The sequence below is a fragment of the Lepidothrix coronata genome, unplaced genomic scaffold, assembly GCF_001604755.1.
Source record: "Lepidothrix coronata isolate B3197 unplaced genomic scaffold, Lepidothrix_coronata-1.0 Scaffold34, whole genome shotgun sequence".
Lineage (NCBI taxonomy): Eukaryota > Metazoa > Chordata > Aves > Passeriformes > Pipridae > Lepidothrix > Lepidothrix coronata.
This window is the reverse complement of record NW_016690214.1, coordinates 2,948,773-3,234,728: the sequence shown is the minus strand read 5'-3', so window position 1 is coordinate 3,234,728 and position 285,956 is coordinate 2,948,773. Positions and strand designations below refer to the sequence as shown.

The 285,956-nt window shown below is 42.2% G+C and overlaps 11 protein-coding genes, 2 long non-coding RNA genes and 1 other non-coding gene across 48 annotated transcripts in view; 5 read left to right on the top strand and 9 right to left on the bottom strand.

Annotated features, from left to right (window-relative positions):
• TEX2 (testis expressed 2) overlaps positions 1–38,183 on the bottom strand; it is a 46,178-nt gene extending 7,995 nt beyond the window's left edge. Inside the window, exons 1-8 of one of the 4 annotated variants that reach the window (XM_017811938.1) lie at positions 38,069–38,183; positions 17,343–18,997; positions 11,098–11,298; positions 9,568–9,904; positions 8,175–8,422; positions 6,678–6,827; positions 5,207–5,306; positions 1,275–1,407 (exon numbers count right to left, since the gene is read on the bottom strand). In XM_017811938.1, the coding sequence (XP_017667427.1) occupies positions 1,275–1,407; positions 5,207–5,306; positions 6,678–6,827; positions 8,175–8,422; positions 9,568–9,904; positions 11,098–11,298; positions 17,343–18,971 (2,798 nt within the window). In that variant the 5' untranslated portion in view covers positions 18,972–18,997; positions 38,069–38,183. Of the gene's footprint in view, positions 1–1,274; positions 1,408–5,206; positions 5,307–6,677; positions 6,828–8,174; positions 8,423–9,567; positions 9,905–11,097; positions 11,299–17,342; positions 18,998–31,031; positions 31,119–35,588; positions 35,711–36,156; positions 36,229–38,068 lie in introns of those variants that run through there. The other 3 variants (XM_017811937.1, XM_017811940.1, XM_017811939.1) reach the window with 3 other exon arrangements.
• An 11,379-nt stretch (positions 38,184–49,562) lies between these two features.
• On the bottom strand, positions 49,563–81,739 carry PECAM1 (platelet and endothelial cell adhesion molecule 1). 8 transcript variants are annotated; one of them, XM_017811941.1, is made up of 17 exons: positions 81,444–81,739; positions 81,270–81,296; positions 79,846–80,139; positions 78,846–79,145; positions 78,461–78,733; positions 77,817–78,077; positions 76,622–76,903; positions 74,496–74,777; positions 73,982–74,089; positions 73,170–73,197; positions 69,569–69,639; positions 68,827–68,883; positions 67,564–67,632; positions 62,603–62,659; positions 56,101–56,307; positions 55,859–55,881; positions 49,563–51,115 (listed from the first exon to the last, which is right to left on the bottom strand). In XM_017811941.1, exons 1-15 carry the CDS (start codon positions 81,475–81,477, stop codon positions 56,120–56,122), a joined length of 2,331 nt encoding a protein of 776 aa, XP_017667430.1. In that variant the 5' UTR covers positions 81,478–81,739; the 3' UTR covers positions 49,563–51,115; positions 55,859–55,881; positions 56,101–56,119. The 8 variants fall into 8 exon arrangements, with proteins under 8 accessions (XP_017667430.1, XP_017667432.1, XP_017667431.1 ...); XM_017811943.1 differs by lacking the exon at positions 62,603–62,659 and having other exon boundaries at positions 81,444–81,737; XM_017811942.1 differs by lacking the exon at positions 68,827–68,883 and having other exon boundaries at positions 81,444–81,736.
• A 7,063-nt stretch (positions 81,740–88,802) lies between these two features.
• MILR1 (mast cell immunoglobulin like receptor 1) lies at positions 88,803–93,521 on the top strand. Its single transcript, XM_017811950.1, has 8 exons — positions 88,803–89,246; positions 89,339–89,383; positions 90,214–90,501; positions 90,739–91,023; positions 91,509–91,622; positions 92,054–92,143; positions 92,947–93,009; positions 93,336–93,521. The coding sequence occupies exons 1-8, from the start codon at positions 89,213–89,215 to the stop codon at positions 93,386–93,388; spliced, it is 972 nt and encodes a 323-aa protein (XP_017667439.1). The 5' UTR covers positions 88,803–89,212; the 3' UTR covers positions 93,389–93,521.
• A 1,472-nt stretch (positions 93,522–94,993) lies between these two features.
• On the bottom strand, positions 94,994–100,646 carry POLG2 (DNA polymerase gamma 2, accessory subunit). The gene is made up of 9 exons (XM_017811816.1): positions 100,556–100,646; positions 100,099–100,446; positions 99,618–99,744; positions 99,363–99,468; positions 98,813–98,986; positions 97,648–97,788; positions 96,726–96,806; positions 96,084–96,184; positions 94,994–95,197 (listed from the first exon to the last, which is right to left on the bottom strand). The coding sequence occupies exons 1-9, from the start codon at positions 100,644–100,646 to the stop codon at positions 95,032–95,034; spliced, it is 1,335 nt and encodes a 444-aa protein (XP_017667305.1). The 3' UTR covers positions 94,994–95,031.
• A 2,043-nt stretch (positions 100,647–102,689) lies between these two features.
• DDX5 (DEAD-box helicase 5) lies at positions 102,690–110,082 on the bottom strand. Of its 2 annotated transcripts, none has more exons than XM_017811874.1 (13): positions 109,941–110,082; positions 108,387–108,552; positions 108,128–108,224; positions 107,897–108,030; positions 107,709–107,774; positions 107,124–107,265; positions 106,886–107,046; positions 106,538–106,710; positions 106,239–106,349; positions 105,969–106,030; positions 105,817–105,876; positions 104,341–104,565; positions 102,690–103,853 (listed from the first exon to the last, which is right to left on the bottom strand). In XM_017811874.1, exons 1-13 carry the CDS (start codon positions 109,970–109,972, stop codon positions 103,468–103,470), a joined length of 1,815 nt encoding a protein of 604 aa, XP_017667363.1. In that variant the 5' UTR covers positions 109,973–110,082; the 3' UTR covers positions 102,690–103,467. The 2 variants fall into 2 exon arrangements, with proteins under 2 accessions (XP_017667363.1, XP_017667365.1); XM_017811876.1 differs by having other exon boundaries at positions 103,079–103,853; positions 109,965–110,070.
• Positions 110,083–113,251: 3,169 nt separating this feature from the next.
• CEP95 (centrosomal protein 95) lies at positions 113,252–129,593 on the top strand. 3 transcript variants are annotated; one of them, XM_017811854.1, is made up of 22 exons: positions 113,252–113,351; positions 114,690–114,818; positions 115,071–115,178; positions 115,642–115,752; positions 116,740–116,848; positions 117,290–117,399; positions 118,127–118,228; positions 118,722–118,921; positions 119,340–119,409; positions 120,030–120,118; positions 121,298–121,419; positions 121,735–121,867; positions 122,049–122,160; positions 122,517–122,665; positions 122,934–123,026; positions 123,416–123,566; positions 124,663–124,823; positions 125,263–125,337; positions 125,794–125,946; positions 126,959–127,105; positions 127,199–127,270; positions 127,345–129,593. In XM_017811854.1, exons 1-22 carry the CDS (start codon positions 113,312–113,314, stop codon positions 127,519–127,521), a joined length of 2,613 nt encoding a protein of 870 aa, XP_017667343.1. In that variant the 5' UTR covers positions 113,252–113,311; the 3' UTR covers positions 127,522–129,593. The 3 variants fall into 3 exon arrangements, with proteins under 3 accessions (XP_017667343.1, XP_017667342.1, XP_017667341.1); XM_017811853.1 differs by having other exon boundaries at positions 118,127–118,249; positions 121,738–121,867; XM_017811852.1 differs by having other exon boundaries at positions 118,127–118,249.
• Positions 129,060–187,833, bottom strand: SMURF2 (SMAD specific E3 ubiquitin protein ligase 2). 2 transcript variants are annotated; one of them, XM_017811856.1, is made up of 19 exons: positions 187,506–187,833; positions 162,146–162,184; positions 160,479–160,587; positions 153,595–153,728; positions 153,369–153,434; positions 149,934–150,018; positions 148,568–148,651; positions 146,841–147,043; positions 146,536–146,620; positions 144,338–144,496; positions 140,203–140,413; positions 138,361–138,464; positions 137,335–137,449; positions 136,748–136,926; positions 136,113–136,250; positions 135,761–135,881; positions 134,247–134,448; positions 133,169–133,244; positions 129,060–132,885 (listed from the first exon to the last, which is right to left on the bottom strand). In XM_017811856.1, the coding sequence occupies exons 1-19, from the start codon at positions 187,555–187,557 to the stop codon at positions 132,786–132,788; spliced, it is 2,262 nt and encodes a 753-aa protein (XP_017667345.1). In that variant the 5' UTR covers positions 187,558–187,833; the 3' UTR covers positions 129,060–132,785. The 2 variants fall into 2 exon arrangements, with proteins under 2 accessions (XP_017667345.1, XP_017667344.1); XM_017811855.1 differs by lacking the exon at positions 187,506–187,833 and adding an exon at positions 167,228–167,386.
• On the top strand, positions 160,554–162,493 carry LOC108495798. The gene is made up of 3 exons (XR_001874233.1): positions 160,554–160,863; positions 161,060–161,205; positions 162,168–162,493. It is a non-coding gene; the product is annotated as an uncharacterized LOC108495798 (long non-coding RNA).
• Positions 187,834–189,673: 1,840 nt separating the features above from the next.
• On the bottom strand, positions 189,674–199,087 carry LOC108495796. Of its 2 annotated transcripts, XR_001874231.1 has the most exons (5): positions 198,919–199,087; positions 197,962–198,141; positions 196,802–196,889; positions 194,600–194,757; positions 189,674–191,092 (listed from the first exon to the last, which is right to left on the bottom strand). It is a non-coding gene; the product is annotated as an uncharacterized LOC108495796 (long non-coding RNA). The 2 variants fall into 2 exon arrangements; XR_001874230.1 differs by lacking the exons at positions 194,600–194,757; positions 196,802–196,889 and having other exon boundaries at positions 198,919–199,025.
• A 2,823-nt stretch (positions 199,088–201,910) lies between these two features.
• Positions 201,911–209,275, bottom strand: KPNA2 (karyopherin subunit alpha 2). Of its 3 annotated transcripts, none has more exons than XM_017811859.1 (11): positions 208,737–209,275; positions 206,624–206,736; positions 206,390–206,527; positions 205,867–205,955; positions 205,080–205,348; positions 203,897–203,991; positions 203,545–203,808; positions 202,703–202,936; positions 202,439–202,621; positions 202,182–202,331; positions 201,911–202,072 (listed from the first exon to the last, which is right to left on the bottom strand). In XM_017811859.1, the coding sequence occupies exons 1-11, from the start codon at positions 208,786–208,788 to the stop codon at positions 201,980–201,982; spliced, it is 1,680 nt and encodes a 559-aa protein (XP_017667348.1). In that variant the 5' UTR covers positions 208,789–209,275; the 3' UTR covers positions 201,911–201,979. The 3 variants fall into 3 exon arrangements, with proteins under 3 accessions (XP_017667348.1, XP_017667349.1, XP_017667350.1); XM_017811860.1 differs by lacking the exon at positions 208,737–209,275 and adding an exon at positions 207,443–207,575; XM_017811861.1 differs by lacking the exon at positions 208,737–209,275 and adding an exon at positions 207,066–207,156.
• Positions 209,276–209,447: 172 nt separating this feature from the next.
• On the top strand, positions 209,448–209,520 carry TRNAR-CCG. The gene has a single exon. It is a non-coding gene; the product is annotated as a tRNA-Arg (tRNA).
• A 1,188-nt stretch (positions 209,521–210,708) lies between these two features.
• On the top strand, positions 210,709–216,840 carry CUNH17orf58 (chromosome unknown C17orf58 homolog). 2 transcript variants are annotated; one of them, XM_017811864.1, is made up of 5 exons: positions 210,709–211,215; positions 213,036–213,638; positions 213,759–213,839; positions 215,336–215,527; positions 216,032–216,840. In XM_017811864.1, exons 1-5 carry the CDS (start codon positions 211,164–211,166, stop codon positions 216,217–216,219), a joined length of 1,116 nt encoding a protein of 371 aa, XP_017667353.1. In that variant the 5' UTR covers positions 210,709–211,163; the 3' UTR covers positions 216,220–216,840. The 2 variants fall into 2 exon arrangements, with proteins under 2 accessions (XP_017667353.1, XP_017667352.1); XM_017811863.1 differs by having other exon boundaries at positions 213,741–213,839.
• BPTF (bromodomain PHD finger transcription factor) lies at positions 214,073–272,325 on the bottom strand. 17 transcript variants are annotated; one of them, XR_001874228.1, is made up of 35 exons: positions 271,695–272,325; positions 259,951–260,773; positions 253,123–253,346; positions 252,778–252,978; positions 252,079–252,264; positions 249,292–249,453; positions 248,933–249,108; positions 247,658–248,013; positions 247,256–247,387; positions 246,587–246,716; positions 245,737–245,872; positions 245,040–245,255; positions 242,346–244,755; positions 241,993–242,117; positions 241,637–241,765; positions 241,197–241,347; positions 240,463–240,505; positions 238,820–239,072; positions 238,222–238,383; positions 236,901–237,049; positions 236,443–236,566; positions 235,661–235,884; positions 234,337–234,559; positions 233,315–234,111; positions 232,498–232,580; positions 230,841–231,066; positions 230,104–230,447; positions 226,750–226,923; positions 225,645–225,837; positions 224,588–224,672; positions 222,658–222,844; positions 219,997–220,049; positions 218,317–218,512; positions 217,020–217,122; positions 214,073–214,090 (listed from the first exon to the last, which is right to left on the bottom strand). XR_001874228.1 is itself a non-coding variant. In XM_017811829.1 (33 exons), exons 1-32 carry the CDS (start codon positions 272,323–272,325, stop codon positions 220,034–220,036), a joined length of 9,471 nt encoding a protein of 3,156 aa, XP_017667318.1. In that variant the 3' UTR covers positions 217,159–218,512; positions 219,997–220,033. The 17 variants fall into 17 exon arrangements, 16 of the variants coding, with proteins under 16 accessions (XP_017667318.1, XP_017667317.1, XP_017667322.1 ...); XM_017811829.1 differs by lacking the exons at positions 214,073–214,090; positions 217,020–217,122 and having other exon boundaries at positions 217,159–218,512; XM_017811828.1 differs by lacking the exons at positions 214,073–214,090; positions 217,020–217,122; positions 218,317–218,512; positions 219,997–220,049 and adding an exon at positions 220,051–220,957.
• Positions 272,326–275,751: 3,426 nt separating this feature from the next.
• The window catches only part of NOL11 (nucleolar protein 11), an 11,438-nt gene continuing 1,233 nt past the window's right edge, over positions 275,752–285,956 (bottom strand). The window contains exons 2-18 of the mRNA XM_017811858.1: positions 285,631–285,744; positions 284,854–284,910; positions 284,178–284,323; positions 283,878–283,935; positions 283,263–283,401; positions 282,692–282,889; positions 282,331–282,407; positions 281,490–281,613; positions 280,712–280,815; positions 280,381–280,458; positions 279,404–279,588; positions 279,022–279,147; positions 278,638–278,859; positions 277,802–277,880; positions 276,740–276,832; positions 276,356–276,463; positions 275,752–276,052 (exon numbers count right to left, since the gene is read on the bottom strand). Coding sequence (XP_017667347.1) covers positions 275,939–276,052; positions 276,356–276,463; positions 276,740–276,832; positions 277,802–277,880; positions 278,638–278,859; positions 279,022–279,147; positions 279,404–279,588; positions 280,381–280,458; positions 280,712–280,815; positions 281,490–281,613; positions 282,331–282,407; positions 282,692–282,889; positions 283,263–283,401; positions 283,878–283,935; positions 284,178–284,323; positions 284,854–284,910; positions 285,631–285,744 — 2,022 coding nt within the window. The 3' untranslated portion in view covers positions 275,752–275,938. The remainder of the gene's footprint in view (positions 276,053–276,355; positions 276,464–276,739; positions 276,833–277,801; positions 277,881–278,637; positions 278,860–279,021; positions 279,148–279,403; positions 279,589–280,380; positions 280,459–280,711; positions 280,816–281,489; positions 281,614–282,330; positions 282,408–282,691; positions 282,890–283,262; positions 283,402–283,877; positions 283,936–284,177; positions 284,324–284,853; positions 284,911–285,630; positions 285,745–285,956) is intronic.

The following is a 285,956-nucleotide window of genomic DNA, read 5'->3' as shown; positions in this document are numbered from 1 at the left end:
AGTAGATATGAAAATGCACAAAGAAAATCCTGAAGGGATGGGGGAAGGAAAGTAAGAATTTGATTTGTACAGACATTTCCTTATCCATCCCCCGGTTTTTTTTTTTTTGGGGGGGGGCAGGATTAAAGGGATTTTGAAAAATTTGCACCTACCAGTTATACTGATGTAAATTCAGAAATATTTATTTCAAGCAGTGACAATAGGAATCTGGGTCGATTTTAAATCCTCTGAATTTCTACCACCAGTGTATGAGATCATTCAGCCATTAGTTTTTTTTCACATTTATTTTCTTGTCATGACTGCACTGAAATATAGGGTTGCTGTAAGTATTACCTCAAGATATCTCAGAATAAATGGTTGGAGCTATGACATGAGCATACAAAGCATCCAGTATCTTCATTGTGAAAGACCACATTTTATTAATAGCTAAACAAATGGCCAGATTTAGAGACTATTTTCTCGATTTGTGCACACTAAATCAGAGACCACCTACTCTCCAGGGAGTGCAGATTTCTTAAGTACAAAGAGAACCCAGCACAAAAAGAATGAACACTCCTGATGGGAGGGATATCTGACAGGTGTCACTCACCAGGTTAATACAAATGGACAGATTGATGACACTCAAAAATTCCAACAACATCACAAAAATGAGAGGGAAGGCACAAATACAAGAGAGGTAAGTTACTGTATAGTGGTTCTTAATTAGTTTATCTACATAAGGCATTTCACTTAGACATAGCAGGGAAATAGAAGTGGGCTATGAGGAAAAATAGAGACTAAAGCAGTGGTGTGATTACTCCCATGGTGCAATAAAGCTATTGAAAAAGTCTCTTCTTAACAATTACAGCCTATTTACCTTCCCCATTGTTTACTCCTCCATGGTTTACAGCTGTAGCTGTGCCATGCTGTAGCAGCCTGTTACACGTGTCTACCTCCATTTCTGCATGTGTGTATCTCCAGTATTCAAGCTTTACTGTCTAAGACCCCAAATCAAGCCTAAGACAAACCTAAATTTTAGTTGCTGCACATTTAAAATCCTACTAAAATATATAAAAAAACAGTTGTATCACAAAAGCCTTTTATTAAGATGATTATCAACGGTGCAATAATCAAACATTAAAGCTGCACAGAAAGGCGATGTTCTACACTCATGTGTATGAAACCCCCCCAGCTCCTTTCAATCTATTGCAGAGCCAGAGCTGCTCAGACACAAGGAAAATCCCACTTTTTCACAATGAAAGCTCCAGCTTGATTCCATCACTGCCATCCCTTACCCTTCTCTGCCGATCTCACCAACTTTAAGGGCTTCACCAAGAGGCTCTTTACCAAGTTTGGTCAAGTTCATCTTGGTCTCCAGGGTCATTAGAAAAGATCCATTGTAGGACATTTCCAAATCAACCCACAGTCCTAAAATAAACAACACAAAGATGTCACTTTAAGAACAATCACAAAGCAAGCTTTCTCTTCATATTAAGCTCATGGAACAAAGTCAGATGTAAATCAAAGCCACCCTGAAAAACAGCAATCTAAAAAGAAGGAGTGTGATTTACACACACCTAAACTGCTTAAGAGATCTGAAATGAGATAAAGAACACAGAATACAATCAGGGATTCACTTCAAAACTATTTACAGCATTGCTCCAAGCCATACAGTAATGGGGACACTCCTCTACTGACGCTGTCCAAACAAAGCACAACTTGAAATCCCAGAGCAATATTGCTTGTGTCACATCACAACCTGCTGCCTCTTGTTTTTCCAATGGTGGATTGAAGGAGTATGACAAGGTTCCCTCAGTAACTGAGCTACAGGCATTCTTTCATTACTCACAACAAACAGGGTCATTACTTTGACAACTCTAGATGTGCAATATTACATTAAATCCTATTGTTGTGCAGAATATTCACCAAAAGAATTGTCTTGGGAATAGCTGCAAGATTAGGTCCTGTCTCTTGAGTGACCCCCTGCAGCCCCATGGACTAAACAAAGCTGGAGGTATTTGTGATTCAGATACTAGAAATCAGATGCCAATAAACACAGATTATGCATCTTCCTTTTCCAGACATTGCAGCTGCACAAAACCAGTACCTGGCACATCAACCACTGACACCTTCTACTTTCATTTACTTATTCAGAAGCAATTAATGAAAATTACTCTTTGGGTTTGATTCATCTGTAAAAGTCACATTTTATTAGTTAAAGAACTACTGTTTTCTGCAAAAACATGTCAGAAAAACAGCACTGTCCCTAATCCCACCATTTCTGTTTACAGAAATACAGGCAGCTCCCAAAGGCCAGGTCATTGACCCCCTGTGAGGTTCCATGCTGGAAGCAGGATGAAGGCAAGCTGGTGCTTTACTAACCCAAATCACTTTTTTCCCCTCACACAGTTTTTCTAACACTGTTCTAAAACCAAACACAACAACTCAAACACAAGCTTATATATATATTTTTTCTCTTTACAATGACAAAGCAGCAGTAAGATCATGAGAAACAAGGAAAACCAGCTAAACAGACCTTTTGGATAATCAATGAGTCGGCACAATTCAGTCATCAATGTTGTTTTAACAGTAGATCAAATTAAGCAAAGGATGCCATTACTGAGAGGGAAAATTCCTTCTGGCCAGAAAACGTTCATACGCATTTTCCAGAGGGAAAAGGGGAGGGAGAGGAGGGAGAGGGAGTGAAGAGTTGGGCAGATGGTACAATTTATTCAGAATTTTCTGGTTCCCTAGCCTTGAAAGAATTACAGTAATGCTACAGCATATGCTGTCACCCAAATAGGACTGTATTAACACAAACAAGATTTTTTTTCTAACATTGCCTGCTAACAAATGGAGTTACTTAGAGAAGCCATATAATAAAAAATATTTTCCTTGTAATCAAGCACGGGTTAAAAAAAAACCTCTGGATGCAACAAATCACTTCACAATTAGTAACTGTATTTTAAAGCCTCACAAAAGGCTCAAATGGCTCAAAAACACCTCAAATGACTGAATGTCTCAAACACTTAAAAAACCCAAAAACCTTAGAAATGTTCATTCTGGATACTACCCTGAAATTTCAGGGCTTTTTCCCCCCATATTCCCCAATAAACCAAGTGGTTTATCATAGGTCAACTTACCAACAAATGCATTTATCCTTATGAAAACAACCATTTCCAATTATCATACCCTTATTTAAGTCCTTTTAAGTATAATTACACAACAAGTTATTTCAGTAATTATTCACTGCAAGCTCTTAGAAACTAAGAGTTCACATGTCACCCAACAGGGTGGAAGAAGTTACAAGAATTAGCAATTCTCCCATAAATACTTCCTTGTCACAATTTAAGTGAACAACAAACTGAAGGAGTTAATTGATCTCATTGCTCTTTCAGCAATTAATCGAAGCCAAGTCTCCTAAATCCCATCTCATGATTTAGAATTCCAGCCTTTGGTTACAACTGCAGTTATGAGAACAGAGAAAGGAATTCAAGAAATGTTTAAATCCAGGCAAAGGGGAAACACTCTGACAAGAAGCCTGAAAAGAAGGCTGGTTTAAAAAGAAACCATGAAACCACTTGGCAAGCATCACAAATGTAACAAGTTTAAAACGTGTTTTGTTCTGTAACACAAAATAAAATTTGTACCAACAGTGAAGTCACTTTGCTGCTGGGAACACAGGAGGATTTCATCAGTACTTGGAGAACCTGCTGTCCCACGCAGGGAGCATATGACAAGAAGCAGCAATATGTGTTAGTTCCCTAAATACTGATTGCACTCCAGCTTATTCCATCTATTCAGTTTTCATTTCTCTTAAAAAGACACATTTTCTTCCTCGTGACAACAAAAAACACTTTGCTCTTTTCAAACATGCTTTGTTTATAAAGCTCAGTGGCAAACACACTTTCCAGAAGTTGAGAGCAAAGTACCCCGTGTTTTATAGATAAAGCTTTTCCCCAAAGACTTGCACGTCTCAAGGAGATAAGGGCAAACAATAGCTTTTGGATACATAACTAATGTTATGCATGGCCAAGAGGATTTTAGTAATTCCCCAAAGTCTGTTTTGTTCTCAGTTTTCTGAGGGAAAGGTTAGTGCTCACTCACCCCACGCCTTCAGTCAGATCTGAGTGGCACAGAGCTCATTATCTACTCAAACTTTGCTCTGTCCATGTTTGTTATTGTTCCAAATATGCTACTGAGACTTGAAGTTTGGCTCATTGCTGGTCTGCAATTTAGAGCCTCTCCAGAGGGTTTTAACACTTGTACCAAGTATCTTCATTAAACCCTTACCATCTCACTACCAATTTATTGGTTTTAGTCCCATTTAGAAATTATCTTGGTAACTTCACTTAAGAGCTGAAAGAGCAGTTTAAAACAAAAATAAGCTGCTTGCCATGCAATCCACAGCTGCACCACAACAGGTACTCCAAGGAAGTATTTCCCTTTATGCCAATTAGAAATTTCTGCACCTTGAGTGGAGAAAATCAGACACAATTTAAAATTAAAAAGCGCTCTGATTATGTCTTAGAGAAAAGACAGCATCTAGCTCTCCTCAGTATGTGGAATAAATACTTTTAAAGCTAAAAAGCATTATCCCAAGTTTTTCTGTCTTGTGAGACTACTTAAGTGACATGAGGATCCTCAAATATACTCCTGTGACCATATGCAAGCGAGAAAGAACAGAAAACAAACAGTTATGATTCATAAAGCAGCAATATGAAAGTGATTCAGCTTTAAAAAGAATCCATATTTAATAGTAAGGACATAAAATGATGCTATATTTTGAAGTCTATTTTCAAAGCAACACTGTATTCTTGTTTTCCAAGTTATTATATTTTCTGAATCCCTGTTTTCAGAACAGGGGAACTTCTCTCAGGGAGCTAAACCTGTTTTGTGCTATGGTACAGAATCAGGTCTGTCTCAAGATGTGCAATGCTCTCTGCAGTCCATGGCAGAGGATCAGATATGTGTCAGCATCTCTGTTGCATGCAAATTTTAGTTTAGTTCAGTAGTTATTGCCTATGGAAAGACATGATCACACTTCCATAGCTACAGAATTACTTTAGACCAAGCCTCACAGAGACCCCTCAGTATCTCCTCAGCTCTTATTAAATGTATTTTCCTCTAATTAAAACATCCACAAGATAACCAGAGCAAAATCCTGTTCTCCACAGGTAAAAAGGCAGGAACCTGGCAAAACCAGAAAAGGAAGCTTGTATTTTACCTCTGTGATCAATAGAAGGTTTGAAGGCCTGAAGGATCTTGGGCACTGCTATCCCCATGTCCAGCTCAGTCAGAGTCAGCTCATTCATGAAGTAGGGCAGCTGAAAGGACAGGAGATCAAAAATCAAATACATGTTATGGAACCAAACATTCATTTCCTGAGAGAGGAAAGGAAAACTTAAAGGAATGGACTGAGCTGAAGTGCCACCAGTGAAAGAACACACATAACTGCACATATTTCTTCCAATTCTAGAATTTCACAGTTATCAGTTTCAAAATAATTTAGGGAGAGATTCGGCATCTGAACTTGGAATGCTTTTAAAACTATACTGAAGTTCGAATGCTGACCTTAAACCTCCAGCATGCTTTTTAGTCAAAGCATGTAAAAAGCTCCAGAACGAAGCGTAAATCCTATTTCACTGTGAATAAAAAACAAAGACTTCTTTGAATTTTAAATTCAGGCACGTATTTTATCGTTGCAGTTGTATCAACGTCTCGGCCACTTTTTATTTTTGACAAATTCTTTCCCAGCACATTGACTTGTAAATCTGTATCACAGTCTTGGAATAACAGAGGCACAGAATCATGATGGTTTGGGTAGTTATTTACTTAAATTTCTAATTCATGGGAAATCTATCTTCTGTAAACAGACAGTGCTTTAACCCATTAAAATATATCCATTTCCAGTCTTTCCACTGAAAATGTTTCCAGTGAGGTGTTTGGGTCTCCTGCTGTCACAACAGTAGGAACAAGGTAGAATTGGGTTACTGCTCAGTTCCTAAAGCACAAGCAACACTATCTCACAGCTGGTGCTGGCAGCTACATTCCAGAGCTTTTGTCAGCAAGAAAAACATCTTCCTTTGCCTTTAGGAACAGGCAAACTCCTCCCCAAATACCAGGAGCTGAACAGGCCTGTGATTACCTTCTGCTGCTCAGAAGGGTTACAGAATGCAAGGGGAAGGCACAGGAGTCACTCTAAAGCACCTTCTGAGCTCGTGCAGCTCATGGAAGCTGCATCCTGGCACTCCACACACAGCTCTTCCCATGACTGTTACTGCCACTGACCTGTCCTGCAAGCAGGGCATGTCTGAGGTACACAGGAACACACTGGAACTGTGGTGCCCTTATCTCCTCCACCTTAAAAGCAATCTCCTATTTCCCAAAGCAGGTTTCATCATTTATAAGCAGTTCTATTTATCCCTGAAGTACATACAATAATACTTCTACCTTTCACATAAAAACCCGACAGACACAAATAGTTCATCCAGCTGTAGCTCATTTCAAAGTGAAGCAGCCAAGTTAACATGCTGAGATCCATGTGAGACTGAACTGGAATTCTGCATCACATTTATTTACTTGTCTTTTACATGTAAGCGTGAAGTAAGTCTTTCTTGTACTGTTTTAAAACTCAAAGACTGTTTGTTTCATTTCTCTCACAAGGAGTGTGTAGGGCAAATCTCCAGATTAGGTACCTTTATTTTGCTTAATTTCATTTGGATCTTCTTTGACACGAGATCAGACCAATACTTTTCTCCTAAAAAATCCCAAAATATTCTTCCAAGCAGAGCATTCACCCAAGCCTCCTGTTCTTCCTCTTCAGCTTCCTCATGGGCATCTGGCAACTGGAAAACACAGAGCAAGTTATTGAGCCCTATAAATTCTATAAACTAAGGGCAGAAAAGGCCTGTTTTACACTGGAAGTTCAGTGTTGGAGCCCAGGTCAGCTCAGAACACAAAATGCTCAGCAGAGAGAGGAGCTTTACAAACACATCAGCTGTGCTGCCACGGGCCTGTCATCGTCCTGACATGCAGCAGAGGGAACGAGACCACACAGATATAGATTGACCTCTGGCAATGAAATGAGAAAGCTGTATGTAATTTAACCCCTGGCAGAAAAAGCAGATAAACCCAGAGCAGGCAGACTTATAAATGTGTCTGCAGCAGAGATACTCTCTCTTCCCAGTCAGATCTCTACTCTTCCTTTGATTTATCAAAAAATTGGAAAGCAAGACCCCATCTTACATCCTTAAATCCAGTTCAGAAACATCACAAACAGACGATAAACAAACACAGTGCAGGGAAACACACTCTGCCTTTCAATGTTTGTAAACAGGATTCAGGAGACTATTGTTCCCTCTGCTGCATTAAAGGTTTTGTTTACAATCTAAGAGGATTATGTCTTGGTTTACTTGAGAACCATCTCGAAACACCTGGAAATATTATAATATTACACATTCAGATGCTGCATCACTGCCTACACACACAGGAGCAAAGGAAGCTGAAATAACTTTGGGTGTGTGCACACACTACCATGTATTGCATTAAACCCAGGAGGTTTCCATGAAAGAAAACACAACACATTGAATGTCTCTCAAGTGCCTGCAGCGACAGAGGAATTCACCACCTTTCATTATTCCAGGCAGAGCTCCCGAAGCCAGCAGAAAAGCAGTGCTTTCTAAGACAGGCAGGTAGATGCTACAGTTCTGAACATCATTTCTTGGCAGTGCCTGCTCCCCAAGGCTGCAGCCTCCTGCTGCCAGAACTGCTGGGTGAGGAGGTTCTGCTGTGACGCAGGTTTTCCTGCCAGCTCTGCTCATCTATTTATAGAAGGATTTCTGACACGTGCCACATCCAGCAGAGAATTCCTCACTGCTTCAGGGGCTGTTGGGGTCTAGAATATTTGTTTTCCTGGGGGACCACAAGTTGTGTTTATTTGTATGCTATGCCACGGCCTCCTGCTCCTTTCTGGACATTGTATGAAAGTCTGGAAACCAAGATGCATGAGAGGAATTACATTTTTAAATGAATGGTGATCAGACTTAACATTAAGGACCCATTTATTAAGAGTGTTGTACTGAATATTAAGGTTCTGTTTACTGAGAGTGATTCAACTGCACTCCAGGAGGCCAAGGGATTAGTAGGAGCTGCAGACATTGTTACTGGTGTATCCTCTGGAGGACAAGCATTACCTTTTTCACAGCTGTAGGGCTGCTGTCTGCACTGAGCACTGGGCTACCTGAAGGGCTTTTCTTTTCCTGTGGAACACACTTTGCCATATAAATGTTGTAGTCCAGGAGCATTTTCTGCCTCACGTTGCCAGTCAGGTCCTTGTGCTTGGGCTGGGCAGTGATTTCCTCTGCATTCCCCTTGCTGCTGCTCCGGCTGTGCGTGAGAGCTCCGGGCTGACTGTCAGCTCTGCTGTGTGCTGCCAGGATCCCTAAATTAAGAGGAATAATACCCATTTAACAGAGAATAAATCTGACAGCCATACAGCAGAGTGTAGGATCAAACACTAAAGGAATTAAGTTGTTTTGCAGATTTAATTTATTCTGAAAAAACCCCCAACATTCAGAGTAGTGCTTTCTCATTTTGAAGGCTCAAAGTAAATCCCACTCCTGTATGCTCAGGTGGTCCTAAACCCAAAGGAGCCAATCCTTGGGATGATTCAGCACTCAGCAAGATGTGGGACTGGAGGAGTCAGCTGATCAATAGCATATTTAAATATGGACACTCACATATGTACAACACATGGTAGAATTCCCAACAGCCCTGCTGGGAATGCCTAAAATAAAAGTCAGGTGATTAAAATGTACCTATGACTAAACTTTTTTTTCCTAATCTAATTATAGGCTGTTACAATTAAAAGTACTATCAAAAGCATGTAACTATTAGAATTTTAATTAGCCCTTAATTTTGCATTTGCATTTCAAGAAGTTATATGCCAGAAATAATGATGTTAACTAATTTTTTAAAAGCTTCTCAGAGAAGAAAGACAGAAAAGTATGAGTCATTCAGGTTTAAAATTATATCAGAGGATGGTTTTAAATTAATTTTTCAAACATTTGATCAATACTATAGACTAACACATTTGGTGGTTTATATATATATATATTCAGATAGATAGATATATTAGTGCAGGACTTCATAAACAAAAAAATGTGTTTTCTTGTGACACTAATCCATGAGAAAGCTCTTTATCATTTACAGGGGATTAGAGTGGAAGGAAGGATGGAGGAGGAAAGATGGGTAGTAAGAGATGAGTCTAATAGTGCAAATGTTGATGAGAAAAAAGTAGTTTGAACAATTCATCCTTACAAATACTACAGGAGTTATTACAGTCACTGAAAAATAGTGCATTCATATAAAATAGTTTAAAAATAGTAACAGTTGAAGGCATACAGCCAAATATACAGCCAAGAGAGGAAAAGGCAAGGTGGGAAGGTGGGAATGAGAGGCCAAGATAAGGAGCAGAGGAGTGTCCTGGGTATTACTTGCCTGAAAAGATCACTGTGGTTCACCAAAACATAACTTTGGGTTGTTCCTTTTAACAGACTCTTATACCAGAACACAAAATGTGAGTACCTGACTTGCTCGCACACAGACTCGGTGGCTTCTTCGCTTCAGACCTCAGCCTCGAGGCGAGGAGGAACCTGCGGAACCACTCCTCCTTCTCCCTGCCTGTCCTCCCAAAGAGATAAAGCACTTGATCCTTTTGGCTACTGCACTTTGCCCCATCCTGAGGTTTCTTGGATTCTTCACTGTTTGAGTCCACTTTTTCAGCAGAAGACTTTTCCTCTGCGTTCTCCTTCTCAGTCTGGGCCTTGGCCATGAAATCCTCCTGTTTAGCGAGTTCAATGCAAATCGGGTATTTCTTATTCCAAATTCGTTTCCGTGCCAGACTCTTGGGAACCAGGGAAATCTGAAGGATAAACGAAAGGGTTAAATTAACTTTTTTTTTTTTTCAGTTGTATCCTCTATGTTTTGATACTCACACAGGAATGCAAGAGATATAGATCCCATACTGGATCTGCTGGGTTTACCTGATACAGCATTGCTGGTGGATGTCCAACCCACTGCTATCACCAGGTCTTTGGTGACAGCCATGGCCTTGGAATTAAAACAAAGGCCATTTGAGCAGCTTATACAATCATGTGGATTAGAAACTCTGTTTTCATTGAGGAGATCTTATTCTCATAGATACAGAGAAAAACCAGAAAAACCAAGAACCTTGTTTCTGTGAGCACGGGGTAGATAATGAGAGTCTAAACTGTGTTTTAAACTCAGCTTTTCAGGTTCATCTCATGAAATTGAGCATTAGGAGTCCTTTCCCATATGGACTCAAGGGAATGGAGGGAGGTTTCCCTCACTGTCACCATGGTCCCTCTGTCCCTTTCCCTTCCACACTCAACTGAAGCCTGGTTTCCTCCCACATCTGCACTGCCAAGGCCCTCGATTGATGCAGCACATTAAGAAAATCTATTCTGTTAATAATGAGCTATTGATGTATTACTTAATACAATGCCAATGGAATCAACTTCATGTGGCAACTCTTCACAGATTTGAGGGAGGCAAACAACACGTAGGGAAACTGCCCCAGCATTACTGTTGATGTTCCAACTGCAAAAATCCCCATCTCCTTCCCTGCACAGGGGGTACCTACAGCAAGTCATGGCTTTCCAGCCACCTCTTGCTCTCCCCTTTCACATTCCCATACAATGTATGGTTCCCCCACTGAGTGAAAAGCAAATGTTGTCTGAGCTGCCTTGGGATAGAGACAACCACCAAAGATGATGAATTTTGGTGTAACCCTCAGAACAGTCCTGCAGTAATCTCGTGTGTGGGGAACGAGTCTCTGAGCTCCCATGAGTTACCTTCTGCTCTGAACTGACAGAGAAAAACCATGCTTTTCCCTTATTGTGTAAATATGGGCTTTTTTCTAAATCCTGCTCCATCTCCCTCCCCAGCCCAACCTTTTGCAAGTTAGTCACGACAACAGTTTTGTTTACGTAACGACAGAACATGAAAATAGAGGAGCAGAAAAAAAATTTCAAGGTTAAAAAGAGGTTGCAAAGTGTTCTTTGCTAAAATCAGGTATAAATAAGGCACACTCACCCTGCTCTCTGTCAGTTCATAAATCTTCTGGCTGACATAGGTGACGTCAGGCTTTGGCTCATTGTACAGAGCTCTTCTAGAAATGTTTTTATTGGGTTTGGAGAGTCGCAAGGTGCTTCCCTCGAGCCTCACGTACACAGAGTGAGTCAACGTGGCATGGTATGTTTCTGGATCATAATTATAAATCTCATTCATCCATCCCTAGAGAAGAAAACACTTGTTAACAGGCTTTTAAGCTGTTGGAAAACCAAGGACAGCATGTACATAAAAATTTTAAATTCTTATCCAAGCTTTTGCCGAAGTTATTTCACTTACTGCAGGAACAGAACGAGGCGGTAAATGCCCCAAATGAGGTGGCACCGACCTGACAGAGCATGAGATGAGGACGGTGTGTCAAGCACACAATTGTTTTGTATATGTAGCACAGGGTGCTCTCACCTCATCCCCATGAACCACAGTGGGATGTGCAGGATGCTGGGAAGAGCCACCAGGGAGGCACAGGAGGGCTGTGCAGCTCCCAGCAAGCACAGACATCCTAATCACCAACAGCCAAGGCAGAGCAAACAGTCTGTCTGCTTACAGGCAGCTCTGACATTTCAATCACCCACAATTAAGGGCTCAGTGGAAGACCACAATGGAGTTTGCTTTCATGCACCATCACTGTTGGATGATCCTTTAACCTGTTGTGTAACGGCCCCGCTACAACACAGGAGTCTCACATGTGGATTAAATTCAATTAATTTCTGTGCAATGAAAGAAAGAGCAAACAAACCAGCCAGCCCTGCTGGAACAGGCCTGTAAGTGCTGGCTCTGACCAGGATGTTACTCCTGTCTCTGACATCTGATTACAGAAATGCAAGATGATAAATGGGGCAGAAGACAACAGTCATTCAAGGGAGAGAAGTTTCCCTTCTCCTAACCTGCCACACAACATGCTTTGATAATTGCTTCTACCTGCACATCAGAACCTTAAATTCAGCACACTCAACATTCATCAATGTCAACAGCAAGTAAAATGGCACCTTTACCAACACCTGGTTGAGCACAGTGGGGAAAGTAGGGAGAGCTGAATGAGCACCCCAGTATTCCTCAAAACAATAAGTTGTAACTATCTTATGCAAAACAACCCAGAGATTACTGCCACATTTCAAATTATTAAAGTTTCCACCCACCCACAGAAATGTAAAATTTATTTGAATGCTCATTTTCTTCAGTGCCATAATTCCTTACAGCAGACAGCACACACTTTCTTAGGTGCCATAGTAACAGTGCTATCTGTGTTTTGCTTACTCCACCATCTAGCTCCAGTTTCACTACAAACCCTGAAAAACCTAGATAAATTAGCATTTCTTTTATGTTCAGGAAAGATTAAGTCATTCATCTTTGCTCAGCTCCAAAGCAGATTACCTCTTTTATTAACAAAAATCAGGGTATACTCTTTGAAGCAGCTTTATGTTTGGGTTTTTTGCTTACACTGGGTTCTATACCACTACCATACAGGAAGCAGAATGCACAAGGCAGAGGTTTCTATAAGCCACCAAGCTCTGCACAGCAGGGACAATGCATTTTTGAGCACATCCCGTCTCCTTCCTAGAAATTATTAAGCCAAGACATCTTTGAGCAGACAGCAATTAATTTTCAGCCAGGAACTCCAGCTGGACTTAGTGAAGCACAAGGACATCACATGAGTTGCCCAAAGCCATCACGAGCCGTTCACTCTGTGTGGAGCTGGAATATCCATATGGCCCCCAGATCTTTGGAGCAACTCCCACCTGCCCCCGGATCAGAACTCTGAGCTATTCCTAGCTCAGACACCGCGGTCTGGAGCCTGCAGATGGGCAAATGTACAGATGGACGTTTGCTGCCTCAGAAGTTTATTGCCTCCTTCTGCAAGGCAGTTCAGCCAAACACCACACCAGCTGGCACAGGGAGAAAGGGCTCCTTGGAAAGTGGATCTCTGTAGGAGGCTTAGCCACGAGCCCTTTTCCTAACTCCAATAAGCTGTGATATTATTCAGGAGGGGGGTTGGAAACTCTGGGGTACGTGTGGAACCCAAAACATGATGTTCCTTTAATGTCCTGCTTGACATGGAACTGGCTGGAGTTTTCCAACACATCATTCTCTCAACTGCCATGTGCCATAGTAAGGAGTAATAATCCCTCCTGCTTTTCTGATCCCTACCATGTGCCTGGGCTTTCCTCTTCAAACAAGTGGATTAGCTGTACAATGTGCCAAACTCACAACCCTCACAGCCTGTGGTGCCACCTCCCCTGCTCGCTGTTCACAGCCACCCAAGAGAAGTGCAAATGCTTCTCACAGCACAACCACCACCTTATCAGCAACTGGAGAACCTCACCAAGACTTTCAACAATGATTTCTGGCTGTCAAAGGTACTGAACAAAACCTAGAACCCACACAAGATAAATACATTTACTGCTTAAACCAGCAACCTACACAGTGATTTCTGCACAAGGAGACTGGCTGCTTCATGGATTTGAGACATAGCCCAAAACCCAAGAGATACAGAAGTTTAGATTCAAATATTTAATGTTTTATTTTCAGACAACAGTCAGGATGAAAGAGAAATTGCATTACTACAAACCCTCCTTGTACGTAAAATTTTAGTTTCCTAATTTCTAAGGAAATTTCTTTTTTGTACTGGACATTCAAGTTATTTTGTTACAGAGAAACACTGCACTGCTGAGAGTGAAATGTTAATACTTCACCAAGTGCAGATTCTTCACTCTATTACTAAATCTGAAAATGTGTGGCAGCTGCAGAAATTTTATCTAAGTGTTACAGGGGGTAATGACACCACCTGCCCTCTCATGTCAGTGATCTTCAGTTTTGTAAATTCTTTCATTTAGCTTAAAAAACACTGAGAAGGTTATCCAAGAAACCCTAAGAGTCATTACAAAGTTCCAGCATTTCAAGAACAACTTTAGCAGAAACACCTCCGCCCCTCTTTTTGCAAAAACAAACTGCAACAAAAGATTCCCAGCCCACGGAAATCATTTTGCAATGCACCCAAACAGAGAAGTTATGTTACCATAACGCGCTAACAATTGATAAATTTCCCCCAAACTACTGAAACAACAAAGGATTTCCTTGTGTAGGAGAGGAGTGACTGTATGATGGGTCTTTTTTGTGCTGGTGAAGTTGTTAAAATAAGAAATTCAGTAATTCAGGGAGGACAATGACCATAGTCATGTGCTGCTCTGCAGCTGCTGGGCATTTACACTGATCCTGTGATCTCCGTTTGTAAAGGTCAGCACTCGCTGATGGGGGGAACTGCAAAAGATCCTTAGGAAGGACCCAGAGGGTTTGGGGCACAGACCAAGTCTGCAAGGAAAAGTAACTTAAAATCATTACTTATGATATTCTCAAAGACATAAATAAAAGAATCAGCAAAAGCCACTTCCACAACACAGTTCCAAATCTGAATGAAAACTGTCCCCGAAGCTTCTTAGTGATTTTAACAGATTAAAGTTCATTCTTATTAAATGATACAATCATCACTCAAATCACACTAATTCTATTCGTATCCCTCACGTTACCACTATTTTACAATGCTGCAATAGTGTTTTGCTTGATAAATGAGGAAAAAGGTAATGCACTTTTTGAGCTTTATTGACAGGGAATCTAAAGGCAAGATCTGAGGTGGGAGAAGCAACCATCACCTTTACTGGAAAACACATTTATCTGTCAGAGGCCACTGTCGAACATGAGATCCCTTGGATGGTACTCAGGAACAGCTGCTGATATAAAACCTCCTCTTTCTGCAGAGCTGTGGCTCAAAAAGCTCCATTTCTCCAGCAGGCACTGCCACTGTGTTCTCCTAAAAGTTCTTTCTAATGGAAAGGGTAAATCTATCATTCCCCTTTTAGCTGTTACTTAAAACCTTTCGTATCAGCCGGCGCAACACAAGGGAATGCACACTTGAAAGGCCAAGAAGGATGTTAGGAAAGACTAATGGATTAAAGGAGAAAAAAATATGTGGGCAGAAAAAAAAAAAAAGGAAAAGGAAACCAGAGAACTGAAGACTAAGAATAAGCAGATAAGAAAACATGCAGCGAAGATGCAGGGGGTTTGTGCATTTTCTGGCTGGGGGGATGTTCTCCCCCAAACCCAAGGCCATGAAGGAAGCACAGAACTCTACAGAAACACACACTAACCAGCACCACAGTCATTTATTTTTTCCCCATTGCCAAGGAAGAATTTTGTGGGAGACAATAACAACGTTCAAGTATTTCAGCAATTGCTGAGGGGAATTTTCCACTAGTTTTTGAAACTTGGGAAATGCAAACTTCTCCAGCATTATTTACATGGGGGAGAATGCACACATACTTGGGACAAAAATAGCTTGACAGCAGTTTGGCAGAATCCCAACTCCTTGAGCCCCATAAAGGGATCTTACTCAGAGCATTTATCATAACTGCATGACAGCAGGCCAGGCCAGAATACAAGACCAACAAGTTCTGAAGAAAACATCTTTATGCAAGAGCATCAAGTTTCCTTTTCCTATATTTGCCTGAGTTTTGCTACAGATTAAGTCTTTACCTCCTTTTCTCAGAGGATCTAAACTGTCCAGTACTCATTTTGACAGATGCAAATAGAAAATACTTGTATGAAGTGGGAATAATAACTTGCAATCTGCTAAATCACATTACATTATGTTCCACTACAATATGGGCACTGAGCTGGGTTTTAAAATCCTGAAACATTTACATACTGAAGACAGTTACTTTGAGTGTTAATGAGCACAAGATATACTTGTCAGGTCATAAAAAACATTAATCTCCATTCATACAGACTTCTCCACACTGTTCATTCCTTGCCTACAGCCATTCTCACAAAATGTATCTCCTGGATAAAAGCATTAAAATATACAGTTTAAAGGTTCCTGACTAACAGCAACACCTCAGAGACAGCTGAACACCAGCCAATAATGAACATCAGGATCTTCACCAGCTTCCAAGGATTGAGGCAAATTTATACGCAGGGTCTCAGCACCCAACTAACAAGGACAGAACTGAAAGCTCGTCAAGATTTGTCCACGTGAGCAGCAGGTAAATCAACTGAGCAGCCAGGAGTGCCCAGACTGCATTCACAACAGCAAATAAAGACCACAACTCCTATCATTCAAGGAAAAAAGGGAACACCAAGGGAGCACAAGGGCTGGACATGCAATTGGTGCCTCTATTCAGAAAAAGTTGCATTTTGTATTCAATTTCTCTAACTTTTCAGTTTACCCAAAGATACATGAAATTAGCTATCAATACACTATAGATTCTACAGCATATACCCAATACTGGCTGAATTTAAATTCCTGCAACCTTTGTGCTGTTACACAGCTGGAGATGCATCTTCAGAAAGCTCAATTTAGTATTTACACAAATACTCTGCTAAGCAAGTGATATGAAGTGAAGGTTGTACCACTATCACTCTGAAATGCTTCTGGAGCACATGAGAAACCAGCAGGTGCTTTACTGCTCAGAATTCTGCAATTGGGAAAATATTAATTCATCACAGATGGAGTTAGGAGAGGCAGGGCAGGGACAACAAGCCCAAAGCCACTGAAGGAACTGAGTGGTGGATCACAGCTGGACAGACAGCCAGACATGTGAACTTGCATGATCTGAACAAGAAGTGGAGATGGGGAAGGGCAAAGAGGAGGGAGAACAAATTTTCTAAGAGCTTCATTTAAAACCCAGCTCTCAGGCACATGTTTTGCTGAGCTGTAATTCCTCCTCCCATCCTAATTAGCTCATGTTTGAGAATTCCATATGCTCTCCAACTCTCTATGCTGCACTTGAACACAACGCTTCTGACTCTGCTTAGACTGAACAGACAAGACAAATTACTGCCTAGACAGTAAAATATCCCAGAAACAAAATACATCTCCCAAAATGCAGCTTTGAGAACAAATGTTCTTTTACACACTAAACTCTGACACTACTTGCTCTCAGTAATTCAGATGGATAATTTCAAATCTCTCAGCAAAACCACTTGCCCTTTTACTTTTGAAGAAATTCCATTTTCTACTAATCCTTAAAGACACTGAAATCTTATATATTCTCAGATACTAAATGATTTGTGCCCCTGCCAAAGCCACCTAACCCTAAAACGAAACTGTATTTACAAATAGGGATAATTCAGCTCATTTGCACCCTCAGAATAAATGCAGTTTATTCCTTCTACCCAAAATAATGCAGACAAATACACACAAAATGCCAGGACCTCACCTTCAGTATGTCAGGTTCTTTGATGTCTAGAGCTCCTGCATTCCATCGCTTTTTCATACTTTTATGAAATTTGAGATATTCATGAGTACGTGGAGTAACAAGCCAAATCACACAAACAGCTACCATAAATCCAAGGGCCATTCCAAGTAAGAGTCCACTTAAGTAGCCAGGGAGAGGGATAATTAAATAAGCATAGACTAACAGTGTTAAGACATACAAAGTTTTCAACGGTGGTTTAGGCTGTTGCACATCCAGATTGTTTTCATCCTCACTACTGAGCACAGTGACAGTTTCCTCAGTCATCTCGGGATCCACCACGGTTTCAGCAGGTTTATCAGTTTTGCTTTCATCCTCTAGCAAGAGAAAGTCCTCAGAATACAGTTCACAAAACTCCTCATCCTCCCTGCTCACTAGTGCAGACAACGAACATTTTTCAAGTACGAGTGAAGGTTTCGAACTCACGTCCTTTGTGCTTGAAGACTGAGAGCTTGGGGTCTCTGTGTCTTTTCCATGTTCCTCAGCAGCCTTTGACTGATCACTTTTACTCACAGAGTCACCTCCAGAGATGTCCCCTTCCGAGTCACACTCCTCCTCCTTAATGCTGTAGTTGTTATTGCTTTCCAAATGGCCATTCAAACTGGAAAGGTTTGAGAGTTCTGAAGCACTTGAAGATAAGGCTTTGGGCCTGTGGCTACTACTTTCATCACCCATTATTTTACTGAGCAGCTGAAGAGGCTCATACATTACCTCAGAAAGGCGTCTTTTAGTATCTTCAATTTTAGCCTCCATTTCAGGTACTTTAAAAAAGGAACGAGTGTCAGAGGGGGATGTTAATGGAGAGGAGGGGGCAGTTTTAGAATCACCACTTGTAGCTCGAGGCTGAGTGAACTGTTTGAACAGATGCAAGTTCAGTTTCGAGTCAGGTGGCCTGTAAGACACAGCTTCAGACTCTTGTTTAGAAGTGTCTGTAGACAGAGATTTCACCAAGGTTTTCATTAACTGTCTATGTCGCATCGGTGGGGTGGGTTCTTTGGGTTCCACATCTGTTGAAAGGGACTTGACTAACCCCTTAAAAGGCCTGGAACTAGAAATTGTGGATGACCCAGTAGATTTGGAAGGGGATGAGGATGGGGAAGACGACAGGTTGGATTTCTGTTCCACAGATCCCACCTGGTACGCCACAGATGCACCTGATACGTCAACTGTGTGACATGAGTGTGACGATGGAGACAGGACTAGTGGCACTGCACTGAACACTCGGGATGCAGAAGGAGAATCCAAGAGCGTCACAGTCTCTGCAGTTGGCAGAACTGCAGGTGATGAGGACAGCAGTGATGCAGAGTTGGCCACGTTAAGCGAGGTAGCTGGACCAGAAAGGTCATGGCCGGGATGCTCAAAGCAGAGGTCTTCCTTGGCTTCAAGTGCTGTTACAATGCTTTGGTCATCTAGTTCCTCATCAAGAAACTCCTTAAACTCCTCTTCCTCCTCTTCTTCCTCCTTCCCAAATGCAGAGAAATGAATAGTGATGGTTTCTTGGGAGACAGATCGTTGGACCTGCACTTTTGGTGTTGACTGCTTTGAGGACATTTCACCAGTTTTCTCTGCATGGCTACTGTTCCGACTTGTCATTGCAGGTTCCAGAGATGTGTCAGAGTCTGTGGAGAAAATGTAGTACTATGTTAAATGCATTTTTTTTCACCCTTCAAATACCTTATTTTCAAGTGTTGAGCCAAACAGGTCAGTCAGTTGAAAATTAAAATGCTCTGGACACTCCCATCTCACTGGATTTACAGCTGTCTGGTCAAATTATGGACTGACACTGAAGAAATTTACTGTACATTTATTTCACTGCATAAAACATATCTATATTTTAGTTAACACTTCCTCTGCATCTGCTTAAATATCTCATTTTTATTACCATTGAATGCAAGAGCAGATTCAAAGAAAGACGGGGGAAAAACAGGCTTAGGACAATTGGCAGTCATGGATAGGCATGGAGAGCATTTTAGACCCTCTTAAGGTGATCTTGAAGGAAGAATGACACAATTTTAGGTAGGGAAAAAATTCAAGAAAACCTAAGCAGAAGACACTTTTGCTCAGACTTACAGATCTAGGTTACTGTTTGCTACATATTTCCACATAGCACAAAATGGCAATATTAACAAGTGCCATGCTGTTAAAATTATCTCCAAGTGTTCTGAAATCACAGTTCATCTCTGAAGCACCACTTCCATATTTTCCCCACTAAATGCACTTCTGAGTTCCAGAAGCCCCATCCCACCCTACCACACTGAAATTCTTCACTCCTGACTCTCAGCTCCTTCTACAGGCAATAATTAATACTTGCTATTTCTTTCAACTAAAGCAGATTTGAAACTCAGAGGAAGGTCTGCAACATGTAAAAATCTTCACGTGTGGGAAGCACATTATTTCAAGAATTTTACTGACCAAGAAAGTGGACTTTGCACATATTTACATGGAGAGGAAATGCCATACATTTAAACTATTGGTGACCATGCACAGAGATGGATCAGGAATTCCAGGATTAGCTCTGCCTCTCCGGCTGGGAGGCAGCACTTTATCTCCACTGCCAAGACAGCGAGTTTACCACTTCAGTAACTGAATTATTTTTCAGAAGCTGTTAAAATGCTGTAATCAAACTGTCAGGCTGAATTAATGAGAGGCCTTTGCTGACGTTTAAAGAGCAGTTCAGGAGAAGGATTATGTGGTGGTGAAGAAATGTGCACTTCACAAACAGTTGTGATATCAGATTGTATTATCCAGCAATGCTGTGCCACCTGTTCGGCATCATCACCCCACTAAAGGTTGCAGCCCTTTATACTTCCCAACAGAGCTGCTCATGTAAATGTTTTTTAGCCTGTCAGTAAAATAAGCTGGGTTAAACATTTTAAAACAGCAGAGCTCTGCTACACAGCTTATCCAGTAATGTTGGAACAGGAGGGAATATCTCCCCACAACTTCCTACTCACTCCTAAACTGTTGACTATTTTATTCCTTGCTTCTTTGAGCATTTGTGTGCTTCCCAGTCAGGTTGTATATTAACAGTCATATGCACATATAACTTGTGAGTGCTGAAGTCAGTGAGAAATTTGGTCTTTTATTTTCCTGTTGGATTAGCAACCTGGGAACCACCAGCATCCAGGATCCACACTGCCTTTGGACACAGTTCCATTTCACGTTGTTCAAACTGCAAAATCACCCCATTTTTTAGACAAATGCACCCAAATTTATTTTGGACAGTGAAAAGGCTACTACTGTCCAACTCCATTTCCATTTCCCTTGTGCTGGACCATCAGCTATCACACATCTTTAATATTTTGTGCCAGTTGTGAAATTGCAATAAATAAATAAACCAAAATTTGCAAATACAAAAAAACCTATTCATCTTCCATGTCATTGAGCCACTGCAACACTATACATTCAGGAAGAAAAAAAACAAACACCCCCCACTTCAAAGAAAGCTCCAATAGGATGCTGTTGGCACCAGCCTGATCCCTTCTCTTCTGCCATTTGGCACTAATCATGTATCAGTAATTTAGCAAAACGGGTGAAAAATATTAACTCCCCCCTCCCAACAGCATTTCCAGTGTGGTATTTTGTATCAGCTAGAACTTCGTGGGTTTAGATGGCTCTTTAGCACACTGTGTTTGCACTGTGCAGTTAATTACCTCGTGTTTAAACACGCTGTGCTAATGCAGTGCTAATGACCTGAAACAGATGAACTTTACTTGCACACACCAAATGCACTGAGAAGAGATTGCACTCCTTACTGAACAAGCAAGACTTTAACATCATGATTAACTAGCTAACACAGAGAGGAAGGAAATTCTCGATTAGCCACTATTTGCCTACCCTAAGCATGTTACTATACCATGAATTATGTCTTATAAAAGCATATTTCCAACCCTTCCTGAGCACAGCTTCTGTTCTGCTGTGGAGGATTTGGGGTTTTGTTTGTTTGCTGGATTTTTCATTTTTTTTTTGGCCAAGCAGATGCTTTTCCAGCACAGCTCTTTCACTTTTGTTTGGTTTTGATAACAAAGATATTTCATTAGGTTCTCTAACTGCACATTTTTAATCCTTAAATCATTTTAACAGATTCACTTCTTACTGATTTCTGGCTACATTATCCTCATTCACTGTTTCCCCTTTCTCCTACTCCTCAGCTCCTCTCCCACCTGTCTAAAGACCTGACATTCCCTCCCCATCTGAAGTTGCACAACTCCAAACCACATCAATACCTGCAGAAACACAGGCTTGCTTTGGTCCTTCTTTTGAAGGCCACGCTGTCCCCACCTCCTCTGGCTGCCTCTTCAGGGTTTTCCTATTGTTCAATCTGAAGATGCAAGGTATCAGTTTTATTTATGTGGCAGGCAGATCTGAATAATAATAATAATCTCAGATCCTCAGGCTTCAAATGACTCAAAACATGAACTTTTGCCTGGAAGGGAAGAAGGCTGCTCAGAAAATAACTCCTTTCCCCCAAAGTGGATGCTTTTGCAGGGTGGAATGAGAGAGCTGCCAACCAACTGCTGCCATTTCCACTTGTGACCTCGAGGCACTGCACCCCCATCACCCACAGCACAGCAGTTCAGAATCCTCACCTACAGGCAGTGCTTTCAAAGCTACAGCAGGAAACAGTGAACCAGGCAAACAGGGCACACAGCTGCCTGGGAACAGAAAATATTCCCTGCCCAGCCCTTTCCTGAGGATGTGTTTTTACCCAGGTGACAACACCTCTCCAACACTCTGGGAAGCACCTGGAGACCAACAGGGACACCCAGGGAGAGGCTGGTGTGGGTCAGGCACCTTCTCTGAGTGTCACTCCAGTAACATGTGCTCTCACCTACAGCAGGAATGACTAATTGGGAGTGTTTACAGGAAGAGCTGAGCACTCAGCAGTCTGTCCTTCTGCCCAAATTCTCCTGAACTGGCAAACCCTGCAGTGGACAAACACACACCCCACCCTTCAGCTGAGCCCCAGAAACCACTGAAGGGCCTCTCTCAGACAATTATACATTCAACTTTATAGATGGAGCACAGCAATTATTTTCACATTAACAATTTAGAAAATGATTCAGCCAACACAGAGCAGCAAACTAGGAACTAACTTCAAAGGTCAGAGTTGCATCCACCAGGCTTGTTTTACCCACAGCTCAATTTGGCCACATTTACTAATTAAGGTATATTCAGCAGAGCAATTCAATGCCTTTCATAATCATTCAGTTGGAGAAACAGCCCAGATTGGGTAACTAAATTCACAAGCACTGCAGCAGCCAACTATTCTAATCACATTGCTATTACTTATTGCAACATCTACATGAGGGGGAAAGGGTACAGGGCACACTGCATTACCAAAATGCTTTCACAAAAATGGCCAGCAGGGTTCAACATTTGTATTTTCTCTGCTGGTTGCTACTAAACACAGACCAAAAAAATGTGTTTTCCACAAAACAGAAATTCCTTTCCTCCTAAGTAAAGGAAAAGCCTTACAGGTTCTTAAACTGCTCTGTAATACTTTCCCCTGTATCTGCCAGTTGTGCCAGAAGAACAAGCCCTAAATGCTGTTCAGGAAACCACTAATTTGATTATTGATAATGCCACAACGTGATGTCATGCTAAATCTTTCCTGGATTGGAAACACCTGCACAGGCCAACACGTTCTGAAATCCATATTTGCTCCCAGAAATTCTAGATTCCACTTGATTTACTAGAGACTCAACCAGTATCTTCCTTCCAACACTGAGATATGTGGGAGAACCATTGCAATTCTTTATACCAATTTAAAATAAGTAACAGAGCTCTCAGCAGCAGACAAAAATCCTTCTCTTGAAAGAGCTAGAAGGCTTCATTTCAGGTCCTTCAAAACCAAGCACAGCACTAGTGGAAAGCACTCCTTTGCCACAGAAACAGCCTAGAAAGCCAATTCCCATCTAGCCCAGAAGCCCTCCCTGAAGCAGAGACCACAGCTGCTGGGACATTACCTGCCACATGAATTTCATCTCCTCCAGCAGATCTATACCATAAAAGACAAAAAAAGAGGATACAAACCCCCAAATTCAACATTCTTTCCTACCCCCATTCAAATTTTTAATTACAACCCATTAAATTCCCTTGGCATCTCCATGAGTTAATGTATTCCATGGTTAACATCCATTGTTCCTCTCACATCCATTAGTCATTACTTTTAGATGAACTACAGAGCCAGGGTTGGTAATTACAGTCACACAGTAGCCCTGGGATCCCTCGTGTCAGGGATCCAGTTACCCAGCCTGGAGCAAGCCCAGACTTTAAACCTCACTTTCCATCAGGAAGAAGGAAGTTTTGCTTCACCTTTCAAGTTCATGCAACAGGATTTGAGATACAGAGGGTGGGGGGAAAGAGGAACAAAACCCCAATAAAGCCTGTTTTAAATCCAAGGGCAAATGAAAACGTTGGTATCAATATCAAAAAGTATTAAAAGAAAGGATTATATTATGCACACACAGCACACATCTCTTAAGAGAGGTAAGCCAGGTTATCACAACTAAGATGGTTAAGACCTAAAACATCTCCAGCAGAAATTCTCTGAGCTTCATTAAAAAAAAAAATACATTTTTTTTTGTAAATGCTTTTAAGTTCAGAACAATTTCAGTTAAATAACCAGCATTTAAGTGATACTTAAAAGAAGGATCTTAAGCAAGATTTTAGAGTCTTCTCAAGGAGATGATACTTTTAATCAGAACTATAAACCTATCAAAGGGACAAATAAGTGTCATTGTAAGTCCAGCACAGAAAGGTCAAGGAAAATTGCAATGGTAAATAAGAAGTCTTCAAAATAAGGTCCCAAATACAAGCTTGTATTTACAACACTTCAAAAAATAAACAAATAAAAACTGTTTAATGTCAGCTAAGCGAGTCTATTCTACGTTAACATTTTCCCCAAAGACCTGAGAAAGGTCAGCCACCACATTAGTTTCTCTGCCTTTACTGATAAAAGAATAATTACTATGCTTTCCTATTCTCCTTCATGACACTCGCACCAAAAACTTTAAAAGCAGCACTACGGTCTAATTTTGACAAACACAAAAAGCTGAGCAGTTAAAAGTTGACTAGAAACTCAGAAAAATCTAATTTCTTCTTATTTCATGACTTTCTGCAGGCTGAAGTGCAGCAGTGTTTGTAAGGAATCGAACACGTCCCCTAAGAGAAGAAATAAAAGAAGTTTTTAAGCAAAGCTCTGCTCTTTGGAGGAGATTCAAACAGCACCAGAGTGTAATTATATTAAAGAACATTTACTCCCAGTTGGTACAATGAGAACAAATAAAAATTCTGGTACATGATACTTTCTCCATTCACGTGTTCTCCTCCTATGAACTCCATTGTTTCTTTATCATTTGTCGTTGCAAGCAACAAGCAGAATCTTTTCCTTCCAAAAAAAAAAACATTTAACACTGAACAGTTCAAAGGGACCTTTCACTAATTCCCAGAACAAACCAAAAGAGTAACAAAACCACCACCAAAACCCTCCTCTCCCCCTTCATCACAGATTTTGGAGATTTAGTCATTTCCTTTATCATATATTGCTGTCTTTAAAATGTACACTCAAACACATATTTTCCCAGATAACTACTTGTTGCCATCAAAATTACCCCCAAAAAACCCTAATTTGGCCATGAGTGAGAAGAGAAATGCCCCAGAAAAAGAAAGATTTACAGACCTAGACGTGAAATTCCTGCAGCAAGGGAGTCAGGAACAGACACATTAAAATCAGAGCAATCAGAGGCAAACTTCTGTCCCAGCCTAAAGCCAGCTTTTCCCACTTTTCTTTTCCAAAACTTCTGTACTGCCTGGCCGAAGCACTTGCTTCAGAATCACCCTTGCATGCCAAAGGTGAGTAAAAAAAAACAACCAAAAATTAAAAAACCCAATGGTCTTAAAATTCTGAGCAATAAATATGCAACTGGTGGGTTTGTTCTCTTCTAAAAGGGAGAAAAGACTAAATCAGAACCTTCTGGTGCTGCAGAAGTTGTGCATCTCAACAGAAGATGTTTTATTTCTGTAATAATAAACCATGAAAAGCCTACACATAAAAAGTTACATCTTGTGGAAAGGGTAAATGGTGAGGTAGAACATAAAACTGTGCAGAATTGTAACTCCCTCTTATCTCAGTGGGGAAAAAAAAAATCAACTCCTCATTAATTTGATAAAAGCTTATCTAAAACCTCCCTGGATTAGTGCACAGCTGAAAACGTTGCCCACATCTCCGATCAAATGAAAGGTCACTATAAATTCTTCAGGGGAAATTCTGACCGAGTGACTTACAGAAAAGCATGTTCCCAAAATGGAGCCAAATAAGCTGTCCTGAATCCCAAATTAAAAAGGGCTCAGCAGAGTTCCCTTGCAGGCTCATTTTTCCCAGCAATGCAAATGCACATCAACAGGTAAAAGTGCCCACAGGTAACAAAGAGCATTCAAGGACTTCTTTTGACATTTAAAGCTCATTTCATCAACAAAAAAGTTCAGTCAATATTCACGGCACCTGCAAAGTTAATAAAGTTAAAACAACCATCACATGAAAACAGCAGAAAAGGTATTAAAAATAAACAGGCTTATCCACATGAGATACACAGAGCACCAACTAGTATCTCAAATTCTGGGTCCTCATGTAAAATGTAGTTATGAAAGATCATTTAAAAAGGAACAGAATCTACAGATTTACAAAATACCCCACAGGTATCTAAAGAGGTATTTTTTTTTCCCAGAGGATTTTTAATGATTGATCAAATCTCTCATTTCTGATGCACAGCTTTCATTTTAATTTCATGTTCTGCAGAGGATTAGCAGGCAAGGTGCTTTATGGCTTTTTAACCTGCCAGGACAAAACATGGGACACAATCAAGGGTTCTTTAGGTCTCAAGAGATGTTTTCAAAATTAGAGAAGAGGATATTCTCTGCTATTACTAAACAGGACTAAAGCATTTAATACTTGGCCCAAGCACACAGCCCTAAGCAGCAAGGTAATATCTCTTCAAATAAAATAAATTAGAAAAATTTCAACTTTTGGCTCCCAAAGCAGTTGGCACAAAACAAGATAAGAACAACTAATCAAAGCAAGGCTATTTTCAGAAAGCTTAAATTGTCCAGGGGAAGGAGGAGAGCTACATTCAATCCAAATAGCAAAGTATTCCTACCTAACTATAGAGGCAGTTATACTCAACACACAAAAACTAATTATCCTAAGGCACCTGAAGATACACAGCAAGCTGCAACTATTAACAAAAAAAACTTCTGTTAGAGGGCACCTTATTATATTTATTTACTTCCTTGCACCTCATCTACCTAAGGAAAAGTGTCTGATAAATGCAGAAATTGCATTTAGAAAGACCAGGAGTTCTCAGAAGCTTCTGCAAGCACAATCCCCAGAGGGTCGAGGATAGAAAATCTTAGGAAAAGGTCAATAAACAGGACTTCACAACATGCAAGTCTTTTCAGAGTTGCTATGAAGTTTGAGAAGTGGTGGGACAAAAGCAATTGAAGCCAAAAGTCAGACTGTTCTGCAAAGTTCCCTAAAAAATATTGCTCCCAGCACTTGAGAGAGGCAATCCTGCCCATGCTCCATGCCAGGCACTGAGTGGTCTTGCCTGCCACTGGATTCCATGAAAAATTAATGCAGAAAGGTATTACCAGCATTTCATGCTACCTGGCAACTGCAAAGGCAAGAAACATAAACTGGCACCACACGAACAAAAAAAAGCTCTCTGTGATCTAATTTTGGAAGGAAATGGACTGGAATTCCAGAGTTCTCTGAAAGCCCTGAGCAGGTAATCATGTTATTTTGAGTTTCAGGATTGTTAGGAGGGCGAGGAAAATTTTGCTTTAACTTTTCCCACTGAAGAGCAATGTTCACACAGCACTTGGGACAAGATCATACAAAGCCACTGACTTCTTAAAACAGCAACAGCAAGGACTGAGAACCATGTTAAAGCAGCTCAAGAATCACACATCCTATTCCAGCAAGAACTGTGCAGAGATCATAAACTACTAATGGCAGCTTCTATGCTTAAAATGCTTTTAACTTTCAATTCATAGAAGGATCCATAGAAAGTTAACAAAATGTAAAGCAAACTCTGAAAAATCCTTGTCCTAAGAATAGCAGGAAAATAAAATGTCAAACCAAGAACTGGCAAGTACCAGACATCTCTCTCTGCCTGAGGCAGCACTCACCTCATTCAGATTTATGTTCACCTCCAAGACCTAGAAACTAAAATGCAGAAGTTCAGTAGCTCTGTAGGAGGACAAAGTGCAGTGATGAGGGCAGGAGAACATCCAAAATACCCAAATGGAACTCAGATGGTCCCAAACAACCTGAATTTTTACCACTCTAAGGACACAGAGTTTTGCTTATTAAAAGAACAAACCAAACACACAACACGGAAACACTGACAACCCTCAGTAAGCAGAGATATGAAGTGAGGCTCAAATAAAAACATTAGGACAGACAACCCAGACTTTCCCAGCTTCCCAACTGACTGTCATGACATAAAGGGGGGTTTTCAGCTTGTCAAAAGCTTCTAGAGCTTTGCAACTGTTCTATGCATTTCAGTATTGTCTCTTAAAAGATTAATTTTGAATTAGAAAGTGATTTAAGCATAGTCCAGAAATACTGGACTGTGAGACAGCCAGACACAAAAACACCCACTCAAGTGCACAGGGTTTAAGCAATCATAAAATTCCTATTTATTCTATTACAGCACATTCAAATATTTACAAAATCCATGAAAGTGTTACGGCAAAAAAAGAAGTATGTGGCAAAAACATCCACACGTGTTCTCATTTAAATATATTTTCTTATTTTTCACACAGTATTTATAGCTTCAAACACTTCAGGATGTAAACTTATTAATTGACAGATGTTGGCAAGAATATTCCCTGGACTTTGTTATCCAGAACATGAAAGAGGTCCCTGCCACAAACAGTCCTGACATCAAAGCCACCAGCTCGATCTGCATCCCCTGTTTCTTGCATTAGACATGAAGAGAGCAGCAGTTAATGAATCAGTTTAATACATTAAAGCTTTCTGATGGTTGGGGTTTGGGCTGTGCGTTGGTTTTTTTAGGAGCAATGGAGGGAACTCCTATTTCTAACAGCTGTGATCCATTTTAATTGCAACATCTATGGGTCAATGACAGATTCCCTGACCTGAACAGCTGCTTTACAGGCCTGACTCCATTGAAACCAACTGAGTCAGAAATGATGAGCACCTCCCACAACAGATCTTTTTATTCCTAATTGCTAAGAAACCATGGGAGGTAGATACATGAAAGAAAAACAGCTTTGCTGGCACCCTTAATTGAAATGATCATTTCACGTAAATGGAGATATAAAGACATCATATTGCTCATAAAGAAGAATAAAACCACTACAGTGCGATGGCAAAGCGAGGTCCTTGTGCACCTTAAAGCACTTTATTTCACACACTGAAGCAACAAGAGTATGAGAGGATCCTTCCTACTCTGTTTTTCTCTCTCCAAATGTGGGTAGTGATAACATGCCTAGAAAGATAATTTGTCATGTGAATACTCAAAAAAAAGTAAACAAAATAAGATTGGGAAGAACACAAATAGAGCTCTCCTCTTTTCTCAGCAGCATGGACCTACCCCAACATGGTCTTTCACTGTATGATCAGGCCACCAATGTGAAATTAAGCGGGAAACAAATTGTCCTCAAAAGGTTTAAATTCATTAAGAGTTTTCTGAACTTTTCAGCATTCCTTGAACAGTGTTCTCATCCACTGCTCATTTTCTCTCAACTCAGAAAACAATTATTTGTTCCTCTATAATTCACTCATAGCAGGCAGACAGGTCTTTAACCTCATGGAAAGCAGACCTCAGGTAGAGCAGTAAAATGGACATCTGCAAATGAAATAATTCCTCCAGGTCTCTACTTCAGAAGCACATACTACATTCTGACCAGCTATATATGGAGCTGTAAAACACACACACGGATCTCACTTCTGCAAACATTAAATCAACTCAGTTGCCTCCAGAAATTTCATCTGACAATCCCACAGGCTGAAAAGTAAAAGGTCAAAAGGTGGGTGTCTTGTGGGAACACACACCAAAACTCATTAGTTGCCAGCTGAATTCGAAGTGCAATATGAAGAAAAGAGCTTAAAAAAATTTAATGAATTTTTAAGAATCCCAGTTCTACTTTCCATTCAAGCAGTATTATTGCAAGTTCTATATTGGCAGTCTTTGAAGTTATTTCCCTGTAAAAAGATGGCTAAAGTCTTCCCTTTCTCATCCTGTACCTGCTATTCAGTAACCAGGTATTATCAGTGCAATGTTTGTCCAGCAACCGCCTTCAGCACCATTAAAGTTTCTACTATTGCACTCAGAAATAACGTCTACAGTCTCAAGCACTCGATAAAATAGGTAAGAGTGAATGCAAAAATGGTTACTTTTTGTGCACATACACGCACAGAAAGAGAAGTGTCACTAAAGCAGCTTCAAGGAAATGAATTTTAGGTCATCAATTTTAAGGTCTTGGTTTGCTGGGAGATAAAAGAACAGCAAAAGCCACCAGATGGATTCAAAAGAGCAAAGGGAAATAAGTGTCTCTGAGCCATATCCTGCCTCCTTCAATTACAGCATGATGCAGGCAAGGCTCATTTCAGGCACAGGGCAGTGTTCCCATATACATGCTTCATTAATCCACCAGGCATTTGTTTATCAAAGGGAGTCAAGCTCTGAATTGCAAACACTGTGAGCAGGTTTGTGAGTACCTCATACTCACCTGCTCATTGTCAGGGTGGGGGTGTTTCAACGAGGCTTTTAATTGCTGAGGTCAGGGCAGAGGAGGCAGCTCCGGGTGTCTTCCAGGATAAGGTGACAAACCAGCGATGATGGAAGGGTGAGGAAGCTGCTCCCATCCCTAAGGAGCTGCCTCTGCCCTGCTATGTACAATGAAGGCTTTAGAGACAACACTGGCAACTCTTTGGGGGAAACTGAAATAAAGAGTGCAAGTGGAAATCCAGACATGGAAGGAAATCTTTCCACCTCACACTTGTCACCACACCCCGAGCCAAACTCCTCTCTGTTCCACTGAGGAACAGCTCCACAGCTCTCAGTTCTCCAGGAAGGAGTGAGAAGTGTGATCCTCACAGACAATGCCTTCTTCAACAGCCTGAGATCTGCACAGACCACACAAATCAGCACCCATTTGGCCTGGGGTATTGGAGGAGGCTCGAAAAGCCACTGTTTGCACCTCACCCATTCTGCGAGCAGAAAAATTTCAACAAGACAGTCAACCCACAGCAGGTTTCATTGGTAAATGCACTGCTTAGGGCAGCTGAATGGAAGAAGCAGGTTTAAAAAACTACATCCAGAGAAAGTCAAGCACTAGAACAACTCATGGGGCAGCACCATGATTTACTCATTTTTATCATTTTAATTGTGAAGTTTTAGCTTGACTTGATAGGAAGAATAATAAATATCTAGCTAGAATATTTTTAAAGCTGATCAGTAAAAATGAGACTGGAAAGTTGTCCCAACTCATCAAAAAAGCAAGGGTTCATACAATCTGTTCAATACTCAAAACCAATTGCCAATCCACATCTCAAAGCTGCATGACAAAAGAAATGGAGATCCACACAGCCAAATGTTTATAATCTTAAACACAACACACCTCTAAATGCACCTTTTCAGACACTCAGAGTTTTCTGGAACTGGTAGGCACTGCTCTTCAGCTTGCCTGCAACCTCTCAGCAGTGTTAAGGCTTCTGGGAAAACTCAGCCTGTTGTCATAAAGAGAATGATAACAGGGAATAAAGGGAATTACAAAACAGGAGATAGTTTGTATGCACAGCTGTTCCTTTCTCCATCCACATCTCTTGTTATTCACTAAAAATAACATATAAAGAGGAGAAATTTTTTTCTTTCTCTTTTATAAAAATACTTCTGTAAAGTTGTCACGCATTTGCTCAGGTTTATTAAAGCCCTGGCAAAGCCTTTACTATTAACCAGCACATTTTTGAGCTGACAGACATTTAGGTTTATCTCGCCCTTAGCTCTTTCCCCTTCTCCCAATTCCTTTGTTTAACACTTCAAGTCAAGTTGAAAAGGAAGAAGTGTGAAAGCGATTAAACAAAAAGAACTGCTACTGAGAAGGTCTTGCAAAGATAAGCCTTATCAAACCTCACAGCAGCTACAAACAGGGCAAGAATCCTAGGGATCACTTTAATTTACCACCAAAGTACAATTATTAATGTGACCAACCCCAAGCCTTACACAAGAGTATTAGGAAAGAAAGTGGAGCCCCTCCAGGCACGATGGATATGTATTAAGCAAGAATGGAAATGCCTGGCTTGGAAGGCATCCAGAGCAGAAATCACCTTCCATGGGCACTCTGGGGAAGGGAGACGGGAACAAGAAGTGGGAGGTGATGGTCGGGAGGGGGTATGGGAATGCTCTGCAATGTTCTGCTGTTATCATTCCTGGCCTCAGCCAGAGGAACTCTCGGATCCTGGCAGAGCCCACACCAGGCAGGTTCTGGATACTCCCAAGTTTCAGAAGTGAAGGAAACAGAACATTCTGCAGCTCAAAGTGCCAAACTCGGACAACTTTCCCTGTCTGCTCTTGGTGTCACATGCCCAGTGACATTCCCTAACCCAGCTCCCAAACACACCCATGGGAGCACAACCATCTCCCTTCCCTCACACAACACTCATTCTTTGAGCCTGTCTGGACATTTTTCTTTCCTCAGTCTTAATCTTGACTTCCAGTGAAACAAAGCCATTTTTATAGCTATGTAATTTCTGATCAGAACTTCATTGCAGCCTTTGCCACCTGCTTTGAAATTCCCAGTATCAAAGGAGACAGTAGCTTGGTTTGTGCCTGTATTTTTTTGTAGTCCTATTTTACAACTGACATATAATTTAAACAAAACACATGAAATCCAGAGTAGGCTCCAGAGTCTTACAGCTCTCCGTCTTTATTTAAGCTACTAAACCCCAATATAGCAGTTTTTACAGGCTCAAACAGATCCTCTAGAAGAGCAGCCCAACTCCTGAATATCCATTTTCATACCCTTTTAAGAGATCCTATTCTAAGTTTGACCATCCCATCTTGTCACAGCTTCAGGATAACAATCCTGCATTGACAGGCCATGCAATATGTTCACAGCACTACGGGACATCTTCCTGCAACGTCCCTGTCATCCCTCACCAGCGGGGTCAGGGAGCACAACACTTTATAACCCACTGAGACACTGGGTAATGAATATTAAAGCCTGGTTCACACACAATTAATTTCCTCTGCCCTCCTGACCTTTATGGGAAAACACCACTGTTGACTGTGTTTATTGATCTTCTGTTATCCTTTGTCCATCAGTCACCTTCTCTTCTAGAACACCAACTTAACAACTGCTTTGGACTTTGCACAGCAGAGTAACACACCTTGCTGTCTGGAGAGGGGAGAGTTAAAATAAACAGAGAGAAAGAATATGAACAAAGTAGGAGTTTTGAGGAACAGGAAGGCAAGACAGGCAGGATGGAATCATGAACCATTTTTTACCATTATATTCTCATGTTTCTCCAAAGGCACTAACAATGGGCTTCAGAGACAACAGATCTGAGTACCCAGGGAATAAAGGTGATGGTAAAGAATTCAACACCTTCTCTTTGCAGGAGGTCAAAGCCCAGCCCTCCCAACGCTCCCCACAGGCTGCGGCTGTTGGGTGAGGATAAACATTCCCAGCCAATGTACAATCTTCAGACCTTGTTGCCTCAGGCTGGAAATGGGACCTCGACCAATTATTAGTAACTTTCTACCTTCCAACTTCTGAGCTTGCCATGTTAGCAGAAGCTTTAAAGAAGTTAAACCGTCCAAGAAGAGATAATTCACAATTCTGTCAAGAACAGCTGATCATGTATTTCTAGGACACAATAACTGGGATCTTTGTCCTACACATCCAGAAAAGCAGGTTAATTCAACAAAAAAACCCCACCAAACCTTTTACTTGGTGGATCTGAAGCATTTAGCACAATCCTCCACTATAATGAGTGGTACACTTTTTTTTTAAATCAACAGTTGTGACACAATATTGTTCTCAGTATTTCACTGTTCTACCATCCTCCCCCTTGAAAGCACAACACATCCTCTCTAATGTCCACTTTACATTACTTAGAAAGTCAATGTCCATCTCTTTTACTGGGCACATGTGGCACCCTTATGGATTTCCAGTATTATTTCTACTCTGAATACATCTCTCCTAATACCAAGCACACACTCATGACAGCTCACAGTATTAACTCTTATCTTTATTTCTCTAATCTCTAAGCCTACATCACACTCTTATTTTCCAACATACATTGTCATCTGATTGTTTCATTTAGGGCATTGAGGGTTTCTAGAACACGAAGGCCTTTATTCACAGATAAGTGCTTTAGAGCACACTGAATTAGCTTTACTACTGTGGACATCTGATACCACAATTTCTAGCTTACCAAGAAAAAAGAATAAAAATCTAATTTTGAGGGACTTTTCCAAGCTCCAAAAACTGTGTTTAAGACCAGAATTTACTTACCCTCCCCTTCATTACAATTTATCCTAATAAACAGCCTTCATTTTATTTCAGCTCCTGGGCAGGCAGCAGTTACACCCTGCACATTCAGCACCACAATTTACTCATCTCGTGGGCCAAAACTGGTTAAAAGCTCTTTGAGAGCAGCACAGGGAACAGCAGCACAGGAAACATGTCCTGTGTGTCCTGTGCCATGCTGGTGACTGGTCACCTGCACACCCACACAATGTCACTCTGGTGGCCTCTCAGACATGCTACAAGAGAAACCTCCTGACTTCATCTAAGGGATGTGGTTGAATTGCACAGAAAGGTGAGGTTAGAGCAGCACAGTCACAAATCAACTAAAAATCTACTGGAATGCAACAGTGCATCTTCAGTCCTCTAGATACCTGATTTTCAATTTATTTCAATTATATTAATATTTTATTTACCAGGTAAGTTTCTGTATCTCCCATCACTTTGTTTACATGCCTGCCACGACAGAGAAATTATTAACATTACATGTTCTGTCAAGGCTTCCCGCTCCACACTCTTCACTTTGAAAAACAGCTGGTTTAGAAGTTCTTTAGTTAGAAACAACTAAATATTCGCTATCAACATCTGAAACTCAAGAGTTGTTTTCATGCAAAAAGAAAGATGTAATTAATATATGTACTTTACTGGGCTGTGTCCTTCTTCAAGTTTTAACTTTGAATTTTATTCATTGATTTTTGTTTCTGAAATAAAGGCAATATAGGTCATCTCACTAAGTTCTTTGCCTGGACCAAAAGATGATGTTCACCTTACCACTACAATTCCCAGGGGATACCATACCCCAGCAGAGCCCAGTACAAGGTATCTTTGAGCACAGAATTAACTTTCTTGTCTTTTACTCCAGAGAGAACACACCTTACCCTGTCCTGCCTCAGAAACACTACCTCAAGCCTCAGCACCTATTTGGAGTAAAATTAACATGCCACTCACAACAGAGCAGCTTGTTGGATCAGCTTTGAAGTCAAACAGAACAGTAACCTCCCATATATCATAAACCAACACGATGTCAGTCTTTAAAAGTCAATTCTAACATCAAAAACATTACTTTCTTTTGCTTAAATTAAAGTGCTTTTATCTCTAATTTAGTCCATTTTCAATCCAGAGAAAACTGAAATAGGGTACTCACACCGCCTGAATTTTATTCAGTTTAGGAATATGAAGTTATTGTAACAGTAAAAAAAAGGCTTCTTGTAAAAGTGCACACCCCTAAAATTGTGAGCCTGCCTTGTTTTCCCGAGTAACACAAGCAATATCATCTTGAAAGAGGAGTATGACAAAGCATCTTAACAGAAGATAATCTTACAGCACTGAAGTCTTACGCTAATTTATCTTCGAGTTATAATACTTAGGTCGCATACAAAACTTCAAATTAATCTCGGCTGTACACTTAATTCCCCAAAATTACGGACAGCAGCAGTTCCTCAAGACATATGCTGAGAGATACAAATCACAAAGAAGTTGAGCACAAACATTAAAAAGGAACTTTAGCACACGCTGAAGAGACACAGCACACGGGTTCAGCCACTGAACTGCAACAGAGGTAACACACAAACGACGCTGGGAATGGAAAGAGAAGCAGAAACCAGGGAGCCGACCACGGAGAGAAAACAATTTCAGGAGACAGAAAACCTTTGGTACTAAAAGCCAACTGGAAATGCTCCCCCTGCTCCAGCAGGAGCGGCCGCCGCTTCCTCCGCCGCTTGTTTTGGAGGTGTCGCTCGTACTCCGGCAGCTGCTGCACAACTGCTGAGCCCGGCTCTGGCACACCGAGGGGCAGCGCTCCAGTCCAGCCCAGTCCAGCCCAGCCCAGCCCAGCCCAGCTCAGCTCAGCTCAACCCAGCCCAGCCCAGCCCAGCTCAGCTCAGCCCAGCTCAGCTCAGCTCAGCTCAGCCCAACCCAGCTCAGCTTAGCCCACCAGCTCAGCTCAGTGCCACAGCAGCCGCCGGGTTCCGGCTCAGCTCCCTCAGCTCCGCGGGTCCCCCCGGCCGCCATCGCCCTGCCCGGCCCCGGGACCCGCCCGCGGCGCGGCCCGACCGCCCCCCCCAGCCCCTCCCGCGGGTCCCCCCGGCCGCCATCGCCCTGCCCGGCCCCGGGACCCGCCCGCGGCGCGGCCCGACCGCCCCCCCCAGCCCCTCCGCTCCCCCTGCCCGCATCCCCCGGCGCGGGCCCGCCCTGCCCTGCCCTGCCCTGCCCTCACCTCGGCTCAGCCGCGGCTCATGGCACTGCCCGGCGCGGCCCCGGCCCGGCTCCAGCCCGCGCCGGGCGGCGGCAGCGGCGGGGAGGCGGCGGCGCCGCCGATCCGGGCCCCGCGGGGGGACGGGCCTGGCCGAGCCGCCGCAGCGCCGGCCGGGGGGGCGGGACGGGGCGGAGCGGGGCGGGCACGGGGCCGGGGACGGGCTTGGGGCTGGGGGGACCCGCGGGCGGCGGGCTCGCCCCTCAGGCGATCGGGCTCCGGCGGCCGGTGGCGGTGACGGGCGGAACGGCTCCCGCGGCCCGCGCGGGGTCACGGCCGCTCCCGCTGCCCCCGCCCCCGGTGCCGAGCCCGCCGGGCCGCCCCGATAAACCCGCCCGCTCCAGGACGAGGGTTTCGGTTTTGTGCTCCCAGCGCCATTCGGGGTTTCGCTGCTGAGGGAGCGGCCGCTGCAGGAAATGTGCGTGCGCGGCCAGGAAAGCTTCGCCAAAGTCGTCTGTCACCCAGCGAACCCAGGAAACGTGTCCTAGCAGAGGTCGTTTTATTTACCCTTCGTATTTACCAATTAGCAGCGCACAGGGAGAAAAAAATTAATTCTGTGTCAGGAGGTTGTTTTCCCAATAATGGTGTCTTGCAATAAATTACAGCCTCACCACTGCTTTTACCCTTCACTTAATTGCTGTTGCTTCTGAGGGCAGTTCATAATGACATTACAACATTACACCGGGTCAGACTCATGCTGGCCTTGGCTGCCCAGGCTCCTTTAGCTCACCCTTGGGTTAATTTGGCTGTGTCAATTCTCTTCTCCTTAATAATTTCAGTTCGAATTAAAACATAATCCTATGAGATCTTTCAGACTCTTTATTTCATACCAGTGTTCAAATTTGTGATACTTTATAAGGTGATGAGACAACAGTAATTTATTTACTAGCCAACATTTAGTGGGATATGTGAGCAGAATTCAAATTACTCCAAACTAGCTAATGCGAAGAGTTAAATACACAATATTAATTTTCAAATAGTTTCCTGTCTGCAGCTATAGTTCAGCCAAGGTTTGGCATCCTTTTATATCAGGCATTATATACATGGTTCATGATAGGGTTTGCAGTCTAGTTCAAAAGGAGGTGCAGGTGACACTCAACTGCTTTGCTCTTCACATTGCAGCAACAATCCAGTGCTTGTGGAAGTGAATTTTCACCGGCATCTTTGAGTTCTGATTTTAAAACCAGGATTCCTGCAGATAACTGGAAAACCAGAGTTACTGAGAGGGGTCAGCATCTGGCAAAACCTGCTTCAGTGAGGAATGGTCTGAGCTCACCAAATGGATGGTAGAGCCTTCAAGCTGTTCCATGTCTGAGCACTAAATTCAGCAGTCTGAAGGCTCCCTGAGCTGCAGGATCCCAACAAAAGACTGCATTGTGTGAGCATCACTGCATCACCTTAATTTAGTCTTATTTAATTAAAAAGGCAACATTCTATTTGAAATATATGTACAAGTGTATTCAATCACCTGGGACAGGTTTCTGTTCATGGCTGTCCTTGTATATAGGCAGACCTTTGAATCATTATACAGTGCTGACGTTAATGTTTCCAAAGTCTGGAGATAAGATAATGGTGGTTTTCTTAACAACAACTTTTCCCTGCAGGAACAGAGCCTATGGCTGAAACTGAGACTGGTGGGTTAGTTTTAGCCTTGTTAAACTATAAGCAACTCACTAGAGCTTATGAAGCTTTTTCTGCCCTCTCTTTGTGCACGAGTTAGACAACATATGGCCTAAAAAGCCTGACCTCAAGAGAAATATTTTTGCACCTGAAATGAGGTGCTCAGCAGAGGCTTCTTCCACAGTGTGCTGAGCAAAGGCTGGAGCCAGTCAGTGGGAAGAACTGGACACAAGCTGTGTCTGACCAGGATACCTACCTCTGGGCTCCCTGGTCTCTTGGGAATCCTCTTCTAAATGTGGAAGAGGGGTAAAAGGAAAAATCTCTGAATTTTTTAATCGCTCAATGCTGTAGGAATGAATCCTTTTGTTGGATAATTATCTTCTTCCTATCCTACAAAAAGACAATGGAATAAAGTAATGCTTATTTATTTTAATATTTCAGTATCCTGTGTATAAATACACAGTCATTCTGAGAAACAGCAGCCTGCAGGCTCTAGGAACAGGTATGTACAGTCAGGAGCTGCTTTTGAAAAAAATTACTTTAATCTTTTAGAATATGTGAGGGAGACATTTAAATATCTTTAAAAGCACTGCTTGAGCAGGCTGTAAAATAATAAGTAATATTTCTCCGCCAGAACTACTGTGAGGCTCAGTTCCCTTCTATGTAATGCCCCCATCAGAATTTCACAGCTCAGGGCAGTTTAAAGCTTCTACTTTTGTGAGAAAAGAACATTACATGAGCTTTGGGGTTCCACGTGGTTTTCACAAATCTCATTTGCCGTCAGATGCCGGGGAAGACCCAGGAGCTGCAGGACAGGCCTTGCAGTTTTATCCTGAGAAGCTTTAAAGGGAATGAGGCAGCAGCTGTGCCTGAGTGCGGGAATCTTGGCACACACAGGGCTGTGTGTGTATGAGAGAACAGCTTTACTCTTGGTTTGTTTGGTTGCCAGTGGTAAAATATTAAATGCAATGGAAAGAGGCTTAGCATGGAAAAGACAAACAAGGCTCCAGCCCACTCAGTGTGTGCAGAGCCCAGCAAGGGCTGGCAAGGCCGGGGCTTCCCAGGGAGCTTCAGCTGGCCCTGATGGTGGGTATGGGGGAGAGCTGGAGCTTCCTGAGTGCCACCCTCCTTCCACTCCACAACCACAGTGTCCTCAGCACCCCCCAATTCTCCCCCACCAACGGTTTCTGTGCTATCTTTGGACCTGAATTCTCTACATTGCAAATTGCCCATCCTGGCCCCCAGCCCATCACTTCTCCCCACACTGATCCCAGTTCCTGGCACAAAGGAGCACAGCCTGGTCATGCCCTCCTTGGGGAGCCTCCCCAGCCAGCTCCCCAAGCCTGGCTCTGACTCTGCTTCTAAAATGCCCCTGGGAACTGCAGAAACCCTGAGCTCTTGTTGCATCCTGTGCTAAAGCACATTATTCTGGGTTTTGGGGGTGTTTTTTTTATTACTGCTTCATTTTTAAAGCTGAGCTGAGGATAGATCCTCTATTATTAAAGGCTCCTAAATTGCCAAGTATCAGTGGAGAAATAGCTTTATGCAACTCCTCACATCAGAGAAGTCACATTTCCAGAGTCAGAGGAGGTTCCAACTTCCACCTGTCTCTCTGCAGCTGGGGGTGAGGTACAGGGAGCAGCAGCACAGCCTCTGGTGGCTGCCAGGAGGTGAAGTGGGTTCACAGAACAGGCTGAATCAAGGCCAGCAAGGTGTGCAGAGGTAGAACATGCTGTCAAGGTGACACCCAGAGGCAGAGCTCTTCCCAGGGAAGGTACTGGGTCAAACACTTTGAGTGCTGTGAATTTGCACTGGTCTCTCTCAGACTTGCAAAACATTCGTGATGTTTCTCACAGCTCTCCCCAGCACTGAATCCAGACAGGGAGAATGGCCAGTGCACACCTAGAGCAGTGATGCCACCCCTCACAGGAGAAGAGGGGAGTCCCTGTGCTGTGCAGAACAGCCACGTGCCTGCTGCCAAAGTCACAGCAAGGTTGGAAGAGCTGGTATCTGTATTTCAGTGTACCTGGCAAATGCACAAAACTCTAAAAGCCTGAAATTTGATCTGCACATGGTGGAGAAGTCAATACCCCTCCCTCCACAGAGACCTTGGTGAGTTAGAATATTCTGGCTGAGTGCTGGAGCCCTCAGGAGAGCAACTGTGACAAAATACAAAGCTGGGGGAAGGTTGGGGGACACTGGACTACATTTTGTTTGGGCAGGTCTTACACCACAAAGCCTTGACAATAACAGCAGATGCTACAGACCATTTTCTATTAATCAGGAAAAGCAAAGCACAAAATGAACAGTGGGGTGTCCTGACCTTTTAGCTGTCAAATCGTTCACCTATTTTAAATCTACAAGTAAATTTAGTCCTGCCAGTGCAGAACAGCTGAAGATACATATTTAAATCAGGCACACACGCTGTCAGTTTTCCACATGCACAGGTCTGCCACAGGAGCATTAACAGAGCCAGCAGTGCCCTCCTGCTCCTGCCTGGCAGATGCTGAGGTTCTACACTGATGGGCTTAATTTAAATGGTTAGTAAAGGGAAAAAAGAGCACTGACTATAGACTAGAAATGAACAGCAGCTTCAGATCCACGACTCCAAACCAACTGTCCAATATACAGCATGAGCTAGGTCCGTAATGATTTTTTGGGGGGAGAAGGAGAACATATGGTCAGGTCATCTGTGATGATTTCATTGTCCTCTGTCTTCACAGGGAAAGTCAGAAAAATTAATCCAAATTAATCACATGCGTGACTTGAAAGTTACACTGGAGTCCTGCGTGAGTGCTGCTGCTCAGCGTTAAAGTGGCCTTCATTTGATTTAACTTTCCTCCTTTTCAAAGTGAAGTACACTAAATCAGATTAATGCCACTTAATTCTGAATATGAATATCTGCATAGGGTTTAATAGAATTTAACTAATCTACTTTAAAATATAATTCAGCTAAGGTTTCCTGAGTATCCCCTTCGAGGAAAGACTCACATCAATAGACTTAATGGGAATTGTTCCTGGATTGTGTTGGCATGAGGTCAAAACTGACTCAAAACATCACTATCATAAAAATAGTCACATCTTGCTCTGATGTCTTTGTTCTGAAAGCATTAATATCCAACCCAGAGCTGAATGTATATCTGGTGAAATGGAATCAGAAACTGCAGCATGAAGTGAATTCTTTGTTACAAAAGAGGGATAAAACTCTGGCTTTGGTTTTTCCAAATGAGATGGAGAACTGGCATAGATGGTCAGGATCATTTCTATGTTCTGAAGGTGTAAACAACAGCATTGTTTTCATAAAGCTGATATCACTTAGGTTCTAGACAGTGTAATTTCAAACCTGAATGTTGCTTTGAGCCTTTATTTACGTGAACTTCACCGAGGTGTGAGGAACTGCAATCTCTGTGACATAATTAGTAACCTTTAACTGAGCAGCAGCATCGTTGTGGCCCATATCTGCACATCACAGAACAGACTCAACTGTCTATGCCAGTCAGTCCAGCTTTTTGGAATAAAGGGGCAAGGTTGTCTTCTAACTGAGCTTTGCTGAGGAGATTGGGCTTAAACAACAAGAACATGAAGGTGCAGTCACACCACAGAACAAACAAGAGCCCAGCTCTGAAAGCAAACACAGGACTGGTGTTTTGCCATGTTAAAGAACTGCCTCTGACACAGCTTTCAGTACCTGTCCAGCCAAGATCCAACCTTCCCTTCTCTCCCTACAACCAAACACCAGTGGCAGCTCTGTCCTGGCCCATTCCTCTAACAGATCTGACCCAGCTTCCAAAGCCAAATGTTCTCAGTGCTTCCACAGCTGGATTCTCATTCTGGACTTCACATCCTCCTTCTCTCCAACAGCACTAACTGTACAGCACTTTGGGAGGAAAGCCTCTGCACAGAGACATATTAAATAACATCTCACTGTGCTAATCATTCAGGTGGCTAAATAAGGAACCTGTGCTCCTATGTGCCAATGCTCCTAACCTGAGGCTACCTAATTTAGGCAATGGAAAGGGAGAGGCACCTCCAAAGGGCAGTTCCAAACAGGACTCTCAGTGGCCGTACTGGAGAGCAGAGCAGCCTCAGCTCAGACAGGCCAGGTGGGTGCCCACTGTGAGGCACTGAGAATACTCCTCTCACCATCCCTGTGCAATTTCAGTGACCTGATGCATAATCCAGTCTCCAAACCTGACCAGTTGCCCTGTTCAGCTTCCACAGCCATCTGCTATTGCTGCCTACTGCAAACAGCATCACACCGAGCAGGACAACATCTGGCTCCATGTGATCTTGGGTTTTTTCAGTGCCATTAAGTCTTTCAATCAAGTAATCTATCAAACCAGAATGCCTGAGTCGAAATTTCAAGTGCTGATAGATAATGTGGTCTGTTTTTCACATAAATCCAGGGAAATATACTAAGGAATCTGATAGGTACACGGATAGTCTGCCCTGGAATAAAAAGTAAACTAAACACAGTCTTAAGCTTTTAGAACATCAAATCCAGATTCCAGGCAATATTAAAACCTTCCAGATTTGAGGGAGACTCACCAGTGCTGCCTTCCACTGCATTTAGACAGAGAATTAATCTCGATATTCAAAGCCTTCCAAGACTTGCATATTTTAAAAATAGCAAAATTTATTTCTTTTGAAGTATGGGTTTGTTACAGCTATTTAGGAACCTCTTACTCAAGTCAGATGGATCTTGAGCCTCCCCTGGGGATTGTTTAGATGTCAGTGTGCATCCATTAACAGATTGGAAACTGTCCAGGACAATATTGCAAGAAAACACGCCATGTCCAGGCTTCCTTTCTGTTTCTTCCCCTCTTAAATAGAACTCTGAGTAGGTCCTTACAAATTAATCCAAGGTTAAATATGATGAGTAGGGCAAGGAATGCAAAGAAACTCGAATGAGTATTAGCAATGCATCCTGCTCATTGGTCAGCAGGGTATTTCTCTTCAGTGGGAAGGGGAGCATGGAGTAAAAACTTCACTTGGGCAGTGAGAGTCTCATCTTGCCCCAATTCCTTCACATATTCCTGTTGTCACTGACAATAAATGTGCAAAGGTCTTACTTTTTCACCAGCACAATGCCACATGCTGAGTGTCCAGCCCTAATTCCATCCAGACAGAGAGTTCAGGCAAAAGCTTATGACCCCAACAGGTTTAATGTTGCCTTTCATTGGATATTCCTTTGTGAAAGGAACAACCAAGCTCTTGTACACAGGCAGGCAGCTGAAAGGAACAGCCACCCGAGAAACAAGGCAAAAGGGCAAACCTGGAGGAGAAGCTGATGCATTCAAGGTTTCTGCCAGCTGAGAAAGGTTGGCTTTGAAGATGCAGGAGGACGGCAGTGCTTGGAGTGATGGTGAGTCCCAGAGTCTGGCAGGATCAGCCTTCCTCAAAACCAGGCAGAGCCATATAAACCCTGCAAGAATGACCTTGAGCAAAAAAAGGCTGCTGAAGTGCTTCTGGACAAGTGCTGGCTGAAAGGACTGAAACTGCATGCAGAGAAAGAGAATATCATCTGATTCCTCCTCTGTTCAAGGAAATGGAATTTTGTACTTTCTTTGTAAATGAAAGGGTTGCATCAAAGTACCTAAGTGATCAATTTTCCCTGCTATTGGAAACAATCTGCTGGGCCTAAAACCATCTAAGTGCTTTGGTCAAAGATGGGGAATAAAAGCTCCATTCATTTCCTTGTGGAAAGGCAACACCTTCATCCCTTTGACTGCAAGTGCACAGAGCCTGAAAAGCCAAGGATGCATGAAAGGTGATTGCTGTGCTGAGAACATGAGGGCTGCTGACACTTCTCTGCCCTCAACCTTGGCTTTCACTGACAGAAGTACAAAGTAGGTGTAAAGCAGCTACAGTGGAAACGGCTCCAGAAACTAGAGCAATCAGAACAATCAGTTGGTGGGAGCACACAGCCCTCTCTGTGTTTGTAGGCAGTGAAGGAAACACAGATGTGACCTTTGTCAGGCAGTCACTGCACTCATTAATGCGTCAGAGATAATAACTGTTACACACGAAAATCTGACCTACATATGCTACACAAGAGGAAAAGGCAACAATTTACTTAAGACTCCATTATACTGTTAATGATTATAAGCTGAAAAATTAGAGCATAATGCAGGAAACTTGTAATTAAAAAGCATCAATTATCATTGTCTCCTTGTAGGGGACATTAGTCAGGTTTGCTTTCCACAGAATACAGATAGACATGTAGGACTGGGTGATTCATCCTGCAACGGTCAGAGAGGAATCAACTCAGTGGGAGAAGATCAGCTTCAGGAAAAAGAATATGATTTAAAAAAGAAAGGAAAAGAAAATAATGACAGTTAAAGACAGCCCTCTCAGGGTTTCTCATTCGACAAAGCACAGGTGTGTGTCAGGCCAGCCCCAGCCTCCCTCCAGCGATGACTAACCGGGACTCACACACCGTACACAATGTTCTGAGGCTCCAGGGCTGAGCCAGCTCATACCTTCAGTCATGCTGAACATACCATCCCTCTGCAGAGACCAGCCAGTGCCCCGGCAGGATCTCTCTTCAGAAGGCTGCATAATTCCCCTCTCTGCTCCCTGAGGGTCCCTGACTCCTGGCCAGGGTGGACACATTGCCTGGAGGCTGTTTGAGGCTCAGCACCCTCAGGTGGAACCAGTTTTTCCACAGTGCCAGCACATGCTGCAGGTACAATCAGAGCTGTTCTTCCAGCCCTGAGGAATACCCTGAGCCAGGTTCACTGAGGTGGTTCTCTGCTGTTCTCCTTGTCTCTATGCCAGCATTTCCAGGAGTCCAGGGCAGTGCAAAATACTAAATCCTTATCTGGAGGCCACAGAATCAGAGTTCTGGGAGTGTCAGTGAAGGATTTCACCTGACTGTGGGAAGCACTGGCCAAAGCAACTGAAGCAATCCAGGCTGTCAGGTCCTGATTCCCTGCCTGGGTGACACAGGCACAGGCAGTGGCTGGAAAATGGGATCTGGCATTTTGCAAGCAAGGACTGCACTCAGACACTCTTGGCTTTACCTGATTCCAGCTCTGCCGTGGATCACTCTGCAGAATCACAGCTCATCTCCAGCTTCTGCCTCATAACAGATATTGCAGCTCTCAGCATTCCTAAATATGAAAGTCTTGCTCTTTAAATCTCCTGTTCTTTAATGAGCATGAAGTTGAAACAAAAATGTAAAAACCAACTCAAACAGTAATAAAATGAAAACGAAGCTTTGCATTATGGGAGACTGTGGGATTTTCATCATTACCATTTATTCAAAAGCAATCTATATTTCCTATTGACAATCTCATGTTAATTTAATAACCTGGGTGGCCGCAATTTTTGTTAATTGACTTACACTCTGACCACAACTTAATAGACCTAACAATTTTTTCTTCCATTGCACTCTCACAGACTGTTATCAAGCAGAGACACCAAATTCACCCCTTCCAGTAATACCAGGACTCAGCCCATTTAAGACGAACCCCTCATCTTTGTCCCATTGATGTCAACTTCTCTATCTCTCTGCTCCTGAGGAAAGACCAGCAGCTCTCATTTGCACTGCCTTGGAAGCATTTATCCCCACACGAGGCAGAGAGTTCCCTAAGGAAAAGGTGGGGCTGGAAGGTGGTGATTTCACTTGGGAGATGACACAGTTCCACAGTTTACTGCTGGTTGGAGCTTGAGCCACTCCAGAAGATCCCACTAGGAAAGAGCCTGGGAGGGCAGTGGGAGCCCTGGGGAGCTCAGGGTTTGGCACAGATTAGTTCCACGAGGACAGAGCCAGTCAGGGCTGTCAGCTCATCACCTCTGAGCAACAGGACGTTCACAGGCCAGACTCTTCTGCCCTTGTAGCACTGTCTCATTGATTTGCAAAGTGAAACTGTGCCAGTCACAGTGGAGACTTGGCTCTGCCTGGAGTTAAACAGTGGATAAACAAGAAGCCAGTGCAGAGGATTCAAAGCCTAGCTCTCCCTGTGCAGTGTTGACAGTGCTTTGTGAAAACAGGTGATTTCAGCAGTCACAGCTCCTCTGCAAGCACCGAATGGGGCTTGGGTTCTGTCAGCTAAATACCAGTGTAATGGGATGTTTCCTTTTGAAGCACATATTCCCAGTGCCAGTATCTCAGTCTGTGTATCACAGGCCCCTCAGTGCCTCCTGACTCCATGTCCCCACACAGGACTGACACACCAACAGCACCAAAAATGAACCCTTTGTCTTCTTGGATCGATGGTGCCCTTACCTGCAACGGGGCTTTTTGTTAACAGGTGTATTTTCTCCTTCTCTTAGTGGTCACAGGGCTACTACAAATACAGGAATGTTTGTGACATACCACCTCCACAGCACTGATTCTGTCCCAGCACATTCCCCAGAGCATCACCAACACCGTGAAGTGTGGATCTGTTAAGGTGACCAGACTGATGGGTTGTTTCTACCCAAACCTTCCACAGTCTGAAGGATTTCTCACCCCCAGCTCTGCTCACTCCTCTCTGTCTTTCATTTCATCTTATTTTCATTTTTTTCCTTCACTGTAATAAGCCTTCATTTTAGGATCTCCTTTTATCTCCCGAGTAAAACACTAAAACAAACAGACAACTACAGAAAAATCAGGGCAGTAACCAGAGGAATATGAACTGTCGCACTGGTCACTTCTGGTTTTCGTTCAGTGAAAAAATTGTCATATTTTCATTGCTCAAAAGGAGACCCTGATTTCATCTACCACTCTCATGCTTTCAGAATCACACAGAAATATATTACTACTCTATTCATTTCAGAGGCAGATTCCATCTTTACCGTAAGTAACAGTTTAGTTGTGGGATTTCTCCTCAAACAATACCTGTTGGATCTGAATTCCTCTTGGCCTTGGGAGTGTGGTCAGAACTGTGTGAGGTCCATTTCTAACACGCCGTTAGAAGTTCACACAGTCCAGCGCTCCTGCAGATCCAGATTGATGGGGCAGAGCCCGAGTGCCTTTGCAGTGGCTGCCTTGGCTTCTGCTGCTTTGTGCTAAATCTTTTCATTTCAGCTTCATGCTGTTATTCTGTTTCTCTGTCATCAGGCTTTGCAGGTGACTCCCTCCCCGAGGAAACTGTGATTTCTTTTGCTATTAAATTTAAAATTTAACTACAGTGATTATTGCCTGTAACGGTGAGAATTTTTTCAGCCTTCCCACTCAGCATGTCTGTGGCTGGTGAGAAAATAAATTACTTGTATAAATACAAATGCTCACATTTAGCTGAAGCTTCCCATGCAAGCTACATTAAGCAAGTCTCTCTAATGGGAAGACTTATGATTTAGAGTGGAGCATTTCAAAGCATGAAGGCAATAAAGCCCCGTTCTTTGTGATTCTTTAGACATGACAACTTGCTTATTACCTTCCAAATAACAGCAAAAGTGATGCTTATTTTGCTTTCACCAGCCTACTTAGAAAGGCCTTGACATTCTAAATAACAAAATGTGCTAACACTTTAAATCTGTACTGATACTTTATTACTTTCAGTTTGATTTCTAGTTTAACTGAGGGGGGTGTTGTTTTACATGTGATAGCTTTGTTTTTCTCAAACTTTGTTTCTTTTCCCTGTTCCTGTCCTTTCCTTTCCTTGTTCCTTGTCCTCTTCTCTTCCCTGCCCCCAGAAGCTGTGGGCTCATGATGCAAGACAAGCTTAGGGATGAATTGCAGCATAAAGAACCTGAACAGAACCAATCTCGTAAAACAGCAGGTAGAACAAGCACATAACACCCCAGAAAAGTAAATAAACCGTGAGGTTTATCACCCACCGATGAACAGGATATTTACTCTGCTCAAAGTAGTGTCTCAGCATTTACGAACAATTCACTAACCTACGGAAGAGGGGAAGGAGCCATGGCTGGGAGGTTTACACTGCATTTAGGAAACTCTTCCCAGAATCACAGAATGTGCTGAGCTGGAAGGGGCCCACAAGGATCATCAAGCCTAACTCTTAACCCTGCACAGGACCATCCCCAAGAGTCACACCCTGTGCCTGAGAGGATCATCCAAACGCTCCCTGAGCTCTGGCAGCCTCGGTGCTGTGCCCACTGCCCTGGGGAGCCTGGTCAGTGCCCAACCACCTCTGGGGGAAGAATCTTTTCCTGAGATCCAACCTGACCCTGCCCTGACACAGGTCCAGGCCATTCCCTGAGGTCCTGTCCCTGTCCCCACAGAGCAGAGCTCAGGGCCTGCCCCTCCTCTTCCCTCACGAGGAAGCTGGAACTGCAATGAGGTCTCCCCTCAGTCTCCTCCAGACTGAACTCACCAAGTGCCCTCAGCCGCCCCTCGAGGCCCTCCACCATCTTCGCTGCCCTCCTTTGGACGCTCTCTAATGGCTTAATACCTTCTTTAAGAGCGGCTCAGTCTATTTATTAATTAAAAGCGTGGGAAGCCATCGCAGCACCGGGGCCTTCCCCTCACACCGCCCGGGCGCGGGGACCCGCCGTTCCCCCGGCGGCCACCAGGGGTCAGCGCGGGAGCGGCGGCGCTGAGGGCGCTGCCCCGGGCCCGGCACAAACACCCCCCAAGGAGCACAGAGGCACCCTCTGCACGAGAAAATACGCGGCTGGAAATGAAAAAACAAACAAACAAACAAAAAACCCCACCAAAACAAAACAAAACAAAAAAAACCCCAAACAAACAGCGGCAAGGAGGAAGAGTCTGTTTGAAGCATTTCTGTGTCTCACCGCTAAAGCCTCAGCTCTATCATAGTGGAAATATTCCAAAGTTACCCAAATGAGGCCGTGTGGTGGGTAAGGCTTTCCCTGAATACGCTGGGTGGAAGCAGGATGTGGTGCTGCTGGTGGAATTGCTCGGACAAGGCAGGGCACAAAGCTCCTGGGGATGTCCATCCCAAAGGACAAGGCATGGCATGGCACAAAGGGCCTGGGCATGTGCCATCCCTTTGCCCTGCTCAGAAAGTAAATATTTACCCACACACCTCATTTTATATTTGCTGAGCTCAACTCGGTGACAACGTTGAAATCTGAATTTCGTTTGGTTGTTTTCAATCCCGTACTGTTTGAGCTCTAATCTGAGCTTCAGTCTGTTTCAGTACCAGATTCAAGACTTACTTCCCAAATGTTTCCTATGGGATAATAAGGCTTTTTTTGGCACGTGCTCATATCAGGACTTTGGGTCTCCTTGCGTAGCTGTTTACTTCATGGGCCCATTTACCTTGTCTTCACTGGAGACATCTGCTGATCTAATGTCCCATATTTTGAATTACTTTTGTTATCTGCAAGACAAAACAGAAGGGCTTAAGCAGCACACAGCACTCTAAGAAATGGATAGCACACAGCACTCTAAGAAATGGATATGTTTCAGTAGGGCAAACAACTTGTATTAGACTAAATCTAAAATAATTTAGGATTATTCCAGACAAGAGACAAGCTGAAAGCGAGCAATGAATTGTCCCACTGCAGCTCCATCATGCCCAAGTGACATTCTGAAACTTCCCAGAAACCAGAGCATTCCCGAGCTGTGCCAGGGCCTGGGAAGGAGGAGCTTTTACATTTGTACTTTAGTAAAATACTTATGTGAACTCCCACACTGAATTCTTAAAACAATTTAGTGTATTTACCTGCTGCTGAACTCCAGCTCTGAGTGCCTGGAATCACTTGGTGCAGAGATGACAATTCCATATGCAAATCCATATGATGGATCTGTGTGGCTCATCACTAATAAAAAACATCACAGGCATTCCTTTGCAAGTGGTCACTAACATGAATGTGCAAGATCCAGTGCAAGGTTCAATTCAGTTTTCTTTATTAAAATACCTTTTCACATTCCTTATACTAAGGCATTTGCATGGACACTCGTGGGATGCTGAAGGAACATTTGTCAACAGAAAGAGCTGTGAAGTCAGTCAGTTGTGACAGGCTTGTGATACAAACAACATTTGCACAGGGAACAATAAATTAGAGATATTAGCCAGTAACTGGAGCTTGAAAAATTAAACACTTGGAATGAGGATATAAAACCCTTTTGTGTTTTGTGGTTGTTTTGCACCCTTGATGCAATGCTTATAGCAGTAACTATGTATGTATACACAATCCACGGCCTCTCTTTCACTATTTTCTAATGAAAATGAGAACTTTCTTACCTGTGGCCCAGATCTTGTAGTAATTTAATCTGCAGTAAGAAAAGGAGAGCAATTGCAGTGCCAAAGGCCAGCTGGTTACGGGGCTAGGGACAGCATTTTTTCTGGTTTGTTTTATGTTCTTTTTTTAAACTAATGCAGCTGAGATAAACATGGGCTGCAGAGATTAGATCCAGGTCCAGACTGGATCCATGTTAGTGGTTTATCATGCTATACAGAAAAAGGTTAGGTATGGAGTTCCATACTGGAGAAACTGGGCACAAGTATGACTTCAGATCGCTCCTAAAATCAAAGGAATAAGGATTATACATAACAGGATTTTCAGGTATAAACTCACTGACCTGGGTGCAGTATATCCACTCCCTGAAGACCTATCATAGAATCATCCAAAACAACTGTGATGGACAATCATTTCTTGAAGAACCATCACACCAAACTAACCAACAAGCACCAGACCTTTTAAAGGGGAAAAGCAGTTTAGCAAAGAATAAAGACTATTTGTGCCCCTCCTGACAGAAGCACTTGGTAAAGTCTGAATCTCCCAACAGTTATTTAAGTTTTTCGAGCACCCAGAGTTCTCTCTTCTGTCAGGCCCTCCCTGCAGTGAAGCATCCCCAGGGCTATAAGTGAGCTGGCTCCAAGCCTGGTAGCAGTCCAGCTGCTGCAGCACAGGGAGTTCAGCACAAGCTGCAGGATCAGAAAGTACATCCATGGCTGGCCAAGCTGTGCTGAGCTCTGCTCTGCCACAGAAGTGTCACTGATAACCAAGGTAGCAAGTTCAAAGCAAGCTTAGATATTTCTATGTCCTACTGGCATCCCAGTAGTCACTGCACTGTAGAAATGTGCTTCCTCAGCTCTAACTTCCCCTTTTGTTTCCTCAGAGAATGATGAATTGGAGGCAAAAAAAAAGGCAAAATTGCATTAGCAGGAGAAAATAAAAATGAGAACCTGGGTCAGTGGTTTCTAGAGCCACTTTCCTATGAGAATTTTTATTCTCAATTTTTTCCATTAAATGCTTTAGGAACATCTCTATTGTTCCCGCTAAGGAAATAAACTTTGAAAAGAAGAGTCTGGCAAACTCATAAATAACTGCTGCAGAGCCTTTGAAACATTTGCAACATCTTCCATCTTGGCTTGTTTTCTTCTCCCAGCTGATCTTTGAGATGACTGTTCTAAGTAGCATCAGGATGCCCTGATATTCTCTGTTGGCAACAAGAGCAAAAAAGAAGAAAACAAGGTGTGAGTATAAATGTGTCCCTACCCTCTTGCCCCATAACATATTCCTTAGAATGCTGCACAATGAGCTAATAGATATTCACAGTTCCCTGGGGAGATATTAGTATTATCTTCATCAGATATAAAAGGAAATAAGACAGTGGGAGATTTAGGTCAACAATTACAGGCTAGACTGCAATGCTGTTAATCACCAACATCTGCAAGCGGGTATTTACTTTTAAAAGTTGGATTTTTAAGGGAATTGCTGGCACTCAAGACATCTGGAAGTCAGATCTCGTATTTACTAGGAGATGTTCAGCTGCCACAATCAGATCCTCAGCTTCAGTTTGTGAGAAGGAAAACCTTTTCCTAAGGCTGGTGTCTCCCAGGGAGTAACGCAGTGTTCAGCTTTGGGACACCATGTTCCTCCAAGAGCCTGGCTGCTGGGAAGAGGATATCTCCAGCACACAGCAGGGACAGAAACCTGGCACTGGGAACCACAACAGGCAGCGTGCAGATGGAGCAGTCCAGCCAATGGGAATGGGCAGAGAGAGATCCCAAACTTCATTGTTTTCACATTATATGACAGAAATAATTCTGTCCACTGGGGATTCACAACTGTCAAGTCTTTCCTGACATTGGTTGCCAAAGCAAGTCTTCCTCCAAGAAATTTCTAAGAGTACATGGTGGCCTCTAACCTAATAGTTTAGTCTGTCAGCACCGAGGCGCCTCATTCCTTTTGTGGACTTACCCCCAAAGGATTTGCCCCATGAGTCAGAGGCAGGAATTCCTGGTTTATAATTCAGTGTTTATTTCAGAGTATCACCTTGTTTTTCATATCCTGACTGCCTGAAATCTCCCCCCCAATTCTAAATGGACACATCCTTCATCTTCCTTTCCTGTCTGAAACTACTGTGCCATGTCACTGTGCACAGTTAAACACATGCCAGCTCCTCCTTCAGAACTGGCTGTGTTGTGCTGGCAACATGAGTTCCTTTACCACTGAGAAAATACTTTTGGGATCACTCAAGCAAGATGAGAAAGTAGCTGAATAACACCTAAAAATTGCACCAAATGGATGTAAATTGTACAGGTTTCTGTCTCAGAGGGCACACGCTGAGGCTGAGCAAACAGGCAGCTAAAAGTACACGATGTCCTGGCCAAGGCTGCCAGTCCTCCTGCACCCCCAGGACAGAATCACACAAACACACACACACAGCTAAGAGGGAGCAGGAGAGGAGGAGGTATGAAGTCAGAACGTTCTGCTGAGGTAAATTTGACACAATACCAATTAGGATTTGGCGAAGTGGCTATCTCATTGTCAAGATATTTCCTTCAATATGTTTTCAGAAACTGGGACCATTAAATAACTTAGAAAGATTGCCAGCTCTGATTTCAGGAAGGAAACCTCCTCCCAGTTCCTCTCTAAGTAATTCATTTCTTTTGCAAATACTTCCTATGGATGGCATTTAAGATACAAATTTCTGAAACGGAGGAGATGGAGGGAAGCAACCCCCAACATAAAACTTTAGGTTCCTTTCTAAATTACCTAAAAGTCCCAGACATTCAGGTTCAAGGTACTCTGGACTGCAAGTCAGTCACAACTTGTACTGCAGCTGGGCCTTTACACAATTCAAGTAATTCAAACTTAAACTGGTTGCTTTTCTAGAACCTTTCTTGACATAACACAAACATTTTGAATGCCTAACACAAGACTTGCTGTCAGTACACAGTGTTTACTAAAGGCCTGAGCTCAATTTTGTGATTGTCTCTCAGTGAAGATGAAGCAAATTTCCTAGATTTCCCTGCTGGATTATATTTATTCTGGCAGAAACTGTGTAGGGGCAAACGCACAAAAGCAGGGCTGGCAATCATTAAAATGATTTGTTACATCTTCCTACTCCACAGAGAAGAGTGTTTTGCCCGTGACTTCTGGAAGAGCAATGCAGAACTGAGTGTTAACAGACTTTATCTGAGCAGTGGAATCCGCATTATTTGATTTTAGGGAGTAAAAAGGACATCAGGATCCGATGTTGAGCCTCCACCATCATTACTGAAACAAAAAGGCTGCATGTCCTCCCATCTCTGAAAACAGCTCTTACAAAAACACTCCTCTCTGCTGGGGTGTCCTTTGCCCCACACTGCTGGAACATCTATTACATCCTACATAGAGTCAAATTCCACAAGTTTTTTTGACAGGCCACTATACTAAGGAATCCATCTGGCATTCCATGTGATTAAGATGCCAGCTGACCACCTGAAGGCCTCCTTTCACTCACAAAGTAAGGGAGCAGCACATTAAAAGCAACTTCAACTCTGAGCCAAATACTTAATTTGACTATCAAGAAGCAGAACAGCTGGGGAGGAAGTCTAAGCCACTTGATCACTTTATAAGAAGCATTTTCCTTTTCATGAGTAGGATCAACAACCCCTCATTTGGACCAAACCTCTGAGAGACATCACAGTCAAGCACTGTGTGAAAATGAGCTACAGAAAAAAATAGCTTCTAGAAAATAATGATAAAAAGCACATTAGTAGTTCCCTGCCTCTTCTGTGCTGCCTGAAAAGTGGTGAGAGGCAGATAGAGGGGATGGAAAATCTATAACAAAATTCATCTCTCCATCCAACGTGGTGCTGCTTTTTGCCACAGGCTATCTTGTGAATAGAACAGGGCTCTGGTTTTTTGCTGTGTACTTTAAAGCACTAATACATGTTAAAAAAAGGAACAGTTACTATGTTAGTACATGAACAGTGTAGCAAAGGAGGGGACAATGTCTCAGATGTGAACTGAGTAAAGCTACTTCCAGGAAACCTCAAGTAGAGATGTGAAGTGTTAAAAAACTGACTTTTCTTTGGGGTGTTTCTGAAAATGGGATTAGTTTCACAAAGCAGTTTTATTACTTTTCTACTGTTAACAGGAGAATAATAAAAGAAACACAAAGAAAACACTGCCCTCAGCTGACACTTCTTCCTTGAATCTACCATTACCTCATAGATTGTCTGGTTTAGCAAGCTTTAATAGCCCAATTAATTATGAAAGTTATTTACAGGGTAGCCAGTGCATTTTCACTGACTTTTCCATTATAGTTCCATGGAGAGAGATTTTACTCACTTTCGACCACAGGAAAAGAGAACAAAAAAAAAAACTTCATAAAACTTCTATCTTTTATCCCGTGTCCATTATAAATTAGGTAGGCTGTGGAAAAAAGAAGACAAAATCTCCTCCTTGAGCTTACACTGATGTCTGTCACAGCCTTTTCTTGACCATTTTTAACATTGTGTTGGACAGGGACAAACTTTCTTCTGCAAGGAATTCCTGGTACAACCCAGAGGAGGGTTCAGCTCAACATATTTTTAGAAAATCGAGAGCAAAGAATAAAAACAAACCCTTAAACTAAAAAAGACAATGATACTATAAACCCTCCTGGCCTGTTTTAACATGAGTCTGTTTATTGTAAGGCAATCTGTGACCTTCAGTGCACTGCCAGTGTCTGTAAATAATACAATGGGCTGCTTGTGTGTCCCGTGGGATGGGAGTGCTGATGGAGCCTTTCAAAACTCACAGGGATGCCATAAGGTGACGTAGGCTGTGCTATTGTGACTCTTATTTATGGGTCTCTCCTTTTTTCTTTTGAACTACAAGTTCCAAAGTCACAAAGTGGATGGTAGAAAAAAACCCCTGTTCTGCATAGTCTGAGGTTGCATTTGAGAGCTTCTCTAACATTCATAAAAGTACTCCTGAAATGTTAAGTTCCCTGCCTCTGGGATCTCTTGAGAGCAGAGTAACAGCTCATTCAAGACATTCCTTGGATTTTTAAAGAAAATCCATATTTTTTCACTGGCTCCTTAGCACTATGAAGCTTTTTACCACCTACAGAACCTTCACAAAACTCCAAAGCTTTTTAGCTGAGATGGTCCATATATGGATGGTACTATTCTCAGTTCTTGGTTAGAGCAGCAGAACTGACCCAGCCATGACCCAGCAATGTACTCTGCAATAAAAACCTGTTTGCCTTCAAAATTTCTTACACAGTCTCAGTTTAGCAGCAGCCCTTGGAGTCATCCCACCTGCTGCACCAGTGGATGGAAACACATCCAGGAGGAAACAGTCATAAATAGTGAAGTGACTTCTGCAGGTTGGGGTGATTCCTCCTTAGTTTGACTCCTCACACCTTAGGAAGGACCTGCCTTTTTTGGATATCCCAGTCACAGGATGTGTGTGTGAACAGGCACATCCCGAGGAGAACACCCGGCACTGAACACCCCGGAACTGGAACAACAGCTCTGTCCCCAGGGTCACATTAACCAGTTCAACAGTTTTCACATGTAAATCTCGAGTTCCTCAGGTCCATCAGGAACCTGAAGGAAGCAGCAGCCATGCCAACCTTGTGCCATCCTGCCAGCAGGAATATCTGTGGCACATATCCAGAGCTGTGCAGGTGTTCAACACCAATTCCTGGGAGATCGTTATTTGCCATCTCCCTCCTGCACCAGCACCACCAAACACCAGTCCCTCCCAGGGGTTTTAGAGCTGATCATTCTATAAATGTGGGACTGAAAGGCTAATTAAGTAAGAATATACACGAAGAGATTGCCCCTTAGCTGTCCTGTAAAGGTCCTGGGCAACAAATAAGCAATGAAACCACAGCAACACTTGAACATTGTCTCACTAGATACACAGTAATCTCAATCCAATGTCACCACATTTAATTGATAAACCATATACTTACAGAATGCCTGTTTTCCATAGAATCTGCAAAATAAAACACGACACACAAATTACAAAATGGCACGTTGCAGAGTTCTGTGTTCCAGAAAATGCAGGTTTATGTTCTTCAACCTTTTTGTTCACCTTGAAACGATGTAAAATTGCTACCTACAACTAAGCCCAGCTCTGGACCTAAGGATTATCCAAACTCTAGTTTAACCCAAGTACAGGGGTGAGACCAGACATGTCAAAGACCACACTGACCTGTTTGACAGCTTTTTGATTATGGGTTAGAGCAGAAGTCTCTCCTGAGGGTACGAGCTGTTACTGGACAAGAGAGTCTTCCTTTAAGAGGCAAGTTCTCAGGAGCATTATACTTCCTAATCCAGTTCCTTGCCAGGAAAATAACATACTGCAGAAATCCGGTGTAGGATACAATTTTCAGGGCCAAATAAGATCTTGCAAAGATACCTGAAATTTTATTAATAAAAAGTTGCTCATTCCCAATAAAGCCTGAGAGCCAGCAGGCTCTTTCCATTTAGGGTCAGTGACCTTAAGATTAGATCTTAGGGGTTTTTTTAAACAAGTGGATTTAGCTGTTCAGAAGTTTCACAGAACACATTCAATAAATACATATTTGCCCTCTGAAAGGAACTCCAGTTTTAGGAGAGGAGTTCAAGTCTTGTCGAAAGTGCTTTTCTGTTAAGATACTTCACACATGACAAAGGTAAGTGCTGAATCTTGAAGGGTATTTTCTTGGAAAATATATAAAATTCAGTGGAGAAAGGTTGTGTGGAGGAAATTCATCTAATGCTCAAAGCAGAGGGTTTGGACTGGGGCTCTGGGTTAATCTTGCCAGTATTTTTTCTGTAAATATGGGATAGTGTCTGAATCTATGTTTTTTTCTAAGTATTTAGTTTTTAAATAGCAAATACTAACATCAGCCCTCCCATAGGCAGCACACTTCTGTAAATTTTGAAAAGTTCTCTGAAATCATTAAATTAATATTATGCAGAGTATTACTGCCATAACCAGACCTTTATAAAGGTGTTTTAGAGACTCCCTTTTAAGCAGAAGTAACCAGGAAACAGAGGTGAAGGTCTCTGGCACTGCACATTATGAATTTTCTCCAAGACAAGTCTTCACAGAACTATTTGTCCAGGCAAAGGATTAAAAACAGAAGTGACTACAGCACCTTGTACCAGTGCACAAACCAAATTTCAGTACAAAACTGATCTCAATGTTTGGCAAGATTGATCCATATATGTTTAGCCATTTTGACAAGAAACAAAATTAAAAATTACATGGTACACACATAAAAGCTTTTTGTGTCCTGAAAGCCAACAGAAGTGAACAAAACCACCCTTGACCCAGTGCTACATCAAAGCTTGGCTTTAAGTGGACAAAACTATACATCAGGTTTATGAAGTGAGGTATTAACAAGCTGTCATTTAGTTCTGTCACAGTGTATTGTGCTCACAGGAAGGAGGAAATGAGAAATTCTGTGTAAATTCCCAACTTCAAACGACGGGATGTTGGCTGCTCAAAGCTTCTGGGTCACAATGACAGATATTCCAACTCCTTGTTACCTGTCACCCAGATCCAAACTAGGGTGGCTTCCTCCCTGAGTGTCACATCTGTGCCAGAAGAATGTCAGGATCTGTGTCCTGGGGGATTTCTAACAGGCACCAACCAGGTAAACCAGCAGGGAGCCACTAATAAAAGCACAGTGATACAGTGCTTTTCTGATTCTTTGCTGTGCCAATCTTTTCACAGCCTTTCTGTTTCTTTTCTTTTAATGAGGTTTTTTCACTTTTTTACTGATTTTACTGTGATGAAATAGAGAGATTTTTCATTATACTTGGCTTTCTTTTACTACCAAAAAGAGGGAAAGGAGATATGCTGGGTTCTAGTCATATACAAAGAAGGGCAAACAAGCAGCTGCATATTTTGTGAAAAGACTCGGAGCTGAAGGTCTGATACTGATGATTTCTAAAATATTCCCAAGTCTAACAAAGGTGGGTGTTTTTGTGGATTTCTGACAGATTTAAACCCTTGCTGTTGCTTTTAGTTGATGGGATTTTAAATTCAAAGGCCACATTTTTACAAAGGAGTACATTAATAGCAGGAATTTAAGACACTGTCATCTCCACTTACTCCATCATTTCTTGTTGCTACAGGTGATGGAGAAGAGAATATGAGCCTAAATAGCTGCAATTCTTAATCCATCTCAAACCCATCTCCAACCCTGGTGAAAGCCAAGCTGTCAGATCATGAGCTGAAGGTGCTGAACTGCAGGAACACACACACTACACTCTGCCAAGCCCTTCACTGGAGCAGTAGCTTCTAACAGAGGATCTTGGCAGGCAGCTTGGGAGCAGCTCTGACACAGGGCATGCATGAAATTCAGCTTTGCATTGGAGGTTCAAGCAAGGCCAGAAGCTCCCTGCATATTTGTGCCTTACTGAAACCATCTGGTTCTGCCTATTTTTTGGCTGGAGCTGTTGTGAGCATTTGGCTCTGGACTCAGTGTCTCACAGGTCCAGGCTTTGGTCTAGAATGTGTCTAGAAACCTAAAGATCCAAAGAGTTTTTATTTTGGAGAAGGAACAAGTCCTTTCCATAATTTTGGACTGCCTGTGCTCATAAAGCCTGAGTTCTGAACAACACAGTGAATCCCCAGACACTGTGAGTTTTCTCTACACTGGAAAAGGCACCCAGTGGGAAATTCTGGCTAAGCATGGAGGTGTTAAGCCTGAGCTTCAGGAGCAGGAAAGTATTTGAGCAGATTTCCTGATTGCTAGAGCTGATTTCAAATAGTTTGTTCCAAACCACTGAGTGCAATGGGGATTTCTCATGCCTCTTTCCACTGGGATATATTTATTTTTCCATAGTACATTGTTGGTTGCTGTAGGATTCTTTGAATTTCCTGTCTCACTGCTGCAACTGCTTCCAAGTGACCAGTTCACTTTTCCACACTTAGCAGCATAAAGGCTGGCTCTGCATTTTGTTCACTAGATTTCCACTTTCCTAATAAGAAATTAGGAATTGTTATCTTGCAATAAGCACTATAAGCTCGATTCAGTGCACACACAGAGCAGTGCAGAGCTTCTGTGAGCTTTGGGTCTGACACAGAGCAAAGACAGAGTTCATTGAAGGAACAAGAATGTCCCAGTATGTCACAGGAAGTGCCCTGGAAAAATGTAAGGAAATCTGTGACCTGGAGTTGGCTCTTGTCTCCCCAGCAATAGGAACAGAACTGTGCTACCCCAAGAACTGGGATCAGTGTTGAGGGAAGGGCTGGAGCTGAGATAAAGAACCAGTATGGAGATGCTTGGACTTCCTGCCCCTACTGCCCCTTGGGAAGATGAAAGGTGTGATGGAAATAAATCATGTCTAAAAGAGCCTCCACCCACGAGCTGCACTCAGTGTGTGACACATCCTGACCCTCCCTCAGGAAGAGCTGCCAGCCTGCACCTCTGGGACTCCAGCACAGGCACATGGGCAGCAGGGCCACAGAATTCTGTCATTCTTGGCAGGCTGTTGATTTAGGCAATTACCTGTTTTGCTTAAGTTTTGGACTGTCTCAGTTCTTTTTGAGCAAAAAGCAACAACTCCGGGACTGGGCTGGATATTCCTGGCTCACAGTAAACTTTGGCCTTTTCATAGAGCAACCAGAGAAAGCAGTATTTTAAGGAAATTAGTTTATCCTGGTAAATCTAAAAGACTTTTAGAGAAAGGTGTTACTGACCTGACTGGCACTCGTTATGACCACTCCCCAAATTCCCATGGGGATATAAGGTTTGATTTAAAGCCGAGGCTTGAAGCTGCTCTAGGTATTTTACATAAAATACTAAAGTAACAACCTATTGCTCTAAAAAAGGCTTTAAATCAATACCTTGGTGAACTTCCTGAACACTATGTCACTGAATTAAACTAACCTTTTGATAACTGTGCAAGGACAATTTCTTATCTCTGAGACAAAGTGATCAGCACCCTCCTTCAATTCTCATTACGGCAGAGGAAACCCAGCATCCAACTAGAGACTGACATTATCTACAGGACCATTATTTGATTTTCAATCAAAATACACCTGACTAGACTTGAATTTCACAAATTTCCTGCTTTCCCTACTGCAAATGAGTTAACTGCAGTTAACCATGTGCAGGTCTTGCGAGATTTGAAATGTGCATTTGACAGTTTGTTTCTGTCTAATCTCTAATGTAAAACCACCTCCTTAGGCCTGGCACTCAGAACAAGGAAAGCACAGCAGAGAGGATGAGGGGTCTACCATAGTTTGATGGAGGCACTCAAATGAGAGTAACAGAAGACAACACAGCCAGCAGCAGGAGAATAAAAAGAAAAGGAATAATGACAGATACTCAGCATTATCTGCACCATGGATTCATGAATTGGGATAAGGACAAGCAGTAGCTATGGAACTTAAAATACAAGAGTTTGTTACTGATGTGGCATCTGCCTTACTGGGGATAGCAGGGAGAGCTGCCAGAAAAAATGAAAAGGGGAAATGTTTTAGCTCAGTCACAAAGAATTGCATCAGACATAACAACTACTGACAGTGCTTCAGCTCCCTCTCTAGTGGCCACAATTTCTGGAATGCACACACAACCCCTTAAGATTGCCTATGAAGCACTAAATTCTAATTAAAAAACCCCAAACCACAATAGTTACCTACAAACAAATAACAATAAAATGTTACACAGGCCTTAGGTGTTAAATCTGCCAAACAGTGTGGCTGACACCGATTCCCAAACTCCTGTAATTTCCCCAGAGGACACGTTTGTCTGATCCATTGACTTCCTGAAATAGATTGTACTTGTGGGCATTTGCTCAAAAATCTCAAAGAACAGTCAAACACGGTGAAGATCAGAATGGTAAACCAACTTCTGCCCCCAGCAGTAATGTTCAACATCTTTCACAACCGGCATTTAACATACTCATATTAATATAAATTAAAGTACTTCTGAAGAACAGAGCTATTTCCTAGGGATTCTCCACTGCATTCATCCTTTGCCACCTCACAATCACACAGCCTATCACCAGTCCAAGGAAATGTTACATGAACTGTAAGGTGGCTGTCCAGAGCACTGCACTGCTCTGGGATGCACTGCTTATCTCACTGGAACACTTTTCCTGTGGATCAGTCAGGAAAAACAGACGGGATTAAAACAATAAACTGGCCCTATGTTTCCAAGAATAACTGAAATTGTAGAATGTTATGCATAAAAGAGCAGGTGGACTGCAAGATTAAGGGGTGCTTGCAGATGATTTGGCTAATTCAGCTCAGCCTTTCAATCATATCTCACTTTATTGCAGTTCCCACTTTATGGCATTACAGCCTTTTAAGTGCTTTGAATTACAGCTCTGCTGTACCTACCTGGAGTTTAACAGCACAGTTCACAAAACACCCTTCTAGGACATAACACCTTCTGTTGTGTCAAAACCAGGGATGGTGAGAGGTGTGATAATCCCTTTCACACCTGGGCAGGGCAGGAGGGGGTTTATGCAGCAGCTTCTGCAGCTTGTTACAGGTCCAGTTCACACTGTTCCAGAATATTTGTGGCCTTTGGGTTCAGCCCTAAAATAAACTGGTTTTTTTTTCCTCATGGTGCTGCCAGGTGATCCTGCATGAAGGGCCTGGTCCCACCTTAGTGTGAAAGGTATTTGGATTTTCACTGTGAAAAATGAGTACAGCACACAGGCTCAGCACCAAGGATTCTGAAACTCTGTTCCCAGTGCTGTCACTCTCTAAACACGTTCCCTTAAATGAATGACCTAATCTCTCTGTTTATTCAGCTGTAAAATGGAGATAAAAATTGCCCTGTATCTCCTCGCAAGGGAAAATTAAGTAATGTTTTCTAAAGTACTTGGAGACCCTCACATGAAAGATTCCCTAGAGACAGAATTCTGTGTCAGAGCAGGTGGGAAATCCCTTATAAAACAGAAAAAAAAATAGAAAATTAAAACACAACAGTCAAAAATTAAAAATGGCAGACAAAAAAGCCACTTGGTAACATGGATGGGGACAAGATGTGAACAGTTTTGCAGCCCTAATATTTACAAATCTAGACTTCCTAAGACAAAGAGAGGAAAGGAAATCCTTTCTGATTCAGTCTTTGACAAACTATGAAGAAATGCTTTTAACCTACTGCCTCTGAGCTCATGACTGCCACAACATTTATAGTCAGTAATTGCCAGTAAGCTGGTAATGCCCCCTCACACAAGGCTGGGTTAGTGGAGGTGGAAGGGCAGAGTGGCTGGCACTTACAGTCTGAGACAGTTTTTGATGGCTATTTTTTATGGTTATTTCATAACACATGACAAACATGCTCAATTAAGAGACAAAGTGTTGCTCATGAGCACTTGGAGATAACACAATATATCACCCTAATCCCTAATGGGTTGGGGATTCAGCTCTAATTCAGATCCAGAGGTATGGCCCAAATGCTGAGCAGGTACAAAACAGATGGGCTGATGAAGTAGATGTTACAAATATTAATCCCACTGCATTAAGCATCACTGATTTATGAGGAACCATGAAGGTGTTATACAATCTATCAACACCTGTGATTTTGTAGCTGCACTTCAGTATGTTCCTGTGTGACTTGCATCTCTTTTTTTATGGCACTTTATCTTCTAAATATTCAGGATAAATATTGTCTTGGAAAATATTCAGTCACAAATTTATCCCTAATCTCCTCACAAATGCTTCCTTTAAGTGTTTTATTTTTCACTAGCTTACTTACCATTATTAGCTTTTCTGATTTCACTATAAACTGTTTCAGTCCCCTTCTGTACAGGAGCTGGAAAATGTATTGGCACAGAATCAATTTATTTTCTTTTTTTCTTTCTTATTTTTTCTTATTATTTGCCTTATGAAAAGCTCCTTAAACCAACAGAACACACTGTTTTACTTCCAGAGGAAGTAAGTTACACAAGCAGCAACGAGCCTGTGGAGTCTGTGTGAAAAAGCAAGTACACTCCCTCCCCAAACCCAGCCTGCAAGGAACTGAGAGGGAGATGTCTCTCCCTCTATATAAAAGTGATGATAAAAATCTGCTTCCCCTTCTAAATTTAACATTTTAATAATCTCCTTTGAACTCAAATCGATACTGCTTTAATTTTACAGAGACATCTACCACTAGAGAACGGTTTCCCTGGAACCCTTTGAAGAGCTGCTTCAAGTTTTTCTAAGGATTTCAGGATCCAAGACCTGAGGTGATCTATCATTTGGAAGATGAACTACACCCCCTTTTTGGCAACTAGCCTGATTAAGTCTTATGGGCACAAAAAAAGAAAAAAATCTAAATTGCTGTTTGTGAAATGTCTTAGAAGGGTATTTTCAGATTTCACACTGCACAGCTTCTATTTAAGGTTATCTGGGAAAGGTCTCCCCTCAGCATGGAGGGCTCTTCCACCAGAGCACTGAGATCAGATGGACACAGCAGGAATGAAGGCTCACAAGGCTGGTGGAAAGAATGGAAGTAAAGACAAAAAGCAGACAGAGAAGGTTTGTGCCTCTAAGGACACAGCTGGGGTACAAGTGCAATGTTAGTCTTTCCAGACCCTTGGGTTGACAAATAAAACTCTGCTCTTGGGTGAGAAGGAAAGCAAGAAGCTCTTCCTTTTTTCCTGACATCTGTGAGAACTTATCCACAGGGTTTGATACCAAACTAGAGACACACACAGGGAAGGGGCAGAGCCTCGTCTGAAGGCCTGAAAACAGCAAGAGCTCAGTTTCTCTCTGGTCAGCAGAAACTGCAGGCGAGCAGGAGATTAGAACAATTTCCTGGATTTATTGCATGGCTGTAGTTTAAAAATCCCTGGGCAACAAAAGTGCATTTAAAACCAACTTTCTTCATTTTCTATAAAGGCCTATGCTGGCAGGGTCCAGTAGCTTGCTGTTCATAGATCTAAAAGTGTTTCAGAAACACTCATTCATTTCAGTTAAACTGAATCTCTTAGAAAGCCTCTGAATTCTATCTATATCACCTCCAATTTCTGTGGACCTTCAACAAACCAAGAGGTTAGATTTTTTCCCAGTTAAAGAAAAACAAAAGTGGTTGTTCTCTCTCTGCAAGAAACTGGAAAGAAAATTCACATGTACTTCAGCTATTAAAAACCACCCCAACACTTAAAGAATTCAGACAATGACCTGCAGTCAGAGTCAGGACTGTTACTGTTCTGCATCACTCTGAAGAACCCAAGTGTCTCTGGCACCACATTCTGATTTCCCAAAGCTAGTTTCATTTTTTTTTAAATTCTGTTCAGCATCCTTTAAACGCTGGGAGCTCACACATCAGAGTTGAGTTGCAAAGCTGCTGTTAATTCAAATGCCAGGAGGAGTTACACTTCCCCAAGTGTTTAATCACAGCTTTCGAACTCGCAGCTTTGGCAAGAACCTTCTTTGCAAAATAATCTGAAGACCTTCAGGCACATTTCATCTGCTTATGGGTTACTGCTTAAATGATCAGTTCATTTGCAGTGAAGTAAGGAGTAATCTTGTCAGAATTTTAACAAGAGGTATTTAATTTTGTTTGGGACTCTTTTTTAGCAGATTACAGTCCTAAATCTACCCCTATTGACTCTGTGGAAAGATTTGGTTGGAGGTATTTCCTTAGCTTGCTTTTTTTTTTCCCAGACCCATTTAATTGAATTGTGATATAATGCCACTGCCCATGTTATTTCCTTTGTTAATCTTCCAAAAGTCGTCTCAGCACTGAAAAAATGTGCCAGGAGAAATTACTTGAACGATTTGACATTTTGTTCCCACCAGCTTTATAATGTTGCCACCCTGCAGATAACTAACCAGATATAAAAGTAAAAGAAGGAGCATGTTCTAACTCAGCCATGATTAGAGGTTTCTCCCTTCTCACTTCAGGGATATTTCCTAACCTTACTTTAGCCCCAGCCTTTGTTTTTGCTGGGATTAATAATAAGGGGTCTAAATCACCTTTCCATCTATTTGCACAATTAAGCTTTAGAGAAGAAAAGCACTATATTTTTGTCAAGCATATAATCTCCATAAGTATTCAATGTAATCATTCCTCAGAATTACCACCTCTTTAAATATCAAATTACCATTCCACTCTGGCTATCCCAAATAAGAGCTGGACTGTGTAGCCCCAGCTCTACCTCCTATTTCTCTTGCCTTTTCATCCCTACTTCAAAAAGCAGGTATCAAGTTATTCCCACATGGAAGTTCTAAAATAAAGCAGTGAAATTTTACTTCTAGCACGTGACAGGGCCACTCCCTGCCAGTAACACTGTAATGAACCCTGGTTTTTGATCCTGCAGAAGCACAGTGCATATGAAGTTCTTGGTGCATTAACCTATTCACCATTACACTGTGTTAAAAAGTATTCCAGAAATGACCAACTAGTGCAGACATGACTGGAAAACCAGGGTGAAACCAGTGGTTTCAAATGTAAGCAATTCTCTACTGACAAAGACAAGATATACATCCTTCTACAATAATTTAAACTTGTTTTGAGGTGACATTCAACTGTTCCTGCTTCCCAAAAGTGATATAAAGGCTGGAGTTACAATTTAGATACTGCAGCATCAATTGCAGTAGTCTTTCACAATACACAAAATATGATTCTCCTGCTCCTGAGATGAACATTAGTACTGACATGGACAACAGTGGCAGGAGGAACAAATGATTGGGAAGATAAATTAATTTGAGGTTAGTCCTGAGAGATCAAAGAAATCTGGAGTTCCTCAAAAGGCTGAAGGGGTCAGATGCTCTGTGCAGCTGCTGGATGAGATATGTGTGCCCAGAGAAAAGGTGTGATTTGCTTTGTCTTCATTCAGAAAATAGGAGGAACCAAAAGGGGTGTAACAGAGGTTTGGAGCAAGGGGATAATCTTAAAGGTCTGTTCCCTAGGAAGGGTTGGTCATACCCACAGACAGACATGAAAGAATATTATGCTTTGAAACAAAACTTTACAATAACACCAATGTAGCAGAAATATCAGTGGCAGTCCCGTGGCCAAATTCTCTCTGTGGGTGTACACGATTATTACAAGGGAATATTAAGAAACTTGGCTTTGTTTCTCTTTTCCCAAGAATAAATCTCATCCTGTTTTCATTGTGATAGGCAGTGCAGAGCTGAAAGGATTAACATGGCTTCATACAGCTCCTTCTATTCAAGCAGCATCCTCGAGATGCTCTCAAAGACTAACACATTAAATACTTGCAGTCCATTTACATAACCAAAGCATTCATTTGGGAAGCATTTAACTGTGCCCTGGGGCAACAAAGCAAATCGATTAGGGAACTATTATCACATCTCTGTATACCTGAAGCACGGTTCAGTCTTACAGAATCAATCAGTGTTCTGTTAAAATAATCTGATCTCATTTACACGGTATATTAAATATTATTTTATGGTTTAATAGTGTTCAGTCTACAGAGCACAGATACTATCTTATTACTCAGTCTGATATACAGGAATAGTGTTATATATAAATAACGGGAGCAAAAGTCTACTCTTAGAGATGCTGATCTTGCATTTAACAGGGCTTTTAATTTAAATAATCATGCACCATCGTATCTTCTCATTCTACACCACTGTATTGTGTAGTGCACATTCTAACACAGCTGGAACAACTAATTATTAGGCCTATTCTGAAAAAGAGTCCAACAACTATGGTTCTTCAGAGCAGAATTTAGCAGAGGTGGATAAATAGCATGCTTAGGACACAAGGAAAACTCTGTGATGAATGATGTCAGGAAGTGAGAGAAAGGAGAGGAGGACTGGCTGTTCGGGGACAGCTTGAAGGGTGAGCACTTTTGCCCAAACATCTGTTTTACCAACTAAACAAACATGTATTTGGTCCCTGAAATCAGTGACTAGTCCTTCCTACCAGGAAAAAGGAAATTCATCTGTTTCTTCCTCAGTCTGCTTCTCGTTCAGCTGAAGCAAAGAAGCTGGAGCAGAGCATAAACCTGTCTGGTGGGGCTTATTCCCTCCCAGCTACTTGGAACTTGGAGGTTTAACAGCTTTCAACACAAGGCCATGACGGTATCAGAGTTCTCCAGATGACACAGAATGATTGCAGTGTGCATTTGGGTGTTGGGAATAAATTAACTTGGATATTTCTCCTTCAAGGTTGCAGAGACATGTACCTGAGGTGTGGTTACTGTAACCACAGAACTGCAGGGAGGAGGATCAAGTTATTTGGGCATTAATATCCTCATTTCTCTGTTTAAGGGGACACAAAATTCAGGATGGTCTCCAGGCCTCTCCAGACTGAGAGACTAAATCTGTGCTGGACTCTCTTCCTTCTCTATCACAAGTGAATCACAGCTTTGACCCTTCAACCAGTTCCTTTATAAAGGAGGAAATTCCACTGCTCTCTGTTCTCTCCATTATCTGGGGCTAACCTCACGTGGCTCTCAGTGAACCTGGGCTCTATAACAGGGATATTCACAGCAGGCTGCCTTCTGCTCAGAGCCACAGCTCCACACAGACCTCCTGTGGGTGGGAATGGGAGGATCCCAGGGGCAGGAGGGCTGCAGGAACAGCAGCATGGTTGGCATCACCAGCTGGGTTAAGGAGCCACTGGCAGGAAACTGTCACACACAAAGCACAACCTGCTCTGACACTCCCAGGTGCCAATATCAGACCAGTGCCAGGGAGGAGCAACATTCCCAGAGCTGCTCCCAAACATAAACCGAAGAGGTTTGGACAGTTTATTACCTCTGTGAGGATCAAGCGTTGATACTTCAACTTCAGTGTACTCCACCTCAGCACTCTCAAGGTCAGGTCCTGCCCCAAAAATATCAAGAAGATGTTTCTTTGTAGGACTGCACGCTTTGTTTGAGCTGTGGGCCTGATCCTGCTGCCACTGGAATTAATGGACAAGTCCTCACTGACTTTGGTAGGTGCAGGATCAGGCCCTACTTACAGATGTGAGTTACTCTGCTAAGAGTTTCAAGGCCAACCCATTCCTAAGGGTCATCCCAATCCAAAGGGCAGTAGACGAGCTAAAGGCAGATTTCTGAAACTGGGGGACATGCAAATTGTGCCTAAAACTCTTACTTTCAATGTAACACCTTCAAAAGTATCACAACACAAATGGAGCAAGGAATTATCTCAGATTCTCCCATATTCCTCCTCCAGCTCCTCTTTATTTCTCTCCCTGCTCTTACTTTCTCCTTGTTTTCTGTGGCTATGGCAGGACACTTCCCATTCTTTCCTTACATTTAAACTCATCTTTAAGTCTTTCCTGGCCTCCCTTATCACCTCTCATTCTCCAAATTTCTGCTTTTCTTTTTTCCTCCTACATTTTCTTCCAAGCACTCCATAGAACATCTGGAATGCAACTAATCTTCCTCCTCAAGATGCTTCTCTGCCACAATGCCCACAGAAAGCTGGATCTACTAAGGCTGCTGCCTGACAAGTCCTGACTACCTGGACACAACAGACACAAGAAACAGCTGCTGCCTTCTACTCTGTTTTTTTCTTAGGGTGGAGATGGTTTTCCACCAGATTTCTGTAAAAGTTGGAAGAAACCACGACAGTCATCCAGACTGGCATCCTGCAGAACTGACTTGGCAGATTATTTTATTCAGATTTCACAGTTTATTTTTAGATTTAACGCTTAAGAATTTCAAGGTCAACCAAAATGAAGAAAGGACAGAGAAGTAAAAGAAGCAGAAATCTGTAGAAAATATCTAAATATTTGTTATACAGAACTTACAATTTTGAGTCTAAGTTGTATTTTTATACCAATCCAGCACAACTAATTACACTTCATAATGCAGGTTGGCAAGTGGGTCCTATCAGTGTCATTTTGTGCATAAGAAAAAGAACTGAGCTCAGCAAAGGAAAATCTTCCCCACTATCAAAGAGAAAAAGGAAAGGGCTGGACATATCCAATCCTTGTTGCTACCATTAGAAAACATCATGACTTTCAGTTATAAAATAGTTTAAAAATCTATTGTTTAAGTATGAAATTACCTTTACTCTCATCTGTTGATTTCATGTGATTTTCACTATCTTCAATGTAACCTGATCCTAAAATATTAAAGCCAAAGTTGAGCTGACAAAATGTTTATTGAGGCCAATTAAATAAATGAGTCACACAGCTGCAATTCCTATTGTCATTATCAGTATTTTTATATGAGACATTGCACTTTTGGTTTCACACCTAAGACATTCAAATAACACAGGTGGGAAGAATGTGGCTTTTTAAATAATCAGCTAAAAAGCACCCAAGGGGTAATTTTGTTTATGTCCAATACTCTAAACAACATCTCCACCTATTTTGGTAAAGTGGGAATTTTGAGATCCTGGAATGAAATGTGCCCAGTCATGGCAAGTTAACACCTCTGTCCTGTGGCCACATCACAGGACCATGTGCCACAACTCCAATTTTCCTCTCTGCAATAATTTTCTTGCAGCTGTGTCAAACCCAGAAAGTAATTTTCTTTTACCATGATTTCTCCATCTGTAATACTGTCAACTGATTGCCTGGGAGAAGTGTCTGAGCAGAGTTATAAACCAATCTTTGTGTGAGACGTGCTCATAAAAACTGTACAAAGACAAAATGACAGAAGATACTTTGGAGAATGTTATTGGTATCCCTCTGTATTCCCCTAAAAATTGGGCCTTATCCAAACAACAACTATGCAAGTCCAAAACTTTCAAAAAATGTTTAATTTACCCAATTTATTAGCAGTCTTACAGCAAAATGTCCTACCTGAATAATAGTCTCCATCATTGGGCTGTCTTGCCAGTTTTTCACTTGTCAAGTTTGCAGCCAAGGCTGAACTGAAAAACAAACCAATAAAAGTTGATGTAATTATCCCAAATCAGTCAATAACATGATTCTGTGCAAAGATCAGTCACTGTCTATGCTGACTGCCATGTATTTTTAACTACTGAAGCTATTGAAAATTTTGCCTTTGTCTTTAAGAGAAGCACCAACCAAATTTAAGGCAAAAAATGTTCCCTATTGCATTATTCTTCTTTAAACCTCTGTATTTTCAATCCATTCCATGTCTAAATGCATTCAAACACAGGCCTGACATTCTCCTATTTCACTTAGCTGGCCTTTTTTTCTATTTTTAGAGTATTTCCTCATCCTGTTGTTGTGTAAGCAGGTGGTACATGAGGCAGAACCATCTATTGTCTGCAGGTGTGTGCCATAATGAACTACACTCATATGGAGGAAGGCCTTTAAACAGAAATACTTCATCATTATTATAACAGGTCGTGGTTTAATCCCAGATGGCAGCTCAGTATCACACGGCTGCTCGCTCACTCCGCTCCCCTGCCTGTGGGATGGGGAGGAGGACTGGAAAAAGGTAAAACCCATGGGCTGAGATAAGAACAATTTAATAACTAACTGAAATAAAGTTAATAATAATAATAGAATGAAAAGGATAGAGAGAGAGGAATAAAACCCAAGAAAAACAAGTGATGCCCAGCCAGTCCCCGAGCAGCGACAGCACCGCCCCGGTGCGTCGTTGTCACAGGGCTCAGCACCTGCTGTCCTTCAACCTTCAGCAGCCCCACAACAGGAGGGTCCTCTGAGACACGGGACAGGGGAGGTACTTCATTTCCTCTGTCTCCAAGGCTGCTGTACTGAAAGCCCACCACTACTCCTTTGGCTCCTTGAAATCCCCTCTCCCGAGACAGTTAAAGCCCCTGGAGCCTCTGGGCTACTCAAATGGGAGCTTTCTGCCACACGTTCCCAGTCAGGCTGATTTCAGCCCCCAGTACAGTCTGTTGGGATCCCTCTCCAGAAATACAACTGGGTTCTGCCCCTGGACAGCCTCATGGCATCAGGGCACACTGTGCACCAGTACCTGCTAGAGCCTTATACTCCTGGGGGGCTGATGTTCCAGGCATCTGATCCACGTGCTCCAGCAAACAAGGCTGTCCCTCTTCTCCACCTGGTGGAGGCAGAGCCCCTCTAGTCCTGGTCATAGGATTATCCATTTGCTTCTTGTAAAAACAGGTTAGAATTCCCTTCCATAGAGTCAGGAGTAAGATCAGCCCTTCCACTCTGAGGAACTGCCCATTGCAGACCAGAACAGCAACTTCCCTGGAAGAACCCCCATTTGTGATTTTCCCTTGCAATCCATGTACTCTCTAGGGTCCAGGTAGAATTTCCATCCTGCTTCCTCACGTCCTCTCTGGGGTCCTCACAGGTAAAACCACAGAGTCCCCTGTGGTGTGAACCCTCTGCATTCTCTCTCTGGAGCAAAAGGACACTTACTGTTAATAGCTGAGATACTGGCCTGTACATGTGGGATTAGAATCTACCCGCTTTGAGTTGCTCAACCAGCTTCTCCACAGCAGAGACAAGGGAGGAAGAGAGATTTTCTCTGTGCTGCTGGGTTGGTGAAGGCACTTCATCCACCAGTGGTGCCTCTTTGTCTCTCCAGGCCATCACTGCCAGTGAGTTGGTGTATGACAATGGTGCACTCTGGACAAGTTTCTGACACATGGTTTGTGCACATCAGACTTCACCGGGATCTCTGAGTAACCCTGTGTTGTTTGGGTCACAATAAATTATCTGTAATTCCCTCAGGTACTGGGTACCTCTCTCCATCATGGTCCACTTGCCTGGGTGACACAGAACATCTTCCTTGAAGGGATACCTTTCCTTCACACTTGACAAGAGTTGCCTCCAGAGGCTGAGGACTTGTGTTGCTCTTCCAATCACCTTGTCAATGCACCTTTCCCTAGAAAATGATCCCAGCTGCTTGGCTTCCCTACCTTCTAATTCCACACCACTAGTCCCATTATCCCAGCATCAGAGCAGCCAGGGAATAATGTGCTCACCTGGATGATGGTTGAAATCTTTCTGCATATCCCACAGCTCACTCAGAGATATGGATTGAGGGGTTGCTTCTTGTTCTGTCTCTTCCTCCTGTTCCTGTTATGGCCCCGCTTCGTCCTCCTTTATTAAACAAGCTCTCTTTCCTGCCCATTTCTCCTTGGGAATAGGGGCAACTGGCACACACAGGGGTTGGTCCTCTGATTCAGCTGCATCACCCATCAGTGGGTGAGTACTCACAGGCTTTGAGTAGCCAGGGATCGAGTAGCCACAGTGTCTGTCATGGCCACTGTGATTGTTGTGGGAGTTGGAGCAGCCCCAGTGTCTGTCACAAGGGTTGGAGTAGCTGCAAATAATTGCTCAACCCTAAACAGACCTGAACCACATGCTGGTTCCTACCAATAGGACCACACTGGTTCCAACACCCCAAGTCGATTCAAAATCTTCACAATTCTCAAATGCTTTTGTAATTAGCCTGGAGAAGAAAGGGAAGCTGTGGGAAGCTGTGTCCACAGACTGGCTCTCCGAGGAGAAAGGGAAAAGTGTAATTATGGATAATTCCCAATAGGTGTCTCCCCAGCACACAGGTGACGGTGGCGCTGAGGACACGATCAGGTGAGTGATGACCAGCGATTCCATCGTATCATAAATCAGTGTTACAAAGCAGAACAAAACAATAAGCTCAGCCCAGGCCCCAATGGCAAGAAACACAACAGGGAGTACAGTGTTCCCTGAAAGTGCAAGTGAGGTGTTCGGATACAGCTCCGAGAACAAGCACAACAACTCTAAGAGCAAATAAATCAACATCATGGTAACTGGCTATTAAACTCTGATGAATGCTTGTAACAAATTTGTTTCAACGTGCACTGGTCAGATCTCGTTTTAACTCTGGGTCCCACTCTGGACTTCAAAAAGGACTGTCATGGTTTAACCCCAGCTGGCAACTGAGCACCACACAACACCTCACTCACTCTGCCCCAACCCATCCCGCCCCCAGTGGGATGGGGAAGAGGACTGGAAAAAGGTAAAACCCATGGGTTGAGATAAGAACAGTTTAATGATTGAAATAAAGTAAAATATAATAATAACAACAACAATATCCACAATAATAATAAAGGAAGAGAGAGAGGAATAAAACGCAAGAGAAACAAGTGATGCCCACTACAATTGCTGACCACCCTGTGCCCGATGCCCAGCCCACCCTCCAGCACTGATCAGTGTCTCCCAGACAATTCCCCCCAGTGTCTACACTGGCCATGATGCTCTATGGTGTGGAATGTCCCTTTGGCCAGTTTGGGTCAACAGTCCTGGCCATGCTCCCTCCTGGCTGCTTGTGCACCTGCTCATGGGCAGAGCATGGGAAACTGAAACGTCCTTGGGTTAAAGTAAGCACTAGCAACTAAAACATCAGTGTTATCAACATTATTCTCACAGTAAATCCAAAACTCAGCACTGTACCAGCTACTAAGAAGAAAATTATCCCAGCCGAAACCAAGACAGTAAGACATCTTACCCAGACATCTCCATGGATGGTCCTTTAGCTTGACAGAGGAAAAAAAAAAAGCATCTATTAGTAGATTGCACAAGTAAAGAATTTGAAAGTAAAGATCAAAACAAAAATATAGCAATTATTTACTCATGTGTGAATAATTTCTCCTGGCGATCACAAAATTAACTACCTCACACATTATGTCCTGTTTATCTCTGAGGTCCCTTAAATGTCTCCTTCAGATAACCTAAGATCCTAAACCCCAGATTTTACCTTGGCCAATTTAAGCAGTTTGGACATCCAGATGCTTCAAATTTTCCCAAATAATTTGCAATATACTGCATATCACAGGATAAACCAGATTTACTTGTATTCTGAAAGAACAGGATCTGAAAAAATACCTTAAAAGTGAAATCCCTAAACAAAATCATATTACAGTGTGGGAAGGAAAAAGAAACAACCCCACAACCTAATAATCTAAATTTATTTCATGAGGACTAGAGAGGCACCTCAATTACACCTGAGCTGGGACTCCAAATCAAATTGTTATAGCTCTATGAGGGATCAAAAGCCTCCTCAGGCCCTGTCTGCCTCTTCATTGCACAGGGCTGGATTCCAGACCTAGGACTGCATCTGCCCAATGTACTTGGAAAGCCTCAGCACATTTGCAGCTTAGTTTGGGTCACCTGGCATTTCTAAGCAGATTTTTAGGGTTTTTTTAATTGTGTTCAGTCATCTCTGAAGCCTCACCCCCACAACCCTTTGCTTCTGACACAAATGCAGGTTTAACTGGAAAACATTTGTCGCCAAACAAAGAGAAGGGAACCATTCCTTACCCTTTTTCTTCTTACGCAAAAACCACCATAAGGCAAGTGCTCCCGCTCCTGCAATGGTTATCAGGACCAATGCAGCAACGACTCCTTTCTTCCAAGCTGCCAAGATGACTGGAAATAAGAAAAACATGTTTAAGAGAGTATTTACTGTGATAGGCCAACATTACCAAATTCTGCAGTTCCTGACCTTTCATTTTACTACAAATCAGCCTTCTTACACCCCAGGGAAGAACTCTGAGGGGACTTGCATGCAAAGTTCACTAGTGAGCCTCTCCTTTGTGACCAAAACCTTAGCACAACAATGGGTTGGTTTCAATTTGCATCTGGCTCCTTTGGCTTTTGAGCATCCCCTAAACTTTTCTCTGTAAGTTGGACAATCTCTGTTTATAAAGGGACCTCTCTGTTCAACATCTGACAATGGTGGAACAAAAGCAAATAAGGGAGTTACACTTAGGAACATCCCAAATGAGATGACCTCACCTATCATGAGGACCTGGTGGGCAGTTCAATGACTCACCACTGATGGTTATGGGCTGGCTCCTCACATCCACGTTGGCTCGGTTCGAGGCCACGCAATAATATGTCCCCGTGTCCTGCCTCTTCATTGTTTCCTTGTGCCACATGGCTCTGTCTCTATGTTCAATTTTTTCAAACAGAAGAACCTCATTATCAGTTTTTTTAAAAAACCTGAACAGGATTGGCAAAGACCCTTCTTTCACAGAGCAGAGAAAAGCAATCTCACTGCCATCTTCCACTTCTCCATATGGAACACTGCCCAAGCTGGCATCCCTGACTGGCACTACAGAGGAAGGCAGAAAGAAAGCAAATATTAGCACTATTTGGAATAACTTTGATGCTAAAATATTGTGCTGTAGAAATGCTTGATTTAATGCTTAGTTAAACAGAGACTGAATGCACAGTATTAATCTTCCCAAACACTCTCTGAAAGACATCATCCTCTAGTAAATATTTTTATACACCCAGAAATAGAGAGGGCATGACAAAGAAACAAAGCAGACACAGGAGGAAATTATATCCATTCCACAGAGGTCAGTCAGCCACTTTCCTTAAAATCCTTTGGATGCCACTCCAGCCTCAGCCTACGAATTATTTCATTTCCAGAAATAACACACTCAGTTGTTCCATAGTGTAAATAATGATGGTCCAGTTTATGCTTTCATAGTTATCTAGAGCTGTGCTATTTTATGCTGTGTGGTAACTGTATTCTTGTACCCTTTAATATACAACAGTCAGTATCAGCAGGTAATGGATCGAGTCCTCCAAGGGCATAAGCCAGTCCCAAATTCCAATGGTTACAGAATATGGCAAACACAGTGAGGGAAGTTAGTTTGCATTTGCACAAATTGTTAGAATATGCATACACAAAATACAGTTTTTAGGTTTGCTAGTTTAAGAATTAAGTATTTTAGCATATACAGAACTAGTGTAGGAGCAGATGAGCATCAGCCCTTGTAACTACATGGGGGAAAAATGGACACATATTCTCTGTGATTCAAGGCTTGTAGAATGTCAGCAGCTTTGCAAAACGTTTGGCATATGAAGCATCTGCTTTGCTAAAATCCCTGCAGAACATTTCTCTGAAAATATTGTAAATGTGTTTGGGGCAGTGTCATGGATAACACAAGGCAGATGTAAAGAAGGAATCATTAAGGCAACACTGGTACAGAAGCAGAAGGAGAAAACCAGATCTGATATGAAAAGATGCTGATTATGAAAGTTCTTTTTGTATTAGGGAGCAGATTTAGATATAAGACATGGATGGGTTCCTGTGACTGAGCCTATGACAGAGAGGATTGTTCTGGAAAACTTAAGTGCTTCTTCAGACAGAAAGGACAGAATACAGAGAATTCAAAGCCACCACCTCAGCAGTGGTAGACTGTGGAAGATTGGCTCACCAGGCTCTAAAACATGACTATTCAGAACTTCCAAACAGTGCCACAATAAATCCTGAACCACAGCTCTAACAGCTGTGGGATACACTAGTTCCAGCAGAGAAATACCCACTTGTTAATGGATTAAAATTATGTTTTGTGTTTGTATATTTGTACCTTGTTATTTCAAACCATCTTGACTTTAAATCTCCCTGGATAAACCTCTTTAGAGCTTTTATCACTCAGCTTCTCTCTAGAGTTAGTTAATGGTGGAACTGATGAACTTAAGGTGAGTCTGGGTAAGTGCAAGTACTGTATTAAAAGCCCTTTTTGGGAGCTCAGTGAACAGGGAGCACATCCTTCACTGTGCAATAATCCAACTGACTCAGAATAAGCCCAACAATTCTGGATGTATCTGTTCAAATCATATACAACTCAATGCCAAAACTCAGAGGGAAACCAGCCTATTAACCACAAGTTTATCTTTTTAACACCAACACAATTTGAGTTCAAGCCAGGACACAAAACTGAAAACTCCTTGGTAGAGAGAAATTACCTCTTCTTTTTGAAAGGTCAAGTATAGACCTGCTCTGGTCCTGAACTACTGTGCTGTGACCAGCAACCATTTTAATTCAAGTGAGCAAAAATCTGTAAACATTTCACATCCATTTTGCTTAGTCCATCATTTGCTGCTAAAGTTTCAAACTTCTAAATATGACACCAGACAAGAAGAAGAATTGAACAGACTTACCTATTACTGTGACGTTCAGGATATCGCTGGTTTTCACACCACTGGAGTGATTATTTCTGGCATCACATCTGTATCCTCTTTGGTCATTTAGTCTAATATTTTCATCCAAAAACGTAGCATATGTGTCATTAATGACTATTTTCTCAACATCATCTCCTTTGTAGAACCTGAAGGTTTTCGGTGGTGTCCCCATCACTGAGTGGCAGATCAACTGCAGAGGCTTCCCCAGCACCACCTCCGGCAAACCGCCGGCAACGGAAAGAGTTGGCTTGGAGACTGGAGCTAAAAGGGGAATAAAAGAAAAAAACTGCTGAAAATTGCACTGCATAAGGCCAAAAGACACGATATTATTTTATAGAAAGTATTTAAATGCACGATATTTATCTAGTTTGGACACGCTAGTTTGGGAAGCTCTTCCTCGTCGATAGAATAGAAATGGGGGGACTTGACCAAATCAATAATGTAGGTAGTAGAACATGTGCCTTTGAATCAAATAGCATGCAGGGGGAATGTGAAGGAAAACAAAGGCTGAGTGACACAGCTGTGGATCATCCAAACTCCAGAACTAATTCTGACCCAAGGACTAAGTGTCACATTGCATGCATGACCTGAGATGGATCGTGCAGCACCTAATTAGGGCCCTCTGTTCCACAGGGAGTCACAACCCAGTTAATCCCCTTCACAGACTGGAGAACCACCTGAGATTGTTCCATGAGAGGGAAGGGAACTAGAATGCTAATAATCAGCTTTTCTGGAGCAGAGCTAACCAGATGACCTCTGGTTCTCCTGATTTCTGCCTGCAGAGTCAGGGAGAGGGATCCAAGGCAGACACTGTCAGAGTTTCAGGTCAAATGGATGAGTGAAAGATTTGCACAACAGTTCTGGCTCCTGCAAATGGTAATGAATAAATTTATCTGGCACCCAGCAGAACCAAGGGAGCAGCAGGAAGCCATGCCAACTCCCTTCTCCCAGGGCCAGCCCTGGAAAAGTCTGACTTGATTAGATCATGACACACCAAATCCTCTACAGCTGAAGATGACAAGCACATCTCACAGAAATTAATATTGCAAGAACTAAGAGACACCCTAGTTCATTGACTAGAGGCCGATTCTGTAAATAGATGTGCTTATTTGTAAGCTTCTGGTTTAGATTCCCCCCCCATCTCATTGGGTTCTAAGCCTCTGTATCAACTCACCATAAACATTTATCCTTACAGGTTTGCTCTCCTTGACTATTCCTTTTACTTCAGCTTTACAGGTATAAGATCCAGTATCATTCACATTAACTCTCATTTTTAAGGTTTGAGAATTTTTCAGTGGGATGTCTCCATTGGCGTTTTTCCGTATGATAGAGAAGTTAGCTGTCTGAAAACCATTAATGCTGCAATTCAAAATTAATTCTTTATTCTTATCCAGCTTAGTCATAGAAGCAACCAGTGTTGGCTTGGGAAATAACTCTGCAAGATAAAAAGAGAACTAATTCATTCCAATTGAGCCTGAAAGAACAGGACTGCTTATCTCAACATATACAGAATGAAGGACATACTGAAAGTTTATAATCTGGGAACGAAAAAACCATGTTATTTTAATATTATTATATTTTCAGGGAAAACAGAAACTCAGCAACCACTTGAAACCACTTTTCATGTATTATTTGAGGACATTATTTTAGTTGGGGAGTATTGGTAGGAAAAAATCAGAAACTAAAATCCAAATAGCCTTTTAACTTAGAGAAAATTTACACTTAGATCTGGAGGTTACACTTGGATCTTGAGTTCTACCAAATTTAAATTTAAATATCAATACGCGGAGTAAAATCTAAGATGAACAGAGGTTTTACCTGACACGACAACATTCAGTTTGGTGGTTTTAGATGCTCCCCCTTGCTCCACCTTACACAGGTATTCACCACTGTCCTCTAGAGTAGCTACTGTGGAGTATCTCAGAAGTTTCTTATCTTGTACACTGTTCAGTATTGATTTGTTTTTCTGGAGGATGATTTCAATGTCACGCATTTCAACTACTACAGTTGAGCATTCAAATTGTATTTGGTCTCCTTCTGTAACATTATTACTTGAGGGCACGGTGGTCAGAGTGGGCTTTATAAATGGTTCTGCAAGAGAATACATATCAACATGCAGATAAACATATGTAACTATAAATACATGGCCCAATTTTAACTGTAGCAAGCAAACAAATGTCAAAAGAAAAGCCAAGCAACTCACCCCTGACTGTAACGAGGGTTTTGTTGCTGTGTGCTGAGTCTTCCCATTCAAGTTTTACATTTCTCCTACCAAAACAATCAAATTGTAAAATATTATCTCCTTCTTCAACAGAAACCTCCAGTACAGAAAAATTTGTGTAAGATTCAGGTACACATGTTTCTCTAGGCGTTGAATTCGTCTTTATCTTTCGGAAACAGAATTGTAAAGGAGGGTCTTCTTCAGGCAGCTCACAACGTAACTTCACAACTTCACCCTCCAAAACATCTCTTTTGTCAGCAGTCAGGGTTGGCTTGGTCATTCCTTACACCAGAAAGCAAGAAAAGAAATAGAACATTGCATAATCCTGAAAGAAACACCATCCCTGATGACTGTGGTAATGATTTATGCTAATTAACAGATGCAAATACTTTGCAAGAACCAAGCTTTTGAAGACCACCTGGTACCTACTTAACGCTGAACAAATTCTTTCCAAATTGCTTTTCCAAGGGGAAAAATGTCACTTGCAGTCAAGAACACAAGGCTAGGAAGAGTATGGATGGAGGTAGCCCTTGTTCTCATCAGAAATGAAAGAATAAGACTGACACAACACTGTCTGCAAAAGCAGCCCAGAGCTGACACTCCTTTGGCAGTGGCTGTCACAGGCTGAGCATCTCCGTACCTTATTTCCAGCATTTCCAGGAATCTACCCACCCTCCATCACGTTTATGGGAACAGGCACAAGCTTTCACAACTAATACTTCCTCTAGTCTAGGGAACAGAGGCTCAGGACAGCGGGGAAGGTGGCACAGAGGGCACAGACTGTTCCTGACTGCCACTGATGTCGCCCTGGGATCACAAGTTCATTTCCGTGCCTGAGCATGAGGGTTTGGTACTAAACTCTGGTGAAGTACTGTGAGCCAATGGATAAAAATCACTTTGCAAGATATCCTACTGAGCACTGACTATTATTACTTCCCCTGGAAGGCTGGGGTTTTTTTGCCATGTTTGAAAGAGCACTCACCTGTTACCCAAACGTGGACGGGGTCACTCGATCTTGTCTTTTTATCTGCTTTCACAGTACACTGATAGTCTCCTGTGTCTGAAGATTTGGCCACAGGTACTTCATACTGTGCATCTCCTGTGTCTGACACAGTCATAAACACGAGCTTGTGGTCCTTAAAAATCGTAAAATTATACTTCAGCTGGAAATCAGCACTTTTGCTGATATCAGCGTGGCAGATAATTGACATGGGAGCTCCATTCCTCACTTTGACAGATGGCTCAACCTTGATTTCAACTGTGTTGAAAGTAAAAACTGGATAGAGAAAAAAAAATCGTATTTATTTTCAGTTAGTCCAACATAATACTGTTATCTCAAGTTGCTATACTTTAATCCCAAGAAGTAATTACAAAATTTACATTTTATTTGATAGGAATATTGTAATTTAAATACAAAGTAATTTATATAATTCATACACAAAAACAATAAACACATTTAGAAACAAAGTTCATAATAGTACTTATATATACATGTATATGTGTTTAGAAATATATTCTGTGTTTATAACCACAGCAATGATAAATAATTTGTAGCTTAAAGGTGGTAACTGTTAGAATCCTGGTATACTTAATATTTTTATTCACACAGATGGAGGAAAAAGTATAGAGAAAGATCTATTAGTTCATTGATTTTCCCTTCCTTTAGAACTTACACTGTTTTAGGTTATGCCCATTTTGGTCAGGATTTGTATTAGAAATTTGCTATCAGAAGGAAAACTTCCCTGCATCTAAAGAAGCCCCTTGCCCTGTACATTTACCAGATATTTATAATGTGTTCTTGCTGGAGAGAGTTTTGGGCATAAAACCAGTGCAAAAATTGCAATTTTTTTTGCATGTGAATAAACCACATGACAACAAGAAGCAAACCTTTGTCCCTGGTGATGGAAAAAAGGAAGCATGAGGAGTGTACGTGCTGGGAGTCACAGGACGAAAAGGTAAAAAGTTCCTTTAGAACAGGAGTTCTGAACTCTGCTCAATTGACCAATTCCTTTGCACGAGCAGGAGGAAATGCCCTTAATTCATATGCTATAATTTTATCCTCCCTCCTTGTTTGTGGGCATGAGAGGCTTTTTTAAATACTAAAACAAAATGCTAATTTTCTCTCCCACCTTTTTTATGCCTCTGGAAAGCAAATTACTCTAGGAAGGATTTCACCGAAACATTTATTAAGATATGAGCAGCACATCTCTCATTTAAACACTGTATCAAGAAACAGCACCAAGCAATACCTTTTCTTTTCATATGGTCGAATTTCATACTGAGATATCGTACAGCAAATCCAAATAAACTCTGTTACAAATGCACACCAGCAACCGAGAAATCAGTTAAATGAGTTATTTTAAATTCGCATGTGAAAAAACACCCACCAAAATTATAATTCCCTACCTTTATCCTGAGTGTAGAGTTCTGAAACTGGGGAAAAAAAAAAGAAATGTTATTTTCAAAGCTTGCAGATTGAGAGACAGCAATGTGAAACTTAAAAAGCCTCCCCTAAACCACCCACCCCCAGACAAACCAAAACCACAGGTACCCACCCAGAGACTTAGTTATCAAACTTACACTGCAAGAAAATCACCAGAAGAGCAAGATACATCTCGTTCCTGAAGAACAGACACTTAACCCCAAAATCAAACAATATTCATTATCAGAGGTGATGCCTCCAGGTACCAAAACCACGTTATGGTCTTTTTTTTCCGTTGGCTCTTTATGGAAACCGATAAAAATTTGCCATGAAAATTTGTAAGTTATCCCAGATCTTCCACAGAAACTGGCTGGATCAAGTAATCGTTCCCATTACTGGAAACTGGAAACGGCAAACAATGAGAATCTATCTGCTGCTCCCAGGCAGATTACTGGTCAGGAAGTGACTGGACTTTTCCTGAGGGCGCCACCAAATGCATTTGCTTTGTTTAATTTCTTAAGGTGTATTAAAAAAACAAGAAGTTCCAATGACATTTATCCTGCAGTTCCTGTCAATATGGGTATTTTTAAGTCACGATTAACCATTTAGGAACACGAATCACCTTTGCTATTTGAACTCAGCAGATTCTTGAGCAAATATTTCCCTTCATCCTCACATAGTGAATAGCTGTACATAATTACCCATTTTTCCCTTTTACATCCATTTCTAGGTGTCCCATCTTTGCTGTGGCTGTGGGGTGGACAATAAATTCGAATTATCTCAGAAACCAGACCTACTGTTGTGTGAGACCAGAATATGGACAGGGAGATCTCTCATATCACCATCAGATATCAGAAACATGGATCTGCACCAGATTTTATTTTATGCAGTTAGGACAGTGCAAAGCCTGCAAAAGCATAAACCTTACACCCCACAAGAAAAAGAACCGGCTGGAGTTTCAATTCTCAGCAAAAATCTGCAGCAGCACGTGCACAATCTGAAATACAGCACACTTCTCTGTTGCTCAGGATATTCCTTTCTCACTATAACAGCTCACTTTTAAGTCAGACTTAAGCCATTCCCATCCTGAATACTGACTCAGCTTGACAAAGTGAGTTGAAATCATACCCTTCAAAAAGTGCTTCTTGAGTTGTGTGTCCCAGAACTCCCCAAGCAGTGATTTAGTAATTCTTGAAAATTCAGTGTTCAGCTCTTAATCTCTTTCTCTCCTTTGTAGACAGAGTCAATGCTTTCCTTTAATTTCAAGCTTGTTAAAACACTGTGTAAAACAACACTAAATACGTTCACAGAAGTCTATAAAACAGACAGACAGTTCTCATGAGCTTCACTTATATGAAATCCTTTTTTTTTTCTCCTGGGGGTCAATGAAAACTGTATTTTTCCCCCCAAAAAATCAATATTTTAAAGCTATAAGTGTACTTCAATGCTTGTATCACACATATAAGAATGGCATTTTGCAAAGGGAAACAGAAGGAAAACACTCATCTGTTTAACAATGCATCGGTCATGAACAAGCACCTCTCTGGCTGTTTTACAGAATGGCACAATAGCCACAGCAATTAATGACTAAAGACTAAGCCGTTAACTACCAACAGTGTTTGTTCTGCTTAGTCCAAGCTGTTGGAAACACACCACCAACAAAGGATTGGGGGTTTGGCCGGTGGCCAACAATGGTCTCCAGGGACAGGTAAAGGAAAAGGGCAGGAGGACACATGGCAGGTGGAGAACAAAGGTAGATCAACTTTTGCTATTGGTAACAAAAAAATAGGAAGGAAGGAGATTTTCCCCTTCCCCCCTTTCCCCAGAAAAGAATTTAGCACAACATAAAAAGCTCAGCAAAACCACACCAGTCTTTCCCACGAGGGACAAAGGTTTCTCCGAGCCCAGCAAGGGAAGGAGAGAGTGAGTGTGAGACAAGTCCAAGCCAGGCTAGTTTCAGACTTGGGTGGAAGGCCAGCTTTGAGGATGAACTAGCTCAGGAGTAAGGTTTAATGGTGCCAAAACCTGAGGGTGTTGGGAGATGTCATTCCCAAGAGAAGTACATTCCAGAAGATCTTACAGGCTGATTACACTGTCACATTCCTGCCCAGCCTCGACATTGTCGTGGAGAGGAAAATCCCGCTGGTGTTGACCAAAATCCAAGAAGTAAATTCAGCTGCAGGAATTCAAGCCAAAAGAACATGAAACTTGGGGAAAAAACAATGCAAACACAAAAGAACGGCTTGAGACCATCTTCCCTGGTTAAACTGGAAATCACATTGACCTAAAGAATTTAAACTTCAAAGCACCTGTGCCAGTAATACAGCTGCAGGTTTTCCTGACAGCCAGCTTATTGTAATCTCTCCAGATATGTATTTCTGAGTTACATAAGATCAAATTTATTCTAATATACATCATATAAAGAACTCTATTCAATCTCTATTTATGGGAAAAGTAGGATTGACCTCCAAAATGCAACACACCTCCTGAAGCAGACAGAATAAATCATTATAATCTGACCGAATGCCCTTTGAAACCCATGGGAATCACCACATTTCATCTACTGCCAATGAATTGGGCCCTTAAACATTAAAAACCTCCTCTGGGAATTCTCTGTTTCTGCTGGCTGGATCCCCTGCTGCTTGCTTACATCTGACATTTCCTAAGAGCCCTCAGCTCTGGCATCTGAACAGAGCTCCGCTGAAACAGAGGCAAAGCCTATTTTGCTAACTAAGGGAAAAATGCTGAATAAGATTTTCAAATTTTTCCCTCTGCAAATAGAGTGTTTTCAGGCAATCCCTTATGACAGGAAAGGGAGCTCGGAGTTCCCAGCCCATTCCAGCTGTTTGTTTCCATGTGCTCTCCGGGCTGGCGTGACAGCAAAGAGCAGCCGCGGTGCTGGTGCTCAGCACTGACATCTCACTTCCTCACACAGCACACACCGAGTCCAGCCAATTCTGGGGCCTCTCAACTCTGCCTCCTGCTCTCAAATGCCTGTTCCTGAGGGCAGTTTCACTTTCTTCAGAAAAGAATTTCTATCTCACCGATAAAAACTTTTCTGGGGTCAGAAATCTCATCCTTTATACATGATTTCTTGTGTAAGTTCACTGATTTCAAAAATAGTTAATTGCTACAGAGGTGTATCTACAAATGTTTGGGGTTTTTTCTAAATTTTATTTTAAAATTTAGAAAAATTCAGAGGTCTGGGTCCATCTATACTGAAGTCAACACAAGTTTTCCAGTAACTAAAAAGCAGCTCTGATTTCTAATCCTCCAATTCCTGACACAGATAATCATTAAATTATTTTGATTTCTTGCAGCTGTTTTGCTCAATTTTGAGCTGTTTGAGCTGTTTTGCTCAATTCTAAATTCCTGTTTCAGTATACTCATAGATAATAGAACTATGACAAACATTGCTGTTTACACAAGTCTGGACAAACCCCTGGTGAACTGTGAATGAAACAAGTTCTTTCTACATATATTTTCAGGGCACGCTGTTCTGTCTTGAATGTGGGACACTTGCATCATTAGTCTTTTTTTTTTAAAGTGTCTCTTTATACCTCCCCAGAGAAGAATTAAAAATTAATTTTCCTCCATGGATTTGAATATTTACAGAGTACATGAAAGAAATTAACCCTGCCTTTTTTTTCCAGGAGTCTGGAAGTTCTACAATTTACAGAAACTCTGGATTGCCAGTTTGTGCATCTGGGAATAAATTGCATTTCACAATGGTACCATCTGCTGGGAGATGAGCATGGCAGTGAAGTGCAATTAAACATGTGATTACTGGTATCCAACACCTCCTCCAAATGGCAACATAAACCTGGAAAAGCAACCGAAGGAACCAGGGAGTTGATAATGACAGAATGTCACTGAGGCTTTCACACTGGAATTTTTCTTCTTAATACAACAGGAGCTAATTATTGCTATTTGGTTTTATGCTTCCTTACTGATACGGTGCAACATTGAGAAGAACACTAGAAATCTAACCTTGACTTGTATTTCATGTAACACAAACATCCACGTACCTCATCAGTTGGATAAAAGGAGAGAAATTCCTTCTTTCAGAGATGTGAAATCAATTTATGATTCCATTATTTTTGTGGCCTGTGATACCACCTTGACCTTTCCTTGTGGCAGCAGCTTGTGAGTGACTCAGCTCCTCGAGGGCATTTTTAACCGCTGTCCACTCCTGCATTAACAAATTCCTCCGTTTAGAAACACACAACACAGCCTGGGTCACTGTCACACACTGCCCTTCCCTGGCACTACACCAGGATTTGCACTTGTTTTGTTGAACGTCCAGCATTTCTGGATGCAGCTGAAAACCAGCTTCGAGCTCTGCAGGAATATCCCTCACAGAGGATGGACAGTGACAGAGAAGAGATCAGAAACTTCTGGCTGGAGAGGGAATTAACCTGGAAATATTTCTCCTTGGTGATTCTCCAAGAATTATTCCACATAGGTTTCATAAGTATAATTCAGTTGGTAGTGACTCAACAAGCTGGTCCAAGTTGACAGAAAATCTTTCAGCAGAGTTAACACAAACCAAGAGGCAGAATGATCTGCTCCTTACCTGCAGCAGCTGCCCACACACGGCCAGTGCTGCCACTCATGTAACTGCTGGTTAAACTGCACAGAGGGGCAGATGGTCCTCAGAGACACCTCAGAGTACACCAACAGAGGTTTGAAAAGGGATGAAAACCAGATAAGAGTCCTGGCAGATTTAATTTTTTTTTAGCATTTTTCTTTTCATTCAGTATGTTTTCTAAGGAAAAAAAAAAAGTTAACTTTTATCAGAGGTTAGGCAGCAGAAAAAAGTTAAAATTACAACTATGAGTTTGTAAAGAAGGCTGATTAAGCTGACTAAGAGAGTACTCCATATTTTTCAACCACAGCACTCTTATAGCAATTCCTGAACACGTTTCTCTGGAACACTCTTCATACAGTGATGTCTGAATTTATCCCATGAGAAATGTATTAGTAACCCCAGTTTTCCATGTCTCATCCAAATTCTTTCTTTCTTTTTCCAGTTTTGGGAGAGGATTCAGAGGACAGACATACCACATTTCATCTCTGGGAGATGTAGCAGCTGCTAGGTTATCAAACTGGGTGCCCAAAAGTTCCTTTCACCTGCTGACATGTCCTTTGCAACCTGCAGTTCATTGAAAACCAGTCACTACAACAAAATTCTCATTCAGAACCTGAGCATCACTGCAAGAAATTTAAAGCTACCTTAAATATCCATATAGAAGAGATAATTTCCTCTTCTACTCTTAATTGTCCTCCAGAAAAAACAACCCTCTCACAAACATCAAGTAGTTAAAATAAACAGCAGATTGGCTCCCACAGCTATTTTTACAGGAGTGTAAAAATACGGTATTCAGTGAGGATCAAGCTATTTCACTAAAACCTTTCTGCAGACAAAACAGAGCCTTAATTTAATTCATCACCAGACATAGCTGTCAGTACATGGTGATTTCTAGCAAACCTTCTGCAGATATCTACTGTAGCAGATGCTCCTCCAGAACCTCTCAGGATGAGAAACTGGGGCTGGGAATAACTTTCATAATTCTGCTGAAAAATGCAAATTTCCCTGGAAGCCTGTGATAGAACAGACACAGTGTGAAGCTTTCACAGCCTTACTACAGAACACTATCACACTATTTACATTCTCAAGTCTTCACTGACCTTGTGAATGAAAGCTCAGTTTGGGTTTTATTCTCTTCCACCTGCTCGCTTGAGGCAGAATATTGTCACAGCATCAAGTGATACATATTTCCCTTTCTGACTTTTTAACTTACTTGTTTTGGCTGGATGGCTTCTGTTCTGTAATGTCATGTTCATTACTCTTTGCTAAATTTATTCAGTTCTTCTTACATGTACAGCCACATTAATTGCAGGCAGAAAATTTGTACATCTAATAAAAAGGGAACTCTGAGCTTACACAATATCTTACTGTTGGCATAAAACTCTCTGTGTTCATGCTGAACAAAGCAACATCACCTTAGTCCAAAGTCAACAGTCAGCCCTGCCAGAAAAACAATCAGCATGGAAGTAAACTCAATTCCAAACAGAAACCAGGCCTTTGGACTCGTCCTCTTTGGACACCCAGGCTGTGCATCCTGAGGGAACCTGCACAAACACCACTGAAGCTGCTGTAGATGAGAGATCCTGGTGACTACCAGACTTTTATTTTTTGAAAGGCACGGCCAAATTCACAGCTCATTTGCTCTGTAACCATTCCCCATTGCCCATACACAACATGAAGCAGCTTCTTAGAAAGAGAAAAGCATTGGGTGGTGGGTGAGCACCTCCAGGGCCTCTGAGGGGACACCCCCATCTCTGAGGGGACACCATCCCGGGCCGCCAGTGTCTCAGGGACTGTGTGTGTGGGTTTCTGACAAGAACAGGCTCCCACAACAGGAAAATGCACAAACACCCCAACAGTTCTTCCCCCAACAGCTGCATTTTCACACATGCTTCCTGACAGCTGTGAAAAGATGTTCCGCCCTTGTGGTTTGCTGTCAGCGTTTCCAAACCAGAAACATTTGTGAGGGGAGGGTGGAGATTGTCTTAGAAGAAAATAAAAAAACCAAAACAAATCCCCTCCACCCCTAAAATTAAAAAGAAAAGAAAAACAAGGAGGAAGGAAGTGCACACACATTCTGTGAGGAAGTTTTGCAATGCTGCAACAGCCGAGGATTTGAGAGGGATCCTGTATTACACCTCCAGACTGCCTTGCTGCCTTCAGAGACTGGAAACTAAGAAATAGGAAATAAGATGAGGATCACAACAACTCTTTTAAGGCATGTTCTGTGTGAGCAATCACCTCCTCATATACACCAGGGCCTGGAGCCCCTCAGAAGCCACTGCCCGTGTATGGCTGACGATTACACTTACTTTGTCCAGAGGATGACAAGGAAAGAACATCTACTTGCCAAGACTAATTTGTATTACGGATTAGCTCATCAAATTAGTCATCAAGTTTGTTTATGCAGTGCTGTTGAACTCAAGTTCTTTATGAGATCCGTAGCATCTAATACAAGGTCTCACTTCCTCACGGGTTCACATTTGAAGTTTGACCAAAATATTTTCCAAACATGCTGGCTAGCTATAAATATTTATTAGCATCCTAAAACTTCTCTAAATTTGATACTCTCTTTTTTCTGGACTGCTGTTTTTAATTATATTGCTGCTAAAAAACACTCAGTACCACATACTTCCTTAGTCTCAGCCATATGATCACTTGCACTATCTGTGGCAAACATGTGACCTTTTGATACGGATCAGTGATTGATCTCATTCCCTTTTAAGAACAGTACCAGAAAAACTACCCAAAGGAGGCTGTAGCCAGATGGGGGTTGGTCTCTTCTCCCTAGTAACAAGTGATAGGACAAGAGGAAACAGCCTCAAGTTGTGCCAGCGGAGGTTTATACTGGATATTAGGAAAAATTTCTTCACGGGAAAAGCTGTTAAGCCCAGGCTGTCCCATGAAGTGGTGGGATCACCAACCCTGGAGGGGTGTGATGTGGCACTTGGGGACATGGTTTAGTGGTGGACCTGGCAATAGTCAGACTCAATGATCTGAGAGTTCTCTTCCAACCTCAGTGATTCTATGATTCCATACATGGCAGCATGGTTCTACCACCCAACTCACATGGAAAACTGCTGATTTTGTCCTAGAACAACTCTAGGCAACATTTACCTGCATCCCAAACTGCTGCTCCTCACTCTGTCACTACCCTGCCTGCCACAGGCTAAATGTGCATGGAACATGACAAAAAACTCTTCACAGAAACATCAGTAGAGATCAGCACTGTTTCCATATATAGAACTTCCTCAAGCCCTGGAGCCACTCCTCGATCTCTTTTGAAAGAAAGATCTGTCATGTAACTCCACCAGCTCTCTTGCCCAGTACAAGAAAATGTTTTTTCTCACAATTCTGCTGTTTTCCTACCGTAAGCCAAGGACATGCTTCTTTCCTACTCCAAATCTTTCTAAACCAGAACCACTGTTTCTCACCTGAAAGCTTTTCTTTTTCTTCTCTTAGCTCAAATGTCTCAGCAGATACAGAAAACTACTGCAAGTGGTAAAGGTAAGTTCACTTTTGTTGATTTTGAGATATGTGCTGCAATTGACTGTTAACTAAAAAGCAGGGAAGTGATTTAAAAATGTCTGAAAAGTTCATGTATAATTAAATCTTTTGCCTGTCTGTGCAGTGAGGCAGTTTACAAGTTTCTATATGAAGTTAACAGTCTCTTTGCTGACCTGTCTGTACAGTCAAAATTGCTTTAAGTTGTTAAAATATTTTTTCCCACTAGAAATGTTGTTATTTTAGTTATGAGTAGTTTAGTACCATTTTCTATGAAAAGACAAGTTTTTACTGCAGATTTATTTGTATAATATCATAAAAGGAAACAAATTTGATAGACCATCAAGGTCGCTGCTACTATTCAAAAGTTCAATCTGCTTACACAAGGTTAATTCTGCCTTTTTACACACAGGCACAAATAAAATACTGCTTTTGCTTTCAGGTTCACATGCTACCTTTCATATAGAATATAAGGTTATTCTCTCCTACCACTAACACTCCTAATGTTTGATTTATCTTTTGTACTTCTATTATTTTAATTGCAGCTGTAGTTCAAAAGTATTTTTGTTGGTTCTTCTGGACACATCTGTGGGCTTTGTGTGGCTGTGCCTTCTTTTGCATGAAGACATGCACTTTTTGTCATGTGTGAAGCTGCATACGGGTTTTAAAAAGTATGAACTTGAGTTGCCTGCTATTGGAGGTGGAAAAAATTATACAATGCCCTATTTCAACAGAAATAAATATAGCTTGGTTCTCAACATATTTGGGGAAAAATCTGGGAGTTTTTTGGGTGATAGGTGCAGTCAACTCACTCAGAAGTTTCTCCTTTCCAGGGATCCTGTCCAACCCCAAGCTCGTACTGGTTAAGACGAGTTTGAACGTGGTGATGAACCAGAACGTGACCCTCTGCTGCTGCTCTGCCTCTGGACCTCCACCTGTCAGATACACCTTGTTCAAACACAACCAGCAGGTATCCTCTTTGAACAGGTCAGACTCGACCCCTGCATTGTTTACCTTGACTATCAGCTCTGCCAGCGACCTGGGTCCCTACAAATGCAAAGCTGAGCACAACACCTCCAGTGATGGAAAATACAGCAACAGCCTCAACTTCACCCTTATAGGTATGTCTGGCTGGGCACCTTCCCAGCACTCTTTATTTTAGGGGCACAGTCTTGCTTGAGGAGCTGACCTTTACTGCAGATGGCTGTTATTCCCTCAGGAGTCAGCAGTGCTGCCCTGCCCTGGCTCACCAAACCCTCCATCCTCGATGCTCACCTCATTTTGCTGCTTAACTCTGAGTCTTGCTTGGAGCTTGTCCTGTACTCAGTGATTGAGCCTTTTCAGTTTTCTTTTGTCAGAGCCAATTTCCAAACCAGTGCTGAGCTCACCCACCTCTCACACAACGAAAGGCCAGAACGTGACCCTGTCTTGTTTCTCCGAGAATGGATCTCTTCCCATCACTTACATATTCTTCAAGGGAAAACAAAGTATCTCTCCCCCAATGATGATGCATGAGAGGGAAGCAGCTGTGATTTTTCTCTTTGTCAATTCCTCTACTGACTCTGGAACCTATAAATGCAAAGCTAATAATAGTTTTCCCAGCAGTATGAAATACAGCAACAGTTTCAACTTCACATTAGCAGGTAAGCATAAAAGAGTTACCACTGACAAGCAGGGACCATATAAAGTTCAGAATGCTGTCATGATCCAAGTTTTTTAGCTAGATATTTTGTTCCTGCAATATCATGTTCAAAATATAATTTTTTACGACAAAAAAATAATTTTAGTTTTTCAAATGCATGCAAACCCACAGAATTCCACGCAGCCTAGATAGGAGAAGTTGAAGTGCCCATGAAGAATGACTGTAAAAGACTCACTTTTACAAGAGACCCCTGGTCCACCTTGGGGAGGGTCTGGTTTTATTTGTCTCTCTGGTCCTAGGAAAGAGCCTCCTGGCACCAGCAAGCTGGGGCACAGTGCCCTTGGGACTCTCCTGAGCACTTACATTAACCACAGTTAATCCAAAAGCTGAAAGAAATTCCAAAGACCTTGATTTTAACGCACAGAAAATACTTAAAATACAAAACATTTCATTGCATAAACACTTTCTTTTTCTTCTTTTTGGCAGAAGAGAGAAGCCATTCTCAGGCCCTGATAATTTCTCTTGGGCTGATCCTGCTACTACTCATAATAGGATTTGCTCTGGCAATTCCATTTTTCATAATTCCTTCATATAAAGCAAGTGAGTTATCTAAATGTCTCTTTCATTTTCATTTATGTTGTCAATACACTTTAGTGTGTAAACGTCACCTTACCAGCAGAGTAGCTCTTGGTGATTTAGGATGTTGTCAAGTCTCCTCTCAACCAGCACTGGCAACTTAACATTGACAAGGCAAGAGTTCTACCCTGTTTTGGATGGCAGGTCTGGGATGGGAGTAACAAAGCAACATCTAATGTAAGACACAGAAACACTGGAAGGAATTAGATCTCATTGGAAAGGGAAATCTGTTAAAATCTATTAAAATGCCCTTGGTTAAAGAGCAATATTTATCATGAAAATAAGATTATCTGAGCTCTCCAAATATTCAAAAAACATCATGAAACTGTTTACTTCCCTCTTAAGAAAAACTGATACAGGTATACACACATGTGTTTTTCTTTTACAATTTGCAGAAAAATATAAGTCTACCAGGCCCTCAACTGGCTTTACATCAACAGTGAATGTGGAGGAGACTGAAAATGATGTCATATATGCAGAGATTGGTAAGTTCATGTCACCCCCCTGCAGTCAGGATGGTATGGGCACAGTTCTTCAGGCACTGCAGGAGCCTCATATATGGATTCCCTCAGAATCCATATTTGGCATCACCTGTCAGCCATGCAGCCAAAACTGCAGCTGCTTAAATGAAACGAGGTTCCATGTATTTACTAAGAGCCAACAAAGGGCTATATGGAGTTGTAGCAAAATAAACTTACGTAGCTCCTGCATTCTGTTCAAAATTGTTCAGTGCTTCTGCTCTTTATTCCATGTTTCTGAAGTTTGACAAGACTCAGTTCAAACTTAAATTATGAAGTGCCAACAAAGCAACTGACTTAAGATATTGTGCTGCTTCAGCTGCAGAAAATACACAATAACAAAGATATTCCCCAATAGCCACAATGCTCTGAACTTGGGAGTTTTCTATATTTGCTCTGTATGTGAATGGCTCTTTTGAAGGGGCAAAATAAACCCCCAAACCAAACCAATAGCAAGGGCATTATGTTTCCCATTTCTGAATATCAAAATGGAGTAATTCTCTCCAAACTAACCTGCCTTCCTGATCCTGCAGTACACAGGTAAGGTCCTCACTGCCCTGCTGTGCAGCTGCTCGTGCCAGGGATCACTCAGCATCCCACCCACAGCCTGCAAGGACAGGGACAAGAGCTCTGATAAGGCCCGGGAATGCTACACAAAACAGGATTTATATTCACTATAGAATCTCACTGCTTTATTTCAAGATTATAGAAAAAAAAAAAGTCTGATCTAGTTGCTTGTAATTAACTGCTGTTCACCATCTTTAATCCAGAGCCTGTTAAGCCAGAAGAAGAATACATCAACTTTTCTGTTATTAGAAGAGAAGATGAAAAAGGTGAAAACCTCAAGCTATAATATTGGAATATTTGATGCTCACAACCATGTTTTGAGGGGACTTTGCTGGGTGGAGGCAGGGCTTAGATAGTTGTAGTTGCTTATGAAATTGCTTAGTTACCATGGAGAAATTAAAGTAACTTTAAGACCTTTTGAGAGGGGAAAAAAGAAAAAGAAGACAACTATCCTATGACCCAAAAACTCAACAGCCTCACTATGAAACTATGCAGATGTTATTAGTAACCACACTGCTGATGTAATGTTAATTCTTCTACTGGGTATCTGTATGAAAAAAGCAGTTATGAATTGTGCTATTCTGGCTTTTAGCAGGAAAGAGGGAATGTACTACAGTCTATTCAAGGGTCCTCATCAGAAACTGAGTACCAGGTATGATCTCTTTTGTGGATAACTTAATCACATGTTTTTAAAGAATTTTTCAGTCCCCAAATGTGATAAGTACCAGCAAGTTTCACAGAAAGAGATGATATTCAGATACCAGTTTCCTGGCCTAGGCAGTTTGTAGACAGATAAAAGCAAAATCTCCCTCAACTTAAGAGAAAAAGCAGAACAGATAACCACTGGAAATACTGAACAGCAATTCCATTAAGATAAACAGCAGCTTATTGCCCAAACAGCACCATAAAAGCCACACCAAAGCAATGCAATCACTGCCAGGTATGACATCCTGCTGGGCACAATATATAGTCTGGCATTACTGGTATTTGATGAATAAACAGAAAGGAATAAATTAGTTAAAGCTTTCACCCAGCCCCAAGTTCCTGTACAGTTAACAATTCTCCTAAAGTAGAAACTGGATTGTGTGCAGACATAAGATAATCAAAAGGCTTTAGTTCAGTATAAATTAAAAAAACCATACAAACCCAAGTGTGTCCTCTTAGGCACACACTGGAGGATGTGTGTTGGGCCTCAGTACCTGTAAGGATGGGAATTTCTCAGTTCTACATTATTTCAGCTCTCAGGGTAGGGATAGGATGTCAAAATTAACTTTTGGAACAGCTAATTCCAAAACAAATTCTGCATCCTGCTACAGGCCGTTCTTAGATAATCCTGGGTTGTTCTAATATCATTCCACAGCTAATTTAGAATTCCACAGGTTTAACAAGTCACACTATGCTGACCTTATCTAACTATGCTGACTATATCTAACATAATTACACTATGTAGCAATCATTGTTACAAATAACTCATTTTTAGTTAAGAAGAAAATTTTAAGGCAAGTTCTGTGTTTCATGACACTGATGACTAACAGAGGCCATGTGCCTTGTTGCACACACTTTAAGCACTTTACACAGTGACTCAACAAGCTCTGAACATGTTGTAAATCTCCAGAAGATCAGAAACACTCAATTCTGTATCTCTGCAAACTCTTGTATCTGATTTTAACCACTATGCTCAGCAGGAAAAATGTGATCACACATTAGGCTTTTTCCAGCATTTCATATACGCAAGACTTTTTCTTTCCACAAAAAATACTTGTAAAAACCTTTGCAATTTATTTAAATCTACTCCTCTGTTACTCTTGATAACTTACTTCTGATTTTTATGTTTATCAAGTGCAAGATGAAATAGCTTGAATGTTGAAGAACTGGGGCCAATGTGATTAAAACACATTCCTACAAACAGATAGTACAAAAATACTGATTTATTAAAACGTTTAAGATCTGGAAGTCTTTTATATAAAATCCCATTTTCCAGCAGAGATCATAATTGTGTTACCAATACAGATGAAAGCTGAATTTTTAGCTTAGGATGGAGTACTTTTACCTGACAGTAGAGACATGAATGAGGATATGGTTATCCCTGCTAACCAAGGACAAGTTGCATCTCTTGCCTTTTTCCAAGGAAACCTGGAAGACCTGGATGGTCTAGACTTGGCAGCAAACAGATGCACCACCAAACTTTAGCAGAGCTATTTGCAGAGAAACCACCGAGACCATGACAACGCTGAAACCCGTCCAGGCAGAGAGGTTTAAGAAAATCCCTTTATTCAGTGAATTCCAGCTTACACGTTTTTGGCTGACGTCACATATTTAGTTAGAAAGTCCTTCAGCCTAGAAATGTGCATCATTTCCTTCATGGTGGTGTCTCTGCTCCTCAGCTGGACCACCCCGTTCTCCAGAGTGGCATCAGTTATCAAGATCATGAAGAGAATGCTCATCTCATCGTACCTGAAAAGAAAAGAGTCCCCCTGTTACTGCTTTTGGTGTGTGGAAAAAATCAGATAAATTATGTGCCAATGACCACAAGCTGTAAATATTTATTTTTGCTGTACTGCACTAAGTCCAGCATGACGACACCAGTTTTCTTGTTGCCATTCCTTGCTTTCCTGATTACATTTCTTTAAATTATTTAGCTACCTTAGTACATAAAAGAATGTTATTTAGTGACCTATTACAGGAATATTTTTGCAGAAGTAGAATTTATCTGACTTACTTTGAATACTACTGCACATGAACAAATAGTTGTATTTATTTTCTCTAAGAAACATTCACCAGTATGCTCAAGATCCACTGACATGAGCAGCCATATGCCCCAAATTCACTCCTGATAAACAACTCATACATGAAGCCCCCAAATGGAATAGCTGGTTTTATATCCACAAATAATTCCATCACATGCACTGACAGTAATGGTTCCAGATTTGGAAGAACTTTTAAAACTAGACACAGTGTGCTACTTGAAACAGTACTTAAGAATGAAACACAGAACCAGAGCAGATGCAAAAATGGGGGGTGAAGGTGGGAAACAGTTCTGAGAGCTTCTGACTCATGTGAAGAAATTTATTTTCAATAGGAGAGTCTCTAAAAGGCATTTCACACTTCCAGGGAAATAACAATAACACATGAAAGGCTTATACTTAATTTAAAAAATGAACAATATGCTTTTCATAATAAAACTACTCAAATCCAAGTCTGTAGTTTGGGATCAACGCCTTCAGTCATGTGGTCACTGCACCCAATGACTTCTTACTGAAATCAGGCATATTTGCACTAGTCCACAGAAAGTCATCTTTCACCTTCATACTTTAATTTACCAAAGATTGTTTCTCCTTACTTTGTATAAAGCTGTTCCAGAGACACTGGCACAGTTTCAAGATAACCTGGCCACACAGAAATTCTGTTTTCTGTCAGTTCATTGAACAGTCCTTGACAAACCTGTGATCATTTAAAAACAAAAGTTAAAAGACAGACTTTGAGGGTCTGAGACTCTACAAAGAAACCATTAGAACTCTAACATGTGTGGTATTAACATTCCTAGCTGGTGTTAATTTGCTGGCTGAAATAATCTCCAAATGGAAAGCAGCCTGGCAATTAAATCTCCATTTCTGTTTAAAAACAGTGTAAGTTTGCTCCTTTCTGTGAGGACTGACAATGACTGACTGACATAAAAACTTTTAAGAAATCCTTCTGAAGATGCAACCCATGTGTTAAGATAATTCTGAAATATTAAGAAGCTGGGAGGGACTGTGTTATTTATTTTCTTTAATGTTGCATGGAACAAGTATCAGGTCTATTAACAGCACCAAAAGCAGCGTGTCCACATATAAAACTGCCTGCAGTGAACTTCTTTGGCTGTGACTCACAAGCTGCACAGCAGGAATCAAAGCAGCAGAAAGATTTTCCCCAACACAAACCCCATCTGAACTGTAACATGGAGATTCAATGTTCAAAATTAAAATACTGTCCTACAACATACCTGTCTCAGCTCTGTTGTTGGACCTTTTCCTACGTCCAAGGCCACTTTAAGAGGTGCTAAACAAGGATGTAGCTTAAGTACCTTGTAAATTTTAAAAAAGCAACAGATTACCAAATTTGTTTAGCACACAATTCTACAGAACTAGGAAATAGTAAGGTTTTTTAACTGAAATTAAGACTCTAAACAGGTAAAAATTTTCTCATAGCACAAATTCCTGAACTAGCAGCAAACTGTATTTTATATAACTAGCACACTCATACTCCAGCTAGACTCACAGGGCAGAAATTACTCCATTTTGGCTGAGCCCCAGGAAAGAAATGAAGATTTGTTAGCAGAGCTCCATCATCTTGAACGGAGCCAGTGATCAGAGACAGCCCAGCAGACAGTTCCCATCCAGTCTACTGCCTGTTCTTAAAGAACAAACAGCTGTTTGGGTGACAAGCCCTGTCTGCCAGCCAGCACTCAAACTGCAGAGAAACAGGGTAAAAGTGGGAATAACCATGGTCCTTGGGAAGATGCCCCACTACCACCTGTGACCCACTTTTTCTGCTCTTCTCAGCCACCTTCAAATGCTGCTGGAAGAGACAAATTCCTCTTTTCCACAAACTGCAGCTACATTCCAACTTCTCTTAACTCCTTCACTGCTTGCACGGCAAGAGCCTGCCTGCCCATCAGAGAAAAAGGTAAAACAGGAAAGGGAACCTCAGAGTGAGAGAAAACAATGCTTATGTGGGTGACAAGGCCTGCTGGGCAGTGCCATGGGGCCAGCCTGGTGCTACCAGTGAGAACGGTCAGTCTGCATCCATTTGGGAAGGGAAGAGGATGGCCAGGTGGAAAAAGGAGACATTTCCATGCTTGAATTTACCATATTGTCTGTGGCTTTTGTACTTAGACTTTTGTTACACTTTCTACAGAAAGTTACCTTTCTCTGTGAATTTTTCTTTGTTGTTAATGGATTCTCAGCCAGCTGTAGGGAATCAAAGAGATAGGCCAAGACTCCTCGGTCCAGGTTTCCATTCATAGACAGAACATGAGGAATAACATTCTTCCTTCCATCTCGGCCCTGAAGAGAAAAAAACACAAAGGGAAACATCAAAGATGGACCCAAAAAGCCTTTTGCTTGCTTTAAATGTATAATGAGGCATTGAGGTCGAGTACCTTTATTATGTTTAAAGCACAATCAGACATGTATTTTAAAAAGTTACCAGAAACCTCAGAAGTGTAACCAGGTAACACTGCAACACTGGGGAAAGCAGAAGGTCAGAGCAGGGTGGAATTAGTTTCTTGCCTGCCACTATGATCATAAATTTAAATCTATGGCAAATACACTTGAAATTGCATTTTCCTTTGGAGGTGTGTAGATTATTTCAAAGTGACCAGGAGGATCTCTCCCCACGTTCCAAGAAATCCCTGCCCCAGTTTTGCAGGTTAGTCTTCCACCTTCTCTACAGAAATAAACTGCAAAACCAGGAAACACTGGACTGTCACGAGAAGGGGAAGGTTGCAATTTACTGGTAAAATACCAAGTTACTCTCATTTTCTCTGTTCAGCCTGACTTCAAACATTGCCATTCACTAGAAGTTTGTCCCCCTCCAATACATTCAGTGGAGAGGTTTCCCTCTGATCCATTCCCCCTTTGAGTGTGGTAACTTCTATAAAGCCTTTTGCAGTGTTTATAACCCATTAACCTACATAATATTCCACATATATGGATGTGAACAAGCTACAGCAAGAAAAAAACATTTACAGGGGTTTTTTTGATGCAAACTGAACATTGTAAAGCACAGTCTGAGTTTCCCTTGACATCTTTTAACAGATACAGGTAAAGACAGCACTGATAACAGCTGTCTTGTCAATACAGTTCATTTCTAATTACAGTTAATTAACTTATTGCAAAAAAAGTCCCAAACCACTATTTTATCATCTTCTGAAAATGGAGGTCTGACTGCAGAGTATCAACTGTACTACTTTTACAGCCAACAAATAATAAGACAGTCACCTGCTAAGCAACAGGACCAGCAAAGAAACCATTTCTCTCACACATTACCCTCTTTATCAGAAAAGATTTTTAATATAGTGAAGCTTACAAGTAATTTTGAACTTTCCCCTGGATACATCTGTAACAGTTCAGTATCACCAAGGTTCTTCAATGTTTCTATTGTTTCTGTCCCCCAAGGAAACTTGTAATGTAACTTAAATCCTCTTCTGCCTTCTTCATCATGAAAGTCACTGCTGCTGAAGTTAGATGGGCCTACTGCAAACTGAAAATAAAAGGTGTAAGAGGTGTAAAACCGTGAATCCTGTATTAACTAAAAAACCAAGTCTGCAGTGCAAGCTGAAATCTGTGATTTTCAGCAAAAGATTTTTAGAAATTACAGCCCAAATCTCTCTGTTGTTTCACGGCATTTTAATCTCACATCACTTACAAACACGAAACATTTGGCTTTCCGTAAGTCACGTGACAAACTTCTTATCGGGTTTGTCACAAACTTCAGTTGCTTTTCAGTTTCCACGAGAAATAAGCCCACTTCAGTGGCTAGAACAGGCCAGTAATGTAAGGCCATAAAACCAACCAGGGTGACTATTCCCCCTCTGAAAGGAGCAGGCCAAGATTCCCCAGGGATATGCTGCTGTTACCTTTCTCCACCACTGGAGCCTCTGGCGTAGCCAGTAATCGAGCCACTGTCCTGAAGTTCTGGGAGAACTAAACCATGCAAGCAAGGACGTGGTCCTCTCTCCTATTCTTTAAACAATAGCAAGGGCAGCAAGTTAACACCTTCGGAAATAACAGGGGAAAAAGCAAGAGACAGCATTCAAAAACAATCCAAAAGTGAAACAGGTGTTAACAGTTGCTTTAAGCATGGAAAGGGATTAATCCCCTTATTATTCTACCTTGTAAGGTTTTCCTTGGGTTGTTCACTTTCTGGAAGAGAATGAAAGCACACTCCAATCTGAGCCAGGCCACAGGGCAGTCTTTTGTTCACCAGCTCTAAGCAGCTGACATACTGCTCCAGAACACCTGTCAAAAGGTAAATCCCTGATTTTAGTGGCCACTGGGAAGTTTTTTTACATTTTCAGTCTACCAACAGCAAACGTAGAACATGACACAAGTGTTGTTTGTATGTGAAGCCTCACTAGCACTGATGCTTTGCAGGGACGGGCTCAACAGCCTGGTTCCTCTGGGCACTTTAGTGCCTTTCCCTTAACTACAGAGTGCACCCACTGCCCACCTGTGCTGCTCAGGTCCTCGAAAAGGACAAACTCAGAGCACGCAGCCAAAAGAGCTGGAAAATTCCCTTAAACGCAGCTGTTTCTCTCCCAACCAGAACCCCGTTCGCAGGACCCAGGCTGTGCGGGGCCGCCCGGGACCTACCGGGCAGAAGGCTCTCCCGCAGCACCCCCGCGGTGCCCAGCACTCGGTCCAGGGCCGGGCTGTGCCCACAGCCCTGCAGGGCGTCCCGCAGCGCCTCCGGCTGCAGCAGCCGCAGCCCCCGCGCGTCCCGCGGGGCTCCGGGCGGGCCGTGGAGCGGGGCATCCACGGCGAACACCTGCTCCCGCGGGGGTATGGCCGAGTCCCACCACTGCGCCGCCAGGTTGGCGCGCAGGGCCGCGCCCAGCGGGCCGAGCCCCGGGTGCTGCCCGCTCAGGTAGGCGCGCCAGGGCAGCGGCCCCGCGCCACCGCGCAGGAAGCGCCGCCGCCAGCACACCTCCAGCAGCTCCGCCCCGCCCGCCGCCTCCGCCCCGCCGCCGCCCGCCGCGTAGGGCCGCGCTGAGCACCCCGGCGGCTCCGCCCGCCCCGGGCCGCGCCGCCGCCCCGGCTCGGGCCGCACCAGCGCGGCGCGGCCGCCCCAGCGCCGGCCCTGGCGGGCGCCCAGCGCCATCTTCCCGCTCCCTCACGGCGGGGGCGTGGCGGTTGCGCATGCGCGAGGGCAGCGCCAGGGCCCGCCCCGCCGGGACCCCCGACCTTAGACCCGACCTTGGACCCGACCCTGGGCCGACCTCGGTGCTGTCCTCAAACTTCATTACCTGCGCCCAGCCGGAATCTTCGCACCTTCTGTAAACGTAATGGTGCTGTCGTATAGCTTTAACAAAAGGAATTGGTATCTTCAAGCTGGACTTCCTCGCGTTTTGTAAACGTAGCTAATGTCGTCGGGTAACTTATAATAGAAGTTGTGTAATATAGAACGTTGTGTTTTGAGCATTCAAAATCAGACAAATAAACATGCATTAGGTAGGCAGAGCATATGTAGCAGGTAGGAGGGTTGGTGTAAATTTTACTGTATAAAAGATGTCCCTTTTTACCCCGTATTTTTGGAAGCCTCCACCTTGCACCCTGCGCAGAATAAACGTCTTCTTTCTAAACCGAACTGTCTGTGTTTAGAGAGCACCTAAAATCGGCAACAAGGCCACAGGTGCCACGGGGTCACATCTCACCTTCCCCTCTTGGACACGGAGGTCCAGAGCTCTCGGGGGGCTAAAGGGGCAGCGGGGTGGGAAAGACCCTGCTGTGATGGGAACACGGGGCAGCTGCCCGGGGACATTCCAGGGGAAAAGCCCATCCCCGGGGCAGCCACAGGCCCGAGGCACAGCAAGGCAGAGCGCGGGACTCCTGCCAAGAGGGCGGGTGAGGCCCCTTCGCTCCTCGGGGCTCTCGAGTTCACGCTGGCAGAGCAGAGGCAGCGCAGTGGAAATTTCCATAGTCGCTGCATCACGAGTTCGTAGCGGCGCCAGGAGGAGGAGCTGAGACGGGAACCATTCTGTGGGCTGGAGTCATGAAAGGCTCGGGCTGGGATAATCCCCGCGCCGGTTCTCCTGCTCAGCCCCCACCCCAGGGCCCAGGACTGAAAAGACGCATTAGTAGGGCACTGGGTCAGCCGGAGGAGCTGCTGCTCCTGGGTGGAGAAGTATTGCAAGGCATTTTATATCTAAGGCAGATTTGCCATGAGCTCAGTTCTACCAGAGTAGCAAAGCTGTTTAATAGAGCTCGTCTCTTTTCATCATTTTATGTGCAAATGTTATGAGTGCCCACCTGACACTTCCCCCAGATGATCGTCATTTGAGTAAAAAATACAAGTGGAAAGAGGCTGTTTAGGTTTTGCATCAATGTTAAAGACCCTAATCTGTCAGTTTTAAGTCACAAGCTGTAAATTTACTATTTTAATACTAAAAACCCTTTATACTGAAATTTTTAAAACTAAGCTTTCAAATGCATTTTGTTTCAGGCCACTGACCTGGAAACTTAAGCATTAAGTCATACTTCAGTGATAAGTAACCTACTTCCTTGTCTTTCGACACTGGTAGCACTGGGCAAAGGCAATGTTGCAGAGCCAGTTAAAAAAACTAAAGCAACACATTGCCAACCGCAGTCAGGTGTGGTAGTTTCAAGCCTCCAGCTGAAGTTCTCACAACAGCAAATGATCACAAAATACTGTCAAGTGATAGAACTCCACAGAAAAGGAGGAAACAATTATGAGGCAGATTAGGCTGTATTGAAGAACATCACAAGCTGAGCCTCAGAAGGAAACAATCACCAAGGGCTAAGCACAGACTAATCAAAAAAGATTTTAAGTGTAAAAGAAATAGTCTAACTTGGGTTTAAAGTAACCTAGAATCTTGTAGACTCAACTTAAACACATTAAGCTGTAATTAAGCATTGTTAAACTTGAAACTCACTGTTACTGGTAAAGAAGTGAGAGGAAGGAACTGAAAGTTAGTATTAACTGGAATTTTAATAACTGTACTTGAAAGCATTAAGCACTTTAACCCCAGGATCAAGTATTATTCCAGCTCTGCTCATCAAGGAAACGCTGTTGCTTCACTCAGCATGGGCAGTGCTTTGAGATTAAAGTCATTTGCACATATTAAAAGTCTTAAAAAAAAAAAAAAATCCATGAGGCACATTCATGGATCAACAGCCCACTTCCCTCCGCCCGCTTCCATAAAGAAATCACTGCTCAATACCGGTTTAAGTATAATTTGAAGTTTTAATACTAAGATCTTCCCGTTTCTCTGAAGCTCAGAAGCCTGCATGCTAACTCACAAGGCCTGGCAGCTGTGGGTACACGACACTCAAGCCTGGTCTGCACATATGCTCGTGTGAAGGCGACGGTTACTGTGCTGCAGAAGCTTCCTACGCTCGTAGCAGCTCGTTAGCAACACCACTACAGAGTTTTGATCTTCTCCAAGAACTGGCCCTACGCTAGTGAGACAAGGAAGAACACTGTTTCCAAACTTTCTTAGAAGCCAGCCTAAATTTTCTTCCCCATCGAAGCAGAGCCTGCCATGCTAAGCAATCTAGCCCAATCAAGGCAAGGCTGGTTTTTGTATAAGCTTAAATGTTTAATCAGACACAGTTGAGAAACCTTTCTAGAATTTAATATAAAAACATTTTGACATTCCATTAATGTAAAGTTGTGCACATGTTGAGAAAATTGTCATCTGAAAGAAAATTCGGTCTTCAAATATCTTTATTGGAAGGCCATGCACTGCCTTCTGGTACTGTATTTCAAATCACTGTACATTTACTTTGAAAACACTGTCTGCATTTTCTAGTACAAAAAACTAAAAATTGTTTCAGGAATGTAGAGAAATATTCAACTTAAATAGCGAAAAAGTGCACCATAATTACTGCTGCACTGCAGTCATTTCTGCGTTTCCCATTTTCTTAAATAACTATCCTGTTTTGATAACACACAATATAAAGAGCAATTATGAAAAACTGAGACATTTAAATTACACTAAGTTATTGAGAATAACTTGTGGGCATGGGGTAACCTATCATAGGAGCAGCACCAGTGGCAGGGTAGGCGTACTGCTGCTGGTTCATGCCATTGTGCATGTTGGCAATGTTGGAGCCGTACTGCTGCTCGTAGCCGTTCTGGTACGCTCCTGCGGGGTTACCGCCCGCCCTGAAGCCAGCCTGCATCCCTGCAGCTGCAAAGCCATTCCCAAAGGGAGTTCCATTGCTGAAACTCTGGGCACTGTAGGCCCCGTTCTGAGTTTTGGCTCCGAAGTCTCTCTTGCCTAGCGCGCCATAGGTTCTCTCAAAGTTCTCCCTCTCTCTAAAGCTACTAAATCCACCCCTTTTGCCCGCAGAGTATCTGTCACGGCGATCCCCTCGGGAGCGACCTAGTGAGAGAGACAAGACAGTTACATGGATTACAGAGGCTGCCCGAGTTCACCTCATCACGTTTCCTTTTCTGGCCCAGCAATGCAAATCTACTCTGAGGACAGTCACACACTCTCCCTGTAACACGAGTGGTGGCATCCAGGCAAAATGGCACTTTCACCTTGCCAGCAGGACACTTGGGTCCATCCACCTTTCCAAACCGTGGGAGAGAAGGCCACAAAACTGAGCCCAAAAGTGTTTTATTTCTGACCAAATCAGAAGTGCCTCTTTGGCCAGCACTAGCCATAAGTGCTCCACAGCACGACCTGGGAGCATCTGGGTGTTGTTTTTTGTTATTGCTGTTTCTAAATACCTTCTGAGGTCACCATAACTGGTAACTAAACCACCTTCCACATCCATTTTGGAGAGAGGCTGGAGGTGGAATTTGAGTTTCCTTTTTGTTCTCAAAGGAAAGCTATGCACACTTAGATCAAGAACAGCACTTACCTGACCCTCTGTCTTCAATCAGCTGAAGCAATTTGGGGTTGATGGCTTGATTAGCCTCCCGAAGCACAGAGATGAGGTCATTTACTTGCTTAATATTGTTAGGAGTAAAGAATGTGTATGCTGTGCCTGTTTTGGTACTGCGGGCAGTTCGTCCAATTCGGTGGATATAGTCCTCTGAGGAGTTAGGGTAGTCATAATTGATGACAAATTTCACATCTTCCACATCTGTAAAGTGTTGCAGTGTGGCAAAAGGCGAAGTACAAAGTTTTGCACACCACAACAGCCAAATCGAAGATAAACATTAGACAAGAGTATTTAAAAGGGAATAATGGCTGCAAAGAACAGTGTTAGAATCATCCATTTCTGCAAGAGTATTGTGGAAGAGAAAGTAATGCACACTCCGTCTGATCCCGTCTCATCACCCACCCTGTGAGCCAAAACCTTACCATAAGGAGTATGCATTTGCTTGTCATTCCCAACTCAAGAGTCCCCTTTACAAATCATCAAGTGACATCTGAAAGCTTCTTGCAGTAGGGCCACTAAATCTCACAGCAGCCTCTTCATGTGCTCATTTGAGGACCTTAGAGTAAAAACATACAAGGTCCTTCACATACACACTCATTAGAAGCTCAAAAAAAAAATGGGCCACACTGCTCGTCTTGCCAAGACCTTTGAACCGCAGCTGCAAGAAAAACATACCTGTCCCCCCAAAGTCACCAAGTTGTTTTTATGCACTGTGTCTCGTCTAGGCAAGCGCTTCCAAGAAGCCAGGGTTCACTTGAGAATGTGTCTCTCTCTGGCAGGTCTCGACATGACGACTATGTATAGGTGGAGGAACTCCGACTTTCAAAGGCATTGAAAAGCCATTGCTTTCCTGCCCCACTTGTTAAAGTGAGAGGTGGACTTTTATTCTCAGATTTCATGTGCCAGTACTCACCAATTTGCACAAGGCTTAGTACGTTTTAAAGCTGCTCTCTCCATTTCATGGTTGAAAAAAATTTCATTGAACATTGAAGTTTAAAATTATGTCCTTCAACATTTCAAAAAACCTCACTGAAATTCAAAGACCCACAGATCACAGCAAACAGTATGCACAAAACTAACAGTACTGCACCATGGCAAATCATGCAAAGCATGGAGAGAAGAGAAATACCAGGGCAAAGTGAACTGTGAATGAAACTGCTTATTTCATGAGAGAACAGTTTATGGGGTAGTAGTTTAAAGGATGATCTTTGCCTTTTGAAGATTACTGGCACACAATGCTCTCAGTTTTCACCTCTCTATTTGACTGGAAGCAGCCAGCCGATCATTTCCACTAGTCCTCCATCCCCCTCGAGTCCTCCGATTGTCATGCCTAGGCCTTGCCACAAAGACTGCACCTTTATGTGAAGAAAACTTAGAAAAATGCAGAGGTTAAAGAAAGCAATAGACTTTCTTTAAAAGCTTTGGGCAACTGGCATTACGAGTTGTACTAACCTAGACCTCTGGATGCAACATCTGTAGCAATCAGGATTGGTGCTTTCCCATGTTTGAATTCTGTAACACAAGAAATGAATCAGTTCCTTCCTTCAGTAACACACAGAAGATGCTTTGCAGGAACGCTCTGCAGAAATTGCCGAAATACTCACCATTTAGAACCCAGTCCCGCTCCTGCTGACTTTTGTCACCATGAATACCCATCGCTGGCCACCTGAAAATACAGAATTTGATTGACCCAAGACCATCCCTTCACAGTGGGTTCTGTAGTCAGACAGGGCTACTGGCAAATTGCAAAGTTAATCTGAGCTTTATAATTAACACCCAGTGTCCCTATTTGACAGTTTTGATACCACAGCTAGGAATCAAGAGCCCACTCAGGCCGGTCAAGGTGTCTCAGTGAAGTCCCAGCTGTTACTCACCCATCTCTCCTCATCTTCCTGGTGAGATCATCACAACGTCTTTTGGTTTCCACAAAAACAATTGTTTTGTTTTCCTTCTCACTCATGATTTCCTCCATCAAACGAATAAGCCTGTTATGAAGAGATGATGGTTAGAGTTCAGATTGATTTGTACTGTGCAAGTTTAAACAGTCAGATTTGTAGATTTTTAGTAGTCTCAGACTGGTGTCAAAAATCCATCAAGACAAATTCATTTCACAGTTCATAAACTAAAATTGACCATTAGAAAACACAATGCTTTGCCCCCACACACTGCTTACTTGTCATCTTTCTCTACATCGTGACACACATCCACAATCTGCAGAATGTTGTGGTTTGCACTGAGTTCCAGTGCACCAATGTTGATGTGCACGTATTCTTTCAAGAAGTCTTCAGCCAGCTGCCTCACTTCCTTGGGCCATGTGGCACTCCACATCAGAGTCTGCCTGTCAGGCTGGAGAAGGATTAGGTCAGTACAAGATCAACATATAGTCGGGTCAAATGCCAAACCAAAAAAAAAAACCAGGCAAGCATGAGAAAGTTAATCGACTTAATTGCATTGTCCTTGCTTTAATAAGCACAGGGGCATTTTTTTATGCAATAATGATAAATGCATGAATTATACTCACTCTAATCTGATCCACAATTTTTCTGATTTGAGGTTCAAATCCCATGTCAAGCATCCTGTCAGCTTCATCAAGGACAAGGTAAGTACACCTCCTGAGATTGGTCTTTCCAGCTTCTAAGAAGTCTATAAGTCTTCCGGGTGTTGCAATGCAGATTTCCACACCTAAAATCAAGCAGTCCAGTCAGCTGAAGCAGCTTTCACATGACCTCAGACAGATGTGCACAAGGACTGATCCATACCTCTCTCCAGGTCACGGATTTGTGGTCCCTTTGGAGCACCTCCATAGATACAGGTGGACTTCAAGCGGCACGCTCTGCTGTACTCAGCAGCCACCTGCTGCACCTGCTGGGCCAGCTCACGGGTCGGGGCCAGCACAAGACACTGGAAACAACAAGCGCAGCTTTTAGTCCAACACCCATTGAAAGGTGGGAGTCTGACTAGTTTTGAGTGGAAAGTTTGTCACATATTCCTTCAGTGCCAGAATGACTGGATTTAAGAGGCCAAACCAGCAAGGCAAGTTACCTGGCATCTCAACCGCCACCAAACACTGACCTATGCCATGTGCAAAGATAGCTGAAAGTCCCTGGCTTCCAGGGGATAGCAATTTCCAAAATGCAACATCTAGCCCTGTTCTACACTACTGTATGGACAATCCAATCAGAGCTTATAGAATCTTCTTGGAAGACTACACAACAGGGAACCACTTTAGTCATGTACAGGAACACAATGCAGCTATGCACTCTCATGAGCATGGACAATTTGGACTGTAAAAACCAGTCACATTCCCTAGAAGTTAAGATCCCCTTTCATTCAGGAATACTCACAATGGGTCCATCTCCTCGCTCCAGGAATGGCTGGTGATTTATATGCACAATGGCAGGCAGTAAGTACTGTTTGGAAGAAAGAAAAGTCTCGTTACAGTCTCTTCCCAGAAGTGTTCAGCCTGCACTAAGTCAGGCCACACTGTCACTGCTGAAATTCAGCAGTATTCCAGGCTACAATCAAAACTTACAGAGAGAGTTTTCCCTGATCCAGTCTGTGCCACTCCGACCATATCCAATCCACTCAATGCAACAGGCCAACCTTGTGCTTGGATAGCAGTTGGTTCAGTGAAGTTCTGCCTCTGAATTACTTCCATAACATTTGCTTGAAGAGAAAATTGAAACATATTAACTTAGATGCTGCCCTAATCCAGTCTGAAGAACAAGAAGTTCTGTGAAACAGTAAGTTGGTCTTCACTTACCAGGGAAGTTAGCTTCATAAAAGTTGATAATCGGTTTTGGACAGTTATGGCCCCTAACAGTGACCTCTTTGCTCGCTCTGTACTGTTCAACTTCTTGCTGCAAAACAAAATGCCCATTATTGGAAATCAACCTGGACACCAAGGTTATATTTTAAGTTAGCCCACGTGTGCCTGCTGGGCCTCATGACCCTCAATGTGTTTGCACTTTCTGTTTACTTTTGCTCGAGTCAGATCAGGTAGAGTCAGATCAGGTACGTACCTGAGTACGTCTAACTACATCAGGATGTTCTTGATAGAAGTTCTTCTCAAATTTGGGCAGCTCATCTAAATTCCATTTCTTTTTTGTAAGTTTTTCCCCAGGGTTTCCAAATTTCTTTCCAGACAGAGGTCCACCTCTACTTCCTCCAAAACGGGGGGCTCCAAACCTAAGGAGAAAGAATGTAATGCAGAATCCAAGAGAAACATTTTGGTCTTCTTACACGAGTTAACCACCATTTTTGTGGTTCACCCTGTAACTTTACAATTTGGATGTAATCCCTACCTACTTTAAGATACTTAAACTTTAAAAAATATACTTTAAGATGCAGATGCCACAACCTGCCTTGCTACAATTCTTATTAAAAAGCTAAGGTAACACGTCTTTGCATTTTCCATTAAATGCAATCGAAAGGCAAGTTACAACATGCAAAGTAAGGCCATAAAACCTTTGCATTACCCCGTGATCAAAATGGATTCCCACCCCGGTGACACTCCCTTTGCTGAAAGCGGGCAGGGGCAGTTATGAAACACTGGGATAACTTTGCCATAGACCGTTTTTTTTGTATCCCAGAAGACACACTTCCCTAAACAACGACGTTTTATAAGGCCATACGTTTTATTAGCATTTTAGGTTCGGTCCCTGTGTTGGAAGCATGCTGATCTCCGACGCCCCGAGGCGCAGCTCGGAGCCCTGCGCTGGATCCGAGCGCGGGGCTCCCTCCCCTGCCCCGATCGCTTCCCAATTTTGGCCGAGCGGGCGCCGGGAGCGAGATCCTTCCCAGCACAACACAGCGCTCCCCGAACGGCCGCTGCTTCCTGCCAGCGCTGTTTCCTTTGTCTCTCATTTCTGTCTACGCCACATTTTCCAGCCGCTGCCATTTTAGAGCCGCGGCTGGGCGGGGGGAGGAGGAGGAGGAACAAAGGCAGCAGCAGCACAGCCGGCATTTTGATTCCCCTCAGCCACCGCATGGCGGGGCCGGCCATTAACATCCGCTTACACAACACAAAGCGGAGCCGGCCGGCTCCTGCCGGCCACAGCCCGAGCCTCGGGAGGGGGAAGGGAGCGAGGGGAACCGCCCTGCCGAGCGCTCCCCGGGGCTCCGGCACCGCCAACCCACTGACCCACAAACCTCCCGCCCGCCCGCCGCTGCCGGCGGGGTGAACCGGGCTCTGCGGGGGCCATCCGTGTTCGAGGTGGTGTCCCCGGAGGAGTGGGGGGCGAGTACTTCTTTCCCCCGACATAAAAAAAAATAAATAAATAAATAAAAAATCACCCACCCGCGCTCCCCCCTCAGCGGTCTCACACCTGCGGGGCTGCGCTGAGGTGGAGGGACCGAGCCCAGACCGCCCCGCCGCCCACGTTCGGTGGCCTAAAAAAAGCCAGGTCCCCTCCCCCCGCCGGCTCTCGCGGCGGGAGCGCTGAGGGAAGGGCTCAGGGCCCAACCCCCGCCCCGCCGCCATCTTAAACGGCTGAAAAACAACCCTGGAGCCCCACGGGCGGGCTCAGAGTCCGGACGCTGGCGGCGGCTGGCGCCGGCCGGGCCCCCGGACTCACCCTCTGTCCCTGTCGCTGGAATACCCGGGCATGGCGATGGTGGCGGTGGGCGAGGCGATCCCGGTCACTTAAAGCGGGTGACGAAGAGTTGTGTACGATCCGGCGCCGCTGGCGGGGGCCGCTCACTGTGGGCGCGCGGCCCCGCGGACGCCGGTTATATAGGGGGGTGCGGGGGCTGCCGGGAGCCGGCGCGTGACGCACGCGTGGGCTCCGCCCCCGCCGTTATGTAAGTGGCCCGAGCCGGCCCCGAGGCCCCGCCCCCTTCCGCGTGGGCGCGGCCTCGGCTCGCCCGACTGACCGGCTTTGAGCTCGCGGCCGGAAGTTCCCCTCCCCTCGGGGGCGGTGCCTGCGCTGACGTCACTGCCCGCAGCGCCCCCTCCCTCCCGGGAGCCTCGTTCTCGCTCGGGGGTCCCGGCCCGAGGGGTCGGGGATGGAGAAGATGATGGAGAAGATGGAGATTTCCCCCTCTATAATTGCAACCTTTCGTCAACCTTCCGTATTTAAGACGCCGCTTGGCTCCTCCTGCAGTTTTTGACAGGGCAGACCTGGAACCTTCCACCCGCAGTGCAGCCCCTCGAGTTCTCATAAATCCATATACAGTCCATGTGAACTGCTTGTGAAAATCCTGAAAGGGCTTCAACACATAAAGCTCAGGGTCGAGAGGAGCCTGGGCTTTTAACTAATAACTGATACTTCATGTTAGATAAGCCACACGCCCACCTGTGACTTTTGCTCTTGGAAGGACTCAGATGTGCAGATCTTCACCATGGCGAGTTGGACTCACAGTAACTGATCATTAAATGCTTCCTAGTTCTTTTAGGCTGTTACCCGTTGCTGTTTATAAATGCTACATATACGTGTCTGTAAACAGTTACCACAGTGTTATCTTTTCGAATTCCAAGCAGGGCCAGTAACCCGACTCGAAGGTCACTCGGGGTGCTGCGCTGAGGGGAGGCTGTGCTGGGCAGAGGGCAGATAAAAACATCCAATACCCCCAGTGGACACTGAGTTTTTCACCTGCCCAGCTTTGCCAGGTGAGGAACAACCTGAATGTCCGGGTACCTCAGACTTTACACACACAAAAGTTGAAGTATAAACAGCAGCCACCTGTTCCAGGCAGAGAGGGATGAAAACCAAAACAACATAAGGAAGAACTGCCATAACAACACTCTCCGTTTCTATCCTCCCACCTTCTAGCAATCCGTGATATAAGGCTTTTCTGAGACAAAAATAACTGCATTCGATGGCCATTTCTTCACATTTTGGTTCTATTTATGCCCTTAGCTTCTAAGAAACCATGACGATGTGTTTCACAGTTTGACTGTACACAACCTGAAAAACATTTACTTTCATTTTCAACATATTGCCACGTAAGAAAAAAGGACACAAATCAAAATGAGTTATTAGAAATGGTAATGATTTTCTATTTATTTATACCCTTTGTGGACATTAATATCTTGCAAGTCACCTTCTCTACAGACCAAAGCTGTAGTCTAATTTTTTGTCTTTTTAAAGCAATTCCACACTTCTAAGTATCCTCACCATTTTCTATTTATTGACAAGAAATTCACAGTATTTATGGTCTGGACCCCATATAGATTTACATAATGAAAGTATAAAGATGTTTTTGATCTGTTCTGTATTATTTTCTAACAATTTTTTCTTTTTTTTTTTTTGATTGTTGCTGAGAATAGAGGAAGGTTTGCAAAGACTAGATTTTTCCACGACATCTCCCTCGAACATAACACTTCAGTCAGGCTTATCTTTGTTTATGAATAGCCACAGCTGTTCGCCCTTCAGTAATCTGGAATTCCACCTCTTTTTCTTGTAATTAACTTTTTCTCTTAGTAGCACTCCAATTTGACCAGTTTTGTTAACACTATCCCTGCAAATTTCTAATAGAGGAACCTCTCCAATTTTTTTTCAGTATGGACTTACTGATTTAATACGGCTTTTGAAAGATTTTTTCCCCAAAATGCTTCCTTTAACACTCTATGCCTACTGACCCTACAGACTTCCTGTTTCTGAGGAGTCTGAAAAAGGTTTTTGCAAAGGCTGCAAAAATAACAAATTATCTGAGTTTTTCTTGTTCTATTACATTTATTTTAACACAGCTAATTTGATTTTTTTGTTTCTGTATAATGGTGGCTCCTGTTTCTGTGCTGTTTAATCTTTCTAAGGTTTTAAAGAATTGAAAAGACTAAACAAAAGCCTCGCCTCTGCCTTGCCTGCAAGCATTTAGTCTGCAAGGAACTCCTTTCGATTTCCTTTGTGAAAAACTTCCTCATTTTTCTGTTCCACCCAAGTTAAACACCATTGATTTTCCTGTTTTCTCTTCCTAATTTGAGCCAATATATGGAAACAAAACAGAGCTTTACAGAGCTGTGTGTGTATCAAACTGCAATCCGTGTTTAGTTTAGCGTCATAGCACTGATGTGTTTGCTTACCTGCACAAAAGCTCTTTTGTGTTCCTAAGATGATGTGTGGATTTGGATTTATATCTACACATGACACTCGGGTGCTGCTGGAGCTCACATCGCTGAGGTTTATTTGCTGCCAGTCATTGTTCTCACAGCCATAACTGGGATCTCAGCTGCTTCTCTCATGCTCCAGGACTTTAAGGACAAAGGGCACCGTTTTATCCTAGCTTCGTGTGACTTGATGCAACACGGAAATTCCAGAATTCCTGAGAAGCATGTGGAATACTGTTGCTCAGTGAGGAAGATAACACATTTTCACCATCCGGCCTTTCCAAAAACCTGTATGCTAACAGCTAATAGAGTATGTTTCACTAGGCAAACCGTTCTAAATCTTGTTTTTAATAAAGGTTTTAACACTCTTTCCATGCACAGAAGCCATGAAAACCTGGATCACCTGGCAATTAACACCAAACCCCCAGTAATAGACACACCGGCCGGCAAACGCCCCAGGCCAGGACCAAGGTCAAGTGCTGGAACCTTCGCCAGGCCGGCCTCTCCCCACCTATTTCCCCGAGAAAACGCCCACAGCCGCCTCGGTTCAGGTGACGGAGGCGGAACCGCCCGGGCACCCCCCGCACGCACCGCCGCCATTTTACAGCGGCAGCGCCCTCGGAAGCCAGGGGCGCTCCCGGGGCTGATTGGTCCTGCGCAGAGCGCTCAGGGGGCTGCGGCACCGGCCGGAGGGGATCGGGGGGAGCCGTGAGGGTACTGAAAACACCGCCCGCAGAGCGGGACCGGGACAGGGACAGGAACAGGAACCGGGACCACCCCAGGGACCGGGACAGGGACAGCTCCCTCCCTTGGCGTACGTGTCGGGTGGCCCCGCCCCTTCCTGCGCCGCCCTCCCAATCAGCGCGCGGGACGCGGTTTAAATGGCGGGGGCGGGGACCGATGGCCGTTGGTGCCGCCATGGGTAGCGCTGAGGGCACAGGTAGGGCCGCGCTCCCTCGGGGCTCCTCGGGGCACTGACCACCGCACCCCGAGGGCTCCTGAGGGCACCGACTGCCGCTCCCCGGGGCTTGCCGTGTCCCTGTTCGGTCCCTCGCTGCGCGGCCTTGCGGTGGGGCGGGTCCCGGTCCCGCGGCGCCGGGAAGCCGCCTCCTCTCGACCTCGTCGCCCCCCAGCTGCTCGTGTCACTGGCACTGTTTTATTCAGTCCCTTGCAGCTGTCTTTTCCTTGTGTTGTGGTTTTTAAGGCTCTTTATGTTAACCTCCCCGTCCTCTCCCCGGTGGCGCTTTTAAATTAATAAAGCTGGAGATAAACAATAAGTGGAGTCTTCCAAGACATCAGCCTGAAGTGTAGGGGATGCTACTTTAACCTTTCATGCACCTGAAATTATTAAAATGCTTTAATAAAGCGATGTCTGGAACTGATGGAAGAGTAAATGGATGGAAAAGTAACACTCTCTATGTAAAGAAGAGAAAAAACCGTACAAGCTAGTCTCTGTTGTAGTAACTGTATACTTTTTCCATTCAAAGATGACTGATCCCTTCTCCAACAATTAAAGTCCTTAATACTTGCTAAAATACCACACTAATTGGCAAAAGCAGCATGGGGGGAGGGAGGGATCCAACTCTGAGAGATCACAGGCTAAGGGAGATGGAAGAACTAAAGTCTTTAAGTTGATGTTTGAACTGGGTGACAAGGAAGAAAGCAGAGCATACGTGTACCTCAAAGCACTTTGAATCCAGGACTCAAAGTTTTGGGAAAATCAGGCTGTTAATGCACATCTCATTGTACTCCTCAGAGCATGAAGTTGGTGGGACCAGCTCCATGTTCTTGTAATCCCTAAAAAAAACTAATAAAAGTAATCCTAGAATCTAGCTTTCCTGGGGAATATTTCCATTCGCACTGATATCATTGCCTAAGAGTATTAGAGAACCTGGGCTTGTAAGAGAAGCTCCTGCTTTTCAAGAGAGTGCATGTCATTTCTGATTATTGATAAACAGCATATCAAAGCTTCATAAATTCTTCAAGAATTGGAATTCCTGGCTATGAGGCCACATCCAAATTTGTTTTCCATTATATGAAAGAAAAACGTAACCTGCCCAGCCTGTGGTACTTTAGTGCCCTTCAGCTCCCAAGTCCAGTTGTGCTGTGACTGTACTTGTACAATATGTTCAATATTTTGGGTGATTGGAATGGCCTGGCTGAGTTTGATCACCTCTGGTGGAGTCAAAGACATTTACAGGGGCTCCATCTTTAACTAACCATGTCCTTATTTCTGTGTCTTTCAGTTCTGACATTAATATGTTTTACTTCTTAATAGATTGGGTTGATGTTGCCAATGATCTTTTAAGGAGCTGTCACATAAACCTGCACATAAAGCATCTCTCAGAATGTGGTGCTGATGTGTTTGTTCGTCTTTACGAGTCAATCTTAGGAGAAAAAGTACCAGGTAGGAATGATAATTTTTAAATCTTTTTATTTTTGTCGCTGTGTATTCTGTAATTAAAAAAAAAAAAAAAGAAAAAGTTTGTGCTTTGTATTTTTGAAAGATTTCATATAACCATATGATATTTGGGCTTTTCACCAAGTACCAGGTCCTGAAAATACTAATTTGTAAGCAGAAGTTAGAGTAGTTTAATTAAAGTACCTGCAATAAGCTGGCCATTTGGATAACCTAAAATCTATTATTTCTTTTAAATAGATTTCATAGCTACTCCCAGGAGCCAAGAGGATGATGCACATAATGTACAAGCAGTAATAGATTCCCTGGCATTGGACTATTTGCAGGTCAGCTTGTCTCACATCACTGGTAAGTATTTGTTTTAATGGACAAACACCAGCTGAGTATCTGTGTGGTTTAATTGGAATAATTTACAAGAACCACGTGTTATCCAACATGCTTTCGTACTTACATGAAGGTCTTTGTCCCATGGTGAATGTCATCAGAACACTGAACCCTTGCCTTGGACATCAGGTTATAGATTGAAGCAGCAAGCAGAGAATAAATAAGAGGAAAATATCCCTGAATATTTTTCTTGTGCATGGAAGCAGTTATTGCATCAATAAATTTTCACTTAATAGAACTGAAAATATGCAAATTTAGGATGCTAAAAGATACCTTAAGCTTACCTGTGTAGCCATAAACAAGTGATCAGTTGTCTTCTGAGCTGACACCTTCACAAGAATTCCCAAGCACTCTCCTCCAGAAAACTTGGAGAATTTTTCTTTTGTGAAGTACTAATTATTAATATGTGGCATTACCTTCTCTTCAGGTGAGAACATTGTGAAAGGAGAGAGGGAATCTATCAAAAACCTCCTTGAAATATTTGATGGTTTGTTAGAGTATCTGACAGAAGCCAGTGAATCTTCTTCTGGCACTGGAGGTGAGCAGACATGTAAACCCAAAGTGTTTCCAATGTAGCAAAGATTTAATTGGTGTTTTTCCCTTATTTATAACCTTGACAATGCAGAAAAGGAGAAAGACAAACTGACTATGAGGGAGGAAATTTCGGTGGCCAAACTGAGTGTTTGCATTCCTTATTTTCATAAACAATAACAAAATAATTTCCCCCAAAACTTGTTAAAAGGCAAGAATTGGAGTACATTATTTTTCTGCTTCATTCTTGTGGCAGAAACCTACTCTAGACAATTCATCCTCTGTTAGCTGCTTTTCAGCCTGTCAGTCAAATGATTTAGGATTAGGATTCAGGGAGGGAAATGTTGGCTTTAATTGGAACAATGAGCAAATGTCCCTTTTACTTACTGGCAGACAAGTGAGGTGGGTCTTGGGAGTAAACCCAGAGCAGGGGTTATTTTGAGGAAAATTCTAAATGGGAAGAGAAGCTGTTCAGCCCTGCAGAGGCATTTTAGTGCAGCCTGAGCACTGGTCTCCCTATCTTAGGGCTGATAAGAACTGTCACCACTGCCTGTTGCACCCTGTGAGAAAAGGGGAGAGCCCTTGGTGGCTGAGATAATTCCCTCCTGTCCTGTTCCACAGTGGGTGGCAGGAAAAGAACAGTAGCAATTTTCAGTGCCTGTACTTCTGCTTTTCCCTTCCCTCAGACTGCTGCTGCTGTTACCCTGTTAGTGGCTCCAATTTTCTAGCTGTAAGTACAGGACTTAATTCTTTTGAGGAAGAAGGAAGATTTATTTATAATAGGAACAATAGGATATGTGACAGTGCTATAATTTTTCAAAACTCACCATGCAAGTTGTGCCCCTCCCAAGAGGGAGCATTATGTGGCAATTTAGATATTGCCATTGTAATGCTTCATTACTTTAAACTGTTTTGGTGATGTTGGAACTAATAGCTCTTAGTTTATAGGTGGAAGTAGTTTTCCTGAAAATAATCACCTCTTGGTTATTAACAGCTGAGGCAAATGTGCTGTCCAGTAATGAAACTCAAACTGCATCTCAAGAGCAGCTGGAAAGCAATGCTGGTCAACTTACAGAACATTCAATAGTCTCATCAGCTGAAGGGTAAGAACACTTCTGAATATTTGCATTGACATAGAGATTGACCATCTCTGTGTACCTGTAGAGAAACTAGTAAGTTTTTAGTAGTGTGGAAACACACTGATTACATATATCAAATGGAATGTGAGGTAACTCTCCTTTGGTCAGGCAGCAAGAGAGCTAAAATTAGATCCAGAACTTTTCTTGGAAGAGTGCTGATGGCATTTTGTTTCCCTTAAGTTTACTTTACAAACTTTAATCAGTTCTAAACAATTGTATTTTAGTGACATTGAATTTGGTTTGTCTTGGTCACTCCTACCTTGGTTTGTCCTGTGGAAGAAGAGCTCGTGTCCCACACTGTCACAGCCACTGTCTGGTGTCACAGCTCTTCTGCAGCTCCATCTTGTGGGCTGAAGGGGCAGAGACTTTGAGAGTAAATATTTCATGGCTTTATGTTCCCCTCAGGTCCCAGTCAGAATATTTCATTCTAACCTGTGATACAGATGGCTCAGAATCTACTGGTGAATTGATTAGACTTGGAGACACTGCTCATTCATTTTCCAGGAGAGAGGAAGGTGAGTCTGGGGGGAAAAAACATTTAAGACCACTCTCTAGTAACACTTCTAGGCTTTTTTTGTTGTTTCTTTTTTTCAAAGTTATTTCTTTCAGGCAAATACTGTTTTAAATTCTTATTTTACCAACACACAATAAACATATACCTGTAGTTGATCTTGCTGAAGTTAAAATTTCTGTAAGTAAGCATTCCACACACTACTTTTCATGACTCCTGAGCCACATTATTTGGATAAAGGTTTGTTGTTTGATTTCTAGTTCAGTTCTGCTCCAAAGGCATTTTGTCTTGTTCAGTAGAATAGGAGAATTCTGAAGACTTGATGTTATTTGATTTATTGCAGTATAAGATTATTTAGGACTGTAAAAAGACTTACTAAAGTTCTTTCTCAAAGAAGACTTAGGAGTGTGGATGCCACTTCAAAGCATTATGGGTGGCTCTGAAACAAAAAATATGCAAACAACTTGAAGGGAGTTCATTCTTATTTCCTATTTTCCTATAGCAGTAGTCCTATTCTTATTGGTGGTTAATCTCTTCAAGTAAAGACATAAAGGAATATTATGAATTGTGAACATTTCATTGACTGGAATTACAAGTAAGAATTTAACAGACTTATTTTGATCATAGTATGGATTGCTGACACCAAGTAATTAATGTAGCAGACAAGAAAATTGTCCATCTCAAGATGCTTTATAGATCTTAATTTAATCTTTTTCAACATCCACTTCTAGAATTTCAGTTTCCTATACTGTTACTGGCAGAAAAGGACAAGGGGGTGGAAGAATCTAAAAGCTCAGAGGCTTTTGCAACATTGCCCAGGCAGTTCTCTGAAGGTGAGACTGGAAAGGAAGATGGTGAGTATTGATTGTTCTGACAGCTTATCCACCTGATTTTGACTTAGAGGTGTAGGGAACTAAGGTAGTGCAGAGGAGAACTTTAGTAATGGATAGAAACACTTAAAATAAATTCTTTTCAGAAATATGATATTTTAGCGTCCCAGAGCATGCAAAGTTTCATTATCCTGGGGTATTTCTGCTTAGCTGGGATTTGGCTTCAGCCAGGATTTTTTTAATTGTGGCTTGTGATTTTTTTTTCTTTTGTGGTTCAGTAAGAAAAATACTGAAAGTAAAAAGTCCTATGGAATATCCTCACATCCAAAATCACGTTCTTGAGGCATAGAAATGTTACAGTACTGTTCTATGCCATCCAAGATGGCAGCTAACATTAGATATTTAGATACTTCCCTTTAAAATTTATAAACAATACACAAAAGCATGTCCTGCTTTCACAGATAACACCTCAAGTTCTTTGTATGTGTCTCTTCAGGATGGATGGAGTCTGTTCATGCTGCTGAGCCTCACAAAGAGGGTTTGAGTGCCAGTGCTACAAAACTGGGGGAGCCCATCCAGCAAGCCATTCCTCTGCTCCCCCCCTTCCAGCCTTCACATCCTGGATGGAGAGATTACCACAGCTCAGACAGACAGGCAGCAGCTTTGGCAAGCAGTCAGGGAGTGAAAATTCCAACTGTAAGGAAAAACCTATCCTTTGATTATTTTTTTATTATTTTTTTTTAGTAACCAATACTGCTTTCATTTTAAAACCTATTTCACTTGCAGAATGGGAGTAGTTGGTCTCTAAAGAACACTTCTGAATGTGTCAGAGTTTATCTCAGTTCAAAGAATTTTGGATTGTGGATTCATTCTTCACTAAGTGTCCAGAGAGGAATTTAATTTGAGGAGTGTGCTTATTTTATACACATATACATACACATCCCCATAATCAATGTAACTGCACAGTTGACAATATAGCAAGCAAAATAATTATGGTGATTTTTATCTACTATAAAATCAGCATTGGTTTCCATTTGCAGACAAACCTAATGTATGACCTTCCTGTCAGCGCTCTCCTGTGAATTTATAGAACACATGTTGCTTTTTATTTCAGCTTGAAAAGTCACCTACTGAAAAATATGATGATGTTTCTGGTAGTCTCCTTCTATCAAGAAAGACCCCTGGTGAGAGAAAATTTTGCTTCCTATAGGGGAACTCTTAAGTATCAAACATTGCATTTATTTTTACTGGCACCACAAGAAACATGGTTTTGAAACTACTAGTGCATTGCAGCCACAAGTTCATATTTCTATCTCTGTTTTATAGAGAAACAAAAATAGGTTACTTTTAATCTTTTCCCTGTGCTGGAAAAAAGTAATCCATGTCCTCAGTTCAACTCCTTTCTTAGTTAATCCCGTTAAGATGGGCCTGCACTACAGAAATCTCTTCCAGCAGATAACTCCCATGGCTGAGCTTATTCTGAGCAGAGAAACATGGACCAAACAAGCCAGTTTCAACTCTAAGCAAAAAAACCCCATGAACTGCTATTGTAGAAAAGCTTTAGAGGCTGGCTTTTTTCAGGACTCATTTTCTCTGTTGCCTGGGAAACACTGCTTACCTTTCCAGTTTCCATAGCACTGCCATGACACCGAGCGCTGAGGACTCAGAGATTACCAAAAGGAATGTCACAACTGTGTCACCACCGTTGCTTTGTCATTCTCTTCTCTTTGAGTATCTCTTTGAATACCTCTTTGGATGCAAAGGCCGTGGCTCACACCTTGTTTTACCTTGTTCCCCACATCAGAAGGCACAGTGCAGCCTGAAGCATCACCTCACACTTACCTGTCATCTGCTGCAGTGGGATCAGGTGATGCTGAGGACAATGTGCTAAAGGTACATGTTGCATCTTTAGTTATGGAAGTTCATTCAGTATTTTTGGATTTCTGCTTAATTCTCCTGGTATCTTGTGGCACTTCTGGGCTTGCTTCAAACCTACTTTAGTCTTGCTTTCCTCAATATACAATCAGTGTTGATAGACTATGACTATGTACAGTTTGTAAGTCACATCAGTTCTTAGTTCTTTCTGGAGCTGCTTGCTCCAAAAAGTGCATGAGCCAACACCCAGAGAGTTCTAATTTATCACAACCAACCAGTCACTAGTTATCTTGCCTTTTAATCAAAAATACACAAAACACAAGAGTATAGTCACATCCTTTCTCTGAAGTGTATCAGCATTCTAAATTAGTAAGAATTTTAGGATTTTGGGGTTGTTCAACCTCCAATAAAACTTAGATTTACTTACTCCCTTATAAAGATCACTGTACTGCCTGGTTATATTGTTTCATTTTATTTTATTGCTTTGTCCTTTGCTTTTCAAAAACTGAATAATGCAAAGCCCACAAATGGATCAGCAGATGCCATTTTGTGCCCATAGAAATGTGTCTGTATAGGAAATTTCTTGCTCTGGAAACACTATTTTTGCCTTCTGCAACCACAAGAGGTACTCACAGACTCCACTTGTTCCTATATTTCAACAGCTTTTACTTCTGCATTGTCTGTTTAAAACATGGTCTCTGTTTGAAACTCATTTTCCATTGGTGCCTGTGCAAGTCCATGCATGGCAACCCCAAATTACTCCTGCTTGAACAGAGAAGTTACCAGGCAGTACCAAACCAGTGTAACTAAGTGGCACAGGGACACAAATGTTCTTTTTTGGCTCTCTGTGAGTCGCAGCTCAGTCTTTATATTCAGTGAAATTCAGCTTATTTCCATTGCCTGGCATCAGTCCAAGGCTAATGAGGGGTACTCACCACTTAACCTAGACCTTGTTCGGGTTCACTGGATGAGCTGTAGATGATTCTTGAACTGATATTCTACATTTTTGCTGCTCTATTGCTTTAAATATTATTTCTCTAAAGCACACTATCTTCAGTCAGGGACCTGGAAATATAGCTATTTTTATAAGTCTGTATCCACAGGGTTTGAGATGATTCTATAAAAGCTGTTGTATCATCTCTCTGCTCATGTGATCTATAAGATTTTCATAAAATATCAATTTACTACTTTTCCTAGGTTCCTCTGGTACCTGAGCCTTCTACATCTGTGTCCTCTTTAGATGAAAAATTCTCACTACATGTTGAACAATTAACACAAACTCCAAGACCTGAATCCAGGTACCTGCCTAGAACACCAAGGCAAGTTCAGTTTTTTGGTCCTGAACCACACTAGCACTTTAATTTCCATGGCCATCCAGCCCCACTCTCCTTTTTAAATAAGATCTCTTCTTCCTTGGCTGTGTGACAGTGAAAGATTAATGTTAATAGAAAGATTTCCTGTTTCTCTTGACATATATTCATGTTCTTAAATATAGTTATAGGCACTTACACATCCAGCTTCTACTTAATCCTATAAAAATGTGCTTATGCAAAAAGTGAATGGGAATTGGGTGAGATAATGCTTATCTTCAAGTTTTTAGTATAGAAATGAAATCTGGTTTGTTTTTTTTTTAGCAGATACGAAAATTCTACCACAGATTCATTTGAAGATTCCCTTTCCCAGGGACCAGCACAGAAGAAGCTTCCTAAACAAGAGCTTCATGAAGCATCAGAAAAACTGTCTCGCAGGCTCAACGAACTGGATTTAGTAAGTGAAATCTCTTTGTTGGGCTGAGCAGCCTGGCTTTAGTCATGACAGTGGAGAGAACAAGAATATAAATTTAACATGGATGAAATGAAAATCCACAGCTAACTCTGGCTTTAGTTCATTCAAAATTTAGAACGGTCTGTTGAACCTGACCCCCCTCAAAAAAACATGTATCCCTTAGATGTTAAAGAGAGCTTTGGGTGAGTGCAGCAGAGAAGAGCTGAGAGATGAAGACAACCTGTCCCAGCACAGTGACAGTGTCATGGACTATGGCCACAGGACAGCTGGGAGAGGTAACCATTCTGATGCCAGTTAAGTATTGGGGTGGAAAAGAATATAAAAAACCCCTTTCCATGTAAAGCTGATACACTGAATTACTCAGAGTTGATTACTAAGTTTTGTATTGTTTGTTCACTTATATTTTGTCTCTGATCCAAACCCGAGCAACAGTAACAGAATTACAACCAAGTTCCTATTTAACACTTAAATAGCTATGGTAAAACTGTACCAAAAATACAAGGCAAACACAGCTGCAGTAAAAAACGTACACCAAGTGGGGGGAGGGACAGAATATAGGCTCCCAGGACTGTGGTTCTGAAATGAGGGCCTGGTCACAATTACACCTCACTGTTTTTTTGTCTCAAATTAGCTCCAAGGTACCCAAACAGGCCTCGATCCCTTTCTCCACCCTCACATTTATATCAGCACCAGGAAGATAAACTTTGTGGTAATGAACATATAAAGACAATCCGCTGCCAGCTGCAAAAGGAAAGGGACGAAAGAACAAGGAAAGCGAAGGTAATTTTTAGGTTAGACTTTGTGGTAATTCTTACCAACAGTTATGCTAAACCCATGAAAAATGCTCTTACCTGATGGAGAATCTGGCCCCTTTAGTAATCATATGCTGTTGTACCTGCTGAGGAAGAGAGTTTAAACCCCAAATTTTGCAAAAAAAGAGAGTTTAAAGTGGAAGAAGCTCCTTTGACCCACGCAGCACACAAGTTAATGAGCTGGTTGTATGGACTGATTATTTCCTCTGACAAGTCCTTCTATTTTTATTTTCTAGGTGGTCAATAAAGCTTATGAAGATGAACTAAGGATTTATGAAGCCAAGGAGAGGCTTAAACTTTGCAAGCTCAGAGAAGTCCTCAGGGAAATTGTAGGTGATGCACTGTGGGGATTGTTGGTTGTGTTTTGTTGGGTTGTTTTTTTCCCTTTCAAATCTGCCTGGATGATCTGTGCAGGCACTTTTGGGTACAAAAACCCCTTGTAACTTGTCACAGTTACAGCACTGTGTACTACTGAAGTAGTGACTTAGCAGTGTTAAGTGCTGCAGAAGAGCTGAGGTTATGCAACAATGATATTTAACCTTTATTTGAACCCTGACCTGCATTTGGTGAATTCTGGCCTTCTGGAGAACCCAGTGCAATATGTCCAAGTTCTCACTCTAAAGTTTCAAAGACATTTAAGCTCTGATGGCCAAACTGTGTTCTATCAGTCTTTCCCTTCTCATACCTGTTCTCCATCTGTTTTACATCTGCTCCTAAGGAACAAGAATACAAAGAAAACATCTTTAAAGAACCTCCAAAAGTGTCTCAGCCAGTGAAAGTTTATTCTAGAAAAACCACACCTCGGATTCCCAAATACAGCCAGTGGATTCCAAAACGAGGGGCCATGAAGCCAAAGCAAGCAGATCCAAGTAAGAACTGCAAAACTATACTTGGTGGAAAACTGGCATCTTTTGAAAGCATGTGTTGAACTCCAAGAATAAAGGCACCAGTCCAACATATACCAGGCAGCTGCAGCATTTTCCCCTTCTCCTGACCTCTATATGTCTGGATTTTTGTTAGGGAAGATAATGCTCTAAGTAAATGTAAGCCATCAATGCACAATCAAACTGTGACCCATTTGCTACTTCCTTAAAATCCGTTGGATTATTTTCAGGGCTTGTTTCCATTACTGCTACTCCTGTGCTTGTTCCACTACAGTCTGAGCTCTCCTTCTGTTCTTTTTCTGAGCATGTATCAGATTTAAAATTGGGCCTTTGGCTTGAGCTGAGCCACGTGCAGGTTAACAGGGGAGGATCTGTCAGGACCCTGCCATTGTGCTGTTAATGCTGCCACTGGTTTTGCTGGGCAGGTGATGCTCCAAGAACAGCCAGGATGCAAATCCCAGGCTCAGTTTTGGTAACCAGCACTGTGTGTGCTTATGGATCCCCTACATGCCTGGGTGTTGCTCAGCTACACTGCCTGATTTTTTTCCCCAGTTTTTAAAGGGCATGTACTTGGTAAATACCCTTTTGTTTCATCTCCCCATCATCTTTTCCTGCCAGAAAGATCAAAGATGTACTGGGAATGAGCTGGTTGCAAACCAGTTTATTTTGCACTTGTTTACTTGACCTGGATCTGTCATTACTCCTGTGGTGTTGGCATTATTTTAAGTTGCTGCAACCAGAGAGAGAGGGACAGCTAAAGAAATCACTGATTAGTAATGGTCAGAACCAGATGAAGAAAGAGGGGGATACATGTCTTAAATGTATGTGGTGGTGGGAGGGAAATAACACCTGAGCTCTAAAAGCAGTTCTTCAGAAAAAACAACAAAAGGTTGGGATTAGTCTCTGCTGCTGGACTGGCAGGATGATGTTATGTCCTGCTGGGTTCAGCCTGACACTGTAACAACAGGATGGTATTTTATAGAGAATTCAATATAAAATATTTCATAATTTAGTCTGGACAAATTTACCACTAAATGTATTGTGCAGGAATTTATTGCTTGCATCTGTCTTTACCTTACAGTGATGATAAGGGACAATAACCTCCTGGTGAAGCTGCTGGAAGAGTTTCCCTCCCTGCACATTTCCCACCGCACCCTGAATAAAATGTGGGAGCGGCAGCTTGCACAGACAGAGCACCTGCAGGCAGCTCCTGGCAGACCTAGACCCAAACTCCTAAATGAAGTGAGTGTTCTCCTTTTACCTGCTGAGTGTCAGCAGAGAAATCCTGACACAACATCAGCAGCCACGTGCAGCACAGACAGGGCACCTGCACACCGTGGAAGGCTGAATGTCTGAGCTGGGTTAAACAGGGATGTACAAATTTAGAGACATGGATTCAACTTATCAGCCACTGGAATAGTCCTTTTTTTATCCTCGTTTCTCTAGTACTGCCTGGGGTTGCTATTGCCTTTTTAAAAGCACTTTGTGGTTTCAAGTGCTAGTTCTGAACAGTCTTAGTTTAAAGGTTAGTTGTGAGATACAAAAGTTGATTAACTTCTAAGAGGTAACTCTCAACATAAAGACAAAAACACAGCAGAGGGGCAATGTTTAAACCTCCAATATACAACAGCTTGTCCTGCAGAATGATGGAAGTTATCAGCTTTTTTTTTTAAACCTCCAGGTTCAACAAGCCCTGAGGAAGCAACAGCTTCTTGCTGCAATTATTAAAAAAGATCAAGAGCACAGCAAGAGACTGGTATGTTCTTTGGAGGGTATTTGTTACATAATACATTCATGGTGAACTACCTAGAATGCATATTCCTTGGTCAGGAAAGTGGCTTTTTATCTTATGACAGTTTTATGCCTTTTGAGTAGCTGTGGTCTCAAATGCCATGTGATGTTTGTTGTGTGGCTACTGGGGTCATGGGAATGGACTATTATTTTTATTACAGTGCATTGTTGCTTTAAAAGGTCAAATTCTAGAACTGCAAGGAAGAGAACCTTCAGGCTCTGGGTGTTGCAGCTCCCACGGTAGCACTGACTCCAAAATTCTATAGTGCCTCTACTGTGCTACACCAGTGGTGACTAAAGCTTTAAACCACAACTGCAGTGTAAAACTGGGGTGTGGGGAAGAACCCTAATTAATTAGCAATGATTAACAAAGCAATACCTGTTGGCAGTTTGGTCTTACAGCTGCTTGTTCTCCTTTTAGCACGAATTTAAGACCCGCATCTCCCGCCAGATCTGGGCTCAGAACAAAGTGACAGAGAAACGGCAGCAAGTGGCTCGAGCCAGGAGATACTACGAGGATTACAGGGTGCAGCTGAGGGCCAAGCTGATGAGAGCCAGGACACGGGAGGAGAAGGTGAGGACAACATTCCTGCTCTGCAATTCCTTTGTGTTTGCACCCCAGTGCTGAGCACCCTTCATCCGGTAGCTCAACTAATCCTACAAGTAGAGAACAAGTGAAGTGACCAGAGCAGAGCCAGGATTAAGTGGTTGGTCAGTCACTGATGACACAGTTCCTTCTCTGGAAACATGGATACAGTGTAGGGCAAATCCCTGTGGAACAAGAAAAGCTTCTTCAGGTTAAAAGGAGAGGAAGGTGAAGTATTAGTATGGAAAAACAGGGCTGGTAACGTGAGAAATTGGGGAAATGAGTTTTCAGAAATAGTAGGATTAAGAAGTTGTTCCTATAGTTACTATCCAAAGAAAACAACCTAAACCTTCAGTTAAGATGATGATCAAACAGCAACTTTGTTATTCAGTTGGGTTTGTTAAACAAAGTGGACTTTGTGACAGATATGATCTCTAATTAGGGCTGGACATCAGGGACAAGGAAAGCAAGGAGAGCTGTTAAGACTTTGCAAGAGCAGATACAAAACTGTCACCTTTTAAAATAAAAGATTAGAAGTTTAGTGCATAATCCACTGTTAGTGATTTGGGAACTGTTTGCCTCAAGCTGTGAGCTACAGCTGGTAAGTGTTCTTGTGTAGAAATGGAAAGCCTGAGTCCAGACTGGATTTCCTGCTGCTGGAAATCTGGATGAAGGTCCTGAAATTAGACTCAGAATGCAGGGTGGGCTGTAAATCACGGTGCATGTTCAAAGGCCCTGGCTTGTGCTGTCGGGTCATATGACTAACCTGACACAAAAAAATGATTTTATCTCCCAGAATTTCAGCTAAATGAGTAATACAAACCCAGCTCAGCTGTATCTGCACCACCATTCCTAGCTGCACAACTGGACTTTTTCCTGGGCAGTGGCCTGTCCTCCTGTGATCACCATTCCAGCAGGAGATGCAGCAGCTGAAAAATGTAACCGTATTCTTACAGGTTTCTGGGAAAGTTTCAGCTTTGCTTTTCTTAATTGCTGGCAGATATTTAAAAACTTGTTTGAAGAAGGGTTAGAAATTCAGAAGCAAAGACTGAGGGACCTGAGAGCCTACGCTCAGGAGAAGCGTGATGAGCAACGGAGGGAACACCAGAACGAGCTGGAGTCCATGGAGAACTACTACAAGGGTCAGGTAAAGCTTGATCTGCCTCAGGCAGCCCATATTTTTACATTAGAAGTCTTTCTTTTCTTTAATTGGTTCAACTCACACATGTGTTATGCTTAGTTTGCCATGCTAGCAGAAGCTATATCTCAAGAATTCCAAAAAATCCAAACCAGGGAGAAAGCACAAGCACAGGTAAGTCTTCTCAATTTTGTCTCGTTGTGTTTTCTTTTTACATGCTGTGGCTAATGTCAGGGGTTTTTTTTTAGATGCTACAGAAATCAAAAAGAGAGCTAAGATCAAAGATGGAAAAGGAAATACAGCAACTGCAAGCAGCAATCATGCACAATGATGATGACACCTTTTTTCAAGAACTAGAAGCAGACAGACTGAGGTCTAGACTTCAGATGGCTTCCTTCCAGTACAGCCAAGGCCATTTCTTTTAAGACTTAGGTAAATGTCACTGGCTAAGATGATGAAACTCTTTGAGAGCTGCTGTAATGGGAAGATGATTTGTGGCTGTTTTTTTCTCCAGAACATTTGGTCTGTCATTTTGACCTGTCGGGGGTGTAGCTGCTGGGAACTGGGATCCCCACAGCACTTTTATGGTCACCAATAAAGTTTTTGAAGTACTTTCTACCTTCTTAGCAAGGCTGGGATAATGTTGAGCTCTACCCAAAGGCAGAGGGATGGAGTCAGAGTGCTTTATCCTGGTGGAACAGTTGGATGCTGAGCCTCCTCTGCACCTGTGCTGGGGCTGTTGTTGCTAAGCCACACTAACATCATTAGCCAGAAGTTACTGGATTGGAAAGCTCACAAAGAACAAGAAGATCTTTAAAAGAACATCAGAGGTTCAAGTTTCCTGTGAAAGGCCAAGTTAGAGAATGGCTGCAATAAACCTGACATAAAAAGATCAGGAATTCAGATACACTAAGCAAGGGGGGACTGACTACTTATTCCATTACTTCTTCCATTCAATACTGTGTTTGTAGTGTTGGTGTTGCTGGCCTGCACAAAATAAAGGCACATAAAATACTCCCCCCATGCTACAAATGCATTGGGAAAAGCAGTTTGAAATAGAAAACAATGAAGATTCTTCTAAAGCAGTAAAAGATGAGCTTCTGCAAGAGCTGAACCCTGGAAAGGAGCTGTGGCCATTACTGATACAGTCTCCTCTGCCTGACAAAATTTAGACTTTTAAGTAGTTTATCTTGGTAATGAGGATGTACTAAAGTTGAATTTTAAACACGAGAGTTCTTGCTTAAAACTGCTGTGTGAGAAGTGACAGAGATATAGTTATTAATTGCATTATACTCACAATATTTGAAGGTTGCCATGAGGTGGTGTCTGATGGAACTGACAACACACTCAGGGAATTCAGACTCGTGCACTGAAAGGAAAAAGAACTACAGAGGAAAAAAAAAGACCTCAGCAGCTGGAGAAGCTTCTTTTACAAATAAAACACACCAGCCAGCAGTTAGAGCATGAGATACTTCACCTCAAAAATACAGACCCAAAAAACACACAACAAAACCCAGAAACACAAACCCTGCCTTTTACAACCCTTTCCAGGGAGTTGCTTTAAGCCTGGCTGACGTGAAGTCTCTAAGGGACAACACTTACCAGCTAAGCTGATTTAATTTAGCAAGTATTTACCAAATTTACCTTTTTTTTCCCCTGAAGGAAGATGGTTTAGCTTTGCTGAGTTTTGAGAGGAGTCATTTGTTCACCAATGCCAAGATAATGCCAGGACATGAGAGCCAGAAGTGAGACCTCTTGTGCTTGACTAGAACATTCTTGTTCTAGTCTAGAAAATTCTTGTTCTAGTCTAGAAAATTCTTGTTCTTGAAGAGAGTCCTTTCTGTAGGTACCAGCGCACAGAAGGACACCAAGTTTTACATGTTTTCTCCTGAAACAAAGTCGAGTTACTTAAAAACGAAATTTTACATTTTAAAGATTTAATTAATAAAAACTCGAAACTTTTAAAACCATTGATGCTGTGACAGTGCAAACAGCATACAATTTATTGCTCAACTTCTGCATGGGTACATACATTAAGTACTTAAAAACCATTTTATACAGATTTTGTTTGTTGTTGTTGTTAAAGCTCATGTAACAGCTGGGTGAAAATACAATGATACCAACGCTAAAACACTCGGTAATAAATACAGTGGAAATGATAAACTAAGAACTGTCAGTTTGTGGAGGAGTAATTACACTTGGATAAACTAATTACAACTACAGACAAAGCTCTGAGGATGTGGTAGAGCCAGGACTTACTACATAGTGTAAAGTACAACCAGTGGCACCTGGTAATGATGTGGTGCTGTTTCAAACCCAAAGCCATCAGAACATGCTACATCCAGCTGGAGGATGACAGAGAAGCAAAGCTTTGACTTCCATCAATGCAGCCAGTTCAAATGCACCAGAAGTTCAATACAGATGTAGTGTTGGAGACCAGCAATTTAAAAAAAAAAAAAAGTGTGCTCTGGACTTTAGTACAACACAAAAAATTTTGGTACAAATAAATCAGTTTAGGGAAACTGAAACTATGTGCAAAAAAAAAAAAATTAGAATACATACTGTACAAAGCACCATTACAAAACTCTTTACACCGAGAAATTAAATCCTCTGAAACTCAACTGTGTATATTTGAAATCTACAAAAGTCACTGTTCATAATTAAACATTCATCATGAAAAGCAACAGCATAAAACCATGATGTGACATCTCTTTAAAACAACTAAGACTGGATAAAGTAAAACCCAGTAAGAGGGACACATTGAAATAAATATTCACATTAATCATGGGGTGAAAGTCCAAGGTTAAAATGCAATATTAGGCTTAGCACCTTTTTTGAGGGGAAAGTAGCTGACGTGATCCTAAAACAAAATTTTGCAAAGGAATCAAACCTTTACCATTTTCAGATGAACATCTGACTGGGTGATGAGGTGCTTTAGTTAAAGCTCTCAGACTTTATGAAGGTAGAAAGGCACTCAAAATACTTGGTATATTCATCCTCATCTGTCAGCTATGGAAAGTCCAATGTAGATTTGTCTAGCTTTGCCTATAATATATTAAATTTAAAATATTTATCTGTGGCAGTTAAAAAAATTCTCTGTGCCATAAGAAAACGTTTGGTAGAAAAACAGATGTACTGCTAAGGCTGCTGTGAAAATGAACGTAACCATCGGCTGGTCTCGGGTCTGTGTTCTGCAGAGCTCATCTCCTCCCTCCTCAAAAATGCTTTCATGACATCAGGGTGGCCATAACTGTGTCCAATAAATCCACCAAGCTCAGGGGCCAACAGGGAGCAGGATCCTGGGAGGGGTCAGGAGACAGGGCAGGGACAGAGCAGGGCTGAGCTGTCTGGCACAAATCCCCTGAGTCACCTCACAGGGCCCCAACTTCTCCCAGAAGCTGGAGCAAACCAGATCTTACATCTGCCATAATGTCTCTCCTGACCAGGGAGCAGCAAGAGCAGGGGAAAATAAAAACAAAACTCACTTCTACAACACTGGAGTGTCCTGTGGAGGCTGGTCACAGGAACCTGTGTCTGTAAAATGCCTGTGAATCCATTGCACCCCAGCACGTGCAGGGGGTGAGCAGAGGCTCTGGGAGGGTCTGGAGCTTGTTCCCAACCATGGGCAGAGTTGTGAGTGAGGAACACACTGGGCAACAACCACCTACTTTGCTCTCCCAGGCCCCTGGACTGACACAGCAGCAGCTTCTCTGGTACCAGAATTACCTGGAAGTCGTGAATTAGGGAGCCCAACGTGGATGCAAAAACACCACCAGCCCTTCAACAGGAGTGCAAGAGTCCCTTGACATTAAAAAAAAGGTTCTGATCTAGCTCAAACCTGGCTGTCAAACCAAGTCTCTTGGCTTTCTGTTCACATCCCTAAGTAGCCTCACCCTGCAGCCAGCCTGGAATGGGAAACAAGTCCCTCAGAACAACCCTGCCAGCAACAGCTGTACAAAAAAAATAATCCAATGAACATGTGGCTTTGGCTCACCAGATTCTCACCACAAGTCTACAAAAGCAGTCCCTTGCCCACTATTCTAATACACAACATCCAGCAGTAGTGCACTCACTGTGGCAGTCAGACTTGGCAGAACAAAACTGAGCTCAAGCTCCACAGAACAAACAGAAAATGAGCTGGTTCACTGTGACTTCCACTGCAAACATGGAACAGCTGCTTCCATCCCATCCCTTCAGCATTTCCAACACCTCTGACTTTCTTCTCATTGGCCATGTAAAAATAGTGCAGGTTTGGTGATGAATTGTAACCTGAGTTACAAAACCACAACGCTGATTGGGAAAAAAGCCTCTACTTATCCCAAATATCCTCATGGCTGAGAGGAGAATGGCACCATCTCTTGAGCAGCCTCCTTTATCCACACACCACGAGCAGGTCAGACAGATCTTAACTGAGAATTTCCAAACTAACATCAAAGTTCAGTTCCCTCTACTGGTAGTGCATTTTATTCCCCTTTGAAGAGATCAACCCATGTTATAATTCATATATATACTTACTTCCATCCCTACAATCAATAAATTATGTGCTCTTACAACCCCATTTCCAAAGCACATTACACGTATTTCAGTCAATACACCATTTTTCCTTAGTTGTAACTTAAACCCACGTGTCATGAGCAGCTGGACAAAGATTACAACGTGTTTTACCTGATAAATCTTTAGCATCAACAAATACAGAACATGATTTGGCTGCATTCAAACAAACTTTGGTTGACTGGACAGGGTGGGTTCTGAAAGGAACTGCCCAGAGGCTTCTGCTGGCAAAGCCCAGCAGCTCTTCAAGAGCTGAAAAATGCAGTGTTTCAATTTAAAGTCAAAAGCAACGAAAAATACTCTTGACAGACTCGTTAGAAAAAAGGCTGTTTTTAAAAAAAATCCAAACATCTACTGTTCATTAAAAAAGGTTATTCCACATGTTAACACCAGGACTGTACAAACACAGTCTGTGTCACTCCCACTAGAAATTCTGCTGGAGGAATCTGACAAGTGATATAAATAGGACCCCAAAACGTTCAGAATTCATGCTTGAAAAATATAAAAAACCCCCTTGTGGCAACATTTACCTTGAATTTACATTGCAGAATATAATGTTTTGCTATAAGAAAATGCAGTTAACATGTAAGTGGCTTTAATTAAAAAGGTTAATGATTCTTTCAGCCAATTTTATGCAAAGTTAGAATAATCCAAAATATTTTTTTTTTCCAAAAATAGCAGGTATAGATGCTGTTCAGTATCATACATTTAAAACAGGCTGAAACGTGACTTGTACCGACTGCTGAAGTTGTGTCTTGGTATCTGAGAATAGAAATCAGGTAGGCAAATATAATAGATTACCTCTTACAAAAATAGTAGTAGTCTTTAAGTATAGAATACTGCTTAACTGTTGAAATGTAGGAAAAGTCAGCATTCTGTATGTTCAAGATATTAGTTTTTAATAGCAGCTGAATGATCCTATGGCAGGAACCACAGAACCCATTTTCTTGAAATAAAAAATAATAATAAAAAAAATTAAAAAAAAAAAAATCCAAGGTTGTCCTTTCCCTCCCAGTGTCCTAGTGTAGAAAAGGGAAAGTTTCCTGTATTTCAAGCATTTCTTGAGTCTTGGCTGAGGGAAGGAAGGGCTGTCTGGCTGACAGGAGTATAAATAGAGTCTGGGAGAGGCTGGGAAGGGTCATTCCACAGCGAAGCCACAGGTCTCCTCGATGGCCGTGAGCAGCTTCTCGTAGAGCTTCTCGTAGCTCTCGTACGGGGGAATGTCGATCCTGTTGAAGCTGAGGGGGGAACAGAGAGGATTCAGCTGCCTGAGCTCCAAAAACCACCTGCAAAGGTCTCTCCCACCTCATCTAACTGCAAACAGGAGCAGCCAGGCCGAGCGAGGCCAACGCACCTCCAGCTCAACCCCAGCAAGTCGAGTTTTCTCTGCTGCCTAAGGGACAGTTTATGTCACAAAAGGAGGGGATGACAAAGGGAAAAAGAACTAAGACTGCTCAAAATAAACAGACAGCAGATTGGTCTGAATCTACTGATCACAAGACAGACCTGACAAAGCCTTACCAGGTATGAGCTTTCGGCAAATTGTTAGTGCTGGCATCGATCTGGTGGATTGTGAAGAGTCGTGGGCCTGCAGCACCTGGAATGCAGGAGAGGAGATCTCACTACTGGGAGGCACAACATGAAATGTCTTTGTGGCACTGCAGCAATAAGAAAGGAACTAGAACACTGAGAGAAGCTCTGCACAAAGAAAGGTGAAACCATAAACAGGCAGGAAAACTCCAAACAAACTCCCTCAGTGGTGTGGGACACTCTCCCCTCTGCCCAGACAGACAGCCCTGCAGTTATTTAAACCATGGAAAGATAAAGAACAAAGCACTGATAAGAAGAATAAATCAAATGTTTCACACTTCTCTCACTCTTCGTAGACAACAAAACTTGCACAGCTGTACCTGTCCCTGTTTTACAAGAGGTCTTGAATATCACCCAATTCCACTGAAATTCCATAGAGGAGCCACAACACCAATTCCTCATAATTTTGTTAAATTTATCTGACCATTAGAGATCCCTTTAATCTCTCTGCTAAAGAAAGAAGACTGCAGCACAGCCATCCTTCACACTTGGTGTGCACTGGAGATGCCACAAAGGACAGGAGAGGTTACAAATGCCCCAACCTGAGCAGAACAGGAATCCTGGCCTGAGCAGACAGACATTAAAAATACAATTCACAGGGTCTGTGTTTCTCAAGGGGACTCTGCTGTTAAATAACAGTCTGAGCTTGTGCTGTGTGACTGCATTTCAGCCTAAAAGAAGACTGGTGGTATTATCTGGTCTGTTAGAAGCAGGTGTTATCTGGTCCCAGAGCTGTGCAGGTAATGAGGGCTTGTAGAAGTCAGGAATTAAAAACCAGGCTTGTGGAACAAACCCAAGGAGAACCCCTGTAAGATCTCAGCTGCTCAGAACTCCTGCCAGAGAAGGAAGAGCAGAACTGAAACAAAAGAGCCATTTGCACCTGAATAACAAGGTAACAGAAAGACACCCAAAAAAGGACTGTTTGTGATTGTAATCAGACCGTTAAAATCGCTCTGAAAAAGCCCCGTTGCAGCCCCCCAGCCCCGTTTCCAGCCGTGCCCGGTGTTACCTTGCAGTGCCTTGAAGCCCTGCAGGGGCACTCGGGAGGAGCCGGTCACGAACTGGAGCAGCCTCGCCCTCCTCTCCTCGTCGAAGAGCTCCACAGCTTTCCAGAACCATTTCACGATGTTGCTGTCTGGGGTACAGTGTTTTAACCTGGTATTTGCCTTCCAGTCATTTACATCAATTTTTCCCAGTCCGCAAATGATGAGCTGTAAATTTTAAAAGAGAATTATTAAGAGTATTTCATCACTGATCAGTATAAAAATGGGTTGGGAGGCAGCCAAATGATGAAGAACTGATTGGGAAAAGCTGGCAGATTTTATACCAAAGGCAAACCTCTCACTCATCTTAAGCAATGCAGAAATATAACTTTTTTGGTTTTGTTTTTTTAATTTTACCTTTGTACATAAACTATTTTTGAAACTGCCTCAATTCAAATTAAAAAAAACCGAACAACCCAAACAGCCATTTCAAGCTTAAACAGAAGTGCCTTGGCCTGTCAGTTTAATAACAGAAGCACAGATTCTACCCCTGAATGAAAATGCAGGAATAATTCATATTTGAACTCAGTATTTCTTTCTGGAGTGTAGCTCAGGGTGTAGTTTGGCTGGTGCCACTCTGGATCCCCAAAGGAATCTTGTTCCTGTGATACCACACACGTGACACGGATCAGCCTTTCCTGACAGAGCCTTCAGTGCTCCTGGAGATCCACAGTGGATCAGGTTAAACTCAGCAGGGATGTGATTATAATTCTGAAGACACTTGCTTGTGACTAAGGACATTGGCCCTTCCCCTTTCTTATTCTGCAGCTGCAAAATGATTCTGGGTTAGGGGCATGGCTGGCTCACTGCTGGGAATGACAATATTCGGGATAAAGGAGGAGCAATCACCGACATCCAGGGAACAGAAGCACAAGTGAATGATTTACCTGTGGCCACTTTACATGGCAAAACCCTCAGCTCCACAGCTGGCAGACTGTAATGAGATTCCAGTTTAAAGCAAGCTTGGGATCTGTGGATTTGCTTTCAAAGGATATTGTTTAGATGCCAATCCTGACGTTTTGAAGCACATTTGTCTGCGACAGCACCTTTCCTTCTGCTGGATTTACAGGGCCAAACCTCAGCTCTGCCAACCCCCATGTGCCTGGCATCAGTGAGGGCAGTGCAGGAAGGGCTGGGAGCGAGTGCTGGGAGGGGGGAGGCAGGGACAGACTGTTTTCCTGGCAGCACTGAATTAAATATCCCAAAACTGCACCGTGAGAACTCTGCACCAGAACTCTGCTGCAGCAGCAGAGTCTGAACAACCCGAGGTCACTGCAGGGACCTGCACCTTCAGGAACACCCCACGGCTCTCAGGGAAGGACACACAGCCTCAGTGGCTGCCTGACCTGGTCACCCTTACACTGCCCCTGTTCCCTGTGGGAGCACACCTGGAGCCCCAGGAGCACTGGGATCACAGCTCTGGGTTCCTCAGGCTCTCACTTGTTACACTTGACGACACAACACAACATCGTGCACTGACCTCCAACTCCTTCTCATCAAATGTCTTCAGCAGATGTTGTGGGATTACTTCATTAAATCCCTTCTGGAGCGCCAGGAACTGAGCTTCAATTCCTCGTAAAAACCTCCAGTTCACATAAAGTCTGTGAAAAAGTGCAAATTGGGTTTGGGGAAGATGTTTCACATCCAATAAACCTGCAACTTATCCAGCCCCAAAAAACCTGGCCTCGCTGACAGGATCACACACTCCAGCACTGCCCAACCCCTCAGGAAAAACCAACACCACCAACAATTACTGCACCAAGTAAAATTCCTCCCCACCACAGGAAATATAAAAAAAAACCCCAAAAAACAGGAGAAAGCCCCTGTTGTACCTGACATATTCCTTTTTGTTCTCCTCTGTCACGGGGATGCTCTTCCCGTTGGGTTTGAGCTCGTGCTGGATGATCTCCCCGTACGCGTTGTGCTCCACACAGAACGTGTGGTCCAGCACTCCTGTGATGTCGTTCTCACTGGGGGGAAGGAACGAGCACAGGACTGAGTGAACACACGTTCTGCAAATATATCACGGCCATAATCCACCTGACAGAAGCACAATTTCATTTTTCAGTGGCATTTCAAAACGCTGCATGGAAGCAAAAGGGGAACGTGCAGTTTTCCTGTGTTATCAGAGTTATCAGAGTTTCAATGTTATATTTTAATAACATGTTATTCAGTGTTATATTTTAATAACATGTTACTGTTACTAAAATATAACATATTTTGTAATGGCAAAATTAATAATAGGCAACATTAATAAATTAAAATTTATCAACTCTCCTCCTGCCCCCCGAATTTGAATGCCTTGATCATTTTTAACCTTAAAGAAGCTGAATTGTGCAAGAAAGATATTTCTTAAGTCTGCCCGAGCAAGATATTAAAACACACTTCATTTCCACTGGATTTAGGACCACGATCACATAACTGAGAAAGCATTCCAACATCCTGAGGGTCACTACAGAGTACATACAGTATCCAGACTAAGCTGTTGTGAAGATCAGGATCAACCAATTCCATGTCATCCAAAGTGATTGGCTTCCCAAGCAACTGCTTGTAGAAAGGCAAGGTGAAGCCCCCGTCGATGTAGTGCCCGTGGAACACAGCCATGCCCATGATCCGGCCCACGAAGTGGAAATAGGACAAGTGCTCCTGGAAGGGACAGGAGGGACAAAGTCAGACCTCCAGCTCATGGCTGCTGAGCAGGAGATAAAATTTCAATACAAAGAAAAGAAAAAAAAAAAAAACAAACCAACTCCAAACCCAACCCAGAGCGTTTGGTTTTGTTTTCACACACATCCTGCTCCCAGTCCAGAAGTCAGACCAGCAAGAATCAAAACAGACTTCATTTCTCCCAAAGGAAACATAAATCGACATCTTACGGAAAATTAAGAACAGATTTGAGAAGTGTCTTTGATCACTACTGAATTATCTTGTAATTGTACAAATCCAGTGTCCAGCAACACCAGTGTCAGAATTTGGCTCCTGAGCCTGGAAGCCTCTGCAGATGTGTTTAATTCAGTCCCAAAGCCCTCATCCCCAGGACAGGCACCGCCGTACCGGGTTGACGGCGGAGTCGGGGTTGATTTGCAGGGTATAAATATCATCTCGGGAATACTGGAAGAGCCCATAATATGGATTCAACATCTCATGGGACAACAGGTAGAGCCACTCCCTGGAGAAAAGAAAACAATTTATTGGTACTTTGTAGACAAATGCATTCCTACACTGAGAATCTCTGCAACAGAGTCTGATTCTTTTCACCTTAAACATAAATGTGCAGGAAGTTATCTCTGAACACGCTGAGATTAGGCTGAAATCAGAATTATTTTTACTGGCTCAGTAACCACACAGCACCTGACAGCTGATGGATTTGCCAGCTTTCCAAGATTTTTCTCCAGGTTACTTATTTCCAAGAGTTTCCGACTGTGATTCTCCTTCATCCATTACACACCAAGACAAGACACTACATATTCACTTGACCATATTAGACAGATTTTTAGAATCAAACCTTTTAATATAAACCACCTTTAGGTAATGAATATATTTGGTTTGAGTTTTAATTACATAATCACGAATCAATAAATAATGGTCTGAGAATTGGGAATGTCACTTTTTATAAGTGAAAAATAACCTCAGACCACTGACAGACTATCGCCCACCAACTGCTGGTTTTTAACATTTTGCTTCAAACTGCAGCGACGATTTGCAAGAAAACGTATTTTTTGGTTAAATTTGTTCCACAAACCTGAACATTTAGTGGTATAAATTCTTAGGCACCCAAACTTTACTAACCAAAGACAGTAATTTCAACAGATACCAAAACCTGTGTCACAGATGTCTGATGTGATCTGTAACTTGTGTTTTGATTTATTTCCAATAAATCGGTGCTTTTTTGATGCAGTTTTTCTTTTAAAAGACTGTCTAAAGCTATATATTCCTTTGAAATACAATCTGTTACAGAAATAAATATAAATAAGGATAATGTCAAAGAACCAGGGCTGACACCAGGCTGGTTTAGGGTTCAAAGCACAGGGGTTGTCAGCGGGGTTGGGGTGCAGGGAAGTGACAGAGGAGTGACTTTACCTGGCAACTCCTCCATAATCAAGGCCTTCCTCCCCACGGAATTTGATCATTAATCGTTTCCACAGGTCTTTTGGCCTCATCTTCATGACTTGCCTGTAGGACTCCTGTAAACACACAACACTTCCTTTCATTAAACTGCTCCTTACAGGCTGGAAGCTACTGCTGTGTATTGGAAGTGAAGGGAGTCTCAGGATCAGAGTCTGAAAGGGATACTGTTAAAGGGGACACTATTTTCCTAAATACCAACCAGTTTCTCAAATCACAGACTGTTACTTCATTTTCTAAAAATGTGATAACATTGGACAGTGTAATTTTCAAATAAAACAGAGAGATGAGAAGATCCACCCCCTGTTCAGTATCCAGAGGTGAACAGTGGGCAGAACATTCCCTCTCTCATTCTTATGTAACTCATAAAAAAATTAAAATCTGTGTCAGTAAACTCCTTTTGTTTTGCATAAAGGCTTGTAATATTTGCAGTCTGAAAAGCAACAGAGGAGCTTCTTCTCTGGGTATAACACACGTGCCAACCATCAGGAAGCACCTTAAGAACAGCAATGCCATCCCAGTAAATACACAATTACTCCTCTATCAGTAAGAGCTCACCAAGAAAAACACAGAAACAAAGCTGAAAGGCAGAACAAATGCTCATTTTTAAAAAGGAATTAAACAATAAAAAAGCTGAGTTCTTATTTATATCCAGTATCAGCTCCAACCTCTGGCTCTGCAAGACAGGAGAGGCAGGTGGGTGTGCTGGGACCCAACACATTGGACTGAACAAGAACACAAAATTCCCAGTGCTGTCCCTTTCCCTCCCTTGCTTCTTCAGTTGCTTATGAACTGGTCTGACTGTCTCCAAAGGGAAGACCAACACAAATCCTTCTTGGCTGTGAAAAACTGTGACAACACAGAGGGGTGATCAAGTCTGTGGGTGGGGTAAAAATGCAACAGGGATGGGTGGGATGGGTGAAAGTTCTCAGAAGGACAAACTGTTCTCCAGGAAAGGCCAATGAATTATAACTGTGTTTAATCAAGACAACAGAATGATTCTGCTGAATAATGCCCCAAACCCAGAAGGCAGATATCCCACAGAGGGCACCTCTGGCCATTCAGGTGCCCATACAGTTCATATAATTGGTCTGATTCTGGAGAAAACAACAAAAAGGAAAAAAAAAATCAACTAGAATTGAGATTGATACTAAGTAATCCAAAGGCTGAAGAGGAATCCTATTAAACAGTAATTTTACCTCAGTTACCATATATCACAGAGCACTAATAACTGTTTGGTGTTCAATTTGTAACATCCCCTCTGGAACAGACATACATCCAAGGAAGAAGTGAGGCAGGATCTTCAGATCCATGAAGTGCCTGAACTCCTTCCTCAGTCCCTGCCACAGGCTCTATATCTCCAGCCACAGAGAAAGCACCCCATGGTTTTCTTCTTCTCCATAGGGTAAATACATACTTTGTAGACCAATGCATTCCTACACTGAGAATCTCTGCAACGGAGTCTCATTTTTTTAATCTTAAACACAAGTGTGAAGGAAGTTATCTCTGAACATGCTGAGATAAGGCTGAAATCAGAGTAGTTTTTTACTGGCTCAGTAACCACACATAGCACATGACAGCTGACAGATTTCCCAGATTTCCAAGATTTTTCTCCAGGTTCCTTATTTAATCTTAAATTTACTTTAATTACACAACCAACATCCCCTAGAAATGCTTCCTCTTTCATAAAATTCCAGCTTCAACTGCAGCCTTCGAGATTCCACTCAAGCCAACGCTACGAACGACCCTCCTGCCCTTCCCTCAGTGGTAAGAAAGGGGCCAAAAACCTCCAGTTACCTCAAAAATCTCCTCCCTGGAGACCTCGATGCGACAGTGCCCAGCCTGGGGCTGCTGCTGGGACAGCTCCTGCCTCAGGATCTTCAGCTTCTGCACCAGGTCCCGCTTGTAGCGCGGCACCGTCAGGCACTCGGCCTCGTCCGGGAGCTGGCACAGGGACACCACCTGCTGCTGCTGCTGGTGCTGCTGGTCCTTCAGCTGGTTCTGCCGGCTGCAAACACACACACACTGGCTGCACACACTCGGTTCATACCCCTCTCCTCTCAGAGGGCAAGCTTTGTATCTGAACACTTTCAATTTACTGCGATTATTACGGTGATTGCACTAAAAACATCCGTCCGGGCCAGTAAAGGATCAATTCAGACAGATTTTATCCTGACTGAAGACGTGTAGTTCTGTCTTTCTTGGCAAGTATGTGTTGGTTTTAGGGTTTGTTATTTCTCTTAGTGCTTCTCTGCAAAGTATGTAAAAGGTTACAGCCCAGACAATAAGGTATTATCCATACAATTTTACTACTGAGCTGCTGACACTGAATTTCTCAGATACCATTTCCATATTTCCTTTGCGTGTTTTCCCTCCCTCCATTTTAAAATTCAGGGATCTGCCAAACACTCTGCCTCTAATCTCCAGTCAATACCATAGTCTGTTTTACATGGCTTGTCTGGAAAAGAGTAAGCTTACAAAAAGATGTTTGTACTGGCAGCTTGGCAAGGACCTTGTCCCTTGTACCTGGCCTAGTCTGGACCACAGGAATGTGGGAGTTCACATGGAACTAATTGGCACAGATAAACAAGTATTTTTACTAGCAATTCGAAGAGATTTTGTAAATCTGTCTTCTTACTAGGAAAAGTAAATGGATCATGTTACAGAGATGTGCATTCTGTGTCTTGCACAGAGTGAGTGGATATTTTTACAGTTTTTAGTATGGCATTCATAAACAACACAGGATAAAAACTCTATTCTCCTTAAACCACGAGAAGAATATCTCTGTGTGGAGCACATTAGAATATCCTAAATTTACTGCATAAATAAGAAATGCTACAATTCAGAATGCTCTCCGGTGGAACTTTTTTTTTTTTTTCAACAGAGACTGAAAAATATTAGAGGGAATCAAACAGTTTGAATATATTTTATAATTCCAGCCTATTGTCTGTTTTGAAACAAGGCTTAGCTGAAAACTCTCCTGGTCAACCAAAATTCACCTCCATCTTAGCAATAATAACACCTCTTTAATCCTGGGCTCTAAGGAGGGAACAATACACTGAAATCCTACTTTGTTACCATGTCCTGGGATGCAGAACTTCTGAAGTCAGCTCAGTGTTGTTATTTTCGGTGTTCTGTTTGCCTCTGGTGTTGTTTCTTTACATAAGGCTACCTCAACTTTATTTGCAAGCTGAACACATTGGCCTTACAATGAACTACACTTATTTTAAATTTTATTTCCTGAAAAACCAAGTCATTACAAAAATTTAGAGACACACACTTGCTGTGGTTCCAGATTGTGGCTCTGTGTCATCTGTGCATGGCAATCTTCACTTGGAATTAGGTTTAAATATGAATCTCATTTAAACTGTATTTACTTGATAGACAAATTAAAGCCAAGTCTTTATTCTTTGTTCTGAACTTTCTAATTCCATAGGGAGGAATATGGGAAAATATTCCTTGGATATGGCTACCAGAGAAGGTCATATTTCTATCCTAAAGTGAGCATCATCCCTGCTGCCTTTAAGAGTAAAAAGACACAGTCCCCCAAGCACAAAGCCAGTCAGTCTTAAAGGAAATCTAATCTCTGAAATGAGCATAAATTTAGGATTTATGCATCAAATTAAACCATTATGTTTCTCCTCCTAGTACTTCCCAAAATAAGGAAATACAAGGAGGAGAAAAATAAAATGCCATCCTCCATATTAGACTACAAATAATCAGTGCAGTATTAGCTAAACAATCTGCAGTGCTTAAAGTCATTAAATCTCATTTCTCAGTTTGTTTGCACAGCTGAATGACTTTGCTTGATTCCATACAGTGCTTTAAGGACACAACTAAATACTTTTCAGGTGCCACAACTATCAAAATCTATCACAAACTCTCGGTCTATATTTTAAAACAGAACTGGTAAAACAGAACAAGTTTGATTGTTTTCATAACTTACAATGTCATCACTGGAGGAACAAAGGGCTTTACTCAGCTCAGCAGAAAAGTCGGTATCACTGAGGGTAAACTTTTCCTCATGCCTTTGAACCTAAAACACCATCCCACCCAAGTACTACATTATTTCTTAAAAAATTTACAAAATGTCAGGCCCAAGGCAAATTCCTTTTGTTGTTGTTTTTTAAAGAACAAACAAGTAGGTGGGCTTAAGGCAGGGGAAGTTTTCACATATCCTGTTTGGTGCAATAAAAGAATAAACACCCGAGATGATTTATCAGGCAGCAACTTTGCTGATGACACCGATGGGTGAGTTTCTGAAATCCTCCTCTAATGAAAGACAGATGGACAAATGAAAAAACTTCAGCACACTGCAGGAGCACTTAAAGTTTAAATAAATGCAAAATGGTTCTGTGAGTCTGGAAATCAGAAGTCAAATTGGATTTTCCAGATGACAAAGGCAGCTCTGTGTCTGTCCTCCACAATCCAGGTACAACTGGCCACTGTGACCCTTCTGCCATTTCCCAATGAACCTGCCTGTGAAGTCTGTCAAAGACAGCCCAGCTGGCTGAATTTCTACAGTTTAAGAAGAGCACTGCTGTAGCTAAGAGGGTCTGAAGATTTCTTTAAGTAAAATATCTAGATCTGAATTGATTTAAGGAACTTTTCTACGTTTCAAACATGAACATGCTCCTCCAGTGGTAAGTTTTTTTCAAGATAACGTTCATTTCAAACCACCAGTCTGGATTAAGCTTAAATTAGTAGTGATTTCTTTGTTTTCAATTAAAAAAAAATTGCCAGAGTGGCTGGATGATGGAAGCTTACTGAAGTCCTGTAACATACACATATATAACCACTGATTTCTCTAAACAAAAATACGTATTTGTCAATATTTAGACTCTTCTCCCTCTTGGGGTGGGAAGTCCAAGTCTATATTGGGCAAAGGCCAGACAGCTTTTGTGTAATGCATAAAGGACATGTTGACTCTTGGATATTACTTTCCATTCCTCGGTTTTGTCTTTTCAGTGCCTGTTGCCATTCTTTCCCTCAGCTTTTCTTGCTAATGATTCACTTCCTTAAAGGACTATTCCTCCTACTTATTCCTTGCCCAGGGCTTTCCCTGTAACCAGCCCTTCATTGTTTCTTCCACTTAACACCCACTCAACACTTTACAGGTGTTTCCCAGGAGTATTAAAAGGTGTCAGCAGGAGAAACAAAAGAGTCAAAACTCCCAAATAGCTTGGCCAAGCCGATAGCCACGTCTGGGCAAAAAGAAAAGAGAAGTGTTTGTTTCTTTTTGGTTTCCATTTTTAGTAGAAAATCCCCACTGTGTAATGAGTGCCGAGGGAATAAAACAAGAGCCAGAATTCTTTTTGAGTTTCCCCTTCTCTTTTGAAAACTGAGATATGAAAACGTGATATCGAACCACTAAGGCAGAAAAAATGCAGTGCCTATTCTATTTTATTCTTTTCGTAAAAAACCCGATTTAAATTGTTGGGGTTTTATTTTGAGAGCATCTCAACTAGGCTGCTCTGAATCTGAAGGGAGGAGCTGAATTATTCCTCCTTTATTCCAGGAGGATGGTTGGGCAGTTGTGCACCAAGTCATCGGTATTTCACACCACCGGCTCACATGCAACTTCATATTTTAAAACAAGTTCTCCACAACTGAAATAGAATGAAGACTAAAGAAAACAAAGTGTCCCGCTTGCTGTTAGGAAAAAAAAAATCCACGGGCCAATGTTTCCAACGGGACAGCACTTCCCTCCCCCTCTGCATCACACCAGCCACATTCCTGCCTAAATGCTCCTTGAGATTTGTTTTCAAGAGCAACCAAACTGGTCTTTGCTGCTGAAGAACTCTCCTTAAATCGCCCTGAACGGCAGAATGAATCCTGATATTAACCCAGCACCCCTCAGAGTCACCTCCTTCTCTCCATTGCACTCAACACGTGCAGAGACTTTAGACTGAGTTTAAGACCTGAGACTCACTTTAAGACTAAGTGCAGGTTCGCAGAGAGCCGCGGGTCTGTGAACTGCGTCGTCCTGTTGTTATGGTCAACAAAATAAACTCTGCCTGTGGCTGTATTTCGGATCTCCCATCCAGGAGGCAGTGGACCAAGCTCCTCACAATTGATGTTGCTAAGATCCCTGTGAAAACAAATATAAAATGAAAAATACCTCAGCAATTGGCCTCCGAGCCAAACAAGCGTAAATGTAACAGAACAATTCCATGAAGTCTGAGAAAATGTATTGTTTCAGAAACTTGAGCTGTTCAGCTGGAATCTCTACTCCCAAGGTGCAAGCCCACCACAGCAAAAACACACACCCCAGAACACATGCCGTGGGGAAAAAAGTCCTTATCAAATAACCCTCATTTTTACAAACCAACTTCAGCTGTTAAATTAATACAGGCTTCAAACAAAAATAAAGACCATTGCCATATTTGTCAAAATGGAATTGCAGTTCTGCACCAGTTCTGACTAGAAAGCATTTTTAAAACAACATTAGTCACGTAAGGAACTGTGAATCACACTTTATAATAAACTCCTACAAAACAAAACTATATTTCTGTAGAGTTACAGTTTCCATGAAGAATTACACATGGGATGAGTGTCTATGGCACTGGCAATTTTGCCCCCAGACCCCATGTGCTGGTGGGAAGCAAACAGCTCTCTAACAAAGTATTTCAAATCAAGTATTATCTGAACAGTGACTCAGCTCTGCCCCAAGCAATGCAGAGGTGGCTCAGTAGGTCTCAAGAAAAATTCTGCTGAAATTAGAAAGACGCAGATTCATTCCAGAGCTTCACTGAAAATAAATACTGGTCTCCAAAAATGTCCACTCACTGATTATTCATGGACATAATTCACACCTCAGATCCCTCACACTGTCCAGGGCAGCTCTTTCTAAAGGTTCAGCTCTCCCAGTGTCCTGGGAGTTGAGGGAGGAAACAGTCAAGGGACAGAATGGCTAAAAAGGTGCCACCTGCAGGGATTCCAGAGACTGGAAAGTCACTAATGGAAACATGAAGCTCTGGGACTGAACTCCTGCTGGTATTCCCCATAAACACACTGCTGCTGGACCACAGGGCTCATTTTTGTTGACTACATGACTGTGGCTATTAGCATAAAAATACAATATTCCCCAGAAATGACATCAATTCCACCCTCATGCAAACAGCCAAATTTTGTTCTCAGACACACTCACGTAGTTTGTGCTGCCACACCTCAGGGCAGAGCTAACTTAGACTGCACACAGAACTATCACACCCCAGACTTAAGGATTCCTCTTCAAATATTTTTTTCCAGCGCCTGGTTTTGGATAATACACAAGCCTAAGGCACAACTGCAGCCTCAGGTCTGCAGGTAACACATCAAAGCAAGGGATAGTCTCCTAACACAGAAACAGTAACAAAAGACTAATTCCAAACACAATGAAGTTGTGGCCATGAGACATTTCATCCTTCCTGGGACACCCATTTCCATGGGAAGGAACATCAGCAATTGTCAAAGTTACTGCAGTTCTAACAGATGCCAGCACTGGCTGCCAGTTTTAAACCACACACATCTCACACCACCATCCACAGGCTTTAAGAGCCAAGTGTTTTCAACAGGATTTCTTGGTTATATAAAGAACAATCAGAAGCTATCAATAATTTCCATTATTATCCTTTCAAACATGAGAAATAATCCCATGCACAGTAATGACCAATATGTACATGTGTATCATGTAAATAAGGACATTAAATAAAAAAGACTTCATATTTATCTTCTCCCAAGTGTTGAGAGAGCTGCAACAGGAATAGCAGTTTGACTGTTCCAATCCAACCCAGTTTTCACTGAAGTATCTCAATAAAACTTCTTTTGGAAGTGTTCAGATTCTACCTATTGTTTCATTATTTTGCAGAGTATTAAAATCTGGACTTGGGTCTAATTCACATGCAATATCTAGAATCAGTGAACTATACCTGTTTTCAAAACACTACTGTAATTTCTTTCTTCATTTTCCATCTTTCATTAAAATAATAACTTGAAGAACCAAGGAAGAGACATTAATTGATTTTGATGAATGACTTGTTAAAATGACATATTAAGAGCCAAGAATCAGAAATATAATATTAGACAGAGGAGAGGAGTGCTTAAATTATTTTTATGTGAAACCTTAGGGGTACTTCTATCATTTCTTACCTGGGTACTCTTGGATCGTGCCACGTGCTGACACCAGTCTGAGTATGCAGAAAATAGACCTGACCTTGCTGAGTCGTCCTTTGTTCTGTGAAGTCAAGACAAATTAATAAATGTAAGAACAAAAATGCAACATGAAAACTAATGAATTAATCAATGTAAGAACAAAAAAATGCAATATGAAAGCTCACAAAGACCAATTTCCCTAAACTAAGGAATCAAAAGGATCTCGCATATGAGGAGATGACTCGTCCCACTTTCCCAGTTTCTGGAGACCCCCCCACATTAAAGAATTGTGATTTTCATACCATATCCTTCAGGTAGATCAGGAGGAGTGTGCAAGTGTGTCCTGCTCATGTAGTTCCTGTGCCTCTGGGACCGGACCCTCCTCTCAGCCAGCCGGGGGTCCGACGCCTGCCCGCAGGTCGCGCCGTTGGTGCCCGTGATCGGAGTGTTCTCATCCACAAAGCAGCTCAGTGGCCTGCCCGGGCTGGAGTACTCGGATGCTGGCCTGGGGAAAAGGGGAACATTGAACCCTCACTGGATGTGGGCCACGGGACAAACCTGGTGGGAGCTTCACCTCAAGGCTCTCGGGAAAGCTCTGCGGAAGCCGCTGCCTCGCCGAGCAGGACACCTGGATTGGAGCAAAGCTGCTGTTCTGGGCTCACCAGAGGAATCACTGAGAATCACAGAATGTGCTGAGCTGGAAGGACCCACAAAGACCATCCAGTCCAACTCCTGGCCCTGCACAGGCCCATCCCCAGGAGTCACACCCTGTGTCCCAGAGGTTCATCCAAACCCTCCTGGAGCTCTGGCAGCCTCGGTGCTGTGCCCACTGCCCTGGGGAGCCTGGTCAGTGCCCAAACAAGGGGGAAGAACCTCTTCCCAGTGCCTCTGGGGGAAGAACTTTTGCCTGAGATCCAACCTGACCCTGTGCCCTGACACAGCTCCAGGCCATTCCCTGAGGTCCTGTCCCTGTCCCAACAGAGCAGAGCTCAGGGCCTGCCCCTCCTCTTCCCTCACGAGGAAGCTGGAACTGCAATGAGGTCTCCCCTCAATCTCCTCTTCACCCCCAGACTTTCTCACCTTGCCTTCATATGCCTCAGGAAGTGACCAGGCCTTGTTATTCCTTCTAGTTTTTAAGGAAGGTTATTAGAAGAGGATGCTGAAAAAGGGCTAAGCAAGAGAAAAAGCTGTTGCTCTTGAGAGCTCGACTGCAAGAGGGAACATTGAACTGTGTGATTTCATCTCTCAGTGCTGCTCCCAAAAGGATTTAAAATGGGTTAAAGGGGGATTGACAAGGTCACTTGAAATCCCCAAAACAAATTATACATTTTACATTTGTTTCTCCACTGTTAATGTGTCTGGAGCTTAGAGCAGGTATTTTAACATACCAGGAAAAATAAAAATAGGTAAATTAAAAAGCTGTTCAATCCCTTCACTTCAAAACTGCATGAGAGCTGGCAGTGTTAACAGTACAGATTATTTTAAGTCAAACATATCCATGCAGAGACCAGAATAACATTGAGAATGGAAAAGACACTGCAGGCAACAGAGAGTCTGCAGAAGAGTCTGAAAAATCTGCAATGACACTGCCTGCAATTCAGGTAACAGCAGAAGTGGTTTGAGGAACAGCTTCACAACACTGAGGAACAGCTTCACAACACACATCTACAGTTACCAGAAAAGGTGACTAAAATGATTTTGAAACATGTTCTGTAACAATCAGCTCTACTAACTATTCTGTTACATGGTCATGGCATGGACAGAGGCAAATGTCTCACAGCTACTCATGATCTCATTTCTTCAAGAAAACCAAAATGCTGCTATTAGAGGAGGAAAAAAATCAACTCTGAATGATCTTGTGAGTTAAATATTAGGCAGACTGAAGGAGTAGGATGCTAAAGAAGGAAAGCACAACCTTGTGCAGAGTGACTTGGAGGAATGGCCAATACCCCTGTTAGAGCCACCTGGAATCACCAATGCCCAGCAAGCAAAACTCATCCCAGCCTCAGCCTCCCAAAAAATCCCTCACCGTGTCGGTCGCTCCCACTGAGTTGTCCGTGTGATGTGATTTAAGTACTGGATCCTTCCAGAAGCAGTTCTCCGCTCCTCCCACCTGCAATCCAGGCACGGAGAGATAAGGCAATGAGTGGTATTTCCAGGAAACCAGGGCACAAAATGTTTCCAACATAAATGCCAACTCAGGAAGACTTGCACCGTTATGAATCATGGTGGCTGAACAAGGTAACAGGAAACAACTGAAAGCTGAACTCAGAAATGATTTAACATATTCTTCCCTTGGAACCAGGCACATCATTAACAATATCACACCTTCATGTTCCATAACTGCTTGAGTTCTAATTAAATCCAAATAGCCACATAAAGAAACTTCTTGAAAACAGCATGTTTAATAATGCATTTAAGTTGTTTTGACCACTGACTCTAACAAGTGCTTTCACAGCATCTTCACGCACCACTTGCTTTCATTAAAAGGTCAGCTTCAAATAATGTGACTTTTTAATTATTATTAATTTTGCACTCCAAAACACATGAGACTGTACAGGAAGCTTTGCAGTCACACAATTAAGTGAGCAATATTTATGCAAGGAACATTTTGAAGTGAAGATTTAGAAGCATTTTCAAAAATGTTTTTGACTTATCTGGACTCCAAATTAACAAAAGAATGCTGTTTAGGGCTCAGATGCTAATTTGCATTTCAAAATTCATCATCTGAAAACTCCATTTCTCCTGTCTTTACCTGCCAAGAATCACATTTAGAAGGTCTGTGTTTGCTCTGAAGAAGTTGCTGACAGCACCAGAACCTAAACCAGAGCATTTTCCTGCGTTCTCAAAACTGTTTTAGGTGATAATGATGTCATTAACTCTCACAGGGACAAACCAGAATCCCAAACCCAGCCTTTGGCAGGTAAACACAGTGAGAACTCAGGCTGAGTGCAGACCTTTTCTAATCATGTTTTCTTCACTGTGATACCCATGGAATAAAATGTGATCCATGTTTATCACAGTGTATACATGATAAACAGAAAGCAGCCAGGCCCTGTGGTCACTTCCTCGCTAGAAAACTACTACATGGAGAAGTCAATTCGCTGCCTGTGATCTAACATTATATTAATTTATCAATTTTAAAACTTGCAAAACATGTTTTCTTAGCTGAGTGTGTCTTTCAATGCATTTATTCATATAAGCCACGTTCCTATTAACAGATAACTGTTCTGTGTGTCCCAGCTGGCTTAGCTCCTGCTCCTGAATGCAAAACTGCAGAACTCTCAGGGCAAGAACAAAAGCAAAGTGATTTATTTGTACACTGACTTCTCCTTAGTGCAGAAGTGTGTTGGATGAGCTGTATTTGTGTTCACATCACAGTGATCTCTGCTTACCCATCTGGCAAATCATTGTCGAATAACCGACTGCAATCCACAACTTGTCCTCCTGTGCCTATTCGGTCCCTGGACTGGAGACTTACTATTAAGATAATAAAAGAATTATTAGAGATATGACATCTGAATGCAAATGACAGTTTACATTTGAAAGAGAATCGGTACAACTCAGGAGGACTAAGCTGAGCCATGCTCTGGATGTTTTTTTTCCTTCTCACAAAAATGAAAGACAGTCATACAGAAACAGTGGAGAGAATTCCACGCATGAAAACATACATCTCACTTCCAAAAAAAAGTTAGAATATTAAAAATGAAAGAATATGAATGCAAGTTAAGGCAGAAAAAGAAGTGAAATCTGAAGCTGTCATTAACTTTTCTCCATATGAGGTGGACTCTGACACCCGACTGGTGGCAGGAGGGGGTTCACCTCACGCACGGCTGGGACAGGGCCAGGAGAACTGCTAAAATAAGGAATTCTCTCTGTTTTTGACTCCTCCTTACGTATTTTGTGTGCCACATCCACGCAAACACAAGAACCAGGCAAAATGTAACTGCTAGAAGCACTGCATGTCTGGTTTATTATTTCTAACACCAGCGGTAAGAAGTCAAATGCAACCCACACAAAGCACCCTGAAAAGCCCTCACTGCCCTCAGCAAAACTGCTTCACTGGGGTTTTAATTTAATTTTTATTTTTTTTTACATGATTCATTGTAATGGATATTTATGCCTGAAGCTTTTGTACTGCAATTATGAAAACAAAGATTTTTATTTTTTTTAGGCTGCTTTTGTTCCCAATATCACAATTTGCAAGTGTCCAATCTGATAATTTATGACACTCGTGTTCCTGCAGGGTTGGGGTGGTTTTTTGATGTTTTGTTATGCCTTTAACAATAAAACAATTGCTTACAAAGCTCAATACGTGCTGTGGCCCACATTTCTTGAGGTGGCACTAATGTACCTCTGGACAACTGTCTTCAAGTCCTATTTATAAATGCAGTGAAATGACCTTACAGGCCTTAACCTGGATGCAACCGAACATTGGTCAAGATCACAAAGTTTCAAAAGTTGGAGCAGAACTGGCAGCTTTTGCCTGAGTCTCCAAATTTTCAACAACATGTTTTGAAGCTTAGAATTCAAGAGACCAACCCAGGGAGCCCTGCAGTACCTGCTGCATTCCTAATCCAAATTAACTCTTAGTCTTCCATGTATACTAATGTTACAAAACGGAGAGAAAGACTATTTAATTTCAACCAAATCAAAATTTTAGATGAGGTACTTATTCTGCAAGAACCCCAAACATTACAAGTTCACATGGTTGCATGTAGGCAAGCACTTGATTTGCAAGGTTATCATCTGCTGAATGTATCAATTACATTTTAGTACTGGTTTCAAATCTTGCACAGTCTCTTAATTTAAGACAGTTTATCCTTTGAAGAACTGAGAGTATTATTTACAACTTATTCTATGTTCTTACTTATTTTTAACCTAGATTTCTCCACCATCTAACAACTGCAGTGGAATTATCTAGTTTTACTCAGGCTCAATTCACCCATTCAACAAACTGCATTCATGAAGAAAGATTAAAATATAAGAAGATTAATAATGACAACTTAAATAAAACAAGACAGGAGTCCCTGGAATCTTACCAAGGATGCATTAAATTAAACCAGAGCCATGACTGAGCAAACCTGACCTTTCTGACTAGAACAGCAGGAAGCAGAACACACAGATTTGCTCTGGGTCTCTGCTGTAACCTGACAAGGTGCTTTTTCCTGGGTTCAGTGCCCGATGGAGCAGCTCCTGCTGCTCAGGGATTTCCTACAGAGCCAGTGCTGCTCTGGCCACACCACCTTCTGTGGGCACAGCAGGTTAAGCCAACCCATCAGTCCAGTCCATGCCCACACTGCTGACTAGTTGTCTCTCCCCAGTTCTCTCTGAAGTCTCTTGGCCATTGCACACTGCAATGCATTTGCCCCAGGCTTCCCATCTGGCATCCCAGTAGCCTTGAGACCTTTCTGCTTTGGGGTGGGGTTTTTGGTTTGCTTTTTTTCTTTCCTTTAATGAATGCCAGCATTCCCAAGCGATGATGATCAGGATGTGTGTTCCATACTCTGGAGGGCAGCATGGGAGCACAGTCCCTGCTCTGTGGTGTGGGCAGAGGAGCTCCCTGCTCCCAGCACACCCTGGACCAGCTCTCCTGTCAGCTGGGCTCAGTCCCCTCTCAAAAGCAACCCCACAACCAAAACCTCACCCACCCACCCTGGCTGTTCAGGGGACCAGAACACTGGAGCAAACCCAAAAAGCAAACCAAACCCACAACAGAACACACCCTACAAAAGAGGTTGTTTTATCCTTTACTCTTCTGTTCAAGCTCACATGGAAAATTTAACACTCAAGAACAGCCTGAAGTGTCAGCAGTGCAATGACAATTCCACATTTCTACCACCATTTCACTCTCCTGTGCCATCACACTCTTATCTTAGTGCTGTGCAAGCCCTGGCAGATCAGATGAGAGAGATGGATAAAGCAACATAAAGCAGGAAAGTCAGAGGTATTATTCAATAGAGCACTGAGGAAAGCAAACAAACATGCTGAAGCCCCTGTTTGCTGGCTGATGTTTCAATGTTTTTATCTGGCTGACTAAAGTGCTGGATATCATTTGAATTATGAATTGAACATAAAACTGAGCACAAAAATTCACTTTCCTTTGCCCCATGTCTGAACATTCTCATTAGCACCTTGCTTTATGAAAATAAAGACCTTCCTTATCCTGACCAAGTTACGTGGCCTGTTAGAAACACTGCCCTCACAAAACTGAGAATGCACCAGAATGTTTCTGAAGTTTTTTGTGGATACCTGTTTTCCAATTTGCCACCCTCTTTTTAATTCTTAAGTTATGAGTTCACAGAATGACAAAGCCCAGCTACTGAGGTTGGTGACAGACTTGTTAATAAGCCGTGAAAACACAAAATGAATTGACCAAGTCACCCCAGACAGCAATTCCCTCCTGTCACACAGCAAGATGCTTCACCCTTTTCCAAGAAGCACAGATTTGCTGAAGCTCTCAGTGGTCAAGGATTTTGCAGTCAGTTTTCCACAGGGAGTTCAGGTTCAAAATGTTACCATTCTTTACAGTGAAATTAAAAACTTTCAATAATTTTTTTATCATCTATGGTTTTATTTGCCCCAATCCTTATTAAAATATTTTTATTTTGGTTTTTTTTTTGTGTGTGGTTTGAGCATTTTGGTTTGGATTTTGTTTGTGTGTTTTTTTTTTTTTAAATTCTCTTCATACATACTTTCAGCCTGAAGTCCAAATGGCTCTGGCAGTGGACACTGAAGAATTCAATACAGAGAAGTGACATCTAGGAAGGGTTATTTCTACAGCTACTATTAAGCTCCAAGAGAATTAAAAGATAAAAACCTTTACTTACCTACTATCTGTCCTCTAACAGTATCGTTGTCATTTGGCCCAAGCTTGCACAGATCCAACCTCTGATCTACAAAAGGAGGACACGAAATGTAAATTATACAATAAAACACCACCACAAATTACCAAACCAGTTGGAACACAAAATCCAGCAAAAACTGTCACTCTTCAGAAGTCTGTACATGCAAGCCTGGTCTGAAAGAGAAGAAACAAGTCTTCAGCTTACTTACAACCAGTGTCTTTAAGGCGGTTGATGGCGTTTGAAAGAAGCCTCACACAGCCCAGAAAACCAGCTCCCTGCTTTTTATGGATTTTCTTGTGATTCCACACACTGATTGTTATTGAATCCGACTTTCCAATATACCTGAAAAACGTGGAAAAACAGCCCTGTGAATGGCACTCACTGAATACTTGGACAAGGCTCCAGAAATCACCTTTGGGGGGGGGGAATTATCAACCACTCCATTAAAAATGTCACACAGGGCAAGAGAGAGCAAGTCATCTGCAGGTAAGATGTACACTTCATACTTGGATGGAAGCATGTCTTATGAAGGAGCTCACTGGAATACAGACTGGTCTGAAAGCCTGACTCTGGGAGGAGGCATTCAGCTGACCCAAAGTCTGTGAAATCTGGCTAAAACAGCAACACAGCAGGCTGAGGGCTGGCCCTGACACAGCTCTCCAAGCAGCTACAAACATGCTCAGCCTCATGCCCCTGCTCAGCCCGACCCCAGGGGATGGAATGCTCGTGGCAGCAGGGTCTGGGAGCAGTGGGAGCAGGGACAGCAGCCCAAACACCGGGACAGCAGCTCAGCATCCTCCTGCAGCACTTCAGGGGCTCTTCCAACCCCCAGGGAAGCACCACCCTCTGTCAGAGCCCTTCTGAGCACCAGGAAAAACACAGGGCAAACCTGGGGCCACATCTGCAGCTCCCACAGCTCGGGGGGGGGCTGATTTACTGTCAGTAATGTATGCTTGTGACATACATCACATATTAGGACCATGCCAAAAGGTTTTAGCTGACATGTGCCACATTTCCCCCTTGTCTCTGCTCACATGGGACTGACTCCTCACAGCATTCCCACGGCAAAACCTGGATCTGCATCCCACTGGCCTGGGAAAACCTGGACACTGCAGGCTGTTTTATTTGTGCTTTTTTTTGTTTTGTTTGAAGCTTTGTTCTTCAGAGGCAATTACGTTTGTGAGCTAGTTTTTGTTTTCAAAACTTCCAGAGGACAATTTCAAAACACTCCAGATAAATCAGCAATTGCCAATACCGAATTATTACAGTTGTTTCAAGTTGAGGGAAATGAATTTGTAACTGTGGCTTAGATCCCAAGAACTGCTTGTAGTTCTCCCTTCCCAGACCACAAATTCTGGCCTTAGTTTAGTTCCAAGTGCCTTTTTTTTGTTTGTTTTTAGATGAAAAGTGATCAAACTCACTCAACCCATGTCTAAATACATCTCCCCACTGACTGTGGCTTTACTGGCTTGAAAGCATCTTAATGTTTTCAGAAAGACAGAAATGATACTGTCAAGGTTGGCAAACCAAATAATTGAACTAACTGTCATGGCTTAAAATTCCAGCTGTGATCAGGTTAACACTTCTCCCATTTTTCCTTTTCCAAAAAGCAGAACTTTGACAACTTCTTTTTCCCCCACCTGCAGAGACAGACCGACCCAAGGAGACAGAAAAGCCTGAAGGTTTCAAATAACCACTGCACATTTAAACAATAACAACAACAACAAAAAAACCCCCAGCACCCAAACAAAACACAAGCTTCATATTAAAAAAAAAACCCAAGTTTTTTGGAATGGTAAACTGATTGTACAATATAGGTCAGATTTTTGGCCTCACAACCTTGACAATGCCAATTTTGCATAAAGAAACGAGATGAGGATGGGGAGTCACGTGCACAGTTGCAGTCTACAATGTTTTATGTACTTAAAATAAATTCTTATGAGAACAAATTAGGTGCACTTAAAAATAGAGACTTATCATCATGACCTGTCTTGAATTTTCCAGTTTTCCTTGTTGCTTTAAGAAAGTCAAAGGTAGATGGTTAAACACAATTTCATAACAGAGCAGTTTGAATAATACGTAGAACAGCTGAATACACAACACAGTTTCCAAGAATTCCTGTTTCAGGGTGAGGTTCCTAGGGTTGGGATGCAGGGAATTGCCCTCCACACCAAACAGGTGAGGACTCCATATCCTACTATAACCTACTCTGATTTTTGCATCCTAAAATTTGGGTGGTTCACATATTTAAAAGGAAATAAGCAACAGAAGCTGTCTTTTCCAAATAAAAATGCTTTTATATATATATATATGTATATATAAAGGAAGAAAGAAATAGTTAAGTAACTTCTAGTTGGCTTTATAGCAAAATAATCTACAGTTCTGCATAATTTCAGGCATGAAAACCCATGGTTGCATTTAAAGAGTGACAGTAGGACAAGCTGACACTTCCAATTCATTTGGTGGATAAGTCACATTTGTTTTACATCATCTGGCAATAAAGTTCCAACATAAAAGCCTCAGCTAGGAATTTTATTTTTGATTAAAAAAGAATGTTCCAAAAAATAAAAGTGCAACAAACCAAACCAGAAACAAAAACCACACCCCCCTGCTTTGTTGGATGACTCTCTCTTCCTCCTCATAATTAAAGTTTTTGGAGCTTATTTTTCTTTTTTTTTGTCCTCTGTCCTATCAGCAATTTCTATTTCACAGCTTGAGTGCTTCAATAGAGATAACAGCATTAGTGTTAATGAAGTGAAAACATAGAAATTCAATTTCCATAGACATTTTCTTAACTTCCATACTTTCTGAATCTGTAAAATTAAGGCTCTGGATAAGAACTGCATGTTCAGAAATTTCAATTTCCCTACTCTTAGCACTTCCACTTCTAAAAAAAAAAATATCAAGTACATGCCATACTGGAAACCTCTAAAATTTTTTAATAAAATTTAAAACACAGGGGCAATTGTTATTTTTCCTAAACAAGATTCTCTTTGCCAAGGTGGTGTTTCCTTCTGAGCCAATACACCGCTCAGGAAGGTTTGGGATCAAGTGGCTTTTCATCCCCATGGCATTGTATCCACTTTCCCTGAAGAGCTCAGCTCGCTGGAGAAATGTGGAATGAAGAAAGTGGAAAAAACATATTCCTGAAAAAAACAAACCTCTTCCTGATCACGGGTCAGACACACTCCAGAAAGAGAGAAAAATGCACCATCAAGAGGGATGAACTCAGAGTTGGAAGCCAGGAATTCCCTATTTCTAATCCATCCTAATTTTTCCTCTTCTCTTTTCCTTGACCCTCATCTCTGGCAGCAGCTGGAGGGTGTTGGAGCTCTGGGATGGTCACAAGAGAACCTGGGGCTTAGGCAGGAGCAGAAGGCAAAGCTGCTGCACATGGAGCTGTTTGATGGCTCTTCAGGAGTCTAATCCAGGCTGGGATTGTCCAACCCAGCACTAAGGAGAGCTGTTGCCTTCTCTCCCTGAGAAAAATCCAGGATCACTGGTAAGAGATGCAAAGCAGTGTTGGAAAATTGGGGAAAAAAGGCAATTCTGCCAGGGCAGCACAACAGCCTGAGGGTGTGAAGGCACCAAAGAGCATCCGAACCTGCTGTGAGGAGATCTGGGGAAGAGGAGGAGTTAGCAGTGGAAGCTGGGTGAGGTTACACCTGCCAGGTATCACAAAGGAGGAGAGCAACAAGTCCATGCTGGAGCCTGGGGGTGAGGGTTTGAAGGGCACAGAGTAAAGATGGAACCAGGACTTGGTTCTGGTGGAGATCATAGCACAAACATCTTTTAGAGATAAATACAGGATGTGATTTGCTGGGCCTTAAGGGCAGAGGTGAGAGGTGGGAAGGCTGCAGGAGAGATCAGGCTATCACTGAACAGAAGGGGAAGGAAGAGAAAAAGGGGATTTGTTCAGTTTCTGACCTGCTGGTTTAGGTAGTTTAGCTCTGAATGCAAGAAAGTCTGTAAACGTGTTAAACCTGGTTATTCCAAAGCTTTGAGGAAAGGCCTGAACACAATTGGGAAAACACAAACAAGACTGAAAATAAGGAAAGGGAATACATCCAGGGCAAGCATGGTATTTTCCTGACATTAAACTACATCCAGACAGCAACTATTTGGCAATTTCTTTCTGGAAAGCCTCCCGGATTCCCCCCCTCCACACACACCCATCAAGGCTGGAGAATCCAAGCAACTAATCCAACCACTTCCTTTCACACCAAGATCTGAATTAAGAACCACGTCAGGCAAAAGCCAACCCTTTTTTTCTCTTTACAACACTGCAGAAGTGTTTAAAAAAAATTTCTCATACAACAGAACACCTATTCTGCTGAATCAGGTTAGCGAGTCACAAAATTCCATGGGAATTAGCAACTTAACTCAGACATTATTGCATAAATATATCCCAGCAGCTCCACCTGACTGTGCCGTTTGCATCTGCCACCACATGACAGATGAGACTGTTAATTAGCAGCATGTTAACCTGCTAAAAATTCCAGGCTGGGGACACTTCAATCAGCCCAACACAGTGGCAGAGACTGGTGTTCCCATGCAATGCTCTGTTGTGAGGGAAAACATTAAGACATTTAAAATCCCTGTTATTTTCAAAGAATAAGAAGAAAGATTTAAGTCCTGTAGCCCCTGAGGTTTGTCGTGAGGTGCTTTGCAGTAGGATGGTTACTATCCCTTTTTTCCCCCAAAAATAAAAGTTAATTATCTTAATAACTGATGCAGATGGGAAGCTGAGACCTTACACTGGGTATATCTCACTAAAAGTTACCTTAAGATAAAAGCCAGGCAGTGAGTTGTTGTACCAAAGAGATCTCAACTTTTACTGCTGTTTTAATTGGAATAACAGGCAAGACTACAGAAAGGGTTAAATGATTATGAAGAAAATTTGGAGAGGGAAAGCATTATTTTCAAATTACAAGGCCTGACATAACTTTTACTTTGGATTAGAAATGCTGGATATCCTTCTGTCACCAGGGAATTCAGCAGCCAGAATCAAGCAAAGTAGTTTTCCCCTACATGACAAGTAATTTATATTGGAAATAATACACTGATTAAACAAAACCTAATTTTTAAGGGATGTTCTTCCCCAAACAAGAAAAAAAAACATCACCCACAAAAAATATTTCATGCAGGTCTAAATTCCTTCAGACAATCCAGCAAGAGATGTCCCAAATCTGCCTGAGGAGAACTTTCTGCCAGAAACCCCATTGCTATCTCTGCTTTTTATAATGCAATCACAGTCTCACTTCAATGCTGAGACAACTACAGGATCCAGATACAACCACGGCTTGTTCTGTAAAACAACCTAAAAATACCTTCTGTTCATCCTTCCTTAAAAATCATAACCAGAAAGTAATTTTTTTCTAAAGCTTTTACCATTTTTTTCCATTCCTCTGGTTGCACATCAACATCCTCCCTCATTTCCCATGTCCTCTGCTCCTTAGTTTCTCCAGGAGGGAATCAAATCACTCGCCCATGGAGCACCGAGCATCCCTTACAACCCACCCCAGTCAAATCCACTGTCCCACAGCACTCCAAACACCCAGACAGGACTGGCAGATCCTTGGGAAGACACAGGGAATGGCTGACATTCCCAACACAGAGTTCTGGAGCAGATTAACTCCAAACCATGCCCATCATTCCTTGGGCAGGAGTATCCCTTCCCAGCTGGACAAAGGTTACACAGGGATTTACACTCAGCCACCTTGGCAGCACTTCCCACCTTTTATCCCTGTAAAGCTGGGCATTAATGCTCATTAATGGACCCACCTAACTAAAAACCAATCAAAGCCTCTGCTCCCATTTCAGGGCTTTTTCCTTGGCTCTGCACTGACCTTTGGAGAGGACATGGAAGGGCAGAGGTCTGAAATCTCTATTCTATACCAAGTAACATTTTGATAGGTTTAATAACATTAAAAAAATCAAAATAACTTAGAATTTTTTAAATATAAAGATCCATTCCTTATACATGAACTTAAAACTTGTTTTATATCCATTTTTCTAATGAATATGAATTACAGTCTCACATGCAGAACCTAAACCTGGACTGAGTTTGGATAATAAAACTATAATTCTATTATTTCACTAAACTGCCACGATATTTTGTTAAGCAGTAATGAAAATGTTCTGTATCCTGCACATCATGAACAATGACTTCACATATTTAGTCTTGGATATTCAGATAAAGAGTAGATCAAGACATGACTTTAAACCAGGCCTTCCACGTTCTGTTGAGAGACCTATCGAGCTGCTTTTCTTCACTTGGAAAAGGAGGGACAAGAAATTCTCTATGCACAAATAACTGATCTGCTGTAAGTCTGGTGATGGCCAAAGCTCACATAAATATGCTCAAACAGTTTCTAATAATACAGGGTAGGGAATGGAGCCAGGGGAATAAAGTCAGAGATCAGAACAGAATATAATGAATTAAACCAGTTCGCTTCTCTTCCTTATCTTCCACCCCAAGAAAAAAGATAAAGAATAAAAGACTAAAAGACAGGGAAAATAAAGCATCCACAAAGAGACCTACATAAAAATAAAAGCTTTAATAAGTTGTATTATACAGAATATTCTATGCTTTAGAAAGACAGAGGAAAACCAGGACATGTACATGCCATACTGATTATACTGCTCAGAAGCACCCAAAGGTGCTCAAGTGATGGTAACAACAATTCCTGGTGAGAAGAACATTTGGGACAGAAAATGATAGAAGAGGAAACTGATACACAGAGAAAAAGACACTGCAGCACCACAACAGACAGAAACAGCACCAAGAGAAGAGGGAAATATTGTCAATTATTTGCTTCATTTTACAGAAGTGTTAACATGAAAATATTACAATGAAATAACGCTGTGGTACACGTGAAGCACGCTGCAGAAATCACCACTAGGAAAACAAATGTAGGGTTCAGATTTCGAAATGAGAAAGTGGAATTTTGATACATATATTTTTCACTCCAACTAATAAACTCTGGGATCCTTCCCAGAGACACAGGACAGCTCTATGAACATCTGACAGTGCCTGGGTACTTTAGAGGATTTCACTTCAAACCTTTGGTTATCACTGTTACCACCTACAGGTCATAATGCTGATTCCATTTGGGATCAAGTGTATTCTTCACAGTATCTGTAGAATGGCATTGGCCAGATCCATCCACCACAACCTTGGCAAAGGGATCGGGAAGTCCTGAGGGGAGGAAAAGAAAAAAAAAACTGGCAAATGGCTCAGGATGCTTTGAAGACCTGCATCATTGCACAATTCACTTTTTAATCTCTTATTTCAAGTTGCCTTCTATTCATAAATGAGCACCATATTTAATGGATGGGAACAACATGACATATTAGGTACAGGGAATGGTAAATTAGCAGATTATTTCACTGATATGGACCAAGAAAAAGTTGTCTGAGTCAAACACATTGGGGGAAAAAAAATCTGAACATCTTAAATCTTCCTAATTCAGGGGTGAGTAAAATCTCAGTATACAAAGAAGTCAGTCCAAGGCAGAGAAAACAGATTTACATTCTTCCTATGTTTAAGATTAATCACAACTACGGTTTTGGCTGATATTGGTATCACAGAAAATTGCCTGTAACAGGTTATTGTTGCTTTTGAGGTGCACTTGGTTTCCTGCTAAGCTTTCTGCTTCATTGTCTGCCAGCTCAAAATCAGTGCTAAGATGGTGTTGAACTGCCCAGCTGGGCATGGAAAAGCAGCAGGAGCAGCCCAGAATCAGCACAACCAACTGATGGATTCCACCCAGGGATTCACTGACCCCAGGGATGGTCCCACCACTGCTGCCCCCAGGTCAGCCCATCCTGTCCCTTTTCCCCCTCATCCTAATTCCTGCCCTCACCCCAGTGCTCAGTGACTCAGTGGGGAAACTGAGGTGGGAAAACATTAACCCCATTTGCTGTAGAGCAATTTAGGCCCAGTTCCACTTCCTCAGGTGACTCAGGTGGAGCTGGGCAGGACAAGTGCCAGGGAAAGCACGTGGGATAACGACAAGGCACGTGGGGAAGGGGAGGAACAGGACCTTGGGATCTGTGTTTCAGCACTCAAGAGCATCACAGAGCTCAAATCTTGAGTTGGTTTGGGTTTATTTTCAGCCACCATTAAACTGTCAAACACCCAATACAATCAATACAGAAATCCAGATCAAAGACAAGTATCACAAATCACTGTATCATCCCCTCTCCAAGTTGTTTCCCAAGCTCAGGTCTGATATTTGGAATTCCTCCTGCTCCCAGGTGATCTGTGTGAGCAGACACAGAAAATAACATTCCTTTCTGCCTCCTTCATCTGCTTCTTAGCACTTCTTTCAAAACATTATTAAAATTAATTAAAATATAATTTCAGAGTAGCTTGGTATTATGAGGTGATTATTAATAATTAAGAAGCACATCTGTTTGCCTGACAAAAAGTTCTTACATGAAAAACATTTTAATAAATATATGACACTAATTGAAAAACATGTCATTTGCCTGAGTGGGTACATTTGTTTCCCACTCCCATAAAACCAGAGAGAGTGTGTCAGTGTTTTAATTATTATTATGAATCTGGTGAGTGTCACTTCAGAAAAAATTAGAAGCCCTGAAATAAAACAGTGTGAAAACATCAAAGCCCTCACCTCCCTTATTGCAAAATTATCTTAATACAATGATCATGTGCAAACATTGGGCTACAGCACCTGCATAATATTTATCCCATCTATAAATAAATGTATAAAACTTTAACAGCTACTTACGGAAAAAATCCTTTTTCACCAGGTTTTTTGCACACAGTACTGCAAGAAAAACAGAAATACAAAATTAAGTTACTGGCTGCCAACTTGAAAAGAAGAAGTTACTTCACCTGTCCAGCATTCCAGAAAATCCTGCTCAAAATAAAATTAATATAAATGAAAACTGTGCTCCTTCATCATTTATATTGTTCTACAGCCCAGCAAAAGCTTCCCTGATCATTAAAAGGAGAGTATTAGGCAGCCAAGGCTTTTCTGTTATCCTGCATGGTAATAAATAAAAGGTTTTACCTGAAAAACATCTGGGTGGAGCAGACTAACTTCTAAGGCCAGAGTTTTGATGGTTCCAAAGATATCTTTTATTTGTAGAAGTTGATAATTGTTTCAGGCTTTTTTTTTTTTTTGGTTTGTTTTGCTTTAAAAGGGGAGGAACATTTGCATTTGTCAACCAAAAATACCAAGGGGAAAACAATCTCCTATGAGAATAAATTTAAATAAACAAATAAATAAATAAAAGGTCAAAGGGGACAACTTTCATATGAAGATGCCAAGGCACACAATGAAGGCTTCTCTTCACAAACTGCAAAACTCAAGGCTTATCTATTATCACAGGTTTAATAAGCAGGAAATATTAGATTCCCCTGTGAAACATTAAAATATTTACTGATAACACAAAAGGATTCTTGGGGATTGAGTAAAAGCACAAATTCCCACAGCCAGTAAAATAAAAAAAAATTAAAAACAGGGGAGGGGGGAGAGATATTTGGTTGGAACTGATACTGCAGGAGGCTCCTCGCTGTTCAATTCCCTGGGATGTTTTTCCTATGAGGTCGCCAATATTTATTACTGCCAGGAAATGCAAAGACAGAAAAGTGCATCCAATAATCCCATCCCAAAGACATCACCTAAAACCAAATGGAATTGGCCCTGCTTTCCCCCCCAGAGTATCCTGAAGGGCTCCTGATTCCCTAATTTCTTTTGCAGCATCCGAGTGAAAGCAGGCAGAGGTCCATGAACCTTCTCATGGGGATTTCCACGGTCCGGGCACAGAATCACCCCCCTGAACAGTCTGAATCAATGGAATTCATGTTTTCCCCATTTTTACGTCCATAAAGATGTAGATTTTAATGGAACTTTTTTCCACGGGAATTCAGCACTGTGAAATCCAGCTCAGGTCTAAGGAGTTTGGATCCTCCAGTCAGAACAGAAGGTGACACCTATCAATGGCTGCAGGTAGTCACAGAACAATCCTCTCACTTTGACATATTCCACAGGAAAGGCACACACAAGTTCCCAGGAACTTTGATTCAAGGGGCTGCTAACAATAATCCAAGAAAAAAACTGCCTGGTTCCAGGTTGTCAGCTGTTGGGTTGTTTTAAAGACGATAAAAGTAATAAATAGAATTTCTCTCCATTCAGCAGCAGGGCTCCATTTAAAGGATTTCCACCCAATAATTCCAAACAGTCAACAGCAGTAAAATACTAATGGAGAGCCAAATGTTTTAGGTATTTCTGATACCTGGAGTTCAAGCACATGTAGAAAAGACTGTCACACCACCATCTACTCCACAGAACATTCCAATGAAGTCCTTAGGATGATGTAATAAAAACCCACAGTTACTAAAGAATTCCATGTGTCCAGCAATTTAAAGTCTACTCTATTCATACCATTGAGAACAACTTAAATGTATTTGAAGAAACAGATAATAAGACAAACCTAGCAAACTGCTTTTGCAGCTCCTGAAGATTTAATTACAAGAATATCTTCAGTCTGAGAATCACCTGCCCAAGAACTGCAAGAGGTTATTGCTCACCAGCCACCTTTCAGGTAGTGGTGAAAAACTTCAAGCAAAATAGATGCTTATATAAATGGCCCCTTTTTTTAAACATCTAAAAAAGACATAATTACTGTCACAATTTCAACCATTACAAGTAATGGGAAGTGTCACATGAAGGTGAAGGCTTTAAATCCAATAGTTAAGTCAAAATTCATCCATGGCACAGTGAGCCATACAGGGTGCTCCTGGGACTGTATAACGTCCAAGACAAAAGAGGTTTGACTAATCTTTTGAGAGACAAATTGCAAGGTTAACTAATTACAACACTCCTTTTCAAAAGTACAGCAAGCCTGCCAGTGTAGTTTAACCCAAGTCCCATTTTTATAAGATCAGGCACATGCACAGCACACAGACTAATAACTGCTCCCCCAGCAATTAGCCAGGAGTGAACAAACTAATATTTTTGGCTCAAGATTTCCCTCTCTAGTAACCACATGTAAGGAAAGTCAGATGTCAACCCACTCTGGCTTTGTCAGGTTAACAAAACAGGAGAGATGCTGAGAAGCCTTCCATTAACAACACCCTCTGTGCCAGGTATTTTAGGTGAAAAAGCCCAGGTCCCAGCTCAGTTTGAAGTGAAACAATCTCCTTCCACACACAGAGCTCTAATCTAGCTCAGGACTTTTTTTGCACAACGCTGGTGGGAAAAGCACCAGAGTTTATGCTCCACTTTTCTAACAGTTTCAACACCGTATTTCAACCTATTCTGGATATTCTGATAACCAACTGATTAATAGTTCCTTGAGAATAAAAACTAAGGAAGTTTGGCTTCCTATGGATTTATGTTTTGTGGTTGACTGAGAGCTATAGCTGAGGCTTTTCCCAGCGGTCAGACAGACACTCTCCCACACAGACCCTCCCGTGCTCCGGCAACTCAGGATCTCCTGCTGCAGCTTTTTCCTCTCCCTCCAGGTCACTGCCTGGCTCTCCTCTTTATCCAGACAATGATTCTCAGAAAACTCATGGGACTTCATTATCTCTGAGTCCTCCATCCTATGTTCCATTTGAGCTAAAGATTCAAAAAGCAGAAAGAACCACAAGGAGATTTATTTCCCTGGACAAAGCCAAGTTAAAACGCTGATGATTCTGGACCCAACCCACGTCATTATCAGATCTACCACGAACGGGTCCTCCAGAGGCACAAGGGCACAGGAGGGGGTTATTTGTTATTTGTACGTGCTTGTTTTAAGGCACTTTTTATTGAAATTATTTTAAAACAAGAAGTTAAGCTGTTTAAACTCGCACTGGAACTAGAACACGAACCAATGGCTGGATACACTGACACTGGCTCGGGAAAAAAGGGGGGAGTGTTGTGTTGTAAGTGCATCATCAAATGACATTAATGGCTTCTAGCACACATCTGTAGATAAAGTATTTATTACAGGGTATCAGTGAGTCAGTGGATAGTTATGTTTTGTGTTTATTGCAGACTTCCTGGGTAGTCTACAGACAGGAGAACATTAATATTCCAATATGAAGGAACAATACATACGTGCCAAGACAAACAGCACATCAATTGTACATACTATACATACATTAAATATCTTTTTATCGTGCTTTATGATCTCATTCTAACATATGCTACTCAGGTCAGCTCACAGAAACTTGAAAAGAGCATTATATTATAAGCTACCCAGTCTCCTTCTGTGACAGCTTTGCTACAAAACACTCAAAAATAAGAATTAAGTGAATCACGTTTGCCAATTTCCTTTTTCTGATTTATTACTCCAGTGACTGACAAAGAATGGTTTACTGAAAAGTTATTTAACTATTGCAAGTAAATGTAAAATATTTAACATCCCCAAATTCCTGCAATCTGTGTGTTAGCTATCAAAACTTACATGCAGTTACAGAGGGGGGTGTGAATAACTAGTTAAACCCACATAAAAATTGACAGGAACTATGAATATTCAAATGGTGAATTTTACAGAAAGATAAATATTTGTCTCATTTCCAGAACTCTTCTTACTCTTTTTGACGAACTCTTGTTACAACTGTTTTCTACTTTGGAATAATTTTTACAGAAAAATCAAATTTTTAACGACATCAAGCTGTTGTTGTGGAAGGCATCCTACGTTATACATTACCACTATTTTATGTCAGTATTAAAAAATATGTTTATTGCAGAGTAGTAAGTATATCAATAACACCATGTCTCTTGATTTATGACAAATGACCAGGTTTAAATGTGCTTGAGGTAGGAGCACCTCAGGGCTACAGCTGTAGCCAAGCACAATAGAAATATACTGAGTTTAAAATTTCTATGTTAAAAAATAACATTGCTTGAGCTGTCTTAAGTAAATATTTTTTAAATGTGTGTATATTTGAGACACGATCGGCCAAAGGTAACGGGAAGACAGGTAAGAAAATAAAAAGCAATCAGAAATGTCCACGGAAGTGAGCACAGAAGGAAACCCATAATCAAGACATTTAAAATTACACGACTTAGTAGGAAACCCCCCATCCCATGTCAGCCATCCATAAGAACCACCACTGTGTCAACAGCCAGCCCTGAGGTTCCAGGGAAGGAAAGGACTCGCTCCAAAGCTAAGATTATGTTTACTAATCTTCTGGCTTTCCACGTGTCATCACCACAGAAGAACAAGCTCAGCCTTCCCAACCCAACCAACAGTTTTGACGTTACAATTCCTGTTGGTTTTTTTCTTTCCCCAAGGGTTTTTCTCCCAGAAGAAGTGCTTGTTCCAGAACATATGTAACACGTGGGAGAGCGAGCAGAAGGACAGGCTGCCTATCAGTTTTTACCACAAGAGCTCACTTGGAAGACAAGTCTTTCTCCCCCTACAGAAAGAGCATCTTTTAAGGAAAGCCATTAGTGCTGGGTTTGTGATCAGATCCCAGTTGTTTGCATGTTCTGTGCAGTGCAATACAATCACTGAAATCGGTCCCAGCTGTAGAAACACAATGCTGGGCTGTTGCTAATGTGTGTTGTACTGATAATGAATGGTCGTCTATGCTTTAATCTGAATAAAGCTCCCAACTGCTCTGCCTCTCCTTGCCAAAAATTCCCCTTCCTCCTCCAGACTGTGGTTGCATTCCAATTACACTGCTGATTGGAATGAGCCTGCTTGGGGGAGGGAGAGGGAGGGAGGCAAATGAAGGCACACACACACCCCCCTCCTGCCTTCGGAGGGTGCCCCTGGGACCCAGAAACCGCCCGGGTGTTTGAACCTATGGCTGACACAACGGACTTTTCCCCACATTGTGCAAAACTCTTCGTAAATTCACTTACTTCTCACAGAAAAGCATTTGTGACAGGCACAGGTTCCAGCAGGATGGCTCAATACTTGAAACGTTTCGAACAAATTCCTACTGGTTTCTTCCATTGTTGGCACGCTCCAGAGAAACTTATATTTTTCTGCTTGCATTCCCTCCTTGGACCTGCCTGAATTCCCACATGGGAAGATATAAAACAGGAGGTCTTCAACTGTTCATCGAACAAAGAGCTGTAAATAACACCACACGGATTTGCAAATCCAGCTGTTGAGGTAATAACTTCCTCAATTAAGGTTTTGAAACAAAAATGTTTATCCCAACTATTCACGTTAAGTTTTATTTTACAATTAATCTCTCTGAGCCTTTTTTTTTTTTAAGGTTTCATTTCCTTAGAAAGGTGCTTTTTCTGCAGAATGAACAGAATAAGCGACAGGACACGATCGTAAACTAAAGTTTACTTTCACTTAATGAAATTCCTGCATTTTGGAAGATTGCAATGGATTATCGTCAAGAAGGGGCACACAAAGACAGGTAAACCTAACAAATATGTGTTTTACAGGTGTGCAGGGGTTTGAGTAAAGAAGGGTTTGCAGCATGAAACGGGTCAGAACGCAGCAGCTGAGCGTTATTCCAACCAGGATGGGTTTCATATTGCACCCCCCAGGAACGGGGCTGCAGCTGTTCCTCCCTCCAAGCAGGTCCACAATCCCAGGGATGCAAAGGTAGAGCAGGAAGCTGAACTGGCTTAACAGAAAATTAACCTTCTGGGGAGATGGATTAGTTGGCCATTGGCTCCAAGAGCTGCCTGACTTCCCCTGCAGTCACACCATCCCTAAACCTGAGCAGCTGCAGAGGAGGGAGGATCAGCCACTCTGCCCTTCTGATGGCAACACACAGTTGCCCTGGAGAGGTGCACCCCATACCTTTACAGAGTTTTTCAGCTCTAAAAACAAAGTACACCCCCCAATTTTAATACAGACTGATAGTTTTTCCTCTTGCCTCTGTTTTGATTTTGCCCCCAGGACACCACAATAACCAGCTAACACCCCTCAGGTTTTCAGAGACATCTCTAATTTCTAATCCTCTTTCAGAGACACAATCTTCACCTTAAACATTCGGGTTTCCTATTTCCCAAAGAGCAGAATTAAACCACAAAAAAGCATTTCTCTTGCAAGTGTACACACAACTGCTGCCAGGCTGCTCTGTTTTAGGGACAGCTGCTCTTCCCCAGGCTCCCAAAGCACCAGAAATTCAGAATAACCCAACGAGCTCTAAACCGGAGTCAGCACAAAACACATGCACAGAGGCTGGATGTGAATTAGGAACCTCACAACATGATCCTTTCTGTCCCTGTGCTGTGGGAGTCAGGACAACTTGGAAGGGATGGCAACTTCTCCAACAGGCACAGCCACCTCACAAGGTACATTTAGACCTCACAATGGTAGGAAACAAATTTCTAATTCTCTTTCAGAATTATACACCCCATTTAAACCTAATGCAAATTTACAATCATGTACTAATTCTACTAAGAATATGTGTTAGAACAATTCAAAAGCACTAATGGATTTTTAAAGTGCTATTTAATTCGAACACGTCAGGTTGAAAAAAAATATTCAAACACTAGTTCTAAGTGACATATAAAAGCATCACTGCTAGGCTTATGTCCAAACACAAGGTAGACAGCTTTAAAATAAACTCTATTAAGATATGCATTAGGATAAACATAGTACTAGAAAAGAACTTTTAACAAGAATTTCCTTTAATAATTGTTAAAATTCTAAATTGTCCCATAAACACATTTCTGTAAGTTCAACTTCCAACACGAGCCAGACACTAAATCCTTAATATACTGCATGTAAAATGAAACCCATTTCCAAGGATCACATGCACCTGCTTATAAGCATTGTCAGCTAGAAATCTGTGTCTCAACAAACCAAGATTATTCCTCTGGGACTAAACAAACAAAACCACAATAACCTGCATTCAAACAGCAACATGGATATCCAGAAGTGACAAATGCCTTAATAACACAATATCATTTAAACCACTGCAAAATATGCCAGAAACTAACACAGTAACAGCACAATTTTTCTTTCCAACAGATTCACTCCATTAAATTCCGCCTATAAGAACAGGTTGTGCTTTGAGCAGATTTAGAATTCTAGACCCTTATCACTCGCATGGGATACAACTCACAGAGATTAAAATTCCAAACGAAAACCCCACACATTTCTCAGGTTCACAAAGATGCATTGCACCACTGAACAGAAACGGTTAAGCCAATAAATCATTCATCTCATGCAATAATAAAATTCTGGGGCAGAGACTCCAAGGCTATTTTAAATTCCCGTAAGGAAGGACGACACGGCAGCGACTCCAGACTCCAACAGTCTGTGCCGGGGACGTCTCGGGGACTCGTGGCCGGGGCCAGATGGAGCCTGCCTGGATTTGCCATGTTTAGACTCCTGCTTTTACATCACCATGTCTACTTCACAGTATTGTTTTACTGTAAACAAAAGGCTTCCTTTTCCACTTCTCCTCCCTTACTCCACTCCAAGCCAAAAGTAAAACAAAACCCCCAGCTCCCCCCACGCCATTGAATTCCTCCTCCCAGCCACTGGTGCATTCCCATTTCCCAGGTTCACCCGGCGATGGGCTCGGTGCCACACACGTCACCCTCCCTATTCATGTGTCCAGGGTGTCTGACACGCCTGGCAAGAGGTAAAGGCAAGAAATTATGCTGCCACTTCTGCAGTGAAGGTAGCAAATCCTCCCAGGAAGGTCTGCGAGTCTCTTTTCTGGAGATTCATGTTTGAAGCAGTTAAATTGAATAAGGAGGTGCAAAAATAGTTGGGTTTGGTTGGAGGTTTTTTTAGCTATATTATGTTCACATTACAGGTGAATGATACAGGATGAACCATCCCCATCAGGGCTCTGTGTAAATCAGGGTTTCAGCCACAGCTCAGTGAGAAAGGAGCAGAAGTAACACGTGGGAAACTTAAAGAAAACAAAGGCTATTGGGAATATTTGCATTTCCTGGTTCAGCGTGGATGGAGCCTCTCAGACCAGCCAGGATGTTTCTAATGCATAACTTTCATACACTAGAAATTCCATTTCATTTCTCCACCCTACTCCAAAAGGGCCTAACCCTCCCATCTCGCCCATTTTTCAACATCTGAAAAACCACTACTGTGCCATGAAGTCATCACCAGACACCACTCACAGAGACCAGGCTGGTCAACTGGGCTGGGGGGAACAACACAGCTCTAAATCAACAGCCATTAGAAGACTTTTCAAAGCAAGAGTCAGCAGTCAAGGATCAATTTTCAGACCAATTTCAAATATATCTCTTCTGTTTCTCACATTGATAGCAAGTATAAAATTGTATTCCAGTAAACAAAATCAGGATGGGAAATACCAGCTTTGCTGTTGTATTTGCTGTACCATTCTCAATTTTTTTACCCTCCTGCAGTATTAAATACATAGTCCGTTAAAAAAGCTTTAATTTAAAGTAACATTACCAAGATTAACTAATCTCAAACCTGCAGAGGTGGTTATTATATTCAAGTGTGAGTAAAGCAAACTCCAATACAAGCATTAACTCAATTATCCAAGAAATACAGGAATAAAATAATTTTGAAGAGCTCAGGCAAAGAAAAGGGGGTTATTAATCTCAAACCCTTAGAATCATCGTTCTTAAAATCTTACCTCAGTCCTTAAAGACTTGTTTGCAATCCCAGCAGTCAGATTTTAACCACAACAGAAGCGACCAATCCAGAATTACCAACTTGCAAAATACTTAGAGAGCACAGGATCCTTCCTCTGATGGGTAAAAAATAAGGTAACATGGAAATCTGCCCTTGTATTTCTTAGTTTCTATTGATAGGAACAGGAGTTGGGGGGGAAAAAGCTAAGAGGAGAAACAAATTCTATCTCTGCCTGATGTGTTTTGTGCACCTCTGGAAAGGTGCCGGGGGGAAAACATGGCAACAAGGAGCAGAGCCCTGGGATTTGTTTCACTGCAGTAAAACTCTCCACCCTCTGAATGAGCTGGAGTAGAGACACCAACAAAAGAAATCCATGATCTAATTACCAACCAGACAAAAATGCCCTGGATTTCCAAAAGGGCTCAGACAAGAGGCACCTGCAGCTCAGTGGGACTCCTGGGTGCCCGGGATTGTGGATCCCAGCAGCGTTCCAGGAGCGCTGCCATCCCTGGCAGGACTCAGCCACACGCCTGATTTACACCAGGAAGTCTCCCAGCTCTGTCTCTGCTGCAGACATGATCCTTGGGGAACGCCACTGCTTTTCTGGGAAGAGGCAGAAGGAAAAGAACCAGGGGGGAAAAAAAAAGCCCCCAAAAGCACGAGCATCATTCACCCTCCCTGAGTAATTCCCACTCCTCAGCAAAATGTTGTAAATATTGGTTTTGTCAACACTAACAAAAGGATCATCAGCTGCTTTGTAAGGAAGACACAACAACAGCTAAAGGGAGAACTTTTGTTAGCGGAAAAAAAAATTAATTCTGGCGTTTCAAATCTGTAACTTGAATTATTTCAGTAATTTAAAAAAAAATAGTTCCTTAATAAATAAAACTTAAAGAGTTCAGGAGGATCATGATTTTGATAGTATCACTAGTAAAAATCACTAATTCAGCATCTGCCCTTAATCTAAACTCCCAGTTCAGCACAATTTACACACCTGATGTACTCAAATCATGTTCTGTGGGGCAATACAGATGAGTGATGGACTCTTACATCCTCCTGCAGGAGCACCAACATCCCCAACCTCAGACATTCTGTCTCCTCGCTAATATGTGGATCCTGCCTTTTTCTCATTTAGTACAGTTGAAACATTCAAACACAACGTCCCTAGATTTACTTTTTTTGGGAAAAATTTTGTTTGAGTGGAATGCTTTCAATTCTGGAAGCTGCCTCTCTCTGGAACTTGGCAGTTTGGCTTCTGCCAAAAATCAAGCAGGGTCAGCAGGGAGATGTGTGGATTCTGTACACACCTTTCCTGGTTACTAAGCCCCTGATCATGGAATTCTGTCTGTACCTGCAGAAATGCAACACCACGTCAGGGAGGAAAACTCCAGCTGTTTAAAAGCAGCATATATGGAAAATTAAGGCAATGTCACCACTCAAACATCACTCTCATGTCCACTCTTATTCCCCATCAGACATCCATGAAGCCTCATCTCCAGGAGATTATTGTATCAATAGACTACACAATTTATAAACTGATTTGGCTAAGTTATTGTACTCCTTTAATATGTGTAATATCTGTGTAAACAGATGTGTCCTACAGAACAAATCCAAACAGTTTAAGAAGCTGCTGCTGTTGAACAGAGATGAGATAATTGGATGAACAATCCTATTTATTTCACTTTATAGGAAAGCCTTGTTTTTCTTGTTTTACTTTGGTCTTACACAAGTTGCTTAAATTATTTGGTCAAATCAGTACAATTTATATTGTACTGTAAGAAATAATATAACAGGGATTTTAAAGAAACAGAACACCAAGAGATTCAGATGAAATAGCTCATAGATACATGAAAATAAAAGGATCTTGTGCAACAATTTAAATTAAATTTTAAATTTAATTTAAATTCTACATTTACCATGTTATTTAAACTGGAACTTCAAAAATTTTGGGGGAAGATGCAATGCTCAAGCAGGGAAAATACAAGAATTTTGTCGAGAAAGAGGAGCACAGAGTAGAAGATATTAAGCAGCAGAGAGTGAAGACTAAGCAAGATAATGGGAAGGAGATGAGACAGAAAGGAGGAGTCTAAAAGCTGAGTATATGAATGCAAGAAGTGTAACACTGTGAATCAACACTCCCAGCAGTACAGCAAATGGGTGAAAATCCAGGGGAATATTCCCAACTCCAAAGGCAGAATGGGTGTTGAGCACAAGGAGCACAGAAGTATTTCCACTGATCTCAAACACCAGGTCTGAACTTCAGACAGTCCATGGGGACACGAGGGGGATTTTGGGGGGACACACAAATGGGAAGCCCTCATTTCCCTGGAGCCTTTCACTCTGGAAAGCCTCAGCCTCTTGCAGTTCTGCTCACAAAGTGTTACACTAAATATCACTTGTAATTTCTACCATTTCTCACATGGCTGCACATGCAAGATAAGAGCAGGCAGAGTTTTCCAGAGGAATCTTTACATTCATTCCCTAGACACACTGCTCCTTGGATATCTCAAGTGCTAACTGAGTGCTATCCAAGGGCACCCAAATATAATATATTGTTTAGTAAATAATTAACTTACCAAGTACAATATTTTTTCCTCTCACAACTACCTCCTATAACTGTAAAACAATCTCAATTACTTAATACTAAACACCTCCCAATGACTTAATTCCTTTATTGTCTCTATAATCTGTGTACCTTAGACCCAAGAGGACTATTTCTACTGAAATAAGACCACAGACATGCTAAAACTCTGATAATATATGAAGAGACAAACATGGTACAAGCTTTTTCCTCTTTACATTCCCTCATTTGGCTTTGTAAACTGTACCTCCTTTCTGCATTAACTCAATTTAAGAATTCACAAATATATTTCCTGTTTATCTTTCAGCCGTTTATCATTTGTAAACTACAAATGGCATCACCAAAGTTAAAGTGGTATAAGTTTTTTCAATACTAAAAATCAAAATGCAGCGAGCGCCTTGGAATTGGCATCCTGTGTTAAACTGCATCTCCAGCTAATCATGGATTTGCACTAAATATAAGCAAATAAACTACACTAAGCCAGCTCAGGAAGTTGTGCCTGCACCCCTGACACGGAACAACCCTCACTAAAAGGTGCTATTCCCAAAGGGTCACAGGAGGGGAATGTTTTTAGGATGCAAAGTCAAAAAAACCACCTAAACACGTCCAAACATACAAAAGAGAGATGAGACCAAACGAGTCTCACTGATTTTGATCCTAAACACAGACTCGGGAGACAACGAAACCCACGGGATTGGGGAAGATAAAGTGTTAATCACATATTTGGTGGTTTATGAGCCAAAGCAGTCTGAGGTTTAAACTGCTTCTGCTCAGTGCTCATCCCATTCAGAGACGATGAATCATTTCCCATTTGGCAACACTTCTGCCTACAAGGCTTGTCTTCTGTGAGATTTCTCCTGGTGCCTTGTAATAGATTTGCTAATTTGGTACACCTGACTCGAGCAGGGGCTATTGTTGCCAGCTGTCAGACTAGACCTCGTCCTGTTTATCAGACACATCTCAGCCCTCTGTGCTGCCCCACTCGCACAAACACAACACTCTGCTGTTAATCCCGCTGCAGTAAATTACTTTCTAATACCCTTGTTTTTCTTACCCCGCCAAAATACCAACACATCGCGGATTTAAAGCAACAGCAAAAGCAATTTATCCACCGCAGCTGGACTCGGACCAGTTCGTCCAATAACCACATTTTTTTGAAGTCATATTTGCTGTTCTAGTCATTCTGTCCATGGATTCTCCCGAGTTCCAGCAGCAGAGGTTTGACTGTTTCAAACAAAGGTAACAGAAGCTCCCAGGGAGTGTATTCTAGTTTTTTAGGCAGGCTCCCCAGCTCTTTGAAAGATAAAGCAGAGCAAAGCAAAGTACTGAACGCCTCACACATATTAAAACATTTCCTCATTTTCCCCAGGGCTCTGTGCATGCTAAAGAAACTGCATTGCTGGCTGTTTATAAATACTTGTGTGGACAGCAGCTCTGTGCAGGGGCAACAGAGAAAATACGGGGCAGTTGGGCAGATTTGGGTTTTTTTGGTGTTATTTCCGTCGGTTTTGCCTTTTTTTTAAACCTACCTGCAGCGAATCTGGGAAACATATGAAAAAACAATTTGTGTATGACCAAACAAAATCCACCAGAATTAAGCCTTTACATTCCAGATGCCGTGACTCAGTTACACAGATGCACAAAACCAGACTCCCTCTTTCCAGGTTTCACACACGCTGTGCTCACAGAAACACACGCCCACGTATTAGATGCTCCTGTGATACTTTTACGCTTCTAAAGATTTTAAAACTCAGTGTAATGAACGAATTTAGGTGAATGCACACAGTTAACAAAAATATAGAGTGTTGACAACCCTCTCTTCCATTCTCAGGGGGATATGGGGCCACCTACTCATCCCTATCACTCAGATCTGGGCGTTTAACTCATGTTGAGCAGTCCAAAAGTACACCTGGGCTCTCCCACCTGCAACTGGCCTGGGAGGCCAGACAGAAACTGGGATTCAACAGAAACTGGGATTTAACAGAAACTGGGATTCAACAGGCAAAGGCCATTTACCATGAGCAGGTTCCACACCACCCTGTGGTTATTTCCTGCTCTGTTCGTTGCCAAAATTAAATTTAACTATATTTGGCTACTTTTAGATTGGCAGAGGATCCCCTCTAACACCTTTTCACGACAACATCCACACAACACTCCACTGAAAACACCCTGTCCTTGCAAAGGGAGCACAGATCTGGACCTTGCTGCAGGGCCAGCACCTGTTCTTCCAGGTGGGACAGAGGAAAGAAACCTGGGAAATAGAACAAGATTTTAGGAAATGGAAATGCACTCAGAGCAAACAGAAGTGAGGAAGGACTATATCTTTGCCCTACAACAGCTACACAGCCAGCATATCCCCTTTAAAGGTGCTGTTCCAGCAAGTAAAGAGACCTATATATATAATTTCACAAGGTTTTTCATTGTAACATTATAAATGATGAATCAGATATTGCATTTCAAGTATTATTCATCTGTATAATTTAAGCGAGCCCTGAGTAACCATTAAAGAAAAATATCTGCCAGGAAAAAATAACCCAGAATATATGATTCATTCACTTCTGAAACAATAAAAGGGTTCACTATAACAAAAATAACGATATTGTAAATGCTTCAATTAAAAAGTTAAAAAAACAGCCAAACACAATGAAGAAAGCATGCCCTCCAAATAAAAACAAACCACCAAATGTGTGTATGTGTGCAAATAACAAAACATCTCGTTAGAAAGAGGTAATTCCATGAAATACAGTAACACCATATCTGATGGAAATTGTACTCTATTCTTTAGCTATTTAATAGTGTTAGAACAACAAAGATACACCAACCTCTGAAACTCTGACAACTCATTAATAAGCTGATAAACTCATCCTTATTTCAGCACAAAGGTGATGTGTGTAGTGTGCACCTGAAAACCAAACTGATCCTGACCGACCCCTTGGGAAGCAATCAAGGCTCTCACAGACCTTAAATCATGATAAAGGGGATCAGCTGAACAAAATCGACTATTTAACAGCTTTAAAATTGCCAAAAGCTTTTTGGAAAACAAGTCCCACAGGGGCAGACTTTTCTTCAGCCTTGTACCAACCACTGGGGAGAAAGAGAAGCACTGTTAGGTAGCAACAAATAACACTGTACAAACGTGAAAACGGTTTTAAAAGCTCTTTTTTTCCCCACAGTTAGACAATACTAAGTTTATTTAAAATGAAACTTGCAGTTTCACATTGTTCATTTATTTTTAGTTTACCGAAAAAGAAATCATCCATCTGAATGCACCAGTAACAACTTCTCACTCTGTCCATACACAGAGATTTTCTGCACAGGCCTCTACAAGAAACTCCACTTAAAATACCTGCCTGTCTCCTGCTGGAGCTACACCTGCCTAGTACAGGGAATTTCTGATTTGTTCTTCACTGTTTAAACTCTTTTGCAGCTCCTGGGTGTGTGTTTAATATACACAGAGAGTGAAGATCAAAGTTTTTCACTCCACTGGCAACTCAGTGTAAACAAAGGACAGTGTGTTATATCCATCCCCAACACAGGAAGGTGCAAATCCAGTGGGGACAAACTGTAAAATTAGAGAAATCTTCACACAGATCCATCAGAGAACACAAATTGTGCCTGCCACAGCTCATAGCTTTCTCTGTCCACTCGATACTTAACACCTTAACATTGATTCTGAATAAAAAAGGTCAAATCTTTCACTCAATGAACACATCAATAGCAGGCAACACTTCTCTGGAAAATAAAATTAATTGTAATGCCCGAACCTGTGTGAAAAGATGGCATGTAAATTAGCCAAGGAAACTTAACAACTGCATAATTCAATTATCATAATGAACAACCAGTTTTCTGAAGAAAATATTAACATTAATGAAGTGACCGAGATATCACATAATTTCTTAGACTCAAGGGTTTTTATAGAAAAAAATTCTCAGGTTTGTTAAAAGCTGAAGAATTCCTTTTGTTCTACACATAAGGAGTAACCCTGATCTTATCTGAGAGCCTTTTCAGAATTCTGCTATGAATCATGGCCACTTAGAAGCCAGTCCTCAATTCCCTATTTCTTCTCTATAGGATCAAGGTGATGAACATGGGGAGCAAAGGAACAGATGGTAGAAGTTCTGGGGAGGGTGTTTTTTCCTGTTTGTTTTTAAACTTGTAGCCTTTCTCCAACTGTGACCACTTACACTCTTTGCATTTATTGTGCATCTTTAGTTCTTACAAAGCACCTCTGCTGTCCTGACCCTCCTTCCGAGCAATCCACGCAGTTCACTAATGAAACATCCCATGTGCATCAGCAACATTCCCTGGTTACAAATCCAAGTGTTAAAAAGCCTGGAAGAGGAGAATCCAGGCTGCCTCTGTGACCCTGTGTCATGTTCAGTGCTGCAGCACCACAGCCCAGCACCAACAGACCCCCAGCACCTTGTCCTGCCAAAAATTGTTCTCCACCAGCCGCCCATTTGCCCCGGACAGTTCCTTGTTCCAGGTCACTCCCTTCTCCTCCACCCTCATCCAGCTTTTGAGCCCTCTGCATTCCAGTTAATGCCTCTCTTCACACCGGGAGCACACTGAGCTCAGCATTAACAGGATGAAATCACCTCCTATTTACTAAACCTGCCCCAATCCTTACCTGGCAGACACAGCCACACCTGCCCATTACCGTGTCCCTGCTTGAGCTGCTGCCCGAGAAGAAAGGATTCACAAGACCCAAGGATTTCTAAAAGATGTCTAATGTATTTTTAATCCCCTTCTTGAAATTGGTTGAATTTGAACAGAATGTTCCCAAAATAAATTCGGTCTGATTTAGCTCCTCAGCATGAAAACTGTGTTAGGCTGTTAAAGCACGGAACAGCGTGTTAGGATGGGAAGTGCTAACTAGAGCTGGCATTGTGAGCTCCAGCTTGGTATTCCAAGTTCAACTAGAGTTATAAATTCCACTGGTGGCAAATAAAAGGCAAAGATGTTCAGACAAAGCAATTCAAAACTGTGTTCAAACGACACGAAGCAGGAGCAAGTGCAGGACCCAGCACTCCCACAGCACTGAAGGGCCAAAGGGACATTAGAGGGTCAGGGGGACCAGGGACAATTTTCCTGTGCATTCACTGCCACTCCATCACAGTGACACGAGGGGGTGGAGAACAAGTGCATCTGCAGGCATGGACCACACTGGGAAGAACTAATGAAATGTGGAGACTGAAGTTCCTAAATTTCCATAAACTTACCAAAAATATAAAGCTTTTGACTGGGTCCAAAGCCCTCTGAGTGCAGATGAAGTTACATTATGCTGATGCACAGGAAATAGCTGACTTATTCTACAGGATGAACAATCCACCAGAGGAAAGGAACTTTCAGGAAAAATGATAAATATTGTAATGAGGAAATCCGAGGCACGTATTCACAATGCCACATTCACATCTCACACATGAACTGAAATCTCTTCATCATCTCTTGGCCTCACGAGCAAGCGAGACACGGACAAATATAAATATATAGTACTACTCCCCGGCAGAATAACTTGCTGTTGGGAGGGGAACCAAGAACTTTACTGTCTGTCCTTGCAAATGGGGCTACAGAACTTTTAACCTCCTTTTACCACCCCCTGTAAGAGCTACTGAGGGAACATTATGAACTGTGGGAACTGCTCAAGGAAGGGAGAGGAGAATCACACAAATATTTTATGACAGGCCAGGCACGACGCACGTACTCCTGAAAAGTACTCCAAGTCACTTTTTCCTTGCAGGCCTTCTCTTTTCCTGCTGCAGGAGGAGGCAGAAGCCAACAGCATTTTAAATCATCTTTCAACACAGTTTTAAAGTAGAAATCCCAAATAGGGAAGATGTTCATGAAAGGGCCACAGTGTTACAGCTTCAGGGTAAGTCTCGCCCTCCTTGTCCCCCTCATTAGGACCATCACAAAGATTTAACCCCTTTGACTTTTAAACAAAAAGCTGATACTCAACTATTTAAGGTAAAACTGGAATTACTGCATGGAATTTACAGCATTTGCTTCTATAAGGAAGCAGGGGCACTTCCTCTGGGCAGCAGCATAAATGAGCTTGAACAGAGGTTTTTTCCTATTCAAACATCCATCCTTGACCATCAATTTATTATAACAGTGTATATATATATATATATATATATACACACACACACACATTTGAAGATTCTGTTCACCAACACCTTGTGCTTCACCAAACACCCAGAATTACTAGTTAGACATTCAGAAATGCCACATACACAACCCGCCTGAAACTATGAAAGATGGCACAGCTTCTTAGGGTTGTTCACAAGCTTTAATTACCAAGAAGCTCCACCCTACAAAGTTTCTTATATCATATCTGATACCATCTTTTATAAATTCAGACAGAAGTACTTATTCTGCTGCTAAACAAAGAAGAGGACACCTTAGTATTACTACACTTAAGCACAATTCTATTACTCATTTAGTCCTGCACACAGTCTTCTGTACAGAGCTATAAACCATTATTTTAATAAATCCATCAGGGAACACAGTGAGAGCTTTTTCTCTGAAAATAAACAATTATACATATCATAAATTAATAATTTCAGAACAATATATAGTGAACATTTTCTGTTAAGAGTTGAACTGAAGAACTCTTTGTCATAAGGACACCTAAATGCTTGGTACAATTAATGCCATGAATTTCTAATCCCAGACAGTTAAGCATGAATGTAATTCTATGAATTTTATTCTGACATGTTTCATTCCTTTTCATTTTTATTTTAATTTTTTTTAATCAGCCATGTCCATAAGTACTCTAACCCAGATACATCTTTCCTCCCCCACCAGTAATAAAAGTGGATTAATTTTAGTACATTTACATATTTTTCATGAAAAGTACCTGCATCTGGTAGATTGCATTTCACTAAAATGAAACAGTAAATTACTAAGTACACTCCATCTACTCTCCTCATGTCCTATAATACACACAAAGCAGTTTTGCCACATGTAATTTCACAAGTGCACAGCCTGGTCTTTATCTGCATTAGGAAGAAATCCCCAAATTGGCTCAAGTTTTCAGCAAATGCCCCTAATATTACCAATGCAGATTTCCACCTTCAATTCAGTTCAACTGCATCTCTAATTGAATTTATGTACTACCTATATATAAACTCCAAATCAAATGGTTAAGCAGTTAAAAAGAAGCATCATGACAGATATAATTAGTTATGACTCCATTTAACTCCATTGGTAATATTAAAATCTGGGTCAAGGCAGAAGGAAAATGAGTATATGTCACTTGTTTCAAACTATTCCACGTGATCAGCCAAGGGCCCTCTGTTGTGCACACACCTGAAAAAGGGGGATGAGAGGAAGAGGTGGATTTTTAACTTGGATATATCCCTCAGCCCACCCCATGTGACAGCACAGGATGGAGCAGAGGGACATGTCCATCCCTAACAACGGTGCTGTGGGTTGGAAAGCTTTCCCATGGCATTGTCACTCCAGTGTTTGTGGCAAGATGGCATCACACACACTAATTTAAGCATGAATGGTAGAATCTGGGTGCATAGTTTTGCTGTGACCTGGAAATTACATAGTCTGGACATTCTCTGCATATTTGAAAGAACTCAAATGAGTGTGTTGCAGAAAGGACCCACTGAACCCGTTACACTGACAATGCCATGGCTGGAGTCACTCTCCCTTCCTGCAAGAAAACAAGCCCTGGAAGTTGGGTTAAATAGGTGCTGGCCAAGACTCATCTCAGAAAATTACCACCAGGACACAGCCACATAAACTCACTGACTGCTGCTTTTTCTTTCACTTTCAGAATTTTGAAAATGTGAGTAACACTTCAACTAAGCAATACTTTATACTCATTTGGGGGGGTATCAGTCCTCCTGCTCTGCTCTGCCCCAGCAACAACAAAACCAGTATTTTGAGGTAGAAAAAAGGTAATTGTCAAGAGTCTGCAGGATGCTGAAGCACAGCTGATAATGCAAGACAAATCTGGCACGTAAGAGATAACTGAACCCAAATCACCTCAAATGCGGTCTCGGAAGGCCCAAAACAGATCCATGTTTTCTGTGGATTTAAACTCAAGGGAAACAATGTCCACGGGCAGAAAGTCAAAAGGTAGTGGCTCTAAATCCCAGCTTTACTTGGTTTATCCTTTTTATGATCTTGAGCATGTCTATTCTCCATCCTGTGTCAGCCTCCCCCTTAACCTCAGAGGATAACGCTCAGCCAGTTTTGTCCTGAGCTTTGTTACCTACCCATGAAGATTTCTTTAAAGTTACAAGCAATCTTATCTATGCTTTCATTGAAAGTATTTAAAGATTAAGCAGCAAGAAAAAGTCAACAGTTTGCTTCCTTGAATATGTTACTGACAAATGTCCCTCGGGATTCTGATCCTCTTTCCCAACCAGGAACATGCTTTGCTAATAGCAGACACACACAGGAGCTGCTTTTATAAGCGTTGTCTGACATCACTGAGATGAATCTTTCCCACCTCTGAGAAGCCACCAGAATGATGTCAGACACTGCACGTGCTGTGGGCATTTACACTCTGTACATTAAACCTGCACGTAACAGCAGGGGAGTAACTGTGTAGTAACCTACTCATGCCGTTCAGCAGAGTCAGAATCCAGGGAATGGCCCTGTTGTGAGGAGAGAAAACACCCAAAGAAATCACCCACCTTTCTAAACACTGCAAGGAAACTCTGGCCCAGTGGTGAGATGCCATTTTTAAGTGATATGGCAAAGCAAGGAAACACTTCAAAGGCCATGAGACAAACCAGAACAAAACATTAAAAGCTGTCTTCTGTCAGGCATCAACCCATTCACCATATGGGCATAAAGGCAAAATGTCTTCATCTGGGGCCTGATCAGATTTTTCAGTGTGATTAACAAAGAAAACAGAAAATAATTTGTCCCCACTAGCTGAGTTTCTCAGACAGACCTTCTGGGGCAGCTTAAACTCTTTAAACGCAACTGAAAAGAACAATTCTAAACATCACTCCTTATTTTTCCTCCCCTGGGATTTCTCTTATTTTTTTCGCCCAAGAGCTTTATTTTTTTAAACACTACCATTAGGACTGCCTGTAGATTTCCCATATGTCTCCTACATATGCCCCACATGTTCCCTACACATGTAAAACCTCCACTCTCTCCTATGTGATGCTCTCCTGATCGTACAGCCAAAGGTGAAGATTTTTTAAATTGAATTTGAATCTTTCCACTGAAGGTCCCACAGAATTGTTTTCCCACCATGACTCCCTCTCCCAAATCCTCTCTGATATTCGTTTCCCTTGCCATGATACCCCATTATGTACCCTTGAACACACATACCTAATTTTATACCCAGATGAATAAAACTTTGTCACATAAGCTGATTTCATAGAAACAAACAGCTGAAAGTGCTCCATGCAGCTGCTCAGATGTTTATTACAATTCTTTGGCATCTGTATGCTCCACAACTGATTTATATGTATATAAATATCTATAACTATATACTATGTACATAAAAAGCATATATTTACACGCACACACTGCATACTTTGATGAAAATATTGAGGGCCAAGCAGCCATCAATCAATCCCTGCACCTCTGATCAGACACATCTATTGACTTTGTTATGACTGCACCAGTTTAATCCACCTACTATGTAATTTATTGATTGGGACTTCTTAATGACACATGGCTCACTAAAAACCAGTACTTAAGTCAAATATACCTTACATGAAGGAACTCCATTGTTTTATTGTTGACCAAAGCCTATCTAAGTACAGGCTGCTGGTAAAAAGGCAGTCCTGCCCTCTTTTCAGCTTCTTGTCTGCATCCCTCTTCTCCAATACAAAAAACCATTTTTATTCCTGGTAGGATTAGCTTTCAGCTCATCCCAGAGTTGCTGGAGTCAACACAAGGGAGGGCCCAGAAAGTGAAGCCAGGGACTACAAAGAGAAAGAAGAAACAGCACTCAGATTTTAAGCTGACCTAAAATGGCACTAAGATTTCAGTCAACTATAAAAACACTGCCTTGCTCCTTAAAAATATAGGGATCTACTTTATCAATCAATCAATCAGACTGCTGTTCCTACTGTGAGGCTCTGCTATCCATGAACTTCAGTCCTGCTTCCTGATGAAAATTTTTCATCCTACAACTGATGAAAATTTAGGATTCAGGTTAACTGCTGTCTTCAATTGTATTAATTTAGCAGGTAGATTCATCCAGTGCAAAAAAACAGGTCTGAGGATTCCACACTGTTTTGCAAAACTCAAGAATATTCTGGCTTTTTCCAAACAATAGGTATGTTTCTCAAAAAGTATTATTTGCATCCCAACAAGAGCTTCTATAGATTGACAGAACAGCAGCACTTTCTTCCTTCAACACTGTAACTTTACTGGAAAGTCCCACCTTGGCAGAGTGAGGGCTGAAGAAACAGCAAACCAGCAAGACAGAGGGACAGCAGAGGAGATGCTGATCCATTTTCTACACCACAACACCCTTTTATTTCCCTGAGCAGCAAACCCTGTAGGAAAGCTGCAATCCTACAGTAAGGAGGAGGAAAAACAAAGGTAACACCACTTCGGTCCTACCTCTCATTCTGCACCAGCAAAACTCTTCCAGCTCATTCCAGTTTTATCCCTGGGATATTTGTTACCACTTTTTCCAGCCCAGTGTGACTGTGTTTTGTGGCTGTGGAAGTATCTTTCCTTGTTAACTATTCTCACACAAACACTACCTGGAACATGTGAACTAAATAAACTGCACTTTTTACCCAACTTTACCAGAGTTGTTTACCCAACTCTGTATGTTGTAGCACTCACACCTTTGCAGACTTCAAACTGATTTTAAAAACTATCTCCTTGATAAAAACAACTTCATGGGCTTCATTCAGATACCTGCCATTGATCTCCTAAGTGGAAGCAGTGAAATGTAGCTCTTTTAACATTAGATAATTCACAAATTAGGACTTAAAATATTCACTGAAAGCAAAACTCCTCAATTTTTTTAAGAATATGAGATCAACATAATATAACATTTTGAGAGAAAATGTGGAAGAAATAATGGCATGTTCTGTCTGACAGGGTATTGACAAATCCACAAATTCAACATAAGACTGAGAAAAATCACAAGTAAGAATGAAAGGAGGTGACAGCACTTGCAGCTTTTGGAGAACTCAGATGTACTCAGGACTAGATCAAGTGGGGGTAAATATGTGAGAGCTGAAGAATTTTCCTTACACTACAGCTTCCCTGGATATTGTTATTACAAGCTGCTAAGAAGACTGGTGCAATACAAGACTTCAGCTAATTTAACTTACATTGCCTATATTTTAATCAGAAACGATGATTTACACCTTCTGCTAGAAGGATCATCAGAAACCATAACATCTGGATTTTAACAATTATGCAGTGATTTTCCAGCTCCAGATAATGCAAATGTATTGACCTGTGTATCCCTAAAGAGTCAGGTGATATTTGCAACAGACAACTGAACCTCAGAGCAGAAGAATAACCTTTCAGAAGAAATGTATAACACAGATGCACCGCAAACTAAATAAAAACTTACTCGAAGTGTGCCACCGCTGTGGTTTGTGTCTGTTATGGAACCCAGACCTAAATAAACTGTTAAACACTTAGTGTAAAGGTATGCCAAACATTTCTCAGAACTTTCTTAAGGTCCCAACAAAGAATCAACCTTTTTTGCAAAATGAGGCCTAGGTTAAATATTTTATTTGGCTCCTCAAGATGGACTGAGAAGTTGGGCACCAGCTCCAGATCAGTTCTTGGACTCACATCAAACATTACCCTGTCATTTATCCAGTCAGTCAAAACAATGTTTTCCATCTAAACCTTTAATGTTTATGTCCTGAAAAACTGCTAATTGAATCCAGTTCTTGAAATCCATTTTTTAATCTATACCATCTAATTTAGAGATAATGAACAGAAAAGATAAGCATTAAAACAATGATTGCAGAATTAATCCTATAAACATTCGAGCCAAAACAGAAGACTGCTGGTTTCATAGAGCCAAAGAAAATTAAGATTAAATAGCATTTGTCAGTTCGAGAATAAACTTTTAAAAACACTGGATATACAGATTCTTCTAATTCCAAACAGTTTCAGAATTCAAGAGCCCTCAAACTGCTTTTCCAATCAAAAAGGGTAATCAAAACCACACAGAACACTTAAAACTATTCCTAGGCAAGAAGTGACAACATGTAAGCTGAATTAAAAAGATTCAGTGTTTTCCTTAAACATGTAAAGCTTCCTTACAACAAATGACCTTATGTGAAACAACTCACAATTACCTACAGCAGAAAACACCTCAAGCTGTTCAGCTCCAGAAACAGGTCAATGTTTCCTATAAACTTCCAATAACAGAACTGGTCCTCAGCGACTGCAAGAGGACCTGGAACAGCCCCTAGAAAGACCATTTTATCTTCATCCTGAGCTCAAGATGCCAAAAACCTCAAAAACATTCCTTAGGATTGTACCTGCCTGGTTTGGGGACCGACCACAGAGTGAAACTCAGTGTCTAAAACTCAGTTCTGGTACAATCCCACTCCCCACAGCACACTGATATTGTCACAGGCACGATTTCATTAGATGCTTAATCCTCAATAAAAATGAAATATGAAACAAATTTGAACACAAAACACAGAGGTGAGAAAGACAACTCCCTAGACAGTATTTTCCATGCTCTTAAATAAGGCTACAGACCATGTTTAATGTTCCAGAGATAAGCAAGTCTGAGCACTCAGTGCTCAGGGAAGAAAAGTATTAAAGCACTGCATCAATACAGCAATAACCTGAGGAAAAGGCTACAAAACACTCTGTAAAAACAAGGCACCACTGTTCATGCAGCAGCTCATTTTAAGAGTTTTATTTCCAACTGTAATATATAGACACTCACAAATCTCTCTGAAAACTGGATTACAAATCTAGTCCAAGTATTTCCAAAGTTAAGCATAAGCAGACACATTTTACTTTCCCTGTAAAAACAACACACTTGGAAAAATCAGTATGAAAACACCTCTCTTTATTAGGCATTAAACTGGAGATATTTCTCATTCACCTAAAGTAAATGTATCAACTCTTTTAGTATTTTTAAAAACATTTGCTTTGCAAGCTGGTTAAATGCCCTGTATGTAGAGATGAGTATTTACAGTGTTATCTGTTCTTTCCTAACTCCTTACCTTCATGTACTGATGCTTCAGAACACAAAATATCGCTTGTCTGCTGGAGGACTTACAATACTTTAAAGAAAAGAGCTAGTTCAAAGTGTCCTGTATTTTTAATACAGAAAGCTCTAGCAGGACTTCTAATTTTTTTTTTCCTTCTAAATCCATTTCCCTGGGTTCTTATCCGGGAAAAGGATATAGTTTTAAGTATTTAAAACCAGACTGCTTTCCTCCCCAGCAAGCAGGTGAAGCGTTTTTATGGTATTTTGAAATATCAGGGGTCAAGTGGTCTTGTGGAAGAGGGCACCACAAGGCACTGCGAACCACCACAGGACCAGGGAATACGCTGAGCTGGAAGGGACCCACCAGGATCATCCACCCCAAGTCCTGGCCCTGCCCAGGACACCCCAAACCCCTCCATGTGCGTTGCCCAAACTCCCCGAGCTCTGGCAGGGCCGGGGCCGTGCCCGCTGCCCTGGGGAGCCTCTTCGGTGCCCGGCGACCTCAGCCCAGCAAATCGGTTAAAAATCCCCAACAGCACAACAACAACAACAACAACAAAGAGACCAAAACAAAGACCGTGACAGTTTCTCCCGAGTTCACGCCGCGCAGAGGAGGCAGAATGACCCCCGAGTTGGGGTGCGGTGCCCGAAGTTCGCCCAGGCGGCGGCGGGGCCGGGCCCGGGCGGGCGGCGGAGCCCGGACACGCCGAGCCCGGGCCGAGCGAGGGAGCCTCGCCCTGCCCTTCCCTCCCCTTCCCCCCGAGGCCCGGGGGCCGCTCCGGCCCCAGGTTCAACCTCAACGCCACCCGGAGCCGCCGCTGCCGCCCCAGCCCCGGCCCCGGCCCGGCCTCACCTGTCAGCCGCAGCTTGACGGGCCCGTTCCGCCGGGCCCCCGGGTTGGACATGGCCCCGGCCGGGGCTCCCCCGCCGCTGCTCCGCCAAGGGCTCGGGGGAGGCGCGAATGGAGCCGGGCCGGGCGCTCAGGGCAGCGGCGGCCGCCGGAGGAGGAGGAGGAGGAGGAGGAGGATGAGGAGAGGCCCGGATGTGCCCAGCGTCGCCATGAGCGGGGCCGGGGCCGCGGAGGAGGAGCGGAGCCTTCCCCGCTTCCCTCCGCTCCCCTGCGCTTCCCGGCGCTTCCCCGCCCCCGAGCGCAACAAAGCTGGGACGGGGCCGCACGGACGGACGGCGGGATGGGATGGGACCGGCGCGGCTCCCGGCCCTCCCTCCGGCCCCGGGGACGCCCTGCCCGCCCCCCGCCCCGCCTCGGGCCGGCCCGGCGGGATGGGGGAACCGCGGCAGGTGGCGGCGGGGATTGGGGTGATCCAGGGCAGGGATGAGGGCGGGCAGGATCGGGGGAATGGCCGTGAGCTGGGAGAGCTGGAGGTCGGGAAGGATGGGGGGGAACGGCCATGAACTGGAGGTCGGGAAGGATGGGGGGGAACGGCCATGTCCTGGGGGAGCCGGGGTTCAGGAAGGGTGAAGGGAACAGCCATGTCTTGGGGGGAGCTGGAGGTTGGGAAGGAGTGGGGGAATGACCATGTCCTGGGGTTCAGGAAGGGCAGAGGGAATGGCCATGTCCTGGGGGAGGGAGCTGGGGGTCGGGAAATGGCCGTGGTGGAGAGGAGGGAGTGGGAAAGGGGGGCGACAATGAAGTTGTGCGGGGAGTTGGGACAAGGAGAATCAAGGGTACAGACATGGGGGCAGAATTCGAAGCCAGGCTGAAATGCGTGGTTACACTCGGGTGCTGTGAGCCAGAGCAGTATTCCACATGGGCAGGGTGTGACAGACCAGCCCTGGAAACTGTTAAACTTTGGACCAATTTAGTTCTTATCTGCTCTGTGGAGAAATCAGCAGCCCGGTTCTGTGAACTGCCGTTGTCAGAATAATAATAAAAAGTACAAAAATGCCTTGTATCCATGTGGCCTAGTTTAACTCCCATCCTGCAGGAAAGGGGACTCTTTCCAGAGTTTTCCCGGCACTACAACACACTTCCCATGAGGGGAGCTCCACGCTGCAGCAGAGTCATGGACAGCTTTCTGCAGGGCCAGAGGGGCCTCGAGGGTGGGAGAAGCTCCTGGAAAAGCTGGGAAGGTTGGCACAGTAAAGGTTCCCTTAGGAGTCTGAACTAATACACCTCTCACCTTTCCTTACGAACAACCCTACTAATATCTGTACTCGTTCAGATGTGTCACTGCTCTGGCACCTTCCTGCTGAGGTCACCTCTAAGGTATTATCACATGGGCAGTCAGAGATTAGGATCCAGCCTATGGATCAGGATCCACACGTGGGATGAGATGATCTGTGCTTCACACAGCTCGTGATGTGGCTTTCACACAGCCCAGGAGGTTTCCTTCCTGCAGTGACACAAAGCTGAGCTGTAACATGTCTGGGGTTATCCCATCCTGACAGAGCTCAGAGTTGGACCTTGTTAGTTCAAACCTGGGGTGAGGAACCGTTTTTTTCCCACTGAAGGCCTTCAAAGTGGGATGTGGTTCTCAAAGCTTTCCCTCCATAGAATGGGACACCTCCCCACAGTGGGTGCATGTAGACTCACATCCCTTTCCCCCCAAAGTGTCTGCAGTGCCAGGTTCTTCCAGGTGGAAATTTCCAAAGCTTCCTGCTGTGGTGCCAGTGTCTGGGAAGCAAAATAGTCCTGGGATCAGCACCTGGGATCCTTTCCTCACCCAGGCCTATGTCTGTTGCCTTTGCCATCACGTGTTTAACACAAAACTAGCAAATATTGGACACCAACCTCCTTCACAGCACAGACAGAGCACAAGAGAAAACAGTGATCATTGCTTCTCCACTATTTCAAAAAAAGAGAATTTGAAACCAAGTCTAAACTTCATTTAGTATAAAACACAGGCACAATACGTCTACTGATTTTATGGCTTTATGTTGCACTGAAACAGTTAAAAAGTTACTTTGTCATGGTTCTGTAAATTCGCACACACCTCAAAGACATTCCAGGTGTCCTGATTCCTGCACTGAAAAAAAAAATCAGAAGAAAAATCAGCCTTTGTAATTGAAGGTCATACTATTAAATTCCAATCTGTTACAAATTCACATAGACAGGTCATTATCCTTTTCTCAAACCAAGTGTATAAAGCAAGTGGCTGATGGTTTGCAAATATTGCAACATTACCTGGCCACTGCTGAACTGAATAGAAAAACAAAATATAAAGCTACTTTTCACATACTTCACATATTTCTAGGTTATTCTAGATTTTTCCTAACATGTGATGATTATTCATTTCTGAGGTCTTGCAGTGCTCTCTGGACCCAGCATTCAATAATTCTGATATAATTTGACAAAAGTATTTAATGTTATGTTAAACACAGAACTCTTGCTAATGATTTCTTTCTAATGGATAACTAGTGTGTCAGACATTAATTGCAATGCCAATATTAAAAAAAACAACTTTGGGATTAAGTACAGTATTTCATTGTTCAGTAGTTTTATGAACATTTAATACTTTCATTAAAAGTGGGTTTTAGAGGTCACGAAGCACACTTAGTTTCATACTGCTTTTCAGAGAACTATAAATTTTTCTGAGATTTTGGGACACGCTGCTCACCTTTGAGTGAAAACACTGTGATTTATTACAAGTGTGAGAGCATTAACTGACAGTCCCTGCATTTGGGTCACTGTATAAAATGTGCTGCCTGCAAGATTGCTGCTACTGCTGGGCTCCTTTTTTTTAGTAGATGGGATATTTTTTATTTATTTATTTATTTATTTATTTTTAAACAGCCATTGTGACTTGAGGGTTTTTACTGATACCTCCAGGATGTATCGGTGACAGTCCTGTACAGTAGGTGTGTATTTAACAGGGTGAGAGAAGAGGGGCTCCAGCTCTCATCAGCCCAGCAGGCAGGTCTGTGTCCCAGTTAGGTCAGGACTGGGTCCTAACAGGGGTAGAACCACCTAGGTCAGGCTGCACTTGGATGCACAGAGGCACCAGATGCAAAGAGTTCACTTTTCCCTTCTCTATATCAGCATTACAATGACAGTGCCTTGGGTGTCCCACAGATGTTTGTGTCCCAATCCTGCTGGGAAACGAGGATTTTTACCCATTGCTCCCCTTCCCTTAGTAGGATTTGAGATGAGCAGCTCCATGAGGGATTCAGTGCCAGATCTGCAGTGAGCAGAGGTCAGGAAGCCTCTCAAAGCACCAGGAACTGCAGCAAATGTGGGGGACCAAACATGCTGACAGCACCTGATGGTTCAAAGCGCTGCTTTCCCAAGGGAATTCTACAGGAATGTCATGATCCACAGGTTCTTGTGCCAGTGCTGTCCCCCAAGTTCTCAAAATACTCTCAAATTAACCAATATGCTGCTGATCCTGCTTTAGGTTTCAGAAGCCAAGAGCTTAAGGTGAATTTTGTGTTTATGCAGTTCCATTCTAGGGGTGAGAGGAGGTTTCATCCTGTGAGATCCTGTGAGAGGGACAAGCAAAAACCATCATTAGCTGCTGACAAGTGCTCCAGGTTTCACTCCAGGCTGATATCAGTGAACAACAAATCCTTTCAAGCTGAGGTAGCCAGCTGGGATCCAGAGGGATGGGAGTGCCTTGCATCACCCCACAGCTCACTGTTGGATAACAGCCTTGCTGCTGGGCTCAGGAGGGAATTCCATCCAGCCTTCCTCAGCCAGGAGTTCACAGCTGAGGCTCCATCTAAAGGATTGGAGGAAACACAGAGAAGGGGCAAGTGGAGGCATCTTTAGGACACCAACAGGGCTGTTGAGGAGTCCATGAGGACAAAATAAGGTGATAGTTGGTGTCCCACGAGTGAAACTTCTGAAGAAGTGTTCAGAAATACAAAAATTTCTTCTATGGCTGCACAAAAAAAAGGGCTTTGAATTCTTGAATTTCCCAAGAGGAAGAAAAAGAAGGTTTTGCACTCACAGATAGTCCTCAAAGGATTTAGTGGGTTTGGACGCTGGGAAATGTGAATAAACACCTTCAACCAGGTAGTGTTCATTTCCAGAAGAGGAATTTTTTTGAGAAGTTAATTTTTTGGAGATGAAGTCCTCCCCATCTTTAGAAACTGAAAGAATATACTGGAAACTCGTTGCTCAGCATGTGGTATGTGTTCAAAGCAAATCAACGTTTAAGAATTACATTCCATTTCTTTCTGTATAGAGGTTTAATCACAGCACATTCCTTCAGCAGTAACGAGAGCTGGCTGGTGTTATGTCACATTCTTCCCCAGCTTCTGTAATGTTATCAAGAGAGCAAGAGAGTTCTGCCCCTATTATTAAGCTTTTGTGAGTAAATTGAAAGATTAAAACTATTTTCCTGAGGCAGTTTTTAAAAATAAAGATATTTAAAATTACCTGGATTGTATTTCATTCTACTTGTCTTCATTTACTAAAATTTCCCAGAGCCTGTCATGGTTGAAATTATATAGACACCACCCCTAGAGATCATGAAGCTAAAGATTAATTGATCAGAAGAGAATTACACTTCCATTTTCTTTTTCTCTACAACGTCTTTCCATTGTATGTGCAACTGTCAATGCTAAATGCCTATTTTGCCACCTAATGGTGTAGTTCTGAGAAGTGTTACAGCAGAATACACCTAAGCAGCCCCACGAAGATTTATATATCTAACAGGTTCAATTTAATTTAAAAATACATTTGAAATGTTTACAAAATTATTTCCCCTTTCTTATCGCGTTTTTTGTAAAGCTTTGTTAATGTGGCAAAAACAAGATATAAATTCTTTAAAAAATTGTGAAGAATGAGGAACATTTTTACCACCAGTGTTCCCTGCCTCTTTCTTAATTTGCCTGATTAACTCATTCCCTTTCAAGGCATTCCTGCTCCATCAACACCTTTGCTTGCAATGGGCATTGTTCTCCCAGTCTGCCTCTTTGGCACAGGTTTTCATTCTAAGCCTTCTCTAAGCCAATCATAACTTCTCACCATCGCTAAAGTACTTCCTAAACTCATTGCAGATCCATCACATTTTTGTCCTGTTCCTGAATGGAATTCTGTCCTCTGTGGGGATGCCTTTTCTGCTGCCTTCCCTGTACAAAAGGATCAAACCCCACTGCGGTCACGTATAAAGTGCTCCTGCATTTCGGGAATAAAGACTGGGAACAGAAAGTTTCCCTTTGTACAAGATTCCTTTTTTCCCCTTTGCAGATTATGAAAACTGTCAGACTGGAGCATTGTCTGCACTGCTGGTGAACAGAACAAACTGCACTAAAGCACTGAGGTGCACATGTTCAAAAGTCTGCTTTTACTCTGTCCCTGTGGCTGCTCTGAGACCAGGAGAGTTAACCCGCAGTGGAAGACATACCTACCGGAGTGCTGGGATGAAGAAACATGTCTAGACAGGGGCTCTGGTTCTCACTAAGGCTCCCTTTGGCACGCAGAGACAATGTTTATGCAAGAGGTCAAGATTCAATCCATTTCTCAAGCTGGAGCTGGAGATGAAGCTTTTCGGGAGAAGAAACTAGGAAGGAAATCTCCACCCATACTCTGGCTCCTGCGACAGGGGACAGAGCTTGGAGCAGAGACACCGTGGCCCTCTGAGACAGGATGTGTCTTGGGGAAATGATGTGTCTCTGAAGGGAAATGACTGCAGCTGTGGCTACAGAAAAATGCATGAGCTCCCATATCACAGGATTTTCCAGTGGTTAGTCACTAAGATAACTTCTAAGTCCATCCATCCAGAACGGATTAGTAACTGATGCACAGATATTCCGTGCAGTCCCTTTAGCCACGTTGTTTCCTCATCATGTCCTGCAGGACAGTGCTATCCCAGTGCAATTTTAGAAAGAAGAAAAGGCAGATTTTAGAGACAGGCATTGAACACAACATGAATAGACTGTGTCAAGTGCTTTGAGAACAACATGCTAAATATTCCAACTGAAATTGCCAAGGTTTCCTGAGGAACCACACGTTCCCTCGTGCAATTGCTCTGCAGGACTTTCTCATGTTGCTTTGTGACTGAAGCAACTGGAGAATCTCATCCTTAGGTTTACTGGGCTGCTACAAGGAGGTTCCTAGAAGACTTTATAGGACAAGACAGTTGGAGACAGTCTCCTCTGAGTGACATGTACCAAGAATTTGCTTCACTGCTGTACTACAACATCTGTCTGCAGAATGTGCCTGATTCAACTGGACACGGTGTGTGTTGTCCCAGTGGAACACAGCTCAGACAAATGAAGTGTTACTGGGAAGACTCTCAGCCCAAACAAGTATTTAGGAGAGTTGACAGCACTGTTTTTGACCAAGCCATATTATTTAGCCACTAAAGGAATATCAAACCTTCTCTAATCTTTCTTATCCCCCGTGGCCCAGCATCAGTTTGAAATTATGACTTTGTGGTCTGCCAGAGATGAGCTGTAAAATGTCCTATACTGTCTCTCTGAGTTTTAATTATGGTGGTGATGCAGAGAGCAAGGGGTGCCAGGAGCTGACTCAGTCCTGCTGCTGTAAACTCACCCCTCAGGTACCTGATCAACAGTGACACTCTGGAATTAGCTGCCTTCTTAAACCAGCCTCTTGTCCAGCTAACACCCTGCTTGGGCCACAGCCACTATTTAATGCTTTGGAAGAAGTAAAAAATGTTCTGTGATGCACCTTCCATCCATACAGCCATGGAAAGCAGAGATGCTTTCCTGGCTCCCCAAAAACCCTAGAGCATTATCTGATAAGCCTTAATACTTTGGCACAATTAGCTGGTTCTCATTGGCCATCGTTACTTATCTAAATATTCAGGGATTAACATTTCCAGCTTTACAGAATTCCACATGTCAGGGGTTATGATGAGGTTTAAGAGGACTAAATTATCTCATTCCAATCTGTTGCAGGGACTGTGGCTGTCAGAGATAAATACAGATATAGATAAGCAGCAGACTCCTTTGGCCATATAATGTTTGCAGAGAAAGCATCTTGGGGCAGTACAAGTCACTTGAAACAGCCCTCACCTGGTAATGCTGATTTTCTCTGTTTCTTCAAGCAAGTGGAAGTTTTTCCATGTGTTTCATACAAGTTGCTTCCAAAGGTTTCCATTCAAGAGGCAAGATTAATTCCAGGAAACTTATCAAATTATGGCAATATCGTGTACTTCTACAGGTAGCTGAATCTGCAAGGTTCAAAGACAAAAATAGCTCACAAAGCCTTAACCCCATGGGGTGGTTATTTTCTGCCAGGGGGAAGCAGCCACTCAGAGTCAGATGAGCTGTCCCAGACTGTGCAAACCACATCTCCCCACAGTTCTGGGAACTGCTGAAAGGAGCCCAGGCTGTCCGGCTTTGGAAACACTCTGCTTTGTCTTACATGAGTTCTGGAGACATTTATAAACATGCTACGTGAAAACTAAACCCAAAAATAAGCTCAATCATGACACAAAAGCGTTTGCAGGTTCCATGAACGCAGCAATCTCTCTTTTAAAAAAAACCCACTAATTCCTAATACTTTCTGAAGTGCAGAAATATTTAACATGTCCACAGGCTGTACTGGCTTTTTTTGTGCTTTCTTTTAACAGTCACCAACGAGTCCACTGTGAAATCAATGTGGGAGGATTTAAGATAAAGTTTTCTCTAAAAATACCTCTGAAATATTTCATTCTAGAAATTATAAAGCAAGGTTTCATGCCAGATAAGAACAGCACAGGTATTTAAGTAGGTTAGCGGGTCTAGTGAAGTGCTAAAAGTAACCTAAAGCAAAATCTGTCACCATATGTCTTGAATCAGTCTTTTATTCTACATTTGAAACCCTTTAAAATAGAACTGGAAGAAAGGTGGATTTCTCCTTTTCTTTTTAGCAGTAGAATTCAGGGGCAACATGTCTAATTAGGCAATGTGTCTAATGAAAGATGTGATATAATCAAATATAATCATCCTGCAAGCAGACACATCCAGCCCCTCTGTGCACACGTAACTCATTCACTGAGGGCAAAATTTAGGGTTTCTTTGAGTAAATGTCATCTCTCATTTGTTCTGCAAAGCTCATTGCACACTTTGGCTGCTACAAATTTAACAAACATTTGGATTATGTTGCTAGAAAGACATTATGTTCCAATTTGGGTCTAATACACAGTGGGCTGACTATGAGGAAGTAAACTTTCCATTTAGTTAAAATGGGTTTTCTTGGGGTTTTTTCCTGTCATGTTTGTTCCTGGGGTATTTTTTCTGTCTGTAACTACAGCACACTGAACTCTGTTGACAGCTGCAAATCCACTGTGCAACACAGCAGATCGAGTTTTGTGTTCTGCAGCACTGTGGGATATCTGCAGATGCTCTTGGTTGTACCAAACAGAAAAGTTTTTAAAGGTAGTCTGGACAAAAGCTGTTTGCAGGACTGGGCTAAGCTGATTTCTTTTAAGTAATTCTTATGATAATTTGCTGTTAAAATTGGGGTTTTTTTAGAAATTATTAGATCCCCATTGTTAGGTTTCCTCAATTCCCTCTGTTTTTCCTTTCTGACTTCATTTACATCTTGTAAAGTTGTTACCATTCCCCCTCTACTTATGTTTTCCTTCCCTAATCCATGTCTGGCCCCAGACTGCAGGTGTTGATATACTCTTAGGTACAGATGGGTAATAGCTTCAATTTTAGGAACTACATAAAACAATATTTCTACAAGGAAGAAAAATTCCTGCTCAGTTCAAGTCCAACTTTCCAAAGCAGTTCTTCAGAAGTGGAATGTGGATGTCCTGTCTGCCCCATCCCCCTGCCCTGATTTCCCTGTATTGGGAATGTTCTCTCTATTGTAAGTTATATGAACTGCAGCAATGGGGGTTTTTTTTTAGCCATTAGAGGAAAGGAAATGACATATGGAGAGAATTCAAGTCCCTCCTCATTCCTAGAGAGTCTATCCAGAAAGTCAGAGTGCTGAGCTCCATCCAAGTGTCGTTTCCTGCTCAGAATTGGGAAGGGGAGCTGGGGGTGGGAGGAGAGACGGATACGTAACATTAAATTGCTGCTTCTGATTAACAGCACATTCTGCAAATGATTTCACAGCATTGCTTTGAACAGAATTGAGCCTCTGCAGCCCAAATATGTGTAGCAATCCACTGATGAAAGAGCTATTTTTACATCTGTTTCATATAGTGGGTAAAAATGAAGTGATTGGGACGGTGGAAATGTGCTTTGGAGATTTCTCAAGATTTTCTGATAACTTTGTACCTCCAGTCTTCCACATGCCCACAGAGCACTGTTACACACTCCTGCTGGTACAGCTATTTCACCACTGTGAACCTGCACACAAAGCAACCTGGAACAGAGAACAAATTAGGCAGCTTTCCACTCTTTTATATGTATTTATGTGTATGACCTCACGACTTACAAATATATGAAAATATATAAACACCACCTTTGAAAGATGACCCCATGATTTCCATTTCATATTGCTGTGCAAATTAGAGAAAGATAGGAAATAAAGGAGAACAATTCCTCCCTACACTGCACCTCTTTTGTTGAGCTCATAGGTTGCTCCAACCTCCTCCCCAGTGAAACCAGTGCCACTGATTTTGCTTTCAGCGTGTCAGTCCCTCCCTGATCCGTGATTTACACATCACTTCTGGAGCTGGCTCACTGTTTTATTTAGATGATCAGCACAACGTTTTAATGTGGCCAAACAAGTGTCAATCCTTCATAAGGATTGACAGGATTTTTCTCCATCCTGCTGTCATTTTTCTTTCCTCTCCTCATGCCTTTAAATCCCAACTCCACTTCCCTCCCACTAATGACACTCCCCAGGGCAGTGGGTGAACTGCAACCTGGAAACAGGCCATGGCTCTTCCACGAAATCTTCTGGCTTCTGCGGAATAGCGTCCATTTCCTGGAGCCAGTCTGAGACAGACAGTGCTCTGCAGTCAGAAACAGGAATCCAGTGACCCCTAATCCAGAGGAAGTGCTACGAAACTCCCAGCAAATCAATTTTCTCTTAGCCGTGTCCACACAGGAGTTTCTACCTAACTCATGTCAGTGCCATTCCCTGAATCAATGAGATTTTCCAAACACACGGTGAACAACTTTGCACACCTGTAGCTGAAATTCTGAAGTTTTCTGAAATTTCCAATTGCCTGGAGTACACCCCTCCCAACCTAAGGAGGGGTCCCCTAATTCCCTGTTAGACTTTTCTCCTATTGTGTTCCTCTGAAGGCCAAAGGGTTAATGTGTTTCCTATTAGATTTTAAATGAAAGTCCCAACATTTTCCATTATAGGTCAAATATCACCAGACACAATTAGCCTTCATTAATTACTTCTGTTTTGACTAACAGTGCTTCTTCTCCAAATTGCACACTCTTCCAAAGTTTAGACTGTACTTAAGTCTATATTGTACCTTGTCATAGAAGAGCTTCAATACTCCTGGGATAATCCTATAGTCAGGAAAAGGATAACTGAGACCAGAGGTGCTGTGGGTTAACTGGAGGAATGGACATCAGGATTCCCAGGCTCCAGGTGAATTCTGCCAGCTGCTTTCTGAACGCCTGTGGATAACTTTATGTCTCAGTTTGCTCTGCTGTAAAATAAATTTAGGAACAGGAGAGAGCTGTGAAATGTTGTTGGCTAGTGAATTCCTCCTCCTGCAGACTTACAGCTGTTCCTTTTTGCTGGTATTCCTGTAGTTCTGTGCAATTTAAATCATTCTGGATAGAATAGCAGGAAGCAGCTTTGCTTAAGAGAATATTTCAGTCTAATTTCTGCTAATTTAACCACTTCTGGCTTAAACAGTTTAACTGTTTAAACTACTCTTCCTCTAGTGGACGAACAGACTTGCTACTGAACGATAGGACTGCACAGCCTCTGCCCTTCTTCCAAAGCCTGGCACCTCTGGGAACAGCAAGTGGAAGCAACCACCCAGAAGCATCTGCTGGCATCAGAGTTTCAGAGGTGGTTACGTTTGAGATCTCAGACTAAAATCTTGCCATCCCTCCACAGATAAAGCAGCATTAGCAACAACTGCATTCCAAGGCAGTTGATGTCAGCAGGGGTCTGTTATTGTTGCTCTCAGCACAGAGGAGTTGGCAGACTGACACACAGGCCACCAGACATTTATTTCAGCCCTTGTCCTGAATTAGATATTTGACAAATGAAGAGGACACAAGCTCTTAAATTTGACCAAAAAAACCCCCAAACCCAACAAACTAAGAACCAGGAGCTACAATAATTCTCTCCCTTTTTTGCTCCTACCACTTTTTTAAAGCTGGAGATGCAGCCTCATGGGTGACTGTGATCCCAACCTCAGAAATAGTTTGCATTTTCTTAGAATAAGGAGTGACTCACCCCAGTCACTTACTCATAATCACTGTAGATTGTTGCTTGTGGAAATTGGTGCTGCCAACAGGGCTCATTGGTGGACAGGCTGAACACATTTTTCTTGGATAAAAACAGTGTCTCAGTCCCCAGAAAGTTAATTATTGAGCCACTGAGCTGTCAGGCATCTGGAGAAGAATTTGCAATGTTCTATTCTTAACTCAATATATTAGATAAATCTGAAACAATTAATTCAGGGGAAAAAAAAAAGAGATAATACTATTGAACAAGTGTCCTGCACTCTCAGATATATACACACAGAGAAAAGCCAAAGTTACTGCACATATGCTAAAGAGCAATTAAATCAAGGACTGGAGTTTTAAAGTAACAGTACCCTGACTTTAAAGGGGCTTTTAGAAGGTTATATTTTATAGTCAATATTTAATCTGGTTAAGTATTTGGAAGTTAGCACATAGGTGTTTGTGTGACTACAAAGATTTTATCTGTTTTTAATAGGAAAAGGGAGCAGATCCCACCTGAGTATTCCAGGCGGGATTATCCCACCTCATCCAGCAGCAAACGGGACTGGGAGGCGCCGGCACCGCCCTCTGCCGGCACAGGCCGTGTTTTACAGTTGCAAAAATTCGGAATTCCGAATCCACAAGCCATTATGTCATTGCCGTATAAACCCACAAACACGAAGCGTGGGGAAGGAATGATTCGCTGATTAAAGCTGACTTTGCACCATTTGTTTTCTATAGGTTAATTCTTTCCGTTCCCTACAGTTACACAGAAAATCATGATTTTACAACTGATGATTTTAGGTCAGGGCTGGAGGTTTGACAACAAAGCCAAGGACAGAGGAGGCTTCATGGCAGATGTGTAGATGCCCTATTTGATGTCCTTGGGGTTTTTCCTCTCAGAACAAAGGCTTGAGCATTGCAAGGAAGGTAGATCTTTCCCCTTAGCAGTACCTGTGTAAATACCAAACCCTAGTTCCAAAGATGCTGCAGTATCCATGGTATCAGACCATTCTCCTCAGTTCGGCACTGTCCAGCTGCTTCCAGAGGTTCTGGGTGCCACCGGCAGCTCATCCCTCAGTACAGGGGCCAGGCAGGGCTGGGAACACCCCACAGCCACAGTTCCATCTCTTTAGAGACAGCTACAGCTTTTTTTGGGTGTAAAGAAAAACAGTTAACATGATACAGTCCAAAGTACAAAGATCACTATTAATCAGTCCAGGATAGTGGGGTTTTTGCAAGGCAGTCTCCTTTGTGACAGGTAAAATCTGCAACCCCCCTGTGTGTCACCAAGGCCACCCTCTGAGCTGGATGGAGGATCACACCTTAAATAGCCCAGCAGAACTATCATTAGGGCAGTGACTCACAAGTGATGGCCCTGCACAAAACCCTACTGTTGCTAACAAAGAGATCTATATGACTGTATATGCAGACCAATTATCTGCTGCCCTTTGTAACATTGTCACACTCCAACAATAGCCAAGATCCAGAGGGCACATGGTCCAGATGTCATCACCAGCCTCCAGTTAGGGAGGGGGCCCTTTGCCAGCAAGTGTGGGATAGGGAGCAAGTTGTGGGAGAGGATAGATCTGCCCCACACTAATGAAAGCAGGAGTGACACCATCCACAGTAACTCAAAAGAAATCTTTGTTAGCAATACACAGGAATGAATCAGGTAAAGCACACCTGATCCTACGTGGATTACCAAAGAGTTACACCCAGATCCACTTTTTTATGCTTGTGCACTGCAAAACAGACTTGGAAGCACTCAACAGGTGACTAATGCACAAGACAAAACCAGATTCTTTCATCAGGTCCATTTAGGAGAATAAAAGGGGGTTTTGTTTTGTGTTTGGGGTTTTTATTCCCCTCCTGCATCAAGGCAGAAGCCAATGGGAATTCTGGGAGAAATGCCTACATATGAGGTTTTCCCCCCCTACCTTTTATTACTAAAATTGCATGCTATGGTCCAATTAAGTCATGCCTATAAAACATCTACCCCTGAACTCTGTCCTGTCCTGCACCATCATTGGAGCTAAAGAAGCTCAGAGAGCTGAGACAATACAGTTATTCTAATGCATTTGACTCCTGGGAGATTCCAGTTAAATAGCTCAATCCAAGTTTTTCCAAAAAGCTGGAAAACAGAACTACAGCTCTTCCTCTCCACTCACCACCCACCCCACACAACCACCTCTAGAGAGAGAATGGGTTCCTGTGAATAATGATTTTAGAAATGAAGGGACAACAAATTCCAAGAAAATACCATCATTTTTGCCCTCTAGAGCAGGAAACAGCTTCAAAGCCCTTCCTAAGCTCTATCCTGAACATCTGTACAATTGGTTAAACTGCTGTACTTACCCCTCCTCCACACTATTACCTGCAGTTAAGTAGCACTTCTGGTCTTTAAATATTTCTCCAAAAGGCAGGAGCTAATTTAGCTCTGTTATGAACAGGGTAAGATGAATCAGATTTCTATAGGAAATATCTGGAGAGAAGCAGCAATTCCTTGGTCCTGCAGTAATAGAAGGCAGGTGTATGTAGAAGTCAGAGCTTGGAGTGCCCAAGCTGTTCTAAACTCACCATCTTCAGCATTGAATCTCTCACAATTTAGACTTGCCTTCATGCCATTATCTACTTTTGGCCAATTTTACTTACCCTATCAAAATCAGCCCTTGAAAGAGCAAGTGACACAGCTGAATTGGATGTACTGATAACACTTTATTGAACTTCAAGTAAAATCCTCTTTAAAAGCCTGTTGTGTGTTGTACAGCAACAGGTCAGGTAGAAGGTTAGAGGCCTGCAGAGTGGTGGCTCATGCTCTGTGAGAGGCCTGTATTGCTCAACTTGCATTCTTACCCCTGACAAGGACAGAAAGAGGAAGTATTTACAAGCAGACCTCAGAGAAGGACATTTACAGTTGAGAATTCACAGATATATATAGTTTGAACTGTTCAAGTATGTTTCAGTTGGATAAAGTGCTACAGGACACAGAAAAGGCAGTAAAAACAAGAGGAATTAAGACAAAGAGGTGGCAGTCATTTATGTGCTAAAACCACTTGTAGGTGGTTGCAGTATCTACAGGATCTAGAAGTTGAAAGAACTGGGGGTGTTGCCCTGGATTTGGAAAGTGTAGCTGTCAGCAGTAGAGTCTGGTACAACATTCTGGTCTTCCTCCTCCTAGAAGGAAAAGAAGAGAGTGTTGAAATAGCAGTAGCATTTTAACCTAGTAGCCAGTGCTAGAATAGAAAATGAAAGTGGAAAAAAACCCAACTCTGCAGCCACTTACTTCTGCTGAGAAATATTTCTCAATGATGGTGGATGAGGCTCTGTACACTTGTTCATTTTCATGTAACTGAAGAGCTTCAATTTTGTCTAGACCCCCACACTCCTCAATCATGAGGCAAAGCTTTTCAGTCTCATTAATCTTCTCAGCAGCCTGTGAGAGAAAAGCATGGAATCACCTCGGGAAGGACGTATGGCAGCAGTACTGGAGAGCCAATAGCAACAGCTTGGACAACAATCAAGTAAACTGCACCCACATACCAGGAAGATATTGGAAACAGCATCCAGGATAACCAGCACAGTTTTGCTGTCCTTAGTTGTGAGAAGATTCAGTAGTGGTTCAAGAACACCAGCCTGAACAAGATACACGATCTGGTCGATTGTCCCACCGCTCGTGTAGTTCGTCACAGCCCACACGGCTTCCTTCTGAGACTTGAAATCCCCCTGCAGAGGTAAAAGCAGAGTGTTTGAACAGACAGTAGTAAGAGAAAAAACCTAAAAATGGTAAATATAGGTTTTGCTTACCTTCCTCAGAATGCCAATGAGATAAGGCACCAGGCCATGGTCCACCACTCGCTGGATCTGATCCTGACGCCCAGCAGTGATGTTGGACATGGTCCAGGCTGCTTCTTTCTGAATGTTGTTTTTATGGTGGGAAAGGAGACTTGGAAAGACAGCAAGTGCTCCTGAGTCAATAACAAGCTGTGTCTGCTCATCAGTACCAGTGACAATATTTCCTATGGCTCTTAATGATGGAGTCTGAAACAAAGAGGAATGTAATAGGAAAATGGATCAAAAACCAGATTAGATTATACCAAATACAGCCACACTTCTTGCCCATCCACTCTAACCTTCCCAGTTAACAGATGATATGCTCTGTACAAGGAGTTTCAGGTTCCTAGTTACCATTACACAGGCAGACATTAAGGATGCTAAGACTGCACACCTTCCAAGGCCCATCTGCAAACAACCACCCAGGGCAGAGCTCAGGAAAACTACCTGCTAAGTACTAATGCAGCTTTATTATACTGTAATTACAAGTGGGCTCTGTGCACACTGTCAACACTGTCCCTAGAAGTTGGATTTGCAACAGCAGTTTAAAGGCAAGCTTTAAAGAATGTTGACTGCTGCGCTGGGCTGTGAGTTAAATCCATGATTACATAAAGCACTTTGATAGTCACCACCACAAAGCTGGCTGCCCTGTGTGGAGCAGTCCCTACGTAAGGCAGAACTCAAGTCTCACCAATGCAAAACCTAGAACAAGGATCTGACTTATGTATGAAAGGAATCATTCAGTTATGTGGATGCTACTTGTTTTATCCACCATTCAAAGAAAGCAACAGCAACCTGCGCATCCAATAACTTACCATTATTGGCAGTTCACTACACCCCAGGAGTCTCACAAGTTGTGGCACCAACCCGGTTTTCACAACAACTTCTATCCTGTCATTGGAACCGTCTGTTAGGTAGGAAATGGCCCAGCAGGTGTCTGCCAGCACCTCGGGGTCGTCGTGGTGCAGGAGGCGGACCAGGGTGGGCAGGATCTGCTGGATGGCTTCGATGGGAGGGGCAGGGTTCTTGTTGCGACACAGGTTTGAGAGGGTCCAGGTAACGTTGCGCAGATATCCCGACTGCAGGGGTTGAAATAAAGGGTTAGAAATGGTTTGATTTGCTTTTACTCACTTAGTCATTGTAATGTGAATCCCACTGCACACTTACAGCCAGGGAGGAGAGGTCAGGAACAGCGAGGAGACTCAGCAGCGGCTCAATTGCACCGTATTTAATAACCAGATCTCTGTAGGCAGAGCCATCCCCTGGGAAAACACAAAAAACAGCCAAGTGAAGACCAGAACAGAGGGACATGTGCACACAATCATTATGTGTTAGAGGATTAGTTCTTCTCCTGTTTCAGAAAGGCTAGAAGAAATAAGAGGACAAAGGGACTGCTGCCATGGTTAAATCACATGACAAGCATGTGTTTTTCTAATCAAGCCACTGAGCTTGATTTTTTTCTGTAGGAAGAAGAGGTATTGTTTTCTATACATCTTTTCTTAGGAGTTCATAAACATGTAAATCTCTGTTTAGTTATTTGGAAACATACCTCAGCCCTACCACTAGATCAGTGCTTCCTCCACAATTATAGGACTTGAAATGCGTTATAATCATCTGTTGCATGATTGACTGCTGCAGTATAATGCTAATGGAATGTCAGTTTGACTGAAAGGTCAGTATTGCAAGGTATAAAAAATACTTCACAATTGAGTTTAAAGCTTTAAGGACAAGTTTTAAGAAAACTCCAATCAAACGTGGCTTTTAATCAAGCTCATTTTCTCTGTGTGAGGATTCACTGTTGTCTGTAAGGCACAGCTGTTGGACCACAATACAGCAAATACAATATTTAACTACATTATTTATTTTGACTATGTTTTTGAAGAATGGATCCAACCCTAGCAGATCAAGTAATCCTGAAAGGAGCACGAGAAACTTCAGGATATAAATACTTTCCCCACCAGCAAGCAGCTGTTTCAAAGCAGGGAATATTGGCCATTACATACACAATTATGAGTCACCTGCTTCCTCCCTTCCCCCTTCCAGTCAACACACAGAGCACAGCTCATTGATAAATCACAAAAACATTAAGTGAGAGACACGAAAAAGGTTTGTGTTGTAGCACGTTTAAAGATCTCTCAAACCTGGACTGAAATCTGGAAGCAATGCCCACAATACCACCCACAGGTTGCCAGGCATTGCATGAGCCACCTCACACCAGGTCTGAAGACAAAGAGTTGCTCTGAAGAGCAGAGCATGTCATTACTTGACCACCACTGGGGCAGAGCTCCCAAGCAGCCCAGCCCTGCACAGCAGGGGTGATGAATCAGAGCTGTGCAGCACATGGACATACCTGCGATGTTCCCCAGTGCCCACACAGCCTGCTCACTGATGTGGGTGTGGGGGGAGGCCAGCAGGGAAATGAAGGCTGGAATGGCCCCTCCATCCACCACTGCCTTGGTTTGCTCCGAGGTGCCGGATGCGATGTTGGTGAGTGCCCAGGCAGACTCAAACTGGATGGGGCTGCACTCTGCTCTGCCCAGGAAGGACACGAACTTGGGAATCAAACCAGCTCGGATTATGTTGTCTATTGGGGGCTGCTTCTCTCTTGAGAGGAGTTTCCTAGGGAGGAAGGCAAACAGAAAACATTATTTTACCTTGTTGTTCAGATCTCTGCTAGCAAAACAGTCTTAAAAGAAGCATATTTAAAAGTTTAGCATTGTCTTAACATTCAGAGAAGGCAACACAACACAGCATAAAGGAGAAATGCAGAGAAGCTGAACACCAGCTTCCTAAGACCCTGCTAACATAGAATTTGGCATGTCTTTACTACTTGAGAGGTTCTGTTCGGACTCTGAAATAAAGCAGACCTGCAAGAGTCATAATACATCTGAATTGCTGAAGGTTTCTCAGCAGAGGTTAATGACTGCCAGAAGCAGCACTGCAGCAATACACAAGCTTGCTAAAGGATATTTTAGATCTGGAAAGAGAAATGAAACTTGGTATACTTCAAACCCCAGTCATCTTACAGTTCACAGTATTCTAAGGTGGAATATGCATATGCAGCCACTTAGTCAGTGCTCTCTCCTTGCCTAGTTACTGGCTTGCACAGCTGAGTTAGGTCCCTCTTAACTGCTTACCTGGCAGCTTGAGTAGCCTGTAGCTGCAGCTCCATATTATTACTATTAACTCCTTTGACTATTTCTTCAACTGACCAGTGTGCCAAAACCTGTACAATAAAATAATAATAAATTTAATAATAATAAAAAAAAGTTAATGCTTTGTTGGGAGAGAAATGTGTATTCCTGATCGCAGAGGGCTTTTACACAATGGCACAAATGTGCCCCAGTTTACAACCAATTTGCTTATTATCACCACCATGTGATACTCCAAAAGCCTGTTAGCTACAGCTTCACCTGCAGTTCTCTGAACTGCTGGAAGCTTTCTTAATCAAGTGCTTCATACCAGTTACACTGAGCTTAAAGTGTAGCTTCAGCCAGTTGTACTTAAGAGTGCTTTGCATCAGAGTTGATAGTACAGACACTTGAGTAGTTAGTACACATGTAGTAGTGCTGTCCCCTCCAAGAAGGGATTCACACTGGCCTGGCTGCAGGAGCTCATATTGAAAGACTCCAAGTGTGTCCATTCCAAGTACCTGCTTACCTGATTGCCCTTGTTTTCCTGAAGGGGAGAAGTCGCATCGTCTGGTAAAGTGCTCACATTTCTTCTTTTAAGCATCTGGTCGTCTTTCTTAGCTTTCCTCAGCTCCACATTGACTTCAATACGCCGCCTTCTCATTTCCTGGAGGACACACATTGAGTTAAGTTCTTGGCTCTTGCAATTCGTGTTTAAAGAGATAATGGCTGGCTAAAGCACTAATTGCACCAGAATACTCACTGTGCTGTCCTTTCCTTTGTTCTTGAACCTGTTCAGTCGAGCAGGTGTATTGGCATTCTCATTAGTAGACATCTTGCTTGCTAGATTTTTGAGAGGAGCAGATAAAGACAAGCCTGAAAACAGAGAAAATAAACAGCAAGTTTACTCCACTTAAGTAGATTAAAAATTTAGATCAATACTCGAGAATGAGAGGCAGTTGTTAGTATTAGATACAATAACAGCCTCTGACTTGGACAACAGCTGCCTCTTTAAACAGCCCGATGTTACAGCAAAGCTTTAGCATCAATACAGAAGCAGAACACACACTCGCATTGTTAAGACAATTTCAACCACAAATATTATCAGAGTCGTTATTTTTGGGAGCAAGATAGATCTTCCTTCCCTCGGAGAGCACACACACATTTAAATGCTATTTGAACGCTTTTTGCGCTGTGTCACGTACTCGTGCCGCACAGGATCCCATCCAGCCCCACCCCGACCCTTCTGGGAGAGAACAGCGAGCACAGAGAGCACAGGGGCGTTCGCTAAGCCGGTGCAGCCAGCAGCAAACAGCAACGGCTACACGGGTAACGAGGCAAACCCCTGCCCCTCGGCCAGCCCCGGCCTGACCCACTGCGGCCACAACCCCGCCGGAGCAACAGCCCGCACAAGGATGCAGCAGGATACACCGGCTCTGTCAGCATAGCAGAGACACGAGAGGCTCCGGAGGGAGCCCCGGCAGGGATTGACGGCGGAGCACGGCTCTTCTTGACAGAGCAGCGCACGGCCCGCGCCTCCCCGGCCCACACCCGTGTCCCGGTGTCCAGCCCAGGCCCGCACCTGTCCCGCGGTGCCGCCGGTCCCGCTGCCTGAGCCGCACGCCGCTGGCACTGCCCCGGCCGCCCCACGCAGCGTTTAAATTTCCCGCGGCCGCGCGCCGCCATTGGCCAGTTCGAGCCAAAGCAGCGCTCTGATTGGCCGGTTTGAAAGCAGCTCGTCACGCGTAACGGGGCGGGCCCGGCCGGATGTCACGTGGCCATACGTCGCGGTGCCGCGGCGTGAGGGCGCGAGGCACGCCGGGAGTTGTAGTGCCGGGGCCCGGCCCGGCGGGACCGAGATGGGGAGGGGGGTGTTTGTACCCCTGAAGGGGTTTGGGGCAGAAACACCCACTGCCTCGCGCACGGCCCAGGTTCTGCCTCAGTGACCGACAGGCACCACAGGCTGCTCCTGAGACAAGGGCATGGAGTGGCGGGATGGGGGGAATGGCTTCCCACTGACAGAGGCTAGGGTTGGGTGGGATATTGGGAAGGAATTCTTCCCTGTGAGGGTGGGGAGACCCTGGCACAGGTTGCCCAGAGAAGCTGTGGCTGCTCCATCCCTGCAAGTGTCCAAGGCCAGGTTGGAGCAACCTGGGCTAGTGGAAAGTGTCCCTGCCCATGGCAGGACGTGGACTTGAATCATCTTTAAGGTCCCCTCTCAACCCACTCCGTGATTCCACGATTCTATGATCCCCTGTGTCTCCTGGAAGCATACTGCATAGAAATTTAGGTGTGAGGCTGCAGCTGAAGGCAATTCCACAGCCATCAAGGCAGATAAAACTAAATCAGACAGAATAACAAAAGGATTCCTGCCCTTGTGGCTTGGCCTGAAAAGGAACAGGTCTAGGATTGTTTCCCATGGGTTTGCCCTGCTCATGAGGGATGGAATACAAAAGAATACCCTGTTTCACAGGAGATGTATTTAAAATCATAAAACCTGGGGAAAAATCTGGCTCTGACAGCAACTCCATCATCTCAATATACCTGTAAAGTACAACTTTAGAAGAAAAGTGTCAGAGATGTACATCGATACATCTATATGCTAAACCATTACATTAAACCACTTTATACTGGTCTGTAGGTGCACACAGTGGAGGATTTATGCAGAGGAGGGGGAATTACCAGTGACACCTCACACAGTGTTTTGGTTTCGGGCCTTACATTTCTGAGCTTTGTAAATAAAATCATAAAAAACAGTTAAGTAAGAGCAGGGAGTCAAGAGAGGAGAAAGCATGTTACTCAGAAAGGGAGATATTTAAAAGGACTATTTTGACAGAAAAAAAGGTAGTTCAAAAATAGAAATCGAGGTAAAACACCTGCTCTCCTGAAGGATCGGAGGGTTGGCATGAAGGAATCCCACTGGGTCATGGATCGCTGGCAGTGCAGGGTCTGGAGCAGTGAAACCTGGGCACAGGTTGTTGAGGGCAGGGAGAGAGCCGGGAGTGCCTGGGACACTGAGGGGGCTGTGTGAGGTGCTGCAGGCGGTATGGGGGGTGTGAGGGAGGTGTCCCAGCTCCAAGGGCTGTTACTGGCACAGCCAAGCCATGGAGAGGCGGAGGGAGGCCAGAGAGAGGTCAAGGTGGGACTGAGGTAATGGGGCTGCAGAGGGTGTGAGGTGAGAAAAAGGGCTGTGAGGGGAGACTGAGCTGTGAGGGGTGAGAGCTGTGAGGGGAGAAGGGTCCCTGAGTAGAAGGCCGAGTAGTAGTAGAGGAGATCGCCTGCACGGGATGCAGCCAACAGCCACAACTCAGGAACCACGGCAGGGACGGGACAGTGTCAGGAAACTGAACGTCGGGAGCCCGTGAGGGGAAGAGTTTCGGGACAAGGGTAACGAAGGTGACGCGCTCCCGCCGAGGGCTCGAACGGGCTCTGAGGCGCGGGCGGGGCCTCGGGGGCGGGGCCTCGAGGGCACCGCGGCCAATGGCGTGCGAGAAGGGCGGGGCGGGAAAGCGGCAGGGCCCGCGGGGGCGGAGCCAGCGGCGCCGGGCGGGGCTCTTACTGGGCGGCGCGCGCAAGCTCCAGTGGGTGACCCAGTGGCCTAATGGATAAGGCATCAGCCTCCGGAGCTGGGGATTGTGGGTTCGAGTCCCATCTGGGTCGGGCCGTTACTATTTTGTGTCCCCGTGGCGGGCCCATCGCTCAATTGGGACCTTCCCACTCTTTTACCACCCCCAGGGCCCCTTCCCGCTCTTCCTGCAGCCGCCTCCGTCCCGCCGGGGTCCCGCGGCCGCCCCCGTCCCTGCCGGGAGGTAGCCCCGGCGCTGCAGATCCCTGTTTTCCTCAGCCCCGCTGGAAAAGCTTTCCCATGTTTGCTGCTCGGGCGTCCTGGAACGGTGGGAATGCTCCAAGCGTCACTGGAGCTGCTAGAATGGTGGGAATGCTCCAAACGCCACTCCTTCTAATGGGGGTCCTGTCCAGGTAAAGAGGCTGGAGGAACTCAACACCAGCACAGGCACAGTAAGGGTTGAGTTACAGCACCGCCTAATTCAGCAGGAAAATCCCTGGAGCACAGGGCTGTGGGATGCTCACATGTCCATCCATCCATCCAAGTGCTCACACTCCTGCTTCTCTCAGTTGCTGCAGGTACGAGCAGGACACGAGGTACAACAGGACTGCAGGAGCTCTCCCTCATCCCTTTACAATCCTATTCCCGCACTAGCTCTCTTGGGACACTTCTGGCCTTAAAATGGTAAAAGTAACAAAGGAAAATAAGGATTAATAAGCGCTGCAGTAGAAATGTAACTCACTGTGTTAAAATGTCATTTATTTTGCACATTATTTTAGTTAATTTTCTGTATCTTCAGCCATTGCTGCTCGAGGTAAAGCCCTGAGCTTTTAAGAATCTTATTGAACTGCTTAATTAAGGCAGGACAAAACAGACTGCTTAAACTGGACAACCATCCATGCCCCAGGCACTGCCAAAGGGGAGATTTTCTGTCGGGGGTGGGTTCCAGGAGCCCTTATGGGGTTTATAAGTTGTTTGTTGCACCTTGAGCGAGTTCACAGACTTCCACAACACCCAGGAGCAGCCGGTGAGAGACACTGTCACAATGGAAATGTTGTGTGGCAATAAGGTCACATAGAAATAAGCCCCCTTAATTCAGTAATCCAAATCAGGGCTGGCTTGGTGTGTGAAAACTTGCAGAGTTCTTCTTGTTAGCAAAGGGAGATTTCAAAATAAAGCTGTGTCGGATCAGCAGAGCTTTGCCTTGGGCTGGACAGTCACTACTGCGTTTTTCAGTCTGAAGAGAATCACTGGAACTGGTTCCTTAAACTGAGAGAGGAGATTACCAGCTGTGTAAGTGGAGGTGGCCAGAAATCCCCAAATATGTTCCACTGCAATGCACATCCTTCACAGATGCAGTGAGGCTGTTCCAGCACCTTCCAATTCCAGTATGAATTCTCCATATCCAATAAACCCTGACCTGTTCTGTATGTTTTTTCTCTACAAAGTGCCATAAGAGGCAAGACTGTCCCCCAAATAAAAAATCTGTTGCTAAAAACATATCATCCCCAGCACACAGGGGACAGCAGCAGCACAGAGTTATTCCCGACGGGAAGAGGTGCTGGAGCACATCCCTCCTGGGCAGGGGTGGTGGAGGGACGGCAGCAGCTTGGTCTTGCTCCAGTGGGTTGTCCAGTGAGTGATTCCCGTTTCCCCTAAGGCTGCCTCTCATTAGCATGAAACAGGGGAAGGGCATAAAAGACTCCAGTTCATTTTGAGTCTGGAAAAATACTTCAAAATGACAACCCAAGTGTTCTGGCTCCTCTGCTTTGCCATTAGATCATCCTCTGGTAAGTCTGTTGCATTCGGAGCGGGGCTGGGGCAGCTTTGCCTTTGGAATCAGGGGAGGCTGAAGACGTTCCTGCAAGTCCTTGCCCTCCAGGCTGTAGCCTTTTCAGCAAGTCATATGTAAGGGCTCGGGAAAGAAACATTTCAACCTGTTTGTGGGATGGGAATGCAAATTATAATATTTGATTTGTCAGATTTGGAGGAACTGAGAGCACCTGGCAGGAGCAGGCAGGGAGGTGGTGCCATGAGCTCTCAGTGGCAGGTGAGGTTTGACTTGCTTCTGCATATGGGATTTTTATAACTTATATCTCTTTTAGTCCCCTTCACCTGTAAATACCATGTTTCTGACTGACTGCAGCTCTGTGCTGCCATGTGTGCCTGCAGCAAGCTGTCCTGAACTGATTTATTTGGAGTTTAGTACATCACTGACAGAAAATAAATAAGATTTACATCTGTTCCATTGGGAATTGGTTATGTTGCAGTCATATGTCTTATGCTGCAACAGCCAGACAGGAATATGCTGATACAGGAGCAGGAACCTCAAGGTCCTGAATGGATTGAGTAGAGAAAAATCAACTATTTCTTGTTGCACTCCGTGACTGAGAGAGCGTGATGAACTGGCAGGAGAGTGTTCTTACACACCCAAGTGTGAAACACCTGTTCAGAGTGCACAGCTCATATTGAACCATCTCCAAAACACCCTTCCCTGCTGCTCCCTTCAGCTTGGACTCCTTCCACCCCGCTCTCCATGGACATTCTTTTGACTTTACGTGTGGCCAGCCCGAATATCAGGGAATCTTTCCCATGACAGCAGCTGGTGAGAGCAAAGGGGGAGAAGTGGCAAGGTCAGCAATTGAGTCAGTCAGAGGAGATAAACCAGGACGTTGTTCATCTGTGGATGTCAAACCTCTCTTTTCACACAGGGATTGGGATCTGCCTCCTACACAGAGTAACCACAGCCACGAACACCCCGACGGCGGCTGTGTGGGGGTGAGCTGTGTGAAAACTCTGCTGGCTCACTCAGGGCATGCACTGAGGGGCTAAAGGAACAGGAAAATGGACTGCAAGGGGAAATTTCTCTCTTCCCAGGCTAAACAGAAGGCCATTTTGCTTTTTGAGGTCCAAGTGATTGGGGTGAAGGTATAAACAAAAGCATAGGTGACTGCCCAGCTTGTGTGAACAGTGTCAGTAAGTCATTTCTCACTGTATTCCCAGACACTTCCTCTCTTTCTCAACCCTTGTCCTCTCAAATTAAGAAAAGCCTTGAAATAACTGTTTCTCGGCAGCAATAACCTAATTACCAGCTAGAAATCCAAAACTGTGGATAAAGATCTTTCCAGTAATGTCCACAGCCCAAAGCTGCTGAAAAGTCCGGATGACACTGTCAATAAGGCATCCCATGGATGGGAAAACCAAATAGTTCTGCTGTCATGGTCTTTTAAACAAGCATCCCAAATGGCAACGTGAACCTTGTTTCCTCAGATGCTCCCCGGAGACTCAGGGGTTTGAGAAAAGGGTTTGTTTTTAATTTGCAACAATAATAAAGTAAAAATGCAAACCTCCCGTTCTGCTCACACAGCTGCATTCCCTGTGCTGGGCCTGCCACGTCTGAGTACAGAGCAATGAGCTGCTCTACTGTATTTCATCTGTTCAGCTATTTATCAGTTATATATTTATCAGTTATTAGCATATCAGTTATATATTGTTGAGGGACTTATGGGCTAGAACCTCAAATCCTCCCATTCAGAAGAACATATAAAATAACTATGTAATAACATATAAAAAACTGAAAGCGCTGATTTTCTCTCTCCTCTTGATGTAGGATCCCTGCCCTATGCTGAGAAAGCTGGCCAGGCTCTCAGCAAAGATGCTTTTAGTTCAGCAGCTGCTGCACCTGGGCAGGTGAAGCTGCCAGCCCGTGGCACCAGCAGTGCCAGTGGGAATTCCAGGGAACACTGGATCCTGCCTCCCACCCACCTGCAGCCGCCAAAGCCTCCTGAAATCACCTCCCTGCCCTGGGACAAGAAGAAACGCACCAAACCTTCCCTGGAGAACAGCACAGGGCTGAGGAAACACCTCTGGCAGCCTCTGGAGAGCCCAGCTGAGGGGCCTTTTCCCAGCTCCCCCGACTCCAGCCAGGCCAACAGGAAGCACACGGACCGGCGCCGGGCCGGCGCTGCCAACAGCGTGTCCGCCCGCTCCCACCACGGCACAGCCTCCCAGCAACAGGGGACACCCACCCGGGGAGCTCGTCCTCCTCCAGACTCAGGGGAGTCAGGGGATCCCAACACGCTGCACTTGAACCGCCCGGGCCAGATAATCCCCTACAAACACCCCGATCCTGTCACGAGGATCCCCAAACCCTCCTGGGTCACCAACCGCTGGTCCCTCGGCCCACCCAACCCCCTGGGAGTGCTGAGGAAAGGTAAGGACAGGCTGCTCTGGAAAGGGGTACCCAGAAATTCCAAAGGCTGGGCGGCGTAACTGGGATGAAAAATATCCCCAAAGGCCCATTTCTGTCCCTCAGTGTGTGTTCCCGTTCCAGATGGTGACAAGGACAAGGAGTGTCTGGCCCAGTGCAGGGGAGAGCGGGATGAAGTGGAGGCCTTTTGTGCCAGTGAATTTGGTAGGTTGTGTCCTCCCCAACCCACACAGAGCACAGGCCTGCTGTTCACCTGCTGCACTTCCAAAATACTGTTAAAAGATACCATAAGTATGTTAAATAATTACCAAGTACACTAAGAGTGCCCATCACAGCTCCTTATAAATGTACTTACGTTGCGCTTTCCCTACCTTGGGCTAGTATTGATCTTTTTTTCTGTTCCCTCTACTTTCCACTCCTGGCAGGAAAAGTGTCCTTGGGACTGGTCAATGGAACTGAAAAGACCAATTGTTTTAGATAGTCTCAGATTAAACATTGTAGCTGGGTTACTTACCTCCTACTACTTGGAGCGAGTTTGATTTTGGGGGCTGAAGTTTGAAATGAAAATATAATGGTGAACCAAACAGAACTGAAACTGTGATCCTCTCTCTAGAGAGGATTCTTCCTGAAGTTCCTTAGGATTCAGTGTCTTTAGTCCTTCTGTCCACACTGATGTAACTAAAGATGGCAGGAAACAGGCTGGTATTTCTGTAGGGACTGTTTAAGGACAAGCATTTTCTGACTGAAATCCTGCCTTGTGCTCACAAAGTTGTGAAACAGATACCAACTTTTTCTCACAGTATTTTAAGAGATAAGGAAAATACAACCCCAGTGGTAACAGATGTTTCCATTTGTAGAACATAAACACGTTAGGAGACATCTGTTTTCTCTAAATGGAGAAGTCAGGAAGTGCTTTCTGCAAATGCTGCCTGTTTTGGTTTTTACCACTCTCACGCATTCCTGTGCAACGGGGGCTTTACAGTGTGTGCTTTAGCCTTTAACCAACAGCAGCCTCACTCTTCTCTCAAATCAAAAAGACAGGTAGGAAAAAGTCTGGGCAACAGCTGAGCCAAGGTTCCATTGCAGTGATCAGAGAGCTTCCCATTTCTTTACATTTCCAGTGCTGAGCAGAGCTCTCCCCACCAAGGCAGGTGTAACACCAGCTGTAACAGCCCCCTTTGCCTTTCCCACCTGACATGGTGCTGTTTTCCCATTCCTGGAGTCAGCTCAGCACTTGTCAGAACCAGGAACTGGGAGCACAGCAAGAAGTGATTGTCTGAACACACAACACAGCCTACTTGGCGCCTTTCCTTCCAAGTGTTTCATTTCCAGCTCACCTTTCTACTTCAGTGGGAAGTTTTACATTTGACCATCTGACTTTGTTAGACAAACACATCCACTTTTTATGTATTGGGATAGAAAATGGTACTAAACCCATCCCTGTCTTTTGGAACATTCTATAAACGTCACTAAGAAACATCTCAGGCCTGTAAAGCACAAGGTTAGTAAGGCAGCAGAAACTCAGGCAATGACCTCACCAAAGGTGACTTGAAGCAACTCCCACTGCCCACCGAATCCAAGGATTTCTGCTGACACTTCCTTTGAGCATTTTAAATAAGAGCCTTCACTCATACCCTGAGCTGCCACCATATATACAATCTGATCCTTGCTTTTTTTCCCCCCTCTCTCCCTTAAAACAGCAGTGAATGGAATTGTTTATAACATGGAAAGCCTGGGGAAGGGAGTCCACTGGATTACCCTCCTGGTGAACAGTGATGGATTGTACAAGATGAGTCGCCTGTACGTCGTTCCCGATGCCGCCTTCTTCCGAGTCCACATCCTACTTGTGGATACTTTGAACTGCAGTAAACCCTGTCCAGACTTTAAACTTGGTAAATAATTCCAGCTAAATCCATTCTGCTATTCCTCTGCATGCAGTGCCGTCTTAGTCTGCCCTAGTTTAATAGGCTTACCCTGGTTTGTCAGGAAAATCTGGAAAAAAAGCACTTCCTCAAAGTGAAGGGCTTTTTCCATCCCAGTTTCTTGAAACTTCCAGAAGAGAAGCTGGAAGAAGTCAGGTGTCAGTACAGTCCTTTCTTAACTTTATCCAGTTCCAAAATGATTGCAAGTTTTCAGGATTGCCAAAACAGTTTGAGCAGGAGCTTAAGCTGATGTCTTTATCAGTAGTCCAGTTTTCCTTCTAAATGCAAGTTAACCAAACATCAGTATTTGCCCCAGCAGTAACTCATCATGTCTGTGCAACAACCACCCACAGGTCCCAGGGGAGCTCTGGGTGCCGTGGTATGTTCCGGATGTTTCCAAAGGGCACAACTTCCCACCTGTTCCCACCCCCCTCGGAGCGCAGGGAGTGATCCCACATTCCGTTTGCTTTGCAGGGAGCAGGTACATCGTGATGGGGCGGATCTTCCACAAGCGCCGGGAGCTGCCGGCGGAGCTGCTGCCGGCCCTGCGCGGGCGGCTCCGGCCGGGCGACGGCTGGATCGGGAGCAGCAGCAGCTATGTGAGGAGGTTCAACAGGAAAAGGGATCACAAGGTGCAGGCGGCGCGTTCCAAGTGTCCGTAAGGTCCGGTGGCTCCGTCCAGGACACGGGGAGCAGTGGGAGTCACCCCCCAGGGCACACCTGGCCAGGGCACCTCACGCCGGGCACCGGCTGCGATCGGACACCGCTTTGTGCTTCAGCAAACACGGAATGCCCTCACCAGGCACCTCGGGTGGGGTTTAGCACAGAAGTCAGGCTAGGGAATGTTAACTGGTCATGGATTTGCTCCAGCTTTTTCAGAGCCACAGGTTATTGTAGCCTCCCCTGCTGCAGTGCACCCCTAATAATCTGTAGTAAATGTACAGTTCTGGAGGCTTCATCCTCAGTGCTCAGCAAGTGCACTTTAGAACCTCTCACCCTGAACACGTTAGATCTGTACACAGCTTTGTCTGCCCAGGATGTCACACAGTTCTGCCTGAAGTATCACATGCATTTGATTCAAGAGAAACCAACAGCACTAAGTATCACTTGTATTGTTTTGGTCTCCTCAAATGTGTCTTTTGTGCTACTTCTAAAAATTACATTCCTCAACCAGAGCTGGATGTTCACAGGAAGCACACAGAATGGAGGATAACTATTTGAGTGTATGAACACACTGACTGAAAGCACATCAAGAACTGCACAACACAAATGCCCAATTTGGCTCATGAGTAATGGCACAAGTTCATTCCAAGGAATGCAGAATGAGCATGGACTGCACAGTGTGTGCCTGGTTACACGGGCAGTTCCTCCTGAATGCCATTCCCCTTCAGAAATATCACCCAGCTTGTTCTTGCACACCAGTAAAGTTACTTTTAAAAACAAAGATACAATCTTTTAGTACCTTTAATGTGGTGGGACGGAAGAACCTGTGAAAGGGCTGCAGAGGGAATCAAATGTTTGCTGTTCCCAGTCAGTCTTTGCAGGTCTAAAGTCTGTAAAAGAAACTAATAAAATGTTCGTGAGGTTCTGGTTTCACCATCCCCTGGGTTCTGGAAGACCCAAAAAGCTTATGTTATCATAACAAACAAAGGCATCTCCTTGTTTGACAAGTTGGGGATTTGACTACATATTTATATTAAGAAATGGAAAAAAGCAGTGGAGCTTAAAAAAAATACATATACAGTGGTATGACATGACCTGCAACAGGAAGTAGTGGTTTCTATAAGCACTTTCTGTCTTGAAACAAAGGTAGTTCTGGGACATTCTACCTGTCACACACATCTGCAGCTTCATTTAGTGTCACTGAAAAGTCACAGAGCAAGGGATGGGCGACAGGTCACACTGCATCAAGCATGTCTTGATATGGAGCCAAGTACCAAGAGCAAACATCACATATTTGGGACCCAAAGGCTGAGAAATTTACTCATAGTGTGGGTCTACCTAAAAAGTAAATTGTCTCACTTCTGCTCTGTGAAAGCCTTTGCTTGGAGCACACCATGGATAGATGGAATTTTCCTGAGAGACTCTGAGGGGGCTTTGATTTGGCAGCAGGAGTGTTCTGGCAGCAAATTCGAGCACTGGAGTGACTGGGAGGGACAGGAGGAAGGAGGAGGAAGGGTTACATGAGCATCTCAAGTTTCTCTGTTTCTATTTCCAGCCAAGTCCAGGGACTAACCAGCAACTCCTCCAGGCATCCCCCCTCCCAGAGCAGCATCCCAGCCCTGTTCCCACTATTGTAACCTAATCCAGGGAAGTGTGGGTACAAACCCAACATATATCTCACTGTGACTGTCCCTGGGAAGGGATAAGCACAGGACACCAGTGCTAAGCCCGAGTTCCATGCCAATAACTGACACAAAACACTCTTGGATAGAGCTGCTGCTCTGGGAGCCTGAAGAACAATTTATCCTGTGTTCCCTTTTTTCATCCTCTTACCTTTCCCTTCTTTCTTGGAAGATCCCTCCTTAAAATGTTCCCACACCAGCTGAGCAAGAAGCCACTGCATGTCCCAGCCCAGCTGAGATAGAGCTGGAGCAGGACTGTTGATACCAGGCTCATCACACACCAAAGGTACATACTCAATAAAAAGATTTCTTAGGTCAAAAGTCTTTCACTCACTATTCCAAAACCCTCACAGCAATAACCACAATGAGAAGACAGAACTCAAAGTCCAGCAGCTGCCACAGTAATTTTGGTACCTTACAGTTGATAGTTTTCTCCCCAGCAGGATCAATAGGAGAATTCTGCAGCCAACACACAAAAATCCAGGTGTACAGGAATGTTGTCATCTTCTTGTCTTTCTGGGGTTTACTTGAGGCTTTTGGCTCAGCTCAATTTTTCACTCTAAACCTCCATTAGCTTCTGCATGAACTAAACCAGGACCGAGGGTAATTGCTTCAAATTTGAGGAGACAAAAAGGAAAATCAGGCTGGTACAGCTCACATTATCACAGTGTTACAACACAGGCCATTTCAAAACAACTGTTGCAATAATTTATAAAATACAAAGAGGAGGAAGACTGACCAGAGACCACAAACCTTATGAACTTTATGCTTTAAGGCAGGTGGGGATTAATCATGAGTGATTTATTTCCAATAACACCATTTAACTGTAAAAGTTCACCACTAATAAATTGTGAGAAGTATCTTGACCTACTCCATGGCAATTGAAGACACTAAAACAGGATCATATGGAATCACAATGGTTTGGGTTGGACAATTAACCAGCAGGATTAAACTGCATGTATGGATTATATATGATCTGGCAATGCCAAGACCTATATCCCATAACATCATCAAATGTTTCATTAGAAACACCACCAAATCCATGTCAAACACATTACTTTATTTGTCTAGGATGATGTGTCCTATAAGGTACAAAAAGGTACTGTTCAGTTTGCCACAATTTGTTAAAAACAGCAATCTATTGCCTACAGGTAGGAAAGGTTTAAACCATGTCATATGGATTTAAGTATGAATAAATAGTCCAGAAATACTGAGGAGTTTGGATGAGATGCAGGATATTCCCAGTGCTGTGAACGGGGAGGTTTTTCCTTGTTGCATTATAACACAATGCTTACAATATGCAGCATTTTTTTAAAAAAACTTCAAAGGACAACATAACCTAAATGCAACTACTCTTCTTTGACTTTCAGAAGCATAAATGGATTATTGTTTCCACACTGAACAATTAGTAATTTTCACATATAGGTTAAATGACAACATTTGTATGTACAAAAACACACGAGTTTTTAGTAGATAAAATCCCCCCAGAAGAACCTGAACACCTGAGCTGAAGTGTAAGAAAGGGTGGTGAGCAGCAACACCTTTGTAAGAAAAATAACAGACGAGGTTCTTGCATAGCAAGGTGTGAGGTGAAACCCAAAAGGAGCTTATCCATGAATCAGGTAAATCCCAGACCACTGTGGAACACAAGTTGACTGTGAATTAGTGCAAAAGGTGGTCGAGGAGCTGCAGAGAAACCAGGGCTGGGAACTACAGACAGGTACCATGAGCAGGTCACTTGCAGGGGGGAGATGGGAAAGAAAACCTTCTTATCTGCAATTTGCATCTTCTTGGACTCCAGTTTATCCCACAGGAAACACGGAGGCAGCCCAGGACGCCTCCCAGGGATACAGTTACACGTGGTACTGCACATTCCCAGAGCACTTGGCAAACACCCCTGAATTCAGCAGTGGGCAGGGACACTTCACAAGATACTTCCTTACCCCGTCCCATCTGTTACAGTCATTCTGGCACCACTGGAGTGATGTTACAATGGGATAACAGGTGCTTAGGAATGAACCGTGGTATCCCACAACCTTGGGAGCAGTGGGATCCGACCTCCCTGGCCATTCCCACCCCTGTTCCTTGCAATACCTGCACTCCTGCACAGAGCCCACGTGTCAGCGCACACTCAGACACACCTCCGGCTGTGGGGAGAACAATGATCTCCATTTATTTTGTTTCATATACATCCATATTTTGAATTTTAATACAAAAGAAAAAAAAAATTAGAATCTGACAAATGTTTACAAACAAGATACCTTCAAATAGATTTTACTCAGTTCAGTCTGGTGCAGAGTAAATGACAAATTGTACTGTTATATTCAAGGCAACAGAGTCTGTAGTCCATGACCACTCAGCCCAACTTCTATGCAAGCTTCTTTTTATCTACCATGAATGATAAACTCCTTGTTGATTCCCAGTCCTGTGTGTGTGCACATGTGTACATAGCAGCTCCTTTCATAGAAAGAAAAGACATCTAGAGGTCTTCTTGTACTTTTACCTACAGGAATCATGTTAAGATACAGAATGGATTACATGGAACCGGGGCTGGATTTTATAAGAAAAAATAATTAGCTGACAAATGAGGGCAGCAATAAAAAAGCGTCTTTTTTGCAACAATAAATAAATACAGTCAAAGTTTTCTGTGTGGACTTTAAACCAGCTTCTTCACTGAAGAACAGACGTGGCATTTCCATGGAGTTAAACGTGACCCCATTTACTGTATCTTTTTTTCTTGCTCTCTTTCTCTCTCTCCTCCACCAAAACAAAGTTTTCCCGCTTCTGCCACAATAGTACAACAATTTGATCTTGACAAGAAAGTGGTGCTGCTGATTTTTTTATTTCTTTGTCCTTTGGACAAAATAAGCCAAGAATATAATTTGACTGTTGTGACCAATAAAAACGCAGTTTACATCAAGTCTTGTCAGGACAACCTGACTAAAAACATCTGGCTCCTTAATTAAAAATTGTCAGACAACCAGATCCTTGCTCGTGTGTTTGGTAACACGCTGAACTCTAAGAAGCTGTAGACTGCAGTTTGTTGTTATGGGACCTGCAGAATACAGAAGAAAGTGAACAATTAAGCACCCTTCAGTTTGGAGAACACAAAGTGTTGCCAAGGGTAAACCACAATAAAGGAATTACCACCACGTTGCTTCCATTTAGTTTTTTCCCCTTCAGAAAAAAATAAAAAAGAACACTTAAAACAATTGTCTCTGAATATTAAGCACGTTTTCTCCTACAGAATAAAAATATTTCAGTACTTGGAAAATGCAGTGTGTCTCTGGAATATTCCAAAATGCCTGCCATCAGTTTTACTCACATATTTACATAATAGTAGTCCATCAAAAGGAAAGCAAAAAGACATTTTTAGTTGTGAATATTTAAAATAAGATCTACTCTGCTTAAATTTATTCAAGAAGTCTTTGGATTAACTTAATAGAAAAAACTGAACAGGCATGTTAAAATCACATTTTTGCTAAGCAGAGTTCAGCAAAACTCCTCTTTGACATTCACAGTTTTATTAGTGACTTAAAATAAAACAATAAAATACAAGGTTTCCAAGATGAATTTTTCATTTTTCTCCATACAGTATTTGAGGAACGGGACAATTTGTGTTAATACAGTTACTTTCACCAGTGTGACTGCTGGCAACAAAACCAACAGTTACTGTTTAGACAAGTGAGCTGGATTTTTAGGGCAGTTTAACGTCATTAAATTGTACAATAAAAGAAAGTGACCCCAACATCCAGTTCTGATTCCAGTTAAAAAGGTCAGACTAAAGATATCACAATCTGCAAGAAAAGAAAGAACACGGATGGTATAAATGAAAAACAATAACAAATAAGATGCAGCAATGAAATCAGTGTGCAAGTGCTGGGTACCAGCTATGACAGTGACAGAAACATGGGCTGAAAACTACCGGACAAAAATCACTAATATGGTATTAAACTGAAAAGAAAAATGCTGGACTAATTCATCTGACTCCTCCCTTCTTATCAATCTTACTCTCATTCCATGTGAAAATCAGCTTGCACAGGAATGGAGAGAAAGTGAAGCTTTCCAAGAGATGTAACTCCCATGGATGTGCTATTGGGTAGGACAGGCAAGCAACAAAAATGTGTGGTAAGGCTGCATGGTTTTTTTAGGAATGTTTGTGTAAGGGAAATGCTCTACAGTGGCCCTTCTACAGAAAAAAAAAAGAAAGGTAAGTTTAATTTTGAAAGGTAAATTTTGAGTTAGGTTCATTTTTCATCTACTACTTTAAACTGTACTTATTTCCTCTGTTTCAAAGGTGGTGAGTTGTAAAAAGATGAGAGGAGTAAAACTGAAGTATTTTAATTTCTTCCATTGGATTTTAAGCTTCACAGCAGGATTGTCTCTTATTAGCATGAGAAGTATTTGCTGCAGAGTAGAACAACATCAGAACTCAGACACGGCATTTGTCCTGATCAGAAATTATTAAGTTTTCTGCAGGAATGAGTTAAAGTGTCATTCAAATTTTGTACATTTCTGATACTACCCAAATTTCTATGTAACAACTCCTTTTGAACAAACATTCCAAAGTAACCTCCCCAAAATCATCTTTAAACCTTAATTTTGACCAAAAAAATGACAGCTGGCTATTATAGAATTGATTATAGATTGCTTTCCCTTTAAAAGCAAGTTGTCCAGGAAAGTGCAGGGGGCAGCAAATCCCTGTATGAACGTGAGCTTAGAAAGGAGATTTTAGGGGAGAACACCCAAACTTACCTGCTTGCCTTAAATCCTTTTAGTTTCTGTACAAAGAAAGACTCGAGAACTTCTGCACACTGGTAGAAAGGGGAGTCACTGGGATTGTAGTAACGGCAGTTATCAAAAATTTTGGTCATATCTGCCACAAACTCCGTGACCTTTTTGTAGTAGCGTTTCAGGATCCGTTCCTCCATGGTGGCCAGGTCTTTAAAGAAACCAAAGAGTGCTTAAATGAGACATTTTCATCCTCAACAGAGGTCTACACTGTCAAGACTGTGGGAAACAAAGCCTTATCCAGGTTAGTTGCTGTCCCAGGGGTGCTGGTTGTGATGGTGGCACCAGGAGATCTCCCTCATAATAAACACTTGTGCATGAATGTGTTGTGTGCAGCTGAATTAAATCAAATGCAAGTATCAGAATGACCTTGGAAAACCTGGGTCTCTTGCAGGAAGCTCCCTGCTTTTTCTGAAGAAATTAAGGGGGGAAAAAAAAAGGTCAGATAATCTGGATTCAGTTTCTGGTACTGTACCTTCTGATTATTTTTTTAATTCCCGACTTGCTCTGAATGAACTATCAATTCTCGTGGGCATGTGCACATTACACATGGCACAGAGGAAAGATTTCAAGTGCAGGATCATGCAAAATGCCAGAGCTCTCATCCTTCCTGACCAGACACTTTAAAGAGCCAGGAATGGTGAAGTGAGCAGTAATTGTCCTATTTTAATGCAAATATCCATTAAAAGAGGGAGAGGAATGAGAACTGCCAAATATAAATATAACTATGTAAATGTCTAGTGGCACTTTTAGACAGAAAAACAACTTATCTACCCTTGGGAAAAGCCCTTGAAGTGCTTATTTTTAAATACCAGTAATGCCAGAAAGTGTGAAAGCAATTGCAGATGGGCCTGGATTACTTGGTGCATTTTACTCAGATTTATACTTACAAGTGTCTTTTCCTCCTAATTAAGTCAGAAAGAGCTAAATGCACTTTTTATTTCATTCAATCATCATATGCTTAATGATATTGTTATTTGAGCTTTCCTTATAAACTTTAACCCATCAACTATGAAACATGTTAAGCATTTTCATAACAGCACAATCCAAAAGCAGAAAAGGAGATAATTTCTAAACAAAAATATTATTTTCAGTCAACATACTACAATTTTGCCAAGATAGTAATTTACCTTTCCTATTTCTAGGGTGAGTAAGGAGTAGGTGGGAAAGCTCAAATGATGCACTGGCTCTCATTTAGAGATATGAAAAGTTACTGGTCCCATAATGGAAGGAAAGGAATAACATTCCCAACAGCATTTCCCTCAGGAGGTGGATCTTCCCAGGTTTCACATTCAAGTGCTTATCCAGATTATTCCCAACTACATGCTAAACTCTAATGAGAAAAGAGTAAAGCACCATAAAGCTGCAGCATCTCCCTCTCCTCTTGCCCCACGTGCACAACATCTGAATCCATTTTGTTCCTACAGACAAATTACGTGGAATACAAAACTTAGTGCTCTATCAAGTCAGATGAAGATGATTTTAAACTCCATCTTAAGCTGCATGTCACAATTCCCTGTGTTAGCACCACCTTCTCCTCAGCCTCTGGAGTAATATCCCAAACTTCGTAGGAGCTGATGCACAAAGACATAAAAAACCCAGCAAAAGGAAAACATAAGAAAATTGTCCTCTTTAAACAAAGCAAACTTAAAAACAAGAATTCTATTCTATTGCTGCACTTCCACATTTCATCTGGTAAAAGGAGACAGCCAGAAGTAGGTATCTTAACCCCCATGACCTTCTAAATATATCAGGGAGAAATCACATTGTTTCACCTGCCTCACTCCAAAACCTGGGTATTTTACAACACATGGCCAGAACTGGTCAGCAGGGAATTAATTTGATATCCAAAAGCCCGAATCCCCTCACTCAAGCTCTTCTCACCAACACTTACCCATTGGTTCTTTAATGACACCATAATAATCTGGTGCATCGTTGGGATCTACTGGTTCTAGGAAGGGCCATGCCATCTTGTGAGCCTGGCAGGGAGACAGGAGAGAATTAAAAAGAAAATTAAATTAGCACTATTAATAGCTAAATATTTTCATCATCCTTTTATCTGTTGGAGTCTAGAGTTGAATTTAAAGAAGAAGTGCAGCATTATATGAAAAAGTGACTAGTTCTCATCTGATGTTTTAAATGTCAATGACCGAGTAGTTGGGCTTCAAAACAGGAAACAATGTGAAATTCAGACATAACAGGATATTGTGCTGAACAGGCTGCATGGAAAAGTATGGAATGAATTTACTGAGAGTGCTTTCAAGTCCTCAAAAAATTAATTTGTTTCCATAAATGTATGCAAAATATAGGACAACAAAAATATTACTTACAGGATTTCTGTTACCATAATTTTAAGAATTTTAAGAATTCTTAAAAATTCTTTACAGCTGTAGCAGAAAAAGCCTATTTGGGAGTGACAGACAAACCAGAAATATACTGTATCAGACAGTGATGTTATTCTTATTATCAGGATGCCATCATTTACATGCTGATAACGACCCCCTGTAGAACACTGCTGAAATCTGGTAACTCTGAATTACAGTACAGAAATATAGAATAGAAACCACAGAAAAGTGATCTGAGAACAGAGCAATGCACCTTGTACAGAAGAGAACACTGCACCTTCTACACCCTGTGCAGTTGGGCTTCCACTCTGCCCTTTGGGATTCTGAACCTGCTTCCTCTAAAAGCCTTTCAGTGAAGACATTGCTTAGTTTCACCGACTCAGAAGCACTGATATAGTAATTTTTGTAAATATTCTTCAGCACAGTAATGTCAAGCAAGTTTGCAGCTGACACTGTGGCATTTCTCACCAAAAAGCAAAGCTTTGCTACTCCCTCTTCATGAAGAGTTACTACAGAGAAATCAAACCCTCCTCCAAGGCTCACGAGGGAGTGAAGCACTCCAAGGTGCTGCCATGCACTCCAAGGTGCTGCCATCCTTCTCCTCACCTGCAAGGAGCGCAGGACTCTCCTTAACCCTTCATAGTCCTTGTCAGTGAGGGGGCTGAGCACAGTCATGGCATCCTCTGTGGACTGGCACTGGGGACACACGTACTCGTCGATGAGATCGGCCTCGCTCTGCAAAATGCCAACGCAGCGCCCGTGATACCAGTTCTGACACCGGTCACAGCCAATGTAGAATCTGCAAGAGCCAAACCAAGTGTCAGTGCCTTCACCTCTTCAATATCAACTTTGCATTTAACACATAAACCTGCAATCCCCAAGCAGATAACTTGGCATGATTCAATACAACAGTGCAATGTGATATTTCAGAGTGACAAATTCTAACGACGCTATTCCGGCTGCTCTCGTGTTTACAAACAGGCTAAATTACAGACCATTGCAAAACAAGCTCCTAAATTTTATAATAGGCACTTTCAAGCAATTGAGATTGCAAAAATCATTCTTCTGCTTTAGAGATGAAAGGAACAGTGGAAAGCCAGAAGTCTCACCCAGCCAGTATCCAAACCAATTCAAGATGCATTTTGCACAAACTGGACTAAAACTAGGGCTTGGTTCACTCCATACAAGCATTTTTCATATGGGAGCTTCAGTCTTGTAATTGAATACAGGAGGGGTATTCTATGACACAAAGCCTTACAGTAAAAGATGTATATTTATACATATATATATATATCATATACCAACCATACACCCCCATACTAAAATTATGTTTTCTAGCCAGATCAAAGAACAAAAAAAATCCACTCAATACAGCATTTGTCATTTAATCTAACCATCCCTTGTTAAAAAAAAAAAAAAAAGTAAAATAAATCCCAATTTAAATTCACATCGTTTTGGCATAAAAACTACAACACATTTTGACCACCCTGAAAACTCCACTTTTCCTAAACATTTACCGAACAGAAACATTTGGGGGACCGGGGAGGGGAGGGGAAGACAATTACCAGAAAGCAACTTTGTATTACGAATGAATACAATATATGCAGAATAACTGGTTGGGGTTTTTTTTATGCTTGGCAAGGAACAGGAAAGCACAGTCAGAGCAGTTTGCTACCTAAACATGGAATAAGAGGTTCTGATCCGAACTCACTGCGACTCATCATAAGGTGTTCTGCAGATACAGTACAACTCCTCACTGCTGCCCTCTTGTGCCCGTTTACACTCATTACAGATGTACACATCCATTTTCTTAGCCTCCTTTTCTGTGATTCCAACACATTCTCCATGATACCAGTTAGTACAAAGATCACAGCCAATATAGAACCTAAAAGTGTTCACAATGAAAATGACAATGTAATTGTCATTTCAAATGGCATGGCACTTTTCCCTGCACTTCTCTCTGATGTACTTGCTGCTGGCCTGCTTTCTGTCTCAGTTTCCCTGCTCCCTGACCTTACAAAATATCTCATGCTGCAGCTAGACTGGCAGTTAGGTCACTTGGGTCAATTTTAAATTCAAATGCACATGTATTAATATGTACATATTAATATGTAACCAGAATGGGCTAAAAATCTCCTGTCTTCAGTGTGCGTGTGGAAAAACTACCAAAGGCACAAAAAGACAAGGCCAAAGAAAAAGGTTTACATTTTCAAAATTGCAGCTCAAAAGCCACTGAAACATTTCCTTAAGGTTTGAAAATGTAGGTCTCAGTTAATTTAAAAAACAAAAGCAAAGCGCAAACACCAACTAGGAGTTACAAGTACACTACAAGAACATGCAACCAGCCATGTGTAGGTACTACTGGTACAACATGATACGAAAGAAAATGGGGTCAGGGCATGGTTGTCAATTTTAAATCTTGGTGGGGTATTTTTTTGGGAGGAATGTGCACTGAAAAACTGATAATAAAGTACTTAAAACTGCGACAAAGTGGAATGTGGACCGTTCTCAGTGAATAATGTCTCCTCTCAGACACAGCTGTGTGACAGAACCAGGTATGGTATGACACAAAGTGAAGGGAACCAGGGACAGAACCATGGGAATGGGACCTTGCACAGAATGATGTGACAAAACTGTAAAATATTATGCAAGGATGTTTGTAACTCGTGTATGGACATCTCAGGACACACCTGTGACTCGTGACAACCAGATGGGGACGGTGCACATCCATTCTCTCTGCCTAAGCAAAAGCAAGCGGACTGGGAACCTCCATCTTCCTGGATTTTGGAGAACACAACCCCCTGGCACGTGCTGCTGTAGGAATTCCTGCCATCCTGTCAGTCTGCAACACCCCTGGGACACCACACCAGCACCAGGGCAGTGCCTACCCCATGTTCCACAAAACAATCTCTAATTCCCTGGGCCTCTGCACACACCCTGGACACCCAGATCCTGCCTTTTCTCTTATATTTTACAGTCAGGAAAATCCTAAAAGCAATATCAAACAACCCAACTTCCATAAAGAACGGACAGACAGAGGTTCTGACAACTCTCAACAACCCAGCCTGTGTTCCCTTCCCAAGAGGGGCTGTGGCTGCTCCTGGTGATGTGGGAGCACATTTACATCCAGGTGTGGATGCCAAACCTTGCACTGGACTGTGGAACAGGTGTCACACCATGCTTTAACAAATAAGTTGGAATCTAAACAGGAATCTTAGAAAGATATCCTTACTGACCATCCTCAAAAACAATATCAGCAAATCCCTATAGCCCTGGAGTATCACAAATGAGAGCTAAACATAAGAAACGTGCAGTAAAATACGCAGCAGAATTTACTACACATCCAAAAAAATGCACAGGGTATTCATAAAATACCACAAATTCCCTCTTCAAGTGGCACATGTATCTTTTCTGAAGTAGAAAAGAGACACCAGCACAAAGAGGAAGATCTGATGCCTACGTATAGATGAAAACAAAAAAAATGTTTCCCACAAAATTGTTTTAAAACTTGACTAATTCCTTTCCAAATAGGGAAAGGATTAAGGAGTTCAACGGTACAGCCATCATTTGTATGAACATCAAATTTAAAACTCACAAAAAGCAGAGCAGCAGAGCTGAATCATATTGGTGAGGATACTACTGAGTTATTAACTTTTCATTTTCTTCAAGTTTTATTCAGTGCACTGAAGCACATGATCCAGGCTATCAAAATTCAGTCTATGACCATAGAGTTAGTCTGACAATCAAATCCCTTTGCTCACAGATTTTTTCCTCTCATTTTTGTGCCAGTTGTACCCCTCACTAACTGGAGGCAGTAACACATCTCTGTTCAGGATCACACCAAAGAACAGGGTCCCCTAAATGCACTGGGTGACAAAGCCTGACACAGACAACATTCCTTAAGTGATATTCCTTAGAAATCACAGTGAATTCACAGCCAGGGCATCCCTCTGCCCTTCCTACAGGACTGGCAGCACGGGGAGCAGCCCCATTCCCCACGCTGAAGGACTGGTGGAATGGGCAGAGCCACTCAACAACCAAGATGAAAATAATCCCTAAGACTTCAACTTCATTTAAAAAATAATTAAAATCCACAAAAGGCTAGAGGGAACCTCAAGAGATCCCCTAGTCCTGGCCCTAAACTTGGAAGGAAGAACCACTTCTGGAGTGAAAGCACCACTCCAGCTCTATGGTTTCTCTCTGTTACCAGCATTTGATCCACCACCAAATGGCACCAATTCATACCACTGGGTGTGAATCCGCTCACTTGTTGAGCAGATAAATACTCACTTGGAATTGTCTGAAGTCAGATTTATTTTACACACATCTCTACACAGCTCTCAGAAATCAACTATTACTAACTGCTGCTGTTAAGCAGGAATCTATAACACTATTCCCTGGAATCCATTGGATCTCCCACTCCACCACTTACAACATTTCTTCACAAACTCTGTACGTAGCATAAATATTTGTCCTCATTCACAATCAGAATCAAACTACAGAGAACTGCAGTTTTCACTTTGTCAAATGCTTAAATGTTCATTTTATTTTTATCAACCCTGGGATGCAAATTCTAATACATGGAAACCATTTCTACCCGAAACATTGTCCAAAGTGAACTGCAGTCCAGTGGCTCAGAGCCCCCTTTACTGGCTATTGACTTACAAAAAAAAGTCTTTTATACTGGAAGACGGTACCAAAGCTACTTATCCACAAGAAATTGCCCAAACCAAGTTGTCACTTGCTTCTGAGGCAGAGGCAAAACAGCAAAAGAAAGAGTAACAGAGCGGAGGGAAAAAAAGAAAAGAGTATGTGCATGTGAGACAGGAAGGTCACACAATGGAGACATGCAAACGAGGAAATATAAACCACAAACAGTAACAGCATCAATCAGGTATGTTAATATTTGTAACTGCTAGTGGAAAATAGAGACTTTATTCTCTATGCTTCAGTGATCACTGCAACGACCTGCCACTGTCTCCAGCTCTAGCACTGCCTGGCACTAACACTGACACTAAGCCTACACTAAGAACATGCAGGAGGGGGCTGTGGCACCTCTACTCACTTGGACTCGTCGTAAGGCGTTTTACAGATGCAGTAAAGCTTTGTGTCCTTCTTCGTTTCCTTTGAGGTAGTAGAAATCATTTTCTTTTTCTTGGACTTGGAAGCCGAGGAATCCTTCTCCTCCTCTCGTTTCCTCTTCTGGGAGGACACTGGCACTGGGACAGTGGTGGAGGAGCAGGAGGTGACGCTGGCTGCCTGCTGTGGTGGTGGCACTGGTGGCACTGGTGGTGGTGGTGGTGGGGCAGCGGCTGCGGCTGCGGCTGCTGCGGCTGCTGCTGCAGCAGCTGCTGCCTGGGCCTTTTCCTTTTCTTTCTTAATTTTAGTCAAGTCTCTCTTTAGCTCCTCCTGAAGTGTATTAAATGAATAAATAGAGAGGGAGGCACTTCATATGATTATTTCAAGACAGCATGACAGTCTAGGCAAAAATCCCCACACTTAAAGAAAACAATTAAATCCATTTAAATATGCATTTTTTTCATGTTCTTAAACTATAATTCACACAACATTAAGGGATGATACTCTTGGGCTACTCTGGCCCACTGGCTGTAAAAACAAGGTGACTTCAGTCCACAAGAAAACCAAGAAGCATCCAAAGGACATAAAGTAGGTCAGCAGAGGATCCATAACCAGAGCTTCTTCCTGCAAGTATCCTTAAAATCTCACTGAGCAAACAAAGGTTAACACACAAATGTTCTCCCCAGCTTAAAATCAAATTAGTCTTTGAGACTCTGCCCTTACCTGCACTTCAATCTGTAGATCTTTGTCCAGAAGTGCTCTTTTCTTCAGTATTTCAGCTTTCAGCTGTTCTTTGTGCTTGAAGAGCAGAGCTGAGAGCTTGGTGGCGTTCTGTTTGCTGCGCTTCTGCTCCACGCTCTCCTCTCGCTTCCGCTTCTTAGCTGCCTGTTTTTCTTCCTTGTCTATCTTATCCAGAATATATTTCATCACTTGGTTGCACACAATCATCCTGAGGAAGGAATAAAGAAAAGGGACATTGTGCTGAGCTGCCTGTTAACTCCCAGTTGAGAAAGCAGGATCAGGTCTCCAGTCACCGCAAGCTAAATTATTGTATTTCTTAAGATGCACAAGGTAAATTTAGTAACACACAGTGCTCCCACTCCTGCTTATTTACTACAACACTGCTGGGAGAGATCCAGACCCTTGTTAGGCTCAAGAGGGCCTTAACTGATCTGAGTACTAATTGCTCCACAACTCCCTGCAAAGCTTTGGCTTTAATATGATTAAAGACATTTTCACTCAATCCAGTTTCCACAACCTTCTTTGAAAGAGCTGGATGTTTATTCTGATTCAGGATGAAAGTGAGTTGGAAGCCTGTAACTCCTAAAGCAGACATTTCCTCACTCCAGTGACCACCAAATCCTACCAGGATTTTGTGTTTTGGCACAGGGACTGACAAACAGTTTTCACTGTATAAAATTCACAATAAAACAGTTCCCAATTTCTTCACTAATGACAGCTCAGGATTAATTTTTCATCTGCTTGCTGTACACTCACCTATAAATCTATTTTCCTGCTCACTTGTTCTGCAATTTTTATTTATTTTTGGAGAAGAATAAATCAGTGAGATGGAAAGACAGCTGCACCATGAACCAGGCTAGTTAGAACCCTTTTCTCCCCCCTTGTTTTAAATTGGACTTCTATCAGTTGAAATACCACTGTGGCTGTCTGACACCATTAAATGAGGAGAATATCCAACACACCTTATTCCTTATGCAATTGTCCACACTAAATAAGTAGCAGCCAGTGATAGTGTTGTAATCACCTGAGCTTGTGATTTGATGATTAAAATCTTATGAAACACACTATTCTTTTTCTTAGTATCTGACACACACACTTGTGATTATCTAATTGAAGCAACTGCAGGAGTGAAAAGGAGTCCCAAGACAAATGACACACACTTCAAATTTCTGTTTAGCAGCTTCCAGCATAAAATCTCACAGTTTGTCAAACTGTCTCCCAACTCTTCAGCTCCTTCTGTAGAGTGGGATGTGCAGAGGACAAGAATGGAAACAAATGGCCACGATAAAGGACAAACAAAAAACAGGCTTTTTTTTTGCAGCAGAACCATTAACTTCCATTCCGTGCTCCTTAAAGGATGGGTTTTACCTTGAATTTAAAAACTGTGGCCAGCTCCAAATACATGATACATAACATCACCTAAATAACATATAATCAAAATAAAATTGAGATTACACAGGATTCAACCAAAGTTAAGATCATTATAAGTGTTACTCGAAGCAATTTTGAACCAGCAACATTTCTTTAAGCAGGTTTTTACAAACCAGTGTTTTGTTATGCCACCATTAAAAGATGTTATAAATGTTTATAACATCTAAATCTCTTTCACATCTAGAGATTCACTGTGTTCTACATTCACCTCTGATTTTCTTCCCTCTCAGCTGGAGTCAGCATCTTCTTCTGTTTCAGGTGTTCTATGACAGCATTCTGCTTCATAACCACCTGCAGGATGATACAGAATCCAAAATAAAACATGAACACTTTAGCCAGTATTTCACAGTATTACTGGGAGAACCAGGACATTTCCTAAGTTAAAGAAAAGGAGTGTTATTTATTTCACTCAGTGACAAAATAAAGCTGATTTTATCAGGGGAGCAGTGCTAGTTTAAAACAGTTATTTGAAATTTGAAAAAGAAATCGAAAATTAACATCCCACCCCCAGAGTAGGATATTTTGCTTATGTCAACTTTAAACCCAGGGTCTAAATGTAAATTGACTGTATTTCCTCAGTGACTGGTTGTTTCATTTTAAAAATGGTAAGAGCCTGATATTTCTATTTTTTAGTTTTAAGCCCTGCAGCCATCCAACAGCTTTACATCTCAGATACCTCTTTGGAACCTCAGTTTTCAGGTAATGAAAGTACTGCACATGTGTTCTGACCATCAGCTCTCCTGGCTATGACCTGTCTTCCCTGAACTGAGAAAAAAGATGGATTGTCCCAGCAGCCAGTGGTAAGTTGAATCCAGGTGACAGAGGAATGCAAACATGGTACAAGTGACTTGATGCACTGAATTAACTCAGAATATTTAATTAAATGGCCAAAAGCAATCCTGCACTAACTTTGAAAGAATCAAATTAACTGCCTATCAAATGTATTAACATTGTTAACAAGAACAGGCATTTAAAATGAGCTTTGTTTCATTCATTAAGGTTCAATTTCCTTCTGTTAACTTTACCTGTTTCTGGATAATGTCACTTTGATTAGAAGCCTGAAGGGCGTGCTCACGTTTAATTTCTATCTGTTGCTGCTTTTTCTTCTGTTGCTGCTCCCTGAGCTGCTGAACTCTGTGCAGCTGCTCCTGAACACTAGCTGCTTGCACTGTCACCACATTCTGAATCTGGTGAGCCTGCCCTGGGCTGCTTTGGTGGATGTGAAGGGGTAACTGCAGCTTGATCTGCTGGGCCAAACTGCCTTGTATCTGAGCCACCACCTGGGACTGCAGCTGGGAGAGAACTTGCACTCGCTGCTGAAGCTGAGGCACTGCAATAACTTTTGTTGGAGGCTGCTGAAGTTGCAGCTGAGGACGAGCTGGGGATTGCACAGGAACCTGATTTAAACTCGGAAGGGTTGAGACCTGCTGCAGCTGAGCTGGAATTTGGATGGGAGCAGGGGGCTGCATCGGGCTCGGTTGGTGGGTTGGAGTCTGCACCTGAGCTGGTTGCTGAGCCTGGGCTTGGGACTGGCCTTGGGGCAGGACCGCGGGCTGTGGCTGGATCGGGACTGGCGCTGGAGAGAGCCCTGGAGCCTGGGCTGGAGACTGAGCCGGAGATTTGGATGGTTGTGCTTCAGGAGGGACTGGAGAGTCACCAGGAGCTGGAGTCTGAGCCTCAGGCTGGCCCTGAGCCTCAGCCTGGGGCAAAGGCGGGATCTGCGCCGGAGCCTGGGACTGCTGCTGGCTCTGAGGCTGTCCCTGAACTGCTGGCAGTGCTGATGCTGGCTGGGCCTGCAGAGCCTGCTTCTGCTCCCCTGTACCTGGCAATGAGGAAAACAAGCATTCCATTAACTTCAAATGGCACATCTATGAGCCTGACACATTCAAACCTCTCAGAACTACTGTAAAGCTCCATGCAGAAATCCAACAGACTTTGCAATACACTTCCAACGAATTTACTGTAATAACAGACCCTCTCCAACTGCATGAAAACTCCCATACAACTGTAACTGAAGCTTTTTTCTGCTGAGCAGAGCGATGCTTACCCGAGGTCGAAGTAGAAACCGTGGTTGTAGTTGTGCTGGCTGTAGTAGCAGCTGCTGGGAGTGGGGTGAAAAGGAACCTCTGAATTGTACCATTTGGCATAGCTGCTTGCATTAGCTGCTGTCCTGGGCCAGGTATTACAGTCACACCCTGAGGGATTAATTGTAGCTGACCAGTAGTTTGACCTTGTCCCTGAATTACCACAGTTAAGCCTTGACTGCCACCCTGAAAAAAAAGTTAATATTGATGTATTAGTGACAGAATTCTAAAACAGACTTTGCTGGAAATCAGAACAATTAGGCCTTTGGATTTCAGAATTCAATACTTTTACCACATAGCATATTCCTAAAACCCAAAACTAGCATTTGAGATCATGAAATACTAAAATACACTTTCAACAATTCTATCATCAACAGATGACTGGGTTGGAGTTAGTTACACATTTTGTGAACCCATAGTAGAGAGTAAGGTCCCTACAAAAATTCTTCTGTCTTTGGTGTAGAAACTCACAGAATCCCAGTATGGTTTGGGTTGGAAGGGACCTTAAAGATCATCACCTTCCACTAGCCCAGGTTGCTCCAAGCCCTGTCCAGCCTGGCCTTGGACACTGCCAGGGATGGGGCAGCCACAGCTTCTCTGGGTAACCTGTGCCAGGGCCTCCCCACCCTCCCAGGGAAGGATTTCTTCCTAATATCTAATCTAAACCTGCCCTCCTTCAGCTCAGAGTCTTGCTCCACATAAAAAAAAATGTTACCTAGCAACCAGCAGCCTGTACCTTACAATCATTCATACACATTATTTATAATTTGTGGAACAGGTATTGTGATAACTCAATGAAGTCTATTTTTAGCCTATGCTCAATTCTCAACTTATTTTTTGCTGACAGATCCTCATGATCTCAGCAGAAGCTTAAAGAACCTTTTCCTCCTTCACTACCAGCTACTGTAATTTTTCCTCTGAGACTCTGAATAACACGAATGGAAACCAAATCTTCACACAAAATCATCAGACAAGGAACGAACATTCTGATCTGAAGGTCTAGGAAACAGGTCATCTGGAATAACTATGTCCCTTACTGCTATTAAACACTTTTTTCCACACTGCTAAACAATCCTGATGCCAGTCACCTTACTGGGGAATCCAACAGGAAGCAATAGTTAAAACTTTCCAGACACTATTCAAGCTTCTTTCAGTCTGTAATTATGCCAATGGTCACCCCAAATGAAGGTGACCATAGATTTAGGAGCAGATGCACTGCACTGCTGGAATCCAAAGGCTTGGGAGGTGTTGGCACAGTTGCACAGCCAGGGCTGGACAATGTTTTACCTGTCCTTGTGTGAGCTGGGTGAGCTGGGCCATGGTGAGCTTCACCTGCCCCTGCTGAGGGCGAGGGGGCTGCGAGGGGGTCTGTGGCTGCACTGGCTGAGGGGGAGTTCCAGAACTTGTGACCGTTTTCTGCCCAGCACTGGAAGAAGCTGTGCTGGTACTGGAAACTGCTGTTGAGACAGGCTGCCCCCTGATTATCTGAGTCACCACTTGCTGTGTCTGACCTGTAAGGGAATAATTAGAGATAAGAAACATGTTTCCAGCATTTTAATCATAAGCACAGCAAACGTCCCAGGCCCAACCTGCAATGGGGTGTGATGGTGATCAGACAGGTGAAGCAGACATTGCAGTTTGCACATAAATTTTCTTCACAAACTATTTGTCTGGGTGACTGACTGAAAAAAGTCTGCAAAATGTTTTCTATTTTATTCAAATTTGCATACACAGGGAGCACTTCAGACACTTAGCTTCTTTTTTTGTTTGTTTTTTTTTTTCCTTAAAGGCAAGCTTTCTCAATGCAGAATTACCCTAAATGTTTTTAGGTTTTTTCAGTTGTTTTTTTTTTTCCCCCCAAATGAATAGACTTATAAGTACTAGATTTCCCAGTGTCAATGATGAAACACAGTGACAAAGCCTGCAACCAACACATTGAAAAGCCAAAAAAAAAAGGCATGAGTTAAAAGTCAAGAATCAAAACGAAGGACATAATGATACAGAAGGAGTTTATGAAGAAACAAACCACGGATTTGACACTGGAAATTTAAATATTAAAGTGAACCTACTGGCTGGAAGAATACCTTGTTGCACCACTACAGGTGTTCTGATGATGGTCTTCCCAAGGGTTGACTGCTGGAGTGGTGTCCGGATCACTGTCATTCCAGGGCGGAGCGGTGTCCCTGGCACTACCTACGGACACCAGAGTGGAGACCACGTGTAAACTTGGGAAAAAAAACCCCTGGGATGTGCCCTGCATCTTTTTTTGTGTGTGGTTTGTTTTTGCTTTGTTTTGTTTTTAAATATAGTAAGAAATAATAAGATAGAAGCAGATCCAATATTTTGTCACCTATGCCCACACTAGTTTACCAAGCTCAATTAGTTTTTCCAACTGGAGAGAACTGTTGTACCTCCTTGGAAAAAACATTGAAAAGCAATTAGACAGAACTTTTGATCTCTACCAATAACTTAAAAAATCTTGCCACCCACATTTTTTTGGAGTTAAATAATCAGAAGGACATCTTACTTGTGAAGTGCTTGTTGTTCCTAATGTCCCTGTGGTGTTTGGCCTAATGGTTACAGTTGCTGTCCTTGGCTGGAATGAAGTAAAGGTTTGACTTGCACCTGTAGTTGATGGAATGATACCCAATACCTTTTGCTGAACTTGAACCACACCTAATTGAAGAAAAATTGAGAAGTCATTAATGACAGAACGGCCAGCAAAGGAAGTCAATGTAACTCCAGGGTGGCATTTAGAACTCAGTCTGCAGGTTTCTAGAACACCTTTGAGCATTTCCTGGGAGAGACTTTGTCATACCGTAAAAAGAAGCAGCATGATACTTTGTCAATAGTCCAACTACATTTTAAGTTAAGAAACAGATATTTTAGATAAGGTTAAGGAAAGTGTGAATCTTCACAAAGATCAGTTTGATGGTAACTGCAAAGAAGCCCTTGCATTGACAGGGTGCCACAAATTAGTGTTATACAAGCATTAAAAGCTATAATCTGATTAATTTCAAATGCAGGAAAACAGTTTAAACACCTTCCATCTACAAGCTTGTGGTGTTGAAGAAAATGGGCAGTTTTTCTCCTGTCACCTAAGAAATTTCAATACAAAACCAGCAGCCTTCATGATTTGCTCAGATATAAAGTATAATGGAGACAGAGAATTGAGCTTTTCTGTCCAATACACATACACAAATATCAAAATATTAAGTCCTCTTCTTGAGCTAAGATGAAAAAATGCTAATCTTAGTCTGGATCCAAACTCCTGCTCATCAGTGAAGAGCAGCTGTAAGCATTAATAACTAAAATCAGCAGGGTTTTCTTATGAAGAAAGTTGTTGATTTAGATAACAAAAAAAAAAAAAGCATGCTTCATTCCACATTTCAAAACAAAGCTCTTAATTTTGCACTAAGAAATGCAGAATAATTTACAGGCAAAAAAACTTGCATTTTTCCCCTTACAGACACAAATATGCAACATGGCGGGGGGGGTGGGAACAAGCTCCAGAAACTTGTAATTATCTATATAATTTTTCCCCCTTCAAGTCACAGTTGGGAAAATAGTGTCAATGGAGAATTAAAAAGCATGCTTCATTCCACATTTCAAAACAAAGCTCTTAATTTTGCACTAAGAAATGCAGAATAATTTACAGGCAAAAAAACTTGCATTTTTCCCCTTACAGACACAAATATGCAACATGGCGGGGGGGGGGGGAACAAGCTCCAGAAACTTGTAATTATCTATATAATTTTTCCCCCTTCAAGTCACAGTTGGGAAAATAGTGTCAATGGAGAATTAATCAGCAAGCTGGAATACATTTGAATTCAGTTCCCTTTCCCTACCTCCTTGAGTTGATGGCACATTGACGGCAACAATCTTGCTGTTTGCAGGGAGTGGCAGCTTAGTTATCACTTTCCCTGCCATCGTTACTGGGCTGCCTGAGAGCTGGAAGGTCTGCCCTGTGCTGGCAATGGTTGTGGCTGAGGTGGCAGCTGTGCTAGTGGCTAGTGAGGCACACAGAACAGGCAGGTTTAGAGCAGAACAATTAGTCAGTGAAATGACTGGTTTTTTTTCAAGTATGAAACAGCAAACTACAGGATGGTTGTTACTGGATTTTTTTTTTTTTTGAATGTGTCATGCTTGCTTTGGTAAAGGTTCTGTTTTGGAAACAGTATGGTACACCACAGAATGATTGCATTAATGGTTACTAGGACAACTGTCAGGAGTTAATGAGACAGGTCAGAAATAAGACTACCTAGCAAAGAAAAATGAGACAGGTATAATCTCAGAAATGTTCTTGTGGCATAGCAAGAGTTAAGAGCAAAGATAACCAGAAATGTAATAATGCTGTGTATTCTGGAGGAGATGTGAAGTTTATAGGATGAGATGTTATAGGATGAACTCCAGCACATGTTCTTCCCATGCTAAATGGCCACTTACCTGTTGAAGATTGGCCTTGTTTAACCCAAGTAGCAAAAGTCTGATGGAAGTTCTTGTTCTGTTGGAATGTTACTGTAGCTGGAGAACCCACTTTAGTAGTCAGCACTACTTTGGTTCCCGTGGGGACTGGGCCTGCCAAGGGGCCCACCACGACTTTCTGAGGAGTGGACACAGTGGTGGCAGTGCTGCTGGACGTGGTGGCTGCAGCCACCACCCCTCCTGCAGGGATCTGCTTCTGCTGCTCCAGCCGTTTCTGTGGGATTTAGAAAGAAAATTGAATAAAGGGATAATTAGCATCTTTGGATTTTGCAACATAAACACTGTCTCTACCCAGTATTGAAAAACAAAGGACTCTGGCAGGATTTTAGTTCAAATTGTAGAGGATTGAAGAACAGGCTCCCTGCAGAACTCCAGCTCTGCTCAGAATACACAGCCAGAAACTTTCCTTATAGCACCTTTAAAATCCTTGCCTTATGCTAATTTCACTGCACATTTTACTTTAAGAAAACCCAAAATATTAGTCTCAAATTAATCAGAAAGGTCAAAACTTTGAAAAAATATCCATTTATATTTGGCTTTGACCATGAGTGTACATCTATGTCAGTAAGTGGTACCTCATCATCAACACAGAGTTTACCATTTACATTCCTGAATTTAGAGCTTCCTGCACTTTACAGGAAAACACAGGTTGTATCACTCTACCTCACCATTAAGAATGCAATTTTAAAAAATATTCTTTTAAATGTAAATCCACTTTGCAGCCTGCTCAAAAAACTTAGGTTCAAAATCCCTTACCTTACCCAGACACCTTGTGTGCTATAACTGTTGAGAAGTTACATTTAATTCAGAGTCCCTTTGTGAAGGGATTGTATCAGTAAGCTCTTCTAAAATTTCAACTAATCTCACATTTTCCCCTTTGTTACTGGAATTATCTCTGTATTTATTAATTTAAATTCCAGTGTTTGGTTAGTAGTGCAGTAATGCCCATTAATTTCTTCAAGAAGATGAAATGAAAAGGAGTGAGTTGGAAAAAAGCACAGTTCTTAATAATGTATGTGAAATACCAACATGGTGTTGGGTTCTCTAATTTTAATTGCATACATTTATATATAAATACATATCTTCATATATTTAAATAAAATTATCAAGGGGCTTCATGCAGCCAACTTAAGACAGAATAAAATCAAAGGATTCAATTTGACTGAAGCATGAAATGCAGTTGTATTCCCAAGCCAGCTGTATTCCAAGGTAGCTTTCCATTGCACACTGATGACCTTACCTGGAGATTGGTGCTTCTCAGCCTTCTTTAAAATGGAAACAAACTAAACCTTTTTAAAGCGTTATAAATTAGGCAGGAAAAAAAAAAAAAGGCAATCCAAGACAAATCTTTGCTTTAAACCTGTTTCAAAATAACAAATGTTCAGCGGGAGCAGCACTGTTTGATGTTAGTTTGCAGTTTTCACTATGTGAAAAATGGTGTAAGGTAAGGGTAAAGTTAATTTGCTGTTTGTAACACATGTGGTGACCAGTTGCTGACAGGTGGAACACCAACAGCTCCCCACCTGCTGGGCAGCCAAACGTTGGTGTTTTAGCTGAGCCTCCAACTGGGCCTTGAATTCCTCTGCCTTCTTCTGTTCACTAACCTTAGCCTGTTGTTCAACTGCCTGTGCCTTTTCCTTCTCCACCCTGCCAAAGACACAACCAAAAGTAAGTTATACCACCACAGAAAATCCCACCATCAAACTGGATTTTGTTTCATCCAGTTTAATTCTCTTAAAAGTAGAACTGTCAAGACTGAAGAGTACTGACAAACTAGTCATGGCTTCAAAACTGGCTTTTATAATTGCATCTGAGACTGCACACAACCTATGTAATACCATTAATTTAAAATTACTCTTTTCCAAGAGATTCAAAAAGGTTATTCCAACTCTTAGCACAAAACACTTGAAATATCTTATAACTTGTATATTCTCAGGCTGAATTTACCTTCCCTTTACTTGTACACATTCATTTTCTTTGGATTATGGAAGTATTTAACATGTATGTAAAAAGTCATGCCAAAAGCAGCCTAACGCCTTTCCAGGCATTACAGTAAAAACCTTTTAGCATAAACAGTGATGAGTTCATAAGCATGGGAAAATTAATGTAATATTACTTCTAACAAATCTGTGATATCTGCATAAATTAGTTTTGGTACCAGCAAATAGTTCAGCTTTACAACTTAAAGCCTGAGTATCAAAAGGCACAGTAAAATTACAACAGAGATGTGCTTTTACTGATCACAGTGACCAAGTTCGTGTTCTCTAGTGGGAACTTTGATTTAACAATCACACAAATTAAAACTGCTTTCTCTAAAAGCTCACTTGAGTTCATTTACCTTTCAGCAAATGCCCTGATCTCCCACAGCTCCAACTCCTCCTCTGCTACCCAAGTTTCCATTATTACAGGGCCTGTTTGCTTGGGTGTTTCTGGCCTTTTTGGCCTGAGGGCACTTGATCGAAGTCCCTTCCTCTGGGGTGTTGGAGTTTCTTTAGAGAACAGTCAAAACACACACATTAAGCTCAATGGTAAAACCAAATAAAAGTGTAAACCAAGATTTAGTGTCTTTTTCAGTCCCATTTTATGAACAGGGAGGCCTTTCAGCTTCAGATAAATCCCATCCCTTTGTTAAAGGCCTCATTTGTTTCCCACAGGTGAATGAATAGCTCATGTCAAGCTGTGTTTGCTCCCTTGATGGTCTGAATTAACATAAAGATCCAGTTACCTTAATTTCTGTAGGAGATTACAGGGAAAGGGAAAATGTCTAAACAAACATACCTTTTGGAGCCTCTGGGACACCAATGGGACAAATAATTTTTCTTATACAGTACTCTGACCGGATTCCATAGGGACCAACGTCTCTCCTCTTGATTATTTCTGTCGTTGTAATTTCAGTTTCAGTTGTTTCTACAACACATTAGTAACAGCAACAAATAAAGCTAAATCTCCAGTCAACCCAATATACTCAAGGTAAAGAAACAGAAACTAGTAAGAACTGTTGACTAAAGAAATTCAAATGCCAAAGCTGACTTTGAGCCCTTACAGAAATACTCAAAATTAACAGCAAGAGCTTTACAGAAATACTCAAAATTATGAGCTGCATTAAGAAACCCAGAAATTTAAAGTAATAATACCTGTCCTTGTGGTTCCTCCTCCAGGTGGAGCTTTTGCTGCCATATCATCCCACTTGAGACATGCCCAGAGCAATCTCAACATCAGGCTCACCCCAGCCAAGGATTTGACTGTCTGGAGTCGGTACCTAAAAGACAGAGTATGAATTATATCTTAAAATCAAAATGTATTTAAAAATACCCACCCAAACTAAAGGGACAAAGGTTTTCCATTCTACTTTTAGTGAACAATATAGGAAATTACTAAATAACAAAATTTGCGTGTTTTGGACACAAACACATATTTCACTTGTATTTTAAAATTCAATTAATTTCATTGTGTCCTAAACTTTTCCTCAAAACTGTAAAGTATGTACCTCCAAGTGATCCCAAAAGTTGGTCTTGGGGATGGATATGGCCAGATATCCAAGGCAGGCTTTGCATTGTAATTGAAATAGGGAACCTCTCTGATCCCCCCTCTCCTGGCCAGCTTTTTTAAGTCATCATTGGGTAAAACAAATATGCTTTTTTTACTGCTTTTGGTAACAAATTTTCTATAGGATGGTAAGGCAGTTCCAGAACGAGTTTTTTTGGGTCTTGCAAACTTCATTAGCTTCACTTTGTCTTTTGTGGAATATTCCTTGCTGACAGTCATGGAAGTCACCAGTGTGCCCTCCGGGGTGGTCAGGGAGTCGGTGACTGTTGTTGTCACCACTGTTTTACTGTGCTCCTGGACAGAAATGACATCAGTGTTGCTGTCTGTGGCTGGAGTGGTGAGCTTGGTTACAGTGGTGGTGGTGGTTACAGTGGATATGGCACAATTTTCTGTAGATGAAACTACCGTGGTTTTCTCCTCACTGGCAGCCCCAGTCTCTGCCACCTTAAACACCGTTTTGGATTCCGTGGACACAGTTGAAGTCGTGGTAGTCACCTCAGTAATAACAGTTTTTACTTTACTCTCCCCATTCATGTTTTCCATCTGATATGCCTGGACACCGTTCCGGGCAGCGAAGTGGCCGCCCAGGCTGGATTCCTCACACGGGGTTACAGGCGAGGGAGCGACTTTGTTCTCCTCAGTGACCTCAGTTTCCATGGATTCTGTCTCACTACTCAGGGTGTTTTCTTTACAGACAGTCTGTGTTGGTGGGGAAGCAGAGCCGACACTGGCAGATCTCTCAGGAGAAAGCTGGTTTTCTTCAGTTTTCTGCACATACTTGGGAACTTCATCTGGTGGCTGAAGACTCTCTCCAGACTCAGACTCAGGTGAACTCTGTAGACGTGACTTTGAGTCCACATTATTTTTGTCCTTTGTGTCCTCTACCATGATGTCACCATTCATGAATGGTTTCACTGAAGATTCCTTAAAAGTCAATGGTTTTATTTCATGTTCTGGAATGGATTTATTAATATTATTAACTTTTGGTTCAATATCACCCCCTGCCTTAGCTTCACAGGTATCTTTCACTGAGCACTCATCATTTGATAAACCTCTAATGTCACTGTCTTTTCCATTCATTTGAAATGATGATTTTTCTTTTTCTACATCTGACTCAGTTTCATCACCATTATTGTTCTTTTTGTCAGTATTTACATTTGTCTGATCATGATATTTGTTTATGGTACTTGTTTCCACTTTCAGTTCCTGCCCTTTCTTTTGACCATTAGCCTCAGTTAGTTTAGAGCTCAGTAAATCCTCATTAACATCTACCCCATCCATGTGCTCCACAGTTTGACTTTCCAGGTTTCTTTCAGAAATCAGCCCTGATTTAAGTGGTTCTAGGTCTTTATTAGCTGATTTTTGGTGAAATATGATCTTCTTTTCAGATTTACTTTCAGTCTTTACAGGAGGAATTTCTTCCTCCATTTCACTTTCTTGAGAGGATGTCGTTTCCATATGGCTTTTTGTCATACAGTTGTTTTCTGGATCTTTGCTCTGCTGCTCAGAATTCCCTTCTGAATCTGGTTTTTCAGGAGTGGCCACAGCATCTCTTCGACAGCCACTTTCAGGTACCACTGGCCCTAAGTTTTCAAGTTCTCGCTGAGATACTCTGGTAACAGGTAGTTTTTGTTCCAAAGGTTCTTCATTTGTTTCTGAAATGTCCCATTTGATTTTGCCTTCTGCACTGGTTTGCTTCAAACCATCCACTAAAGAACTCTCAGACTCTCCAAGAGCCTCTTGTCCTTGACACTTATCAGCAGTTGTAGGTTCAGGGTTGTTTTCTTTACCATCATTGTGAATGGAGCTTTCTCCTTCAGAGGATTGAGGTGAGTCTTCATCCAGTAGCTGCCCTTCTCCTTTTGACAGCCTGTTTGTCAAAGGTTCCTCCTCCTCACCAGTTTTGGTAGAGCAGATGCTGCTGATGGGCAAAGAGTCCTGTTCTGCATCTTCAGGCTGGGTCTTATCTGACATGTAGGTCTGATCTTGGGAGGAAATGTCAAACTGGCCTCCTTCTTTTCCTTTCCTCTGTAGCTCATCTGTGTTTTTCTGGGGGCTCACAGACCGAATGGCCCCAGTTTTAGCACCAGCCTCCAGCTTCATCTTCTCCAGGCGTTGTTTTTCCTCCAGCGTGAACTGTTTTATTCTCCGCTCCAGAAGTCCGTCTAATTTGGATGATTTTACTTTCCTTTTGTAGCAAGTCCTTAAATGAAAGCCCTCGCTGACATTGATTATATCCAGCTTACAGAGACTGTCCTCATCTTTCAGGGAGGATTCAATTTTCACATCATCTACATCCATAGGTTCTTCCTTGATGACTTTATCATTTTCACCATCGATTTCCTTCTCCGCTGTGAAGAAGAAACAACTCCGAGTCAGTGAGTCCCCAGCAACGGACACCAAACTCTATTTTTACATAAAGTACTAAGAAATAAACAGAACTTTTAGCATATTAATAGATTTCGAGGAAAAAAAGAACAAAACCTTCAGACACTATTACAATGGATAATAAGCACTCAGACACTTTGATGTCTTGACAAAAAGTGTTACACAGATTTTCAATAGTTATTTCTGAGGTTCTGGGCTTTCAGTTGTGTAATGATCAGGTAGTTTTACAATAACAAAAGATTATCACCTGTGTCTTTTGCCTGATCCAAGTTTTCAGAAATTGTATCAACTTCTACTTTTTCTTCAGGCAACTTTTCTTCTTTCACTTTCTCCAAGGTTTCTGAAACATCTGCTTTGTCTTTTGCTTGCACATCACGAGAGTCCTTTGCTCTGTCTTTCTCTGTTTTTACCTTAGTGGGCCCTTTTCGTTTATCCAAGTTGCATTTTTCATCTTCGCTCTTTGCTATTAACGAATTAATTAAATTATTTCAATCATTCAGAATATTTTTTTGTACTCTGCCACACTGTCATGTATGTTAATTTAACCTCTCAAATCATTTGCACATCATTAGTGAAACTCAGAAAGAGAATTAAGTATGCAGTGGTAACACCACAGGTTAAACTTAGTGCAATACTGAATATATATACACACCCCAATACTTTAGATGTTACTTTTTGGTTTTGATTATCTACACAATTTTTATCTACCTTTAATTTGGATAAGCCTATACAAAGCTGTACAAATATTACACACAACTTCATAATTGAAACAATTTAACGTAGCTGAAAATATCTGTGACAACTGAACGTGTTACACTGACAAAGATTAGCAAATATCCACTAAAGCTTCCCTGGAACATTATTCTTAAAGTCTGCACAAGAAATATCACATACAGATAATTAACTGTAAATAAAAAAAATGTGTAAGCAACGCAAACACTTACTTGATAGCAATTTTCTGTAATTTGCATTAGTATTTCCTGGCAGTTTGGGCATAAACCTGTGCACGTGGGTTTTACTAATCCAGCTCCAGCCACCATATCCTGTTACTCTGTATTCCTCTCCTTTTTGCTTCCAAACCTGTCAATATTTTTAAAATAGTAGCATTAATAATGCTATTTGCTGCATTATTGTTTACATTTAAAAACCAAAGATGAATTAAAAAAACCAAAAACTTTATTTTACAGACTTTTGAAGTACACTTGTGAAATAATGTACTATCTAAAATTAAAGATATATCTGCTGATAATTCAATTGATTCTATCATAGTAACATCTAAAAATCTTATTTATTTAATGTAATAGTGAGACTTTACCTAAAAGCTGAAAGATTACAGCAGTTTTTGAATCAACCTGTAAGTTTGTTACAAGAAGTGCAGAGCAACAAACCACTCCAACAAAAGCAGTTAATATCATTTGTAGGAGAATATAAAGAGGTTTCTAGAGTAGATCCCATCTTGTTATACAACCTTCCAAAGTACAGGTAGTGGATTCTTTGGGAAGAGGGAGGGGAGCATTGGGCAGGGACAGACCTACAGACAGGATTCCAGTGACCACCCAGAACCTTCCAATTAGAAAGGCTGCATCTGGCAGACAAACGTGTCACCTCAGGCAGTGTCACTGAGAACATCACACAGATCAAAGGCAGCTCAGGCCAACATTATGTGGTTGAATTCATGGGCAGGGAGTAACAGGAGGACATTAACACAGTTAAGTTTAAAATGCAAACAGAAAAAGAGTCAGAAATCAACCATTTCTGTATTTTCCTTGTTCTTCCCACAGAGGAAAACCTCACCTGGTGTTTGACAGGAAATGTGTACTTCACCCACGTAGCTTGCTGCATGGTTTCTTCTTCCTCTTGTTTCCTCTCTTTTTTTTTCACTTTCTCCTTTTCTTCTCTTTCTATTGCTGTCATTCTGCGTAATCTAACCCACACAGATTTCAGTGCATTTAAGTACAGGATCTTGTAAGCAAATATAAGAATCCAACAGCACATAGTGCCCCTTTAAATAACTTTAAATATCTGAAGTTAAGAGGAAAGCCCAGAATCAGGTTTTATGTATTACTTGCAACAGTGACACCACTTTTTTTGGCTATTCCAGTAAAGCAAACACAGCTGCCTGCAACTGTGTCTAACATCAGACACATCCATTTTCTGCTCCTATGACACCAATGAGAGACAAAAACCAGACTCCACTGAACTTAAGAGTGTTGAAATTTGCTTTTCTACTGCCCCAAAGTTTTGGCACTTTGAGACTGTGGCTCAGATAAAACAAACACAGAAGCAATGACACTATAAAAATGCTGTCATGCCTTGTCAGTGTTTCTGGCTGAGAAAAAGCACTTCAAGGGCTGAATGACTGACTCAATTTAAACATAATTCTTACAGGCTTAGAGGAGCTAGTAATTGTAAACCAAAGGAAGTTCTCATATTCAAAAATATTTTAATACGTATTAATTTTACCTCGTGTGCCCCAAGGATTCCCTCCAGATGGGCAGCATGACAACTGGTTTAATTGCACACTCCAATATAGCCAGTGCTAGTGCAAATTCTCTGGGCTTGCTGCACATCTGAACAGCCTTAATCCAGTTAGACCTAAAGTGGAAAACAGAGAAAAACCTGAAACATATACATCACTAATACAGTATACTGTGTTAACAGGTTTAATGGTAGGATAAAGACTCCTATACTTCAATATTTTAGTCAAATGTACAATTCTTTTAGCCATCTACCATAAACACACATTATCTTATATTTTAATATACTGAAGCACTGACTTGAAAAAACAAAGACCATTGCTTATTAACACTGTTAGCAAAAATGCAAGCAAAACAAGAGAACATGTATTCTCATTTCTTAATTTACCTGTGGGAAGCCCAGTTAGGGTGAAGGAATGATGCTGGGATGTTGTTTTCCAGCTGAATAATAGTGAGCCTCAAGGTGGAGATGGTCAGGACTTTGGAGCCATGCACAGACCCGTTCCACTTGAACTCCCCAGCTGGGGTCAGGCAGAATTTGTGGGAGAGGTGTCGTCTCTTGTCGTGGTCCTCCCTGTGCTGGTGCTTGTTCAATGCAAAGGAATTGGTGGCATATTGGTTGTGATAAACTCTGTACTTCCCCTCCTGCCCCAGTTTGAAATAATTGTTCATATTTCCTTTAATCACAACGTCCTTCTTGGTGTTCACTCGGGAGACTTCGCCTTGAGAGTTCACCACCAGAACCTTATGGAAGAAACAACGATTTTAAAGATGCACATTTAAGTTTCCAATATTTCTATTTGCTTATTTATGATTATTTACTTATGATTTAGGCTTCAATTGTCTATCTGTAAAAGAATAAAACCACCCTGCCTCAGTTTGTAGAAGCAAATAACTGTTTATCCAATATATGTACTCCATCACTGATTGTAAACAGAGTTAGGATATTCCCAGGATCAACTTGAACATTAAAAAAGAGCACTATCCAGGCTCCACAGTCCAAAAAGGAACCTGTTTTTCTGCTCTGAATTATGCCCATGGAGGGAGAGAGAGCTTTGGGAAAACAGCTTCACTAAACTCAGTCAAGCTTTCTGTGAACCCCCTCCTTGGTACATCACACAATTCAGACACAGAGCAAAGCAAACAATTATCTTGGACTTTGAAAACATGACATGGATAAAGTCACTGGTCCAATTTGTTTCTCAACAAATACACTAAATGCTAACTTCCTTTGGAAAATCAGTTAACAAAAATAAAATTAATACACCAAACAATATGCATCAAACTCCAACGAACTCCCAACAGTCAAACACTTCCTTCCTGGACAAACTGGGCTACTTGAAAAAAACAGAACCAAAACAAATCACCAAAAACCCAACCAACAGTGATACAAAACATTTATACCCGTGCATTGGGTCACTGTCAGATCACTCTGCAGAGAGCAACCAAGAGAGCACAGACAAAGGACAAGGAGAAATAAAGCTTGCTGTGACAGTACAGTTTCACCATTTGCTAATCTATTATTACTGCTTTTTATGTACCTCCACTGCCTGCCAAAATCACTTCTTTATTTTTAAGTAAAAGTTTATTATTATTTAAATAAATTAGCATTTCTCTAGAACATTTTTTGTACTCCTTTGAGTTTTCCAAGATGTGCACAAACCTCTCTGGCTTCTTTATATAACTTATTTGCTTCCTGTGCTGCAGCAGCAACCTGCTGGTTTTTCATCTGGCTCAGTTTGCTGTCTGGATTCCTCAACCTGGTGAGCATTCGTGTCGAGCCTGGTGTGCCTCTTCCTGCTCCTGGAGAGTCACTTCTTTCACCATTAGATTTCTCTCCTGCCCAGGAAAAAAAAAAAAAAAGGCTTTTAAAACAAACTTAAAAACTGGGAGTTTTCTGTTGATGTACAGAAGTTACGACGTGAAGGAAAAGAAGTACAGTGAAAAGATGCATAAAATGAAAGTTGGAGACATTATTATTATTATTATTATTATTATTATTATTATTATTATTATTATTACCTATGTCCTCTGAAGTCTGGGATCCCCTCTCTGCATTTTCAGCATCATCCAGAGTCCTGATGGAGTCATTCTGCTCACTGCCACTGCTGTTTTCAACATCTGGCTGTGGAGGTGCAGCAGACCCACTGCTGCTGTTGCTGGGGATCATCTGACCAGTTTCTTCTACAAAAGAACAACTTCATTTTTAGTTTTTGTTTTTTTTTTTTTTTTTCCTTTTTAATTGGATCAGTGCAATTTTTTTAAGCTTTAAAGTTTTCACCAGAAAAAGTCAGATGAATATGTTTTGCTGGATTGGAGGGAAACACTCATAAAATATTCATTCTCTTCAGAGCACTGTATCCCTGAAAGTACTTTTTGTTCTGTTTTGAGCAGTTTCAACTTTTACAGCTCTGAAGAATTGAAATTCATACTGGTGTTTAAGACACATTCATATTTCATCCAAGACAATTTTTTTCCTACAGATGCACACACAGAGAATCCTCTACTGAGGCTTTGTTTTGCATTTAGAATTCAGATTTTATAAAATCTGGTCTTCCTGCAGCTCCTATGATTTTCCCTCTTCTGGCTTTCTTGTGTGTTACCTGTCCCTCAGAGCACAGACCTTTCAGTTCCCCTTGTTTACCACAGAGTCTTTGATTGTCTCGTCTTCAGCTCATTAATTCTGAGGAATCCCCCAGATTTCAGTTCAATTGGTACCACTGGAAATATCAGCCCACTTAAAATATAATATCAGCCCCTTCCTTACAGTCTGATGGGTCTCCATGTGGGTTTTGGCTCCCCAGTTGTCCTCGTTTGTGTGTCTTGACACTGTGGGATTATTGTCACCTCACCTGTTGTGCTGCCCCAGAAGGACCTTTGGACTAAACATCAGTGACTTGCAGCTACCTCCAAATAAACCACATTCCCAGCAGGAACAAACCCCTGTCCCTCAAACCAGCCATTTCTTCTGGATTTTGTGCTAAAGAGGCACAGTTCAGCTGGTTAAAAACTCCAAGATCTTTCTGTTTCCAGAACCCTCCCAAAACATCAGGAATTCTGCTGTTGTTAAGAAAGGTGAGAGAATAAAAACCTGCTTTTTGTGCAGTATTCACTCCTAGCAGCAAGATTAATATTCTGGGATTCTTAGAGGATCCTTAACCTGAATGCATCTTCAATTCTGGCTTTGCCCAGTCGGTGACCACCCCTGTTTGACCCACTTCCCTTTCTACTATGAGAAAAGATGGAACTCTTTTCATGCCTGTTTATAGAATGGAAGCACCCAAACCAGACCTTAATCAATAAAGGCTAATATCCAAATTACATTTAACAAGGATGGTGATGGACATTCTTTGCATTTTACTCTTATTTTCCTCCTCTTTGGGGGGAACTGCCTCACTGATCCTAGTTCAGTATCCTTCCCTCTCTCTGAAAGGAGAGTCTCAATCTGGAATTTCATAGTAGGAACACAAGCATTATGGTAAATATAGTAAATCAGACACAAGGAAAAACCCTCTCCACACACACTTTCCTACAAAAAAATAACCCACTAATTTAACTTCCAGAAGCTTTGGAAGGAGAAAAGTACTTGTGAAAGTATAATAAATAATGATAAATACATAAGTGAATCTTTAAAATAAAATACAAACCCAGAAATGTGTCTGAAACAAAATTATAGGATATGTATCTTTCCAATTAAACCTCAATTTAACAACTTTAAAAGGGAATAAAAAATATGAGAACAGGCAAAAATATTTGGCCAAGTATCTAAAATATATGGTGTTTGTCTCATGCACCAAGACATTTTCTGTACTAAAAGGGTTTATTATGGGGCTTCCAGATTACAGATTAATCTTAATTTTCATTTTATCCTTCTGTTAAGAAAGTCTATTACAAGGTTTGGATGCACTGACTTCCACAAGTTCAAGGACTACAATCTGTCCCTGCTTGGAAAACTATTTCTGTAGGAGGGAAAACATTTACCACCACATTTTAAAACATAACACACTGAGTATGGTTACAACACAGATTAGACCATGTTTAGATTTTGAACAACTGAAAATAAAATCCTCATTATTTGAACAGTAATCAGCTGTTTAGAACAACACTTGGTTATTTGGTAAACCTTGTACAGAATATAACTCTAAATGTAATAGAAAATAATTCTGAAATAGTGCACTGATAATTTAAGTTACGTTTAGTCAAGTCCCGTTTATTCCTAAAGCAAAAGTTTGGTTAGGTTTTTTTAATTCAATAATTTATATTATGTCATTTGAATCATGACATGGCAGAAGAAAACACATTCAAACACAAGAGCCCCTGTGCTTATAACTTTTCAATCTGTTTAAAATTCCTGCCATGACAGTTTTAACCTTGAATGAAACTGCTTTCACACTGAATGAAAATGCTTTGTTTGTTAGTCACTTATACAGTAAATGAGAGGTTAAAATAATAAACGAGCCAGCAGCAAATTAGAATTTGAAATAAACTCTGAGAGGACACTAACAATCATCATGGATCACTATGGAAAAAATAAAATATAAGGAAAATAGAAAATAAAAAGCTTAGCCATAGTCATCTTCAGAAGGCATGGAAACAATGCTCTTGTCACAGAGGATCACGGATTTCAAGCACCAGTTGCAAGAAAATTAACTCTGAAATGTTAATAATGACAACGTAGCAGTAAGGATGGCACTGCAAGCAAACAGCATGAGTGATATACACTGGGAATGGTTTTAGTGGACAAATCAGAGAGAAAAACTTCACAGATTCCCCAAATTACAGAGGCATCAGTAACAGTGCCCTCTGTACCTGAGAGTTCCAGGGGGAGCTCTGGTGCCACCTTCTTCTCTGCCACGTTGTTGCTATCAAGGGTTTCTGACTGACACCCCACGTTCTTCCCTTCAGGGCAACTACTGTCTCCTGCAGAAGGATTTGTGGTGTTGTCATCAGTGCTTGGTGTCACAGAGTTACTTTTATCCCCAACGACTGTTGCCTCTACAGTAAAACCACAACAAAACTTTAGGGATTTTCTTTATTATGCCTTAGGATGTCATTTGGCATCATCCACAGAAAGCAACTGCAGCAGCTTTTTGGTTGATTTATAATGCTGAAAAATATTGAGCTTTTTCCTTTTCTTTCCTTTTGCTATGAGACAGCATTGTCTCAGAATCAAAGAACAAACTCCCTGTGATGAGGAAAAAGTTAAAAATGATGTAATATGGCTTACTATAAACCTGTTGATCACAACCTGTAAGTGCCTCCTGTACCTCAAGGCAGGGGATCTAGAAGCTGTATAGGAGTAGGAAAATTGGTGCAATTACTTAACAAGAAAAACAACTACAACATGCAAGCATAAAGGAACTGTCAAATATCACCTATTACAAAAATATCTTAGAGAATCATACCAAAAAAAGGCATCACATTAACACTTAAAGAAAAGTGAAGCTCTTAACTAAAGATTCACTTCACTGAAATGGAGCTGCTAAAGCACAGTCGAATTTGTTTTACCTTCTGTTTTCTCTTTTTCCACATCTTGCTCATTCTGTGTTTCCTCAATTTTATCTTGGTCTCCAGATTCTTCCTTGTCTCTCTCAGCATCTGCCTGGTCATTATCACCATCACTTTTGGCCTTTTCTCCTTCATCATCTCCTGTGTTTTTATCTTCCACTATTTCTCCTTTTCTTGCTCTGATGATGTCCAAAATTTCATCTACAACAGAAAGTATGTTGTCATCAATAAATAAACAACCACCTGCAGAGCCACAGAGCACAAATAACACGACATAAATCCTGCTTCTGATATAAAATAAATTCAAAGTGCAGCATTTATTCCCACTAAAGAAAACATTCTTACCATTTGCTGCAGAAAGGAAAGACTTGTTGTTGCCCCTTGCTTTGTTTGTGAGGTCTTCTGTCACATCCATGTGCCGATGAACCTCCTCACGCATTTCATCCAGGGTTTTGCATAGGTCAGCTTCCCAGTAATCTTTGTCCAGGCATTCAATCAACTCTGCCAGCTGGATCTTTGTGCTGTAGTACCAGATTTTCTTATCCTTCTCACTTTCTGAATCTTCCTCTCTGTAGGAGTATTTAAAAATATATTAATTTTAAAATATCTAGATAAATGACAAGGATTAGTATCAGTCTGCTTTCTGCAGGGAACTATTAAATGCCAATACCTGATTGCGAACAAACAAAGCACATGTGGACACTTGTATGCACCCAGTTTAATACTCAGTATTCATTTTTGCTTCCCTCCCTGTCTTCATTCCCTCAGTTCTCCTGACAGCTTCCTTGGGAAAGCTTCTGAAGAGTCTCCTCAAAACCTGTTAGTCCAATGTGACAACAAGATTTATTCTCATTATATTTAGTATTACTGTAACCAGTAATTTACTACTAAGTCTCAAACAGTTTGCAATGAAAGAGGGTATGGGTTCAGAATCCCTAATGGGTAGTGTTTGTAACTGCATGTTCAGGAAAAAACACAGTTAGAAAATTCAAAGAGTAGAATGTCACATCCATAAAATACTTTATATTGGCATCTCTACAACATCCACCTGTGAAGCACCAGGAGGGGACAAGAGTCATAATACTCTCCTTTGAAAAGATCATAGGATTTCCACTGTTTTTATCTGGGTTATTCCATGACTCCACAAGCCCAAACAGAACTACTGGAGGCCCACAGTGCCAAAAGCACCTCAGCAGGGCCACCAGATCTGAGGGAGCTCCATAAATATCTCAGGTAACAGGCTCTCCTGGAGCACCTGAGAGCACAAGGAGAACACTCTGGACTTCAGCCTGGCTTGTTCCGCCCTGTTGAGCAGCAGCAGCAGCTCCAGGCTGGCCCTGAGCCCAACCATTCACCTCCACACCACATCCCAGTGCTCCCAACACCGAGGGGGTGACGCTCATTTACCCCCAGGCCTTCGCTGTGGAAAGGAATTAAACTCCTGCTGCACCTGCACCACCTGTCAAAGCACTGCAGGCCTGTGGCTCATGGATAATCCTAATCCAAAGCGTCCAAAGGAATGGAAAGCTGAGGGCAGTTTGAGAGACTGATCCTTGTGAGAATCATTGCAGGTTCCTCTCTCCTGGCTGCCTCCCTGTGGCTTATAAAGATGGTAAAAATTGGCCTCAGGGACTCAGAAACACAAACAACCCTAAGGCAACTTCCACAAGGTATTTCTGAAACAACTAATATTTGCAACCCAATCAGGATACTACTGAAATAAGGTGGTTATGAAGCTAATAATGGTAATACTGCTCAAAATTCAACTACTCACTTGTCACAACCATTATTAAAAAACAGACTTCTGGTTTTGATGAAAAAAAAATGGTTTATTGCAAAGAAATACTCTCATCTCTCTCATAAAGGCATTTGCTCATGAAAAGCAACTCATTCTACTTTACCCATTCATTCCTCTAAACTGCCAATATTCCCTTTGTTTTAACCATACCAACCTGTTACACTTGACAAGTTTTGTCAGAAAACAGCTCATTTCAAGAAGACTGTCCACATACAACACCAAAAAGTAACAGCTGAACACTGACAATCTTTTGACTCTATGGAATATTCTGGGCCTGTGAACTTCCATGTTAAAGAAAAATTACTGTTTCAACCATGTTTCCTCTAAACCAAGAGTTATTTACTAGCAACAATAGGAATGACAGCGCTTTTATTATTGGTGGTGAACAAAAGCCACAGCAAAGGAAGATAAAGGCAAACACCCAAAAACTGAGATGGAAGGGGGGATGAGAATGCAAGAATAGAGCTTTATACAGCCAGAGAAAATAAAAGGATGAAACAAAATGGGAATGTATCCCTTCTGAGCTTTCCCTGGCAAATTTCCAAGGGTGGCAAGTGCAAGACCCCGGTGGAGCAGCGATTGTAAGGCTGCCCTGCAGAATATGAGGCTGTTTATTTCTTAACTCACCAAAAGGGGAACTTTAACCTTTCATTTTGAACGCCTACAGGATTATTTGCTAGAGAAATAATGCCATTTATGCATCTTCTTATATGACCTAGATATGCAACAATGTGAATGCTTTATATGGAATCACAGAGTCACTTGAGTTGGAAAAAAACATATAAGATTAAATCTGACCGTATATTCCCATCACACCATGAGGGAAGGCTGTGCCTAGACCCATTTCCCAGACAAGTAGCTCAGGCACAGAGGCTTGTACACCTTGCTTCAATTTTGATGGGGATCATCCAAGTGTTTTCTTATTTTCATCCTTCTCCCCCCTGTCCAGCAAACCCACGCTAATGCAGCCAGGATGTGTGTTTGTGTCACCTGAACAGCCCAAGCAGCATCTGGCTTTTCCTGTTCCTTCAGATCTCTCTATTCTAGTGTTACAAGGTTCCATTGGATTGCAAAGCAATTAGCTGCTGTCTTCAATTTCCCTGGATAACTCAAGAGAAAGCCTTCAGCACCAGGAAAGGTTTGCAGGCCAATAAACCCCGGGGCTCATGAGAAGAGCAGACAACAGAGCACCAAGAGTGTCCTGTAGAAAGCACCTGGAGCCAATCCCTCCATGTGTGATTCCAGTCCTGCCCTTAAAGAACTGCTCAGACAACGTTCTAGAAACAGACAATGAGGTTATCCAAGAGTATTTTAATACCCTTCTGCTTCATTTATCTTGGGGTTTGCGCAGAGAGTTTGTTTTGAACTGAAGGCTCTCACAATCTTAGCAGGAGAATTTCAGGAATTAGTTTTCTCTTGAAAAAGCACAGGCAGAAAATGAAATGGCACAAGCTGGCTGGTCTGTGCTTCCACCAAACTCATCTCTGGCCAGACGTCTTGTCAAGACTCAGATGCCTGCCAGGGGAAGCCTTGGAGGATGCAGCAGAAATCATTCCACGCAATCCATTCTGGCCGAGGTAGTTAAGATTTAAATTAACAATTAAATGATTTATGCTAACTTTCCCTGACCATCTTGTTGCATTTGCTAAAGGGACACTACTTTTGCCCCCGGAGGAAATCAGAAGGGCTGTCATAAAGAGAAGATGGAAAGATCCAGGGCTGCACAAGGACCGATTCCCACTGTTTTTCTCGGACGAGCCAGACGGATTTGCCAGCTCGGTGCTGCACAGGTCCAGCGAGTCTCCAGGGGACTCAGCTGAGTCACATACAATGTGTGAGGCCAAGGAGGGAGAAAAGGATCACATGAGCATTTCCTACCTCTTTCAGCCTCCTTGGCTGCCAGGAACTATTCCCCAGCAGGCTGCAGAGACTGATAAAAACAACACCACAGAAGATGCTCGAACTTTCAAGTAATAATGAAATATTATCAGTAGTAGTAGACACAGCCCTTCCTAAACTCCATGCTGATACAATTAGAAACTGAAGAATTCAGTTAATTGTTTAAAGCAATCTATTCAAATGAAGACCCGAACCCTTGTTAATTAATTGGAGAAAATAGAGGAGGACCCACTAAGAACATAAACAGCATGACAAATCTTGCTGCAAAAACGCTGAAGCTGCTTTTGACTGTCGAGGAAGATCCACACAACTCAGGAATAACAATGTGTGCCCTATTTCTGCTATCAAAATGAAAGCCACACACTGTTTCATTATCTTCTTTCACAGACACTTGATAAATCCAAAGCATCTCAATATTTATAGAAAGATAACTGGTTAAAACGCTGCAGGAGTTTACTGGGACAATGCAAGTCCAAGTCCTAAATTTCCAGAGCTGTTAACTTGCAGAAATAATCTTCACAAGTAAAACAAATACAATTGACCCAGAGGCATCAGCCTTAATTTGTAAACAGCTTGAAACAAAAACCTCAGGAATTTTCTCTTGCTCTTTTTTTTTGGTTTTGTTTTAATCTTGTTGATATTTGTTCATGGGCAGTTATGAGGAGAACCCCCTCAATGGGCACTTCTCCATCTTTGTAAAAGAGAAGAGGTGGAACAAAAACACAATGAAGGGCTTAAACAAGGCTTATTACCCTCAGCAAGTAATGGAAATAAAAGTATCAGGGAACAACAAGTCTACAAAACCCTTTAAAAGGTGACAAAACCAGTGGTATGATGGATCTATGATATTTATAGGGGGAGAGGGGAGAAGAAGTAAAAAGCCCTAAAAACCCTACTGAAAAACAAGCCCACCAAGAATTTAGGATTTCAGCTCTTTAATCCCCCTGGGCAAGATATCAAATGGGTATTTGTGCAGATTATTTTTAGATCTATTAGTTTCCCCTGATATATTTGATCACACGGCACTGGGGAATACATTCCATTCAGTTTAATAAAGTTGATATGATAATATTATTTCATGAATCTCAGGTTTTAGCATTTGGCAGTCATCCTTTAAGTTATTCTTCAGTTATCCAAGACATCAGGGGTGGTTTGATCTTTTTCAGTGTGTAACTGTATATATATATATCTGTCTGTATGTGCAAAATGGTTGGGTTTGCAACACAAACTGTTTACTGAATTCAAAGGGCATTAAAAACTGCAAGTACAGAGTTTAATATCCATATGAGTTACTAAAGTTGTATGCCCCTGGAAATTAGTTGTGTAGTACATACTTTTGTCCCCCTATGAACTGGTTTTAGTATAGTTTTAAGGCACATTGCCCATAAATTTAATTATGTCAAAGTTCCCTGAGAAGTCCAGAGGAATTGGCTGATTCTGTTCATCCCACACTGCCCTGTTCAAGCACTGCTGCTGCACATCTGTCAGAACCAGCTTCATCAAACCTGACTTATTATTTCTGAAACAAATAATTTGCCCACAGGAATGCCAAAATGCTATTTTTTTAAAAACTCAATACATTTAACCTTTGAAGATGCCTCTTCTAGTGCAGTTAAAATTACTACCAATGTGAGAAACAACCCTCACATGTGCAAATATCAAAGGATCACGAAGCACCTGCAAGATTTATTTTACTTTAAAACATGTTTAGGTATTGCCTGTATCAAAATCCTCTGAATATCAAACACTCCACTTCACTGGGAAAAAAAACATTGTTTCACAGATCAAGTTTAGTTAAAAATAATTACCAATCTGCTTCATATAGGGAGGAAACAAAGTCTGCCTATTTATCTTAAAATCACCTCCTGAGTGAGTGACTCTGGATTTTTTTATGTGAATTCCCAGACCTCTGCCAGCACAGTAGAGTAGTGAAGGCAAACCCATCTTTAGAACAGCTTTGCCCTCAAGAGTTTGAGAGGAGAGACACAAAAGCCATACACAGAGGAGACCATAAGTTATTGAAGCACAAGTAAGTAGAGCAAAAATAATCCCAGCTCTGCGTCCTTCACAACCAGGCTTTTTGTGGGGAAAAAAAAATAATAAAAAAATCAAACTTTCAACACATTTTCTGGAAACAGAAGGTAGAAAATTCTGTCTGAGGCAAAGAATTGGGATCTCAACAGCTCCAGGCTGCCCATCACATCCTGGGGAACCATCTGAATGATCCACCACTTAACTGCAGAGCAGGTGACTGAGTACAAGCATGAAGTGTAGAGATAAAAAAAAGGTAAGAGTATAAAGGATGCCCTGCCTCCTTTAAAAGATCACTTGAAACTACTGTGGCATTTATAGCCCAGAGAAACTAAAAACGATCAAAAGTTCACTCTTTTTTTACAAGTGTGAAAGGAGAACACAGGGAACAAAGAGCAGCAATAATTAATACTTAAAGCATCAGAGCCCCACATTTTGAAGGACTACCATGAGACCTTAGAAGTGTCTTCTTTGCAAGATGTAACACCATCAACAGTACCTTTTAAAGACACTGGCTACTGTCTTAACATCCACTGTGAGCTGTTTGGTATGAAATTCTGTCAAGGTACCCAGTTGTGGCTTATTTTCTCCACACTGAATGGAAAGCTTTTAAGAAATCTAGTAAAATCTCTATTTCTCATGAAGTAACAATACCATTGATTTCACTTAAACATTATTTCTCCCCTGTTATGAGAACAATTAGATAATAACTGTCTTTTATTAAAGAAAACCCAATCTTCAGCTGTTTTCTTGTGAAACTCCAGAAGTGCTTTTATAATTTCAGATTCAACTTTTCGGGTAAAAAATAACAGGGCACAATGCCCTCACTAAGAAGGGTTTGATTACATATACAATTGTTTTGAGATACATTTGTATATGAAGATAAACCAGTAAGAGCAAAGTGTGTGAAACACAGGAAGCAGTTCCCTTGAAGACAGGTATGTCTTGCTATTTTGACTTTGTTTACACTGCAGAAGTGTTCAGTGCAGCATTTCCTGCATTTCTGTGGTGAATATCTTGGAGTGCCTCTAAAAAATTCAGGTTCAAAAGCATCAAACCAGTAGCTGGCAGCCAAACACCACCCAAGCAGTGATACACCACAACTTGTCATAAAAAGAGTTCAACTTCTCTCCAGTAACTTCTGCAAGAAACTGGAGGGTTCTCATGAAAATTCCCTTCCTTTTCCTCACATTCATGTTTTAAGCACATTAATATTAAGCATGAGGCCTTGGTTTTTCTTCCTTTTGATATATGGATTATGAGAATATTAATTTTGGATAAATATGATGGATTAATTACACAGTCTTTAGCAACCTGCTAACAGAACAGCAAGCAATGGATTTACCTAAAGAAAGAACAGCTTTAAGTTGGCAACAGCAACTTCCAGTATATGTTGAAACACATCCAACACAATATGACTGTTCAGAAATTATTAGTTTACTCACATGATGATCCTCCTGTTCAGGAACCAGTATTTCCTCCTGTGCCTGTCGTATCCAATGGGTTCATGTCGGATGTAGGGCTTGTTTTTTTGGATTTCAGCAACACAGTCAGTCACTCCAGGCACCTTGTGTGCCACACAGACCTCACACTGCCACTCGTCCTCGGGCACCTCCTCCAGAGGGGGTTTCACACACTCCAGGTGATACACGGCCGAGCAGGTCTCACAGCACAGCAAATCCCCGAGTTTGTGACAAACCCTACAGTGATCATCGTACTGAATGACACCTTCTGACATTAACTCCTCCCGGGCAATGTTTGTGGTAAGGAACTGATCCACTAAGAACTGCAGGACTTTGATTTTATTCTCTACTGGTCCATAAGGATAGTCCTCTGTCTCTTGGTAAGGAAGAACATGATGGTATTCCTTGTCACTCTCACAATAAACCCGCAGGACCTCTGGCCACGTCATTCCATCTATGAAATACAAAGTGGAATTAACGCTATCTTTGAGGTCAGCAGGTCCAAAGGTAGTATTTGAAGTGTCTTCTTCACGTAAAACTGCTTTTAAAAGCACTATGTGCATCTCTGCCATAAGTGTGCACTGCTCTTGACTTACCAGAGCAGCACAGAAGTCCTCAAAACGAAAAGGAGAGAGGCGTAAAACAGTGCCAAAGTTCCTTAGTACCTCATAGATGGCAATAACATTCATTATATGCTCACTAGGCACCATTAAGTCCTCTGAGGATTTAGGAAACTCCAAGGGTGGGATATCTTTTTCTTCCAGTATCGGAGAGCGAGGACGATGTGCTCTTTGTCTTCTCCTACCTGGAAAAAAAACCAAACCAACAGTCAGGATTTTGCTCTCCACAGGTCAACATGTTTAAACATCAATGACTGTCTCACACTGTAAACTATTGTAAAATAAGAATTCAGAATCTTCACAGTTACATAAGTGTGACAACCAGCCAATAATCTCGTATGGAAATAAAATCCCAGATATGTGAAGTTTTGCTTTAGACACCAAGAGCAGTTGCATTTCCTTTACAATATACATCTACTAAATCTTTAACATGACACCTAGAAATTTAATTGTTGTACTTAGAACGAAAGATATTTCCCTCAGCCAAAAAAATAATAATAATTTAGAGACTCTTCTCATTTTTCTTCAGCATGACTTGTTTCAACTTGAAGCACCGAGCTCCAAACAACAGATATTTTGTACTAAAATACTGCAAGCTCTTGTCCTATCCAGGAAAGCTCATTTCAAGCAGATGTCTTAGGACACTGATTTCAACCAGATGAAAATAAAAAAGAGAACCTAAAGCACTTTGTCCACTGCTTTCTAACTAGGGTATTTCACCTGCATAGCTACAAGCCACAAACAAAAGTTAAATGCGATGTTTTATGAAAGTATTTCAAAAATTCCTGATTTCTGAAAATAAAACAAAACAAAACAAACAAACAAACAAATCAACCAACCCAAAAAACCCCCAACCCACTCTCATGCTTCAGTAAAACAGGAGGGATATCCACAGAATAAGAGGCAAAATTATGGAAGAGCAAAGTTTAACACAAAAAGCTAAACTAAAGAGCTGGTTTACTACCTAAAAGACACTGAGCATAATTAATTCAGTCTCAGATGCCAATTCAGATAAGAATTCCTTCCCTTTAATTCCATTACCCTTGATGCCAAGCAGAAGGAAATATGAAAGAGGAAAGTTTTTGTGCAGGACACTACCAGACAGGTGAAATATTTTAATCATCTACCAAAATAACAAAAAAACTATCCAGCAACATGCAACTATTTAGCAGCTAATGGGTAAGTTTTAGGATGCACTCATTAAACTTACTGCCATTTTTAGAAAAAAGCCAATTTAATCAAATGGAGACAACCTCATAAACCATCATATTGGTTTAATCCAAGAACTGAACTCTGGTAAGCACACTAAGATTCTGGCCAACAACTGAACTGCAGAATTACCCCCATAAATACAGGAAATAAGTCTAATGAGGGGAGAAGACCTGCTAGAGGCAGATCCTGCTGAACCTTAAACACCTTAAACTTTAATGCATTGAAAAAGGGAAAAAAAAATTACCAGAAAGAAAAGTTACCTTTAAGAAACACCTTGATGCATAACAAATGATTCCAGAAGAAAAATAAATTAATTCCTGAGCTGATATGGCAAAAGGATCCCAGATAAACTCTCCCTTCCCAACTTTAAAGAATTAAATCTTACGCAACAAGTTACACACTCAAACAATATGGATGAATTGCCAGATGTTTCCACTGCAGAAGTAATGGGTCAACATCATCTGAGGGTAAAAATAACTTTCCAAGTTTAGTGAAGTTGGAGTTGTGACTGTGGAAAATGAAAGAATGCTTCTATGACTGTCTTCCAACATGCATTAATCAGTGGAAAATGTTTAATCATGGCAAACGCACCAAGACACAGGAGTTTCACAGCCAGGCCCAAAGCAAGAGTTCTCCAGATGAAACTCAGCTTTTCTATCACCATGATCCAAAATCACAGATTAATTAAATCAGCTGTGGTTTGTGCAAAGGCCACAAAGCAAAAATCACACACACACTAAACTCCTTCAGGGTCCTGAACCTTCCTTCAATATTGTGTGGGACCAGCCCCAGCTGGCCATGCAGGACATCAACAACACAGAGCAGATACTCTGAGATCACTGATGGTCCTCACAGAGTCCAAATATCACAAAGCCAGCAGAGTTATCAACTAGGATTCTTTCCAGTGCTTGCAACTGTAGCAGAAAAATGTATCTGTCACACAGCAAAGCCATAAAACGGCCCTTCAAGAGCAGCAAGGACCTTCCCCCTGCTTTACCCAAATTCAGGAGTGACAAACCCCCATAATTTCAGACAAACTGCAATGAAGGACCACTGCTGAAAGAACCAAAGGCTCCTGATTTCTTCTCATGGGTTGAGATTTTTCCCCTCCAACAAAATTTTGCTTGTTCTATGCATGGTTTTTTCCCCCCTCATTAAAGAACCAGACTCCCAACACACCCCTTTGTTGATGTCTCTGCCAAGAGATAACCACAGGTATGGAATCACAGAATAACTGAGGTTGGAAAAGACCTTTAAGATCATCAAGTGCAACTGTCAACCCATCCATGTTCACCACTAAATCACGTCCTCAAGTGCCACATCCTCTGAACACTTCCAGGGATGGCGACTCCACCACTTCCCTGGGCAGCTGTTCCAGTGCTTTACAACTCTTGCAGTGAAAAAAAAGTCTTAATAGTTAATCTGAACATCCCCTGATGCAAATTAAGGCCACTGTATTTGTCACATCAAAAAAGAACCCTAAAACAAGGCATTCCTGGTATGTTCTGAAAAAACTAATCCCTAACACTTCCTCTATTGCAATCAGTTTATGTATTTTCACGTTTGCACAGAAATGTTAAAAGTAATAATAAAACTAATAGTTGGGACAGTAAGAAACACACACTGCATTATAAAACACGTGCTTCCTTTGTCCCCTACTTTGTGTCACACCTCACAGTTGCAGCACATTAAAATACTCCCCATCCACACTGTAAATCACACACCACAAGCTCAAGAGCTCCAATCATTTCTCTTTTCAGACACTGAACTGCCTTGAAGAATTCTGAACTGCATATGAACTGGTTTCCAGAGCTAAAAAAGGAAAGTATTCAGAGATGTAGAATGTCTTAGAAAGAAACTGTATTTTTCTTGAATGAGTTGGTGGCACAGTATTTCAGATCTTTCTGTGCCGGCTTTTTTTCTTTCTAATTTCACTTTCAATTTGTTATTAACATTTGGTGTACCCAGGCTGAACAGAATTTGAAGTTCAGAAGGGAATCACAAAGTGTGATTGGGAAATTCAGAAATTCCAAGCAATTTGTGCTTATACTTATTACTAATCAAACTGTGAGCTCAAGGAACACTCCAGACACCTCCAAAAAACCAACAAAAACCTGCCCAAAACCCCAACCCAACCAACCCAAGCAGTCTAATAATCTCCAGTGAAAAGGATGGACATTCTCTGCCAAGGTGCTCAGAAATCTTGAAGCATCTCTAAGTGGCCACTGAAGTGAAATTAAAAGTGCAGGTCACTGGAATATCAGATAATGATGTCAAAGTGCTACGGCCTCTTTTTTTGAGCTGAAATGTTTGTGTTCTACTGGTTGGGTGGACAACCTTCTTTCTTCACTGCTGATTATCTGCATGTGCTCACACCCCACCCAGCTCACCCTGCTTTGCAGCAGTTTCACTTCTGTGAAGGTTTTTGAAGATCACAGTCCATGTTTATCCAACTGTGCCTCAGAAACACATAAAAAAAAAAAATCCCTCAAACCTTGAAAAATGCTTTCCTACCATAAACACACCCAACTTTTCAAGCTCTTCACTTTCAAGGACAATCTTCTTTTCCACAAGGCAAATTGTCCAGTGTTGGAATTTACTGGCAGACACAGCCCAGCAGAAAACTTGGGTCTCTTCATTTTGACTTTAAATTACTTCACAGATTTTAGGATCTGACAACAACTTTTTTTTTTTTTTACTTGTCATTTGTCAAAGATTTTGGCCTCCACAGGGAATGTTTGTTTCAAGGAAAAATTGCAGTTTGTACTGTTTTGCCTGAAAGAAAAACCACCAAGAGGATTCCAGAGCAGGTGCATGAGCAGGTTCCTTCTGCTTTGAGCACCACCTGACTGAGCAGATTTTAAACTGAATCCACATGAATTTACTCTCAATTAAAGACTCTCCATTTACACACACTGCAGTCTCCCAAAACGTACTCAAGTTTTATTACATGCAAATTGGATACTTTTAAGATGGTTTTTGCATATTAACTAAGTCTCTGAATCAAATTTCACCTCCAAGTTTGAGGCAGCACAAAGGGAGAAAACATCCACTTCTGCACCACTCAAATTCCACAGCTTTATTTGGAAGGACAAATGGATTTGCCAATAGTCTCGTGCTGCCACAACTGGACTATTGACAGGATCCAGATCACCTTTAGTGTCTCAGCATTATATTTTTATCCAGCACAAATTTCTTTTAACTGGCATTCCTTCACTAGTTGTCTCCCAAAGTGCCCAAGCAGCCTGCACTGGTTACCTGTCCCTACTTTGAATTCTCTAGTTGAAGATCAAACTAAATCTGTAATTAAGATTAAAGAGTAAACAATTTTATTCCCATGGCAAATTTAATTATAGATATTGATAATTACAGCCTACACTTACAATGATCTACTAAAATAATTTATATTACAAATATTTAAACAAACACACTAATGATATTTGAAATAAAATGAAGTTACTGAACTAACAGTCTGAACACCCAGATCCAGAATTTACTTAAAAAACCCAAACAATTGCTTTACTTTTTTTTTATATTTCCATCAATTCAACTTATTTGGTTCAAATGCTGACCTTTCCAAAATTTAGAAACGAAAAGGAGCTTGAAAGGACCAAAAAGCTTGACTCTACTTTCATTGACAGACTGAGAGAAGAAAAGGGAAAGTCACATCCATTCTTTACTACAGGAGAATACAGAACTTAAAACTACTTTAACCATCTTTAATATCTTATGTAGAGAGTTTTAAAACAGAGTATCTCAATGAACTATTGACAGTGTCCAGAATATAGAAAGGTTGGATCAGGACTAAATATGACTTTCATGCTCTTCAGTTATTCCAATCACATGCAGCCTAAAAAAAAAAAACCCAAAAATCCACTTTTGCCTTGTCTCAGTGATGTTACACATCCCTCCTCTCCAGATGTACAGGACCAGTAAAGAGCCTTCCAGCCCAAATATTCCAAATATAGGACTGGTGGGTGGGATCCTACAGGACAAATGCTCTGCCAGAACCACTGTGTTGTTAGAACAGGGACAGAGTGGTGGCTGCACTGGTATGACCTGAAAAATACACACTTGGCCCACCCTTTCTTGGTCTGAAAGCTCACAGCTGGTCTCTAAAAACTTTCCCTTCCTCATAATTTCTCAGGGCTTAAGTCAAGCTCAGGGTTCCTGCTCATTGTTGCTGTGGAGAGGATAAACTTGGTAAGAGTATTGGGGAGAGAAAAGTCAGACCAAGGAGTTTCAGATACTTCATAAATCTGTCACAGGAGGGGGAAAATACAGAACAACCCCCACCACCCTTCAGCTGCACTCCACAAAATTGACCCCAGCAAGTGAAAAGACTTTCAATTCTCCCCCAAGAAGAGATTATGAATTTTTGGCTTCAAGTTCCACGAGTCAAGTCAAACCTCACTACTCTCACATAAAAGTCCATCTTTAGTAAAGTAGAACTGGGCTGGTTTTGTTTTCCAGATCATGAGTCACTGCAAAAACTTCTCAACATAAAGACCAACTGGCAGTTCTATATGATGTCCTGGAAGCAGAGTGCTCCTTAGAGAAGACGCCCTCTCCTACGTTTTCCTTCCTCCTGGAAACTCCTGGACTCCCTGTTTTGGTTTGGTTTTAATAAACACACACTTCTTGTTACTGCTTTGCACCAGTCACTGAACAGCAACACAGCTCCTGTTGGATATCACTGAGAAAACTGGGAACAGTCGATGAAAATGCATAAGAAAAGGTTTTTTGGGGTTTTTCTTTCCTTTCACAGCAGAATGCAGAAACTGGAGAGAGTTGCATGTTTGTCACAGCAATATCCAAGCTGGTTCCTTAATTAAAAGTCAACCCCTTGGGAGAACATTTGCTTAGCTTACACCAAAGAAGAAAAAGCAGTAAAATGAATGAGTTTAACATAAAATAAGAATATATTATGAAAAGCAGTACTGAAATAGAAGACTCTAAATCTTTTTCTTGGGATGGGCCAAAATTAAAGGCTTTGACTTCCACAAAACACTTTTTTTTCCCCTTTAAAAATGCCAACCTGATAATCAACATGTTTCTAATATTCACAAGTTGAACAGTCTCTTCCAGAAAAAAATTTTGAAAGAATAAGATGTGTTTGTAACTACTTGTAGGTGCAGCTCCAATTTGAGCATTGCTCTGCAATAATCACACCTAACCCAATTTATTTCTTTTGCCTGGAAAAAAGAAAAGTAAACAACACCAAACATAAACCAGATTAAACTTAATCTAAACCAACATTAAAAATGAGACATTTCAAGCACCACAAAAGCCTTGGAAGTTGAAACACAAATGGAAAAATAACTGGTTATGAGACGACATCCTGAGTGCACCCCTATCACACAAATTCTCACATGTTAAGTCTGACTCCTGCCTTGCCCTGTACTAAAATAGGTCTTGATGTTCTTTTAAAACCTTAAAACTTTTGGCTGCTTTTTCTCAGTTTGTACACCTGTCAGCAGTGCATTTTTAAATTAAACTAGGGTTCTCTATGGATTTTATATTAGGAATTTAATTTCCCACCTTTATGGCCATCAGCAGTCTCCCAGCAGGAGCCAGGAATACAAACCCACTGAGTTCTGTGGCATCACTTGAACATTTGGAGAACTAATGCAAGACAAGTAACAGATGAGGTCCCACACTGTCATCCTGAGAAGGACTCAGAGGCACAACCCTTTCATGCCTTGAACCCAGGCAAAAAAACCTACCCAAGAACACAGGTAGCACTGACTTAATGATTGCCAGGAACAATTTGACAGTTTCTTAGGAACTACACTCGGGATGAGTTGTAACTCACTTCAGAAGTTAGAGAGAGCCCTGAGAGCCAGCCCCAGTCTAAAATCCACCTTTATTCACCTTACACCAGTCCTACGCAAAACAACGATCAGTAACGGAATTTTACTGCAGATCTACAAAAAAAAGTTTGCACAATAAACTCATCAGCAGCCCATCAAACTATCCTCCCTTTTACAACACACATATTTGATAAGGGTGAGGCACCTGCAGCACAGAGCTCCGACCCAAGTGACAAACACCCTCTTCAGATAAACTGCCAATTTACGAGTCAATACAGGAGGATCAGCCCCAGATTTACTCCTCCGGCCTTCACAATTTCTTTGTTGGGACTCTCTCCTACATTTTCTATGACTGGCACAATGAACTAGTGATCGTTCCCTCTAGAGCACAAATCAAAGTGCAGATCACTAAGTGGTAAAATAAGAGCATGCCAGGTTTAATTTAGAGAAGAGGGTACCCCAGCTAAGGTGTCTGGGAGGCTGGTAAATCTTCTCTCCCGGCACACAAAAGAGGCTGCATATCTTACTGTCCTATCTCAATGTCTCCACTTAAACAATTCCTCAAGAGCAGAAAAACGTTAAGATAAAAAAATCACTCCAGACACACAGAATGCTGCTTTCCAGCTACCGTCTTTCACTGAAGAAAAAGGTGAAGTAACCGGATAACAGAAGCAATGGTCAAGTCCTGCAAGTGCTCAGACTAACAAAATCCACCTAAAAGTATTATTTAATGTATTCTAGGACAAATATTTTGGCTCCCAACTCGAGCTTGTTCAACAGATTGATGATGATGATCTCAGCCAAAATCTAGACGTACAGTTCTTCCTAAAGGTAGTTTTTCTAGGTTTTGAGGAAGAAAAATCAAGAAACAAAAAATGAAGGAGTTCCAGGCACCTTGATAAAACCCCTCCCTTAAAACATATGGAAAATACTTGGTAACTACAATGCAAGGGTGACAAGCCCTAAAGTAGAATTTTCAGTGGACAGGGAATGGCAAAAATGTTTAGTGATCCAAGATACACAGGATACCTCTCCTAAGAGTACATCCACCTGCTGGGAATGCCAAGGGGTAAGAGACATCACACACACACAATCTGTGTGAAATTATAAGTGTCATATGCTTTTACTGTACCATTATTAAGTAGCATATTAGAGGCATTTTACCTTTCCCAAGATTTTGCTTCTTTAAATACTTATAATAACAACAACATAGTAAAAAGGTATCCTTACATCCAAGCTCAAGATAAATCAAACTCCCCATCAGAGCATAAAAACTGAGTCTTTCTTGGCTTGAGACATTGCTCTGTGATCTTTTAATTCATTGTTCAATGGAAGTTTGAAAAGACTGTAGAAAGAGTCACCCGTTTAACTGGGATGTGATTTATGTGTAAAAGCTTGGTTGGCAGGGGAGTTTGACTGGGAGGGCAATTTTTTAATATCCTGCTCTCAAAAAATAAACTCCTCAGCCCCTAAGACTATATCCTGAGAGTGGTTGTAATTCAGGTTGCAAATGACTGAGGGAAGATAAAAGGAGAAGGATTGTTCATCATCTCCTCTGGTAAAAAACTGCAGGATTCTGTCAGGAGAGAGTTTAAACCAAGGGAAGAGACACTCCTTCAAGGCCTCCAGTTCACCAGGAACTCTGTCACTGTCTTACAATTTGTCTGGTTTGAAGGCAAAGCTATGAAAGGAAAAGCCCCATATCTAAACACAGCTACAGACCAGCTCTGGCTCAGGGTGCACCTGAGTCAAACAGCTCTGGAGCCCCTGAAGGAACATTTAATTCAGACACATCTGTGCTTTAACTCCCCTCTGCACTGGCCACTGTCAGACACAGGTCCTGATGTTGGATGAACCTTTCCCTTGCCTATTAATGCTGTTCTGATGTCCAGCATCTCTCCCTGGATTATGACAAGACTGGGATCTCCATCAGTGCCACCACAGCACAGCCGTGTTCCCCACACACAGATATGTCCCGGAGAGGAACAGACTGAGCTGAGTGAATGAAAAGTTTATATTTTCTTTGCAAAAGGGCAACAGAATGTCTGGGAGAGAAGGGAGGAGGTAGGGAGACCTTTAGGCAAATACTGAACTAATGGGAACCACCAGAAAATCACCAAAACAACAACATAGATGTTTTAACTCTCGAAAACTCAGCATAAAGAAAAAACACCCAAGGGTGAAAATGCTTACACTTGCACTTGTCTGAAAGAAGTTAACTGAAGTCATCCTGACCAGGTGAGAAATAAACATATAAATGATCAAAATGGTTTCTGATACACCTCAATACCACATAAAACCTGTCTCTGCTTGTACAACAATGCACACAGAGCTGTCCTGTGATTTGCCAAAACATTGAGCACATTTCAAAAACTGCATCCACCCATTCTCTGCACAACTCACTTGAAACCTGGATGCTCATGTGAAAAATATTTTCCTGACCTAGCCAGTTACAATCATAAATATATTACTTTCCTGACATAAGCACACCCAAAAAGTAATAAAAATTAAAGTTACCACAACTAAGCAGAAAATGAAGAGTTAAAAATCAAGAGAGTGCTTTAAAGCTTTTTTCTTCTGCGAAGGCACATCTCAACCTTTAAAGCAAAAAATATTCCAAAAATTTCAATTTGATTGCAGGACACCCCTGCAACAGGTAAACTAACTTCTTAAAAATTATCTCTAAATTAATTTAATTCAGCAATGCATGTATTTAGTTCGATTCGTTTACATTTTGAGCATATGGATATAGGTTAAAAAATATATAGACAAACACATAAAGCCTTTTAAAGGACTATTATGAAGTCACAGAATGAGCTGATACCCTGAACTCACCAAAATAAAAACAAATGACACATTTAGCAGCCACTACTTCCCCCTTTTAAGAAGTCATCAGATAATTACTCGAAACTTACTACTTAACTTTCAGTTAAGATGCAATGCATTTACACCAACAACCTGTTCCTTCCCTCTTACAAAGTGGCCAAACACTTGTACAGCAGCAGTGTCTGCTATTCTGGAGCCCAAATCACCAGAGGTGCTTAACTACTCTCCTGGTTCAGACACTTTAAAAAAAAATTAAAAAATAAAATATTCTAAGATTGGACTCCATTCTAGAATGAGTTCAAAAAAATCCAAAGTGCTTAAGTTTAAATAAAAGAATTTTTGAAGGTTGAAACCCACATGGTTAATGAACCAATTAAGGACACACAGAAGAGCAGGTCTTAAAAAATTGTGCCCAAATTTGCCACTAGAATTAAAAAAAAAATAACCACAATGATGTTTAACGAGTTGTAATCCCAGCACAAGTTTTAAAGGTTGCTGTATCTTAAGATAAACGCAGCATTTAAACCCAAGACTTTTGACTCGACCTCCACCTTTTAATCTTCGAGCTTAACTAAAACAAGGTTTACACCCTTGCAATGAGGCCCTGTGCACTTTTCCCTAAACTATAACAATGCAATCTCCATTTTGAACAATGCACCTCATTTCCCTCCTTGGAAAGCTACTTTTGTCTTAAAGCCAGTAAATGCTGGATCCAGTTATAGCTCTGATTTCAAGAGCCTGAAAATTTTCAGTGTTTCTGGGGTTTTCGGGTTTTTTTAAGGCCACTTCCAAGTTGCATGTGCCTCCTTTCCTTTCAACATCAAGTTACATTTGCAAGCACAAGCCATCTCTTCCTGTGTTTAATTGAAAGGACCTCTTTGCAAGGCGTGCCTGTCGCTTCCCTTGTTTTTAAATTTAAAGAGAAATGCTCCACGCACTTTTGACATCGTTTGCAACACGTTCAGGTGGATCATTTCAGCAGGCACCACAATCCACGCGCATATTTGCAAAGCATCCCCTTGTTACAGCCGGTCCTGCCCGCCCTCCTCCCTCCTCTCGGTGCATGTGTTTGGGAGCATCTTCTAATGCTCCCGCATCCGTGGGGTTGCCACCGGTTATTTGCAACCCCCCGTCCCCGGGAGCGCTCGCAGAAATCCCTCACACCGCGCCTGGGAGCGCGGACTGGATCTGCAAACCCAGAGGGAGCGTGTGGGGGACCCCTCGACTTGTTTGAGTTCGCCCACGGGCTCTCTACCTGGGGTGCTGCTGTAGGTGCTGTGGCTCCTGAAGCTGCTCTCAGTGCAATAACTGGCGTCGTCCTCATCCTCCATCTCCTCGGGGTAGTCGGAGTCGTCGTCGTCCTCCTCCTCCATTATCTCCTCCTCCTCTTCCTCCTCGGAGTTCTGGTTATCCTCGGGGTCTCCCTCCTCCTCCTCCTCGGACACCATGCTCTCCTCCTCCTCCTCGCTCTCATGATCGTCGTACACCACTTTGCTGATGCTCCTCCTGGACGAGGCAGCCCTGCCTTGGCTGTTGCAGCTGCCTCCTGCGCCTCCTCCTCCTCCCCCTGCTCCTGCCGCCCCGGCCCTGCCCCTGCCCTTACCGCCGCTGCCTCCCCCACCGGGGGTGCCGCCGCCGCCCGCCTTCCTCTTGCCGCCCCCCCTGGGCGAGGCGGCGGCGGGCGGCGAGGCCTGGGCAGCGCCGGCTCCCTTCTGCTTGGGCCCCGCCGTCTCCGGCTGGGCCGCGGCCGCCCACCTGCCGCGGCTGCTGCCGCGCTGCCGGGAGCGCAGCCCGCCGATGGGGCCCGCCGGGGCCGGGGCGCTCGCCGGAGCGGCGGCCGCCGCCGGCTGCTGCTGCTTGGGCGGCCTCCCGCGCCGGCCCCGCATCGCTGGGCGCTGGCCGAGGGAAGGGGGAAGGGAGGCGGGGGGGGTGGTGGAAAGGGCGGCTCGGGAGGGCGCTCGGAAGTCCGGACAGGCGGCTACGGGGAGGCTCCGCGCCCCGCTCGGGCGCGGGGCCGGGCCGGGGGGGGCCGGGCCGGGAGGGCCGCGGCTCAGCGCGAATCGCCGGCGCCCCGCTCCGGATCGCCGCCGGCCGCCATCTTGTTTCCCCGCCTGCGCCTCGGCCGCTCGCGCTGACTGGGGGAAGCGGCACCAGGCCCCGAGCGCGCTCACGTGACCGCCCGCGCGCGCTGCGCGCCGCCGCCGCCAGGGGGCGCTCCCGGCGCGGCTGAGGGGGAACCGCCGAGGGACGGGGCGAGAGCCGGGACCCACCGGGACACACCGGGATACACCGAGATACACCGGGATACACCGGGACACACCGGGACCGGCACCGACACCGACCCTCGGCACTGACACAGACCCCCAGCAGCGCCACCGACCGCTGGCACTGCCACCGAACCCCGACCCCGATCCCCGACTCGCGCTGCCTCTGGTACCGACCCCCGGCACCGACTGCCCCTGACACTGCCCCGGGCACCGACCCCGGCCCCAGCCGCCCCCGGCTCCGACCCCGCTCAGCTCGCCCCTGTCCCCCCGCTGGCCCCAGCCGCCCCCGCGGGGCTCCCTCAGCCGGGCGGTCCCGCTGTGCCCCCACGGCCGGACCTGCCCCGGGCTCACCGTGTGCCCACCCCCGACCCGCGGTGCCCGAGCCCAGCGTGTCCGTCTCCCGAGGGACCCCCGGGCTGTGCCCGCCCTCAGCCCCGAGCCCCCCGGGCACAGCCGTCAGCGAGGTGGGCCCCGGGCAGGGGCTCCACACAAGGCGCTTCACCCCCCACCAAGACCAGAGCCCGTGGATGTTCCCTCGGGAGAGGTTTCCCTCCGCCGCCGCCCGCACCAAGCAGCTCCCCTGTCGTACTTTAACTCCTCACCCACTAAACCCCTCTTACAGCTCACCTTTACACAGCCAGTCACCGTAAAGCACAGACTGAGATCACATATGGACCCACCATTAGCATTTTCATCCATCTACTCTGTGTCCACAGTTCACTGGATCACTACATCATCTATTTTGTGCTCCCTCTGGTTTTCCCATTTGCCAGAGCCCCCAAAGGGCTAAAAAATCGACAGTTGCACTGTTGGGTTTCCAACAGCATCGCTTGAATTCGAGGTATCAGTTTCAGCACAGACTGAGAGCTGGCCCAAGGCACACAAACATCTTGCATTTCTGACAACCAGCCTTCTTGTCATTGCTAAATCGACACAGCTCTGGGATTCCAGAGAGCCTGAAGCTTTATCATTAGCAAATCAATCCACTCACATGTTAATTTTCTCTCAGTCCCTTGCTTATGGTTCTGAGCAAGGTAAACCCCAACCCTGGCCATGCCACAAGCGTGGCAGCTCCATGTCCAATGTGTCATCTCATTTCCGTCCTTCCAGAGTCATTTTTGAAGTGCCTTTTGTTCATTAACCTGTTGCTCAAGCCAAGCACCTCATTAAACCCACAAACCTGCAAGTATGCAACAATGGCAGCAGGGTTTAGCCCAGTTTGCACTCTTACATCCAGCTTTTTATCTGCACCTCTCTTACATAGTGTTGCAGCTGCACAGGCTGAACCTTGGTCTAAGCACAGTATGACACACACAGCAACAGCAATATTGTTGCCCAACCCCATTTACACCTTTAGACTCAATTTGCATTCCAAACCTTCCAAATTACCTTTAGATTGCTTATGTCAGGCTAATTTTTGCAACCTCTTACAAGATTGCAAAGGATTGTGGTAACTCTTCAAAAACATGAATACACAGATACACACTTTGAGGGAGGTTATTTCTCTGCTTCCCTTTGTGATCTTGGAAAAACAATCTGTGCATTCTGCCCTCTATACACTGAGAATCCAGCAAAGGTATGTAGTGCAACTACTGCACTAACCACACAGGCTGCAGCACTATGAGAGCACTATTATCTCTGAAATTCTGTGTATTTTGTGTACCTGGAGTAGATCAAAGGTGCTAAGAAACATTTGCTTCTGAACTGTGAATCCAAATACCTTGTCTCTCAATCCCATCTCTTATTTAGCAGTTGGTGATGTGGAAGTGCTTACTGAAAAGGACATAATTTTATAGGTGGAGAAATGGATGCATAGAGAGGTACATTAACTTTCAGGGTCAGGACTATAAATCAGTCCTTTCCAACACACAGCTCAGTACAGAGAAATCAACCCTGACCCCTTAACCCATTCACATCCACTCAGAATAGAACATATTGATTAGGAACTTGAAGTTCCTTTTTGCTAGTATGGTTAAATGAGCATATTTATCACTGAATTGAATATAGCAGGAAGAGGAATTTTTGGTTGGAGGCCCTACCCTGCCTCCCTGCTCAGGACAGACGGAGAAAAAGCCTCCTTTCACAAGGCACTTTGGAGAAGATGAATAGCCCAGTTGTTCCAAGCTGTTGTCTGGATGGGTTCCTCTCTCCAAGGATAAGGGAAAGAACCTACAGCTGGATGGCATTCAGAACAAGCAGCATATGCTCTTGCTTAAATTATTGAGACACTTTTGTCCAGTCCTTCCCTCCAGTTATTTCATAACTTGTATTAGGAACTGAACTTAAGTGTTCACCTCTCAAATCAGTTCCATGTACATTTTTCCAAGACACCAAGGTGTTGCTCAGTAACGTTACACCAGAGCTCAGCTGCAGACTAAAAGTCAGTCCTAAGAAGCAAGGGCTTGCATGACTTCTGCTGGGGTAATTCAATGTATTTCCAATTGCCATTTTCATCAAGAGTATAATTCAAAAGATGCTTATACCTGTAAAAACCTTCATCAAATGCTGTTTTCATAAAACTTCATCACTTTTTATTTTAAAGAGAGTCAAACCCAATCTAAAACTATGATATACTTTGAAATGCAAGAATTGAAGCAGTATAGATGAGGTTAACTAATTGAGGTGTTCACTAGTTGAAAAAGTACTTGGACAAAACAGACTGATGTAGTTAAGAATGTTATTTTAAATTCTGAGTTTTCTTGTTCAGAAAATGGAAAACAACTGCTACCAGTGCCAAGAAGTCCCCCTCTATAGGAATCTTCAGCTGCCATTGCAGTGGTTTTTTTTTAAATTTTACTTTTATATACATTTGGTACTGACAAACAGTGTATAAACACAACTGGAACAGGTCGACTTCCAAAGTGTCTTAAGGCTTTCAACTGTGGGAGCAGCTCTTTCAAAGTTACACAGCCCCAGTCCAGCAAGTGCCCTCAGCATTTCTGCCACAACCATCTTGTGTCTGGCCAAGAATCATGGGGTATTTTAGGATGTTCTTATGATTGAGTATCAAAATGTGACATGAAAATACAACTAAGCATCCAGCTTCTCATCCAGTCAAAAAGAGAGCTTTTAATACATGAGTTTCAAACTTACAACCCCCATGTAGCTACAGAGTAACCGGGCTCCTCCTATGTAGAAAACAACTTTTCACATCCCCAATATGGAGTGCTAATACATCCCTGTCATAAAAGGAATCAATAAAAAATAAATGTGTTAATAGTGAATTTCCAATTCAAATGATTTCCAGCACTTCAATAGAATAGGTCTGAGAGTCTCTCAGGTGGTTAAGTCTTTGTAATTCCCTCAAACTTCCTTCAATCTTGTTGAGTTCAGAGTAGAACCTCACCTAAAAAACAGAAAACACAGACATTTAAAGTAAAATACATTTTAATTCTTTTCGTACATCGTCATCCTGTGGAACTATCTGTGGTTCTGCACAGTTTCAGATATTTAAACCAAACAAACACAGCAGCTTTTGAAATCACAATGAGACAGAAGCAACTGCCATTTCCTGCTCAGGAAGGAGCACACAGAGGAGGACAGACATTGTTTAATTCACTATATAATTTGCTGCTGTCTGCTTTCACCCTCCTCAATGATTTCAAACCCAACTGAAAATTAAATAATCATCCCAGAAGATGCAACTTACTTGGGCTCTCACAAACTTATGCAGGTTTGAAAGCAACTCTCTTGCTTCTGGCAGTATCACCATGACTGTGAAATGAGCATCAAGTAACAGGCACATCCAATCTATGATCTGAAGATAAACCAAGAAAAGAACACTTACACTTTCACAATCTGCAAATGACACAGATTTTGCTTTAAAATTTCTAATGCAAAATGCAGGGGCTCATATTGTAAGGCAGTATATTTGGGTTTTCATTGTTAAAGTGTTACATCTGACAATACAGGTTGTATTAACACTTTCTAAAATGAATGTAGATGTCAGTTGATTTCAGATATTCACAACTACTCACCAATTTACACACCACAGAAAGAGAAGGAAATACAAGGCTTAGAATGAATTTCTCACCTGATTTATAGTGGGAGAGCGAACTCCAGGAAGAGTGGTATTCACTTTTTCACTGCATTTCACATACAGGTAATACAAATACCTGAGAAACAGCTAAAAGTAGAAAAGTCAGAGCATTTTTAAAGGGCAAACATTTAACAGACTGAGGCGTTTTGTCCTGCTCACAGTAATACTCATGAAGGTTTTTTTAATTTGTTTGTTAAAGCAACATAGATATCTGTATACTACACATCAAAAAACAAGTTTTATGGTTCTCTTACAGCACCCACAGCTGGATGTTTGAAAATTCTCAGCAATATTCAATGTAAATTACAGCCAGGGGTAATCATTGTTCCAGTGATCGTGCCAGTGCAATGTAATTCAGACAAAGACCTTTCTAGGAACTTTCCTAAAACCTGTATCGACATTAAATAACCTTAGTCCCACTTTCAGTACCCAAAAATAAATTGCTACTGGTCAGAATAAGGTCAATGAGGAGATGTGTCAGTTCTGAGATGGTTTTTCTGAAATCACTGGAAAGCCACATATATGCTCAGGTACGTGCAGTTCTTGAGGTTAAATTTCAGGTTTTGAGGAACAGGAGAGTTTGGTGGGTTTTTTCCTTCAACTGAGATGCCTTGAGAAGATCTTGATTTGTATTACATTTGACATTACACAGAGTGTACAGTTTGTTTCTCATATTTTCTAAATTTCTGTTGCTGATGGAACTGACTAAATCAATGTGTCTCGTTCCTTTTTTAAGAAGCATCTAAATCAAGCAAAAGCACCATTACTTTCTAACAAAATATAAACAACATTTTCCAAGTAGGCTGGGTCATAAAGAGGGTTTCTTACTTATGTTTTAAAATAAGCAAGGATCACAAAAATTAGGAAAATTTCCATACATATGTGGAAAACTATGACATTCCTTAACATTAAATCTTATTAGGCACCTCAATTTAATTTTGATGCATTAATTTGTTATTCAGACTCCACTAAGAGTGGTGAGTTTCTCACATACAATTGAAAAACTCTCCTTTCTCTCCCCACAAAATAACAAGGGTAAAAAGTCAACATACTTACAATAACTTGTTGAGCTGGGAGGTTTTTCAGGTGAGGCAAAAGAAACGTTTCACTGTAAGCTGAATGGAGAATAGCATTTCTGGGCAGTGCTATTAAGGGAATAAAACTGCAGGAAAAATACCAGTTTCTACAAACCAGAGTGAATTCTAAATATAATATTTCTCCAGGTTCTTTGAGACAAGTCCTACTTGAATCATCCTTATTTCTATCATGAAATACTGACAGCAACTAAAACATCACAATACAGTTACCTTGAACAGTTGTGTTCACTGCAAGGATGTAACTGCCTCGTGTTTCAACAGGTAAACATCCAAATCACTGATAGCATTTTCTCTTGAATAGAGAACAGTTTTGCAATAATGTAAGTTTAAATTGGTGTAGATGCTTTCTAAAAGTTATATGTTTCTATACATGTAGCTCGTTAAAAATTTTCTAGTTCCTGTACATTTTCTATGTATATAACTCAAACTGAAAGAGGGGAAATTTAGGTTAGATGTTAGGAAGGAATTCTTCTCTGTGAGGGTGGGGAGGCCCTGGCACAGGTTGCTCAGAGAAGCTGTGGCTGCCCTGTCTCTGGAAGTGTCCCAGGCCAGGTTGGACAGGGCTTGGAGCAACTTGGACTAGTGGAAGGTGTCCCTGCCCATGGCACGGGGTGGGACTGGATGAGTTCTAAGATCCCTTCCAACCCAAACCATTGTATGATTCCATAACCCAAACCATTTTTCTACTGAGTAAGAACTTCTCCTATCCAAAATTTTCAGCAATAATAGAAGATCAAATAGAAGCATCCACAGCACATACAGTGCACTGGCTTCCCTGCACTGCACAGAGGATACAACAGTGCTGCCCTGTGAGGTCCAATGGGGCAGGATTCAACATCGCTCTTGGAATGGCTTTGCCTTGGGATTTTGGTATCACACGTGTCCTGGTCCAGCTCTGCATTGAAACCATTTTCTACAATTTCAGTCTTAACTCCCTTATTGTTGAATTCAACATCAATGTAACAGATGACAGAGTCCAGATCCACTTCTGTCATTCGAAGATAGGCATCGCTAATGCTGCAGAAGAAAATGCCACACGTTTAAGACTTTTAATCATTAGCTTTAAAAATCAGCAATGCCATCAACCCACCGGCAGTACACACTCTTGGAAGCTTACTATGAAAGTAAAAACATGTACTAAAAGTTGGTGAAGAAAAAAAAGAAGTGATTTCAAGTTACCTTAAAAATGTTTTCAAGCAAGCATAGATCATTTGTTCAGGAATATCTGGAAACCGTTGTAGGCAGATTTGTAAGAGATAGAAATCTCTTTTTTCCAAAGCAATGGGCATTAAATCTGGACATAAACTGTAAAAATAAGCAATTAATAGGTTGCACAGTTCACACCCACTGAGAACTACATTTACAACTAAGGCAGTGGTACTAATCTTGCTCCCCCAGCTGGATTTTTACGTAAAACATCAGCTTCATCAGAAAATAAGCACCTTTGACAGTAAATTCTGATAATTCAAGGGTGCTTTATAAAGAAAGGGATTTCTACTTTTTTAATTTTATATTTGAAGACTACTCCCCACAGTTTAAAAAGAGCAGAGTCATTCATTACCTGTAGGACAAGTCTCTGGTTTCCACTATCTGCAGCAGGAAACTTTGAGGGTAGTACCTTGGGTTTGCTTTACATCTGTTTGTCAGGGCAGTGACCACACTCCCAATGGCAGCTTGTAAATCTGGGGTCTGTGTTTTTGACATCAGTTGTTTCAGTTCCTTTTCTAACACGTTTGTAGGAGCATCCTGGAAAAGACAAATATTGCACAACTCAGAAAACACGAGGCACAGGTTGGAGAACTGTCCTGGTACTCATTAGATCAAGTAGAAACAGACTTAGTTTTGATCTCAAGCTAAAAATATTTACAGAAAAATCCCTTCCCACTCTGTGATTTGATAATTAATCAAGCATGAAAGAGCCAAATGAGGTAATTACTGCCTTTGAACTCAGGTAACTGTATCTTTCAGCTACTCATGGATTCAAGAACATTTACTTTTACTTCAGGAACATTCCCAAGGTGTTCAGCCACAGGTGAAATACAGGTATATTCACACAAGAGTGGAAACTTAACCTCCCACAACACTGGCAGCGAGTTCCAGAGAGGAACTAAACAGCTTATTCCTGCATTTGCAGTGGATTTCCCAGCATTCAGACTTCATAGAGCCAAACTGCCTTCAACAAAATTAAACCCATAAATAAGAACATAAAAAAGCAGAGTTCAGGTAAAATATCCTCCCACCTTATTTACTGTAAGAGGTTGTCATCAAAAATGAACAAATTTGTGCAAGTTTTCAGAACTCAGCTGTTACAAGCACTGCACTGTACAGTTCTCAAACACCCTCCTGTGACAAAACTGAATTTTATCAAGCCCAAATTCTGTTCTTGCACAATTAATAACATCCTTCAACTCACCTGTTCAAGGCAGTTTTCTCAACCTGCTGTGTGCAAGAGGACATGGAAAAAGATAACAGCTTAAGAGACACCTGGAATATTCTGAGAGTGCCTAAACACTGCTTGAGGATATTTGGTTTACTTACTTTGAGATTTCGTAAGAGCTGCCCAACTGAGAAGTTCTCTGGCTGTACTTTGGCAACATTGCTCCTTCTTGATCTTAACTATGGCAAAGAAAAATAAACAGTTACTATTCAGTGACTATTCACTTAAGGATTTCAGGCAAGACAACCAGGAACTTCATGTGTCAAATTACTGCACAGATTACAACCAGTAACTCCAATTCCAGGAACAGTGTTAGAAACAATGAGCAACACAAAGCGAAATTTCCTTCTGCTACAACAGCCAAAAGGGATTAGCAGCATGGGGAAGAGACAAGACAAAAAAACCCCTCACATGACCCTGATGCCAACTTACATTCATTCTGGACTCAGATTTTAGAGCTACAGACTCCTGGGACTGGAAGGAAACCACCAGGTCTTCACCTTCCAGGGTGTCCCAGTTCACAAAGGAAGACACACCTGTGAACACACAAATGAAATGATATGAAGGTAACACTTAAAGCACGTTTATTAAAGTATGAATATTGCATTAACTTCTTATGCTAGTAGATAACTTTCTGAAATATAACCCAAGTGATTTTATGCCAAGGAAGTTGCCAGTTTTATCTCAGCAGCATACTTTTTTCTCATCCTGTTTCTTCATTCTGCCTCTGGGAGGAAAAGAAGTTATTACACAATTTATTCTGAGCACTACTTGCAAGAACATTTTCCCAATGCAATGTTCAATGACAGAATTCAATGTTCACTATGACAGAACACTTTTAAACTGCAGTTCACATTCTAGGGTTTGACATTGCTCTATCTAATCACAAAATCCTTGAAAATATATTTTAGGAAAGAGCACTTCCTTTTGTTTTCAGTATTCAGCACCAGCATTCCAATATTTTCAGTAATTTTCCAGTACCTGAATGACAACCCAGGTTAAGTGAAGTCACAAAAATTCAAACATTTGTGTGCTTTGGCATTCCCAGCAGCAGTAAATTTAACAGCCAGGAACACAGTACAGGGTTAGGTAACTTCAAGCTGTTCAGAATCAACTGATTTTTATAGGACTGCATTAAAATAACTTTTACACAAATTTAGAAGTCTTTCTTTTACAAGAGTTTTTCCCTGTAATTATAAAAAAATCTTACCAGGGGTTTGACTGTCCTTGAGCTTTCCCACAGCAGCTGCCAGGGATGATGTTTCACACTTGTACATAATCACAGTCAGCACTTTGCCATGAGTTAAAAAAAACTTTTCCTCATAACACCACAACTGCAAAATATTAAAATGTACCATTAATGAGGTGAGCAGAGAAGTCCGTTCTGCACAAGCTGACAGGGAACTCCTTACCATAAAATTCAGATAAAAGGCAGTGATCAGATTATTTTAAATTACTTTCAGTAGGTTTAACACTTGTTAGCAGATCTTCATTATCTGCTGATTTTAAATACAGAAATTAGAAGTTTTCTGTTGGGTATTTTTACAGAGATGTTTTAAAGCACAGTGGCTGCTCTGAGGCATTAAGTCCACTGATAATTTTTCTTTTTAGGTTCCCTCTTGTTCAATATTAAGACAAAACCAGTCAGCTGTTCCAGTTCACTGGTGCATTTATTACTTAGGTGTTGTTTTAATTGACACTTGAAATTACCTTGAAATACTGTTCAGGGAGATCATAGAATCATTTAGGCCATCAACTGCAAATTGTCTGAACAGAACAATTGGCTGGGTTTTGTATTTAATTAGTGATTTCATTTGCACCAAACAATCAAGACCATCAGAAGTGAGAAGGTACTAAATTAATCAAAGAAATTGCCAAAAGCCACTCCTCTCCTGCTAAATATTCCAACAGAAATAACCCATTGACTGGTCAATATTAATTTTGCTTCAGGAGCTTGCCCCCACTGCTCCTCAGCAGAGCTCTGCAGCCCCACACTCCCTTCCCTGCTGTCAAACACACAAAACCTGGGGACAAATCCAGACTGAACTTACCTGGCCACTGGTCCCCAGGGGCAGCGCTTTTGAGGTTTGCAACGTCTGAAATTTTGTATTCCATATGGTCAAGCACTCTAAGGAAAAGGACAGGAGTTACAACCCCAAAAAGCAACACAAATGCTACACTTGCCTTTGCTACTTTCCGTTACAAGCATTTGTGGAAACAGAAATAACTGTTTCCAAACCAAGTATCCAGCATTGGGAATTATGTCACTGAGGTCAGAGCTCAAGGTTCAAAGGTGAGCTGGTTTTCCAGTGAAGAGCTTTAAACAAGAGGGGCAGCACAATTTCCCTGCTTAGTGCTTTGCTTAAGAAAATCTTAGATCTCACGACATCTTACTGTGATTTTTCAAGTTACCTTTGGGTTCTTTGTCAGGTGCAGCCAGACTGCCCAGCACTGCCACGTGGTCTTTATCCAGGACTACCAAAGATGTTCCTTTCAGAACACTTCCAGATACTGAAAGGTTTAGTAGCAGTGACTTGGGCAAAATTTGTTCTTCCTCTTCAGTATCTTGCTGCAGAGGTATCAGAACCTGGTACACAGAGTCATTGGAATCTGTCCAAAAAAAAGTGATTACTCTTTTTTATCATCTGCTCCTGTGGAAAAATTACTTGATACAATATGGCAAAGGTACATCTAAAAAGAACAAAATCCAGTGAATGCTCAGGAAGAAATCACACAGGATATTAAAAGGACACACTGTGATGCAAAGCAGCAAAATAAAGGTACAGCAGGAGATCTACAAAGTACAAGTGATAGCAGGTAGGAACAGTTAAAGTATTAGGAAGGTTTAATTACCACTTCTAGCTGGTTTAGAAAGTTTAAAGAGCTAAAAATATGAAACAACTATTCATAAATATCAACATTTCATGTCCTTTCATATAAGTCTTTGCTTCATTATCACATCCTGTTAGAAAAGGTAACTTACACAAACACAGAAGTGTGACAGTTTGGTTTTTTAGATATGCTGTGAAATTCAGTGGTTTAGATGATTCCTGTGGTTCCAGCCTGTACTTGTGGAGACTGTCCAGCTTGGGTTTCTGCACATAGACAAAAAAGTCCCCATCCTAAAACAAACAAAAAAAATAACATGTTCCTTTAATTTACACAAAGAAGACAGAACAGAAATTCAGATATTAGTACTGCTTAGCTTTGAATGTTATGCAAAATTAGGAATTTGTGGCACGTAAAGAAAATTCTAATTTGATGTAACAAATGGATTCACAGAAAGAAGCATTTGAATAAAGACAGATTCGTGTATAATTCCTTTACAAAAAATATAAATCCTACTAAATAAGATCTTCACAATGAGCAATGAAGTGTCTCACAATGTCTGCTGTGTTTCATCTTACTTGTTCTCTGAAGTTCTAAGAGCCCAGCCCTAAAACCAACACAACTTGCATTTAACTGCTGCATTGATTAAATCAGGATAATGATTTCACTAAAAGCTCTTAAAATCAAATGAAACAGATGATGGATTTTGTAAAAAGCACTAAGATCTGCTGCCAAGGAAGTTTTTAAAAGGGACAAGTATTTGACTCACTTTCTCAGTAGCGAAAACTACGACAGGTTGTTGACTTTCCATAAAAGCTCCACTCCACCTAAAACCAGAAAACTGCATGAGCATGTTCCAAATTCTAGGTTTATACCTAAAGTCAGAGCACTATTCTTTAGGCAGCTTCTTATTTTTAGGATACTTATATGCATAATTCTAAGACTTGAAAAACGATGTGCCCCGAGATCTTGGTCCTTGATTTCTCCCCATCCCCTCCAAAAGGGAACAACTTCCATCCTCATGGGCAAGTTCCTCCAAGTGAGAATTGCCATAAAGTTCATCACTCACCTGATGGCTTCATCTGAGATAACATTTTCAATCTCTTGTTGTGGGGCTTCCAAAAGCACATCCAGAGTTCGGACACCCCCTCCCTTGAACAGCACCACGGGCCCTCCCTGGGGCAGGGAATGTATCCTGTGCACATCTGCTGAGAGCTGCAGAGAACCAAAATAAAGCAGGGTTCTTCAGTCCATCACCTTGAAAGGCAAATGCTTTATTCATTTTTTTTTAAAGTTCTTCCAATAAACTTTTAACAGAGGAATGATGAAACTCTAAGATTCCTAACAATGTAGATCTACTATAAATAATGCCCAGCAAAAAGCCAGGATGAGCATCACATCCCTGAATCACACCAGAAAAACCATAACTGAGGGTCAGGAGTTCACACAAAGTGCTGTTTAACACATCAATCAGCAGAAGACAAAGATCCACATTTGAATACAATTCACCATCTTTAAAGAAAGTCCTCAGAAACTTTGGCCTTGGAATATGAATCGTTTTAAGAGCAATATTTTGATGATAAAGTCAGTCCAAGCAGATTCCTGCAATACTCCACAACATCCTGGAGCACAAATTAAAACATTGGTCAGCTAAATATGATCAATACTATGAAAATTAGAGCATCTCTTCCCTCCACCAGGGTCCAAAACATTCCCATAAGAGCAAACACAAGGAAGAGACTTACTGTTGCTTTAAAGGCCTTGTCCAAGTTAATATCTTCATTCTTCCATATTCTTAAAACCTTTAAGAAAAGCATCATTTTTAAGCCCAATAAAACAGTAGCAAACAGACTTCTCAGCACCCAAAATATCAGCAAATTGCACCAGGAGGAAAATACACAAGAAGTAGTCACGGGGATCTGAGTGGGAACTGCCCAGGGGGGTGGTTTGTGTGAGAAGAAGCTGAAGTAGAGACAACTGGAATAGAAACCAAGCTCAGAAATCCTGAACTGGAAAGAAAAGATGGGAAAGAATAAGGAAAAAGATACAGCAGAACTCTAAACTCTAAATCTGGAGACAGATTAAGACAGAGAAAAGAATGTTGCAGGTAAAATGAAAGGTCAGGAAAGATATTTCCTCAACAACAAGGAAAAGCCAAAGGCTCAGCACGATCTAAGCCAATGCTACGTGTGCACAGAGAAATGTTTAACTGTGAAACAAGAGCAGAAAAATAAGGCTGGAGGTCTGAACTGTTACAACCATTTCAGTACAATGGTCATGCAGCTGTAACTGGAGACACAAGAGGAGAAATAACTCCTCCTTAGGGAATGAATGCATCAGGCACTGAGAATGCTTTAGAGGGCCACCAGATAACTGCTCAGCACAATGACCCTCATGTCACTGCTGTGCTGTGAGGGCTCCACACCCCTACATTCAACCAAAAACTGCCAGTTTCCTCCCCACACTCCCTCAGAGGACCCACCACATCCTCTTTTCCCCCCCAGAAGGATAAAGGCTCTCACCCTGTCGTCATGAACAGCGATGTACTCATGAGTCTCAAAGTTGCACACGACAGGACAGGTGAGAACCTGCCCGTGTTTCACTGACCAACAGCCCAGAGGCTTCTGATCTGAGATCTGGAAGAGTCAGAACAAAGGCACTGTCACTAAAATATAACATATAACAGATGACTCTGGGGACTTTTCTCATCCCAGAAAGGAAATGTAAGGCAGCAACATCTGATCTGAATGAGAATAGCAAAATATGGAAACTGCTACACTCCAATTCCTCTGGAGCATTCCTGTTCCTGACTGTAACACCAGCGATTGCAGAATAACAGGAAAGAACT

Bases quoted from the DNA above. Each gene is read 5' to 3' on its own strand.
- PECAM1 (XM_017811941.1), bottom strand. From the start codon at position 81,477: ATGTATCTTGCTCTTCTGGTGATTTTCTTGCAGT. The intron at 69,640-73,169 runs GTAAGATGTCTT...TTTGTTTTTCAG, and splicing joins CCATCCATGGAGATGTCTGG to TTCAGCCTTGGCTGCAAACT. The intron at 67,633-68,826 runs GTAATTTCATAC...TTTTTGGGGCAG, and splicing joins ATCAACAGATGAGAGTAAAG to GACCTGACCTTGAGAGTGCT.
- MILR1 (XM_017811950.1), top strand. From the start codon at position 89,213: ATGTTTTTTCTCACAATTCTGCTGTTTTCCTACC. The intron at 89,247-89,338 runs GTAAGCCAAGGA...TTCTTCTCTTAG, and splicing joins AATTCTGCTGTTTTCCTACC to CTCAAATGTCTCAGCAGATA. The intron at 90,502-90,738 runs GTATGTCTGGCT...TTCTTTTGTCAG, and splicing joins CCTCAACTTCACCCTTATAG to AGCCAATTTCCAAACCAGTG.
- POLG2 (XM_017811816.1), bottom strand. From the start codon at position 100,646: ATGCGCAACCGCCACGCCCCCGCCGTGAGGGAGCGGGAAGATGGCGCT. The intron at 99,745-100,098 runs GTAGGTCCCGGG...ACCTTTTGACAG, and splicing joins GCGGGAGAGCCTTCTGCCCG to GTGTTCTGGAGCAGTATGTC. The intron at 99,469-99,617 runs GTAGAATAATAA...TATTGTTTAAAG, and splicing joins CCCAAGGAAAACCTTACAAG to AATAGGAGAGAGGACCACGT.
- DDX5 (XM_017811874.1), bottom strand. From the start codon at position 109,972: ATGCCCGGGTATTCCAGCGACAGGGACAGAGG. The intron at 104,566-105,816 runs GTTAGTACAACT...AACACTTTACAG, and splicing joins TGTTGCATCCAGAGGTCTAG to ATGTGGAAGATGTGAAATTT. The intron at 103,854-104,340 runs GTAAGTGCTGTT...CTCTCTCACTAG, and splicing joins GATTGAAGACAGAGGGTCAG to GTCGCTCCCGAGGGGATCGC.
- CEP95 (XM_017811852.1), top strand. From the start codon at position 113,312: ATGGCCGTTGGTGCCGCCATGGGTAGCGCTGAGGGCACAG. The intron at 115,179-115,641 runs GTAAGTATTTGT...CCTTCTCTTCAG, and splicing joins CAGCTTGTCTCACATCACTG to GTGAGAACATTGTGAAAGGA. The intron at 123,027-123,415 runs GTAGGTGATGCA...TCTGCTCCTAAG, and splicing joins GAGAAGTCCTCAGGGAAATT to GAACAAGAATACAAAGAAAA.
- SMURF2 (XM_017811855.1), bottom strand. From the start codon at position 167,363: ATGCAAGCAGAAAAATATAAGTTTCTCTGGAGCGTGCCAACAATGGAA. The intron at 136,251-136,747 runs GTATGTACTCTG...CCTTCCCCCCAG, and splicing joins AACAGCTTAGTCTGGATACT to TGAGAACGACATCACAGGAG. The intron at 133,245-134,246 runs GTAACACCGGGC...CCTGCATTCCAG, and splicing joins GGGCTTCAAGGCACTGCAAG to GTGCTGCAGGCCCACGACTC.
- KPNA2 (XM_017811859.1), bottom strand. From the start codon at position 208,788: ATGACCCAGTGGGATTCCTTCATGCCAACCCTCCGATCCTTCAGGAGA. The intron at 203,992-205,079 runs GTATGTCCATGT...GTGTTTTCCCAG, and splicing joins GGCACTGGGGAACATCGCAG to GGGATGGCTCTGCCTACAGA. The intron at 202,937-203,544 runs GTAAGTTATTGG...TCTTTGTTTCAG, and splicing joins GTAGTGAACTGCCAATAATG to ACTCCATCATTAAGAGCCAT.
- CUNH17orf58 (XM_017811863.1), top strand. From the start codon at position 211,164: ATGACAACCCAAGTGTTCTGGCTCCTCTGCTTTGCCATTAGATCATCC. The intron at 213,639-213,740 runs GTAAGGACAGGC...TCTGTCCCTCAG, and splicing joins CCTGGGAGTGCTGAGGAAAG to TGTGTGTTCCCGTTCCAGAT. The intron at 213,840-215,335 runs GTAGGTTGTGTC...CCCTTAAAACAG, and splicing joins CTTTTGTGCCAGTGAATTTG to CAGTGAATGGAATTGTTTAT.
- BPTF (XM_017811828.1), bottom strand. From the start codon at position 272,325: ATGCGGGGCCGGCGCGGGAGGCCGCCCAAGCAGCAGCAGCCGGCGGCG. The intron at 244,756-245,039 runs GTGATAATCTTT...TCTTCTTCACAG, and splicing joins GGATCAGGCAAAAGACACAG to CGGAGAAGGAAATCGATGGT. The intron at 230,448-230,840 runs GTAAGGGCAGAG...AATACACTTCAG, and splicing joins ATCTACAGATTGAAGTGCAG to GAGGAGCTAAAGAGAGACTT.